The sequence below is a fragment of the Pseudonaja textilis genome, chromosome Z (assembly GCF_049901715.1).
Source record: "Pseudonaja textilis isolate UNSWEBS1 chromosome Z, rPseTex1.2, whole genome shotgun sequence".
Taxonomy (NCBI): domain Eukaryota; kingdom Metazoa; phylum Chordata; class Lepidosauria; order Squamata; family Elapidae; genus Pseudonaja; species Pseudonaja textilis.
The window spans coordinates 40,118,437-40,406,794 of record NC_142008.1 but is presented as its reverse complement, the minus strand read 5'-3'; the positions used below and the strand labels follow the sequence as shown (position 1 = coordinate 40,406,794).

At 37.4% G+C, this 288,358-nt stretch overlaps 3 protein-coding genes and 1 pseudogene across 10 annotated transcripts; 1 reads left to right on the top strand and 3 right to left on the bottom strand.

The window, feature by feature from the left end:
* Nucleotides 1-70,341: 70,341 nt before the first annotated feature.
* PRR15 (proline rich 15) lies at nt 70,342-74,569 on the bottom strand. 4 transcript variants are annotated; one of them, XM_087915841.1, is made up of 4 exons: nt 74,325-74,569; nt 73,956-74,234; nt 73,222-73,279; nt 70,342-71,228 (listed from the first exon to the last, which is right to left on the bottom strand). In XM_087915841.1, the coding sequence occupies exon 4, from the start codon at nt 71,165-71,167 to the stop codon at nt 70,805-70,807; it is 363 nt and encodes a 120-aa protein (XP_087771967.1). In that variant the 5' UTR covers nt 71,168-71,228; nt 73,222-73,279; nt 73,956-74,234; nt 74,325-74,569; the 3' UTR covers nt 70,342-70,804. The 4 variants fall into 4 exon arrangements, with proteins under 4 accessions (XP_087771967.1, XP_087771968.1, XP_087771969.1 ...); XM_087915842.1 differs by lacking the exon at nt 74,325-74,569 and having other exon boundaries at nt 73,956-74,292; XM_087915843.1 differs by lacking the exons at nt 73,956-74,234; nt 74,325-74,569 and adding an exon at nt 73,564-73,942.
* Nucleotides 74,570-80,845: 6,276 nt separating this feature from the next.
* Nucleotides 80,846-216,867, bottom strand: CHN2 (chimerin 2). 4 transcript variants are annotated; one of them, XM_026708131.2, is made up of 13 exons: nt 216,158-216,867; nt 168,266-168,304; nt 165,540-165,595; nt 160,229-160,260; nt 158,688-158,801; nt 157,486-157,774; nt 105,430-105,507; nt 91,370-91,454; nt 88,186-88,359; nt 86,229-86,306; nt 82,585-82,722; nt 82,319-82,424; nt 80,846-81,087 (listed from the first exon to the last, which is right to left on the bottom strand). In XM_026708131.2, the coding sequence occupies exons 1-13, from the start codon at nt 216,204-216,206 to the stop codon at nt 80,916-80,918; spliced, it is 1,410 nt and encodes a 469-aa protein (XP_026563916.1). In that variant the 5' UTR covers nt 216,207-216,867; the 3' UTR covers nt 80,846-80,915. The 4 variants fall into 4 exon arrangements, with proteins under 4 accessions (XP_026563916.1, XP_087773277.1, XP_026563918.1 ...); XM_087917151.1 differs by lacking the exon at nt 105,430-105,507 and having other exon boundaries at nt 216,158-216,829; XM_026708133.2 differs by lacking the exon at nt 165,540-165,595 and having other exon boundaries at nt 216,158-216,829.
* Nucleotides 144,389-150,041, bottom strand: LOC148123980 (uncharacterized; annotated as a pseudogene).
* Nucleotides 216,868-246,487: 29,620 nt separating the features above from the next.
* Nucleotides 246,488-288,090, top strand: CPVL (carboxypeptidase vitellogenic like). 2 transcript variants are annotated; one of them, XM_087915965.1, is made up of 14 exons: nt 246,488-246,575; nt 253,559-253,659; nt 256,232-256,440; nt 258,131-258,249; nt 263,877-263,991; nt 265,541-265,599; nt 266,277-266,356; nt 267,066-267,132; nt 268,699-268,821; nt 269,132-269,263; nt 270,207-270,302; nt 272,239-272,412; nt 275,884-276,066; nt 287,787-288,090. In XM_087915965.1, exons 3-14 carry the CDS (start codon nt 256,248-256,250, stop codon nt 287,901-287,903), a joined length of 1,458 nt encoding a protein of 485 aa, XP_087772091.1. In that variant the 5' UTR covers nt 246,488-246,575; nt 253,559-253,659; nt 256,232-256,247; the 3' UTR covers nt 287,904-288,090. The 2 variants fall into 2 exon arrangements, with proteins under 2 accessions (XP_087772091.1, XP_026563995.1); XM_026708210.2 differs by lacking the exon at nt 253,559-253,659.
* Nucleotides 288,091-288,358: the final 268 nt, after the last annotated feature.

The following is a 288,358-nucleotide window of genomic DNA, read 5'->3' as shown; positions in this document are numbered from 1 at the left end:
AGTGGCTCCAATTTTGAGCTGTTGGTAGAGAGTATACATGCATTGGCACTCATGTATATACTCTTACATAAAGGCATGTTATTTCATTCTTTGAGTTCCTACGTCAAGGCAAGTTTGCTCCTGCAAAGAATAGCTAGAATATATTTTTTTCTGTTTAGCTAAATGGCTAAATTTTATCAGGAAAATTATCCCAAATAAAAAGTTATTGATCTTTCCTCTTCCACAAAAACAAAATACCTGCCCAGTTTTCTGAAATAAAGAAATCCATTTTGTAACCTTGAACTCCCCCATGTTATCAGTCATTTACTTTTTTGATTTAACCATACCAAACATAAATTGATATAACAGAACACACCAGACATTTTAATGAACTGTCCAATATTTTACTTTATTTTTATTAAAAGGTATTTTTCATAAACTGTGAAAATGCATTCGCAAGGTAAAAATAGTCCTAAATCCAATATTGCATTTTGAAATGAATAAATTTAAATCAACTACTTGCTGGCTGGTTCCATCTTTTTTTAGATGGTTGCTTTTAAACAGAAATAGATAGGATATAGATGGTAGAAAATGTAAATGTTATTTCTCAGAACAAGAGTCAACCAACAATATTTAGGAGGAGTGAGACACTTATTTTATCAGAAAAGCATATGTCCCGCCACCTCCCCATTCAGTCATGTCCAATTGTTCTTGCAGTTTTTTTGGCAAGGTTTTTCAAAACTGGCTTGTCATTGCCTTTTTCCTAGAGCTGAAAGAAATTCACTGGCACAAAATTATCCAGCTGGTTTTATGCCTAAAGTAGAATTCACAGTCTCACAGTTTTAACCTGATGCTTTAACCACTATATCAACCTGGTTCATAAACATTGTTAGAGGAACCTTAATAAGATAAGGTAGTGATCAATAAAGTTAGCAAAGGGAGCTTAAACTAGGAAACAAGATGCAAAAATTTTAACTGTTTAATATTTATTTTGAATTTCACTTTGAATTACAATACAAAAATAACTTTGCACACATGTATTCATCTTATTTCCATATGGTACCTGCATGACTTTTTCTGGGTTTGAAAGTTACTAAAGGCTGGATCAAAGTTATTCTGGAATAAAGACTTCCAGGAAGTCCTAAATCCATTGGTTATATTAGCAAATAAAAGAAACCTGAGGAAAGGATAGTAACCAAATACTTCTGACATTAGCCTTGAATTAGCCTTGAACTATTATGAAAGCTGTGCAGCATAGCTGCACCTTTTGTAATTAAATAAATTGCTCTTTTGCTTCTGTTCAACTGTATATTCAAAACAATTAGATTTTCAAGGACTAGATTAAAATGAAATTTTCTACCAGGTGTTGGAACTCCTTAGAACATGGGACTACCAAGAAATTTTAGCTTTGACTACACATTGCCTTCACTTGGATTTGTCAGAAGCACTTGAATTTTGATATGGCCACCCTAAAAGACAGCATTTGCTCCTTTGGAAAAAAAAATGCTGGGAAACATACATCAAATGCAAGGGCTGATTCACAGACCATGCTATACCTGGATTGGCAACGTGTATTCCCTCAACTCCTTTTCTAAAGCCCCTGGAATATCCTGCCATTACAACTCTTGAAAATAAAAAGCACAAGTTCGTACTATTTTGAAATGAGGGAATGATTAAAACTGCCTCAAATCAAAATTAAAACAATTGTCCCAAATAAAAGGTTATCAATCTTCCCCCTTCCACAAAAGCAGGCATACCTGCCCAGTTATCTGAAGTAAACATATCCATTTTGTGACCTTTAACTCCCCATATTTTCTGCAGCTGTTGTTCATCAAAAGATTGGCTAGCCATGATTAGTCACGATTTGTTTTTTGCCATGGTTTTTGAATAATACTTACAACACTGATATTATACAATATAGATAGATACCTTTGAATATTCACTGTATCTCTTTTAGAAACAGCCAAAAACTAATCTGATCATTATCAGCTCTGATATTATTCTTTAGATCTAAGCTGAGGAACTTGAACTGCTATTTTAGGTTGCATCAAAAAAAAGTACATTTTCTAAATCACTGTCAGCCCTTCGGAATAGTTCAACCAGAAGATCAAAGTTATGAATGTTAATACTATTTTTATTATAATGTTACAGTAGCAGAATCTTGCAAGTCTTCCTTCCTTGCCTTTATGTTTAAGAAAACTAGTGAGGGTCAAGTCTGAGACATTTTCTCAAATTACATTCCTGCTTTGGACTCAGATTTCTCCTATCTGACAATGGTCTTTGTTATTCTCATTACAGTCACAGATAATACCTGTTCCAATCAATTTGGTATATTGAGTACTACATTCTGTTATATGTACCACAGTTTACAAATTTAGACCAATCAGTTCAATGAAGACAAAGAGAATCAGGGAACTGGAATCTATGCTTCATGAGAAGAAATGGTGTGAAGTGACCATGATTAACAACAAAGATAACTAAGGAGAAAAAAGTTTTCAAGTGCTTGAAAGGTTGTTAGAAGGAGGTCAAGACTACTCTGCATTATCCCACAATGCAGGTACAGAGAATAAAGTTATCAAAAAGTCAAAATCTATTTGAACTTTACAAAATAACTTCCCAACAATAAGAACAGTTTAATCAACTGTTTAGGAAGATGGCTTTTCTTTATTATTCATGTCATGGACAGAGGCTAAACTCTTGGTGAGGGTTGCTTTAATTTAGATTTTTGCATTTGAGCAAGATATGGATTCCATACCCCAAATGACCCTCTGAATTTCTCAGAGGTCAGGGATGAGGGAATAAGAGAAATAAAGAGGCAACAGGTAAAACAACACCTCAAACAAACACTGTAATAATATTCTCCAGCACTAGAAATGCTTATAGGAGTTTTCTCCAAATGGATGCTTCTAATATGTGTTCTTCTTTCAGGGGAACGTACCATAACATTGTTGTTTGCAGCCAAAGGCCACCAGAAAATCGTATTTCACCACACATACCACTCTTAAAAGCTTGTTCGCATCTATAGCAATCATTCCTCCAGACCACATTTCTAAAGGCTACTGTATACTCAACTGAATACATTTTTAAAAGTTATTTAATTATTTTTAAAAGATCAGACTTGCAATAAACACAGAGATAGCATAGAAGTACCTACTGAATTATTTGTTTATTCATTTCACTCTAAATAAATTATTTAGTATCTGTCCATTTTCCTCCAAGGACTTCAGGGCTTGACTTATCTCTGCAACATATAAGATTGGCAAAGGCTACACACTACAGGATTAGGGAACACATGATCACCCAGATGTTTCCAAATATCAAGTCTCAGTAGTTCCAATTAGTATGAACACTGTTTAAAAATTCTGGAAACTACAGTTCAGCAGCATCTGGAGCAGCGGTGAGATTCAAATACTTTTACCACCGGTTTGGTGGGTGTGGCTTGGTGGGCACACTTTGCACATGTGCACACACTTTGTGTGTGCACGTGTGCCAAACGTGCACTTTGCACAGGTACAGAGGTATTTGTATAGGTGCAGAGGTCTTCTACTAATTCACCTCTTGCAAGCCTGCACTCTCCCGGTCGCTTAAGCACCTGCCGTGCAGCACGCTGCTGTGCTGCTCAAAGCAGCTGCACTTCAAATTCAGAGACTAAAGGGAGTATGGGAGCCCAGGTGGGCGGGCCCAACAGCAGAGCAGCGAGAACCGTTTCTGTCTCTGCTGTTCATCGCCACTACCGGCTCAGCAGAACCGGGCCGAACCAGTAGAATACCACCACTGATCTGGATGCTTGCAAGATTCCCACTCTTCCAAAATTACATTGGAAAAACCAATGTAATTTTGGCAAAGATTTCTTTCTTCACTCAATTTAAATTTAGTTATTAAAGCATGCCAAAACTATTAGTTACAGGTACATCATGTTAAATGCTCTGCATCATGCCTGATTATGTTTACATTTGCTCAAGAACTACTGAACAGGAAGAGGAAATAGGAGCTTGGCAGTAGAGTTCAACAGAATAATTTATGGAAGTTCTTAACGAATTTTCCCTCTACGTCAAGTTTGTGCTTGGCTAACCTGAGAGCTAAAGCCATTTCCTCACTAGTGATTTATGGTGATCTCAAGCCAGCATTATAAAGCATGTCTTTGATAGTGATATAGTGTCACAGTAATGGTTGATTTATTAGGAATACCAACTTTGAGCTACCAAGGAAGTAAAAAAAGGGAACAGGAAGCAAGATGAGGGGATCTTAGAGCGTGGAGATGTGACTGCATTTAAGACAGAGTGTCCTGATACTTGGTACCACCTTAGCATGAGCAGCAAACAAAAGCATGCCAGCATGAATAATTGGGTTCTGGGCTACAAAGTATGCTCTCTGCCCGGAGCACAGGAAAAAAATGTTTTCAAAAGTATATTGAAGTCCTATAAGAATGGAGTCCAATTATCATTTCCTGCTATTCTATGTGGATCAAATGATACCGAAAAAAACCAGCCACAATAGCTTTATATGGAATTGAAAGGTCCAGAGCAGAAGTTCAAAATTTAGGACAGTGTTTGGAAGTCTACGCAGTTTAAAGTTGCCAACGCTGACATATGCTAATCTAGGGGCTCACATGGTCTTGGAACATGACTAGGAAAGGAAAGAGGCATATAAGAAGTTAATTACTGTTTACGCCAATATTTATGGGAGATATTTGGATTCTGAGACTATCAACTTAATTATTGAGATTGATGGACAGCTAATATGAGGTTGACTGCTTCTCAGATACACAGTAGACTTACATGCTATAAAAAGGAGGAAGAGAGCAGCTTCATGGAATATATTAATTCACTCAATACAAAATCAGAAAATTAGCTAATGAAGATAATGGGATTTATATATAACAATACACATGTGTGCAAAATGAAAAAATAAAAAACTAGAATGCAGCCCAGAAAGGACAACATTTCATGTGCATGATGTGCACATGTTGTGTGACAAGCAAAACCTGATGGGATGATTACTCTGATTTGAGTACAGCAAGATAAAAGGGTTCAAAATAAGCAGAAACAATTGGAATATTTGAAGTATTAAAACTATCCACCTTTATTCAGAAATCCAAGCAAATGAACACCTGGAAGGGGATCCAGAAATTTGTAAGCCAATGAACCTGACATTAATCATTGACCTGAAAAGCATATCATAAAAAGATTGTTTCAAACCTCCAGAGTCAAGATACCAGCATGAATTTCTCAAGCACCAGACTTTTCAAATTAGAACCATTTTTAATCTAAGTGTTTATTTAGCAGATAGTGGGAGTGCTATGTACTATAGCAAAATATATTACAAAAAATGTGAGATTCTGATTAGCAAGCTAGTTGTGATGATTAAATGCTATGTCACGTAAGTATAGTTATCTCAAATATCATAGAAAAATACTGGGTCAGGTACTATATGTTTATCTTGTTCTTCAATACTTTATTAATAGCCTGGTGAAAGAGGAAGAAGGAATGCTTACCAATTTTCAGATGATACCATCTTAGATAGGATAGCCAGTAGACAGAAATAACATTTAAAACAGTCTTCATAAGTTAAGAAAAATAAGCTGAAAGTAACAGAATGACATTTAATAGAGGACAAATTGTTAATTTTTACTTTTCTCTTTTGCTTAGGAAACAGAAAACAAATGCATATAGGGTGGGGATACTTGGCTTGATGACAAGTACTTTCGTAAAAGATCTTGGATTATTGATTACAAAGTGAGAATGACCCTGCTGGGTGATAATGCTACAAAAAAAAATCAAATGCAATAGGACATGTGAAGTATAGCTTCCAAATCATAGTTCCATTTCATTCTGCAGTGGGATCAGACCCTACGCCAAGTATCCTGGCTGATTCTGAACATTAAACTGAAGAGGATTCAGAGAAACAAAAGAGCAACAAAGGCTCCAGCATCTCTTGTGGTTATGTGATCAAAATTTAATTGCTTGGCAACTGGCATGTACAGTTGCAGTGTCCCAGGGTCATGTGATCACCTTTTACAGCCACCTGACAAGCAAAGCCAATGTGGAAGCCAGATCCACTTAACAACCCTCTTACTAACTGCAGTGATTCGCTTAACTGTCTTATTTAGCAACAGAAATTTTGGGCTTAACTGTGGTTATAAATTGAGGAATACCTGTATTTAAAAGGATCTCTCACTGAAGATGATCAATATTTAGTTGTAGAATATAGAATAAGGGTTTTAAGTTTTAAGAAGGTAGACTCTGACTAAATGTTAAGAAAAAAAACACTTCCTATGTGAAGAGCAGTTCAAAATTAGAAGTAATTACCTAGAGAGGTGATGGATTAAAGGAGCTCTAATTCTGGTCTAAGACTGGAAAGCACAAATTGTACAATCAAATGTTATTCAGTACACAAGGGAATGAAAACTGGGAGTTCAGCAGCTGATGTGAATCCAGCTGCAGGGAAATCTTCCTTTCAATTTTACAACTTTATTTTCTGTGAATAAATTGGGAATAAAAACATCTTGATTGAAGATAGGCTTCCTCTCGGGAGTTCTTAAAATTTTGAGCCAATAAGTCTCAGAAGAATCCAATCTATTTGGGTGCTTCCAGGTGCTATACACTAATTTAAATCATTTGACTATGGCTCAATAAACCTTTTTAACTCTTCTAAATCTTCTCATTTAGATCTAGACCTGGTGAATTTCCACAAAGCTTATTTTTAAGTAAGTGCAACTGAAAAATAGAAATCACATAGTTATGGCTACAATAAGCAAATAATAATTAAATGCATTGGCCAATGTAGCAACTTCCATATATAGATCCACCTACAGAAGGTCCAAAATATATTTTTTGCCAAGAGCATTCAAGGTATTTTCAAAAGCCAAATCTAGGCACTTTATAAACCAACCTTGCTCTTTTTAAGCAGTCTTTTATAAATTATACAATTCAATGATCTATTTCAAGCATCTGTAAGATTTGACAACCTACCAAGTAGCCACTGTATTTTCAGAGCTCTACAGTTCCAGCTGTTCCCTTGGCACCTGCAGCCACCATCATCTTCAAGGGTATATTTTCAAGGTCACATCTTTTTTTTTTTTTACCCAGTTTAAAAATATAGAGGGTTTGGATACTGTTGAAGTGTGGTGCATTAAAACTGGAGATGCTTGGAGACAGGAGATTCTCAACATTAGCAATGAAAAGGAGTTGTACGATTATTCCACCTTTTCTTTCTTCATATCTGTTCCCAGATAAGGTCTTCACTTCACAATCATGTGCCTTATTAACATAATTCTCCAGCACTTTTACTACCTAACCTTTTCTCTGAGAGCACAAACTTAATGTACAATACCTGCTTTCTTCTGTGAAAGTCATGAATGCAACCCTACTCTATGTCTTCCAAAAATCCCAGACTACAATACCCATAGTTTCTGGCTACCATGTATCCTACTCTTGGGAGATGGGTATGAAGAACAGATATTATATAACTCATTACTTAGTCCCATCCCAGCAACTAAATGAACTTTGTAGATCTATGTTCGGGATTCTGCTAATTTAAACCCGCAAAAATCCCTGGACGGATAGCGTTTTATTCTGAAAGGCTTCCCCGTCGCGCTCTAAACTATGGGTTGTTGAATAGCTCCGGGTGTAGGATTCTCAACATTGGGGTTTAAACGGTACGCTAAGCCACATATGGTGATGGGTAAACCCCAGCTGAGAGAAAAACAACTACTACTGTGCTACTATCCAGGTAGCACAAGGCGGACTTTATTCTACTTATGATGGGGTTGAAAAACATGGGGGGGGGGGCGAAGAAGGGAGATAAAACCCCTTGGCTGGAAAGGCAAATGGCCACACCGCTCTCCCACCGCCCCTGTATCAAGACAAAAATAAAGGAGTTGGCGAGCGAATGGGTTGATTTTCACTGACCTGGAACAGGATAGGAAGAAAGCCTAACTGACTGGTCTTCGTTATCCGCCAGCACCAGCGCAGCTACTCCAAAGCTATCGAATCCGGTTTCCCTCGACTCCGGCAGCAGCGTGGGAAGGTAGGCGGGGCGTAGATGCAGCTTCGTCCGCACGCTCTCATTTATCCCGGAGTTCTGATGCAGCCGCTTCCAAGTTGCGGGGGGGAGGCGGTGGAAGGGGGCGGAATGGTGAGCGAACTTGGAAGACCAAGCTAAGGAAAGAGGCGAAATACAGAGGTGCGACCCCTGACAAGGGGCTTTGGGAGTCCGCGAGAGGTCCGAATTAGAAGATGGCCTTTTATTGCCTGAAGTTCGGTTAAATTTTTAACTTGGTTTCCTTTAACTTTGGTTTTCTTTAACAGCGCTAGAGCCAGCAGGGCCTCTCTCCGTTGCCAATGGAGAATATTTTACCGGTTCAGACGCTGGAATCTTGATTCTTGTTCAGCATTTGTAGAATTCTGATTGTGGAGCTTAACTTCTGCTTCTGAGCCTGGCAGAGGGCCAAGCAGAATAAAACGAGAGGGGTCTGCAGGTAGTTTTGAATTCCAGCTTCAAAGCGTGAGGTGTGAGTGCACCTAGGAGAGATAACTTACTTGAGGGCCTTCAAATGTACTGTGTGCTAAGGTTCATAGAATCCTACAGCTGCAAGGGACTGGTTTTTTTTTTTTACCTCTGGGGAATTTGGGAGTTGAAGTGTGCGCACATTGCTAAAGTTGAAAAATGCTGGTTTAGGCCAAGCAGGAATCCTAAGTATCCATTCTCTACAGGGGAGCTGACCAACTGCCCAGTGTTTTTCGTTTAACATTGGTAGAGAAGCTGCTTTCCTGAAATTAAATCCACTACAGGCAATCCTCAACTGATGACCACAATTGAACTTATGACCAAAATTTATGTTGCTAAGCAAAACAGTTATAACCTTGGTTATAACCTTGCCACAGTTAAGTGAATTGCTACAGTTAGGTTAGTAATACAGAAAGTGAATCTGGCTTCTGTATTCATTTTGCTTGTCAGAAGATTGTAAAAAGTGATCACAATCCTAGGATAGTGCAACTGTCATAAATATGAGCCACTACTAAGCATCCAAATTTTGATAACCACAGGGATGCTACAGTAGTGTGAGGAAAATGATTCTAAGTCAATGCTATTGTAACTCTGAACAGTTACTAAACCAATGATTGTAAGTCTAGACTACTTATTTTATTTTATTTTATTTTTTATTTTATTTATTTTGTTAAAAACTTACAGTACAATAGAAATAAGAATAAACATAAGTTTAAATACAGGTGAAACTCGAAAAATCAGAATATCGTGCAAAAATTCATTTATTTCAGTAATGCAACTTAAAAGGTAAACCTAATATATGAGAAAAACTCATTACATGCAAAGCAAGATAGTTCAAGCCGTGATTTCTCATAATTGTAATGATTTTGGCTTACAGCTCATGAAAACCCCAAATCCACAATCTTAGAAAATTAGAATATTACATGCAATCAATAAAACAAGGATTGTACATAGAACAATATCGGACATCTGAAAAGTATAAGCATGCATATGTACTTAGTACTTGGTTTGGGCCCCTTTTGCAGCAATTACTGCCTCAATGCAGTGTGGCATGGAAGCTATCAGCCTGTGGCACTGCTGAGGTGTTACGGAAGATCAGGATGCTTCAATAGCGGCCTTCAGCTCTTCTGCATTGTTCGGTCTCATGTCTCTCATCTTTCTCTTGGCAATGCCCTATAGATTCTCTATGGGGTTCAAGTGAGGCGAGTTTGCTGGCCAATCAAGCACAGTAATCCCATGGTCATTTAACCAGGTTTTGGTGCTTTTGGCAGTGCAGGCAGGTGCCAAATCCTGCTGGAAAATGAAGTCAGCTTCCCCATAAAGCTTGTCTGCGGAAGGAAGCATGAAGTGCTCCAAAATCTCCTGGTAGATGGCTACGTTGACCCTGGACTTAATGAAGCACAGTGGACCAACACCGGCAGATGACATGGCTTCCCAAATCAACACAGACTGGAAACTTCACACTGGACTTCAAGCATCTTGCAGTGTGTGCCTCTCCATTCTTCCTCCAGACTCCGGGCCCTTGGTTTCCAAATGAGATGCAAAAGTTGCTCTCATCAGAAAAGAGGATTTTGGACCACTGAGCAACAGAGCAGTTCTGTTTTTCTTTAGCCCAGGTAAGATGCTTCTGACATGGTTTGTTGTTCAGGAGCAGCTTGACAAGAGGAATACAACATTTGAAGCCCATGTTCAGGATCCGTCTTGTGTGTGGTGGCTCTTGATGCATGGACTCCAGCCTCAGTCCACTCCTTGTGAAAGGCCCCAACACTTTTATTTTTTTTGAAAACAATTTTATTGGTTTTTTTAACAAACAAACAAAACAAAACATAAAAGCATCAGCTCTCTTCCATACTTATATACAAACAGTGTATCGGTTGGTTCATCAGTTTTGTGCATTCATTTCGTAGTCACAATTACAATTACATTACATAATAACTCTTATTATCAATCGAAACTTATATATCCTCATATCATTATTAAAAAAAAAATCATTTGACTATACTTTTATTCATTCATGCCCCAACACTTTTGAATGGCCTTTTCCTGACAATCCTCTCCAGGCTGCAGTCATCACTGCTGCTTGTGCACCTTTTTCTTCCACACTTTTCCCTTCCACATAACTTTCTATTAATGTGCTTTGATACAGCACTTTGGGAACATCCAACTTCGTTTGCAATTACCTTTTGAGGCTTTCCCTCCTTATGGAAGCTATCAATTATGGTTTTTTGCACAACTGTCAGGTCAGCAGTCTTTCCCATGATTGTGCTTTCTACTGAACCAGACTGAGAGACCATTAAGGCTCAGGAACCCTTTGCAGGTGTTACGGCTTAATTAGCTGATTAGAGTGGGACACTTGCTGCTAGAATATTGAACCTTTTCACAATATTCTAATTTTCTGAGATTGTGGATTTGGGGTTTTCATGATATTCTAATTTTTTGAGTTTCACCTGTGTAAGAAACAGGAACTAATAATTGGGGACAATAGGACAGGGATGGTAGGCACAATTGTGCACTTTTGCATGCCCCTTACAGACCTGTTAGGAATGGGGTTAAGTCAATAGAGGTTAGTTTGAGGGTAAAGGAGTGGGGGTTTGAGCAGGTGACAACAGAATCAGGTAGTGAGTTCCAGACATTGACCACTCTGTTGCTGAAATCGTACTTCCTACAATCAAGTTTGGAGTGGTTTACATTAAGTTTATGTCTGTTGTGTGCTCTTGTGTTGTGGTTAAAGCTGAAATACTTGTATTCTATGTCCTGTTGTCTGGATATTTACAGTATTTCCCCAATCTATTAAGGAACTTACTTTCTTGGGAAGCAAAATCAAATTAGTTTGATAATATTTGACTACGTACATGTTATTCTTCAGCATTTGCAGATTCTTACAAATGTGATGCGTTGCGGGTCCCACTACCTCTCTTTTATTGTGCAGCAAGCGGGGGGGTTATGTTACACACGAGGAAGTTAGACAGGAATAGGGAATATTGCCATATATGGCTATACCTTATGCTATAGCCAACTCACGTTTTACACGTTGCTGTTCCAATAGTGTCGCCCTATATGTGTATTGTATGTGTATTGGGTTTTCTGTGTACGTGACTTCCTACTGATGTGTCATGATATTGCAACACAAATGGATTCCAATTAGAAACTTTCAGCGAATTCAAGTGTTACTTAACTAGTCTATCATTCCTTGAATGTCCTCCTTTTTGAAAGACGGGACAAAATTTCCTCTCTCATCAAGTAGCACTCTTTCGTTTTTCCTGAATTTCTTAAAGATAATAACTGTCAGTCCAGGGCATCTCCTAGTATATATGAATCAGATGTGATCCTTCTTAAAATGATGGTTTTGGATTATCTTTGAGCCTGCATTTGAGATTCAAAATATTGGAGTCTCTTTGAATATGAAAAAAATACTATAGGTCTTAATGGAGAAGCACTGAGCTTTTCTTTTCTTTTTTTTAGCTGCTTAACTTTTTTTTGGTGGAGTGATAGGTAAAAAGAAGAGGCAATAAACTGGAAGTGTCAAACTGAATTTCTTGGAAGGCCAGATCAGCATTGTAGTCCTCCTCCGCTGGTGGGGGGAGGAGATGGGACAGAGGCCTCCTGCAGCACTCTGCTGGAAAAATGGGCTGCTGGGAGGGGGCGCAAGTGGTCCTCCCACAGTCCATTTTTGGCCAGGGTGACCTTCTGTAGCATCCTGCTAGCCAAAATGGGCTGTGGGTGATCCCCGCTCCCCTAGCAAAGATACCACAGACCAATCCTTTGCTATTTCCAGGCTGGCCTTGTGGGCCAGACCTAAGCATCTCATGGGCTGGATCTGGCTTGTGGACCTTGAGTTTAACACCCCTGCAATAGATTATCAATGTTAGAAACATATGCATATTGTTAAGAATTACCTTGCTCTCTCTCTCTCTATGTGTGTGTGTGTATGTTTATTATTCATGTGTGTGTGTGTGTGTGTGTGTGTGTGTTCTTTACAATTCTCCCTTTCAAGACAAACAGCACAATAATTGCTAAATTTTCCAGTGAAAAATCTGAATTGTACTGAACCAAAGAAGCATTTTTACAAAAATAACAGCACACACTTTCCAAAGTACTTTAAAAAGTAAAATCGTCTTTTCCATTTGTTTTTCTGAGCACCAGACTTGGCATGATACTAAACAGGTGCTTTGTGTAGTATTGTGCTTTACAGCTATTATCTTCTGGGATGTCATGTGGATCCATTTATCACCAGTATTAGGGTGTTCTGAGCAAGGCACATTGATCAAACATCTTTTTGGGGAGGAAAGTCAGAAGAATGATCTTTGGCTTGTTCTTCTGGGGTGATTTAGCTTTGCTGCATGTACTGATGGAATTTTCAAGAGTGCCAAAGGAGTTGGTATTGCTTATTGGTCAGCTTGACTTCTACTGGAAAGGCCAAGTATCTTGTCCTGGTGGGACTTGAACAAGCTTGTAGATTGCTAGCAGTATTCTACTTCAGTTATAGCAGAGGCAATAGATAGAAGAAGATTGGCATGAGTGAGATGAAATTCTACATGACAGAGGTTGGTAAAGAAAAAAGTAATGTTTGGTGCCTTGGACCCCTACAGTAAATGTTTGAGCCAATTCTACTTTTATCCTGACATCCCTTCAGAGATTGTCCATAGGCTTAACACTGCCACAATTATGCAGAATTTAAAAGATTGGATCCAAAGGGGTCTAATCTTAAGCTGAAAGCTGAGCCACACTCCAGTTTGGGTTGATAGAACTAGTATACGAGCGTAATATTACACTAGCATAAGATTCAGTGAAATGGTTGTACATCTGAGAGATAATTGAGAGCTGAAACAATGTACAAAGCTTTATCATTTAAAAAAGGCTTTGATAGGCAGAGATTAATGAGCTAATAAAACTCAGCTGATTTTGTTGGTATTAGTGTTGGAGAGGCCAGTTCAGTCCAGTATGCAGAGAGTTTTGAAATTTTCAATATTTTCTACACACAAAAGTGAACATTGTATATTCTCTGCAATATTTATAGAAAATAGCAGAAAACCATTACATGTGTAAAGTTCACAAAGAAACTGCAAAGATACCTGTTTAAATGTATTGTCTATTTTTTTTACCCTTAGATGTACATCCTGCCTTTCCTCAGAAGTCATGGCAACATCTTCCATTTTCCCCCACCAGAATAACTTAGGCTGAGATGCTGGTCCAAAATCACCTGGTAAGTTTATTGGCTGAGGCTGGGCTTGATCTTAATCAATACACAAAACTAGGTTTCTGATTGCAAATATGCTTTGATGCAGTGAAGGGGAAAGCCTTCTAGCTGTTGAGACTAAAGAGGATATCAAGATCTTTTTTAAAGAAACCCTACCTTCACAGCTTCATACATATTATGGTAGGGTCCATCAATCAGCGAGTCAAATTAACTTTATTATGCTTTTTTACCAAATTCAAAAAAATAAGACTAATTCTGAGGCAGCAAAAACAAATAATATTAAAAATAAACTATCATAAAATTGACACTGCTCTCTTGGTATACTGCCAGCATGGTTTAACTGTTAGAATTGATTGCTAAGCACAAAAGAAATTTTGCAGTGAACTGCTCTAGGAAAATGTTGATCAAGTATGTGATTATAGGGAAAATCTATACCACCAATTTAATAACAGAAAACAAAACTTCCATAATGGGCATTTTTGTCCTAGGGATTTATCAAGTTGTCCAGCCATTCCAGTAATACTAATTTACCAGTGATGATTTGCCACAATTATGGTTTGTAATCCACAGTCCTGAGAAAGGAAAACAAGAAAAAGAAACTGAAAATAGTACTGTCTTGATTATATTTAATATAAGTTGGGACAGACAAGATTCTGTTATTCTACCTTGCCACAATAATCCCTGGAATTTCTGGGTGCCTATTTCTTAGTCCAGTATACTTTAAAGGCAGTGGTGGGATTCAATTTTTTTTACTACCGGTTCTGTGGGTGTGGCTTATATTGGTGGGCGTGGCTTGGTCATGTGACTGTGGGCATGGCCAACTCAATGTCACTCGTGTCAAGGGATGCCTCACCTGGCCCCTCCCCTTCCACACATTTCTTTTTTTTTTGAAACAAATTTTATTAATTTTCAAAAGACCAACAAAACATAAAACATAGAAACATAAAACCTCCTTTCTAAAAGCTACTTATAGGTTTTGAGAAAGCAAATAAACGTTGTTTTATACAACATAGTTCCAAATTATCATTTAAGCACATACATATCTTTTCCAAATTTCTCGTTGTTTCTCCCTTTAGTGATATTCCTCCTACGTTTTATTAATTCTTAGTCAAACATAAATACCCAAAACACAAAACATAGAACATAAAACATCCTTTTGGAAAGTGGCTTAGCCCCGGGTTACATCTTTTTTTAACAGACCTAAATCAAATTCATGCTCACCTTATATACCATTACTTACCTTATTTACCACTCTATATTTTCTATATAACTTCTCCTCTCTTTTCACTCTCTTAATTATATTTTATTTATTTAATCTTAATTTAGATCACTCTACTTGTATCTTTTGTCCATTCTTTTCCCATTATCTATTTATCTCTTCTCTTTAACAAAAAATTTCCCCTGTAATCACTAATTGAAGTATGACGCCTTTCTATCTTTCCCTCAATTTGGCACTTTAAATAATGCATAATTTCCATTCTGATTCTGCTTAGTACATTCTACATGTTACATTTTAATATAGGAAAATAATAAGTTTATAATATAGTTAAGTATATAATTTCCATTCTAATTCTACTTAATACATTATTTTAAAATAGGAAAATAAAGTAATAGATTTATAATAACATTTAAACAATAGCAAATTAAACTCTATAGCCAAACCTTAAACGTTTTACACATTCCCTTATATTTTATTAAATGTTAAAGTCTATCATTATTAAGCATTTTAATGTTTAAATATTTTTAAATCTTATAATATTCCAATTTACTATTTCAGATACAAATACTACAATACTATCTTGTGCACTTTTGCAGAATCTTTTTTTTAAATTGTACTTTATCCTTTATCTCTGAAAAAGATCTGCTTTTTTGCATCTTGTTTCTAGCCTTTGTGGCTTTTTTTCCCTTTTTCCCTTCCTTTCTTCTCCGATCTGGCCTTTTTACCCCCCCATCTCCTAACCTTCGCCTTTTTAGCTTCCCTTCTCTGTTGTATTCCTCTTTTCTGTTGCTTTCTGACATTATATCGATTTTTCACCTTATTTTTCTCTTTCTTGGTTGTTTTCTTAAATTTTAAATTCTCCATTTTCCTTCCCCTTTTATTTTCTTTCTTAATTAAAATTTTTTGTCCATTAAAGATGGCTTCTTCTTCTTCCTCTTCCTCCCAAACCTCTTGTTGTTGTATTTGCTGTTAAGTAGAAATCGCCATTTCTAAAAAATGGAAAACAGTTCCCAGAGAGCCCTTGCCTTCTTGTTCTTCTTCCTTTAATTTTTCAAATTCCATTTTTAGTTCATCCACAGATAATGCCATTTTTTAAAAAAACAACCCAAATGTTTTTAATCTTAGAATAATTTCCAAACCTCCCAAAGTCATCAAGCAATCCAAACAGACACGAAATATTTCATCTTCTTCCCTTTGCACTTTCTCCTCCTGGGGCTGTATCAATTACAAGTCTCAAAATGTATTTTAAAGCTTTATTACAATTAGTTTCTGATCTTATAATCTTCAAGGCGTCTCCTCCAACGAAGTCTTAATAAAAAAAAATTTTTTTAGTCCTCTCCCTTCCCACTTATAACAAAGAGCTTTTGGTTTTTACCTTCTGTAGAAAAGCAGGTTTTTCAGTGTCCATTTGCTATCTCCGTAAGGAAGGAGGGTAAACTTTCCCTTTTAGAACTTTCATTCGCCACTTGACAATCTCCTTTGGAAACAATGTATCATTGAAAAGGTCAGATTTCCAGGGTATTTAAATGAGTCTTAATGTCCCGGGTCAGCCAAAAAACTTTCACTTTCTAATTCTTCCTCCTGCACAAATCTTGTCCGGTTGTAGATTTCTTTGTGGCGGCTATTACTGACTGCCGCTCCACCGCCTCAGGAAAAAAGGAGTCTAGCCAGCTGGGGAAAGGGGTTGTGATGTCCCCAGACCCCTATCTGGATCTCCTCTGTCTTCCGTTACCTCTCCAGGGTAACGACAACCTCCAAATCCAGTCGGATCAGGGGTACTTCAGCAGCGAGCGCAGCAGGGACCTGCCACCACCGAAGCCTTGCAACCGGAAGTGCTCCTTCCAGGCATTTCTTGTCACACCCATCCTCAAGGTATCTATAGTTCTGTAAAAATGTTGTTCACCTTTTTTTTACTTTAATTATCTACATACTACAGATGTACTTTCATTGATCACTGAAAGGAGGAAATGGCTCAAATGCTTTATCCAAGAATGTGATAGGTAAAAGGCTTTTAAGGGGCTGCCAGAAAGAAGGGAGAGGCAATGTATTTTCCAAAGCGCCAGAAGGCAAACAAGAAGCAATGGATGGAAACTGTTGAGGTAATTCCCCATTAGGAGAATGAGCGCATACAGGGAGACGTATTTGAGAGAAGTGTTTGAATAATACACACACAGTACACAATACACAGATACACTGTACAGTAAATGTAGGTTTTTACTTCCAGACAGTTTAAGCAAAGTTCAAGATAAGCAGTCCAAAAGTCATTCACAGGTAAATCAGTCAGTTTTTCAATCCAGGGATAATCCAAATATCAAAGTCCAGTGTCAAAAAACAGTTCAGTAACAGACTTACATTAAATCCAGTAATATCAGTCAATTAGAAGAAATGGAGGAATGGCAATATTTTCCAACAGAAGGAAATAGAGATACTCACTCAGACACACTCTCTTCTGAGACTAAGACTAAAACAATCCAGGTTTCTGGCTCCATCTTATGGCCCTTTGAAAAACCACACCCAATTGCAGTTTTTGCAATCTCTTAAAGACAGTACGAAATGTTTATCCTGGTTTATATATTTCTAACCCAAATACCTGTTAGGTGATTTATATTCCTAACAATCTCCCCTCTTGGGTAAGATAATATATATAATATATAATATATACAACCTTACATTCTAAGTCCATAATCTTCACAGCATGCTTTATGCTTTATAGAGCCTTGGGCCTTTGTAAAATGATCTTCTATATTGTTTTCTGACATTTTAAAACTTTTTAGTAATTGGTTAAGTTTATCTGCCTGTGAGATCTTGTATCCTCCCCTAGTTCTATCTATCTTTAAAGCAAGATATTGTTTGATTTCTCCTAATTGTTTTATCTTAAATTTCTTTTCCAATAGTGAAATTATTTCAGTAGCTTCCTGTTCAGTTTTGGTGATTAATGCTACGTCATCAGTAAATAATAACAATAATGACACTATACCATTAGTTTCCTTTTTAAACCAAATGGATCAGCCATGCCAGCTACAAAACCTATCTTAGTTAATTCTTTAACTATACATTGGTTCCACTCATATTCTGATTGCTTCAAACCATAAAGATTCTTTTTCAATTTCCAGCAGTCATTATTATCATCTTTGATACCTAAAGGTTTCTTTAAATATATAGTGTGTTGCAACGGTGCATGATATGCTGTCTCTATATCCAGATGATTTACAATATATTTCTCCTTAGCTGCCCACACTAATGCTGACCTTAATGTAGTAGCCTTCAGACTAGGTGCAAACACCTCATCGTAGTCATTTGCTGTCTGATTGAACCCTTGTGCTACTAACCTGGCTTTATGGGTAACAGTCCCATCTACACCTGTCTTCAGTTTATATATCCATTTACATCCTATGGCATGTTTACCTGGTGGTAACTTAACATTTTCGTATACCTCCAGTCTTTTAAATGATTCCAGTTCCTTATCCATTGCTTTCTGCCAAGCAGCCTGATCCTTAGCAGGAAACAGTTTTAATTCATTATAATTACTTGGAACTGTATTCACTTGGCATACAACACTAGCCTGATATCTATCAGTGGTCGGGTTACTCGGGTTGAATGTCTTGGTAATATAGGGCTTACTGGTGGACTTTCCTGTGCCACCTGCTCCTGTTCTTCTATTTCTTCCTGTGCCTGTTCTACGACTTCCTCCTGTTCTTCCTCTTTAATGGCTATTTGGGGTTTACTGATTTTATCTTTAGGGACTATTGGGGTGTCAATAATAATATCATTGCTGGATTCCTGTTCCAGTTTATCCCACCCAACGTGCTCGAGAAATTTTGCACTAGCACTACAATAAACATGAGCTGTGCCTTGATCCCAAAATCTAAACAATCTATGGTTGGCCTCATAACCCACAAAAAATAACTTCTTAGCTCTATGTTGCCCTTTCAGTCTTACTTGTGTGGGAATATGCACCCATGCTGGAGCTCCGAATGTGTGTAGGTAACTTAAATTTGGTTTTCTGCCATGCCAACGAGTGAATGGCAATTCTCTAGTTGTTGTATTAACTACATTGTTCAAAACATGGTTGCTACACATTATGGCTTCACCCCACAGTGTTTCAGGTAAACCTGAATCAGATAACATAGTGCAAGCCATGGCTTGTAATGTTTGCCCTCTTCGTTCTATAAAGGAGTTACGTTGTGGTCTGTAAGGTGCAGAACGTTTATGCTCAACACCAGCCAATTTTAGTATAGTTTGGAATCTTTTGTTAACAAATTCAGTGCCATTATCAGTAACTAAAGTAATTACTTTACTTTTCATTTTTCTCTCAGCAAACCTTAGCCAGTTAAAGAAATGTTGGACTGTTTCTGTTTTGTTTTTCATAAGATAGCAGAAACCATATCATGAATAATGGTCCATAATACTCAAAATATAACAGGCACCTCCTAAACTTGGTTTCTTAGGACCAATTATGTCAGCAAAAACAATCTCTAAAGGTTCTTTGGTCTTAAACCCATTCAGTCTGTTTGTTGGAGTAACCTTACTCTTCTGGCTACAAGCATTACAGTGTAAATACTTGCTACAGGGTTTCATTTTTACTCCCTTTGACAATTCAATAGTTTGTTTGAGCATTTTGAAATTAATGTGCCCTTATGGCCCTTTGAAAAACCACACCCAATTGCAGTTTTTGCAATCTCTTAAAGACATAGTACGAAAATGTTTATCCTGGTTTATATATTTCTAACCCAAATACCTGTTAGGTGATTTATATTCCTAACAGAATCTGAACAAAGAGAGGAGCTAACTAAGACTAAGGAGAAACTTCCAGACAGTGAGAACAATTAATCATGGAACTGCTTGCCACCAGAAGTTCTGAGTGCTCCAACACTGGATGTTTTTAAAAATTGACTGGACAGCCATTTCTCTGAAATGGTTCCCCCCAAGGTCCCTTCTAAGTGTTATTCTATTATTCTAACACCTTTCCCAGGACCTTTACTCAGAGTTTGGCAGGGGGTTGGACTAGAAGATCACCAAAGTCCCTTTCAACTCTGGTAAACACACAAGTATTTATGCTATGGAGCAGGGGTCGCCAACCTTTTGGACCTCAGGGACCACCAAATCATAATTTTAAATCCCAGGGACCACTAACCGGTTCTGTGGGCATGGCCTAATTTGTAGGTGAGGCTTGGTGGTCATGTGACTGGCTGGGCATGGCTTGTATGTAAATATTATAAATATTTATATAAATATTGAATTTTTTTATTTAAGAGCAACTTTTACTCAAAATCAGGCAAAGCAGGCAGGCAGATTGAGTTGCTCACAGAATCACACACATTCAGAGATCTATCTATCTCCCATCAGCTAGCTCAGTGTAACATACAATTTGCTAGCAAGCAAATTCACAAAATTAACTCACAATATACATGTATGTAAATATTACATTTTTTATAAAAAAAGAGCAAATTTTACCCAAAATCAGGCAAACCAGGCAGGCAGATTGAGTTGCTCACAGAATCACAGATTCATTCAGTGCTCTATCTATCTGTCATTGGCTATTTGAGTCTGTCACATAAAATTTGCTTGCCGTGAGTCAGCACTGAATAATAGAACCTTGTCCTAAAGGAGGCTTGCCAAAGATCTAAAGACTAGCTAGAAAGCAAGAAATCCAACCATTTCCTGCTTCCTAGCTAATCTACATCTCCGGCACAGCAGAACAGCTGATGGTCGGAAAAAGGAAAAATAGCAATTTAGCAGGCAAGTTTGCCGGATAAGGAGTGAGTGGGTGGGGAGGGTTCTCGCGGACCATGTGGGCAGCGGAGCCTTGTGTTTCTGCAAAGCCTGGATTAATTGCTTTGGGGGGTGCTCTGGGGGTGATATTTCTTTGCAGCCCACAAAAATTTCCATGGCCCACCAGTGGGCCGTGTTGCACCAGTTGGCGACCACTGCTCTGTACTATAGACATTGAATGCATGTATTGTAAACCCTGAAAAATACCTGGGCAAAAGAAAGACAGTAAAATCACTCTAGATATAGGGACAGTGTAAAATATTAATATATGATAAATAATGGGCAATTAAAAATAATAGCACAGAGGGTTTTTTCTCTCTCTCCCTATTTCTCTTTTTATTTTTTCTTTCTTTCTCTCTTTGTTTCTTTCTCTCCCTTTTTCTTTCTTGGTCTTTCTTCCTATTTCTTTTTCTTTGTTTCTTTTTCTTCTTCCTCCTCCTCCTCCTCCTCCTCCTCCTCCTTCTCTCTCTCTCTCTCTCTCTCTCTCTCTCTCTCTCTCTCTCTCTCTCATACACACACACACACACACACACACACACACACACACACACACACACCACTCTGTCTTGTGATACACACACACACCTGGTCTGGAACAAATTGATCCAGCAAGCTCCAGAGCAGCGGGAGAATGAAGAAAGCTTGCGGAGGTACTCCAGTGGGTGGCGGGGCTACAGGAAGCAGCAGCCCTGGGAGTTCCCACCTTCCCTTTTGAGGTGCCGTCGCTGCTTTCTCTGCCATCCACATTCACACCCAAAGCACTCTGCCCTTAGCAATAAACACCGCACTGCCCCAAGCACCCCTTGCAGCTCCCCAGGCCCCCAATACTCATTCTGCAGCTGTGTCTCCTTGCTCTCCTTGCTGCACCAGCCATGACCAGATACAGACTTCTGCCTCCTCTGCCTCCCTTGAAGTCCTTGCCCCATATTGACCCACACGTTCGCGACTCATTGGGGAGGAACTGGAGCACAAACTGTTTAAACAACAAAGTAATCTGCATTTTGTCCAGAGCCCGGCAGCTCGCTGGCTGGCTGGCTGCTGAGAATATACGAATTTTTAAAAAGTAGACATGAACAAAAGCATGCGCAAAGCCTCTGTCCATAGAGGCTCGTGCTCTGACGCCAATCAACTGCCCCACTGAATTTCTCAATTCCCCACAATTAACGTACAGAAAAAGCCATGTTCTTTTCATACTGCCATTCAGCCGCAAAGGCCAATCTCCAAATCCTGGAGGGAGGTTGTGGGGACTGCTGAATCCCTTGGAGGTGTGTCTTTTAGGAATGGGGATGCTCTGGAAAAGGGGAGGCAGCTTGATCTCCCCAGATCATGGTATTGGAAGGAGATGACCAGAAGACACCCACCCCTCTTACTTGGGAGATGAAAAGGGACCTTCAGAAGGTGGCGGGGTCCCACAAGTCTCCTAGCCCTGTCCTGTTCCTGGCCTTCCAAGTGATGGGGAGCAACTTCCTCTCCATCTGGACCCTTGTGCCTCTGGGCACTGGGGGATTGTCTGGATGGCCTCGCCTGACTGACCGGTCCTGTAAGTTCTCCCAGGTCTCCCTACCATGTGGCACCCATGGCACAATGAGCGGCCGAAGAGATGCAAGAAGCCTGCTCCTTCGGATGGGGAGGAAGGAAAGCAAGGTCCTGGAACGGCGAGGGAGTCCCGGCAAGGGTGAGGGAGGTGAGGCAAAGTCCCAGGAACAGTGAGGGAGGTGAGGCAAGGTCCCAGGAATGGAAAAGGAGGCCAGGAAACATCCTGGGAATGGCAAGGGAGGCCAGACAAAATCCCAGGAACAGTGAGGGAGGCCTAGCAAGGGCAAGGTCCCGGGAACAGTGAGGGGGGCCAGGCAAGGGTGAGGCAAGGTCTCAGGAACAGCGAGGGAGGTGAGGCAAGGTCCTGGGAATGGCAAGGGAGGCGAGGCAAGGTCCCAGGAATGGTGGTGGGGGGGCGGCAATCCCAGGAACAGTGAGGGAGCCGAGGCAAGGGCAAGGGAGGCCAGGCAAGGTCCCAGGAATGGCGGGTGGGTGGCCCTCGCATGACTCGCAGGCTAATCTGTGAGCAGTCAGATCAGGGCTGCTGAGTTGGGACACAGGCACCACGTGGAAAGACAGGTTAAAGGCAAGCCACAAGGACCCAGTGTGCTGCATAGGGGAGGAGTAACTAGGTGGGGTGAACATCAGGCAGGCGGGGTGAGTGTCAGGCGGGCAGGGTGAGTGAGCATCAAGCAGGCGGGGCAAGGGAGCAAGCGGTGACCGGGTTGGGGGTGGCCAGCCAGAAGTTACTACCAGTTTGGCGACCCACTCCAAATTCTTCCTACCGGTTTGCCTGAACCAGTGTGAACTGGCTGAATACCACCACTGTTTAAAGGGTTGACATTGCTAGACTTTAAAAGGATCTTGTTGAACTAAATCAGCACCCAGAATGATCAAAGAGCAAAGCAACTCCCTCTGTTACAATATTGGAACCATTGAGTTCCCCAGAAAGACATGATTATTGCAGCTGCCTGGGGAATTCTGAGCAGAAGCCCTGCCTGGAGAAGAGAGAAAGAAAGAACTTCGTTTTACAAAAATACATGAGAACATCACGATTTTTTATTAAATGTAGGAACTGAGAGCACAATTAAATCAAGGCAAATGGGGGGAAAAAAATAAAAGTGCCTATACTGAATAAGGGCAACTGTGGTTATTTAAAACACAGTGAATGAACGGCATGCAATTCTTAAGATTTGGCAAAACATTCTAACAAGTAATTGCAGCTATGTTATTATCTAGAACAGTGTTTCTCAACCTTGAAGATATATGAACTTTAATTCTGCAAAGCTCTCTTCCACAGATCCTGCCCCCTCTTTAATGCTATTAAGTGCTCCATCCAAGTACAGGCCATCCTTTTCATTGATTCAGACTCAACATGCAAGCCAAACTCTCACCCCCCACAATACATACTACTGTTTACTTCTCCAGGACCTTATGATTCCACTGTAACCTGAATAAATTTCAAAGAAAAACCACAATAAACTTTTGAAACCTCTTGTCACAGTGCAATGGGGATTTTTTTCCCTCCCCCTCAATTCCTTTCATAGGCTAACAATTACCCATCAAAGAAGGTATAATTGTACCTTATTTGGCTAGTCTTCACAATATGGGAGTATCAAGCATTCATACCGTATTATTTAGCAGTAGGACTAAATACCATCTCTGCAAGTTAAGGTTCACTGTTAACAATAAGTCAGCATATATCTAAGCAAACCTTTGTTGAAGATTCTTTGTGGTTCACAAATTTTCTATTTTAAACCAGTAGGTAAGATTCTAAGGATTTTTGAACCAAGAGTTACTGTGTCCCTTTCACAGCAAAGGTGAAAGGGCAAATCAGAAGTTATGTGAAACTTTGTAATACCATACCTATTGGAGAATGAATGAAATCTAAAGATAATCAGAGTTTTATCATAGCAAATTCCATCTAAATGGTTGTAGATGGATGTTAATACTTTTCCCTTCATTTGCATTTCATTTCTTCAGAACTTACTAGAAAGTGGTGTTTTTTGGACAACCTTGGTTGATACCAAAAGGTTAAGCAGAGTCATAGGGTTTGACTGGGTGACCATAACAAAACCTCAGAGCTATGGACTAAACTGGAAAATTATTGCAGAAAAAAATGAATGTTAAGTCACTTCCCATGTATTGCCAAGGAAACTCCATCGACATCTCCATGAGACCCTTGATTTAAAGGAAAACCAAACACACTCCAGACCCACTGAACTTTTGAATGAAGAAATATATTATCCTGAAAGGAAAGCAGCATCTTTTGTTTCTGGGCCCAAACATTGTGGCCATGAGTTGCACAATACCTCATTGACTGGATCCAGTATTGAAGATTAGAGTAGTGTGGGTCAGCTTACAAAGTCCCTAAACTAGACAGGGGACATAGTATAGTTTAAGAATACATGCTTTGTATCTGCAGATTGACTCTCTGCCAACAGACATGCATGTTGCTGTTCAGTGAGGAAAGCCGCAAAATAAATGATTGTTCTTTACAATAATAGGAAAGTATATTGAACTCGAGCAATTGTAAAAGTATTAGAGAAACTGAGCAATACTACTATATCAAAGGGGGTGGGGAGAGATGGGGGGAGTATTCTCATATTCCCAGTAAAGCTTTAAATTAAGATCATCCTTGCCCAACCTGGTACACATGTTTTCTGCAGGGGTTGATGGGGTTCATAGTCCATAATCTTTGAGATTGTCATTTTGGTAAAGCTTCTTCAGGAAGACTGTGTTAATAGATGGTCACAATATTATGCTTTGATTATTTAGAATAATTTATTCCTGTTGGTTTTTATATGGTTAAATGCTATTTTTAAAACTTAACACAATTTTTCATTTTATTTTATTCCACTAGAGGGAGAACTTGCAGTACAACATAACAGTTTCTTCATCCAAGAACTGGCATAAACTCCTTATACGGATTATGTAAGGGCAGAAGACTATTTCTGACTCATTATCATTGTGAAGTTCTGAACGAGACAACTTGTTGAAGGGAGACAGTTCTCTTGAGCTATCTAACCTTGAGAATTCTGAGAATTGAAATCTATACAGACATAGCGAGCCTGTACTGAGACAATAACCTTTAAAACAAAGCTTGTCTGGCAACTGTGGATTCATAGGGAGCTTAATCTGTTTGTAACAAGCTTATCTAATCCAGTTTAATTTGTAGATGAGAACACAGGTATCCCGAGATTTTTTTAAAATTTGTCTGACTTTTGCAATGCAATTCTCTAAAGAAACAACAAAACAAAACAAAGCAAAACATGTATTATTTATTGTGTCCATATTTAGAAAACGTATTTTCTGAAGAAATCAAATGCTCAAGGAATGTTTTTGATGTGTTTATAGTTAGTCCACGAGATACAACCTTAACGACACAACCTTCATGTCACAGCAGTCTTTAGGTGAAATGTCTCACCTAACGATCCCCCCAGTGAAATGTTAAATGAATGTACAGGACATTCAGAGAAGCATGGGGGGGAGATATTGGAGGCCTAACAAAGGCCCAGAGCCACCTGCATTGGCCCTCTCAAGGTTTCCCCATTCCTGTAGCACTCCATGCCCCACTTCCCATACCTTGGGTTCCCCACAGGCCTTTTCCCACTTCCATTGGCTCCTTCCAGGCCTTAGGCCTGCTTTCCACCCCATCAAGCCAAACACATCCTCCTTACTTACCTTTTGAACAACTCTGAGGCCTTCCCGAATGCCAGAATGACTTCCTTCTTTGTGCGACTGCACGATTCAATTCTGAAAATTGCAATTTGTTCCACCCACAAAATAGTGGCTGCATGTGGTTTGCCATCAAGCATCCTAAAAGCTAACTGCTTTGTTTTGCTGCCCTAACAAGATCTGCACAGTGTTGTAGAAAAGCATTTGTAGAAGTAAAATGAAAAGGTTTGTCTGGAGGCTGCCATTTATCTCTGCCTACAAACAGGCAGGACAAAATGACAATTGTATTTGGGTCACCACTGCATAGTCCGGGGTCAAACTGCTTCATTTTGTTGTTTTAACAAGGTCTGCACAGTGCTACAGAACCATTTCGCAGTGTTCTGCACTGCTTTATTTTACTGCAAAAAAGCAAAATATCTATGTAGTTGGAGATGATCCATTAATAACATCTTGAGATAAAACAAATTGTAGCAAAAAGAGTATTTAGTAAAGAGTGGAAATAATAATGCCTGGCAAGCAGCTACATAGAGAGGGCAACAAAAGATAGCATGTTCCAATACGGAAAAATAAAAATGAAGAAAAAAAAATAGCATGTTCCAGTGAATAAATGAATTATTTCCCCAAAGCAAGGATACACTCCCTGATGGGGAGATTTTGGCATCTTTGGTAATGGCTGTCGGGAGGGCATTGGATTTGGCTAAAGATAAGACTTCTGAATTTTGAGATTGTTGTGGGATTGAGATATCTATCTAGTTGGAGAAAATGAGCTGAGTAACTTGGTAGAGCTGTAAAGTTTGGTTGCAGCTTTAAATCAATGGCCCACTGTTCGAAATTAGCTAATGTGCATTCATAGCCATAAAACCAGGGGTGGGATTCAACCGGCATTACTACAGTTCGGTGATTACGTTTTGTGGGCTGTGCACACATGTAAGATAACCTTAGCCTGTGCCGCTTGGACAGCTGAAAAGTGCTGCGTGCAGGTGCGCAGCGTTCAAACAGTCTCCTTTCCCTGCATTTTCAACCTCAGTTGTGCCGTGCAAAGCAGCTGAGGTTGAAAAAGCAGGGAATAAAGGACAGGTAAGAGCCCGGGTGGGCAGGTGGGCCAAACAGCAGCAAACACAGAACTGGTTCTGTGTCTGCTGCTCTTTAGAGCTACCGGCTCTATAGAACCAGGCAGAACCGGTAGCATCCCACCCCTGCATAAAAGTGATGGCTGGCCATTAAATACAGTGAAGTTGCAATTTGGCATGTATTGTATGGCTCCAAGAACACTGAAAGGTATCAGTAATAATTAAAAAGGGCCAAGCCGACTGGGGAAAAGGAGAGCATAAGCCTATAAAAGATGAAAATCAAGGCAGAGATTTCAATTTTAAATAAGCCAATTTCATGGTAAAGAACTATGTTCCAAATGGAGCAAGGTATTGTAAAGAGTGGGCTCTTTCTTGAGACATGAAAGGTCTAAAAAGCTATCACTGTTTTTGTGCATTTAAAATAATGTAGTCAACATGAGATTTCACAATAGCTGATAGTTTAAAATTTATCAAAGGCCTTGATATTAGATAGTTACTAGGTCACATGCATCTTAGAATGCTTAACAAAAATCATGACCTTGGTTTTAGAATAATTAATTTCTAGGTTGTCTTGGCAATGTTCAGCTAGTATATGAAGCACTTATTTTAGGCCAATCTGTTTTTCAAAAAGAAGCACTGCATCATTTGCATTCAGAATAGAAATGTGTCTATTTCCCAATTTTTGCAATTGAAGGGATTAGTTACGATATATTCAGTTTTTCAATAAGAAAATTAAATACAGTATGTATTTGAAAAAGTGGAGTGAGAACACTTGTGTCACTCCCCTCCTAGCAGGAATTTCTTTGATGCAGTATTCTTGGACATTACATTGCATCTTCATCCAGGAGTTGTCCATATAATTTGGATATAATTACAAGTAGTTTTTTTAATCATTTGAGGAAGAATTCAATTTCTCCCATAGCTTGGATCTGGAAATGAGGTCAACTGCACATTTAAGATGAATGAAGCATACTCCAGAGGGCTATTTCTGAACTAGATGTTAGATTGAGCAGTATTTCTCAAGGAGTTGAGTGATTGAGCAGCCTTCTCCAATGCCTGTTTACTTCTTAACTAAAACATTTTCCGTTACAACCCAATTCAGGAACTCATTCTACAAGCATCTAGCATATTGTTTGTTGACCCTATTGAGAAGGCTAATGAGGAAGCAATTGGTGGGTAAATCTCTGCCTCCTTTTCTTATAGATTTGGATCACCAAAACTAGGCCCCAATCACCAGGAACCTTAGAATATTTCTCAGTGTAGTGAATAGGGAAGCCAGAAATAAAGTCATTTCCACAAGGGTGTTTTGTTGCTGTTTGTTTGTTTCAGGTATTGAATCATTTTTTTTCAGAGCCTGACATAGTATGTCAGGGAGGGAGCAGGTGAGCTTCATGTTCTAATTCCCTCTTCAGGTGGGGCAAATCTTCTGATATGTAAAATAACCTAAAATGGTCTTCCAAACTGCATAAAGGATGAAATTCATAGTTTAGCAGAAGCAGATTGGTGGGTCACACATTTAGAGAATAGAACTAAATTCTTAAAATGAAAAGCAGAAATTAGTTGGCTCCAAAGAATGAAACACAGTCGGCTTCTTCTTTGCTTGTAATAACTGTTTATATTTCCTTTTGAACAGGAGAGGAAACTTTTTATATTCATTAAAGCAGGAAACCAGTTGTTTCTTCATTGGTTAAAAGAACTCTGATTCCTGTAGCACCAACTGGATGGGTGGAGAGAATTGGCTGAAGAAGCTGAACTACTCCAATATAAGTTGGAAAAGTCTGATCAGGGGACTTGGCAGCCAGAATGTAATTGAAGTGTCTCATTAGTGGAGAGCATTTGGGTGAATTGTCCTTTTGTCTGAACTGTACAATTTTTTGTATTTGTTCCTTGTGGATATCTTTGTAATGTATTAAAAAAGGGATAGGAAATTCAAAGTATTCAAAAAGAATAGCAAAAAGCTTCAAAAGCAGCACTTTGAGACAGTGATCACTCAGGAGAGTTATCAATATGGAACTGGAGAATTAAGAAACATTAATATATATTTCTTGATACAGCAATGTAATCAACCAGAGATGGTCTTGTGCTTGTCCAATTTGAAAACTCTGCTGGATAGTCAATAGTAGTGATGCCATTCATAATTTGCAGATCCAGTCTATAAAATGTCTACAAGCCCCTGAAATCTACAAGCCCCTGAAATTGCAAGTATAGTCTTTGGAATCTCTATAATGAAGAAGGATGGTGTGTAAAATTAGTGGAATTTTGAAAAATTTGACAAACAGCTGGTTATCATTTAAACCTAGTCTGGCACTGGAGTTTCTTGCAATGATGATGCAGACAATAATAAAGAGTATCTTTGTTTATTTGTATCCTGCCTTTATTACTTTTGCAAATAATTCAAAGAGATGAAAATATCTAAAACACCTTCTTCCTCTTATTTTCCTAAGAACATTCCTGTGAGGCAAGTTAATTGAATATCATTGCTTTTCTCCAAGTTTCTGCTTTTCTCCAAAGTTCAACAATACATGGTTGAGGGATATAGTAATCATTAGGAAGCAATTTCTTTTTTAAAATGTTGAGAATAGCTGTTTATGTGAGGTTCTCAAATGGGCCTGTTGACATAATCTCAATATTTGAAATATGGATGCTCAGACCAGCACATTGTTTACCTTGTCCTATGCCAGGAATGTTTGAGAGGAATAATGATCCATATCCTTCAGTAAAGTGATAATGTGTTGATCATGTCTCTTGGAAGCTGGATGCTTGGATGCTGAGTTTCTATAGTATCTATTTCTGGCTTCCCATTAAGCGATATAACAAGAGAACAAGAATAGCAATTCTGGTGTAGAATTTCCTTGTTTGTTGACCGAGGGAGTAACTGGCAATGTATTGAGGTCTGTGAATGAATGATATGGTTCATGCAGTCATTCTAGAGATGAAATAAAGTCCAAAGTTCTTCAGTATCTAGGAAGACATGCTGGTTGTAATTTGACCAGCTTTTACATTCTTATATTGCTATTTGAAATCAGGTAACTTTTGTGGTGGTTTGCCCTTAATATAAGGAGATTATTTTTTCATGTCGGTATAATTGGTTAGAGAGGTTGTTCCATCCTGGTGGTGATTTCCTTCATACCTCAGAGGCTGTCATTCTCATTATTTCCTGTGATTCCTACAGCAAAGTTTTGAAAACTGGAGTTTATGAAATTATTGGATATGTTAAGCAAATGTCCATGTCATGTTATTGCTGCAGTTGACCATCTAATTCAGGTTGTGATTTCCAATGTTTTAGGCATTCTTTGAAGTTTCTGGATATTGTGCTCTTTGAACAGAAGCAGGATAGAGGAATTTGGATTTGCTTCAGGGCTTCAGTATTGATATCTAAATTCTATAGGTCAGAGGAGGGAATCTAAGTGCCAATAATCATCTCAAAGTGATGGTAATTGCCTTGGTAAAACCAAATCATTTAGATATCTGGCTACTTTATGTTTCCCTGAGATATCACATATTTTAATAATATCAGCTGATAGGGCACTAAAAGAGTTAATCAGATTTTTCCTCCCGAGGACTATACTGTGGGTAGAGCAAATTATTCGCCTGAGGAGTCATCTCTTGGGGCAGAACTGATAAAGTGTCTTTGAGGTTATCGAAAGTTGAGTGGTCAAGCCAGATTGATTTAAGAGGAGACAGAGTTCTTCTAAGTAGAACATGTTTGTAAGGTGGTTTGTTTAGGCTATAGATACATTTGTGATTTAAATGTCTCTCTGTCTTAGCTGCATGCCCAGTGGGGACTTGTTTCTCTCTCCCTTTAGGAATAGCCACCTCTTTCCGATCATTGCTTTCTCTTTTCTTTGGGGTAAGACTAAGTTTGCCCATGGCTTTCCTGCTGGCTGCTTTTGTCACACACTCTGTACAGGAGATCTGTACTTAAGCAGGATTTTGAACTGACTGGTTTTCAATATGTTCTACAAAGACCTCTTTTAAGGAGTTTGATTTTAATTTTAACTATGGACAAGTCAAAGATAGAATAGTTTGCACTGTCAGCAGACTTTGTTTGTTTAGAAAGTCAGTTATATTTTTGTTCTTAAAGTTTATCAGATTTTTATTCACACCCCTCATCCTTACAGGTAGTCCTCAACTTAAAACCACAATTGAGCCCAAAATTTGTGCTGCTAAGTGAGATGCCTGTTTAGTATCTTACTGATTTTCTCTGTAGTACCTCTTATATAGGGCAGGACAGCTGTTCCACAGGTCTGTTCATCTTCTAAGTCTCCATTATGTCTCAGTGTGTTTTTGTGGATCAAGCCAGTGATTTTGCTTTTGTGGAAACTGTTGGCTGTCAGTACTTTAGTCAGGGTGCATAGTTCAGTCTTTATATGTGTCTTGTCTGCCAGGCGTTTGGTTCTGGCAATTAGTGTTTTGGCCACAGAGTTTATCTGTGCTGGGTGGTGGTGGGATTGGGCATTGAGGTAGCGGTTGGTGTGTGTTTTCTTCTGGTATATGGTGTGTCCTAGTGTGCCATCTGTTTTTTTGTAGATTAGTACATCTAGGAATGGTAGTTGTTTGTTTGTTTCCGTTTCCATGGTGAATTTGATTTTGGGGTGTGTGCTGTTTAGGTGTGTTAGGAAATTATTTAGGTTTTCTTTTTCATGGGGCCAAATAAAAATGTGTCATCGATGTATCTTAGCCATAGTTTGGGTTTGTGGGTGGCATTGGCTAGGGCTCTGGATTTGAATTCTTCCATGAACAGGTTTGCAATGATGGGTCTCACACACTCACACACACACACACACACACACACACACACACACACAGACAGAATTAGGAATGTTTTATATATATAATGAATTAGGAATGTTATATGCTGATTCACCAGGATAAAAAGAGGGAGAAAGAAGGAGGGAGGGATGGGGAGAGAGAGAAAGAGAGAGCGCTGTTACCCACAGGAAAGAAAACACCAGGAGCCACAAAAGCTGAGTAGGTGTGGCTAGGGAAATCATGTGACTGGTGGGAGTGATCAACATCAAATTGGCCATGCCCACCCAGGTTTTGTGGCTCCCAGTGTTTTCTTTTCTGTGACAAATGGGTCCAAATGGCTTTTTGAGTGTTTAAGGTTGCAGACCCCTGATCTAGATCACAGTAGAATTCTTATTTTGTATTTTACAGTGAACAGGTTGGGAAGAAGAAAGCAACTGGTTGTCAATTGCAAAGTATCTGTAGTGGAATAAGATGAAATTAAATTAGCAACCACACATTTGGAGTTGAAACCGTCTACCCTTTTGTATGAGCATCATATGCGCAAGTAAAAAAGAGTGGAGCTTTGTTTGGCCATGTGTGCCATCTTGGCTTTTTGGACGTTCCTGAAATCATCTCTATGGATGTGTGCAATGCAACTGCCATTTTACAAAGACAAAATGAGGTAACTACCACTTTGGGGACTGGATTAAAATTGAAACCCCTTAATATGGGCCTCGGGCAGTTCCTATATGATTGAAAGTACTCTAATCCGGAAATGCTTATCCTGATTTTTTGCTTTCTAGCTCTTAGTTGGCTCCCTTCCAACATAATTCCACTGGATGGAGGAAAAAGAGACAGAGAAACAATTGAAAGCTGTATTAACTAAATAATAAGCCCAAACTAACTGAATGGATATATATCCAGGGAAAATAGCTGCACAAAATATGGCAATTTAGTTTATTTTTCAACATATAGTATTTGGTCTCCGTACTTGTTAAAAATCAGATATTTTAATATTTTTTTGAAAAAAATAGAATTGGAAAATGTACAGAATTTTCTCCTAGAGGTTTTTTTTTGGGGGGGGGGGGGAATAAAGAGACTAAATGAAACAAAATTGCTCCTGCTTGGAAGACAAAATAAATGTCATTTTTTCTTAACATTGCTCAATGCTCCACATTCTCTCAGTATAAGCTACCATGCTCAATATAATCCCCAAATCCCAAAAACGTTAACCTTAGACTGTCTACTATTGACCCCACCCCTTTCCTAAGAGGTCTGTAGGGGGCGTGCATAAGTGCACCAACGTGCCTACTGTCCCTGTCCTGCTGTTTCTTTTTTATTCGTATCCATTTCATGTATTCATAACCATGCTTATACTTATACCTGTTATCTAATACTTGCTTGACAAATAAAATAAATAAAATAAAAAATACATAATTATTGAAACAAAAATATGAATATTATAGTGCGAAAGAAGCACTGCAGAAATCAGCTGTTCCTCTCATTCAGGTAGCTTAACAGGTGGTAATCATATGCTGTGGATCACTGGAGACTTAAAAAAAATATTTCCTTAAATATCTTAAGAAGCAGTCTCAAGTATTGATTCCCAGCATATTAACTTATCAGTCTTTTTTTTTTTCTCCAAGAAAATTTATAAAATCAGTTTAGCTTCCATAGCTGCATCCCTAGAACATCTTTTGAATGACTTAAGTAAAGGCCAGCTTTCTACAACCTGTTGCTTTTCTGTGGGTATTTAAGGACTCCTGTTCCCAAATTCCCAGGTAATTTTGTGAATTGCAGTCCTGATACTATCAGAGATGAAATGGATACTTAAGGCAATTTGAAATACTTTCTTAGCTTTAGATCTAAACGAAAACTTCAATTCCAATCACTTCAAGCACATCAATTGTTGGTGCAATTTTGTATATAATTAACATTAGACTAAGTAACAGTTAACACGAAATACTATAATATTTGGGCATGCTTACTGCTTTTACATCAGAATACCTTGCTTCCAAAAAGCATATGTTTGATAGCCTCTAGGTGGTGTTTCAGTTCTAATACCCCATTTATTGATCTAAATACAACTAATGGTATAATTTATAATGAACAATGTAACAATAATGATTCCAGCTACCGCTTAACTCTTCATAATGCTTGCTTTAAAAATAAAAGCCATATGACAAAATTCATTACTTGGCTTCAGAACTAGTCAGATTACTAAGACATTACCTTTTCCAACTTGATTTCATTTCCCTGACTATTTTTTATATCTGAATACCAATGTTATATTAATAGTATTGAAACAACTGGACCTCCTTGCATTAATAGGTATTATGTGATGGAATGTCCAGTTAAACTGGGGAGAGAGGTCAGGAGGGGCCCATGTTTAGAGTTGCAAAAGGCACACAGGCCACACCTTCTCCAGAATCCTTGAAGCCTTATCTTGTCCTTCCCAAGGGAATGCAATCAGTCTGGTGAGATTCTTGTAACATTCTTGACTAGCAATAAAGCTACTGTTAAAACTTTTTACATGTACTGATTGCTTTCATCTGACATACTAAAATGGATTATTAAAAGTATTTTGATAACCTGGAGCACAATACTAGGTCAGTATTTCTTTCAACCTTAACAACTTTAAGATGTGAGAACTTCAATTCCCAAGTGCTGGCTGAGGAACTCTAGGGGAGGAAGCCCATATATTTAAAAACTGCTGAGGTGAAGGAATACTACATAGACAATAGGCAAAGCTAAAGGTTTCCCTCGCACATAAGTGCTAGTCGTTTCTAGCTCTGGGTGGGCTGTGCTCCTCTCTGTTACAAAGCCAAAGATGTCTCCATGTGGCCGGCATACTAAATGCAGAAGGTACACAGAACACTGTTACCTTCCCACCAAAGTGGTCCCTATTTTTCTGCTTGCATTTTTACATGCTTTCGAACTGCTAGGTTGGCAGAAACTGGGACAAGTAATGAGAGCTCACTCAGTTACACAGTGCTAGGGATTCGAACTTTCTAATTGACAAGCTCAGTGTCTTAGCTATTGAGCTGCCTCGTCCCCTTACATAGACAATACAACCATCCAAATTGGATATGGGTCATATAGTGCACCTTGTCTATTTCTGGGCTTACATGTTTATCAACTCAACCATTACTGTGTGGAAGCCATAATGTATGGCTTTGGATAGTGTGCATGCTAAGCCAATTATGGATTATTGAGTAAACCATATTCACTCAAAATATGGCTTAGAACAATTGTAAAACCTTTATTATGAATTTATACCAAATGATAACAGATGAGGGAAAAACAGCAACATGTTTAGAGATACTCCACTCAGAGATACTCCACTCGTATTTTGCTATGGAAAGAACAAAGTTTAAATATGTTTAATAACCTTTGAATGATAACCTTTAATTTAGTTCTAGCTTTTCTTCCCAGAACTACCTTTATGCTTCAATTCAATGTTTCATTTTTTATTATCTTGAGATTAAATTTAATGATAGGCATACATTAGACTGTCAAGAAAAGAATGATAATGAAGTAATAATTCAAGAGCTGTGGTGGTGCAATGGTTAGAATGGCTCAAAGTTGACTCAGTCTTCTATCCTTTCGAGGTCAGTAAAATGAGGATTCAGATTGTTGGGGGAAATATGCTGAATCTGTAAACCACCTAGAAAGGGCTATAAAGCACTGTGAAGCTGTATATAAGTTAGGGGTGTCAAACTCATGTCATGGCGGTACGTGACGCATTGGGACTTTTTTCACCTTTGTTAAACTGGGCAGGGGTGTGGGGGCCAGCACGTGATACATCTGGCCCATGGACTTTGAGTTTGACATTCCTGGTCTAAATGCTATTGCTATCATGGCTGCCATTTTGATTCTGATTTTTTTATTCATCTACAGCATCGGTATCAAACTCTCTGTTGCCGTCATGTGATATTTTATTATGTTTTCCTCCTTTGCAGAGCTGAGATGGGCATGGCCTGCATGTGATGCATCTGGCCTGCGGGCTGCCAGTTGGACACCCCCGATCTACAGAATGAATTGTATTCAATATTTTGTTTGTATTTCTTGTTTTGGGAAATATTTTCTGATCATAATATATTTAGAGAAGATATTGTGTCATTTGCCAGGATGATAGTGATTACTTATCAACTAATAGCTTGCAAGAAGCCACATACTGTACAATGCGGCATGAGGGCAAAAAACCCCACAATAACAATGGAGAAAAATCCAGTACAGCAATAGCAATAGCAATTAGATTTATATACCACTTCACAGTGCTTTACAACCTTCTCTAAGCAGTTTTACAGAGTTAGCCTATTGCCCACAACAGTCTGGTTCCTCATTTACTGACCTCGGAAGGATGGAAGGCTGAGTCAACCTTGAGTCTGGTGAGACTCAAACTGCCAAACTGCTGGCAATACTACATTCTAATCACTGTACCACTCATTTTATACATTCAGTCAAGCAGATATATTCATTAAAATATGACTTAATTGGCTACTTGAGTTTTTATTATTTGAGGAAAAAAAATAAGTATTCAGTTTGGCCTTGCAGGCAGGAAATTCATCATGTTAATCACTTGATCTATTTATTGTTACAAAACACTCTTTGAAGTAGGTTCAGTCAGGACAAAGTCAGCCAGGGTGTTTCTTGACTCAGCAAAAGCTTGTAGCTGGTTGTTCTCGTGCAAGTACTGAGTTTCAAAAAGTTATGCAAAAATGTGATAGAGGTATCCTTGTATGTACACTAAACTATTTGTTTAGTGACTGTTCAAAGTTAAAATAGCACTGAAAAAAGTGACATGGCTGGATTTCACATTTATGACAGTTGCAGCATTCCCATGGTCAAGTGACCAAAATTCAGACACTTGGCAATGATTTATATTTATGACAGTTGCAATGTCCAAAGTTGCGCCTTTTTGCAATCTTTAGGCAAGAAAGTCAATGGGGAAGATTCACTTAATGACTGTAGTGATTCATTTAACAACTGTGACAAGAAAGATAATAGGGCAAAATACACTTAACAATTGTCTTGCTTAGCAATGAAAATTTTGGCTTCAATTGTTGAGAATTACCTGTAGTGAATTAAGCTGATTTAATTGTGTTGATCTTACTATTTATGTTATAATTTATATGTCTCATTTATGGCAACCCTATCAGGAAACTTGAATCCATGCAATATACATAAAAATGGAAACTGCTTTGGGCAAACCATCACAGACACTGTCTTGACTTTTATACCATATACTGTGGACACACTAATGTGGATCCATAGCAATGAAATATATATCATTTCTTTTCTTTCTTTTAAGCTATCCCTGGATGTTTAGCAGCATAATCAGATGATGATGACGATGATGATGATGATGATGATGATGATGATGATGGCAGTGACCTTCAACCAGAACATTGAAAAAAGAAGAAGAGTTGATTTTGGTTGCTCAAAAACAAGCTATTTGAAGTACTGCAATCAGGCCAGTATAAAACTTATCAAATGATTGAAAGTGCAACTTGTGCAAAGAATCAGAAATAACTGTGGATCACACAAACTAAAGATTGCACAAACTGATTATAAACAACCACATAATACAATCAACAAAATTATTCAGTGAAACATCCTTAACAATTATCTTGTGTCAGTACTAAAACTTTGGTGAGAATATATAGTTGGAAAAAATAGCCAAAATCAGAAGATTAAAGTATTGTGGATATCCGAATTCAAACTGATTTTTCATAGCATACCACATTATATTGTGATTGAAAAGAAGAAAGTGTGGATAACTGATGTAACAGTTACCAGGGATAATATACCAAGTATAGTAGAATAAAAGACAAAGAATTAGGAAAGATCACAAAGTATTTAAACATCTGAAAATCAAAGTTGAAAGATTATGGCATAAATTGGCTGTGGTGGTACCAGTGATTATCGGTGCACTGGATACTATACTAGAAAATCTTGGATGACACTTAGAAAAACTGCCACATTGACAAATTTTTCATCTGTCAGTTATATATTCCTTGGATCTGCACATATATTGCACTGATGTAGTATGACATTCTGGGTACTTGGGAAAAACTCAATGCATGAAAGTGAATACTAGTTAAAGAACTGATAGCTGTGATTTTGCATTGGTGTGTATATAATAATAATGATAAAAATAAATGATAAATAGTGGGAACTGCATGGATAACATCTGCATTTCAATATATAAGGGAGATGTGATAATAGGTCATTTCTCCTTTTTAAGCAAACCTGAATACTACTGGAGTCTTTGGCACCAAATGCAGGATTGCCTCTGCAGCCATGTTGTCATTTGTACCAGCAGTTCAGCCAAATTTGTTTCAGATCAGCTATGATGCAAAAATATCACAAATATTCCATCTGTCAGTTTTAGACACTGGAACTTCATAGACCATGGAGATGAGCAATTCCCTATCAATGGAAATTCTGCCTTATTGTCTCAACTTGTTGTTGTTGTTGTTAATTGTGAAATCATGTCTGACCCTTCACAACCCCATGGACAATGTTCTCCCAGGCTTTCCATCCCTTGGGATCCATTTAAGCTCACACCTACTGCTTCAGTGACTCCATCCAGCCATGTCATTCTCTGCCGTCCCCTTCTTCTTCTGCCCTCAATCGTTCCCAGCATTAGGCTCTTCTCCAGTGAGTCCTTCCTACTGGCTTCTTAATCCTTCCTCCTAACTAAAGGCAAAATACCCTGGCATTTTTTCACTTGACTGTTTAGAAGAGAGAGAAGTGTTTCTAGTTCTTTTTTTCCCTATCCTCCTTTTTCTGACATCTTCCATTGGCCAGGTGGAAAAAGACCTGATCAGCATCTGAACAATGATAGCAAATACAATCCAGCCTGCTGAGAATTTATGAGGGGTTGGAGAGTAAAAACTTTCATAGCTGCATGAAAGTGAATTTACTAGAAGCAACAACAGCACTCCTGATCTAGAACCAGCATTTTAAATTCACTTAATACTTCTAATGTTGCATCATCACTATTGTCATCTTTAATTTCCAATAATCAAAAGATCACTGTGAGAAATAAAAATGACCGTTTCCTGTGATACATCTGGGTTTATTAAATACCATCCAGCAAATAGTTTAAATTTAGAAAACATTCGAAGGACATGCCAATTGGATTAGGCATTTGATAGGAGGCAGCCCGCTTAATTGTTGCAAATGTACTATGTACTATTTATTGGCATCCAGCTCTTTTCCTTCTGAGTAATTCTAATGCAGTATCCAATTTATTCAACACTCTATTGTTTATTATTTCACCTGTGTATGCTTCTCTGGATTATCTCACAAGGTTGTAAAATGTTTACTCTAACTATTACTTCTTGGAACATATTTTTATGTACAAGATAATTTCACACAATATTTAAATTTTTGTTTTCTTAATTTTCTGCTTGCCTTGTAGAACTGATCATGTTTTTTTTTGTTTATAAGATAGAATAATTTGCTAATTATTTAATCTTCCCTAGAAGCAAACTGAGTATTCTAGAACTTTCTCAGAATCTTCTGGAATTCAGAAATGCAAATTAATTGGTAAAGCTACACATGAAAGTTGTTGCAAGATATATAACAGAACTTTTTGGATTGATATATAGAACTTATTGAATTAATTTATTAAAGAGTGAATTATTTTGAAATCTCCTTTTCTGAAAATACAATTTTATTTTAAATGATAGGTCATGTGTTAACCAGAAATTTAGACTTTGGTTTGACCTTCATTAGTACTGTACAGAACCTTAATTGTAACTGGCAAGTAGATAAGAGTCAAGCATGTTATTTTATGATACCTGCTTTGCAATATTTTTGCATCACACTGATATGCTAGGCTGGAAACCTTTTATAGAACTGTCATAAAGGTTACCTAGAGATCTAAATTACCTTGTGAATCAACCTCAATTTCATTCTGCTAGTCTGCCAAACAATTTAGGCATGCGAAGCACATTGGAACATGGGTCAACGTGACTGGGAACATGGAGCACTTGAGTCTCAGAAGCATTGCTATTCTTGTTGTATCTCTTGCTGTTTTCTGAAACAGCAGAACACATAACAAAATAGCTGTAGAAAAATGCTTCTCTTTTTGTACATTAAATGTTGGTAATTTAATTTTTTTTTTTTACTTCCGGGCTTGGAAAAACCAAAATTGAAGATTAATGCTACTGGTATCAGTTTCGGCAAATATATGGCTCACATGTTTGTGTGTGTGTGAGAGAGAGAGAGACATAGGTAGGTAGGTAGGTAGGTAGGTAGGTAGACAGATAGCTAGAGATAGAGAGAGAGAGAGAGAGAGAGAGAGAGAGAGAGAGAGAGATAATATGTCCTATAATAACTCACACAAATGTGTGCATATGCACACACACGTATATATTTCAGCATATACAGAGTGTGTGACTGCTACAGTGACATTTTTTATGATTGAAAAGGAAAGTTTATTTTCGTTTTCAGCCACAAAAAACCCTAAACAGCTGCGAGCAAGTCAATGACCACCATTATGTGATAAAATTTGATTTCTCTGAAATTAATAGAATTTGATATATTTGGCTGTTTCTGTCATTTTTAAAGTTTGATTTTACTTTACAAATATTTTGTGAAATAATTATGTCTATGATATTGGCTAGTCCTTAAAATAACAGAATAGTTGTTATGGAGATTATGATATTTTTCTGGATGCTGCACAGAAAATATAAAAAAAAAACAGGAAATTCATATTCCTTCACATATTTCTATGCCTTATCGTTGATCAAGGTGGCTAGGATTGCTGGGAGTCATATTTCAGCAACATTTTCACTCCAAGATCCCTATCCTTATCAGCCAATGTTGATGCATCATCATTATTACATTTTACTATCAATGTAATGAAAATAGTTTATTTCTGTTTATTATGGCATATTTAACTATGGGACCTGGATAGATAATATGTCCTTTGTGCAGGGTTTTCCAGGTTTCATGTTTGGCATTTCCAATTAAATAAAATAAGAAAAAAAATAGCAGTTGGGGACTGAGAAAGACTCTTCATAAGTCTTTGGAGAGCTGCTGAATATTTTCAAATAAACTGTCAGAAATCGCTTTCAAATCCTGAACGTTATTGATAAAGGAATCCAGGGGAATTATGGAATGAACTTCAAGAAGTTGTTAAAGAATGAATGTGAAAAGAGACTTACAAAAATGAAGAAAGGGAAAAAAGCAATATTGAAAAATATATATCTTTGAACTTTAGTGTTGAAAAAGATTTCTGAGAATACTCTCAACACTCCAGAAAACAAACTGGATCCTTGAACAAATAAACCCAGAATTTTCACTTGAGGCATACATGACCAGGCTCAAAATATCCTACTTCAGACACATTGTGCAAAGATCCAGTAGTCTAAAAAAGGCTCTAATTCTAAGAAAAGTGAAAGGACAGAGAAGAAGAAAAAGAAGATTACCAAGCAATGTGAATGGACTCAGTTACAGTGGCAACGAGTACACTCATAAGTGCTTTTCAAAGGGCACCTGGAATTCTCATCCTGCATGAGAAGTGAAATATTTTCAAGAGAAAAAAAAATAGAAAGTCCAGGTGCCTTTTGAGAAGTACCTTTAGGAAAACTGTGACCTGGATGTTTGAGAATCTCCATAGACCAAGGGTGTCAAACTCGCGGCCCGCAGGCTGGATGCATCATGTGTGGGTGACCCCTGTTTTATTAGAGTGGGAAAAAGTCGGGATACATCATGTGACGACAGTGTGATGCTGTGAGTTTGACACCCCTGCTATAGACAATTGGGAAGCTTGAAAGAACAATTTAGGGATAGATAAAGAGAAGATCTGTGTTTGGCAGGAGTTAAAAATGACTTGATGCCACATTATAATTTTTATTATGCTTAATATTCTTAAATTTTATATAGATCATGAAGATGTACTGCACATAAGGGGTTTGTTGTATTATGAGATGTGTGTTGTGTGTGCAAATTGTTTATTCCCCAAATCTTGCTTTTTATTCAACCCTGGGTAAGGTGAGGATGTCTGCGGCTAGTTGTTGTGGCAACCTAGAGGGATGACTAAGCAGTAGGCTTTTTGTTCATTTGTTAAATTGTTCTATGTTTTTGTTATTGTGAACCATGCAGATTTGCTCTTTAAGAAAGGTGGCATACAAATGTTACAAACAAACAAATAACATAGATCATAAATGCTGATTCAAACTTAAGTGCTTGTATTTGGGAGTCAGAAGAAAGTGTATGCAAACTAAGAATATCTTATCAGAAAGAACAACAAAATCCCTAAAAGCTAACAATCTATATACACTGGGAAAGACATTAAGGGTGTGAGTTTCTTCTAAGGGTGTAAACCTATGAAATTATCAGATCAATTTCTTAGGGTGTGGAACCTAGGCAGTTGTTTTAACCATTTGTGAATGCTTGCTGTCAAATGATACTCTACATCAGAGGTATCCAAACTTGGCAACTTTAAGACTTGTGAACTTCAACTCCCAGAATTCTTTAGCTAGCAGAGCTGGCTGCGGAACTCTGGGAGTTGAAGCCCACAAGTCTTAAAGTTGCCAAGTTTGGATACCTCTGATGTAGACTATCATTTGATAGTTTTATAACAACTATTGGTTATTAATTTTTGCTTCTCTCAGACCTCTACTGTCAAATGTCAGGTGGATAACAGCTGAATATAATTGGTGTCATTAGCCATTTATCTGAATGAATATTGCAGTAGTCTGTTTTCCTCCCAAACACATTGTTCGGCTTCATCTTTGAATGAATCACTGAATCCAAAGAAACATCATGGATAAAACACATTGATTTATCCTGGTATATCTGTATGTGTGTAGATCGTCACTATTAGCAATAGCAATAGCACTTAAACTTATATATCATTCATAGTATATATATTACCACATTTGGGACAATTAGACCATATGTCACTGCTTTTAGCACCAGCATACATCTCTTTTAGGAGACGGGCTCTGCCTATAATAAAGACAGTGAAATCTTGCTCAGAAGATGCTTCCCAACAACTTCAGGATTGTTTTGAGAACACAAATTGGGACATCTTTTACCATCCTGACCTAGAGGAGCACACTGCAACTGTTCTGTGCAATATCAAGCACTGCACAGATACTATAACTGTAAATAAACATATTAGGATCTATCCGAATCAGAAACCCTGGATGACAAAGGAAATCCAGTGCCTCTTGAGTGACAGGACTAAGGGCTTTAGGTCTGGTGATGGGGCAAGATACAGTGTTGCCAGAACTAATCTGAAGAAAGGTATTCGGAAGACCAAGACTGATTATAAGAGGAGGATAATTTTTATAGCAATAACCTGACACAGCTGTGGCAAGGGATTCAACAAATAACCAACCATCAACCAACCAATATCATCCCTGCTGAAGGGGATGCTTCATTGGCAGAGGAACTGAATCATTTCTTTGCTCGCTTTGAAGTGAAGACATCAGAGACAGATAAAATACAACCACCAGCCAATGGTAGTCCCTACCTCATTATGGAGGAACTGGAGGTGAGGAGCATTCTGAGGGCTGTGGACCCTAGAAAGGCTGACGGTCCTGATGGTGTCTCTGGCCGAGTGCTTAAAGACTGTGCTGATCAGTTGGCTGGAGTCTTTTAATAGGATCTTCAATCAGTCTTTATCCCAGTCCACTATTCCATCTTGTTTGAAGGCTTCCACCATTGTTCTGCTGCCAAAGAAGTTCCCTATCAATAACCTCAACAATTACAGACCAGTGGCACTCACTCCTATCATCATGAAGTGCTTTGAAAAATTGGTCTGCCAGCACATCGTTTCTGGTCTTCTGCATACATTTTATAAACACCAGTTTGCATACAGAAGAAATAGATCTACAGAGGACGCTATAGCCATCATTCTTCACACTGCTGTGACTCATCTAGAACAGTGGAGGAGAGGGCTATGTGAGGATACTTTTTGTAGATTTTAGTTCTGCATTTAACACAATTCTTCCACATAGACTAGTGTATAAACTTCTGGACCTTGGACTTTCTTATTCAGTCTGCCTTTGGATTATTGATTTCCCATCTGGCTGCTCACAGAGGGTCAGATTAGATAATCATATCTCTTCAGCCCTTATTCTTAACACTGGTACACCACAAGGTTGCGTGTTGAGTCCCTTACTCTATACTCTTTATGTGCATGACTGCATTCCCACTCACGCTAGTAATACTATTTCTAAATTTGCATATTAATCTGAAACATGGGAAGGTCTATCAAGATGACAGACTTCTGGATTTCAGGAAGGAACTTAATTCCAGATGGTAGGTACCAATATAGAGAAGGCACACTTCTTGGGGCCCTGTAGAATCTCCTCTGTGAAAAGGTATGAGCTATAAATCTCCTCAGTGAAAAGTGAGGGGACACTTTTGACCGAGGAGACTTATAGCTCATACCTTCATCTGGATCACACTGACACTACAGAAACCAAGAGAAATTGCTTGCTTCTGAGGCTGGATAGCATAGTGATTAGAACTCTGCCTTTGATGCGGGAGGTGGGTTCAGATCCTACTACCTTACTACTAGGAGTCCTTGACAAAGAACCCTAAAGCTTAACTTGCCTACCTCAGAATATGAGAATGACACAAATTAGGAGAGTCATGCTATCTTGGACATCAGCCGGATTAACCAGTACACTCTAATGATAAGTGGGCTGCTGAAAGAAACCATCCATAGACAAGATAAGAAAACTTGGAATTGATGGAATGCTACTATAACAATGGGTTAATAGGAAAGGATATATTAAACACATGAAAGAACTATGAATAACCTGAAGACCTGCATCCACACTGACTGAAAAACAGCTAGTATCCCAAGAATTCAATGTGTTCTCACAACTTGAGATAGACCAAGTAATATTACATCACATATTCAAGAAGACCTAGAAAAAAAGACCTTAGATCTGCAGCCAACCCCAGAAGCTGGAATGTCACTATCTCCTTTTCCATTAAGGAGCATAGTTGCGGATATAAGGATCATGGATGAAGTAACTACAATAAATCCTTGACACCTGTTACCAAGGTTCCGTAGAGAAATACCATTAGATAGCATGCTAGAAGATGCCATTAGAGCCCATGCAACAATCCCTACTAACATGATAATTCAATGAACTGCTAAACATCATTGGTGCATTACACCAAAATCACTGTAATCCTAGATATGCTGGGCTACACAATCAAGAAGAACATCAGTATATACCCTCCCCTCCCTGAAAATGAGATTAGAGGCTAAGATCAAGGAAAATTGGGGAGAGATCAGTCAACTGGTGGAATTACAGAAAGATGTGAAGATTTTAGATAAGATTCTATTACTGGAAAAATACAAGGGCACAACTCTGTCTGAAACCCTCAAGATTGCTAAAGAAAAACTCAAAAGCATTGTCTACCAGGCTAAGGAGATACACCAGGCAAAGAGAGACCAAGAAGGTAAATACCATTTTCTCCAAAGAACCATCCAAGGTATACTCCTAGCTACAGTGCAATAACATAGTAACAGTAGAGCCACCAACAGCAAAAACTGAATGTACTGGAAGAAGAACCAGTCACCATCAAAGTAGCAGACATCCAATAGTATCATAAACATCAAGAGCTGGACAGTGCTTGACCCAAATATGATCCATAACTATTGGCTAAAGAAAGTAACAGTAGTGCATGAACATCTAGCAGCATAAATGAACCAGCTGTCATCACTAAGGTTCTACTCAGATTGGCTAAACCAAGAAAGGACAGTGCTGATCATGAAAGGTGCCCACAAGGAAATAGAACACTTCAATTACTGGCTAATAATAATAATGTAATTCTCACAAAATGGTAAGTCCTAACAGACATCATAGCCACCATGCTCCAGAACCATATGGGCCACTACATGACCACAGCTCAGAAGGGTGTTAGGAACAACACCAAAGGCTCAAAATACAAGTTGCTTATACAGCAGTTGCCCAAGACTCAAGGATTATACAAACCAATCTGAACACTGCTTAGGTCAATTACAGGAAAGCCCATGACTCAGTACCACACACATGAATCTGTAAATACTTGAAGCAACCCAAAGTCAACAGCACAATAAGGCTTTCTCAAGAATTCAGTGGGGGACTGTGGAAGATAAAGCTGGAAGATAGTTCAAATGGATGTCCATCAAGTGTGGCATATACCGAGGTCACTGAATGTCAAAGCCAGGGTCCAGGACAAAATCCAGAGAATCTAGGAATACATCAGTAAGACTGCATCCAAAGAAAAACTACTGAGCAATGCCTGAGATGGCAGCAGACATGGCAGAATGTTCAAGCAGAGGAAATGCATGGCAAGACAAGACTCTGCCTGGGAAGTATGATCAACAGATAACTGAGGTAGCAGACATCAGGAAATTCTACTAGTGACTGAAAGGGCTGGACTAAGAGACAGCACTGAGGCATTGATCATAGTAGGACAAGAACAGGCATACGGATCTACCACACAACAGAATTCAAGGTGCAGACTATACAGAGAGGCCTTGGAGACAGTCAAACACATAGTGGCAAAGGTAAGATGCAGACAGGAACAGCATATACTGAATGGCAGAACTACTATTGACCTCACCCCTTTCCTAAAATATCTGTAGGGTTGCATAAGAGCACCAACATGCTTACCATCCCTGTCCTATTGTTTATTTTTTATTTTTCTTGTAGGTATCCATAACTATGTTTATACGTATACCTGTTATCTTATAATTGCTTGACTAAATGAATAAATAAATAAGTAAGTAAGTAAGTAGCTGACACTGTGTACAGGAACACCTGCACAGAATGTGAACTAGCCCTTCCTAAACACAGATGCGAGATACCACAAAAGCTTGTGGAAATCAAGTAAGCTAAGATCCCTAGGGATTTCCAGTTCTAGATAGACAAGAGGTGCTAGCTAATCAACTAGACATCATGATAGTATACAAGAACCAAAATACAATGATGGTGGTATATGGAGTGGTACCAAGTGACTGCAATAGCAGGAAAGAGAATGAGAAATGGACAGGTACCAGGGCTTAAAGGAAGATCTGACAAGATAAAGGCCAAAATTGACCCCATGATAGAATTAGTTCACTGCTCATCTTGTCACATATGCATATGTATGACTTTTTGAATTGATTTATACCTCTTTGATATGTTTAATATAATTCTTTATAAAATTATTGGACACACACACACACACACACACACACTCTTACACATAAATATTTAGATAACGGGTTTGTTTGTTTTGCTTCATTCTGTTCCAGGATCAATTATCATCAGGAAAGTCTCTGAAATCCTAGATAAGTTTTGTTATGATCTGTGTGAACAATAATGAGAAAAATTGATGATTCCCAATTTATAGTCTAGCATTCATCCATATCCCATGGTAATACTGCAGATAGATCCTGATGCAGATAGAAAACAGAAATAAAAGTAATTTTTTGACTGGGTAAAGCACAAACATCATTTATTTAACATCTAAACCAAAATTTCACATGATATCAGCATTCATGCCCAAAATCTAGATTTGGATTGGTAATACCAAAATCATGGGATGTAGCTGTTATGCAAGACTAATTAATTAAATAAATAAGTAGACTTTGGAATGTTATCTGAAGTCATGTAAGTGCATGCATGCATGCCTACATACATACAGAAAGAAAGAAAAGAGAAAGAAAGGAAAGACAGAACAAGAAAGAAAGAAAGAAAAAAGAAAGAAAGATGGGCTGAGAGAGAGGAACCCTGCTGGCTTCTGTCTAGGAGGCCTAGACTTCACAATCTTGGGCTTCTAAGGCAAAATAATATCCACTACATCAAACTGGCTATCTACAGTTTATGTTTAGCAAAGTCCTACAGTTTTTTATATTTACATAGTAGTCCCCATAAATAAAAAGCTAAAATAGATAGATCAATAATCTTGACTCTGTAAGTCAAGAGTCTGCAAATATTTACTCCATACCAGTTAAATTGTCCTTAAACCTTAATGGTCATGTAAGTTCTGAAAGTTGTTTAAGTTCCTGGCTTATTCTATAATTAAGGGAAATAATTTCCCCACTTGGTTATATTTGAAATGTACAGTTAGAGATTTTGGGGAGGAGAAAATTTAAAATATGATTGGGATTCTAAAATAGCTTTGGCTATGAAGAATACAGTTGGTGCCTTGATAGATGAAGAGGAAACTTCTTTCTGTTAACTTCCTTCAATTAGCTTATTTTGAAATACATGCCTGGTGTTTTTTCTGCCCTAAACATGAGCAGAATCTTTCTGCCATTTTATCATCTAAGTTGGAAGCATTTAAAAAAGCATCATGTTACTCTTTCTATCACTGAGATACACTGTTTTGAGCCTATTTAAAATGTTGATTTAAAAAAAATAGTGCTCCATTGTGTTGGCTGAGGGTGTGCCTCATCCTGCTTGGCAAACAGAAGTTGTAAAAACCAATGCAATAAAAATGACTCTAACAAGCTCTGGAGTTAAGAACTGAGTTTTCCTTCCTTTAGGAAAATTGGTAGGGGAAAAAGAAAAGGAAGCAGATAAATAAATGAAATCAATCTAGAAAAAAAGAACATTCTAATTTGTAGAAAATTCACAATTGCTCAAGAGAGCAATGCATTCTCAGCTGTTCAGCCAAATTCCAGAAAGAAAGGGAAACAAAGTTCTCACAGCAACTATAAAATGAGTCTTTATTCGTCCATATACTGCTCCAGATTCGGGTAACAATGAACATCAAGATGATAGTTAAGTCGCAGCCAGAGCTGTATTTATATGCCAGATAATAACGTAATGAATTTATCCACCATCCGGCGAATGCTACCGCTTAATTTCCGGTCATGTAACCCCCAGATACCATGCATTAGTCCGTTAATTATCCACCCTCCTTTACCATACCTTCGCCACGTTATACTCTCCATAGCAACCAACCTCCCTGTGCCACACCAACCTCCCTGTGCCCGCCCAGTGAATATCCACCCCCCAAGGTCATCATTTTAACGGCATGTTCATCGTTCTGCCGATAGCTGCCCACAACTTGTGATAGTTCGGTGTCTGATGTCACCAGGGCTTGTTGTCAATCTCCATTGGCAATTCTGAACCCCGTGTTGGTTGGCTAGCAGGTACTTACTAATGTGGTAGATTATTCAGACGCAGTGGAACATTCAGTGTCACGGCTCCAGCATGCCGTGGGGACATGACAGGTGGCCCCCTCTACCAGGAATCCTCCTGAAACACAGGAAGAACATTATTATTAATGAATTTATCATAGTTAACCTAATTACAATGTGAGCCCAGGTTTGTTGGGGTATGTATTATGGAAACGATGCACTAGATGATCTGCACATACATCCGATGCCTTCACTCAGGATGCCTCTGACACCGGATATCCTTTTCAGCATACTAAATATTGGATATTATTCCTTCTTTTGCAGGAGTCGAGAATTCTATCTATTTCAACCTGATCTGTATTTGGTTGGTGGTTTCTTTTTTCTACTTCAGGCACTTTGTTTTGGGATTCAACAGGTTTCAATAAACTGATATGAAACACCGGGTGTATACGATCCAACAGTGATGGTAACTTTAACTCAACCGTGACAGGGTTAATGATTCTTGTTATTGAGAATGGGCCCAAGTATTTGGGCCCCATTTTCTTACTGTTCAATTTCAACTTAATATATTTTGTTGAAAGATATACTCTATCCCCAACCTGAACAGCTTTATGATCCTGCCACTTCTTGTCTGCTTATGTTTTATAATCCATCGCTGTTTCATCCAGAGCTTTTCTAACATGTAACCAACAAGCCTGGTGTGCCCAATCTTGAGACACTGATTGAGTTGTTGGGTTGGCAAGTAAAATCCGTAATGGACTAAATTCCAGGCCATTCACCACTTAGAATGGACTGTATCCTATACTGCTGTGTACTGCGTTATTATACGCGACTTCTGCAAACGGTAACAACTCAGCCCATTCCTGTTGTTGATAGGACACATCTTTCTACCATAACATTCGCTCTTTCTGCTGCGCCATTCATGCTTGGATGATAGGCTGAACTTAATCCCTGAGATGACCCTAACAAGTGGAGGAATGCTCTCCAGAATTGTGCAGTGAATTGTACTCCTCTATCAGAAATTACTCGTTGAGGGGCCCCAGGTAATCTGTAAACATGTCTTATAAACATATTGGCTAGGGTTTTAGCTGATGGTAAACCCTTACAAGGTACAAAATGTGCCTGTTTCGAGAATAAGTCGATGATAGTCCATATAACTGTATAATCATTACTGTTTGGTAACTCCACAATAAAGTCCATGGCAATATTCTGCCATGGATGTTGTGGTTCAGACACTGTTTGTAACAACCGTAATGGCTTTAAGACTCTTCGTACTAACTGTATATGTTCTTCCAAAGTCTGCATGTAAATTAGGATGTTGTTAAATACACGAGTACTCCCCGATATAAATGTTCATGCAGCACCTCATTGATTAGCTGCATGAATACGGTGGGAGCACCCTGCAACCCAAAAGGCATCACCTTGAAATAGAAAATACCCAGGGGACAGTTGAAGGTAATTTTCCATTCATCTCCTTGTTTGATATATAATATGCTTCATGCAGGTCTAACTTCATGAAGAGTTTTCCGGTGGCCAATGTGGCCAATAATTCGCTAAGTAATGGCAGAGGATATACATTTTCCACACATACAGCGTTAAGCCCTCTAAAATCTACACACAAGAGCAAAGTTCCATCCTTCTTTTCCCTATATAACACCGGGGCAGTGATATGTGATCTTCCAGGTTGTATAAAGCCATGAGCTAGGTTTTTATCTAAATAATCCCTCATCTTCTCCATCTCCTTGGGAGTCATGGCATATATACGGGGCTTAGGTAATTTCACTTCTGGGATTAATTCTATAGCACAGTCCTTTTTGCGGTGCGGGGGTAAGATCTCGCACTCCACTGAACACCTTTGCTAGATCCTGATACTCAATCAGATAGGGGAGGTTTGGATGTTCAACTATGGTGGTGCTAACTCCTTCCATGTATTCTGTGTGGATTCCCCTGGACCTGATTGAGGGGGTTTTGGTCCTACTACAAGTCGCAAATGACGGCAACCACCTTCCCACCATATAGTGGGCTCCCACTTATCCAGCCATACGAGTCCTAATATCAGTGCCTCGCGCATATGTGGGACAACAATAAATCGTAGATGTTCCAAATGAGCTCCAATTTCTAGTTTAATAGGAGTAGTCATCGTCATTTCTGGGGACCTGCCAAGCAGGGACCCATCCACCTGCTCAAAATTTATTGGTGTAGGCAATTGTTCCACCCATAATTTCAATTCATCCACCACTCATTGGCTAATAAGACACCTGGTACAGCCCGTGTCTATCAGTGCCCCATATCTACCCTTCAGTGCCGTGTTCACACCTTCCACTGGAGGTACTGGAGCACTGACCATAGTATCGTTTTGGCTTTCCTCACCACTATCATACAATCCTGAAACAACCCTGGGTTGACTCCATTCCTCCAATTGATGTTGTCTTGATGGTGATGCTTCTCCTTCATTTTCTGAGTCAGTCCTTGTGATCTTTTGGCACCAATTCCCTGTTTCCTAAAGCCAAATTTTGTCACTGTTCCAACAGGTGCCTTTGCTGTTTGTTTCATATACTCATTGGCAAGCTCAGGGCATTCCAATGCCATATGTCCTATTAGGTTACATCTGAAACACCTAATAGCTGGTCAACTCCTATCACCCGGAGGACCATCTCCTTGCCTGCTCCGACCTCCCATAACACCAAGATCTGCTTTAGGTACTTTTCGGAATGGTTCGGGCTTGGTTCTGAACTCCTTCAGTCCGACATCCAGTTCAACCACAGTTCTGTACCATTCCATCAATTGTTGAGGGACTCCTCTATATAGACAAGCCTGTCTTAAACTACGATCCAACCCAGCACGGAATTCCTGGACCAGCAGACACTCAGGCCAGGACTTTAACTTCCCAGCTAAACATTGGAATTCCCGTACATATTCAGTTGCCAGTCTCCCATCTTGCTTCAACACCATTATAGCTTCCTCAGTTTGGTAGATGCGAGACCTGTCCTCAAAATGATTGTGGAGTGAGTCCAAAACAAGACTTACATCTACCAACTCTCTGGCCTGTTCACTGTGTAATTCCGTGACCCAATCTGCTGCATCCCCAGTTAAAACCCCCATGATAGCTACCACTATGGACCATTGTGATGGATAGCAAGAGGCATATAATGCTAGGTGATTGACCACTTGGCTTAGGAACAGTGCAATATAGTCTGGGTTACCATCAAATGTAGTTTGCAATGGTTGTGGTCCCCACACCATGCATTGTGGCCACTGGCCAGACATTCGCCGATGACCCCAGGAACCCTCATGCTGTATATGGCGAGGTGGTGAATCCCCTTGAGCAAAGCTTGATGACATATGCTTGGTACCTCCCATCCTGGGTTCTGATGGCCCAACTACATCAGCTAATGATGCATCAAACCCAGGTGCAAAGTCACTTCCAGTCCTTTTACTATTAGGTTGTCTTCCTTCTCTAGGGATAGAACTGAAATATGATGTATCATCAGTACAAGCTCCTGACCCCTCCCATCTACTCTTTGGGCTGGGATCCTGTATACTTAGATCTCCATGCTTCATTCACAATCGTTCTATAGTACTGGCTCCCAAGCTGGAGGTGGAGATACTCCAGGCATCTTCTTCAACTATCCTCCTTTCCCTCCACTTCTCAACTACTCCAGCCTTGAGAGGTGCAAAGGCAGGGGTTTTTCCATAAACCCCACACACTCCTCCTGGACCTCCACATCACTCCTCCTTTCGTCCCTCGTCTTGGGCCGAACAGTCTTCCGTGCTTCCCCCTCCATGTCTCTGCATAGTTTAGGTCTAGTAACCCTCTGTACATCCTTGGGAATATCCTCAGTATCCTCAGTATCACCAGCAGATGGCAGTTCTTCGCTCATAAGCCCATCTGTAGACTCCACCATCCCCTAGAGCCTCCTCATCCACCTCAGATGTGAACGGCAAATCCGAATCCACGTTTGTGCCTTCCTCCATCACTCCTCAATGCAGAAACACTGAACAGCCAATGGAGGAAAGAAGAGAGGACAGGAGCATAAAAGAATTTGAGAGAGAGGTGAGTTTCTCTCAGCTGTTCAGCTGAATTCCAGAAAGAAAGGGAAACAAAGTTCTCACGGCAACTATAAAATGAGTCTTTATTTGTCCATATACTGCTCTGGATTCGGGTAACAACAAGCATCAAGATGATAGTAAAGTAAGCTCTAGCACATTTCACAGCCAGAGCTGTATTTATATGCCAGATAATGTAATGAGTTCATCCACCATCCGGCGAACGCTACTGCTTAATTTCAGTCATTATGTAACCCCCAGATACCATGCATTCGTCCGTTAATTATCCACCCTCCTTTACCATACCCTTGCCATGTTATACTTTCCATAGCCCACCAACCCCCCTGTGCCCACCCAGTGAATATCCACCCCCGAGGTCATCATTTTAACGGTCAGCATGTTCATCGTTCTGCCGATAGCTGCCCACAACTTGTGATAGTTCAGTGTCTGATGTCATCAGGGCTCATTGTCAATCTCCATCGGCAATTTTGAACCCCGTATTGGTTGGCTAGCAGGTACTTACTAACGTGGTAGATTATTCAGATGCAGTGGAACGTTCGGTGTCACGGATCCAGCCTGCCATGGGGACATGACAGCATTTTTATAGGAAGGATTCTTAATTTTGTGCTCTTGAATGGGCAGAATATAGCAATTATTTATTCAATTGTATTTTGCAAATATTTGCAGTACCTAGTTTGTGCACTGCTCAGATAATATATAGTGGCTCAATATAGTTAGATGTTGTGCAATATTATGATATGTTATATGGATTAACATGCATCATGGATTATTGAGCCATGGTGGGGCAGTGGTTACAATGCAGTATTGCAGGATAATTCTAAAGCACTGTGAAGTGGTATACAAGTCTAAGTGCTATTGCTATTGCTACTGAATTAATGAATAAATGAAAGTTTATATTTAAAACCATAGCTAAACACAGTGTGCTAATCTAATTTATAAATAACTGTTTAGCTTTACCCAATTGTCCTTAATTGCAACACATATAGTGAGCCGATATTTTGTAATAGTTAAACTATTGGACAAGGGCTGAGAATTCAGGTTCCTGATCACCTTCTGGCATGAAAGAATTATAGAGTCATTTTGATGTAATCAGTATTTTTCTGTTTAATCTACTTCATCGGATTAAATGTTGTGTGGGAAATGGACTAGGACAGCTATGCCATGCCTCTTGAGCTTCTGGAGCAAATATGAGATCTAACGTGAGACCAATAAATAAGCATTATTTGTGCCCTGACAACATGAGATTTTTTTCTAATTCAGATGTTTATCTATCTGTATCTATATATCCTTCTCCCCCCGCCTTTATTATTGTCAGGCTTGAATTAGATAAATTTAAAGTGTCATTTCTAAATGGTGGTTTGAACCAGTGATTCAAAGACAGTAAATTTTGTAACTTTTTGCCACTCTTAACTTTGGAGATCAAGTCATGTGACAAATAATGGGTGTGATCGCAGTTGTGCTTTAGGAATGTCAAGCAGGCTCCCATTCTAATCATTGGTCTGTTTCCACCTCACTCATTTTCCACCATCCTCTCCATTAGCACCACATTTAGTTCATTTCTGCCTGACTCTTGTCACCTCCCCCAGCTTCATATTCTCCCCAGGTTTTTGCAAGAAACATGTGAACAGATCTCATAACTTCATTTAGGAAATAAAAAAGTTATGTTTGATTATTTTGCTATTCTTCTTAGACTACCAGATGCCCTGCAAAAGAAGGATGTGTTCTCCATTTTGTCCTCATTTTCTCCATATGCCAAGCATGGCCTTAAAGTCAAATATTGTCCAGCTTTTTGAGTACTTTTAATTTTTTTGGATGGTTTTCATAGCAGTAGCCATTCAAACTTTTGGTACTGTCACCTTGTAAACTGCTTTCTTTCCTTCGTGCAAGTATATAGACAGATTCAGTGACTTAGAATTGTATTATTTCCTGAATCCAGCAATGAGCTTCATTCTAGCCCCTTCAAATCTATGATCACTATATTCTATAGATCATGTAGATTTTTTTGATGAAATTTGGAATCATGTTATTGTTAGTTCTATAGATTGCTAACATATATTCTTGAAAATAAAGATTTGTTGGAAAACCAATCTTTTTGATTCTGGAAAAAGTAAGTCCATGTTTTGTTATTGTTGTTAGCATATGACATTGTTAATTAGCCAAGAGACCAAATGCTAGTGCAGAGTAGTAGTTTTGCTGCCAACTTACCAGATCTGTTATAGGAAATGCTCATATGCTTCCCAAAGTGTACCCCTGGAGGATGGGACAGCTTTGCACCAGAAAGAAAAATGAGCAGCTCTTCCTATTGTATCCTCCAAGGCCCCCTTCCTTCCCAGAGCTGTCTCACAAATGGGCACCACAACCAGGAAGGTTCAGAGCCAGCAGGAATTTGACTGCTTGCATGGAGCACCAACTCATCTCCCCACCTATTTATCTACCAGCATAGAGCCTGCTTTTGAACTTTTAAGTGGGCAGAAGTGTGTGACAGGAGTTCACCCCGCCATGCAATGCTTCATCAAACCTTCATTAAGCTACTGAACCACAATGCCTCTAAATTCCATGTTCTTGTCAGTCTAAACCATTTTTTTTGCAGTTTGTAATTTTTGTTATGAGTTCCAAGAAAGTTAACTGGTTAATGTGTCCTTGTTTTCAATTGTTCAGATATCTGATAACCCTATACTTCCCTTGTTTTTAGTCAGTCCCACCCATAGAATAAGACAGTGATTATCCAGTTCCCGTTAGCTCACTCTAATTGACCCAACTAGCTGCACAATAGCAAAGTCTGTTTCAGTACTGTTTGGGATGAGTTTATCGTTGTGCCTTTCCATAGGTTTCCCTAATTTGCATTACTTTAACTTGGAAGCTGCCCAAGGAAGGTATTGGGGAGGAGGAGAAAGAGGAAAAATATAAATGAGTATAGAGAAATCTAGGAAGAGATCCGAAATCAGACCAGTCCCAATTCTATTGCAATTCCCTTATATCAAGCTTAATAATAGCAAATAGGAATTGGTAAATTTTACAAGTTTTTGCCGAGTTTAGGCTGAGTGGATAGCAAAACTCAATAGTAGAGAAACGTTCTGGAAATAGAGCAAAGATAGCATTCTCATTTCCAGTTGAGTGTATTCCAATATTGGAAACACAGTGTTCCTGTTTAGGTGGAACTTTTTACCAACATATCTAAAGCAGAAAAAGGCCCACAGATGTCATCCAAATATTTAAGACTTCAGCAGCTATTTATCTTGTGAAGGGTACAATCATTCTAAGAGAAATACACAATTGTTTTGCAATTTAATTTGCAACGTTATCCAGTTAGAAACAGTTTAGTGCCTCAAATTATTGGACTTACTGATGTTACTGTTTCTTTAAAAGTTCTTTGGTAAGATTCAAATTGGTCTTGTCATGCATTGTTGACTAGTAACAAAAACAGGGTGATATAAAGTTGCAGTGGTTTATTTAGGCAACAGGGAAGTGTTCTTTCTAGTATAAGGGAACAGGTTAAAATTGTTGAGTTTGCAGGAGGCAATGGAAATGCATCATAGGAAGAGAATAGCAACAGTGTGTTCTTGACATCAGTTAAAAAATGAGTTGCTTGCAGACAATGGTTGGGGGGAGAAAAACATGATTCCCACAAATAAAGCAAGCTACATATATGAAATTGTGGTTGAAGAAAATGATCCAAATTCTTGTGGCTGCTTGTTTTCCTTCTGTTACAGTGCTTTGTGAGAAGACAGTCTTCTTGGAGTCAAACTGAGTGATTTTGTGAACTTGGTGTATTTATTGTGCCAGAGTAGAGAATAATTTGCCATTATCTTCTTTGGGATGCTTGCAAAGTTATTTAATTCTCCAGACTAACCTACAGCCTTGAGTTACTCTGAGTTTGGCCAAGGTTGTCTACATACTCCCTCAAGCATGTCAATGCTTTTGCACACTGCATATTGACTATGTTGATGTAGTGATTAAAAGTACCAGGCTAGAAACTAAGAGATCATGGGTTCTAGTCTGTCCTTCGGCACAAAGCCAACTGGGTAAGCTTGGGCCAGTCACACTCAGCCCTGAAAGAGGAAGTCAGTGGCAAACAACTTTTGATAAGAGAACAGCATGGAGTTGGCAGGAATAAGATTCACTTGAAGGCACCCAAAAATTTTACCTTCTTATTTGGTATCCTTATCAATAAACATTATATAGTAAACGTTACATAGCAAAGCCATTTGAGTAGCTTGCAGTGAAAATAGAGGCACAACGTTGTTACATGTTGTACTTTAGCACATTATATTTAAGATACACCAGCAGAGTATATATAAATACAGTTATGCTGTGTTTTTGCAGGTGGAAAGAGGGTGATAATTTTTGTTTGTTATTTTTATAAATAACTAGAGCAGTACTTTCCATATCTGGATAAATTAACCAAAATTGGCTAAAATGGTTTTTCTTTGTGTACTGACATGCAAACCCAATTGCAACAGACACATTTAAATAAGGAGTTTCTGAGTTTTGGTTATGAAGGAAAAAGTTTGGAAAGCACTTTGCTAGAGCATGATGCTTTCATAAAATGAGTAAAAAGAATTAGCATTTGCATCTCAAAATTTACTTAGATTAATTGTTAATATCTAATTGGAGTTTCTCAGTATTTTTATGAATAACATTTCTGACATTTTAGAATAATGAATTAAAATAATGAAATACTAAAGAAATGGTGCATATATATTAGGACTGAGTATTCTGTCTTTTTTATACAAATGTTTTTCAAAACAATAATTTCATTGCAAAAAGCTTTCATATAAGACTTAATTGAAATAGAGCCACAAACTATTAAAAGCCAATAAACTTCCATTAAGGTCAAAGAGACTCCATTAAGATTTTTATTTTATGCCACATGGCTTCATTATTAATTATATCCTGATGAGAATTTTTGAATAAAAGTCGGACAGGGAACATCACACATTTAAAGCATGTATTTATGATTATTGCCAGTGGCAACCAATGGAGGTCACAGGGAACACAACGAACAGCAGTAGCATGAAAATTGGCAATGCAGAAAGAATTTTCCAATTCCTGGAAGAATCGAGTTTAGTCACAAGCATTCCTAGTTAAGTTTTACAGTACTTCTGCCTCCAAGATTTATATTGATGGTATATCAGTGGACTCCATCATTATTCTTCCCAGCATTGCTCAATTCAATTTCAATTTATTAAAGCTATTTGCCAGCAAACTAATTAAAAAGGAAGAGGATGTCCAAATAATCAAATCTAATGTCATATAATTATTTATAGCATTAGGTTTATTTTCCTTCTAGATTCCCTTCTGCAAAAATCTCACTGGTCTTTTTACTGTATAAGTGTATGAAGATTGAAACCATACTTATCCCATTAAAGGGCTTTGATAGCATGCAGAAGCTTGTTATTTGCTTTAGATTACTGATTATGTCCTATCAATTTAGTACCATTCTTAAGTGACCAGATAGATAACGTTCTCCAGGATGACATTGTACTATAATTCAATTTCTTGCTGGATTATCATATTTTGTTTTGCTTTGCTTTATTTGCCAGAGCCCAATCAAGGTTCAATAAAGCAGTCTGTGGAATGCCATATAAATCAGCTTTTGCATGTGATACTACTTCTAGGAATATGTAAAAATATTTTTTAAAATAAAGTGGAGCATCATAATGAATAATAATCATTTGAGCCAGTGATTAAATATTCAGGCTTATTTTTCACTCCAGATATCTCATATTGAATATAGGTAACAAAATCTCACATTCTAAGTTATATCCAGATTTTCTTACTATTTTAATCAGCATAGATTCTAATATAAAGATTGTTTAGAAAAAAATTCAGAGTATGAACTAGAAGTAGGGCTGGGGAGAATCCCCTTGCCAATACCAAGTCTCCTATGCCACCAAGTCATTGAAGGACAATTCAACATGGGCAATTCTTGTCAGGGACAATTTGGTATGGGCACTCAGATGGAAAGCCAGGCAGATGAGTAAGCAGGTGGGCAGAGTGCACAACAGCATCCGGGGGCATTTCCATTTTCACATGCTCTGTTGTTACTGCTGTTGCTTCCATGCTGATGTCCAGGCTGTTCAGAATCCAAGCCATTTGGCAGTGGCAATGGGTGGGGACAATGTGGCAGCCATGTGCTTCCCATTCTCATATTCCCTGGCTGCCACTTCTTCCCCTTCACCATTCCATTACTGAATGGTCCAAACTCCGAATGGCCTAGAGCTTAGCACGGAGGCAATGGCAGCAACCATAGTGGGGGATATGAGCCCCCAGACCCCTGTGCACTTTGCCCATTCACTCACTTGCCTGCCTGGCTCTCCTCATTCACTCACCTACTCGCCATCCAGGGTGCCTGCAGCTAGTTGTCCCCATAGCTAATTGCCCATATTGAAGTGTCCTGGAATGTGCTAGCAGCATGAGCTGGCAGAGGCAACTTAGTGGTAGTGATGGGGCGATCACCACCTGGCTGTGCTGAATAATCCTAGACCAGGGCAGGGTGGGGTTCAAAATTTATATAAGTGTGTGTGTGTGTGTGTGTGTGTGTGTGTGTGTGTGTGTGTATGGCATTCGGCTTTGCTCTGGTATTTTCCCACGTCATAGTAGCTGTGCTTTTAAAGTTGTAGCGACGTTTCAGCAGAATCTCATCTGCCATCATCAGGCTTCTGTATAGTGTTAATCTGTGAGTCAGACTTTTACAGTGGTTTTAGATTTAAATTTGGGGCAGCCTATTGCTGTGCATATACATACATACATACATACATACATACATATACATATACATATACATATACATATACATATATACATACATACATATGTTTTCTTAAGTTTTCGCAGGTACTTACATGTATGGCATTCAGCTTTGTTCGGGTATTTTCCCACGTCATTGTAGTTGTGCTTTTAAAGTTGTAGCAACGTTTCGGCAGAATCTCATCTGCCATCATCTGGCTTCGGTACGTGGGAAAATACCCGAACAAAGCTGAATGCCATATATATATATATATATATATATACATACACACACACACACACACACACACACATATACATATACACATATACATATATTATATTAAGACAAACATACACAGACAATACATAAAAAACCATAAAACCATCTTCCATTTTGTACATACAGTGTGTCAGTTGGTTTAGAATCTTTTGTGCAATCCTTTCATAATCATTGTTCACAATTTATATCAGTCTCAAATTGTCAAATTAACATATGCTTATCTATTTATCAATTATTAATTATCCTGCTATTTATTCCAACAATATTATATTATGCTGTCATCCAATGGTTATATATGTCTACATTATATATTGTATCAGTCTATTAAACTTCTATAACAAAATTATCTATTCTGCTACCTTACCATGTCTTTTTATCCAACCATTGATAAAACAAATCCCATATCATATAAAATTGTTTGTCTTCTTGTTCTCTAATTTCAAATGTCAGTTTACTCATTTCAGCACAGTCCATATTTTTTTAAAAAAAAATATTGTTTTTTTAAGACAAACATAAACAAACACAACATAAAAACATCAAACCATCTTCCATATATGTACATACAGAGTGTCGGTTGATTTACAAATTGTTTTGTGCTTCCACTTTGTAGTCTTCAATTAGAATTACATTGTATATGTTCTCATATTGTCAATCAAATATTCCTAAATACATTAATATCATTATTAATCAATCATTGGACTATACTATTATTCATTCATGTTTTACAAAATAATTCATATTTTACTTAATTTATTTTATGATAGTTCATATTTCCATCTCAAATCTATCCTATAATCATAATTTTTAAAATAACTTCCACTTGCATAGGTATTTTTCCATCTTTCCAATTCTTTGCAAATACAATTCTAGCCGCAGTTAAAACATTTACAATAAAATATTTCAATTATTTATTGTATATGTCTGGTATGACTCCCAATAAAAAAAATCTCTGGTTTAAAGTCTATATGTTGTTTTATCATTTTTTTCAACCATGTGTGGATTTTAGTCCAATATTTCTTTGCATTCGAACATGACCACCACATATGGTAATATGAACCAGGTATCTGATGACATTTCCAGCATTTATCCGATGTATTCTTAAACATTCTCACAAGTCTCGTCAGGGGTAGGTGCCAACTGTAAAACATCTTATACAAATTTTCTTTATATGCAGTTCACATTGTCATTTTATAATTTTGAGACCACAATTTTTGCCATTTTTAAAAATCAATCCCATATCCAATTTTTTTTCCCCAAGCAATCATCATTTCTTTAACTTGTTCCTCCTCCAATTTAAATTCTAATAGATGTCCATAAAGTTTTGTAATTACCTTTTCATCAGTACCCATCAAAATTTTATCTAAATCAGTCAACTTATCATAAATACCTTCTGCTTTAGAGTCTTTATCAAACCTAGATTGTATTTGTAAATATGAAAACCAATTCATTTTTACACCTTGTTCTTCCAACGCTTGCATAGATTTAAGTTCACCCTTTTCATTCAATATCTTACCATATCTAATTGTTTGTTCCTTTTTATATATTATTGGATAAGAAAAAGCTTCAATAGTTGATATCCATGTTGGAATTTTTAAGTAATATTGTCTTTTTATCTTCTCCCAGTTCAAAAACAATGCCTCTTGAATATGTCTTCTAAAATACCTGTGTTTTAGTTCCCTTATACCAGAAAAAGGCATGCCATCCCAACAGCAAGTCATGCCCTTCTAAAGTCAGTAATCTACTGTTCCTTAGTGTTATCCATTCCTTTACCCGCATCAAACTTGACACCTGGTAATATAGCTCCCAACTGGGCAAGGCAAACCCTCCTGCTATTCTTGCATCTTGTAACAGTTTTAATTTTATTCTTGCTTTTTTACCCTGCCAAATATATTTCAACACAATTCTATTTAAATCTCCAAAAACTCTTTCCCTAGTCGAATAGGAATTGTCTGGAATAAATATAAAACTCTAGGCAATATATTCATCTTAATTGTAGATATTGTCCCAATCAATGATAGTTGCAGTTTTTCCCATTTTATCAAATCTGTCGCAATCTGCTGTTTGAGTTTAACATAGTTATCTTCCTTCAGTGTACTATATCTTGGTGTAATATGTATCACTATATATTTAACCTTGTTTGTGACCTGTGTTTTTAAAATTTCTTCCAACTCTTTCTTTTGTCTTGCTAACATATTCTTTGTTAATATCTTTGTTTTGTCTTTATTTATTCTCAAACCTGCTACTTTTCTATATTCTTCTATTTTTTTCTATTAATTTGGATGCTGTTTCCAATGGGTCTTCTAATATAAATACCAGGTCATCTGCAAAAACTTGCAATTTATATTCCTTTTTAAATTCTCATTCCTTTTATTTCTCTTTCTTCTCTAATATTTCTGTTCAACACTTCCAGTGTTAACACAAACAGCAGAGGCAACAATGGACAGCCTTGCCTTGTCCCTTTTCTTATATCTATAGATTCTGTTAATTCTCCATTCACCATCACTTTTGCAGTTTGTTCATGGTATACTGTTTCAATGGCTTGGATAAATTTTTTACCAAAGACCATTTATATCAATTGCAGTAAAATAAATCGCCAACTCATATTGTCAAAGGCTTTTTGTGCACCTAGAAACATCAAGGCCATTTGCTTCTCAGGGTGTGCTTCATAATATTCCAGAGTATCCAGAATAATTCTCACATTGTCTTTGATTTGTCTCTTTGGCAGAAATCCATTTTGATCAGTATGAATAAAATTATTTAAGTATCTTTTTAGTCTTTCTACCAAAATTGAAGCAAATATTTTATAGTCTGAGTTCAATAGAGATATAGGTCTATAATTTTTAACTTGCTGAAGGTCTGTACCTTCCTTCGGTATAAGTGTAATGTATGCTTCTGACCAATGTTTTTGGTATTCTTTTCTTTAACATAACTTCATTCATAACTTCTAAAAGATGAAGATTCAATGTTTCCTGAAAGGTCTTGTAAATTTCCGCTGACAAACCATCTGGACCTGGTGCTTTCCCAGCATTCTGTTTTTTAAGGCTTCTGTTAATTCCATCATTGTTATACTTCCTCCCAACATTGTTTCAATGTTTTTAGGTATCTGAGGTAGGTTCACTTTCTGTAAATATTACTTAATTTTTTCTTCTTGAATATTCTCTTGAAAGTACAGTTTTCCATAGTAGTCTTGTATATTTTTTTTTCTTCTCCTCATTTCCATAGGAAACCTGTCCTTCTTTATTTATTAATTGACTAATCCTTCTTGCTTCTCTTTCCTTTCTCAGTTTATAAGCTAGCCATCTGCCTGGTTTGTTTGCATCTTCAAAGTAATTCTGTTTGGCATTTTTAATGTTTTGTGCTAATTCTTCTTTTTCCATTAGTCCCATTTTATGTTTAATTATATTCATTTTATTTTTAATATCTTTTTTTGTGGTAACTTCTGTAATTCTTTTTCCAATCTCTTATAATCATATTCCAATATTTTGAAAGTCTTTTTCTGTTTTATGTTTCTTCTCCTAGTATAATCTATTATCGAGCCTCTTGTGTAGGCCTTCATCGTGTCCCAGAGATTCTGTAAAAATGTATCCTCTTTTCTATTTTCTTTGAAGAAGAAAACAAGTTCTTTCTCTATTTTCTGTTTAAAGTCTGTTTCTTTTAATATCATATAAGTCCATTTAGATCTCCTCTTGTATCCTTTCCAAATAACTGACACTGGATTATGATCTGCCCAAGTGCTTGTTTCTATTTCAATCTGTCATACATTAGTCAATAATTCTGCTGACATCCATATCATATCTATTCTAGACCAGGATGTGTGCCTGTTTGAATAAAAAGTATATTGCTTCCTTTCCACATTTCTCTGTCTTCATATTTCATCATCATCTGTTGAATATTTTCCACTTTCTCATCTGCCTTTTCTATTTTTTGCTCAATCTTCTGGATTCCTTGCATAATCATCTGTAATGTCACTTCCTTCTCTTTCTCTTTTTCCTGTTATAATATTGTCTGTATAGATCGTTGTCCTCCAGATGGTGAGGGGGCTGGTATCGAAGAAGCTGGAGCTGTTGTCTTTCTAGTCATCTTATAATGCTTATCTGTAAAGAAAGAGAGAGAGAGAGAGAAAAGGGAAAAAAGAGGAAAAAAGAAAAAAAGGGGAAAAAAAGATGAAGGCAAACAATTGCCACTCCAAAGGAAAAAAGGAAAAAGAAAGTCTTCAGGCACTTGTATAACTTAATCCAATTAGTTACAATGGTAAATGTAAAAAGTAAAAAATCAACAATAAAAAAGGGAAAAAAGAGAAAGAGAAATATTCTATATGTTCCTCTTAATAAACAAAAAGAAAACAAAAATAAAAGATTTACATTCTGGTTCCTGGTTTAAAAAGTCAAAATCCAATTAAAAGAAAAAAAAAGACCAACTAGTGTGGGGGGGGGGTGTAGAAAGGGAGGCAAAAGGCAAAAAGCAATTCCAATATAAAACAAGCCTCTGCCCCCAAATATCCAAGGCTCTTTGATAAATCAGCTCATAATTTTTCAAGTTCACTTCAATCTTCCTTCTTTCAACTTCAACTCCAGACTCCAGCTATCTGTTCAGAAATGAGCACATGAATAAACAAACTGCCATGCTCATCTCTATTCCAATACACAGCTCAGAGTCTTTGATTGTAACACAAATTAGTGAAAGAAAAAAGAAACAATGTATCCAAGCCTCTGGGCTGCAGTGCTACTTACTTTCCTTCACTTAAACTTTCCCCTCCTCAATCTAAGGAACTAAGAGATAAAAAAGTAAAATCCCCCCCCACTTTTTTTAAAAGGGAGAAAAATAAATCTTAAATCAAGCAGAAGAGTCTTAATCAAAAAAGAATTTTCAAAAAGATTGTTAAAAAAGGAGAAAGAAATAAAAACAGAAATAAAAAGATTAAAAAGTACCCGCTTGGCAAAGTTCAAAATTCCAATAAAAAGGGAAAAAAGGAAAAAAACTTTCACTTTGACAATTAATCACGCCGCTTAAACTCTTTCCTCTTCACTTTTAGTTCATTTTAATTTTTTCAGGATGTTCTCTCCATGAAACAATAAGTAAAAGTTCATCTCACCAAACTGACACACTTTCTTCCAATCTCTTCCGTTCCGGAGCTATCCCAGCTTCAGCAGCTTGGAAGGTTGCCTCTCCGCAGCTGGCAAAAAGGGCTTTCCCTGGATCAACCAGGGACTTTGCGATGTCCCTGGGATCAACAGGACGTGCCCTTGTCAATCACCGTCTCTATGGGACAGTTTAGGTCTGTGGGGACTGACCAGCAGCTGAGATATCAACGGTGATCTTAGAGGATCAAGATCGTCCATCCAACTGCCACGATGCCACCTCTAGGGATTCTAATTTCTTAACAACCGGTTCTCTGTGTGTGGTCTAATTTGTGGGTGTGGCTTGGTAGTCATGTGACTGGCTGGCATGGCTTGTATGTAAATATTATAAATATTTATGTAAATATGAATTTTTCATAAAAAGAGCAACTTTTACCCAAAATCAGGCAAAGCAGGCAGGCAGATTGAGTTGCTCACAGAATCACAGATTCATTTAGAGATCTATCTTTCTGCAATCATTTTATGTGAGTCTGTCACATAAAATTTGCTTGCAAACTCATAAAATTAACTCACAACATACCATGTATGCAAATATTTAATTTTTTATTTTAAAAAAGCAACTTTTACCCAAAAGCAGGCAAAGCAGGCAGATTGAGTTGCTAACTGAAACACAGATTCATTCAGAGATCTATCTTTCTCCATCAGCTACCTGAGTCTGTCACATAAAATTTGCTAGCAAGCAAATTCACAAAATTAACAAACAACACACCATGTATGTAAATATTGATTTTTTTATTAAAAAAGAGCAACTTTTACCCAAAATCAGGCAGAGCAGGCAGGCAGATTGAGTTGCTCACAGAATTACAAATTCACTTAGAGATCTCTATCTATCTGCAATCAACTACCTGAGTCTGCACTGAATAATAGAAGTTTCAGGCTGAGATCTGCTTTTAGATTAGCCAGAAAGCAAGAAATGCAATGATTTTGTGCTTTCTAACTAATCTAAATCTCTTGGCACAGCAGAACAGCTGATGGTCGGGGGGAGGGAAAATAGCGACTTAACAGGCAAGTTTGATGGTTGGTATGCCAGATAAGGAGTGAGTGGGCGGGTGGGCGGGTAGGACGAGCCAGTAGCATGATTTGCCGGTTCTCCGGCAGTAGAAGCCCACCCCTGGTGAGAGTGTGTTTTGGGTGCACATGGAGACCATTTCCTTAAAAACCTCAGCTGTGCTGCCTGGACAGCTGACAAGTGCTGCGTGAGGGTGCGCACGTTTGAAAATGCTCTTATTTCCTGCTTTTTCAACTTCAGCTGTGCCGTGCAAAGCAGCTGAGGTTGAAAAAGCAGGGAATAAAGTACAGCCATGAGCCTGGGCGGGTGGGTTAGGTCAAACAAAGCAGCAGACACCAAACCAGCTTGGTGTCTTCTGCTCTTCAGAGCTACTGGTTCTATAGAACTGGATCGTACTATCCCGCCCCTGGACCAGGGGTGTCAAGCTCAAGATCCATGAGCTGGATTTGTCCTGCGGGGTGCTTAAAGCAGGGTTCCATGGCCTGGAAATAGCAAAGGACCGGCCTGCAGTGCCTCTGGCAGACAAAATAGGATATGGGGGAACCATGCAAGGACACCCCATCCCCTGTTTTTGGCCTGGACGGCCTCCTGCAGCACACTGCTGGCCAAAATTGGTGCAGGGGGCCTCACATGCCTCCCTGTGCTCTGTTTTAGCTGGCAGGGTGCTGCAGGAAGCAGTCCAGGCAAAAGAATGGGGTATGGGAGGGCTACATGAGGGCACCACAACCCATTTTGGCCATGAGGGTGCTACAGAAGGCTGTCCAGGCTGAAAATGGGGCATGGGGGGCTTTGCACACCCTCCATGTCCCGTTTTGGCCAGCAGGGTGCTGAAGGAGGCTCCCCCCCAACTATCCCATGGAGAACTACAATGCTCACCTGGCCCTCAAAGAAATCCAGTTTGACACCCCTGCCCTAGACTCACTGAGATCTGGGAGTCTTTCACTGCAGATCTCTTGCACTGATTCTATTTAATCTCTTGACTAGGTACTGCAATCTGTTGACACACTCATTTTAATATCACGCTGTACTCCTTCTAATAAAGAATATTTGTAGCTCAGGGGTGAAATGAGTCACCTGTGGTACTCTCTGTGTTTGCTTGTTTTCTTGTAGATGTTTTATTACCCTAACTAGGTAATGCTGATGATGTTACATAGTTAGGTTAATGAAATGTCTGCAAAAAAACAAGCTAGCTCAGAGAGTACCACTGATCGCTATATTGCTTCTTTTGATGTATATTATAGCTATTTGGCAATTTTAACCATGAATCACTGTACATAACTGGAAAAAAAAATAATCTTGCTTAATATTATACCTTCCATAAATAAAAGAGCAAATGCTAATATAAAACTGTATATTACTAAAAATAAATTTTAAATCTTGTACTTTTGCAGTAATTCTGATCCCACACTACTGAATCCTTAACCCCAGGTCCGCAAACCGCTACCAGTCTGTGGCCCATTGAAAACCGGGCTGCCCAAGCATCGGCAAACGTGCAAAGCTCCACTTGCACTTGTGTAACTAGGTTGCGCATGCGATACCATTCCCTCCTCCCCTCCTCACCGATGCTGCCAGTCCACAGAGCCAGAAAGGTTGGAAATTGCGGTCCTAGATTATGAAATACTTTTGCTATCGGAGTTAACATTGTGCATTATCTATTCAAGGCATTGTTTAGAAATCCAATCCAAAGATGTTTGATGGTCATTAAAACAAGTTTTTATATACTGAAAGAAAACGTTACGGCTTTAGTATATGCTCTAAGATTTTCAGTGTGTATTATCAATGCAGTAATACTGCATTTCTAAATCAGATATTGAAATTTATGATACATCAGGTGAAATAAAAAAAAAACCCTGCCTGAGTAACTTAAGAATTTAGAGATGTAAGATAATTTACATTGAATTAAACAGACACACTTAGGCTGGCCTGTTTAGCCTGAAACCTTCTAGTTCAGTGTCTCTAGAATAGCAATTAGTAACTTGACAATTGTACTCTACTATTACTACAATGCATCATGTGATACACTTAATAGGAACTATAAGTATCATGCTCCTATAAGCAACTGCTTATGATTACTACCAGCAAAGTAAAATTATGCTTCCACTTTTTTTTCTTTCTTGAAGTGAATAAATCTTGGAACCAGGTTTAATGCTTTCAGATATAATCTACTCTCTCCCTCTCTACTCACTTCCAGTTTCAGTTACTATTATTTCTACCAACAGGAATATAATTGTTAAGAAACTGCAGGTGCTACCAGAAAGTTTGTCCTTAAAATAAGATAAGACTGAACATTTTTTTCCCTTTTAAAAGGTACACTATTAAAACTCTACTGGGTAATAAAGGCTCTGCAACATAAAGGAAATTTAGATGCCTTTTCTTTTTTTGCTGCAATGAAAGAATTGTTATAAAATTTCTATTTTAAAAAGTTAATTGCAAAACTGATCTGGAATAGCTATGAATGAAGGCCTCACTAAAACAGCAGTTTAGATTTTAAATATACATGAATGCTGGTTTTACAGGACATAATAATATTAAGGATCTTTTTTGGAAATAAGAAAAAATAAGCACCTCCCCCTCCACCCCCTCAAATATTAGGTCACTGGTGGAAGATTACACATGGAAGGCAATGGGGATGTATTATGGCAAGCCTTAATTTTTTTAACTATCAAACTAAGCCATGAACCATGGTTTTATAAAATATTAAAGCTGTGTTCATTTATTCCATTAAGTTCAAACTGAACAGTTATATTGTTGTTTAGCATAATACAGGTGATCCTCAAGTTACAACAGTTCATGTAGTTTGAAATTACAATGGTATTGAAAAATGTGACTTATGACTGTTTTTCATACTTATGACCTTTGCAACATCCACATGGTTGACTTATGACCACAATTGAACCCAAAGCTCTGTTGCTAAGTGAGATAATTTGTAAGGAATTCTGACCCATATTCCAACCTTTCTTGCTACAGTTGTTAAATAACACAGTTGTAAAATGAATTTGGCTTCTCTGTTGACTTTGCTTATGAGAAGCTTGCAAAAGGTGATCGCATGGCCCTGGGACACTGCAGCTGTCATAAATATGAGTGAGTTACCAAGGGTCTGAAATTTGATCATGTGACCATAGGGATGCTGCAATGAGTGTGAAAAAAGATAACTCACTTTTTTCAGTGCCGTTGTCGTTGTTTTCCAGCAGTTCATTTACAAAGTTCAAAGTTACAGCTGTACTGAAAAAACTAACATATTTTTCACAGTGAGGATCTTTGCACCACCCCCATAATCATGTGATCAAAGTTCAGATCTTGGCAACTGGTTCAGATTTATGATGGTTGCAGTGTCTCAAGATCATGCGATCCCATGTGATCAAAGTTCAGATCTTGGCAACTGGTTCAGATTTACGATGGTTGCAGTGTCTCAAGATCATGTGATCCTGTTTTGTGACCTTCTGACAGCAAAGTCAATGGGGAAGCCAGATTCACTTAACTGGGTTACCAACTGATCACCTGTAGTGATTCACTTAACAGCAGAGACAAGAAAGGTTGTAAAATGGAGCAAAACTCACTTAAGAAATGTGTCCCTGAACAGAAATGCTGGGGTCAATTGTGGTTGTATGTCGCAGACTATTGTATAAAAACTTCTGTTTGGAACCACATAAGGTCCTTTCCTTTTCTTGCAAAGTATTTCAAAACTGACGCATGTAGTATGAAATTTTTCTCATAGTAAACCATATGCCTTCAAACTGTTTTAGAGATATTATAGTCAATGTTGCCAAGATTGCCTCTAATCATTTGTGATTTATGTATTATCAAATAATCATGTTAACTTATCCATTGGACTCCAGATGTACTGCAATTGCAATCAGAAATGATTTGTACAAAAAATTGAATATTTTTAGTCATTTGCAGGATGGGCTTTAACTTTACAGTAACTTCACTGACTGGCTTTAACTTTACAGTTATGCTGGTATTTCTTATTTTGGATACAATTCTATCTGGGATTCTCTAAAAATAATTGCAATTTTCTAGATAGTGGGTTTTGTCTTTCCTGTTTTCAAGCAGTGTTCAAAGACTTATTATTGGCAGAGATGTTTTAAGTTGGATTCCTAGATTAAAATAGACTGATAATATGATTCTATATTAATAATATTGTATGTGAAAGGGATGGCATTGACAAAATGATGGCAATGATAAGCCTGACAAAGTGAAAAAAGCTAAACAGAGGACCAAACAGAAACCAAGAGTATGCCTATATTTGGCACCAAAATAACAACTTTAATTTGAAATATTAAATTAAAAGGTACAGGGTTTTTTTTAAAAAAATGAAAGTAATATTCAAACATGGATGCAACTGAAACTAGAACGCTTCCTGCAAGACAGTAAATAATTCATAGTGACAACTTCATAGGGAATATTGTCCTTGCACGCATTAATTTCATGGGGATGTAACCGGTGCCTTTACCCTTCATTGCGTCATTCGCTGGTCTCGTTTTACATCGTTTTGTTGCCCGTGAGATGAAAGGCATGTCTTCAACTAAAATGGAGAAGCTCCATTCCACCAGCAACAGGGGAGATTTTCGAAACTAATTGGGGAATAAATGCCTCAAGCAGCGGGTCAAAGCTCCTTGTTCTCAGTGCAAAACCAATTCCTGGAGGAAGGACGAGGAACGAAACAAGCAGCAGTCCCCGGTAAAGACAGCCCCTCCTCCTGCTCTTCCCCCCCCCTCCACCCCACGTCGGCAAATGGCAGTCAAGCAGGGCGGGGTAGGAGAGAGAGAGCCTGTCACTCGCCCCGAGTCTCTTCGCTGGGATGCGCAGGCGCGGGGCTAGACTGGGCAGCGCCGCCTCCACCCGCACCTTCAAACAGCTTTTGCGGACTTTCGGCGAGCAGGCTTGTGCGAGGTTTTCTTTTTTCCTTGAAGCGGCCCGAGTGGGAAATCTTGAGATTGCGACGGTTGCCAATAGGCGATTGGTTCTCCCAAGAGTCTGAAGAGTTGGGAGGGGCGAAGAGGAGCTCAGAGGGATCCAGCGGCGGGATTTCTTTGCTCTTCTTTCTACTGGACAGAGATTTCCACCAGGTGCTCGAGGAGCTTTTGGCCCCGGGCCCGCCCGAAGGGGCTGTGGCGGCACTACTGCTCTCTGCCATATTCTGAATGTAGAAAGTGCCCCGGGTCTTTCTTCGGGGGGCAGAAGGCAGTCCGAACTTCCTAGGGGATAAGAAATAAAAATAAAAAGAGGAAACGTTTCAGCTAACTTGCCAGGGATGGAGCCATCACTGCCTTTGGTTCAAGGAACGGAGGATGGTGGTTTTCAGGATGCGTTGCAATTTGAATGCTGCTACCATAGAGGGCTCCAACTCTGACTGCAGGGGGGCGGGGGCACGATTTGCTACCTTCGTACTGATATCTACCCATAGGTTTCTTATTTTACTCCAGAAAAGCCACATCGGATGTATTCCTACTCTCCAGTTATGCAATAGAGCTTGAAGAATTAATCTATACATCAGCAATGCAATCCTGACTTCATTTTTTCAAATGTGCAGTAACCACAGGTTCATCTAACAGAGATATCTTCAGTATGGCTAATAGTATTTACTTTTGCTCAGTCCTAAGGAAGGCATTCAAATGACGCTCATGAAAAATAAGTTGCTGCACTACGTTTTTAATCCAGAAAATGATTGGCACAGGACATGCAAATAATGAAGTATTTATGGGAGGCTCTTATAAAATGTCCCCAATTAGGGGTGTAAAGGAAGGAGGGTATGTCTATCCCATCTACAGAACAGAGGCTTATAAAGCAGCTTATTAGCATCTTACTTTCAAGGACTTGATTTTTCTCAAGTATGGTGCAGACTTTTTTAGTATCAGTTTTGTTCAAGAAGGTTTGTGTCCATGCCTAAACCCAAGAGCAGAGAAACTATGTACACTTGAATTCAGCCAAGGTGCTTTGGAAAGTTAAAACCTTTCCATATGACATAGCTTCCTTTTATACTCATGAAAACATTAGCCATAGTTAAACCTTTCCAAGATTGGGCTCAGCAACCAAGAATTTAGTTGCTTAGCACTATTCATCCAAAGCTTCTTTAGTTGGAAGATTTAAGCACAGGGTATTTCCAGTACAGGGGGTTTACAATGCACAGTGCCTCCTGATAAGCTCAGACGTAGTGGCAGACTTGTAGCAAAGTTCATTGCTGTCAATTTGTGGAGATTGACAAAATGTGGCTAAAATGGTAAGTTTTCAGGTTTGGCAATTTTGTGTTTTATGTTGCCCATGATGAGCAGTACCAACAATGAAATTTGAAGACTAATAATATTCTTCCAGTTTAAATAGGGAAAGGCTTGTAAACTGCCTCACTTTTTTCACACTACTTGTTAATAGACATATACAAAAATTGAACGTAAAAGAAAAGGTGAAATAGTCCTGTAGAAGAAACTAAATTTTTATACAAGGCTCACAAAATGTAGTAAGAGCTCACTAGAAATGTCACTTAGGTTTGAATGAGGAAAAAAGAGCTTAAAAAAGAACACAAATTCTTTGTATACTTTACAAAGCCTTCCAATCAAAGAATCTTTCCCTTGGAATAGTTTTACTTTATCATTGTCAATGGATATACACAACATCTAAAGCTATTGCCGCCCCCCAAATGAAGGGAATAATTGCTTTTTTTACTTGCAAGTAACCACAAGTTACCTGCAAGTAATTTGAAGTGTGTTCCACTTCATTTCAGAAAAATGTCCTGTTAGTTAACCAACAAATAAATTGACAGTAGCAGAGCCAACATTTTATAGACTAGGATTATCAAGTAGGTTACAACATACTGAGTTATCAAGAAGCATAATGAGGCATCTTCCTTCCAGCAATAAGTAAAACAAGAAACTCTTAACTGAGAATCATTTTATATATCTTAAGCAATGAAGATTCCTAAAGCCTCCTTCAGTGAGATGTTGAGGCAAAAACAATGTTTCCATTAGTAAATTATGTTTGTTGCTAGTCATAGCTAGAGGGCCCTTGTTGCATTCTTTATCGGAATTAGCCCTTAAGGCAGATCCAACAGAGGATATAGCAAAAGATTGCACTTTATAGTAAAAGGTATTTTCAACACTTAGTGACCCAAAACTCTAGCTTAAAATTTATCAACTTTAAAATAAATCCTGTAGTGTATTCATTCAGTGCTACAGTCTCAAATCAGACCATACTCACCACTGTTCCCTATACTTTTCTGCTGGATCCTTCAGGACAGTCCGGGAAGAAAAAAGTTCTGCGGTATGAAAAAGAAAGAAAAATGTTCTGCTTGCTATGCAGTTATTGTATTCTGAGGAATGGTAAAAGTCAAAGAGGACAGGCATGTTTCAGAACAATTGAAAAGATAGTGGGGGAAGCTGGTGTACGTGTTTCATGGAGATTGCTTTAACTCCCATGATATTTGAAGTGCAGCTCCATGCATCTTTGTCCAGAAGTAAATCCAAAGATATTTAAGGAGATTTTCTCTCAAATTCAGGGAATAGTTTTACGAAGAGACGCATATAGGATTAAAGAACCCACCGGTGAGGCGCAAATCCACAGGGATTCTTGAAGACACCAGACGGAAATCCTCTTCTCCTGGCAGGGCTATTCAAGAGCACGGAGCTGAAAGCCACCTCTGTTCAAGCTCATGCAGCGCAACCGAGCCGCAAAGAGACTCTTCCTTTCACTGAGCACCAATAGCACCCTCCACCTCTCGCGACTTTAGTCCAAGGCGCTGGTGGAAGGCAGGGGGCAGGGTATTAGGACCGACACACACTCGGCGCTGCGAGATAGGTGGGCGCCGCTCGACAGACCCCCTTTCCCTTTTTTCTGGGAAGCGAGGGTGTAAGATGGGAGCTGGGCGCTTCTCCCGGGCAACACCTGTAGGAGCTACCTACGGGCAAGAACGGAAGGCAAACCTGTGCTCTCACCTGTTCCCCCTGGAACTCACACGCTCGCTCTTGCCGACCACCAAGTGAATGGGAATAAATCCTCAAACCATCATCTCCGCGTCCCGCGGAGGGATTGTAGTTACCTGCCTTTCCTGAGAACCTCGCTACCTCAGCAACAGGCTGTCTCAGAGTCAGCCGTCTTGAAGCGCCCGCCCGTTCCAAATGGGAGCGATCAACTTTCCCAGGTGAACCGTGTACGGTCGCATTGTTAAAGAAGCTAACTTACCCCAAACAGTCTCTAGAGTTCACGGAAGGTAGCTGGAAAAGGAAAAGAATGCATCGTCATGAAAATACTTTTGTTCATTATTTTTAAATGCAACGTTGTACAATCTAACCCGCCCGACTCACTTTCTTAAGCGATGGAAACTGTGCTGGGTACTTCTTGCGAAAACAACTAGGAGGCAGGTGTAGGTGAGCCGTCGAGTGGAACCCGCCCTTTTCTTCTTCAAAAAAGTGATTGGTTCCTAAAGAAAAGCAATTTGACAAGCGTTAGTCGACAGTAAATAAAAACTCAGCAAGCTCTAACATTTCAAATAACAGGCAGAGATAGCTGTAACAGAGAACAGGGCAAAAAATGGATCTTTGTTGATTTAATTGGATGTTGGTGGTTGCAGTTGGCAAATTGGTTTCCAATTTTCCTCAATAAGAGAAGTCTTATTGGGACTCACAAAAAGACAGGCATAACAAATATTGGTAAAAAAATACACTTGAAAACCTATGGGAAAAATGGCTGAAGCAAGCACCAAAAATTGAAGAGAAGGAACTCATCACATAGATAGCTATGATATTTCTTTAGCTTATTTTAATATTTGAATGTTATTCATATCTGTTTGGGGCAAAGGTGGAGATATAGTTTTTATTCTGCTTTCTGGAAGGGAGGATAATAACTGAACCTTAAACACATGTTCAAGCAGAAACTTTAAGAGGGAACAGGAGGCTCTTGCAGTTCTAGGATTTTGTTTGTTTACCATGTTCACATTAATACTTTAACATGTTTGTAGACCTGGAACGGCAGAGTGAGTGAAGTTTCTTGGGATAATCAATGTCCCGCTGCAATGATCTCCTAGACCAGTATTTCTCAACCTTAGCAGTTTGAAGATACTTCAACCCCCAGAATACCTTGCTGGTAGCACACACCTAGCTTGATGCCTCCTGGATGTAGAATGATAGCACGTGGATACCAATTTTTGATCTCAGAAGTACAGTTGAGGGTATTTTGACCCAAAGTAGAAAGACAGTCATAGAATATAAATGTCTAAACTGTGAATAATAGGTTCATTTAAGTTTTCTGTGCATACAGAATCAATAGTTAAGATAGTAATAAACAATTCAGCTTATTTGTGTTTATCCATTGGCATATTTCCATTTCAGACTGATCAGTATGTCTTATAAAAAATAAAACTTTTGAATTCATCTTTTGCCCACCACCAAAATCCACAAACTACAAGTTATCCCCAGTTCTTGTATGCTCTTTTATAAGACTACAACCTTTTCAGGTTTGTCTTAATACTAAAGATCTGTCTCTTCTTAACCAACTCTAAATGCATTAAAAACAACTTAAATTTTTTTAATTTGAAAAAATATGAGCTGCTGTTTTAAATTATAACCAATTTGGTAGGCTTAAGATGCAAAAGAGCTAACAAAAACACACACAGCACATTACTTACTTTATCTCTCCCTTTCTTCTGCAGCCTACTCTGTGGTACTGCTACTCCAATACTTCCCCAGCTGTTTTGCAGCAAGCTTTTATAGTTTCCTAGCTGACACTGAGCTTAGCTGACACTGAGGAGAGGCCTTGAAAAGAACGAGAGAGAAAGAGAGGGAAAAAAGCACAGGTGCTGGCAGTTTTGGGGGCAATCTAGTTTCATGGTTATATGCCATTTGTAAGGACATATTTAATCCTACTTAAATACCAACATTAACAGTCTAGAATAATAAAAGATAAATTATGCTTAGTGCATCTTTTCTTTTTTCTGCCTCGGCTTGTGTTTACTTATGCCCTGAATTGATTTTAGTGGAACTTGGTCATGTCAATGATTTTATCACCTGCAGTACTTCCAAAACATCCTCCTCCTTTTTCAGAAATGAAGCAGTTTTTGGGTGAGAAGTGAAACATTTTCAGAGGAAAAAAAAAAACCAAGAAAGTCCAGGTTGCCTTTTTAAAACAAACAAACAAACCACCTTTGGGGCCACCATGACCAGGATAACTAAGAATCTCCATAGACATCCCTCTTTTTCATTTTACTATTTCCTATCTTGCCTTCTGTGTGGCCATTTACAGAGTAAAAATATGTTACATCAAGGAATGCAGAAACAGCTGATAACTCTGAAGCAGCGTTTGAAACTGGTTCCATTATAATCATGGAAATGATGCCCTGAACGATGTGCAGAACTATCACTTCCTTGGTGTCATTACTACCATAAGGTCATTATGGAAGTGAATGTGCAATGTTCTCTTTGATAAGACTTATAGTTGAACACACCTGAAGATCAGGTTAAGAAAGACTGACTTGCAGTACTAAAATTGATATTAGGTTCTTTGCTGTTACTCTCTGACAGCTACATGTTCCAGGCAGGTGAAAAATGATTTCGTCCAAGCTCCATTTTGTTGATTCAATATCAGGAATCATTGATTCCTTTAAACAATAGGTATATAATAAACAGTAACTGGCATCAGTCTCCACAGCAAATTGAAGTAGTCAGTAAAACTTACCTACTCTAATACAGGTAGTTCGTGGCTTGCAATCATTTATTTAGTTCAAAGTTACAAGGGCACTGAAAAAAAATTACTTATGACTGTTTTTCACACATACAATTGTTGAGCATCATCTTGTTGATCAAAATAAGGATATTTGGCAACTGTTTCATATTTATGACATTTGCAATTTCCCAGGGAATGGCCTTTTGAGACCTCACAAGCAAAGTCAATGGGGAAGCCAGATTCACTTAACAAGTGTGTTAATAACTTAACAACTTCAATGATTCACTTAACATCTGTGATAAGAAAGGTCGTAAAGTGGGGTAAAAATTAACTGTTTTGCTTAGCAATACAAATTTTTAGCATGATTGTGGTTGTAAATTGAGAACTGTAATGTTAAAAATGATATTTCCAATATAGCAAGAAGTTGTAGAAAACATTTGAGTAGCAAAGAATGTATCATTTTATTTCATTTTGTTTTCTTGCTTTATTTTAGGAACCTAGGTTTATTTATAACCCTGATAATTTTTAAATAATTACACTTTTAATTTCAAGTTATATAGTTGTTGTGTTCAATGTGTGGTAATATAAGATTTCAAATGGAAAAAATATCAAGTCACAATTGAGTCTGTTGATCATTATTGAGCATTTTCATATTGTAACACTTTTGATGTGAGATCTTGGTAGCAGACGAGGAGAATGTACATTTATTGGAATTTGCACAAATTTTCAGTTCACATCTGGACTGTCAATCTTGAAGTCTGTCTGCAGCAGTGCCCCAAGAGTTTGCTGCTTTTGTCAAAATTATGAAAGCAGTGTCACCCATCGCAAGTTATTTTTTTGTATTTTTAAATAAATTATATAAATTGTATATTTTTGTAATTTTTCAGTGAATGGATGCAAACTTTGAAAACTTTAAATTTTACAACCATGGAAAGAATGATATTGCCAAATAAATATGTTGAAAGAATTCCGGTGTGAGTTTGCCATAGACAAAAATATGGTAGATATTTAGTCTTGGAGTAATTAGTTTGAAGTGTTCAGAATATGCATAATGTGCATAATGTATTATTACAATATATATTATAATGTACATAAATCACAAAAAACCAAAATCATTTTACTTATAACAGTACAATATGAAACATCTATTACACGCATACATTGTGTTTTGTCTTTGGCACATTAGTAAGTCTACCTAGAGACATATGTAAGGAAAATAGTAAGAAAATGCATTTTTCACATGACCCTGGGATACTGCAACCTTGATAAATATGAGCCAGTTGACAGACATGTGAATTTTGATCATGTGGCCATGGGGATGCTACAACAGTTGAAAGTTGAAAATGGTTATAACTCACTTTTTTTCAATACAATTGCAACTTTGAACAGTCACTAAATGAACTGTTGTAAGTTGAGTACTATCTGTAGGGAAAAACTTGAAAGTGGTTAAATATTGGAGATGGTTGCATCATTCTGTCAGAATATTTGACAAAAGTCTCAGTAATTTGTGCTATGTACTTATATTTATTTACTAAAACCGTGTATGTTGTCCCCTGACAAATCTGAGCAGCCCTCAATAACAATTTCCAGAATGGTCAATAAAAATAAATCATCATCGATAAAGTCACAAAATTAAAAGCCAGTCACAGGATCAACAACCAGTACTGTATATTGGGAATGCATCACTTGCATCCCAAACACAATGGAATAGAAGTGTCTAAACTTACTGGCCAGATGCCTTTCCTGATGCTTATGTGGAGTTTGCAGCAAATATTTTCTCTTTGTGCCCTAAGACAAAAACATTTTTCACTACTTAGGACTGAACTCTCAACATTCCGTATAGGAGGTGAGCATCCTTACCACTAGGCCACCATGCCACTCCAGTGTCTTAGCTATCTTCTGGGTAGAAAAAAAGTGGCCATCTCATCCAGGGAATCAAGCTGTTCCATGTGGCTGAAACAGCCAACAATAAGTCTGACTTCACAACCAGAGCTTCCTAGTTTCACATACCTTGTCACCTTACTGTTTCAACCCACAGGAAAAGATGCTCCTATAATAAGAACCGAGCATAAGAGCATATTGATTAAACTAGTACTTGAAGTTGTATCCTTCTTGCAGCATCAATGTACTGAGATGGAGCAGCCTTCATCTTCCAACAGTTATTGTATTTTGTGGTAAATTCTGCTTCTGAATAATATTCAAAAGCAATCTGAAGGAGAGTGCATTATAGTAATATCCAAGTGTAAGATGATAAAGTGAATGAGTATCATACTGATTAACTCTTGCATATAAGCTATGAAATCTCAAAGACATGGAGAAAGTATGTTTTTGTTTTACAGTGAAAATAACAAATGGACTTAACAGGTTTATTTTTTTCCATTTACACTATCATAAATTACAAAGCATATTTCACTTCACAAAATAAAACCATTTCCATATCATTTTATAACAGTATTTAGTATATAGCCTACAACATTTAAATTTGTGTAACAAGATAATTTCTAGAACTATTATATCAGTATGATTTTATACTGCACTATCATCTGGCCTGCAGCCTGTTTCTATCTATCTAGCCCTTGTTGATTTAGGTAAAGGATAATTAATATACATTGTTTTCCTGTCCGATTTTGTCTTGAATCTTCTTTCATTATCAAAATTACATACTTATTTGTATAGAAACCTATGCTCCCTGAAATAATTCAGAAAACAGCATAATCGGCTTTCAAAATTTGTAATCCATACAAATCAAGAGTATACTTTAACTTTTCATAGAGAAAATTCTGATTTACACTATATTGTCTACTTGTGTTTGAAATATGCGTACAAAAATCTCATGATGAGAAATCTGTATAATATTAGAATGAATTGCATTTATTATATAGACAGATTAGTTTCTAGGAAGACAGAATAAAACTTTCATGAAATTTGAAAATGTACCATTTATCTTTCATTCACTCTCTCTATTTTAACACATTTGCCAAAATACAATGAAGAGAAAAGGTTTAATTTAAACAGGTTTACTTTTATAAATATTGAACTCATTTGGCATTTAAAAATAAGAAAAATCTAACAGTGTGAACTTTTTACTGCAAGAATCTGGTATTACTTATTTTAAACATAACCATACTGCATTTCAAGAAATAAATGTTAAGTATGCTAGTTGATGGTATTGCCAATAATATTTTAAATGTTTTTATAACACACCTCTTTTGGGAGGTAAAATTAAAACAAAAATCACTGTTTGCCACACCTCTACAGGAAATGTTCAGATGTATTTGAAGTCAAATATTTTAAAAACCATTTGCAATTAAAGAAATATGTCAGAATAATACTGCAACGGTGGTAAATGTATTCAATATAGTATAGAAATAATGCTTAAGAAAAATATATGGAAAATAATCAATGCACCGCATTGAATTGTATTTTTGCTTCCTAAAAAGACATCCGTAAAGCTAATGTAAGTATAAAATATATTTATAAATACATGTTTTATTTCATTCAGACATATATAATTATGTCATACAAGGAAAAATGTATATTCATAAAGAAGTAACATTAATGAACATCCTGATACTAATCTCTTGGACAAAGAAAGACATTTTGGTATTTATTGCCTTCTGGTTCAAAATTCTGAATGATATCCATTTATGGCAATCTTGTCATTATCTTCTGTAGTACTACAATGACTTAAGATATCAATTCATATCTTGAAATAATAATATGTGAACAAGAATCTCATTGCATTAATTGTCCCGTTTCTACATATAGTTTTACATAGAAATGTATGTATGTAGACATGATCTATTTGTATGTAATTATGTTCAAGGTTTCAAAAATATGTAGTAAAATACATTTGCTACACATTAACTTTTACAAGTTGCTGGGCTGAGAGAGTTAATTATAGTAGAAATTGAGCTAGAATAAGATTTGAGATTCAGCTCAATATACTTTTTTTGCTTCAGTGATCTCAACAAATATAGAAAGTTTCTTTACTTTTAATAAGTTAACAAAAGAAATCTACAACCTTTCTACACAGGGACAAATTGGAAACAAGGTAAAAGATGAAAAGGGAAGTTTTTTCAAAACCCCTTTGTTCTCCTAACTTGGTGAAACATAGCTTTACTCAGTGTACATTTACAAGACACATAAAATGAAACATTGCTCACGATTCTTTTCATGAGGATTTATTTGAATTTAAATTTCATTGCAGATGGTTATAAATTTAGAGCTTTGTTTGTCTAAAACAAAACATCTTCATTCTCTATTAGTATCTGCACAATTAGCTTCTGGTACCGCATATCATTGAGTGTAGCAAGAGTGCTATCTTCTGGGGGCCTCATTAAAGTAGGTCCAAACACTATTCCCAGATTTTCAGCATTCATAAAGTTTTCCTTTTCATTCATGGTAATCCTATAATGGAAGAAATATATATATTTCTTAGAATTACTTTTAAAATACTGTTTTAATAATTACTTTTAAAATACTATGACCAATAATGTATATATATGCTTCTACAACTCAGTTGCAAAAATTATTTTGCTCTTTCACAGTTCCTTATACTTATTTAGTTCATTACATTTCAAGATGTCCCATGATTTTGATTTTTTCATCTTTTAAATTCTAATACATCCAATGACATCATTTAAATATACCACTCCAAGCAATGTATAAGTTTCCTATTTCCATGTATTATTCTTTTTGGTTGTTTTAGTTATTCCATCAAGGACCATAACAAACAAATTGTCAGGTGCAACAATGACCAGAACCACACATGATTTTCCAAATAAACCAATTTATTACTACGCATGCCTATGCATAGGAATCTGCTCAATGAACAGCATTATTTTGATATTAGACAAGAGGCAACAGAATTCAATAAGAGTTGGACTTAGTCCATTTGTGGCTATGCAGAGGATCTAGGCCTATTTCCCTTTTAACTCCACACCTACATTCTCTTACACAAATAAATATGATGATTTTCCTGTCCTCAGAGTACTCTCTAGCAGTGAATTTCATGAAGCCTCATTATTACTCTTAGTTCCTTACCGTATCTAAGATATAGAATGTGTAACTGAATCTTTATGCGTATGTTAATTGCTTCAATCTGTCTTAGAGTTCTTACTTTTCTTAAGTCCCTCACAGCAATAACCTGAAAGATTATGGGTCTATATAGAAATGTCCTTGATGATTTTGTTTTAAAGACACACACACACACACAGAGTCCCTGACTTACAACATTTTGTTTAGTGACTGTTCAAAGTTACAATGGTCCCTAAAAAATGTGACTTCCAATATTTTTCACAGCTACAACCTTTGTAGCATCTCCATGATCATATGATCAAAATTCAGATGGTTGGCACTGGTCAATATTTATGACTCTCACGGTGTCCCAAGGTGACATGATCACCTTTTGCAACCTTCTCAATAGGGAAGCCAGGTTTATTTAACAACTGGGCTATTATCAACTGCAGTGATTCACTTAATAACTGTGGCAAAAAAGTAATAAAATGAGGCAAAACTCACTTAACAAATGTTTCACTTAACAATAGAAATGTTGGGCTTAATCATAAGTTGAGGACTACCTGTACAGACACACAGACACACATATACATCCCACATAAAATAAAGCAATATAGCTTACTTTTTAAGATGAATCATCAGGTATCTAAGAGTTTCAAAATGTGCAGCAGGAAGTAACATTAACACTTCATGGATAGATTCTAGTCTTTCATCAGCATTGGAGATTTCTGTGGGACACAGTAAATTTTATTAGGGGTAAATGTCAGCATTAAATAAAAATCTAACTTGGAATTTTATATTGTAAGAATTTTAGAACTATAATATTAATGTATGGAATGTATGGAATGTAATAAGTGATTAATAAAAGAAATCTGTCTTAATACTTACTTGCTGCCTCTATGAACTTAGAGTAAGTATCATAAGTGATAACAGGAATTGGTAAATCTCTGAAATACAGCTTTAGTGCGCCAGCAATAATATTTATGTCAGGATATATATTAGCAGACACATCTGCCTTGTCACCATCTGGAAAAAGAATGAGTATGGGTTTTAATATTAGTTTTTCTGGGGGCAAAGTTAACTATTTCCTGCCATAGCCTTTCAAACACTGACACATAGACCCATTCATGCAGCCCACACACCATATTCTTGGTGTAAAATTATTGGAAAACAAAAGTACAGCTTTTTGATGTAATGGGGGAATTATCAAACTGAATCTGAAATGGCTTTGGACTATCATTAAAAACTCTACCTACATCTTAGTTTATCCGTTTTCCTTATGTTGTCTGAAATATACACAATATTATTGTTGGTGCAACTGTAGGAAAATATGTTCTTACACAACCGCCATATAGATCATAACACTGTTGCTTATCTAATGCATATTATTATTTTGAGTACAACAGAGAATCTGTTCCTTATGATTTCACCAATCTGTGCTTTTTTAATGCCCAAGGTTAATGTTTTGATTATAATAAACTGAACAATATGTTTAAAAACAGCACAAATAGATGAGAAAAAAAAATAGATGAGAAAAGACTGTTCAGCCTCTAGCCAGATTTGCATAGTTCTCATGGAAATAGGATGGTGCAGAAATAGGATGATAAGATTTTCCTATGTCAATTTCAGTAGATAGATAAGATCACATGGGAAGAAATTATGCTCTGGTTTAGTACTCTGGTTTAAAACCTATTAGACCTTTAAAAATGGTAACTATTCATTTATTGTAACTCTGTAGATAAACATAGCTAAACTTTGTTTCTAAACTAAAATGATTTACATTTTAGCTGGCTACCACTAGCTAATACTGTGATACTTTGTGCAAGTGGAAGTTTTGAGACAGATATCAAGCTAGCCTCTTGAAAATAAAAATTAAATTTTCAGAAAGTATCATTCCTTCTGTATCTTTTCCACTTTGCTTAGGTGACTGTAAGGGTCTTTTGTATTTTTATTGGTTTGCTGATTTTGTGGTTAGCTCTTGGCACCAAACTTGAAGAAATACATCCACATTTCTTTCTCAACAGAAATAATAAATCCTGTAATTGGAAAGCAATTCTATAAAATATTAACATGATATAGCAGAGTGAATTTACACATTAGCATCCTACTGACTGCTACTTTTATCATCACAATATTTATTTTGCTATACCAGTCTCCGCCTATTTATCTCATATTTGTGACATAGTAGAATTGGAATTATAAAATGTTGTTGGACAGTTCTATTACTCCACAATACAATGAGTGTTAAATGGCTATAAAAGTGAAAAAATGTTATTTTTAAACATTGCAGCTGCCTCTACATTATTGAGGAGATGGTAAACAAAAATGGTATATTATCCAAGCCCGCACTGGAAATCAAAACAAAATGTTTACTTATGTGGAAATAATTGCTTACTCTGAAAATTGGGGTTATTTTATCTTTATAGATCTATAATATTAAAAGAAACTGGATGTGGAAAACAGTATGGCAGGGTTTTTAAATAAAAAAACAATGTTAGTGATGAAAGCTGTAGTTTTTAAACATTAATCAGGATTCAGCAAAGGGAAGAACTCAAAAATTAGTTACAGCAATATGTAAAATGTGTTTCTCTGCTATTTTTCCATTTTTGTAATGAATGGAAAACCCAGCTTCTTGTTATGAATGATTTTATTTTTTCTTTAAATCAAGGGTAGAATTAAAGTGTTGGAGGAGTGTAAGTGTAAGCTAGGAAACAAGTAATGAATGCAGTCTATACACTTTTCTGAATGTGTGTGTGTAGTGTACAAATTCAATTCATGATGTGTAAAGAGTAATTATTGTCCAGTTTATTGCATTCATTGGTCTACTGGTTAAGGATAGAAGCCAGGACACTGTGAAGTCTAATCCTGCCTTAGTCATAAAAGCCAACTAGGCAACTTTGGGCCAGTCCCTCTCAGCCTAAATGATCTCACCAGGTTGTGGCAGTGAAAATAGGACATGTTTGTCAACTTTACTTATCAAAATACTGCCCTCCCCCCAAAATATGACCTATACCGAAAGTAAGCCCTCACCCAGTTTTTATGTGTGCACCTAATATAAGCTCTACCCCAAAAATAAGTCCTAGTGAAACAGGATGGATGTGGCAGCATAGGAAGCAGCGAGCGCACATGGGCTGATGGTGTCTGGAAGCAACTGCAGTCCATGCAACACAGGTGAGTTGAGTACCTGTGCAAGCAGCAGGCAGAAGCAAAGGTGGGGGGAGGTAGGCAATCTGGACATGCTGTGTGGACCGTGGAAAAAGGCAAATATAAATAAATATATAAAATTAATAATATGGACACCATCCTATATATTGAACAACTGCATGTATAAAGCAAGTCTAATGTTAACTATGGCATTGATTTTCCATTTTTTTTAATTTTAAGCACCATTAATCATTTTTAAAAAGAATGTAGGTTCCAGCATTATCAAAACCAAAAGCCTTTTGTCTTTTGACTATGAACTATGAATAGGCATTCTATTACTATATTTACTATATACAGTATTTCAAAGGCTTACATTTTTAGTGAAGTACTCAGACTGTTTGTTTGTAAGTCCTATCTGTGGTACATGTACGACTTGTTATAAATCATTGCACTATGCCATTTTAAGTCAACCAAAAAAGACATGCCAGGCATGGTATAAACCAGGTGATTTCTGTTCATTCTAATCTCTAGGATAAATTGTTTTGCTGAAATATTTACAAGACAAAGATGAATAGAGACATCCATAAAATCAAGTAGGTAGGAAATATAATTGTGCAAATCTCTCACAACATCACGTATGAAATATTTAATGTGAAGTAGGACAAAGAAGCAAACAAAAGCTCAGAAATTACTAATCACAATAAGGCCACTATGAACAAGTTTCACAATAAAGGTTTTATATGCTGACAGAAACAGAATTGAACAACAATTCAGCACAGTGAGCAACTGTTGCTGTATAACATTCATTGTCATTCAGTGGAAGAATAACCAGTCATTCTTGCGTTCTTACTAAGATATTATAGGAATCAATACCACTAAATCAAAAGTCTTGATTTTTTAAAAAAATCAAAACATTATCTGTCCTTACAATTTAACCTTGATAGAACACTTCCAGGAAGAAGGAATTCAAGTGTGGTAGAATGTAAAAAGATTCATTCTTGTCTACAGCAAAGCACCATATGAGCAAGGCTATAGGCACAAATGATGATTTCCGTGAAATATCTACCGTAAAAAAAGCAATTTAATTTCCTCTGGTAATTAATGATGCAACTTCAGAAAGCTTCACAATATGTAGCAGAATCTTTCTTTACACTACCATTATTATTTCATTATTGTGAAATAATGAGCTCTGTTGTGTATTTTGGGATACTATGCATTCTTCAAGTAGGACTTATTTTGATACATGTGATAAATAGTAGAACATAAAAGAACCATGAAATATACAATCTTTGAGAGAAATAAAATTAACATCTTTGATACAAAACCAAACCTATGAGAGAGTGCAATAAAACAGATATCATGTTTCCAAAACTAAAATATATTGTTACCTCGATCAAAGGCCATTTTGACATCTTCAATGTGTTCAGTGAACCCTGATACTCTGTAAATGCCTTCTGACTTCAAACCTGCAAACCAAAATTCTATCAATTGCTGTTTACAGGTACATTTTTATTCTATGTATTTTTCCTTCCATATTTTCTCAGGTGAATTTGCAACTATTTTTTGATGGAGCTTTCATTTCAAGTGGAGAATGTGACTTCCATTTAATTTAAAAACTTTCATTTTATTTAATAAACAACAGAATTATCTTTTGCTTTGTTAGACATTGACAATTTGTTTAGAAATTGTGCTAAGCAGAGGTCTTCTCTTCTTCTTTTCTAATGGACAGACCAGAGACTACCATAGAATTGTTCCATGTGAAATGGGTACAGTCACTGTAGATCTTGTTGCATGATAGTGATTGGAACTCAGTTTTAAACTAAATAAGGATGGTTCTTCAAAACTGATGACTTGATTCTAAAAACAATTATATTCATGAAAAGAAGTTTTCTGTTCATTCTTCTTTAATAAAATCCCTTAGGCCTGAAATCTCTTAGAAGATCACAAACTATTAGCATACTCATCCTGGACCAGAAGCACATTGGCAGTAAGTATAGGTTTGGTAAAAGCAGTGGTTATAAACAGAATCATTTTCAAGTAGCTTTTGATACAACTTATCTGCCATATTTTGCTTGAGATACAGCCTCTACATCATCCTCAAGGCTAATCTCATACAGTATCTACTTCAGAGGGAAAATTACAAAATAATTACTAATTACCACTGAGGAATTAGTACACTACGGAGGTAAATAAATCATGCCATCCCAATCTAAAGTAGCTTTCAAAATGCTCATTTTGAATTAAAACAAACAAACAAACCACAGATCTATCTGCAAAGTGAAAGATTTCAGGAATTGTTAACATATTTGTAACAGATTTCTGTTCTTGATTTGGTTTTTAAGAAAAGACATTTTGAGTGATATATTTATCTTTTATTCTTGTCTAAACACTCTTAATTATAGCCTTAACATTAACTTATGTAATTCTTTTGATTTTTCAATTATCTTTCAATAATTTTAAATTTAATAGATGTTTTCAAAATAAATTATTGAAAAGAAAAAAATTAAGTGTGCAAAATTATTTAAACAAATAATCTACATTAGCAAATGAAAAACTAGCAAAAATGGTTTTTAGATATATATTTTTAAGATGGGATAAAAGTATTTCAATCTTTTCAAAATCTATGCATCTAATTAAAGCTGTGATGTCTCCCAACTAGAACCAGTTGCACAAGCCTGATTCATGTCAATAGACATCATTTCAAGTAGCCTTTCCCAACCTGACCCCCTCCAGATGCACCATGGCCACAAGCCTTGGAATTCCCAGTCAAAATGCTAATTAAAATTCTGGGTGCTACAAAACACATGGAGAACATGAGATCAAGGAAGTCTGCTTTAAGAACTAAAAACAAAAGGATGCTTCTTAGCCAATGCTCACCAATTTGGAATTTCTGATTAACAGCAAAATCAATTTTAGAAATTATTTTACATTTAAAATTCCCTCCTAGTTTTCCCCTAAACATTCTTTTTCAGTTCTATATGGAGAGGTCAGATTAAAAAAAATAAAAACTTTCTTAAGCTCTAATTATTGCAGTTGAAGCATTATAAAGTGGGAACACGTTCAGACCTATTATAAATAATCCATAGATCTATTTTTAAACTTGAATCTAACCTCAACTGGTTGAAATATAAAATATGGATTCTTAAACTTTCACTTACAAAGTTTATTAAAACAACAAAACAAAATACAAATAACCTTAATATATTATTTTAATCTTTTTTGAAATACTTAACAGGGTAGAGACTTGATTGCATCTGATAATGAGTTATCAAAACATGGAACGATGTCAGAATTTCAGTAATTGACAAATTAGAATTCTGTTTAATCAAAACGTAAAAAGTATACCTCTTGATTCAATTTCCCGTATGCATATGTCCACCACCATGGGTCTCTGTGCATTGTGGGCCTTGACTAGTGTAGTGAGATCACAGCAATAGACCCGCTTGATTCTCTTAAGGTCTGGTTGGCAGTCATTTGGAACATACTTTGAACATTGCTTGTGTACATTTAATCCACAGTCTGTAGAAAAAATATTAGGATTAATGACCTTTTTTTTGGTATTGTAAACTGGAAGATTGAGATAAGTGGCTATATAACTTCAATAAATAAATATCTGACAAGAGTAAAACATGGATATAAAATGATATATATTATATATGTTTGTATCTCCAAAATTATTTTTTAACATATCTCTCCTACAGATTAAGATAATACCAGTGGTGGGATTCAGCCAGTTCGCACCAGTTTAGGAGAACCTTTGTTAACTTTCTGAGCAGTTTGGTGAACTGGTTGTTAGAAGAAATCATTAGGGCAGAGAACCGATTGTTAAATTATTTGAATCCCACCACTGGCTAATACTCAGAACAAAACTATACTGTTATGATGGCTGGTTCTTATGCAAAAGCAAAGATATCAGATCTGGCTATTACCAAAACTACATCTCATAATCTACAGCCTCCACTTTCCTAGTCTTGGAAAAATGTTAGACATAATTACCTGAAAACTAATTGCTACTTTTATATAACAAAGGTCTTCAAATCAGTTTACATCTTTACACCAAAATAATATAAACAGTTAAAATTAATTAAAATTTAAAAACTCCAAATTTTAGAAAGCAGCATAAAAGCAGAATAACACAAAATAATCCAGATCTTAAAATTTTATTACTTCAACAATTATGTATAACAACAATTTTATCACTATCTCTTTCCTTGATGATTACCCTCTCTCTGCCTCAAATGGCAAAAGTGTTTGCAGGAGGCCGGTTTTTAATGTAGGAACTTGCACATATAAAGTTATTAAAATTGAAGAAATTATGCAAAGTATCTATATAGAAAAAAAAGGACAAAATTGATGGAACAGAATTGAAACATATGGTCATTCTGATAATCTGATAAAAAATTAATCATAGTTGGGTACATACAATGGACTAATACCACTCTTTCTATAAAATTAGTGAACACATTCAAAAATACACCATGGAAGCTATATGATATTTTAAAGTGATTAGTTGAAATTAAATTTAGACAAGACACATGTGCAGTCAGTAAATAGGATGCTAGACTTAAAGACTGCCGTTCAGCTTGGCTTTGTTGCATTCTTCATGAAAGAGAAGATGCTAAGTCTAGAAGGACTCTTAATTTTCAGCTGTCACTGGATTTATGAGGCAGCTGCAAAAAATAGGGACTACCATGGAGGCCTGAAGAATCACAAAAAGTGCACATCTGAGCTAAAAATTGCTTTTACAGCAAAGTAAAGCAATAGTACTAAACAGTAGTGTTAGCAAAGGGAATTGACATGATTTGGAGGCAAAAAACAGACATGTTTACAACAATATTGTGATTCTACATTTTTAAAAGCAATTATGAAGCTTTTCCAGGACCAAGGAAGAAAGGAGATTTTCATTCTCTTCACTATTCTCTAAATGTTGGAATGCTAAAAAATAAAAAGAGAGATCTTTCCATAGGGAAAATAATATTGGGAAAAATTTGGGGTTCTTATCTTATGTGTGTATCTATGCACAATAAAGAGAAAATCAATACATGTAAGTCAAATGTGTAAGGATGCTTCACAAATTCCTTTACATTAGATCCATTTTTAATTTGAAGATCTTGCACTCTTGGCCTATAAAACTATTAGGCCAGAACAGCTTAAGCATGCAATCCTATGCCTTTGTATCTAGAAATAAGCTTAGTGATTTCAATGAGTCTTAATTTTGTAAGATTTATTCACAAAATAGTAGTTTATTTCCTTAGTGAGCAATTGGATAAAATCCCTCCTATACATTTGCAGGAAAGGGTCCGGTATATCAATGAGGGGCATTCCCGTCTGAAAATCTTGGGATACCTTCAGAGTTCTCATTGCAATTGTTTATTGATTTATGGAGAGTAATCTTACTAACTAGGTTTAATTATTTAAAAAAGTATGAAATCATTTTTTTGTCCCACTCCCTTAGGAGTGTGGACTTCAGCTCAAAAAATCTATGTCCCACATAATAATGGTTCAAAATAATTGTAAAAGGTAGCTTTTCTTGGAACAGCTTACATACTGTAATCAAACATTTAATGCAATCAAAGAACAACATTTGTCTGTCCCTTGAGAAGGACTAGATATGATAAAAATGTCAAAGCCAATCTAAACATCTGGCTGAACAATGTAACTAACCATAATAATAACACCATGTTTATATGAGCACATTCACTTGAATTTAAAAAAAGTATTGGTTTTACATCCATAAGTAAAATGTATATTCTTTTAGTCCAATACCATCTAGTGTATTATTATTCTGTTAAATCTAAACAAGCCCAGCCAGCATAAGAATTTTCACTAGAAATTTGTTTGCCTTTTTAGAGTTAATACTAGGAATTAATCATTAAATTTTGCATGAAAGAAACATACTCTTTCTTATGTTACACTTTTATAATACTAAACCCAGCAATAGTTCTATATATTTCATACATAGAAAACAATTTCTCATATCCTAAGATCATGTAATACTTCATTCCTCCACTACTAATGGTATCTGGATATGTTGGGACACAGATATATTAATTAGGAATTTTGGCATATGTAAATTCTAAGACATCTGCAGCTGTAAATATTGGCACTATTGCATAAGTGGATTTATTTAATCCTAATCTTAACTCTAATGTTTTACAATAACTCAAGGCAGTGAACATTGCTAACATTTCTTCCACCTATTTTCCCCCAAACAACCTGTGCGGTGAGTAGGTTGATAGAGGGTGACTGGCCCAAAGTCATACAGTCAGCTTTCATGGCTACAGCACGACTAGAACTCACAGTCTCCCAGTTTCTAGCCTTGGCACCTAAGCATTAGGTGTTAGCTGTTCAGTTAATTGGTAACTTTGAATGATCACTAAACAAACTATTTTAAGTCGAGGACTATCCATGAGATCAAAGTAGTTCTTACAGGTTGGCTTTCAGCACTCTTTATGGTCATTTTAAAGAGATTTACATTTCTATTTTTTTAAATAGAGCATGATCTGGACAACACAGTATTTATAATTACCTGAACATCTTACACCCTGAGCAATGAGTCCCCACATGAAATTGGCACAGTATTCGCACCAGTGCGGACCCCGGAATGTGTGGATCTGCAAGAAAAGAAAAAGAAATAAAATCCAAGATCACTGAATGGCAGATGGACTAGCAGATGGTATATGAAAAACAGAAACAACAATGGATTTAGTTAAGAACAAATGTATTTGACAGTTAGCTCTGCTCAAGGACTTAGGATAATAAGTCAAGGAAATGAAGACAGTATGAGATCAAGGTTTTCGTTCATTTCATAGGCAAAAGAAATTATTTTACATGAAATAAATGAGTTATGTTGTTTGACATTTATTGTTTCAGGCCTTAGTGAATATGCGGGATGTGGATTGAGATTTAGCTTATAATATAGAAGCATTCAGCACTCAAATTCAAACTCTGGCAATCATGGATGTTGTTGCTAATAAATAAGCATAGATGGACTCCACTTCAGGGGTTTTAATTGTTTGCATTGAATTGTGCAGGTTTTCTTACTTCCTTACAAACTGGTTCCAGTTATGAAACCAGTTAGGAATGAGAAGGACTTCTCTTTATCCCTACTATGTCATCATTGCCTCCCCTCCCAAGATGAGCAATCACTCATTCAGCAACCAGTTGAAGTTGTTATGGTGCTGAAGGAGACTTAAGACTGGTCCTCAAAGCTCCTGTTGCAGTGCCCCCACAGTTACAATAATTGGTATTTGGGTCCTTGACAACAAACATGCAATTACAATGGTCTCAGTGTCCTATGATCACAGAATTGGCCTTTGCAACCTTCACTGCTCCAACAAGCAAAAATCAGTGTGGAGATGGCAATAAGTCGCAATTTGCAGTCACGTGATGTCATGCTTAACAGAAGCATGATTCACTTAACAACTGAAACTGGAATTACCATTGTAAAAATCACATGATTTTTTGCATTACAACTGTGTTACTGACCAACATTTCAATTTTGGTTGCTAACTGAAGACTATCTGTAGTGGATGCTCACTGCAGTGTAAACCTTTATGTTGAAGAGGGGGGTCAAGAAGCCATTACTAGATCTCACATACTAAACAATTTTTATATATATTCAGTTGGAAGAAGATTGTTGAAAAAGTAGTTGTGCAACAGCTGTAGATGATTTTGTATAAAGTGGATTATCTTTATGTCTTTCAGTTGGGTTTCAGACCAGGGTATGAGATGGAGATGGCATTGGTCATCCTTCTGGATGACCTCTTGTGGGAATGGGATGGAGATGGTAGATCTATCTGTTCTCTACTTATTATTCAGTGGATTTCAAAACCATCAGTGGTGGTATCCTTCTGGACACACTTCGGGGGTTGTGATAATTCACACTGAATTGTGCTGGTTCTCTTACATCCTTATGAACTGGTTCCAGTGTTAGTTAGGAGTGAGAGGAACTGCTCTTAGCCCTTACTATGTCATCATTTCTCCCATTCCATGATGATTATTCCAACCCTGTGGACTTTCTGAAAAGTTCTTAAAACCTGGTTCTGCCATTGAAGTGGATGTAAGAGTATAGCCCATGAATGGGTATAAGTTCAGAATCACAACTGTGTTTTTGTTCTTTGTACAGTTTAAACTTTTAACCATTTTAATGGATTTGTTTTTTATTATTTTGATATATTTTTAAATTGTGTGCATCTCCTGAAGCACAAGTATGAGGTGGACAGCTATATAAATTTAATAAATGAATGAACCCGGTGCCCTAATAAAACCTCATGCTTGCTGAGAATGCAATGTATAATAGTTCAGAAAATCTGGAGAATGCACAGTGGAATCAGATTGAATTGTGCTTATTATTAAACTACAGTGTACATAGTTATAGGTTTCATGACAATCACCAGACCTAAATGGTTAACTTCTAGTTAACAGCTGCCATGAAAAATAGATTCTGAGGCCAAATTTACCCAATCCACAAAGATGATAGAGGAGACAACTATAGTCAGGTATGCAGGATGCCTTTTCCAATGTTTTCAGTATAAAAGATATCTGCCAATAAATAACAACAGAGGCAGCACTGGGACATTTCATTTTTTTCTGCATGGTTGCTGTAAGATTTCTGGCTTCCATGAAATTACTATAGTATGTAATCTGGTCCTCTTATATGTAATGATCGTACTATATAATCCATAGTATACAAAATTCATCATAATGGAAAAAAAATAAAGGACTTAGAAGAGTAGAAACTGTATAAGACTGATGAACAGATTTTTTTCCGATATAGTTCTTCATGGTGAGAAAGAATTGTACAATGCTTTGAAGAGGATACAGAAGGAATCTCCTTGTGGCTTCAGGAGAGGATATAAAGCTGCAGATGAGATTGAAAACTTTTTAAGAAAAAACAACAACTTTTTCATTGAAATAAATCATCTAATTTAATAGCTTGAATTAAAGTCAAACATAAAGTCAAATAATACAATTCTATAAACTGTACATTCTTGGTGACACATTACATTGAGGTAATGTATAATAGAGTTTCCTAAACTTGTTTCCTAAACTTAAATTACAATGCTGCTAATGGGCCTTAACCAAACCCCAAACAATAGTCTATACATATTCAAAGGACAATATTTTTAGACAAATATACTTCTTCAAGATCATGTAAACACTAAACATAGTGCACATTTTTAAATTGGTCTATCTAGAAAGAGTTTCTCTTTGACCCAGAAAATTGCTTACCGAATTCAGAGTTAAGTAAGAAAATGCCTTGGGATTTATTCACAAATATTGGTTTAATCATGTGAGGTTTCTTTTTTTCTTTTTCTTTTCATATTGTATTTGTTGAGTTTAGAGGCAATCGCTAGGTTAAAAACTTCTGATTTACAGACAACTTGTGAATAGACTGCTGTTTGGCCTATTATAGTAAAATTTTGAATTATATATAATGATTTATAGTAATGAAAACCCCCACCCCCCACCCTACACTTTCTGCTTTATGATATTCATGGTAACAATGTGCAGCTTCAGTTGTTCACTGACCTGCAGAGAAGAATGGCATACATCACTTTATATACCAGTATACACTAATGCAACCATTTGACTAACTGGTGGTAATCAGGAACTATATGTACTGTTTTGACTTACCTAAAAAAATTGACTTAAAGACAGATTTAGGAACAAACCTTATTCATAATCCCATGTTATTTTGTGACAATATAGGTAGTCTTAATTTATGACCACAATTGAGCTCAAAATTTATGTTGTTATGTGAAATGTTTGTTAAGTGCGGTTTGCCCTTTTTTACGATCTTTCTTGCCACAGTTAAGTGAATCACTGCAGTTGTTAAGTTAGTAATACAGTTGTTAAATAAATCTGGTTTCTCTATTAATTTTGCTTGTCAGAAGGTTACAAAAGATGATCACATGACCCTAGGCAACTGTCATCAATATGAGCCAATTGCCAAGCATTTGATTTTTGATCACGTGACCATGGGGATGCTGCAGTAGTCATAAGCGTGAAAACAGTCATAAATCCCTTTTGTCAGTGACGTTTTATGAATGGTCACTACATGAATTCTAAGTTGAAGACTACTTGTAGTGGATCTTTTCTTAAATTCGGAATGTTTTTCAATATTTAATAAATTCCAATGAATATGAATAATGCAACTACTGTATGAACTTTTATATTAGGATAATAAGGATGCCAAGGAATCTTATATTTGAGGATGAGTCAGACAATGTCATATACATGGTAGGGTTTAGAGTTTCTAGAAGTTTTGCTATTTGTTCTTATTGTCTCTTCAGTTCGACTTCACAATAGTTTGTATGTGCTTGCTTGCCTCTGAATGGCAGAAAGTAGTACCATCAATTTTCAGTTAGAAAATTAATAGCAACACATAATCTATGGATAACAGATAAAAGGCTTATTATGACTTGGATCAAAATGAATAACAGGATATTTGTGCAGATATTCAGGGAGAATTTGGCTATTACTGATTCTTGAATGTTTCAATCAACTATGCAAACACAAACACACTATTTTTGTTTTCCTGTCTTTTCCAAGTTGCATAAGTAATCTTGTTTCATCCAAACTCCAATATACAGACAGATTCTTAATCAACAAAATCACAGAAAGTGCCATTTGATTGTTAATATGCAGAAACAAACAGGGTGAGGAAAGAGATGAAATATTATACTGGTCTTAATTCTGCAATAGGGGAATTAATAATAAAAGAACCTTTTGGAATTTAAAGTTTGGCCATGGTTAAATCATTTATTCATTTGCTTATCTAAATCATTTGCTTCAAGTTTAGACCGTTACCCTAAAAAGGTACTTCAATCTCATACTGATCTCAAGCAGCTGCCCAAGATCATTAGAAATGCTGGTTGTCCTGCAATGCATACGTATGCATGTACAATTGTATACTCACATATATATATAAAACAATATATTCAGATTAGGAAAACTGAACCCTACTGACAGCTGCAATTTTATATGGGACCGTCATGGACTTCAAATGTAGCGACAGAGGCATGGCTGTATAATGTACCAACTGTATTATGACATAATTTAATGAAGAATGTTAAATCGATTAGTTCAAAGTAATGATATGGAATTGCTAGTTATATTCCGGGTTAATCTGGTTTACAATTCTAATTATTTTGGAGGTTACTTAAGCACATTTGTCAAGATATTCAGCAACATCATTTATCATTAAACATCTCTGGGTAAGGACTTAGAGCCAGAGTCTTCACTGCATTCTTTGATAACATCTATTTTAAGTTTTTAAAATTACCTCATATCTTAGTCAAGGACTATAATAACTAAAATCAAATGGTTCTTCACCACTGTTACAATATGAAATGCTTTTGTCAGACATTGCTAATACAATGCTAAGACAATACAAGAAATAGTGTACTTTATATTGTTCGGGGTATTTTGGCTTCAACTTGTTGATATATACGGTAAATACCAATTAAAATATCAAAATATTAAAGCAAACTAATAAATATAAATCTATACAGTAAGAACACAAATATTAAAAAATAAAAAATTACTTATAAGCCACCAGTTTACAGTCACTAAATTGGGGAATGTGAAATAAAACAGATAGCAGCTGACCATCATAAAATAATTATCAACAAGGCCAACAGATGGGTTCTCTAGGACTCTATGGCCTTGTGAAAAACCAGAAGGGTCAGGCTAACTTAATCTCAGCTAGAATAATGTTCTCCAGGATAGATACTGTGGCAGAAAAGGTCCTTGTCCTCGGCTCCACTAGCAAATAGTTCTGCGGCATGCCCTGCCTTCCAGGCCAAGTGAGATGTGTAGAAACTATTTGGGAGATAAGGTCACATAAGAAATCCGATAAAAACTTTAAAAGTAACTACCAATACTTGCTAATTGCACCTAGAAGTACACTGAAACTGAAACAGCATGCAGAATATGGTGTTATATGTGCTGAATAATCAATACCATTAACGACTTCCAAGTGTTCTTCAAAGGCAGCCCCATGTAGGGAATGTTCATGAATCCAGTTGCCCAGACTGTGGTTACTTTCTTCCCAAAGTGAAATAAATATTTTTAAAATCCTCTCCAAATATATATACATTGCTTTGTAGGAATATTAAGAAGCTAAGACCAAGCTAAGGTCAACTCTAAAAAGGTAATAGCCATGACAAACACTTAGGGTCCTGAAAAACTACTAAATGTGAAGAAACTGAAGAAATAAGAAGGCATTACCCATAAGGCTGCACATGTGTATTTACTTGTTACATTTTTGCAGCACAAAATCTTCCAGCTATTCTCAGTGTTTTACAATAAAAACAGTGAAAAATAAAACTTTGCAGGTTTCTAAAGACTAAAACAAAAGTTTACGTTCAATGGATCTTTGTTCTTATATGAGACAGCCTGTAAAAAGGGGTTTCTTCAACAAAGTTCAGGAGGGTATATGTAAGGCAACCTGGAAAACTATAAATGGAAGGGGGAGGGAAAAAAAGGAAAATTTAATTTATAAGGAAGATATACTGGAAAGATGCACTAAAAGAGGCCATCTCTTCCTAGGTATCTCATGAGAATTTAAATTCATCAGAATAATTGAGGATAATATATTGAGGATATAATAGCAGGGAAAAAAAACAGGTGGAAAGCCCTTAATGATTTTGTTCATTTCCTTTCTCCCTCAAATTTGCTCATGACCTTGGCAGATAAAGCACTTTGAATAACAGATGGAATACTGGGGCCAGAAGAGTATGACATGTGTGGGAAAAATTAGCATGCGAATCAAGCGTAGGATAATGTGGTCTAATAACTTTGTTTAGATGCTCTCTAAAAACATACTGAAGATCTATTTATAAAATGATAAGTCTCCCAATTTTAAAACATTAATTGTTTAAAGTACATTAAAGGAGCTCTGAATGGATTAATCTTTTTGCACCTGGCACAAAAAGCAATTCAAATAGTCATGATAACAATGCAAGTGTATATATTTCAGTGTAACGAATCTCTAACACTTTTAAACATAAGAATTAATTTATCAGCTGAAGCCTTAGAAGGATTGGTAAGTTTCCCAGATACTCTTCAATTGAAGAAACTCTAGTCTCTTTAAGCAGGTTATAGCATGGTCTCCTTCCTTACAATGAACTGAAGTAAAAAAAAATCAAAATATTTTTTTAATACAAAAGCATTAAATATTTATTATAATCAATTTCTTTGAAATATGCTGGAATAATTTTTTCCAACTATATCTTTTCTATATATATAAAATAAAACTTAGAATATAGGACAATTTAAAGTTAATTATTAAATAATTGAATTTGGAAGAGAACCTGAGATTGGGGGAGTCTTTTTTTTTTTTTTTTGTAATCTAGGTGTATTTGAACGAGTTGCAGTGTTCTGGTTAAAAAAAACACAAAATCTTCAGCAATATGGAGGAGACTAGAATTCTTTCCATTCATTAATAACATATTTAGTCTGATATTCCTTGCTTTGCCATTGATGTGATTTACAACTGGCAATATTATGAGAAGGGAAAAATAATCGAAGTAGTTCTTTTTAAAATTGAAAAGAAATTACCTGCTATCAGGAGCTAGGAACAGTATATTTGTTTTGAATTTTAATGTCCTATTAAAAATGACAGTTGGAATCACAAGAGGAAAAGATCAAAATAGATCAAATTCCAATTAAAGAGAGTTTAAAAAGAACATATGGTGGCGATCAAATTGTTAAGCCTTGGATGTTGCTTCTCAGAGTTCATCTGCACATCTGCAATTGCCTTTTTTCTCATCCTGGAGCTTGCTGTCACCAGTGTGCTGTTATACTATTTATCTGGAACAGGACCATTCTGTACTGCTCTCTGTACAGCTCCTCTGTAGGATATTGTGAAGACAGTGACCAGTGATTTACCCACTGAAATGTTAACATCGCTAACTGCAGGAAAAGTTGCTGCTAATCACTGAATATAATGCATGCTCAGATTGCTTGCATGATTATTCCCCTCTCTCCTCCAGCATCACCTTCTGATCTGACAACCATTACAGGAAACAAAGAGTTTGTTTTTCTTAATTGCAGCTTACAGGTCAGCCTGATGCAACCTCTCATTTGTACAGTATTTGGCTGTTTACATATATAACAGATCTGAGAAGCTATAAAATATTCTTGCATAAAATCACATAATTATTCCAAAATGATTGCCAACCTGTCATCCTATTAATCTACTGACAATCAGCTGCAAATAGAAGTTTCTATCTTTTGGCTAACCCATCTATTGGTTATCCTAACTTCTCCAAATTCATGCTAGAAAGATACAAGCCATTGGATAAGTGTTCCTGAAAAGCTGAAGTGTATAACAATTATTTATATCAGTAACATTTATTAGTCATTCTACATACAATGTATGATATCATTCTACATTCCCCAACCAACATGGCCAGGTTGTAGTTTAAGAAAGACAAAGTAGAAAATTATTAGGTAAATTTGCCTATCAACTCCTTCAAATCATACAATCCACAAAGGGTTATGGTTATTAGAGTTTAGGATCAATCAACATTGAAAAAAAGTTATTTTTTTCTTAAGAAGCAGAGTTGACTTATTCCATTGTTATCAATGGTGCCCATGTACATAGAGAGATATCCTTATTTCAGCATTTTATGTATTTCTAAACTTGGAGCATTAAACTTGGATTCCAATATATAATAGTCACCGAACTAAGTACATTAATGACATAGAATTGTAAACAATTGAATGCCTTATATTCAGTGTTAATTGAATGTCAGAGTTGACTAGCGCTGCATTTGATTTAGCTGTGTGATCTATTGCTTAACAGTTTGCAGCTGCATACATGAGGTGCCACCACCAATATCCATAATATTGTGTTTGCCCTCTAAATGTTTTGTATTTGCAACCATTCCTGGTATATATTCATATACAGAGAGTAGTATTTTTCATACAGAAAAATATATCTTAGATGGTCAGAATAGTTTGTTTCATAGTATCTAGCGAGTGACTAAGTGTCATCAAATTAATGTTAGTTGTTAGAAATTACATAGAAGGTCTGTCCTGAACCTCGCTTTTTTGGTCTCTTAATGTGCATTCACTATTGCTGCAATTGAGTCCATTTACTTTGCTGCTGGTCATCTTCTTGCTTAACTTCCACTTTCTCATCATCATAATTTTCTCAAGGGAGCTTCAGTCTTGTATAAGGAACCAAAAATATGATAGTTTGTAGCTTGATTAGACAATAATAATCATGATAAATATGCTGAGGCATGTAACTTTGGATAAAGATATACAAAAAGACTTTTATCCAGTTTCAGACCAAAGACATATTCTCATGACTGGAGCATTAACTGAGTTGGTTTCATCTATTTCTCTGAAGTTTAAACTTGCATATCCCTACAATATCAGATTCTGTTTGAATGGGGAAGTGGCACATTCCTTCTTCCTATGAAGACTGAGGGATACTGGATGTCTTTATTACACCTAACTGGAAACCACTTCTATTTGGACTTTGATGAAAAGACAGACATTGTGGAAAATGAATCTAATATATTTAATTAGGCAACAATTGATAAAGAGATGGCATTAAAGAAACAAAATGTATATTTTATTTAGGATGAATTATTTTTAATTTTGGGGATAATTTGGATTAGATATGATGTTGTGATAAACTTTCTACAAATGGAGTACAATAACATTTTGTTAGCAGAGAGGTTTGAAACTTTAATTTTGTTTTGTTTTAGTATTATTATTCTTCCTTAACTATTTTGTCACTAATATAATATATAGAAAACAGGTCAATAATCAGTTTTAAATTTTTTTTAAGGGGGCTATTTTGCAATAGGTCAGAATCAATGACATAATAATTTTCAATATTAAATTAGGAAGGATAATATGTGTTGGGGTTTTTTGATGTACCTTTTTCTTTTTAACATCTTGGTTAGTTTATGTTTTCCCCCTTTTTAAACCTGGATTTTTGACAGTTTTACATTTTGACTTTGCCCTGAATAAAACAAAAAATAGATGCAAAAAGAAATGTGACAGTTTGAGATTGATCATCTGTACTTTGACAACTCTGAATCAATGTGTTCTATGATCTGTTTGTTTTCTTAGCTACTCAAGGTCAAAACTATCAATAATGTTTCTGATTGCTTCTTCAAAGTCCAATTTTTACACTCATCATTGTGCTACACGGAAAACAATTACTTCAGGTTTCTAATCTTAATAATAATGTTGATCCCATTATTATAATTATAATTGTCTAAACTGATTAAAATCTTTTATATTAATTACTGGGATAGTTTGAGTCTGGATGACATCATAGAAAGGTAGTAATTATGGTATTAACAATAACAAAGTCCAGCATATAGAACTAGACTGTGGCAAAAGAACGCAAAAGTAGTACCAATAGTAATAGGTACCTTGGGTGGAATCTCAAAACAATTGAAGCAACATTTGAACACCATTAATATTGACAAATCATGACTATCACCATCAGTTTATTGCAAAAGGCAATTTTACTTGGAACAGCTTCCATCCTGCAATGATATCAGTAATGCCATCAAACATCCATATCTGCCTATACCAGTCCTTGGAAAGGACTCAAGATATAGACAATAATATGAAATCTAGTCTGAACATCTGGCTGACTATGCAACAAACCATGACAATAAATTAATCTTGTATGCCACCCAACTCTCAACAAATCTAGATAGCTCACAACAATCATATTTTTTCATATATTAACACAAGACTGTAAAAATTCAAGCCATAAAATATAAATGCTCATAATCCCTGTTTTGATGATATTTTGATGAACATATCAGTGAAGATAGATCGTAAAAAATAAAATTGGGGAAGTCCTTCAGATTCTGATTCTGTTCACATAATGATGCACTATAATTCCACATAGTCTTGCCAGTTTGTTGCCCATCAAATGTATTGTATTTCATCTCACAGTGCTGCTTTGAGGATTATAGGAGTTGAAGTCTAATACATCTGTTGAAGATTGGTTTATTGTTATAGTTCAGTTAAGCAATAGTTTTATTTATTTAATCTTTTTGCAGTTGCAAACAGTTGCATTTAAAATATCCAATGCTGGACTACAAAGTATTGGATATTTCAGTCAACAGATTCTTTAAAACCAGCGTATTAGGATTTGTACAGACTAACATTTTTAGCATTTTCTAAAATTGGAAAATTGTATATAATAAGAATAATAAACAACAGTTATTTAAGGAATATATGGAAATAGTTAAATGAATTTGTAGGTTGTAGTTAGGCTGCAGGAGAGGAAAAATAGTTATTCATTCTAGGAAAGTAAAGAGTATTAGAAGAAACTCAAAACAGTTTGTCCTTAATCTTGTTCCCCATAAATAAAAGGAACAGTTTTTAATATTGATGTCAGCCCTTTGAGGTAGGCCAGGAGATTAAATAGACATTGTAGGAATTCCAGAAATTATACTTTTTGTTGTATTGCAAATTAACTATAGAAGGAACAGATCAGACATCCAGCCCTTGCTTATCAATTGAGATCAAGCAAGTGGCTAGTTTTAAGTTTCTGGGTGTTACCATAAAAGAGGACCTGACCTGTGGTGCTCACATTGCAGCACTGGTCAAAAGGGCCTAGCAGAGATTATACTACCTGAGACTTCTCAGAAAACAACAACTGAATGAAAAATTGCTGGTGACCTTCTACTGCTGCACCATAGAGAACATTTTAACTTACTGTACCTCTGTATGGTTTGCCAATTGCACAGTGGCAGATAGGAAAGCACTCCAGAGGGTTAAGATCATTGGTTGCCCTCTCCCCTCTTTGGAAGAGCTTAATAGCTTCCGCTGCCTTAAGAAAGTTCAAAACATTCTCAAAGATCCATCTCATCCTGGGAACCCTTTTTTTGAATTATAACCATCTGGCAGATGGAACAGAATAATAAAAACAAGGACAAATAGGCTGAAAAACAGCTTCTATCCCAGGGCAGTAGCTCTTTTGAATTCTGCTGTATAGTGCAGTATTGGTGCAGTGTCGGGGGTTTTCGGTTCAACGTGTGGAGGGGAAAGCAATATAAAGTGGTATATAAGTCTAAGTATTTCTATTGCTATTTTAATAAAACCAATAAGATTGGTTTTAATAAACCAATCTTAATTGCCACCCTTTGCTTTTTGATTTCTGTTCTATCTGTAAATCTTTTTTTAAATAAATGAATTAAATATGAAGGCAAATTACTATATAATTTGTCTTTATATGTTAATGTTAATTTTACTTATACTGTATTATATTTTATAATTCAAAGCAGCAAAAAAATACAGTAATCTTTCCTCCTTCTCTTTTTCCTACAACCACAGCCCTGTGAGGCTGAGGTGTTTTCCATGCCTAAGCGGGGACTAAAACTCACATCACGTGGCTTTTAGCCTGTTACTTTAACCACTAACTCAAACTGGGTCTCATATATATAATGAGATTACTCAAGGTGAGTAAATACTAAATATTACATTGCAGAAAAACGTCTTAATTTTTTAAAAAACAATTTACAGCATGTACATTGACAATGTTTTTTTTTACTATAATATGATTTAAAATTTTCTTCTATTAAGTAATAGTTGTACGGCCATTTCATATTTTTAAATTTCTTATATTGGCAAAAACATATATCTAATTTTTAGGCTATCCATTTAAGAAGAAGAAATCATATTTCCTGCTTAAACTTAAATCGGAAGCCAAAGAGTATGCTAAACTGCTAGAATGAACAAATAAAAGGTTTTGGGCACATATCCAGTTTTAAATCAGAGAGTAAACAAGAGAATTTCAAAGATGGAGGAAGGAATGCATAGGTCAATGTGGAAAATATGTCCTAAGTCACAAGAAATATTTTCCCAGCTAAAATGAAATCACTTTTCATAAAGAATGATGATTAAGGGGAAATTTATAAGAATTAAGAATGCTTTATAGATTTTTTTAAAAAAGGATTGCTCTTTTCTCTCTTTGAAAAAACAATGACACAGATAATTAAAAATTATTTCAGTACTTTTAAATCCTTCAACTTGAAAGTATTAGGATAATGTTTTAATATTATTGCTCAATATTTGTACTTGGTTAAAAATCAAACACAGATTTCTATCCTTTCAAAAATGAACCATTTTATAAATGAGCCATTTTGCTAAATAATTTAAAAATATGTTGAAAGGCTTGTCACAGAAGAAAATTATATACCTGTTAATTTTTTGTTGAATAAAAGATTGCAAAGTAATAGATTTCATAGGTTTCTTTTGTGTAATTACGCTATCTTTTGTATACTGTTTGACTCAAGATAAAATATTGCTATGTCCACACATGCTGAAAAATAAAAATAAAATTATATACTTATTAAACAATTGCAATTGTTAAAAAAGTGCAGTAACCTGCTATGCAAGTGTGCCTACAGATATATGTAGAAAGAGTATGGTTTGTGAACACATTATGTTTATACTTGGATATGGTCCATAGTAGTTACCATCTGTCCCTTGAAGAGTAAATTGTCAATTTAACAAATTCTCTGGCAATAGGTTTTTTTTGCTTTTTTTTTTTACTCTGGTACACTAGTACTGGCATGATGTTATAATATTTATTGCTCAATGTTTGTACAAAAACAAATCCATATTTTCAAACAGGAGTCCCATATATTCAGAATTCCAGAGCTATTTTCAAGGCAGTGATTAGCACAACCATAACATCATTGCCAATAAATGAGGTGTCACAGAATATGTTCCCAAACCTGATGATAACTATGGGTTTCTCTTCATTTATTCTCATAAAGAGTTCAGATACTTCTAACTGCAGTAACTGGATAACGTCTTATTATGGAATGGATGCAGCGGTTCCCATTACAGACACAGATCCAGATGCTTGGAAGGCAAGTCCTAGAAAATGAGTCACCTTTCATACATATGCACGTAATCCCAAACACTGCCTGAATAGGAAAATGACTCTTTCTAAATGTAAACCCAGAGTGAGGAAGTTTTCCTTTATTGCAACAGCTCTGGCTACATGGCGTTTAGAAAAGCTAATAACAAGCCACTCTTCATGTGTCCCATGATTTCATGTTCTTTGAATTTGACATGAATGGTGAGTGTAAGAATTACTTTCATAGGCAGAAATAAAAAACTGGCAGAATCATTTAGTTATTAATTTCAAAATACACATAATAAAACAATCATGAATCAGAGAAATGTACTGTCAAAGCATAAAGTTGCAGTTTTGAGTCGAATCCTATTGGGGTATATTTGAAAATGCAGCACTGAGTTATTACTGATTTAATGAGATTTTGTTTCACATAAGAAGCTTTATTATTGCTCCCCCTTTCAGTGAGTCACAAGGAGGAGAAATGTCTGTTCCAGTAAGATCAACTGTGATTAGATTCCCTGTCTTTTGTTGGAGCCCTACCCTTGCATTTCTAAACCGGTCAGTATTTCTTATCTATATTACATGAATCTGATTCATCTCAAAATGAAGTCACCCAAAGACATTGACACATTCAGAAAGCAAGAAAACAACCAGACAGATTAAGTAAAATATAGGTAAGCTTTCAGTGCAGAAAGGGTCTACAGCATAAAGGTCCTTACCTTAAAATTGTGTGCTTTTTCATAGTTGAAATGGTTGTCATTCTGGGTCAGTGCTGCTCTTCTGACCAAGGAGGTAATCTGTGAATAGGCAAAGAGTTTCAGCGGTTGCCACAAGAGTGCCCCTTTTACTCCCATCTTAACCCCCAAGGTTACTGCCAGGAGTTCTTGGCGCTTCCGTCCTTGCTTTGATTTGTGAACCACAGCACAGGCTTTCTCATTGTCAAGCCACAACTCCTCGGCAAACATAGTGCTTGGATCCCAGATCTTTTCCTTGTCTTCTGCAGAGGCTGGGAGGCTGACTGCTGTCAGCTTGGACCAACTGCTTCTTATGTTAGACAGCAGATTTGAAGCAGCTGCGGCAGCCCATTCTGAGGAGATCTTTGGCATGTGACTTGAATGGGCTGTCTTGCGTGATGGAAGGAGCTCCTGCATCTGAATAAGTAACAGTCTGCTTTGTGATACTTTAAAAAAAAAAGTATGCACAGAACAATAGCCTGGATTCATGTACAGAATGACTCCCGCTTCTGGCCCTCCCCAGAGCAGAGGATTCTGCCAGGCGCTGAAGAAATACCAACAGCTTTACAGCTTCATGCCACAACACATCTCCAAGGATAGATCACATCTACATGGGAGCACTTTTTTTGTTTTCATAAATAACTCTAATGCTGCATCCAACTGTGCTCAGAACTGGAGACCTCTGAACTCTTCCAGTACAAACACCATCATATTAAGCCTTTAAACCACAGTGATTCTTTCTGTGTGTGTGTGTGTGTGTATGTGTGTGTGTGTGTGTGTGTGTGTGTGTGTGTGTAAGAATACCGTCCTCTTTTTCATATCCTGTAGAAAGGAAAATCTAGTAGCATTTGAAAGATTAGTAGTCCTGGCTGCCAGCACATTAAATGAAGATTGTTGTTGGCATTCTCTACTTTTGCAATACATAAAATAAATTGCAGTTTTTTTCCTCATCATTCTAAAATAATATTCAAAGAATGTCCAGGCTATTAAATTGCTTAAGGAAGGGAAAAAGAGAGAAAAAGAGAATATCAGAAGAAAAAAGAAAGACTGAAGTATAAAAATTCAGCTAGCCACACAATTTTTATGGTACAGTTGAGATTCCTTCTGTTTTGTGTGTGTGTGTGTGTGTGTGTGTGTGTGTAAGACTATTATGACAACACTGTAGAATTGAGAAATAATTCAGTCCAAATGCTGTCTACAACAAAACGTTGTGGTATTGAACCAGCCAATTTTGTATTTCCTCATTTTGCTATTCCAGCTTCTCAATGCTTTCTGCTCCCCCTCCCTCAAAAAGTGAAACTAAATATCCATCCATAGATTATTATACAGGTAGTCCTTGACTTACCACCACAATTTTGTCCTGAAATTTCTGATGCTAAGTGAGACAATCGTTAAGTGAATTTTACCCCATTTATGACTGTAAAGTTATAAAATGTCAAAGTTGTCAAGACTGAGAAATACTAGGCTTAAGAAGACATTCAAGAAAATATCTTACATGTTTTATGACTTCAAAATGCTTTTACTTCCCATTGGACTGTTTCTGCCCACCAAAGTTCTTCCTTTCTTTTTGGAGAACTTAGGTCACCCAAACTTTTCAATTTCCATTTCTAGTCTAAGTTTCAGCATCTGGAAAATAGTTAATTATAATAGCTGATTCTATGGAGATATGCCCCTTGATGAGCATTTTAAAAGTCAAGTAGACAATATAAAATAATGTAACGGATGGTCATTAACATGACATAATATGTGCATCAAAGTATTTCTTAAAACTATTAGATCTGGCAAAATGCAAGCAAATACCTGGCTAATCACTACAGAACGCTTGCCCATTTAATGGCAGTTTTGACTTATACCTGTACAAATTTCTATTAGATTTCAGGGTCTAATTCAATACTAATCTTAATACTTAAGGTCTATGTGGCATAAATCCTGGAATTTCCCCAAGACTTTAAAGATTATTAAGATGTATTCCATTTTATCACTTTGTAATTCAATTAAACTCATTGTTCCTAGGGCCGTGATGGTGAACCTATGGCATGCTTGCTATAGGTGGCATGCAGAACCATTTGTGCAGACATGCGAGCCCCAGTCAAACTTACCTGCACTGCACATGTGCGCACCTCCAGCTGATTTTTAGATCATTTGAAGCTGTTTTCGCCCTCCCAAGGCTCAAGGGAAGCCTCTGCAGCCTCGGGGCGGGGGGAGGGGGGGAAACAGGCCTTTCTGAAATACTGGAAGTGCCTAAATGGCCCATTTTCATCCTCCCGAAGGCTCCTGAGGCTTCCCTTGAGCCTCCAGGAGGGCAAAAATGGCATCCCCCGGGCCCCACTGCTCCTTCTGTATCAGTGGTGGGATTCAATTTTTTTTACTACTGATTCTGTGGGCATGGCTTGGTGGGCGTGGCAGAGGAAGGATACTGTAAAATTTCCAGTCAGAGGTGGTTTTTGACTACTCAAAATTTCCACTACCAGTTCTCTAGAACTGGTCAGAACCTGCTGAATACCACCTCTGCTCAGGAGGCTGAAAACAGGGGGACAGGGCTCATTGGATTGTGGGTGCCGGCACATGCGCACACGCACTTTCGGCACACCACAACAAAAAGGTTTGCCATCACTGTCCTAGAGTTTCTCATGAATTTGTCCACTACTAGCTTCTTGTCTTTTCTCACTTCCTTTTGGAAACAAGCCAGGACATTCCACTAGAAAATTAGAACATATTTAAAATAATTTATTAATTGTAAGTTTACTGTTTTGGCTAATAATCTTGGCATTTGAATTATTATTATGTTGATAGGTTTGTCAATTAGATTGATAGTTTACAAGCAATATTAATACGTGAAAGTATATAAAATTGTCATCTGAATAATATTAAACTTATATTATATTAAATTTAAAATATTAAACCTTTAAATAGTAAGGCAATTTACCAAATCTTATTAGCCTATTCTTATTTTTAAAAAGTCACAGAAGAGAATGTTCCATGTTATTCTAATCTATATAGATCTATTTGTAGAATTTCATGAAAGTCTGCTGTTGAAATTATTTCTTCAGCTCGGCCACATTCCTGTCTTTTTTATTCTTTTTGCTTTCAACAATTTCTTACAGATCTCACTGCTGAAATATCCACAACACTCTGCTGCTAAATAAGTCCATTTTCCAGCTGATGAGACAGCTGAGAGCTACTTTTAGGTAAGCTAATAGAAAGGTTTGGACCTCCTCAGGGATAATGTTTCATTCTCTTCTGTCCTCCCTCATGCCATTGGTGGCCCAATAGCTAGTAGATAATAGATTCAGAAAAAAACATTCTTTTTAAAAAGCTTCTGTTATTGTCGTTCAGCCTTTGGTCCTGTATTTCTTAACTGTAGCAATTTAAGATGGACTTCAACACCTCATAATCTTGCATACTGACCAATACTGGACAAATATGGGAACTTAAGTCCACACATCTTAAAATTGCCAAGATTACCTGAACAATACAGCAGAAATACTATACTCATTTGCCTGGGATTACTAGCATAATTGAATTCAGTGATTTTTTTTTCTGAAAATATTTGTTTCGCATTGCACAGTACATTGCATTAGGCAAGGCTGTTTGATATCTATCATTTGATCAATTTTTAACATCTTATTTATTCATTTTCTTCTTTAAGTTGATGCAAAATGAAATTATTTATCTTTAAGTTACATAATTCAGTCCTTAGTTATGTTAAATGGATATTTTAAAAAGGAAATGTTAGCTTGTAATATTTGCCTTATTATATTTGATTTTCTTTTAGTGCACAATATATTCATGAAAGAACTAAAGAAATAACTCACAAGCAATGGTGACACTTTGCAATATACCTGTTTGCTTATGTGCTCTGGAAACAGACATATTTTGTGGCGTTGCTGGAATAATTTAAATAGGTCAACAGCACCAACACAAAACTATGAGGGTGAGGTCAGTTTTCTAGTAATCCTTTGGCATTTGTATTATATCACTTAAATTATAAAATCCTATTATATAAGGTACAGTACATCATTATGCAATACTGCAGTTACTCTGCTCCAAATACAAGATTATACATAAAACATCTTATTAGAATCCTGACTTTAATGAGCTGCTATTTCTCCTAGTTTCGTTAAGACATAAAATTCTCCTATATGTCTCCATAATTTATACTTAGCACTCCATAATTTGTGCTAAGCGTCAAATAGGCTGTTATTTAAAATTGTCTTATTTTATCATCATGATGTATTTTATTAATAGTCCAGTTTTGACTTTGGCCCAAATGTCAGTAGCTTCAAGAATACATCCATGTAGTTTGCTTGGCAACAATACTAGTTCACTTATTTTAAAACACCTTTCCTTCAGGTGCTCAAGGCAAGATGTTGTAGGGAGCAGGCTTGGCTAAATGCTGTTTGTGCAAAACAGAAGAATGAATACTGGCTTTATAAGGACTGCAAAGGTGATTGTGTCTAACCTTTTTCATTCATGAAGGTGTGAGAGAGAAGGCGTCAGATACTCTGATATCTGTCCGTGGTATAAAAAGGATAGTTGCTTAGTAACAGGAGCAACTACTCTGTTAAACATTGGTATACCTCTCTGATTCTTTTCATTTTGTCACTGAACTAGAGTGAAAACAGATCCAGAAACTGGTTGCAGCAGAACTAAAACCTTGATTGTATTCTGGCAAATATATATTTCTATATATTTGAATACACTATTCATAATTTTAGCTGGGTGTATCTGACATGCAACATGATATGTGAAAATAATATAATAACATTCTTCAAACTCAAAGTTTTCAAAGGATCAGCACTATGAGGAAGTCACATGATGCATATTCATATACACAGAGCTGTTTTGGGTTGAATATTTAATATAAATACAACCACACATACTATATGTGTTATTGGTTTGCAGATGTCTAAAAGGTTAGATGAAAATGGGAATGCATGCACATGTCATGTTTGCAGTATAGGAAATAGTATGTAATATGTAAATATATGTGTATGTATGTATATATGTATGTATGTATGCATGCATGTATGGTATTCAGCTTTGTTCAGGTATTTTCCCACGTCCTTATAGTTATGCTTTTAAAGTTGTAGCAACTTTTCGGCAGAATCTCATCTGCCATCATCAAGCTTGTGTATTGGGTTCGTCTGTGTGTCAGGCTTTCACAGCTTTTCCTATTTTAAATTTGGTGCTAGCCTCAAATTTGGTGACAACTTATTGTAAAAAGATGTTTGTATCCTTTTTTCAGTAAATTATTGGATAGGAACTGAGCAAAACTCCCTGTTCTCTATCAACTTGCATGTTCTTTGGCACACTAAAATGAAATGCTGGTGATGGTGATTTCAAATGCCACACTAGTGATAGTATAATTACTGGTAACAAAATGTGAATAAAATACTTAAGTTTAATGTTATCACTTAAAAAAAATCTTAATGATATAATGTGATCAACTTTTCTGTATCAGAAGAAAGATAACACAAAGATTAATTATTATTTTGCTACTCTTTCATTTCTGCATTAAATCAATGGTTGAATATGATCAAAATAAATTGTACACGTCTTCATCTACTTGCATTTCATGGTGTGGTTAGATGCAAATTGTTGTGTAGTCGTTGGGATGACACACGAGGCAGACACGGAGCTGAAGGCTAACACAATTTATTTAAACATAGCAGGTTGACGCGGCTGCCCAGACTGGACAGGCAGTCCGGGAGGCGTTAGCTGCCTCGGCGGGGCAGGCAGTCCGGGAGGCGAGGGCTGCCTCGGCTGGGCAGGCAGTCTGGGAGGCGATGGCTGCCTCGGCTGGGCAGGCAGTCCGGGAGGCATTAGCCGCCTCGGCTCGGCAGACAGTCCGGGAGGCGTTAGCCGCCTCGGCTCGGCAGGCAGTCCGGGAGGTGTTAGCCGCCCGGCTCGGCAGGCAGTCCGGAAGGTCAGTAGCCGCCCGGCTGGGCGGGCGGTCCCAGGGCGATAGATGCCTCGGCTGGGCGGGCAGCCCAGATGGTGAGAACTGCCCCAGCCGGCGGGCAGCCCGGGCGAGAGCTCTGCGGCGCTGCCCGTTGGTCCGCTCCGCTGCGCCGCTTGGCTGGCTCTGCCCGACAGCCGGCTTTATAGCCGACTGTCAAACGGAGCCAGCCAATGGGAACGGCTGGTGTTCCAGCTCAAACAGCGGACCTGGTTGGGAAACCCCAACCAGTTCAAAAGACAAACGGAAACTGTCAGGGACACAACACCCCTTCCCCTTAGCTAGGGACATGGCAGCCCAAGCTGGGGCTGTGGTTGGGCAGGGACACAACACCCCTTCCCCCTTAGCTAGGGACATGGCAGCCCAAGCTGGGGCTGTGGTTGGGCAGGGACACAACACCCCTTCCCCCTTAGCTAGGGATATGGCAGCCCAGGCTGGGACTGTGGTTGGGCAGGGACACACCCCTTCCTCCTGGCCAGGGACAAGGTAGACCTGTAATTAGACCTGCACATAGACTTGCATATAGACCTCCAGTCCCAGGGGATCCCAGCTGGGGTGGAGTCCTTCGCCGGTAGACCGGGTCCGGCTGAGGAGTGCTCAGTGTCTCTTGAGTTGATCGGGGCCTTTCGGGGAACGTTCGGTGTTGGCTCGGTAGACCGGCACCTGCAGGGAGTTGTCGTCGGCGAGGTAGACCGGCACCTGCAGGGAGCTCTCGGCATCGGCGAGGCAGCTGGGATCGGCTCTAGGCGTTGGCTGAGTAGACCGGAACCTGCAGGGAGCTCTTAGTGTCGGCGAGATAGCTCGGGTCCTGCAGGGAAGTCTTGTTGTCGTTGGCGAGGTAGACCGGGGCCTTCAGGAAACTCTTGGCGAGTTGACCAGGCTCTCAGTGTTTGACAGGTTGACCGGGCCCTTTTAGGCTGGGGGCCGCTGTCGACGGTTGCTGAGTAGATCGGGGTCTCTGGACTCAACTGGTAGCTGGCCCGTCTCGGCCTTCAGCGGCTAAGGTCGGCTCTCAGGGGTAGGCCGGCTCGTCTCTGCGTTCAGCTGATAGATCGGCTTTTCAGGAGGTAGACCGGCTCGTCTCTGCCTTCAGCAGGTAGATCGGCTCCTCGCGGTTTGACAGGTAGACCGGCTCATTTCGGCGGCCTTTGGAAATGGCGGCAGTAGTGCCTGTGGGCGGCGTTCGTCTCCTCAGCGAGGGAGGCTAGAACTTCGCACTCTCAGTAGTGCCAGTGGCAGCGCCCGGCGGGGGGCGTTTTCTCCTCAGCAAACGGAGGCTCTGAGCTTTGCGCTCTTGGTAGCGCCAGCAGCAATGCCTGGCGGGGGGGTTTCTTCCTCAGCAAACGGAGGCTCTGAGCTTTGCGTTCTTGGTAGTGCCAGCAGCAATGCCTGGCGGGGGGGTTTTCTTCCTCAGCAAACGGAGGCTCTGAGCTTTGTGCTCTTGGTGATTGTGGCGGCTGAGGCTCTCAGCGCCATAACTTCACTCTAGTGGCTTCAGCTAGTGGCAGCAAATTGAACTTCGCGCCTTTTTGCGATTGTGGCGGCTGAGGCTCTCAGCGCCGTAAGTTTGCTCTGGTGGCTTCAGCTTAGTGACAGCCATTGAATTTCGCGCCCCTTTTTGCGCGCGGGGCGGCTGCGGCTTCAGCGCCCGATTTTCAGCTCCCAACGCAGCGGTTTGGGCTCAAGCTCTCTGTGAGCGAGGCGAATGCCTGTAGCTTCAGCTCTTTTGGCTGTCGCGCTCCTCGTGAGCGCTGGCGATGGCGGTTTCATCGATTTCGCTTTCGGTGGTTAGCTCTGTTGATTCAGTCCGGTTGCCTCTCCTTCGTGTGATCCCATCCTCGTCGCCAGTGTTGTGTAGTCGTTGGGATGACACACGAGGCAGACACGGAGCTGAAGGCTAACACAATTTATTTAAACATAGCAGGTTGACGCGGCTGCCCAGACTGGACAGGCAGTCCGGGAGGCGTTAGCTGCCTCGGCGGGGCAGGCAGTCCGGGAGGCAAGGGCTGCCTCGGCTGGGCAGGCAGTCTGGGAGGCGATGGCTGCCTCGGCTGGGCAGGCAGTCCAGGAGGCGTTAGCCGCCTCAGCTCGGCAGACAGTCCGGGAGGCGTTAGCTGCCTCGGCTCGGCAGGCAGTCCGGGAGGTGTTAGCCGCCCCGGCTCGGCAGGCAGTCCGGAAGGTCAGTAGCCGCCCCGGCTGGGCGGGCGGTCCCGAGGGCGATAGATGCCTCGGCTGGGCGGGCAGCCCAGATGGTGAGAACTGCCCCGGCCGGGCGGGCAGCCCGGGGCGAGAGCTCTGCGGCGCTGCCCGTTGGTCCGCGCTCCTCCGCTTGCCGCTTGCTGGCTCTGCCCGACAGCGGCTTTATAGCCGACTGTCAAACGGAGCCAGCCAATGGGAACGGCTGGTGTTCCAGCTCAAACAGCGGACCTGGTTGGGAAACCCCAACCAGTTCAAAAGACATAACGGAAACTGTCAGGGACACAACACAAATGATGTCTGTTAAAGATGAAGCAGGTTTTTTTGTCCCTAAATTATTCTGTAAGGAAAAATATTTATGCCTGAATTATAATAAAACTAATATTGTATGTTTTGCAAAAAAAAAAAAAAATCCTCAGCACTTGAATTTGAATTATTAATGAGGTTAATTTTGAATAGGTGGAGTGTCTTAAACATTTGTGGCTTATTTTTCATTTTTTAAATAGTCATAAACCTCACTTCTTATGTTGGCCAATCTTAGAAGACACAGGTTGGCTTACAACATCGGATTTTATAATGAAAATGTTAAAATTTAATGACAAAACACAGTGGCCTGGAACAAAGCTAGTTAGTAAACCTTCACAGGTGAGGTACACTGTCCATATCTCCGGGAAGATGCTGTCCCAAAGAACAGGACAGCAACACAGAAGACATGCTTCCTTAGTCCCACAAATTGATAGCTTTTTATAAAGAAGTTCTTTCATCATGTAAAAACCACAGAGGAGCATTGTGTCTTCTCCTGTTTTTACATCAAAGGAGATCAGTTCATGCCAACTGCATTTAAACTGTTCACAACAAACTTTTGGAACAAATTCTTTGTGGCATAGAATTAGAGAATAAACAGCAGCAAGATAGACCGAACAATGAAAATTATTAACAAACAATAGCCAGTGTAATACTTTGATTAGAAATAGGATTTTCATCAATATTATTCCAATTTATATAGACAACAAATTTTCCTAAAGAGAATAGATGAATATTTGAAAAAAAAATTTTTTTTGCTTAAGATTACACAGAAACAGAAGAATTTTGAATGGACCCTTAATATTAATGAAAGCTTTGAAAGCTTTTAAAGACTAAGATAGGAATGGTGCCTGCTTTAAACATAACTTTTACAACAATTAGAAAATATGAGGAATCCTATTTTAGAAAGAAGAAAGATGCCAGAAAAGAGAAAGATGCCACAAAAAAGATAATATATTAGTAATAGTTAAAGAGGAATACGATTTCACTTTAACAAGAAACTATTGGCTATCATTACTGAATGATGATTAAAAATTGTTTATCGTGATTTTGGCTAAAATGTTGAAAACAATTTTGCCAAATGTATTCATGAGGATCAATGTGTTTTTTCATCTAAAAGACAGCTAAAAAGAGATATAAGAAACATGTTGGACATTTTGCAATACCTGGAGAAATAAAATAAAAAACAAATGACAAAAGAACTGGACCTTCTTGTTAAAAGTTTTGGAAGATATGAATGTTCTAGACAATCACATCAAACGGGAAAAATTGATTTATATTTCACCAAAAAAATAGCAGTCAATGGAAATCTAATAAAGCCCTGTGAGATTCAAAAACGGACAACCTAGGGATGCTTGTAGTCTTATTTCCTGTTTATTTTAATTATTAAAATATTGAATAAGACTTAAGACAAAATGAGAGAATTGTGGGATTAAAGATTAACTGCAGCCCCTTCCAAAATAATGGCCACTTCCTGGCACTATGTGGCCTCCATATAGGAAGGCCATCTGGCAGATTGTCTGATTTTCATTCCCAAAAGTGATATTCAGAAAAGGTAAGTGAAGTGAGGTGGGATGGAAGGAGGATGGCTGGGTGGGAAGCAGGTGATAGGACCCAGTGTAATAGGAAGTAGGAATATTTCTTTATAATAAAATATTATATAATGTTTATTTTGGCAGTTTTTAATATTCTTCCCTTAGCAGTTCTCAAAGATGAAATATCCCGGTATGAAAGAGATTGCCCTTGTGTACAGGGTATAATCAAAAGTAACTTGGATCCTGCAATTTTGATCCTTTTAGAGGGATTTTCATATTACTTTCACGTATCCTATAATTCACAAAATCCCTGGTTGGGTAGATGATTTTTGTTTTGATTTTTGTATTTACTTGCACTAATATTCTAGAATTATATAGTAAATTGAAAAATTTTCTCTATCTGCTTCAAGTTCCAATTAATGCTGAGGACTGACCTGGCGTCTCTTTTATGGAAGAATAAATACACCGGTTAAGCAGAGTAATGATCTGGATGCTTAGGGAAGATTCTGATACCTAATTTTATATTGTTGTTTGCAACATAAAATTATTAAATATATGCTACCAAATATAATTAAATAACTGTAATAAAATTCAATTACTGTGATTATGTAAAACATAGTGTTACATTTATCTTGCAAATATACTAGTCATATTACTTCCAAAATTTTACCCTAAGGATCAATTCTCAACTGCATTTTTGGCATGCTTTTTGTTGGTAAAAAAAAAAAAGATTCTTATTCTTAACTTATTCTTGCTTCTAAACATTCTTTTCTTGTCTAAAATTGTTTTGGAAAATAGCCCATTTTTGTTAGGATTAAAAAGTAAAAACTGTAACATTTTCTGTTAAAAACAACATTAATCTTCAGAATCTGTGGTAATGCATATGCTTTTAAATATCAACAACAATATACTGCAACAAACAATGTTGCCAGCTTCTGTGTTTGTTGGATGATGATCTGTGCCACAAACTAGACTTAATGAGCATCTAGTTCACTATATTAGAATGCTCAGCAACTTGATATTTTTTTTCTCCTTTTTTTCTCACTGCACACTTCTATGATAATGTTCCTATCTCTTCTTTTAGATTCTTGCTTTCAAAATATACTTTTACTTTATGTCTCCCAGCTTTTTATATTTTTTGCTTTTTATTGTTACTTTTGATGCATCCTTTATTTTTTAAATGACAGTACTCTACCATCCTTATGCTGGTCTATGACCATAATAAAGGTTTGATTTAATTTGATGGTATTGCATAGACCTTTGTTATGAGACAGTAACAAGTGTCAGGATGTTCATACATCAAAGAGATTTCCTAATTGTTAACAGCTTGAATAATATTTAATTAATCAATACTTAATAATTCTAAATTAGATTCATCAACATTCATCTGCAAAAGTAAAAGACAACGAAGTAATTACGGACAATTGGTTCTTTCCAGTTTTACCAAATAAGAATTGCTTCAACTCTCCAGAGCCAGGAGTTTCATGCAAAATCTTTGGGTGACTGACCAGTCCACAGAACTATTGTTCTGTGTTCCTATCCTCATATCATTTGTCTCTTTCTCAAACTTTAATGGAAGTGTCTACCTTTTAAAATTTTCCAAAATCTCTAAAAGCAATAACTTCCAATCTAATTGGCAACTATTTGGGTAAATAGATAATTTCTACATGGCTCTAGCTAGCAAATGCACCTTAAAGCATGACTCCTTCCTGATAACATCTACATCCTAGTAAGTAAATCAAGGTATAGTATAAGTAAAAAGAGACCAAGAAGTTACAGAAGCCAAGTAGTATAAAATATATGTTTTACAGTTGGCCCTATAGTCAAAAGTACTAGTATGTGAAAGGGAATCAGTGCTTAGAAATATTATAAAATATTATAAATCAGAATAAGCTAAACACACACAATTGAGTATTAATTTACCAATTCCTTATTCGCAAAATTTTGAAATAGGTCTCAGTTACTAAAGTAAATATAAAGTTTATGTAATGCTGCACCTAAAACTAATTATATGAGTACTCTGTTTTTTTTTGACTCTGGATAGCAGTGTCGGTGGGGTGGGGTGGATAGCTCAGAGGTTAAAGATGCTGAGTTTGTCAACTGACAAGCTGAGAATCTCAGTTCTAGACCTGAACGCCACACAACAGGGTGAGTTCCTGTACCGTTCTCTGCCCTGGCTCCTGCCCACCTAGCAGTTCTATTGCTATATAGTGCAGCTTTAGAGATCAGAAACTGGGTGCCTAGCATTGGTTGGCAGAACAGCACTTACCCATTCAAGAACATATGGCAAAGACCCACTCTTGTGAGTTAATTTTGGCATTTAAAACATTGAGCTTTGGTTTATTCTCCAAAATCCTTTTTAAAATAGCTTCTTGGAGAACTCAAACTTGACCATAATAGGTCGTCATTTCAGGATTCAATAATGTGAAGGTTAAGCCTTCTTGAAGAAAAGCCTTAAAGGAGCAGTCTTGTTACATAGCTACACTCCTTTCAAAGTTTTCATTCCCAAAAACCTTGATGTGCATTGAAAATGTAAAGATGCAGGGCCTGTGGGATTATGACCAGATGAAGAAGATGATAATTTTTCAGAAATGTTTCCCAGAAATCACAGACCTAGATATAAATAGCACTTCTGTTCTGAGCCATCAACCACTCTTCTGACCTCTGAACATATTGTATAAGCAACTTTGGGCAAAGCAGACGGAACTAAAAGGCTACTGCGGCTTTCTGTGGAAATAATAACAAATATTATCATGAGATTTGCCCTGCAAGCAAAATTGCATAAAATAAATGAATTCTAAAGACACCTATCAGAGAAAAGGTTTAGGGCACATGCATTACTTATGAATGTGAATTTGCAATAACATATAATGAAAATGTTTGTGTTGGAAAATCGTGAAACATCATATAATGTACAAGTTTTTCAATGATGTTACTTTTTAAAATCCTGGCTTCTCCTTTTCTTTAATTGTTCTATGTTACATTTTAAAAATACAATGTGATTCTTCTGCTAGTCCAAAAAACAGCACGTGTATCTTCCTCAACAATACTACATTTTGTTTCCAAAATTTGTAATTTTCAGTTTTACCCATCAGCATGACTGAAATAATTTTGCAGGGTCCCAAATAAATGTATTGCTTGTTTTATCTGATACATGGGTAAAGAAGGCCCCCTTTTAGAATAAAGAGCAGAGGATCTAAAGGTGGTCCTTGATTTATGACCCCAATTGAGACCAAAATGTCTGTCACTAAATGATGTGGTGGTTAAGTAAGTAGCATCAGATTTTTATAAAATTTTTTGCTGTAGTTATTAAGCAAGTCACTATGATCATTCAGTGAATCCTGATTCCTCTATGCTCCCCCCGCCCCCCAAGAAAGTCACAAATGGCTCTGGGACCTTGCAACTCTCATAATTCATGCTGGTTGCCAAGTCCCCAAATTTCGATTCATGACATAGACACATAGAAAACTGATGACAAAAAAAGGCATAGTGATCCATCTAATCTGTCCTTTGATTTTTAATTTTTTTTTAAATTAACCAGAAGCAAGTTTAAACTCAGTTACTGATGATTGATCCACTATTTACACTGGAAGTTGGTTCTAAGATTCCATTACTCTTTCTGTGAAATAATACTTTCTAACATTACGTTTGAAATTCTCTTCTATCAGCTTGATGTAATGCCCCTATGTTTTGATTTTTGCTTAATAGTGAAAATACTGCATACTAGAACCTTATTCAGACCCTTAATATATTTAAAGGTTTCAATCATATCCTCCCTTTCCCTTCTGTCTTCCAGGCTGTATATAAATATTCAGTTTTATATATATATATATATATATATATATATATATATATATATATATATATATATATATATATATATAATACATTTAATCAGACCCCATTTGGAATACCATGTCCAGTTCTGGAGACCTCATTTAATATATAAATAGTATTCCAAATGGGGTCTGATTAAATGTATTTTGACAATGGTAAGTGAATCCAATATTAGGAATTGGAAATACAATGTACTTAAAAGAAACAAAAATTACTAAATGAAATAATTCTGGCATTAATCATTTGACATCTGCTTATTGACTGATAATTCCTAGGATTATCTTTATAATGAAACTTTATACAGGAATAGATGGCTATCTTAGAACTAAGATAAGGTATACATGATGGATAAAATATAGGCAGTGTTTTCACAATAAATTTTGAAATGTTCTGTTTGTCTCAGATCAGTGAAATTAACTGATTAACTAAGAACCAAATAAGGAGTCCCTTACTGCTAGTAAGTTTTCCTATTTTATATTATAGTTTTTTGTTTCCCTGTTAAGGAACTGTGAAAAAACTCATAAGATTAACGGCAAACTTCCCACTTAGTAGTTGTTTTCTTTTACTGCTGTGAAGTTAAACGTTCAAAAGTACTTAAATTTCTCAAGTTATTCTGCAGCTGAATATTGACAAAGTGTTCTGTTACTTTGAAGGAAGTGAATAAAGAGAACACACTATTGATGTTTGAAAGGGACAATGAAAAAGAAATTGATTGAAAAACAGGAATACTTTCAGGAACACTGTGCAACACTTGTCCAACAGGAAGATGGAAAAAGGATCAGATAGCAGAGTATGAGAAATTTGAGAGCCAGTTTGATCTAGAGGTTAAGGCACCAGGATTGAAACCAGAAAACTGTATGTTTTAGTTCTGCTTTAGACAAGAAAGCCAGCTGGGTAACTTTGAGCCAGTCCCCCTCTCTCTCTGAGCCCACAATATCAGGCCATTGAATGGCCAGTGGATTAACACAAGGTTGATCCCAAAAAGATAAGTGGATCCTGGGCTTTAGCAGGAAATATTAAGTGGGGAGGAGATTGAAAGCAGTGGCAGATATAAGTGTAATTTGGGCAACTGGGGAACATTTGTCAGTGTCTTTGTTGGGTATATGAATACACCAACTGGTTTGGGTGAATGAATATATAAAACCTAGGTGTTTGCAACTTTAAGCTCCAAACTGCAATGTCATCGGATAATTATGGGTGTGGTTGCAGGCTGCAATAAGAGGCAGTGAGAGAGACGTAACACTTCCTGGTTTCTGATCCTGGTTTCGAGTCCCTAGTCTGATTCCTGGTTCCTGGTGTTACTGGTCTCTGGTCTGTCTGCTGTCTGTCTGCCTACTACTGTTTACTCCTGTATGAGACGTCTACTGTGCAAGATACATCTCTCTACTGAACACAAGGACTGTTTGCTTGGTGAGCTGTGGATTCAGCATTGTATTTGAGAGAAAGGTATCAGAAGAAGAAGATTTACAAGCAGATAAAGACATTGTATTTACTGTTTAAAAGACTAGGTAACTGGATAGATATACTGGATACTGACATATGGACTGAATGACTATTCTTAATCTCTGTGTGTATTAAATACCTATTTAAAACCACAAACAGTGTTTTTGTCTCAAGTGTGTGTATACTCTTGGGCCCAGCCTCACTCTCATTTGGCTGCCTGGCTTGACTGCTGCTGTACACTCAGCTCGGGGGTTTATCCCCAAACACTAACATTGGTTATGGGCCCAGCAGTGTGCACAGTCTAGCTAACCAGTTTTTAGCAGAGAGTGTTTGGTCAAGAGTTACACATTGCTGTAAAGACAAACTGTTTGTTAAATAGTTATTTTTCTGCAGAGCAATGGCACAAATAAATTTGCCAAGTCTGTCCATGATATCCAGGTTAGATGGAACAAACTATGTTTCATGGTCAATGAAGTGTAGTTTACTGCTACGAAGAGAAGGTTTGTGGGACATAATTACAAACCCACCAGATGTATCTAACTTAAATCCTAATGATGAAGAGGATTATAAAAAGATACAGGACTATGAAAGAAAGAATGAGCAGGCTTTGTGCATCATAGGACTGACTCTCTCAGACCAGCAACTGATCCATATCCGTGGAGAGGAGAGTGCTGCAGACTGCTGGGAGAATCTTAGAAAGATTTATGTTCGAGACAGTGTAGGAGCTCATATCTATCTTACACGGAAGCTGTTTAGAACACATCTTGAGATAAATGGAGACATGTTAACTCATTTAAACTGTATGAAAAGCATTTTTCAACAATTGCAAGAAAAAGAGCTTATATTTAATGAGTTGCAACAAGTATACATCATATTGTCTTCTCTGGATCGAAGCTATGATGATTTTGTGACTGCATTAGAGGTATTGCCAAAAGACAGTTTATCAGTAACTGAGATAACCAGCAGGCTATTAGAGGAAGCCAGGAGAAGGAGTGAACGTGACCAGCTGAGAGCAGATAAGCCTAATGAAGAGAAATTATCTTCAAAGCCTGAAAGAAACCAGCTATGCAAGGTAAAGCACCCGGAAGAAGAGAAGTTATCTTCAACGGCATACACAATTAAAAAGTGTTTTAATTGTGGAGGCAGAGGACATTTGGCAAGATTCTGCAGAAAAAGAAAAAGCCAGAATGTAAAGAAGCCAAAGAAATCCTTTGAATTAGCCACATACAGCAACTGTGATGTGAAGAGTGATTTATGGGTGGTGGACAGTGGAGCATCCCACTGCATCACGAGAGATAAGACAAAGTTTATAAAAATGTCTACAAGTTCACAACATATATCACTCGCTAACGGTTGGCATCTCAAGGCCAAGGGTGAAGGTATTGCATATTGTCCATGTTTAAACCAGAACATAAAAATGTTATATGTACCACAGTTAAAAATGAACTTACTTTCTGTAAGAGAATTAGATAAACTAGGATATGTGGTTACATTTAAAAATAATAAGTGCACACTGGAAAGAGATAACAAAAAGGTAACTGCAGCTTTAAATGGAGCATTGTATGTCTTACATGATAGTAAGAAAGGGGAGGCACAAACTGTATTTAACAATACCAAGCCTCATAATGATTGTATCCATTTATTGCATAGGCGTTTGGGGCATATAAATTTTAAAATGCTAAAACGTACAGTAGAGTTATCTGAAGGTATAAGGCTAAAACCCTGTGATAAGTATTTGCGTTGTAATGTCTGTTGTGAAGATAAGAGTAAAATATTGCCTGCAAATAGGCTAAACGGTTTTAAAACTAAAGAACCTTTAGAAGTAGTATTTGCAGACATTATTGGTCCAAAGAAACCCAGTATGGGGGGTGCTCGATATATACCGAGCATTTTGGACCATTACTCTAGATATGGGTTTTGCTACTTAATGAAAAGCAAAACTGAAACATATCAACATTTCTTCAACTGGTTAAAGTTTGCAGAAAGAAAGGCTAAACGGCAACTGATAACCTTGGTGACAGATAATGGCACGGAATTTGTTAATAGCAAATTCCAGAATAGATTAAAGGCAGCTGGAATAGCTCACAAGACATCTGCACCCTACAGACCACAACACAACGCATTTATAGAGAGAAGAGGCCAAACACTACAGGCAATGGTTAGAACAATGTTAACTGATTCTGGATTACCTGATTCTCTGTGGGGGGAGGCTGCAATGTGTGCTAATAATTTATTGAACAACGTTGTTAACTCAACCACTGGTGAAATACCATTCACCATGTGGCATGGCAGGAAGCCTAATCTGAGTTACCTGCACACATTTGGTGCACCAGCATGGGTGCATATCCCTACACAACTCAGGCATAAAGGGCAACACAGAGCTAAACAATTTTTCTTCGTTGGTTACCAAGCTAACCATAGGGCATATAGATTTTGGGAGAAAGGCACATCTAAAGTGTTATGTAGTGCCAATGCCCAATTTCTAGAGCACGTAGGATGGGATAAGTTAGAGCAGGATAGCAATAATGAGGTGGTTATTGAATCATACAGAAATCCCATTAAGTATCCCTGTAACTTTAAAAATAAAGTAAAGATAGAAGTACAGGAAGAGATTGTGCCCATAGAAGAAGAAAAGGAAGAAATAGCTCAGCAAGATGAGGAAAAGGACCAGGTAGTAACTCAAGAAAGTCCTCATACAAGCCCTGTAATTCCCAGAAGGACTACACGTGTATCTAGACTGCCTGATAGATACCAGGCTAACACAGTGTGCCAGGTAAATAGAATTCCATCTACTGTGGATGAGATAGAAAGGTATCCTCCTAAAGAGAAAGAAAATTGGTATGCAGCAATGAATAAGGAATTGAAATCCTTGAAGGATATGAAGGTATATGAAAATGTGAGATTATCTGTTGGTGTAAAATCCATTGGCTGCAAATGGATTTTTAAGATAAAAACTGATAAGGATGCAAATATAATCCATAAGGCAAGATTGGTAGCCCAAGGTTTTAGACAAAGTGCAAATGACTATGATGAAGTATTTGCACCTAGTCTGAAAGCAGCAACTTTAAGGGCAGCATTAGTGTGGGCAGCAAGCAAGCAATATATAGTTAACCATTTAGATGTGGAAACTGCTTACTTGCACGCTCCACTAAGACATACTGTTTATATGAAAAGGCCTAATGGATTTAAAGGAGACAATAATAATGATAATGATTGTTGGTTATTAAAGAAGAGCCTTTATGGTCTTAAACAATCGGGCTATGAATGGAACCAGTATATTGTGAAGGAACTGACCAATATAGGGTTTAAAGCTGGTTTAACTTGACCCATGTCTATTTAAGAGAGAAAAGAATGGGAAAGTATCATTATTATTGTTGTTTACTGATGATATTGCTCTGATAACTAAAACTAATGATGAAGCAAATGAAATAATAACATCATTAGCCAAGAAAATAAAAATCAAGCAATTAGGGGAGATAAAGAGATATCTAGGATTGAATATACTGAAAACACAGAAAGGTTTTAGGATATCTCAGGAAGATAAGATATCTAAATTGCTAATAGATTATAAGATGGAACTTTGTAAGCCTGCAAAGACTCCAATTAGTCAGGATATTTGCAAAATGGATACACAAAGTCCCAAGTTTGATAAGGCAATATATCAATCTTTGGTTGGTAGCTTATCATATATTAGCAATTGGTCAAGGCCAGATATTGCTTTTAGTATTAATCAGCTGGCACGACACAATAACGACCCGCTTCAATGTCACTGGATAGCATTGAAAAGAATCTTAAGATATCTTAAAGGAACACTACACCATGCACTGTATTTAGAACCAGAAGGTGATCTCATATTGAGTGCTTATGCAGATGCTAGTTTTGCATCAGAAAGAGACACAAGAAAGTCGACTTCAGGAACAGCCATAATGCTGGGTAAGACATTAATTGGTTGGAAGTCAATTAGACAACAGCATATAAGTTTGTCTACTATGGAGGCAGAATTCTCCTGTTTATCACTATTATGTACTGAGTTGACTATGTATAAACAAATGTTGAAAGATATGGGTATAACTGTAAATTACCCTATAGTTGTACATGAGGATAATCAGGCAGCAATTAAAATGGCCACAAGTATTGCAGTAAAAACTAGGAGCAAGCATACAGATTTGAGATATCTGAATGTAAGGCAATCTGTAAATAGTAAATTGATACAGCTAGAGTACTGTATGTCGGAGGACAATATAGCTGATAATTTTACTAAAGCCCAAGGTGCCATCAAGCACCTAGAGAGTTGTGAAAAATATGGGTTCAGATTGTAAAGGCATTATATATTCATGTCACCCAAAAGGGGAGTATGTTGGGTATATGAATACACCAACTGGTTTGGGTGAATGAATATATAAAACCTAGGTTTATGTGTTTGCAACTTTAAGCTCCAAACTGCAATGTCATCGGATAATTATGGGTGTGGTTGCAGGCTGCAATAAGAGGCAGTGAGAGAGACGTAACACTTCCTGGTTTCTGATCCTGGTTTCAAGTCCCTAGTCTGATTCCTGGTTCCTGGTGTTACTGGTCTCTGGTCTGTCTGCTGTCTGTCTGCCTACTACTGTTTACTCCTGTATGAGACGTCTACTGTGCAAGATACATCTCTCTACTGAACACAAGGACTGTTTGCTTGGTGAGCTGTGGATTCAGCATTGTATTTGAGAGAAAGGTATCAGAAGAAGAAGATTTACAAGCAGATAAAGACATTGTATTTACTGTTTAAAAGACTAGGTAACTGGATAGATATACTGGATACTGACATATGGACTGAATGACTATTCTTAATCTCTGTGTGTATTAAATACCTATTTAAAACCACAAACAGTGTTTTTGTCTCAAGTGTGTGTATACTCTTGGGCCCAGCCTCACTCTCATTTGGCTGCCTGGCTTGACTGCTGCTGTGCACTCAGCTCGGGGGTTTATCCCCAAACACTAACAGTCTTGAATTCCATTTTCTAAGGTTTGGCTAGTCACAAAGGAAGTACAGATAGTACCAAAATTTCTGTTGTTAAGTGAGACATTGGTTAAGTGAATTTTGCCCTATTTTATAAACTATCTTGCCTTAGTTGTTATGTGAACCACTGCAGTTGATAATTTAGTAACCTGGCTGTTAAGTGAATCTGGCTTCTCAAATTGACTTTGCTTGTGAGAAGGTCACAAAAGCTGATCACATGACCTTGGGGCACAGCAAGGGTCATAAGTATGAACCAGTTGCCAAGCATCTGAATTTTGATCACACAATAATCTGTGCTGTGCTGCAAAACTCATAACTGTGAAATGTCACGTTTTTCAGTGCCATTGTAACTTTGAACAATCACTAAACGAACTAATGTAAGTCGAGGACTACTTATATTCACAGAGTGTAACTAATATCAACAAGTTATGGTCTCTCTCCCTCCCTCCCTCCCTCTCTCTGTTTTCTTCCTATCTCATACACAGAGATAGGCAAAAATACAAAAAGATGCAGGCAGAGAAGTAAGTTATATCCACTTTCTACATAATATTTGGTAGAAAAGTTTTGGTAGAAACTCTCAGAGGAGTTTTCTCCATAGACCTTAAGAAGCCAATGGAGGGGGAAGTTTCCAGTAAAAATCTAGCTTTATTTTATTTGTACAAAACTCGCCCAGAACAACTTTAAAGAGTTCTTGAATTGGGGCTTCTTCCCCACCCCATTTTCAGCACAGAAGACACCCTGAATTAAATCTATTTTGGGGGAGAAGGTCTTATTATTATAATTAGCTTATGGTACTATTACATTATTAGAATCTAATGCATGGGTGTCAAACTTACCATGTCACATTGCCATCATGTGACATTTTGCAATGTTTTTTCCATTTGCGGAGCTGGGATGGGCATAGCCTGCGGGCCATCAGTTTGACATCCCTGATATAATGCATAGTGATGGTTTGGGTGCCAATTTACTGGTTCTGTTGTGCTATTTACTCTCATGCTTCCCAAAGTGTACCACAGGAGGATAGGCTAACTTTGCACCAAAAAGAAAGATGGGTGACTCTCCTGCAGTATCACCCAAGCCCTTCTTCCTCCATTGGATCCACCTCACAAATGGATGTCACAATTTGGAAGGTTCAGAGCCAGCAGGAATCTGATTGTCTGCACACAGCACCAGCTCATCTCCCCACCGAAGTAGTATCTATTTATCTACTTGCATAGAACATGCTTCAAACTGCTAGGTGGGCAGAAACTTAGGTGACTGATGGGAGCTTACCCCAGCACACAGTGCTAGGGCTTTAACCTTTGGAATAGACACCATCACCAATGTCATTAAGCCACTGAGTCACTGCACCTTTGGAGAAGGTCAACTGCAGCTTTTGCCTGAAATCATCTGTAGGCAGAAGATAATCAGAGCTTTGCCCTAATGGCTCCATTGCTAAGGGGGGAATTTTTATCTTCTTTTCACCTAGGGTAGTGTTACATATAGGACAATAGGAAGAAAAGACATCAACTGTATAGTTTGGGAAACATTTTATACCATATACTAAAGAGAATTAGAGATTTTGAATTCTGTAGCTTTGTAGCTTTCTTTTTGTAGCTTCTCATAATATGCACATAATATCCCCTTGGAACATTGGGTCCCAGCATTCTGTTGACAAAAAAATTTCTACTGCATTCTTGGAAGAACATCTGATTGTAATGTTCTTACTACCATTGTCTTCCCTGGAAAAAGAGTATTCGTCTGTAAATCATCTAAACCAGAATTTCCAAACCGACTCTCAGAATATTTAGCAAGAGTCATGTTGGCTTAGGAATTTTAGCAACTGAAAACCATACATCTAGTATTTGTCATGGTTCTCAAATAATACTAATTTAAATTTTAAATTTTATTAGTTTACTCAAATACAATTTGAGTAAACTAATACTCAAATTGCCAACTTATACTTCAATTCCTTACATTTTTATTTCTTTTTTAAAAAAATGAGAGAGCAGGCTTCCCAGAGTAAACAAAGTTGACTAGGAATGCTGTGCGGCTTAAACGTGTGTGTGTGTGTGTGTGTGTGTGTGTGTGTGTGTGTGTGATGCAGCCACAAAGAGATGCTTTTCTCTAGCAGAACTCACAAGTAATAGTAGGAATAGTAATAGTAACAGCAGGAGGAGAAGAAGCAGGGATTAATGGATAAATGATGAATATTTAGTATGTGAGTATGTGTGTTTTATGTAGAAATTATATTGTTGTATTGTTGTCTCTTTTGTGCCTTGAGGTCATCAAATTGGGTATGTTTAAAAGAACCTATGATAATCTGAAAACTGCCTAAAGAATAAAAAGAAATATATAAATATATAGTATAGCATCAATAATAGCAATAACCAGGACTCAACGTCTCATATACATTCTCCATATATCCCTATTCCTATATTCCTATATATCCATTAAACAACTAGAAACTCACAAACTTTCTGAATATTAACAATAAAGCTTTGGATCTATTTCCAAGGATAACTGATTCATGGGAGAAAAAATTCCACTCTGAGTTTTCCCACTTGGGGGAAGGATTGGGACTATGTACTTTCAGCTGGACAGCCTTGGACAGATAGCCAAATATGTATGGCTTGAATGACATCAATTAATTAGAACAATATGCTGACATGACTGCTGGTATTTCAAGTGCTTCTGATAAAAACTAGATTAAGAAAAGACAAATTATAAGCAAACTCTTTCCAGTTTTCAATTACAAGAACACAAACAGTTGGCAGAATGCATAGATACTATATCAAAATGAATTCATTATATATTGTTGCATAAGAAGTGAAAGTATAGTTATCATTATTCCAAAATAATATTATATTATATTATATTATTTTGCAACACCAGCACTAAACCCTGCTATGGGTGTTCTTTCTCCATAATATTAGCAATGTTTATAGAAAATCTTGAGCATCAAAAGCTTCAAAGTCCTGATATTATATTTATTTTTCAATGTATGTAGTAGTTTAATTTAATGTATTTAATTTGTTAGATTTTTCCATGAAGGATGGATTTTCTTATTACTGTATAAAAGATACATATAAGAAACAATAGGGTGCCACATAAATCTTTCCTATGCTCCATAATATCTGGTACAATTTGACATTAATATCCTTGTAAAACCCTTCCAGTTTCCAATCTACTATGCTCTGATATAAAATGGGATATTCTGTAATTGAAATCACAATATACAGTTATTGTTCCAAGGGAAAATATGTTTCCCAATTCTTTATTTTGGGAATTAATTAAATTCATTATTAAATCCACTCTTAATTTTTCCATAAAATACAAAGTATATACTAGATTATGTATGCACAAGCCTGATGGTATATGGTGAATATTACCCAATATTACTATGTACATAATATATAGTTATTATATACAAATCCAACATAAAGATATAAAGATGAAAACTTCTTTAATAAATATTTGAACAGCTACCTTTTAGTAGTTGAGAATATGGGTTTCAGACTGAATAAAATGTTCTACCATCTAATATGATAGCTCAATATCATGTACTGCCTAGTATCTTCAGAGTTGCCTTGCAGCTATATGGCTGCCAAACAAATTTAATAAATAAATATGTAGGGTTTTTTCATTAAAAAAAAACAGAGAGCAACTTTAAAAGTAAGTTTTAGAACCAGATGAAATGCTTAATGTGATGCAAGATGAAGAGCAGAGTCATTTCTTATGAAATACATTCATTTGTGGTTTCATTTTTGTTTTCTGCAGCTTTAAAAAGACAGACCTAATATAAACATTACAGGAATCCTCAGTGCCAGACTATGCAAGCTATGGCTTCCAGCTGGTTTGTCTTTTAAGTTTTTATTTAAACCAAAGTAAGCCATATTATCTTTAGTGACTATATGCTATAGAAATCATTGATAGTAAATTACTGAATCCAACAAAGCAACATTTGGATCTATGTTCATGCTAATTAATCAATATTCAAACAAAGTAATTACAAAAAGTAGAAGAAATACTTTTATACTTCACAGAAAATAGCATGTTTTATTCTAGAAACTCATTCATTTATATCTGTAGTATAATTTAAATGCATTAATGAAAAATTGCAATTATCTAATAATTATATCTTTTAAATGTTATTCTTCTAAGGTTTTGTAGTATTTCAGATTATCTTGTCTGTATTAGCAGGGTAGAAGTTACTTTATTATGGCAGATAATTATCAATTTTTATAGTATTACCTAATTCAACACGTTTTAAAATTATACACATAAAATCACTTCATTCTTATATGTATTAGATTTATGCATATAACTTGAAGAAATGTAAGGAACTCTCAGCCAACAGCAGAATTATAGAAAAGATTTAGCATTCTAATTTGCAACAGATACTTGCTGTTATGATATTAGCAAGATCACTAAAATATCTTTCAAGGTTTCCGTGACAATCATCACCCAGCTTTCATGGAGAAGCCTGCTTGCTGCCATTGACCATGAAAGCAACTTCTCCATGAAAGCTGGGTGATGATTGTCATGGTGACCTGGCTACATCCATCTGTACCTGATGTGGCAGTGGGGTTGACTAGCTGTATCATTTATCTCTCCGATAGAAATGGCGACTCTGGTAAGAGCAAAGAAGGATGACTCTGTATCTATATACATAGTGATCGGTGAGTTAACTGATGACTGTCACATGTAGGCCATTTTATCTGCCTAGAGAAATCAATGTGATAATTATTATAGCTGTTTATATTCCACCTGATGTCAATGTCAGCAAGGAACTTTCTAAACTATATGACATCATCTCCAGGCAGCAGCAAACTCATCCAAAGACTTTGATCAAACCTGTCTAAAGACTGTTCTCCCTAAGTTTCTGCAGTTCCCACCAGAGGGAAGAACACTTTAGACGGTGTGCACTCTAACTTGAACCAGGTACACAGAGCAATCCCCCTCCCCCACCTGGGTACATCCAACCATCTCTCACTGCTGTTCTGTCCGAAGTATATCCCTGTCAGGAAAAGAACTCAGCCAGTCATGAAAATGGTTAAAAGCTGGCCAGAGGGTGCTCTCAGTCTGTTTTGAAACCACTGAGTGGAATATATTTGAACATCAAAATCTGCATGAATTAATGGATGCTGTACTTTCTTACATCAAAGTGTGCACTGACAGTGTAACAGTGGATAAGTGTATAAGATTCTATGGAACTGTAAACCCTGGATGACTGCCAAGGTACGGTTGCTTCTGAGAGCTCAGGATTCTGCCTTTAAGGCAGGGGACAGTAATATATATATATATATATTTATTTATTCATGTTATGGGGGTGTTTCTCTATTTCGATGGCTTCCCTGATTATTCTCTTGTTGAAGTGTTCAGTATTGGAAATTAATATGGTTCCCTCAAAATTAATTTCATGTCCTGTGGCTTTGAGGTGCTAGAAAAGGGAGGAAGTATTTTCTTCTTTTCTGACTGCGTTCTTGTGTTCTGTGATGCGTGCATTATTCTCCTGTTAGTTTGTCCAATGTATGTGGCTGGGCAATTGTCGCATGGTATTTCATAAGCTCCTTGGTTTTCTAGCTGGATCTTGTCTTTGGGGTTTCTTAGGATGTTGGCTATTTTTTGGTCAGTGCCGAAGGCTGTCCTGATATTGTGTTTGTGGAGAATTTTGCTGATTTTTTCTGTGGTGCCTTTGATGTAGGGGAGGAGGGCGATACCGTTGTCCTGTTCTGTGACTCGGTTTCTGGGGGGTGTCTCCCTTAGGATTAGGTTGGTAATTGAGCTTCTTTGGAATCCATTGGAAATTAATTCGTTTGTGAGGGTGTGTAATTCTCTTCTCAGGTGGTCTTTGTTGGCTAGGTATTTGGTTCTGGAGATGAGGGTCTTGGCTATGGAGTTGATCTGTGCAGGGTGGTGATAGGATTGTGCATTTAAGTAGCGGTTGGTGTGTGTTTTTCAACTGGCAGGAAAGCATGGCATCAATTTTATGGTAATCAAAAGAGAATAGAAGAGACACAAAAAAATAATCTTTGGGTCAATTTCAAATTTCCTTCAGTTCCATACATATAATTTATTCCCAATTTCCTATATATATATATATATATATATATATATATATATATATATATATATATATATATATATATATATATATATATATATATATATATATATATACATACATACAATATATGATGATGGATATTGAGAACAAATGGAAGCAAAGATGATAAAGTAGAGAAATTGTTGGTTAATTATTTTAAAATGTAACGGTAGTGGAAGAAATTTTCTTAAAAAGTTCTGTATTACACTACTGTGTATATCTTTTTGATTTTAAAAATGCAGAGTTCTGAAAATATTATGATACAATAAAGCTATATATTCAAGAACAAAATCCATAATTTGTACAAATCAAGATTGATCTCTAATGTATTTATCCGTCCCTTCTCCAAAGTAGATTTTAACATGCTTGTACTATCTATTTTAGCATTCTTCATTATATAATAACAAGCTAAGATCATAATACTGTATGTGGTTGAAACAGGAACTCTCTTTGACATTTTAAATTTAGAGTAAATAATTCTGCAACTTGCCATGTGGCATGTTTCACCCCAAGGAAATATATCACACAGGATATACAATATGGAAAATAAAGTAATTGCTCCCCAGAAGGAGAAGGCATATGGAACTCATGTAAAATCTAATACGGCACTATGACATAGCGTAACATAAATCTTTCTCTGATCTGAGAGCTTAATAAAAGTTGGACTATACCAACCATTCTGAGAAACACAAAGAGTTTCCAGGTAATGAGATGGTTTTGATCATCGTCACCATTAATTATTAAATTTTAAAGCCTGTTTTTATAGATAGATAGATAGATAGATAGATAGATAGATAGATAGATAGATAGTTAGTTTAATGCAGTAAACATAGCTAATACAATACTTCTACCTATATTCTCCATAAGAACAAACCTTGAAGTGAGTTGGGCTGAGTGAATAAGTCACCCAGCAGGTATTCATGTCTCAGGCAGGATTTGAAGTCAGAGCCTCCTGGTTTCTAGCCTAATGCCTTAACAATAAGACCAAACTCACTCTTATGATCTGATGCCCATAAAAATGTGGCCTTATCATGACTTAATCTCTTGAAATAACTTAATCCAGAGTTCAAATATGATATTTTCCAGGTTATTTTATTTTCAAGGAATTGCATATGTTCTGATCTTAAACTGATAAAAAAAATATATACATACTGTCCTGATTTTATTTTCGTGTTTTGTACTATTTGGAATTACCCTTGATTGTTACTTTTTCACTTTTCTTTTTCATTTGGAAAGTTTTTCTTTAAGTTTTCTTGAAATTCTTCTTTCATCTGTACCTATCAGTACAGTACTAATAACTATAGAAGAAAGAAGAATCATTTCCAATGAAACTGTTAGTTCTATCAGATCTTTATAAGACCAACTTGATAGCTTATCTATTCATTATTGCTACTTCTTATTCAAATTTATCACAGAGTGCAGATGTTTCTGCAAAGAAATATCATGTGAAAGCTTTATTCTGGATACTATGTTTTCCTTGTCTATATAAGTGATTGCAATCCAAAAACGTCCTTGACTCCTTCTAGAAATAACTTATGACTATCAGTAAGCCCACAGATCTCAAAAATAAAAGAGGTTACTTGATGTCTGCATTGTTTTTAACATCAGTTTTTTCCATTATCTTGTAAAATAGAACGGAACGGAACAGTACAGTACAGAACAGAACAGAATAGAATATTCTTTATTGGCCAAGTGTGATGTGACATACAAGGAATTTGTCTTCGGTGCATAAGGTCTCATCCTACTTACAAACAACAAAGTAATATAATCATAAAATACCAATAGGAGAAGGAGGTAGAAAAAAATTAAGATAATAATAATGCAGCTATAGAACATGGGTAAGCAAAACAAAACAAAAGCATCTACTACCCTATGTAATGAGAGTCGCAGATAAAAAGATGTGATGATGATGAAGAAGAATCTTTTAAAAATGAATAATTTCCTATATGCTGGTAAGCCAGACATACAGTATAACAAGAGCCACATAACTACAAAAATGACCATCAATAAAAAGGTGTTGCATATGAATGTATGTGTGTTTGTGTTTGTGTCTGTAAATTCAGAGTCAATTTTAAGTGAAACAGCATATAAGTCCATTAAATAGCTAGAGTGCACAGTTCTGGTCCATGGTAATTCAGTGAAGGAAACTCATGATGATTAGCACATATTAGTGGAATAAAGGAAAAATTTCTTCCCCCCTCTGAATCAAACCTGTAAGAATAAATAATTAAATCATTGAAAACAAAAGAAGTGGAATGAATTATCAGAATATTAATTCATATTATTTATTTTGCATGACATTTGTAGGAATGACTAATCATTTCATTCATGCTTATATCTAGTCCCAAATGTTCACAGGGAAGATACTTGTATGCAAGGAGATATATAGAAAAATACTTGCAAACACTCAACTGAATTCAACTGAAGTAGATCTGCTCCTTCTTCTGCTCCTGGTCAGAAAAGGAGAAAATAGGAACAACAAACTTTGTAATTGCTTTTTCTAGAATCTTTTTGAGAAAATGACAAGATGTTTTTCAGAAGGAAAAATGTAATGGAAATTATGAAAATGCCATTGTTCTCGCATATGGGACGTAGTTCCAGTCCTCTGAAAATGCCAAGACAGGTGAACCATGCCCATGAAAGATGAAACTGTTGCTGGTTCCCCCCAGCTCTGTGCTAATTATAATGAGCCAGGGAAATGACAAAGGATGCACAAAAGGCTATTTTATGAACATTTGAGTTCAGTTTTTGCCAAAGTGAAAAATTCACAAAGTTTCCACAATAATATGTATTTCAACTTGTTCCATACTATACCTATATTATGAAAAAGGCACTTTAATAATCAATTATACTCCTGACTCTAAATATTGAGGTTTCTTGCTGTGAATGAAATGGCTACACTGTATTGATATTTATTTAAAGATTAATGGGGAAAATAGCAATTCTGAACTGCTTTGTTTTCCTTTAAATCCATTAGACATATATTTAACCACCACATGAGCCGTGCTGCAGTACTGCAGGCTGATTGCAATTTTGCAGTTCAAATCTCACCAGACTCAAGGTTGACTCAGCCTTCCATCCTTCTGAGATGGGTAAAATGAGAACCCAGATTGTTGGAGGCAATATGCTGACTCTGTAAAACTGCTTAGAGAGTGCTGTAAAGCACTATATGGTATATAAGTCTAAGTGCTATTACTATTAATCAGCAATTTCTAGGGAAAATGAAGGTCTATGCAGATGCTATAATGGAGGGGGGATTTTATTTATATATCTTAATTTAATCTTACAGTTAATTTAAAAAATCTTTGATTTTGTCTAAACTAATCTTTATGATTGAAAACCAGTTTTTTCCCATTGTAATGGTTCCTTAACTTTTATAAGAATGGTTTTAATAATTATTTATCTATATATTTTACAATATTTTTATACTGCCCAATAGGTTTACAACTGGTGGTTTACAATAAGGATTAAAATCAATAATGGAGCCATGTTATGGTAAAATTATTGATCTCACACACAATTGTCTATGCTCTGAGGAATTTAAAATGAGGGGAAGGATAGTTGAATATTCAGGGAAAGGAGTTCTAGAATATGGGATCCATTACAGGCAAACTACCTTTAGGTCCCTAGTCCTTTGTATTTACATAGGGAGGGTAGCCTGTCGACATGCCCACAGAATAGACAAATCTATGATTTTAAGATGAAAACCTCCACTTGAGAACATGTAAAGCCACAGGAAACTAGTTCACTGCTAGAATTAGCCTGAATCTTCAGATCCAGAACCTGAAGAGGTTGACCTGGTTCTCAACCTACACCACAAGAATTAACTGAAGATGATGCATCTTCATGGGTGAATGCTCAGTTAAATGAACTGCAGACTGATATAGGCAAAATTCTGGGCCCAGCAACATATCACTTATTAAACATCTTCACTTGACAGAAATAAGTATTGTATGATGAAGCAAATTAATTAAGCTAGATAACTAAAAGGAAATTATAGCTTGACTGTTCTTTTTATGGCAATAGTTATTCTATTATCTTGTGAAGCTGGTAACACAAAATATGCAATCAATGTATACTAAATGCAGTATCTATGAAGATTCTCAATCATCCAGGTTATGGTTGTGCCAAATAAGCTTATTTCAAAAGGCAACTGGAGTTCCTTTGTTTTTTCTTGAAGATGTTTTGCTTCTCATTTAAGAAGTTTTGCAACTGAAGAAAGGAAAAAACAAAGAAAATCCAGCTGTTTTTTGAAAAAGGAACTTTGGGTCGCTAGATGCAATACTTGCAGTGGTTTTCTTCAGTTAGCAACCTGGTTGCTGCATTCTGCACCAGCTGAAGTTTCTGAACCATTTTCAAAGGTAGCTCCATGTGAGATGGTATTCTGATAAGTCAACTGATAAAGGGCTGTTGTATTTGAAGCAGACTTATTTTTTGCTTATATATCTTATAATTCATCACTACCACCTTGATAAGAAGTTAAATAGCAATTATATATGTGAAAGCACTTAGGTTACAGGTAGAATGAAGCCTATAGGACAATGGTGGCAAGTACTGATAACTATCATCTTCATTATTCTGAGGAAAAGAATGCTGGTGGCCTCTCTATGTTCTAATTGGTATGTAAAATATATACTGTTATAATACAAATAGTCCTCAACTTATACTATAATTGGGACCAGAATTTTTGTTGATAAATAAGGAGATTATTAAGTGAATTGTGTCCGATTTTACAACCTTTTCCCCATGTTTAGTAAGTGAAAAACTGTAGTTAAGTGAATCATTAAGCAAATCTGGCTTTCCCCATTGCTAGTCAGAAGCTGGGAAGGTTGCAGAGAGCAATCACATGACTCTGGAATGCTGTCAAAAGTACATGCTGGTTACAAGGCACTCACCTTTTATTAATGTGATGGGAGGATGTTATGATGTCATATATGTGAGGACAGATCATATGTCACTTTTTCACTCATGTTGTAAAGTAGAATGATTTCTAAATTAATGGTTGTAAGTCAGAGACTACCTCTCGTGAAAATGAAATATAGCAAATAGGAGTGAACCCATGTCCCAAAATGATGTGTATGTTGAGATGAGTCCAGGTGCATCTTGACCACCACTCAACCTTTGAGATGTCTGGATTTGATTAACATACTTTCTTGGAGAACAGACATAATGGAATACAAAATACTTGAATCATCACTTTATAAATTAGACAGTTGAACAGTTGATATCAAGCATTGCTAGTTGTGTTAAAATTATTAACACTTTGATACTTCATTTCCCATATTACTATCTGAAATAGTGATGAACTGTTAAAATAATGGCTAATTAAGTATTATGTTGATAAAAAGATATTCAATAATTTTGGAAAGGACAGATGTACCAATATTTGAAAAGAATGTTAAACAATATAGGAAACTTCCTTAGGAATTTTTTTTTGCTGGAATTGATCTCGCCTTGAAAGTTCTATTTGAAATTATGAAACTGAACTCAACTCCTAGACTTGGGCAAAATCTTGTTGCTTTCTTGATAAATGTACAATAAGGGTAATTCCCAATTTACAAGTACAACTTAGTGACTGGTTGTAAGTTCAAAATTATGCTAGATCTCTCCAGAACTACCTACAATCTGGTTTTGAAGTTCAGACAACTGCTTCTTCTGCAGGCACATGATTGCAGTTTGTGGATTTAGCAACTGACTGGCATTTACCATAGTTTGCAACCTCCCATGTTATGTCATTGCAATTTTTGGATTATTTTTTTTGTCAGAAATCAATATTTACTTTGGTCTCTGTCAAAAAATAGCCACTGGCTAAACTGAATTCATTTAATGTCTGTGTTATTTACTTAATGTCTGATGCAAAAAAGTCATAAAATTGTCATGTACTGTCATGTGCTGACTCACTTAATGACCACCATACTTACAACTGTAATTCTGGTCTTAATTCTGGTTTTAAGTTGAGGACTACCTTATAGTGATTTGGCACTGCCATCTGTCGGAAAGTTTTTTTCAGATTCCAAATAATTTCTACAATCCTTTGTTTCTTTGTACTATACCTAGCTTTGCTTTTCAAGATTAATCAAGGTCCGTCATTGCTAGTACTTGTTATGACTTATATATTGAAAATTTAAAAAGTAAAATAAATCCAGGATTTTAGTAATTCTCATCCTGAAATAATGTGAATATTATTCTGACAAAGGTTATAGCAAAATTTCAATTGAATTTCTATATTTTAAAAACACTGCAGATTTTAGCCCAGGGACTCTCATTAACCCCTTTGTTGCGACTTCCGGTAGCATCTTCTGTGGTGATGTGGAATTCAGACCTTTTCCTCTGAGGTGGTGGTATCTTGTTGATATCTGACAGATTATCTGAAGATGAGTTTCTGAAGCTGCATAAATTAGGCACAAGCCAAAAGAAAGACCTTCTCTTGTCCTGGGAAGGAAAGAGGGGAAATAGTAAAGAAGTACAAAGGGGAACCAAAATGGGTCAGTTCTCTTTCCTTTTATTAATTTTTAAGATTGCCATTTCAAGCCATGTATTAGTAAAATATTCTATAATGTATCGAAATTTCTTTATAGAACAACACTTTCTCTCTCCTATGTAAATTGTATTTATTCTTTGCAATGTAATGTGTATTTTTACACAATGTAAAATGCCTTATTATTTGTATACATTTAATTTGTTTAAAGTACTCTGATGAAAAAAATGTATTAAATGGACCATCATCTCTTGGGCTTTAAAATAAATTTAGGCAGGGGATTTTCAAGCCCAAATATTTAAATTATTAGTTTAAATTCCTGATTTTGGTGAGTATTGGTTTCTAAAAATCTGTACTTTAAACTGATTAGCCAAGACTGCAAGCTTGACCTTATAGAATAACTTGCCAGGTTTAATTATATTCTGTAGATATTTTGCTGTGTCCCAGTACTAAATTGGGTGTGGAATGAGATATATATCCTTATTCATAATGAATATTAAAACTGACTGTTCTTACAGAACAATTGTACCTCATTTTTTTCTAAAGATGTGCAACAAGAAAAGATTTTATCAATATGAAATGCTCTGATATGTCACAAGTTACATTATGGGCAATGAAAGAATATATAAAGCATTTTATTTCTTTTGTTCTGTTATTGCACTAAAGTAGTGACTACATTTCACTTCTTTCATCAAAGGAAGTTTCATCCTTATTTCACGATGTAGTTTTGTTTCTAATTAACAATTATTTTGAAATGTAGTTTATTATATGTTGTCTACTACAAAATGATGGTTAGTATATGTAAATTAATATGATTTAATCACATGAAAGTATACAGAGAAATGCAGACTTGATACAATTTATTAATATTTTTATATATTTATATTTGTTCATACTTCATATTTCTTAATTTTCCATTTCTATGGTCATTGCCCTTCTTAATTATTATTGCAAGTTTTAAGTGCCATTAAATAGGCAAATACTATTTTAAAAAAATGTTTGCTAGCTAGTAGATAGGAATTTGTCCTTCATTTTGCCAATATCCATCAAGGGAAATTTTACATTCTGCTTGGAAATCCTATTACCTTCATCAAACTCTAGTAAATTCATAGTGAGGACACTGAAGATTAATGAGAGATTAACAAAATGGATTACTCTTTCATTCGGCTAAATGTAAATCAGAATTCAAAGCACATTTTAGTATGTAGAGATTCAAATTCTATATACCGCAGTACAGTACAGCACAAATTAAAAGGACGTATGCCTTCAAAATTAATTAGGCCATTAAAGAACAAGAGGTTTTTGAAATGGTCAGGGAAATTTAAGTTTTATAGAAATATATTGTTCAGTGTTTTCAAAATCTGGAACAATGCTCCTCAAGAGAAGAAGAGAAGAAAGGGTCCCTGTTTAGCAATCCTAAGTGCCAGTGTCAATTTAAAAAGGAAAATGGAGAAGCAGCAGACAGTGTCCTGCTTCAGCCACTGATGCCATCTTTAGGAGAAGCTATAATTAGCTGACAGGAAATCTATAATGGAGCATTCCTTTAGGATCTGCTCATTCATCTTTTGGCTTCTGATTTTTCTCCAAAAGTCAGTTTACTCAAAAAAAGAGAGATTATTTTACGTGGAATATATGAGATTATAGTTGCTGCAATTCCTATTTGTAACTTCTTTATAAAAATCTGGAGACTGTTGTCATCAACCAATAGGCTGATCCTACATCTTAAAAATGTGAATAAACATTGTATGTCTAATTCAACAAAAAAGTTCTATTCAGCCTGAAAAGAGCAAAATGGCTCACACAAGTTATAGTCAAAACTCTTCAGTTACAGAACTGGGAGGCGATTCCTTTGCAATATAAAGCACAAATTAGTTGATCATTCTGTATTAAAGGTTACAAGGTTGATCCTTCCTATCCAATGTCCACATAAATTCTTTGCATCTCAACTTTACTTTAACAGACCTTTGGGAAATGTTTCTCCATAGAAGAGAAAGAAACTTGAGGGATAATTTGAGGAAAGAAAGAATAACTGGCCTAACGTCATCCAATGAACTGTGTGGTCAAATCGAGATTTAAAGGGGTTCAATTCTAGCCCAACATCTTACTCTCTGTATTACTTTGGCCTTTTTCCCCATACAGATGAATATAAATAATTATTTTTCTCCTAAATTTTATAGTACTTGCAAAGATCATTTCTGTCAAACCATTAGTTGACTTTTATCAGCGTGTCACCAATATCTCCAAGCTTGGCAGCATGTTAAAAAAGAAAGGAATATGAACGTAAAGAAAAACCATAAAGAAATAGGCAAAAATGCATGGTTGAGAAGGATAGAATAGAAGGATAGAAGCACCATCTCCAGAATATATACCAATAACCGCTTTGTGAAATCTATTTATATATTAATAAAGAAATAAAGTCAAATACTTTCTGAACCTGCCTAAAAACAGAAGATAGATAACAAAAATAATTTTCTTTTTTTGCCAATATTCATGACTATATTTCAAACTATATGATTTGTCAATTATAACACACACACACATACACATATGTAAACAATACACACTAAGAAATAAATACTAGCCATTTTAATTCACCTGTCAAATCTGTGAAATATAAGTACATAAGTTAAGGGTACTTGAGAACAAGAAAACAGTAGATAAAAATTTTAGTGGTATAGTAATATTGAAATAGAAGTCTTTCTTTCATTGGGTACAAATAGTATCCAGTACTTTCAAATTACATATATAGAACTCAATGAAAATTAACACATTGACTTGTGCTTAATTATTCATGCATATTAATAACATTTTATTAATAATTGATGAAATGTAAACTGTTAGGGTCACTGGGCTAAATATTATGAAGCCTTAAAATATTAGCTTAAATTGGATACTTTCTACAGAAACTGCTGTCACTTTGAATTAGCTCCTTCCTTCTCAGATCATTTTTAGCTTCTTTGAACTGTGTTGATTTGTATATCATCCTAAGGCAAACCAATTATTCATTTTCCTTATCCTGCTGTTCTGCACACTATATTAGTTGAAAGGACATTTCCAAAATCTTCAACCTTTTTCCATTAGAATTGCAATTGCTATGTCAATGTAATTGCAATTACAATATATATTTGACTCTTAAGAGTACATGAAACAGTGTTTTCAAATCATGTACTTTAGAGAAGATATAAAGCCCACAGAAATAAAAGTTAGTGACTTTACTTGCCTTACTTTTACCTACTGCATTAAAAGTCTAATGCTAAATGAAAAGAGTAAGAACAATAGAATAAATTTGTGTGTCATATCAATATTTTGGAAACCAACAATCACAGAAATTTTTTTAAAAACCCAAAGATTAAGAACTTGTTCACTGATGGTTTTTTCTGTATTGCATGATAAAAATGATCAGAGTGAAAATAAACAATTTAGACTGTGATTACTGAACATATAGCAAATTGAACTTTCCCCATTGACTTTGCTTGTTAGAAGCCTCTGGGAAAATCACAAGCCTGGGAATTTGCAACCATCCTAGATCCTTGCCAATTGCCAGGTGCCTGAATTTTGATCACGTGACCATGGGTAAGCTGTGACAGTTATGTGAGAAATGGCTGTAAGCCAGTTTTCCATTGCCACCATAACTTTGAATGATCACTAAATTAATAATCATAAATTGAAAATTATCTGTATAGCCAGAGCTTCTGTCAAAGAAATATCTGATCTTCATTGTCTTTTTTTTTCTGTCAGGACTGAGATTTCAATTATATCTCAGGTGAAGGTGAAGAAAAGTATTATTATGCTTATTCAGATAAGCAATTGAGTACATTTTAAAGTCAATCAGAAGTTCATAACTACCCCTAAAATCTGCTATATTCTTTTATCTCCTTAAGCATAAAAATAGACAACATTTTACAGTACTTAAAAGTATGAACGTTAACATTAACAGTCCAATCCTACAAACTTAATTCTGCATCATTTGCACTGATGTAAAATTATTCAAAAGAATAAGAGTAATGCACTTTAATGGACCAGAATGACGGCGTACAGTGAAGACTATTTTAAGTCAAGGCTAGGAATGAAGCTGATGTAATAGTGCTGTCTGGGAGCTGCTCATTTCTAAGTCATCTACACAACCCACCCCACATCAACACATCCCAGTTTTCGGTGATCTCGAAAAGATTGGGAAAATAGCCACTGAAATGGAAAAGCCCTTGCATTTAATTGTGTAGCACAGACCCATATACTACAATAGGCAGATTTGTGTATGTGGCTTCATTCTTCTCTGCTATCAAGAAACTAATCCAGCCATGTAGTGTTTGTGAGATTTCTGCCAAAAAAAAATGTAGAACTTGAGATTTACTGAGATTCATGGCACAAAGGCTGACAAATAGGATCACAGCCAAAATTGAATAGAAACACATTTTTCCTTTTTTGTCACTCTCTCCTTCTCCAATTTCCCCTTTCAATAACTCTCAATCCTCTTTCTCTTTTGCACACAGGCTATGTTTTATTCATTTAAACTTTCATCAAACAATCTCCATTATTTTCTTGCAATTATCTTCTGTTTACATATATTCCCCCAGCCAATACAAGTTGGTAGCTGATGCACAGCACTTAACTAGAGTGTCTTCAGAAGGACATTGTGGTATTATATTGCAGCAACTGGATTTCTGAGCTTAAAGGCTTAAACCCTCTCTTACAACCAATTCATTTCTGAATTCCTACCCACTCACAGAACAGGATTAAAAGAAGAAAAAAACCTCTACCAATACTAATATCGTAATGACAATTTATTTGCTTCCTATATATTCAGGGCATCAGAGAATAGATGAAATTAGTAAAATGTGTAAAATTAAATTAATCTGAAGTAAAAAAAGAAAAACGTATTCATCCTATGTTTTAAGTATTGCTTTACTATTAACAGCTAGAATCCATCCAATGGTTTAGAAATTATTATTATTATTATTATTATTATTATTATTATTATTATTATTATTATTATTATTATCCCAAAATGTATAAATGCTAGTAAAACATTATGATTCAGAGTGGAGAGAATCAGGAGGCAGAAGACATGCTTCTCCACTGCACAATTCAAATTCTACCTTCTTACAAATCTCTTTATTTTCCCAGCTGGCTTCTATAGCTGAAACAATCACATCAGTAACACAACATAAAAGAGACTGGGAAAACCAACTTTATAAACTCGGGGAAAGTTTATGGTCTGTGTTTAATGTGACTTATTCAGATACTGCATTAGTTAACCAGTTCAGTGTAATTATTTTTTTCAGTGGAGTTCACAAGAATTAAGTACATCTTCTTGCTTCTAAATGAAAATTAAAAGGACCTTCCAATTGCATGTATGACTCAGTATCAGGATTCTGGATTATCAGTAATATTGGATTGCAGAAAACCACAAAGTGGTAGTTTATCTCTCTATTTTTTGATGAAGTACAAACTAGAACATGTTTTGTTTTTATTTTGGATTATTCCTCAAAAGTTTAGAGTTTACATTATCTTAAACAATTTATATGTTATTTTGTGTTTAAGATAACTTAAACTCACAAAATGATTTGAATAATTACTTAGAGACTGAAACATCTGGTCTGTCCCAGGTTAATATACCATGGTATTCAGCAGGTTCTGACCAGTTCTGAAGAACCAGTAGCGGAAATTTTGAGTAGTTCAGAGAATTGGCAAATCACACCTCTAACCAGAGATTTTACAATATCCTTCCCCTGCCACACCCAACAAGCCACGCCCACAGAACCTGTAGTAAAAAAAATGTGAATCCCACCACTGCCCAAGGTTCTGAAGGAACTAGCACATGTGATCTCAGAACCACTGAACTATATCTTTCAAAGATTGTGGAGCACCAGGGAACTGCAAAAACTCCTGGAGCACTGGAGATTGGAAAAGAGTGGGGGGAGGGGGAGAAAGATCCAGGAAACTACAGATCCATCAGCCTCACTTCAATACCAGGGAAAATTCTGGAAAAGATAATCAAGCAACGAATCAGTGAACATCTAGAAACAAAATAATAACCAAAAGCCAACATGGGCTTGTCAAAAACAGATCATTCCAGACTAATCTTTTTGCATTCTTTGACAGAGTGACAAAATTAATGGACCAGAGGAATGCTGTCAATATACTTTACTTGGACTTCAGTAGGGCATTTGACAAAGCAGACCGTAACCAATTACTTGATAAAATGTGGGTTAGACAGCACCACCACCAAATGGATTCATAACTGGCTGACCAACTGCACTCAACGTGTAGTCCGCAATGGAACTGCATCTACATGGAGGGAGGTATGCAGTAGGGTATCCCAGGGCTCCGTTTTAGGCCCAATACTTTTCAACATATTCATCAATGATTTGGATAAGGGGTCAGATGGGGAACTCATCAAATTTGCAGACACCAAGCTAGCAGAAATAGCCAATACTCTGGAAGATAGGCTTAGGATACAGAAGGATCTTGACAGACTTGAACATTGGGCTCTGTCTAACAAAATTAAATTCAATGGTGAAAAAAAGTAAGGTTCTACATTTAGGCAAGAAAAACAAAATGCACAGGTACAGTATATATGGTACCTTGCTCTATAGTGATGACTGTAAGAGGGATCTTGGAGTCCTAGTGGACAATCACCTAAATATGAGCCATCAGTGGGCTGCAGCTGGCAAAAAAGCCAACATAATTCTAGGCTGCATAAACAGAGGAAGAGAATCAAGATCTCGTGAAGTGTTAATGCCACTTTATAATGCCTTGGTAAGGCCACACTTGGCATACTGCATCCAATTTTGGTCACTACGATGTAAAAAAGATGTTGAGACTTTAGAAAGAGTGCAGAGAAGAGCAACAGATGATTAGGGCACTGGAGGCTAAAACATATAAAGAACAGTTGCTTGAACTGGATATGTCTAATCTTATGCAAAGAAAGACTAGGGGAGACATGATAGCAGTGTTTCAATATCTCAGGGGCTGCCACAAAGAAAAGGGAGTCAAACTATTCTCCAAAACACCCAAGGAAAGTACAAGAAGCAATGGGTGGAAACTAATCAAAGAAAAAAGCAACTTAGAACTAAGTAGAAATTTCCTGACAGTTAGAACAAGTGGAACAATTTGTCTCCAGAAGTTGTAAATGTTCCAACACTGGAAGTTTTTAAGAAGATAACCATTTGTCTGAAGAGGTGTAGAGTTTCCTGCCTAAGCAGGAGGTTGAACTAGAAGACCCTTCCAATTCTTTTATTCTATTCTATCCCATACACATTTTAAAGCCTTGATTCTTCTAATCTGACATTTATTTATTTACCATAAAAGCACTGTGATATTCAAACACATGCTAATTACAAAATGCCTGTTATTCTAATACAAAGGTGTCAAACTCGATTTCATTGAAGCTGCATCAGGGGTGTATTTGTCTTCAGGGGGCCGGGATTGGTGTGATAGGGTAGGCATGGCCAGCTGGACATCACTCATGTTGGGGTGGCTTATGGTGGCCCAAGTGCTCTGCCAGCCAAAATGGTCTTCTGCAGCTGTCTGTCAGCAAAAACAGAGCCCAAGGGGGCATGCACAGCCACCCGGGCTCCATTTTCAGCCACAACGGCCTCCTGCAGCCTTCTGCCAGTGAACACAGAAACCAGGGGAGCCACGTGTGACACCCCCCCCTAGCTTTGTTGTTATCGGCAGAGGCCTGCAAGAGGACATCATGGCTGAAAATGGAGTTTGGGACAGCTGTATGAGCTCCATTTTCACTGGCAGAGGGACTGCGTTCTGGTCTTTTGCTGTTTTTAAGAGGAGCCTGAGGGCCTGATCTAAGTGGCCCTTGACACCCCTGTTCAAATACATGCAGTCCAGTCCTATCAGAACTAGAGATGGATAATCCTATTTCAACTGAAAAACAATAATTGCCATCTACTTGGAAGGAACTGCATCTTGAAGCCAGAAATAACTAGAAGCTACGGTTCAAAGAATAACAACAAGAAAGCATACTCATTGTGAAAGCTGGTGGTTGAGGGTACAACTTGGCATAAAACAATTGGACAGATGGGATTATAAGACTAATATTCACTATTAGAGCCACATATTTTGGTGAGAGAGATGAAATGACAGCAAACACAAGATATATGATAGATGAAATAGTGGGAATTTGCTAGCATAACTGTTATGTCTTGGGAACCGGTTGGGGCTCCAACCGGGGTCCACTCGTTAAGCAAGTTCAACAGCCGTTCCTATTGGCTGGCGTGGTTTGACAGCCGGCTATAAAAAGCCGGCTGTCAAACCAAGCCATCCGTTGTTCGCAAGCCAGTCTGCCCGTTTGGCTGGCAGACGCGACAACCACTGTTCCTTCAATAAACGTGTTAATTGCATGCCCTGGTCTAAGCCTCTCTTTCCCTTGAAATACAACACTGGCGACGAGGATGGGATTTGAAGGCTAGCCAGAAGCATTTTCTAAAGGAACAGGAGCCTGTCAGCGGAAGCCGCAGCCGCTTGCCGTTTGCTGCCGAGCCTCGGACTCAGAAGCCTGTCATCGGAAGCCGCAGCCGCTTGCCGTTGCTTACCGAGCCATCGGACTCAGCAGCCTGTCAGCGCAAAAGTGAAAGCTCAGGTTAGATCAACTGGGTTAGAGCACCACAGATAGGGAAAGTCGGGCGCTGAAGCCGCAGCCGCCAGCGTGAAAAAAAAGGCGCGAAAATTCTATGGCTGTCACTGAGCTGCAGCCCCAGCAAGCTACGGCGCTGAGAGCCTCAGCCGCCTCGATCACAATTGGGCACTAATTACAGAAGCCGTCTCTAAGTGAAGACTCCCCAGTGAAATTGTGAGCGCCTCAGCCGCCTTGCCAAAAAAAAAAAAAATTAATAATAAGAAAAAGGCTCGAATTTTAAAGCGCTGTCAGTACAGCACCACAGCCACAACCGCCTAACGCTGCAAAGAGCACTAAAATCCAAACACCTCAGAAAAGCCGAAGTCCTTGAGTGAGAATAGGGCACTGTAGCCACAGCCGCCCACGCCCCCAAGCAGCATCAATCCAAGACAACGAGCTCCCTGTGAGGCAGACCAGTCTACCAAGAGACTGAGGGACCCAAAATGAATGTCAATTCAGTATTTCCCCCTTTTAAACCCGATGAGGAAAAGTGGGACTCATATAAAAATCGCTTCAACCACTTTATTGATGCTATTGGACTGGCTGAAGCTTCAGGCAGAGGAAGAAATCCTACTTCCTCAGCTACTGTGGGGCTGTAGTATATGACACTGCCACAGCACTCCTGGCCCCACGAGAAATAGGGAATGTCCCATGGGCAGAGCTGGTGGAAACACTATCCAACCACTACTCCCCAAAACCGTCTCAGATTGCTAGGCGCTTCGCTTTTAGGATGAGGAAGCAAGCTGAGGGGGAATCCATAAACCAATATATGGCAGCCCTGAGGACAGCAGCTCTACAATGTGAGTTCAAGAACTATTTGGACGACATGCTACTAGACCAACTCGTCTGTGGGGTGAGGGATCTAAAACTCCAGAGGCGTTTGCTGGCTAGAAGAGACCTAAACCTCCCCAGGCAGTTGAGGAAGCCTTAGCTGCAGAACTTGCAGCACAGTCCGCAGCTGAGATCCAGGGCACCACTCCCAGACCTAGCACTTCCTCTGTACACTCTGAAGAAGCGGTAAGTGAGGATGACCCGGCAGAATACTCCGATGTGCATCGCCTCAAACCAACGAGACAGCCGCAGGTAGGAGGCGAGGCAAGAAACAACAGTGGTCCAAAACAAACTCTGTTATGCCTGACCTGTGGAGGTTCCCATTCCCGGACATCTTGCAGGTTCCGAAACGCCACCTGCCACAACTGCCACAAGAAAGGTCACCTCGCAAGAGTCTGCCAGGCAGCGCACATCTCCACAAAGATATCCTTCCTCTCCTGTTCCCGAAGGCAAGTGAAAAAATGCCATACTTGCTACCAAGCCAACCACACACTCTATACCCCCAATAAAATTACACTTTCTGTTTTACTAGAAGGTAATCCCTGCCGCATGGAAGTAGACACGGGGTCAGCGCTCTCAATCATATCTTGGGACACGCTTAAGAAGATCCAGCCCAGACTGACAAAGAAACAGCTTCAAAAGTGCCATTTCACCTTGAGAGACTACCAAGGAAAGAACATCCCCGTCCTCGGGAAAGGCAAGTTTCACGTGAAATTCCAAACCTTTAAAGGCCATTTGCCTTTAGTGGTTGTTAATGGTGCCCTCCCTAGTCTTTTGGGGTTGGATTGGTTCCCCTCTCTCGGCCTTAGTATAAAAGGAGTCCATGCTGTCTCAACTTCTGATGTTGACTCCTTATTTACAGACTACTCTGACGTTTTCAGTAGTGAGTTAGGCTGCTATAAGGGCACTCCATCTCCTTCTCAGTAGACCCACAGGCAGTCCCCGTTCGTTTAAAACCACGTAGAGTACCCTTCGCCATCCGCCCCAAATTGGACGTGGAACTAGACAAACTACTAAAACAAGGGTGATAGAACCCACAGATTTCGCTAAGTGGGAGACCCCCATAGTCACCCCGCTAAAAAAAGATGGTAATCTAAGAATTTGTGCTGACTACAAGGCGTCAATCAACCGTTATCTACAGGTTAGCGCATATCCAGTCCCAGTCATCCAGCACCTGTTACACACATTCGAACCTGGCACCATTTTCGCCAAACTGGACATGTCACAGGCATACCAACAGTTCCCCGTGGATAACCAAACAGCTGACTTACAGACCATAGTTACACACAGAGGGGCATTCAGATGTAAGCGCCTCCAGTTTGGCGTAAGTGTAGCCCCAGGTATTTTCAATCACTGATGGAGCGAATCCTCCAAGGTCTCCCGGCGTAGTGCCTTATTTCGATGACATCTTAGTCACAGCCAGGGACAGACCCCAACTCATCCAGAGAGTCAGGGCAGTATTAGAGAAGTTCAGGCAGCATGGCCTCAAACTAAAGCGGAGAAGTGCACCATCGCCACTAGACAGGTGGACTTTCTGGGCTACAGGCTGGACGCCTCAGGCATCCACCGGTGGAATCGAAAGTCAAGGCCATCCATGAGGCGCCCACGCCTACCAACAAAAACCGAGTTACAAGCCTTCCTGGGGTTATTGAACTTCTACGCTTCATTTCTCCCACACAAGGCGTCAGTTGCTGAACCATTGCACAGACTCTTAGACAGAAACACACCATGGCACTGGGGACCCAAAGAAAACCAAGCATTTGTGGCAGTCAAATCTCTACTCACCTCTGAGGCTGTCTTAATACAATTTGACCAACGCCTTCCCTTGGTCCTAGCCGCAGATGCATCCCCTTTTGGGATAGGAGCTGTCTTAAGTCACAGGCTTCCCAATGGCTCCGAGGCACCAATTGCCTTCTTTTCAAGAACCCTTTCAGCGACTGAGCGTAATTACAGCCAGGTTGATAAGGAGGCCTTGGCTGCAGTAGCAGCAGTAAAAAAATTCCACAATTTCTATTCGGACACCAATTCGAACTTATTACTGATCGCATAGCCGCTTTTAGGATTATTATCAGGGAAAAGCAAACCCCACAGATATTGTCACCTAGAATGACCAGATGGACCTTATTCCTGGCGGCGTACTCATACAAACTGGTCTATCGTCCCTGGAAAAAATCTAAACAACGCTGATGCCCTCAGCCGCTGCCCTGCCAGCCCCAGTCGAGGACCCAGCTCCTGTGCATACTATTTTTGATGTAAACGAACTAAACCTACCGGTGACTGCAGGCGACATAGCATCACATTCCAAGAAGGACAGAACAATCGCCCAGGTTCTGGACTGGGTAGGGAGGGGTGGCGGAAACTAACTATTCAGTTGATTTCGCCCCATTTAAAACTCGCCAGCTAGAGCTCTCCAAGTTGCAGGGATGCCTATTGTGGGGTACCAGAGTGGTCATACCAACCACCCTTCGCATACCCGTCCTGAAGATGCTGCGAGGGCCATCCAGGAATCGTGTGGATGAAGGGGTTAGCTCGAAAGCTACGTCTGGTGGCCGGGATGGACGATCAGATCGCCAAGTGGGTAAGCCATTATCGACCCTGTCAAGAATCTAGGGCAGCCCGCCAACCGCCACACCCACAAAGTGGGAAAGTGCCAATGCCCGTGGTCACGGCTTCACATCGACCTGGCCGGGCCAATGCAGCAAGACCTTCTTGGTGGTCGTGGACGCCTATTCAAAATGGATAGATGTGGCCTTACTTCACCCGACCACCACACAGGCAGTTATTAAAGCCTTGACTCACCTTTTTGTAACTCACGGACTCCTGACACACTGGTATCCGATAATGGCCCCCAGTTCACCTCGAGGCAATTTAGTAGGTATGTCACAAATCTAGGCATCAGACACATCCTCACGGCCCCCTTTCACCCCGCCAGCAACGGGTTGGCTGAGCGGGCCGTCAGATCAACCAAGGAGGCGTTAGCCAGATTCGGCCCAGTGGGTTGGCATTCTAAACTGTCTCAATTCCTCCTAAGCCAGCATACCACACCGTGCACAGTTACGAACAAATCCCGGCTGAGCTGCTGATGGGAGAGCGCCTGAGGACTGCCTTAGACAGGCTGCACCCCCACTACTGCCCAGACACCCCTTTGGAGTCTGACAGTCTGGCCAGGAATTTCGCAGTTCAGGACCTAGTGTTTGCTAGGAACTACGCGGGGGACCCACTGTGGGTGGCCGGAAAAGTCAGTGGCTGTCACGGGTCCGAGATCTTATCGGGTCCAACTTGAAGATGGTCGTATGTGGCGAAGACACCTGGACCAGCTGCGGAGGCGACGGAGCAGCCTGACCGGCCCAGACCCGTCTCCACCAGAAGAGCCGCGGGCGCCACTCCAAGGTCCAGCTAGGGGTTCCCAGAGTGACCAACCTTCACCAATGGAGCAGAGAGAGCAGGCAGTAGACCGGGACTGCCAGCCGGGAGCACCACCGTTTAACCCCAGTGAAGGCAGAGACTTTTCACTGGCTCCAGTTCCTGCACCGAGCCCTGGTCGCCACACTACGTACCCTGACCTAGAGTCCGCGAACTCGTCTTCGCCAAATGAATCTCCTGAGTTACGTTGCTCGGGTGCCAACACAGACCACCGGCGTATCTCAAAGATTATGTGTGTTCTCATCTGGGGGAAGGGGTGTTATGTCTTGGGAACCGGTTGGGGCTCCAACCGGGTCCACTCGTTAAGCAAGTTCAACAGCCGTTCCTATTGGCTGGCGTGGTTTGACAGCCCGGCTATAAAAGCCGGCTGTCAAACCAGCCATCCGTTGTTCGCAAGCCAGTCTGCCCGTTTGGCTGGCAGACGCGACAACCACTGTTCCTTCAATAAGCGTGTTAATTGCATGCCCTGGTCTAAGCCTCTCTTTCCCTTGAAATACAACAATAACTAATCCAATTTTATATTTAATTACTTACTGCTTTAAGAACTTGGTTCTTATATGATATTACCTACCAAAAAAACCCTATTACAATAAGAGTCTTATTTACTTTTAAAATATTTTATTCAATTAGATCAGGAACTCACCCTGTTAACCAAGATACTCTCAAAATTCAAATCCAGTTAATAGAAGCCAAATCAGCATACATAAAGTTGTTCAATGTTGTGGTGAAAATGTACAATCTGATGAACACTTCTAAAAATTAAGTCTTATAGAAGTGAGTTTCTCTCCTCAGAGTAAGCTTTAAGAATAAGCATACCCTGAATAAGATGGCAATGCATACCTGAGGGAGGGCAAACATGTTAATGTTAGAACCATAAATCTATAGAGAAGAAGTTAGGCTGTGTTTATATTTTCTCCCTATTCATGACTATAGAGAAGAAGGCTGTGTTTATATTTTCTCCTTGTTCATGATTATTGGCAGTACTTAATAGGTCAACATTAATGATCACTTGTTTGGAAAACATTTAATATAACGTTTCTTAGCTAGCTTTGCATACACATGTCAATTACTACCCGATGAATATACTGGGGATTCTTTTCCCTATCTCTCATCATACAAATGCATAAACACACGTATATGCAAAAGAAATTTGTAATCCTATTAAATAGAGAAAGAATGTAACATGTATATGTCATGAAGTAATTGATGCTGAATTATGGGTTCTTCCAAAATATTGTTTTATATCTGATGATTCTCCAGGATAAAAGTACACAATATGCTCTATCTTTTTAAAGCTAGAAAAAAAGCAAAATGCATGAAAACTGCCACCTAGTGACTGAAACTTGTAGCTTAACTTTTGTGAAATGCTCAGTTAATGACTACTCCCATAAAGGGATATTAATTAAAATATTAATTTTGAACCTTTAGATACAAACTATCTGAATTACTAAAAAATACAGGCTAACTTTGAACAATGTATAAGTAGTTATACTAATGCTGACCTTCAATGCCAATCAGGCTTTCCTGGGACAATTTAGAAAATATTTTTAAAATGCAAATATTATAAAAGTATGATTATTGAAAATATACTTCAATTTAAAAAAATTAAAAGAAAGATACATAAATAAACAAACATGAAGCCACCCAGAGTCATTAACTGAGATGAGTGGCCATAGGAATTGAACAAACAAACAAAAGCTTGAGCATGTAAGTGTGAAAAACTTTAAATATTAATATTTAAAACCTAAGGAAAGCAGACTGAAAATGACAATTTCAAGATAACGTATTCTGACGTGGCTGCTACCTTGGTCACATAGCCTTGGCTATGAAAATTGAACAAGTTAAGCGTTTCAAGTATCCAGGGATTGTCCCACATGATCCTGCTCTTGGAAAACCCATATAGATTACATGAAACAATTAGCACTGAGGAGCTCAGCAAGACTATTAAGTTTCTTTATGCCAAAGGCAAGGAATGTACTGCAGCAGCATCAAAGTCATTTGAGGCAAAGGTTATGAACCCGGGTGCTTTATGGTGCACAGTGGGGCCAATTCCATAATTACAAACTGCTAGAAACAGTTCCAAACAGGTTCCTGTGATTAATTTTCCATGTTCCTAAATGTGTGCCAAAGTTATCACTAAGGCTAGAGACAGGATCATTGTAATAGAGGCAAAAGCATGCCATACCATTTAATTATAGGTTCAGGTGCCTATTTTTTTCAGCAGAATTGATCCTTTAGTTTTCAGAGATCAATTTCAGGTTTTAGTTCTAGTATCAACTCGCATGAAAAAAGAAAATGATTCTCTTGGCCTCCTACTTGACCAGCTATTGTCCTTAGAATACAAACAGGTATTTTAAATGATTAAGAAAAAATACTTAACATAATGAACTTAGCTTAATATTACATCATATTAAGGAGTATTTAGAACTCTGTACATTGGAACCAAGCAGTTATTTAACCATGCTTATATACCAATTTCTAGTGTCACACATAATGTTTAACTACAGCAGTTCTCAATACTAGGTTAGCTAAAATTCCTTTTTCCAAAATTCCTTTTTGTTGCAATTCAAATTTGATTAACACACAGCATATCAAGGCAGCCATCAATTTATTTTTCTCTTACAAGCCATCTTTGTTTCAACATATACCAAAATGATCAAATAAGATTTATCTTGCTTTATTATATACTAAGCAGCAAAAATTTGTGTCACAGCTATTAAACCCTATAACCAAATTACTATAGAATTAGATCTACCATAATGAAGAATGTTATTTAAAATGACTTAGATTCCATGTTAGATCCACAAAAGTTTCTGCTGTAATAAAGTTTTTCCTTTTTAAGGTGCTAGAAGATTCCGCCATTTACTTATAACATATAATTTAGGAATTCCGTCAGATTTGTTGTAAATCTAGGATGTTTGTTTGTTGAACCATGAAATCTGATTGAAATTATATATCAAAATGTATCAAGGATGCTGTTTAACACTCACTTCCCCCTAAGGGCAGTCTCACTATGCTTAACTGAACTGAATAAAAATATATTGGGTTACTTTGTTAGGATGTCTTTAAATACTGGTGTTGCCATACAAATATGCAAATAGAATTTCCTTAACCTGAATGTTATAGGACAAGCTGTGGTAAAAGCATTATCATGGTTTATTGTTTGTTTCGCTTTAAGAAAGACAGTCATTCAGAATGGGAAATAATCAATAGTAGACTTCTCTCTGTAGAGAAGCCATTTGTTTCTCACCACTGCACAAAGAAATGTGAACTGCAAATGGACAAATCACTGTAACTGGAAATCATTCATGAAATGTTCAGCAGGTATTCACAAGTGCTTAAAGCTATTCACACAGAAACATTTTAATTTTAATGCAAGTATTATTAGTAAAATTTAACCATGTGACATTCAAAACTGACAAAATTCTTTTTATTAATTTGAAGTTGACAAAATGATAAATGAAGTTGATAAATGATAGAGTTCTCCTTTATGCATTACACTATGCAAACTATTCCTGTCTTAAGATTTTAGACCAAAGTTCTGTATTTTTAATATCATCCATAGATTTATTTTTAAAAATTACAACAGTAAAGCCCTGCAGGAGATTTTTTTTTCCCCAACACCTTGCTTGGACACATCACTGAACCTTAATGCAGGTTTCCCTGATTCATCAAGGATGTCACACCATTACAATGCAACAGCAGACAGGAAAATATTTGCTTTCTTACAACTTGCAGAGTAATTTATGACACCTGAATTTAGTTTTAAAAACATAGTCTTTTTCAATACACTGTGGGAAATTAAAATAGCTCTAGGTGAAGCAAACATAAAAGAATATAAGATATTTATCTTATAATTTGAAAATTAATACCACCTATTAAAATGAGAAAAGTGATATTTTCTAATTGAAGCAATGCTTCGATTTCACTATAAAATACATTTCATGTATACAGACCAACTATATAGTTCGTTTTATATCAGAAACCTTGCAAATATTACGTTAAACAAATCTTATTTATCGAAGTATATTATCTTGAAATTAAAGAATCAATCCTTATCATTATCAATCTTTACTTCTTGAATTCAGTCCATCAGATTATTAATATAAATATTTTACTTGTTGAATAAAATTACAACAGCTATTTTGTTCAAAATCAAAATCTGTAGGAAAATTAGTAGCAAAGAAACTAATGTCACATTGAAATAAATGTTTATTACAGTCAAAATTGATTTTCGCAAACTTTTTAAATTAGTATCTCACTTCCACTAATCCAGAGGTGTCAAACTCAATTTCATTGAGGGCCGCATCAGGGTTGTGTTTAACCTTGGGTGGGCCAGGGGGGTATGGTCAAATGGGTATGGCCAACTTGACAGCACTCATGCTGGGGGGCTCCTGTGGTCTGCCAGTGAAAATGGGATTGCAAGCTTTGTTTCAGTTGCAACAGCCTCCTGCAACCCTCTGTCAGTGAAAATGGAGCTGGAGGGGCTATGCGCAGCCCTCACAAGCTCCGTTTTTGGCTGGGCCAGCCTCCTCTGATAGGGAAAATGGAGCTCAGGATGGCTGCACACAGATACTGTAAAATCTTCATTCCCACCCCATTCCAGGGGGAGGATATTGTAAAATATCCATTCCCTTCCCACTCCTGGGAAGGGAAGGTTACTGAAAAATCCCATTCCCTCCCCACCCAGCTCTGTTCTCCCTTTTGCAGGGCAAAAAAAGAAGACTCAGCCGATCAGCTGGGACTAGGGAGTCAGAGAATAGATGGGGCAGGGCCATTCAGGTGATATTTGCCAGTTCTCTGAACTACTCAAAATTTCCGCTACCGGTTCTCCAGTCAGAACCTGCTAAATATTACCTCTGTGTAGTCCTCAACTTATTACCACAATTGAGCCTAAATTTTATGTTGCCAAATAAGACATTTGCTGACATTTGCTCCATTTTATGACTTTTCTTGCCATGTTTGTTAAGTGAATCTGGCTTCCCCATTGACTTTGCTTATCAGAAGTTCACAAAACAATCATGACTCTGGGGCACTGCAACTGTTATAAATCTGAGTCAGTTGTCAAGCATCCAAATGTAAATCAAATGCTTTTTTCAGTGCCATTGTAACTTTGAACAGTCATTAACTGAACTATTGTAAGTTGAGGCATACCTGTGTTCATTCCCTAAATACCCCCTTCCAAAAAAAATTGTACTATCCCACAGGTTTGAATGTTCCTTGATTTATGCTAGTTTGTAATGAAAGACAGTTAATTTAATAGATCTATAATCTTGAAGACAGAGCAAATATCCCAAAAATGTCTTTATAGCACAGAAAGTTTCATAAATCCTCTGAGAAAATATGCATTTCATTTCAAAGGCAGATCAGCAAAATCATCTCAATTGTGATTCAACCATATTTCACCTTCAAAAGTGCTTAGACTAGAAACAGAATCTGACATATTTTTCAATTTATGTAGAGACAATATTCTCAAATAACCTTTTATAAACTCATCTATCATTTACTTATAGTGCAATTTGTCTTATCATTAAACTCATAGAGAAATAGAGCCAAAATCTTCTAAAACAAATTACTTTTTATCATTACCAAACACATGTAACTATTATAGAAAATTGTAAGTGTGAAAAGCAAAACTGAAAAGAGTAGAAAAACCAAGGTCCCAGACAAAGATCCATTCACCAAAGGCAAAAGAAATGTTAATTTTTATAGAAAAAGTCACAAACTTGAGATTTGGTGATAAAATACTCAAAATATATTCTAACAACAGGGAATCATATGTAAAGCTGTAATCTATTTTATACTAATACTATTAATTGGATTTTATCTTGGCTGTAGCCATGGTTGAGTAGTATGGTAGCATGAATATAGAAGATCACAGATTTGTTATCTCTAGATATAGAGATTTATTTAAATAATTCGAGCTGTTTTCAGTCTTTTGTAAGGCAATACTGAGCAAGAAAAACAGCTTTTTATATTTTCATTTTGAATGTATTTGAGTGCATAAATGGCATTGTTTTAAAAAATAGACGATCCCATTTATTTCACCTTCTGAATCCTATCTGGACTTGTAATATCCTCCACTAAAATCAGTAAGAAATGCCTATAAGCATGACCTGGAGTTCAGTAATCTGAAGTTTAATTTTTAGTAAAAATAAAGACAAACTCCATAACTTTCCAGAAATATTTCCAACATGTTATATTTGACTTTATCTATGAATGCTTTTCAACAACTTCTATCCTTAAAAGACATGAATAATTTTAACATAAATATATGTATGAATTGATTTCCTTTAAATTGGCCGCCTTACCTTTTCAACTGGTGCATTTTCTTCACATGTCGTTACACTAGCCTTTCTTGATGCAGTTTTTGATCTACTCAGTCTACGGGATACTTTTTCTCTAAGCAAAGTAGCATATCCAATGTGCTCATAAATAGGATTTGTCGTCATTTTGGAAATATATTCAGAAGCCTTGGTCTCTATATACAGTGTTATTAAACCATCTGTTACCAAATCATGGATTGATTCAAACCTCTTCTCCCCTACAAAGTGCTTTCCATCATAGAAAAGACGGTAATTTAAGGTCTGATTCCCAAATCTGCATTAAACACAGTAAAAGTGTTTAATTAGTTTTTGAACACCACACTTGTAGTATTTTTTTTATAATTATGTACATTTTAAAAACGCATTTAAAAATAGTGGAGAAAAGAGTTATGTAATAAAGATTTTATATAATTAAAGTAAGTGTAACAAAAAATGATGGGCCTGTGAGGAGGAAAAATTCCAAATTATTTACCAGGAATTAGTCATTGCACTGAAGGTTGGAATAATTCAATATCTACTTTTCTTTTAAAGTAAATATTTTCTTATCCATCACCTGATGGAATTACACATATTTAAAATTTACACTGTTGATTTCTGTTAACAGTTTCCCTTTTAAGTAAGAACTAATTGCGACTAATTTCAACTTTAAAAATAGCTGATAACAGTGGAAACATAACTGCATTTTAAACAGCTAGGGAAAATTTGCTTTTCAGGAGAAAAAGTTAATATAAGAGATCACAAGATCTTCTTACATGATCATATTTTTAAATTTTTCAGCATTAGGTCTGGATCGATTTTTATTAATGTAAGGTAGTTTCATACTCCTCAGTTTCTTCTATTTGCAAATGCAGTGACTACATTTACACAATACTGTACATTTTGTAAATTATATTTTAAATGCTTTAGAAACAGCTTGTTAAAAGTCAGCAAGTTTAAAATATCTAATAATTTCAAAGGCTGAAACAGTTTAACTTCTCTAGTGGTTTTGGACTACCACACCCATCCTGCACATCTAAATGTTTTGGTTACTTTCTTGTTTGGATTAAAGCAACCTTATGTATTACATCATGTTTTAAAATATATTACCTTGCATGTAGTTATTCACATGTCATTATTGAATTATCCCTTATATTCATGAGATTAACAAGCATTTCTTAGAATTTATGAACAAATGAGACAGAATTTACCTAAGGGCCAGAGTGTAGCATCCAGGTTGTCGCTGACTTTCTCTAAGAATATATGCTCCCTCTACTCCTCCAAGCAATTCATCGGCTTGCTCACGAGAAATGATCCCATGAAATCTGGAAACGCAAAGACAGTTTGTAATTCTTAGGGGGTAGGTAAATAAATAAATCAGTAGCTTTGATATGGGGGGGGCAGGGGGCAAGGATAAAATAAAAGAATAAAACACAGAAGTTTCTAACAGCACCTGCCCCAAAAGGCTAATATTATTAATATGTGAAGCTGGAAGTTTTTAAACAGAAAGATATTAAAATTGAATTCCCATTGTGTTATTTTTTAAAAAAAGATGGACTGCCTTGCCATTTAAACATTTAGTGTTATAACTTGTTCGATTTTCCTGAAAGGCTCCGCATCCCCCTGCGATCATATGATTACATTTTGGGAACTTTATAGCTGTTTTAAATGCATCTTGTGAACACATGGATCAAAATTTTGAATGTTTTTTGCCAGCTTCCAGTATTTGCTTCCAATTCCTGACAAAAATGCAAATTGGATAAAAACTCGTTTTGTTAATGACTACTACAGGAAAGGTTGTAAAATCAGAAATGGTCACATGGGGATTTGCTTAATGATCACAACAATCTATGACTAATTCTATGTTCAGTTATGATCATAAATCAAGGACTACCTGTCTATAATGTTATGATTTTCATTATGACATTACAGTGAATGTGATTATATTTTGTTTATAGTTTGATGTACATGCTGCTGGTTACATGATAGAGAAAGAAAAGAATATTAATTACTAAAATAAGTTTGGATCTTTGAGTCTTTAATGTAGGCAAAATAATATGCAGAATAATTATTACATGTAGATACATGCAGCTCATTAATTCAGTTTGAAACAAAAACTGAACACTAATTAATATAACAATTTGCAGTTTTTCAAGTTGATTTTTTTTTTCAAAAAAAGAAATATGCATGGTAAAAGAAAGCAAAAATAAAAAGCACCCTACCATATTTTTGATAATGTTAATTGTCAGGAAGGCACAATCAAATTCAAAAGTATATAAAATATTCAGAATCTAAAACATTTCCATTAAAATGTTCTGGTCTGAGTTCAAAAGAGGTTTTTTGAATTTGAAATAGTCTGTACCACTCTCACAAAGAAGTCCATCATTATTCCGATATTGAGGGAAATGGCCTTCAATAACCAACACTCAACAAATCGGCTCAAAATGATGACGTTTCAAGCTGTAAACACTCAAGGCATCAGAGCAGCAGGGTTCAAATTTATTTATTTTATTTGATAATTTATATCCCACCTTTTAAAATTATTTTTACAAATAACTCGAGGCGGCAAAACATATCTAGCACACCTTCCTCCTCCTCAGATTCAAAACTTTTGGAATCTAAAATGTTTTGCACTCTCCTGTTCAGAAATATTTGCATTAAAATAACCCATCATTTTTTAACAAATTAAGCAATTTTTGCTGGTTATTAGTTAATGTACGCCATATGAAATAACAAATAATTTAATACATACTCTCTTCCATAATATTTTGGTCTGTTCTCCACCTAAATGCAATTTAAAAAAAAATAGTAAAATTGTTACATTTGAACTAATGATATTTTTAAAAATCAGATAAAAATTATCCTCAAACCTAAGCTTTTTTACATTCTGTGTTGTAAAGAAAAGTTGACAGATACACCAGTAGCAAACTGTTCCTCTTTTGTGACACTAAATTGTGACATAAATTTAAATGCTAGATGGATGGGTCAGTTTTCCAGTTAATCTAATGAAATTGTACTGTAGCTGACATACTCCTAATATAGGATTTATGGGAATGTATTAAAACATTTTGTTTTATGTATTCAACTCTGGTTTTGCTTAATGAAATTTTTTGATGCACTACAAAATGTTATTATATTATGAGTTTTGGTTTCCACAATGTTCTTTAAAAAAGAAATTCTATTTCATTGTAATGAAATAATTAAAATGTACACTAAGGAGTGTTCTTAATTATTCTGAATATAAAAGACAAGTTTCAATATCAGCTTTATAAAAAGATAACCGTAATAGTACATTTTACTGTAAATAACTTCCATCTTCATGTACTTGCTACTCAAAACTTTTTCTAAGAAATGCACTTTCAGAAAAAGATAGTTTTCAGATAGTAAAAATATCACACTGAATTTATAAATGTCACACACGGTACAATTTAAATTATCATTGGTAAGCAAATACATGTTAGTCCAGTAGAGGGCAGATCCTTACATAAATTATATTATGTAATTTGTATTCCAACTCTGATTATCTGTTATCTGTATTACTCTGAGTTTTCATTGTTTAAATTGCTGCCCTTAGAACAGCTCCTATGTGAACATTTCTGGGAAGCAGGGAAATGGTGTAACAAAAATGTAAGAAAATCAATTAAAATATATAACTATTGTTAAATGAAACAACTTAAAATATTCGATCAGTTAAATAATGTAATATATTTCAAAACTTAAGGATCAAAAGGCATGAAAAGACTTTTGCTACTGAGAGTTCTGTTAGTTTTAACAAATATTTTACAAGTATTCTTTTTTGTATACATTTGAAATTTCCCTTTAATGCTAGTTGATTTTTAGGATTTAAAAATAAATGATAACTGTATGTGGCATTATTATTAATAGTTCATACATTCTGAACTATTATCATACTATGTATCATAATTCAAAGATGAAATTAAAGAAAACTAAATGTGCCTATTTATGAATGTAATGTTTTGAATACTTCTCCCATATTCATCTCTAGTTGACAAAATCAAAAGAGTTTTGATAATGTACACAGAGGATGGTAGTGGTTATTGTTTTAAAAGCATCAAATTGAAGCATCAAGTTGCTAGAACTAAAATAATGATCAAGGTATAAATGTTATTTAAAATTTGTATTAGTAGTTCAAAATAGAAATGTTGATGTGAAAAATTGAGGCATAATATAGAAAATAAATTTAACCTACAAGTGTTGTGAGATTTTATCATCTACTGATCAGTTAAAGAAGAACCAATTATAGGGAATTTATAAAATGTATATTTTAATCACCCAAATGTTTTCCAAAATTAAGCAAAACCCAAAGCAAATCAAAGCCACTTTTAAAATGTAATATAGAAATTTAAAAATGAATATTTTTTACTGGAAGTGTAAATGTATGTTTTACTAAAAAGTATTTTAGGATTTTGTAACTGACAATGGTAGAGTCATCTTTACTCACTGCCAGTATCTGAAGATCAATTTATAGCTATAAAGCAATTTTGCCTTCTCTATAATTATCTTTGTGCATCCACCCACCCACATTGCTTAATCTCTAATGTATTAATGATGGGAAAATATGAAACGTGCATTAGTAAGACATTCAAAATCCAAAACATAAACATTGCAGATGTCTTACAATGGCTTGTAAAGCATCCTACTTCAGTACAATAAAAGCAGATGAATCCATCTTTTGTGTACTAGCTGCATTACAAACAACAAGAAGTATGTTTGGTAATATGTGGGTTAGGGTATGATCATGGGAAAATGCATTTAGTAGAGTAAGGAATGTAACTGATTAATTGGAAAAGCTGTCTGCAAATTCCTGTTCTAAAAACTAACAACTGAATTGTTGCAGATATTACAACATCTGAGAAGTGATACAACAAGCCCAAGTCTAAACCATTACCGAGCCAGTTTCCCCTGCAGAATTAAAGTCAATAGATCATCAACATTTATCTAAAATAGAGTATTCAGCTACCTCTGTGCTATATAATTAATGACTTTCAGTTTCTATACAGGGATTGAACAGGAAAAAGGGGTTTTTATTAGAATATTAACGCTTTATCTTTACCTTTGCAATGTGTGGCTTCTGTAATACATTTTTTTGTAAGCTACTCAGAGTCATTGACTAAGATGGGCAGCTATAGAAATTAACTGATGGAATGAATTGATGAATGGACAGATTAATAAATTTCAAAGGCTCTCTTTTGGACATGACTAACAGACCGCAATATTTGCCATATCTACACTAATTTTTTCCCATTAAATTGCACATTTCTATATAAAATATGACAAAAAAGGATTAGAATGATATAAAATATTCCATACAATTGTTATTTTATGGTTAACCATTTTTATTTCTCATTTTTCTTTGGCATGATATTTTCATTGCAATTTTCCCTTCTTTTGCAAATAATAATTTACAGATATATTGGCAAAATCCAAGGAATTCACCCATGTTGGGAAGAATATATTTATCTGGAAATCTTCTGTGGATATTTAAAACTCTGAACTGGTGTGTTAAGCTAATATAGTAAAAGAAATCAGAACCATTTCAATTGTTCTCAGTAATGCACTGCCTATTGCTGTCACATTAAGAAAGTCACTGTCAAATATAGAAAATCTTTGCATATGTATATGAATTTTCTACTTTCAAAATGGTGGGGTTTACAGAAACAGTGTGTACACTGCATGAGAAGTGGGAGATCATTTTCATTCAATCCTAGTCTTTGCTGATTTGGTCTCATTGAAAAAGGGCAACATGGGTATGGATAGCTACTTGACAGCAATTTTTTTTGACAAAATTTTGAATAGAAAATTTTTGCTCTGTTCCCTTATCTTGGAAAATGAAAGATGTTCAGTGTGACACCCATAGTTTGGAATCTACAACTAAATGTTAGGTTTCCCCAATACATTGAAGTATGATTTGTTTACTATATATTAATAACTACATTGGTTCTGTCCACTTGGTTCTGTCCACCTGATAGAAAACAAATATACTATGGATAAATGTGGTAAGTGATGCCAGTCAGACTCAAAATATCATACAAGATATGCAGTCTGCTTGATAAACTAGCTTTATGAATTGTGATGCCCTTAGAGGACTTGGCTGGCTAGGATTCAGTCCATGTGCCAGGTTCAGGTTGATGGACTCTGAAATCATGACAATTGGGTGATCTTGAATTCAATGGTGGCATTCAAAGTTTTTTACTACCAGTTCTGTGAGTGTGGCTTGGTGGGCATCGCAGGGGAAGATACTATAAAATTTCCAGTCGAGGTGGTATTTGCCGGATCTCTGAACTACTCAAAATTTCTGCTACCAGTTCTCCAGAACTTGTCAGAATCTGCTGAATACCACCTCTGCTTGAACCTATTACTCCAGCCTACATTTCTGTTCAAGTTGTGGCAAATTTTTGTGGGTGGATTTAAAAGGATAATTGGCCATTTTGTGCGTACAGCAGAGAGGAAATGGACCTTCAGTAAAGGTTCTTTTGTATTATAACCTGTAGGTAGACAAACAGAAGTAGTTGAAGGGGAAAAATTTATATGTGATTAACTTGAGTCTATTTCACACCAAATTATAGAATATAGCAAATGTAGCACATATGTTCTTATTTACATGAAGGAGTTACAGACTTTAATCTGTTGCTCTAATTTTCATCTTGAACAAAAGGTACTATTTTTCTCGAAACTTAATTTTGTTTACACAAAAAAATATCAATACAAATCTACTCCTTATGTATCTGTTCTGATTAATTGTTTCCTGATTTTTATCCAAAATGTATGTGTTAAGTAGAAATATTTTCCCTTGAGTCTTGGATTATATATTTCCTAATTTAAGCACTGTATGTGAAAGCTATATACTAATAAAATCCACATATTAGTTTAGCCCACAGTTATTGGCCTGATGGTAGATTCTGAGAGCCTATTTTACAATTTTTCTTATTCCCTCTAATTATAGTCAAGCTTTTATTGACAAAACCTAAAACATGTTGTGGAATACTTTTCTAAAAAGATAGCTTGAGGAAATTCAAATAAACAGAATTTTCTCAGGTGAAGCCAATACGGTTTGATTCCCTTTCATCCAGAATATTCTGTTGCAAATCTGTAATGATGCCCCACAAAGAATAAAATAAAATTGACTTACAAGCTTTGCAGTTTACAAATTTGGCCAATTTTGCATGAATAGAGCTGCTGTTGGAAAACTATCTTTCCTGATACTTGAAAAAGAACTCTTTCCAGCCAATTGTTGATCATTGGCACTCCTTCTATTTGAGAAGAAAGGTTTAAATTCTTTTATAAAGTCTACTAAAGCATCAAAAAAGATTGCTACCCATGAGCAGATCTATATGGAAACAAAATTTAATCTGCCTGTTGAAATCCACATTTCATCAGACACTCTGACAAATTGATGCACCAGATTGATGATCTGTACTTAGAGCTATTTTAATTTCTACACAAAAGTCTTGCAAATATCCTCTGGGATGTACAGTAAAAGCAAAGAAAACATCTCATTAATTAGATATTTAACAGCCATAAAATCCACAGTAGAAAAATAAGGTTTCAAGAAGATGAGATAGACCATTAATACTCATGATATTTTTTGGAAACAAAAGGTGATTATAGATTCCTTTCAAGATATTATGCAAATAAATGAAACTACAGTGGATATACACATGAACATGAGCTAAGAAATAATGTTTTTAATTTAAAAAATGAATATGGAACCAGAAAAAAGTGATCAGTGTTTCTATATAATTTTTCACATTTCAATAATATAGAAAGAGCAAGTGTACACAATTCATTTTATCCAAGGTATTCTTGGGCATTTATCAAAACAAATCTTGTCAGATGATATATTTGTTTGAAAAAAACTAATACCAATTAAAACTGCATATTTCTGAACATAAAAACTCACGCAGTTGTGCTGAAGACACTGAACTTATACTAAATATTACATGCTTTTACCTACAGTCTAATACATAGCATATTGATGTAACTTTTAAATGCCCACTTTGTAAATTAAAAGTAAAGTTTTTAAAAACTAACTAAAAACTGACCTCATGAGGACAAATGATCCTCTTGGGACGAGGTGCTTCCTGTTGCAACTGATATACTGTTGAACATAAAAGTGCAATCATAGTTAGAAGATTGCAATGAATACCAGCATTTATTTTCACATAGTTAAGGCAAATTCTTTCAACGAAAGTGAAATAGTGAGAATGGCTGAAAATGGAGATTATATACTATCATATTTCAAATGTATGCTTAAAATAGGGCTAATAAAACTGGGCTGCAGCAATGAGATGCAGAAGATTTTAATCTTTGCATTTACAAGTCAGACAAATGGACAACCACTTCTGGTGTGGTATCCAATGGGGTGGCTTTCCTAGGAAGAAAGGGATGGTAATTCATTTCTGCAAAGGATTCCTGGAAAACTGCATGGAATTATCCATATAGTTGCCAGGAGTCAAGACTGTCTCGGAAACAAAAAAATATAAAGGTAAGTTTAAAGAAATGAGGAAAGTTTGTTGTATATTAACTTTGTAATAATATACAACATTGTCCAGTAAATTAACTAGGCAGAATTTCTATATCAGCTCCATTCTTGATTTAACTTTTAGGTTTTTTTTCCCTTCTCTCTCCAAGAATTACTTTCCATTTGAGCTCTAATGATACTATGTCAATAAATGAGCTGGTCAGTAATAATTCAAGTAAATTAACTACATTAGAAAATTACTTGGGTCAGCAAAAAAAAAGCATTGTGCAACTGCATTGTGCAACTTGTGGGTATTCGGGTAATGCATTAGTGAGAAAACCTTAGCTTTTTGTAACCCAGACAAGCTGTAATCATTTGGTTAGTTAAAAAATAATCTTCATTTTCTTCATGATTTCCTATTGCTGTTGCTGAAAGATAAATTCATATGTGCATAGCGATATGTATTTACTGAAGATCTTTGTTGAATAATCTAGATGTTTGAGAAGGTTCTATTAGAATATTAGAAAAACCAAACAATAAGTTGATTTTGCTTTACCAGCATGAAGTCCTCTTGTATCTATTATAATGGTTTCAGTATTTGTTTCTGATACACCTCCCCTTATATAATTAACTTTTTTCCTTTCTTTTTCAGTCTCAAAGCTAACACTGTTGGTTATTGATATAATGAACGTATTTGCCTTAACTTCCACAGCATTTAACTTCTACAGAAATGTGACTGCAAGAGAGGCTGTTTACCTCTTGGTAAACTAAGAATAAACTAAGGTTATTCTCAGCAATCCCTTGCATGTCTGCATTACAATTAGTGATTTCAAACAAATTTCTTGTCTCTCTCCCCCAGTAATATAAGGTGCAATGTGAGATAACTAGGCTGAATTGTCAAATTGGAGACTGCACTAGTCCAGATAATTCCTCCATATTATTCCTCCGTTATTATGTTAATATGGAGGAATTACCTAATATGGAAGAATTATCTACTATAATATTGCTGTGCTCATGAAATAATATTTAAAATTCCCCTTTTCTGCTGCATAGAAAATCCTTCCAATCCCCATTCTCAATTATTTAATACCATGGTTATTTTGACATTGGAAACACACATGCTACACATATAGTTTAAGAAAACAGAATTGGATGCATAAATACAAAACAGTGTAAAAAATTAATTTGATCCATGATTCCTCTATTTGACATTATTGCTCCATAAATAGGAGGCATTCATTAATATATTAGATATGGCCTTTTCAAAAGATTGCACATTTAACCCCAAAAGCAGAAAAAGATCAATAGCGGAAGGACTGAAGTTGCCAAGGAAGGGAAAAAGAGCCGAAGATCAGATAAGACTACTATCTAAACATTATGCACAACAAGCAATCAGAAACTGATACCATGTTAGGGCTTGGAGAAAGATAACAATTCTATTTTAGGCTACAAAAGAAGACTGGGTTGTAGTTTATCTTCTTTATGGTTAAGACATCTTACATCTGAAATAACAACTTATTATGCATTCAAGTCTTATAATTATTCTTCTGGCAGTTTTTGAATTCTGCTTGATTTCTAGAGAGAGAGATTTATTGCTAGGTCCCAGACATAGCTCTGAAAGAGGTATGGATAACAATAAAAATGATCAAATCCAGCAATCCATTATGATAGAGACATATTGTGGTTATAATCTGGAAATCATATCTATTTTTCAAATTCTATTCTTTAAATGCATCCACTTTAAATGTAGGCCGTTCTTCAGTAGGAAAAGGTATAACTGTCATTTCATTCAATATGCCCTTGGAAATCTACAACACAACTTCCAGGAAACAAAAGCTGCATTCAAATCAATGGTATCTGTCATGAATAAATGGTCTGAAAACTGGAATCAAAGTTGAAGAGGAAAAAGCATTTACCTCTGTAAAATATCTATTAGAAGCAGGTAAACAACTTCCTCAGTAGCCTTCAGATGTGTTGAGGTTGCAACTTTGAGAATTCTCTAAAGGATTACAGCTCTGGATTTGATTACAGACAGCTACAATTCTATACCAGGAAATCTTTTACATATACTACAGTTTTAAAATAATCGAGTCATATATCTCTCCAAATAATTGTTTAGATCAATTTATAAGCTTTCTCTGAATCAAAATTTGACTTTAAATCTTTAAATCATTGCTTATATCTTCTTTTTTATGCTTTTTTCATACGTTATATCTCCAAATTACATTTGGTGTTACTATCTACAACATTTCCAAATTAACTTTCTTCTCTCTTCCTATTCTCATTTTCTAGATTCTGAATACTCACAGTATGATTTCCATATTGGTGGTTGATATTCTTCAGCATCTAGAATAGTAATAAAATAATCTTCAATCAATTAAGCAAACCAGTAAAAATATCAAAATTGCTTCCTTACCCACAGAATTATATTAATTCTTACACATGACAGTATTTTATTCGTGCTGTCTCTTTATATTCTGGAATAATATTTTAAAATTCTACAAAGTAATAAAGTATATGTCCAGCAGATATTTCTGTCACTTTATTACAGATTAAATGGCAGTCAATGGTTATTTTTTCATGAAATATCTCAGTTGCTGTCACATTGGACCATTGGAAAATTATTAATATATTAATAATAAATAAAGATTAATAATTAATAATTTGCAACATAGCAGGAGTTTGGTCAATGTAAAAGTGAAAAAACGCTAGTACAAGACAAATAAAGATAGACCAGAGTTTTCCATATTTTCTTTCCTTTTCTAAAATCAGATATGGTCAGTGTTAGAATCTTTATTTACAGATCAAATGAAGCAGAACAAAGAAAAACAGAAAAAACAAAGGCAATGCAGTACCAGCAATGTCTTTGACAGATGAGGTAGAACTGTCATTATAGCCATACCCTCCTCAAATGGTACATGTCAGATAAAGTTTCAATAAGCAATGACAAAGTAGGACACAATTTGTGATATGAAATAATATTTTTATCACTGCACTTTCACACATTTGCTTACTCAAGAACAATTATGATAATAAATTATTCATTGCTTTCTTCAACTTATATACATATGGACACACACATATATGACAATATCATTTATCTACAAAATCTCTAATGGAACTTTTTTTCCAGTTGATGTTAATATTCTTTTACAAGATTAATAAAAATAAAGTGCATTTCTTGAACTCGTGCATATTATACATACTCATAAGCATGTGCAAAGGCTATTTACTAATCGACTTTCAAAAGGTCATGTAATAATTATTTGGGGGAACTATACAATAACAAAATCCGTTGCATATAAAGAAAATCAATATAAGATGTTTTATTATTAGCATTTGGCCCCAACAAGGTTGGCAAAAATGTATCCAAATTTGAACCCAAGTTGTTGGAAATGCAAACAGGAACAAGATACCTACTTTCATTTATGGTGGCTATGCCCCGAAGCAAAAAAGTATTGGATTAAAATACAAAAGTGGTTGTACAAAATAACAAACTGTCAAATAGAATTTAAGTCGGAATTGTTTTTTTTAGGGATAATTAAAGGGAAATATAATAAAAAGATAAAATACATGATTTTGCATATAACTATGACAGCGAGAATCGCATTTGCACAATGCTAGAAGAATAGCATACTGTCAGAGGGTTTTGTAATCCAAAAGATATTAGAATGTGTGGAAATGGACAAACTCACCCTAGAGTTAAAAGGTAAAGAAGATTTGGAGTATTATGCGATATGGGAAAATTGGTATAAATAGATGGACAATAGGAATAAGAATAGTAGAGATAAGAAGTATAGAAACATATATAAATGGTTAGAAATGTATAGAAATATGTATTTGTAACAAAGATGCCTCAGTTTCTTTTCTTTGCAATGAAAAAACTTTCCTTGAGCCTGTTTAATATCTGGTTCTTAAGCTTGTTTCCAGTCAGACTGTATTGATTCTATTTGGATATACGCACATGCAGGAAAGTATTGGGAATTGATAGCTAGTTGTCTATGTGTTCTTCTGCTAAGAACTAGCAGATGTTCCAGCTAGAAAAAATATTTATGTTGTCTTTTATTTGACTAATATCAAGAAACATCATGCGGGGGTTGAAATATTTGAAAAAACTGACAGGCTCTGGCAAAGCAACAATTATGTCACAATGCATTAGATTATCCATTTTACACAAGTTTAAATGAGTCAGCAACACTATGGATGCATATTTTATTTTACCATATGTTTCATGTCTGTGAACAATGATCATAATAAAGTTTGTCATTGCTGCAAAGAGGGAATTCAATTCACCAGCAATTATGCTGCTGGAAGAAGAGCATAACTATAAATGCTATATTTTCAAATACTCTTGTTGGCTTATTGAGTTTGAATGAATCCTTCAATCAAGATTCTGCTGTCACATTGGTCCCTTGACTCTTGTTTCAACCACACAGCTATCAGAATAAGCAAAGGTGAATGAGAGTTGAAGTATCATGAATGAAGGCAAATGAACCAGGATAATGCTTTAATAATGATCTAATCCGCATTGATTACCAGGACCAGAGTTTCAGTCTTCTGAGCTTTCCGACTCGTGCTGGAGCCCATCCTTTGGAACCTTCTCTCTCACCAGAATATGTTGAAATAGCATTTCTGATGATTATAGGAGTATATATTCTAGTATTGCTTTCAGCATTGAGAAAGACAGGATAAGTAAAATTTCACCTGCAACTAAGTTATTTAATAGCAGCAAAATCAACCTATGTAGCCCTGAAAAAAAAAGTGAAGACCAAACCCCTGGATCAGAAGCAGGAAACACTCAGGCTTGGAGAAGGAAGCTCCCTCCCATGGAAGGAAGCAATAATTTTGTCTCCCATTGTTCTAGGGGAGAAGTCTTCCCAATCATAACTCAAAATCCTAATGATCTTTAATTATTGTCATTGTTATAAGACCTGTTTTACTATTTAAGAAAGAAATTATTGTCAAACTATTTGCTAAGCAAATTCTGCTTTGAAAATTGAACCATGAGCTTTCTGCTTTGCCCTACAAGGAGATCTAGCAGTTTAGGAAATGCAATAAATATCAGTTGCCATAAGTACAATGGAAAGTCAGTTTGGAAATATATCCAACTGTGCCTTCATCTGGAAAATTGTCGATATATATAGATTTTCTATTTTTGAAAATCTATTATTTGGAAATTAACATGTTTTACTTTTGTATAAATTTTATACTTTTGTATAAATATGAATTTACTAAAGACCAAGTCTATCTGCAAGTTGACAACCATTATAAAATAATTAATTAACTTAATCTTGTAAATGTTTGGATATTTTTTGTCAGCCTGTATTCTTTATGTTTGCAATAATATAAAAGTGTGGTTAAGAAAGACACAAGAAAAGTAAAAGTAAGACCTAAGTAAGAAATCAGTTCATCATTCTATGATGATTCTTTATGTACAAAGTAAACAAAATCAACTGAATATGGTATTTAGTTTTATAAAAAGTATAATCTTCAACCAGGAAAAGCATGTTTTGCTTTTACTCAATCACAATATACGTTGTCCTCCACTTTCATCAGTTCCTTTAGTGACTGTTTGAAGTTACAATAGCACTAAAACAAGTGACTTATGACCATTTTTCACACAGCCGTTGCAGCATTCCCATGGTCATGTAATCAAAATTCAGGTGCTTGGCAATTGGCATGTATGACATTGCAGTGTTCTGGGCTCACACATTCACTTTTTGACAAGCATAGTCAATGGGGAAGCCAAATTCACTTAACAACCATGTTCCTAACTTAACAACTGCAGCGATTCACTTAACAACTTTGGAACGAAAGACCTTTAAATGGGGCAAAATTTACTTTACAAATGTGAAACAGCAACAGAAATTTTGGGTTCAATTGAGCTCTAGGTTGAGGACTACCTCTACTTAATTATATCTACATTATGTACCATAGGAATATAACAAACTAATCTCAGCCTAAATGAGCAGATAAAAAAAAAATAGTGAAGTTCAAGTGGGCATCAGAATGTCTAATGAATAATAGGCTAATTTTCTTTAAAAGAAATGAAGACAAATTTGGAGGTCAACAATAAAACCTTTAAAACCATTTAATAGGAAAAAATTATTATGTATATCTTACTGATAAAGTTTTTGACCTGTTTGAAACTGAATAATTATTTGCTAAAGGAAGATATAAAAAAGATACAGGAACCAAATGAATTCTATGCATCTGTTCTCAGTGCTGAAGGTATAGCAAAGAAACTCTTATCAATCTTTTTTTCCAAGAAGGAAATCATATGAACTGAATAAAAAAAGTGAAATTAAAAGCCTCACTGATAAGGTAAAAGTAACCTAAACTTTTATTAGGTATTATTTAACTGAGGGTTCTCAGGGATTCTTAAAATAGCTTGCTAATATTTTAATAAGAACATATTAATTGTTCATCCTATCCCATCAAATCAACTACAGTAATCAAATGACTGATTACTGATATTATTATTATCCTTGGGATGGTGATTGTTTGGTGGGTGGTGTTTTTTCTTTAAAGAGAAGTGCACTGGAATTTCATATTAAGGTGTGCCATTGTCTATAGAGGAAAATTACAATAAAGGTTATTCAATTAAGCTCAGTTCAATTCAAAACTCTTACCATCTCGTTTTACCACCTGAATAGAGATACAGAACTAATAAACATAAAGAAGATAGTATACAGAAGATCCCACAATGAATCAATATTCTGTGTAGGTATCTGTAGGAGAAGAAATTTATTTCTGAAGAAATAATAATCAACAAAATAAAATAATAATCTTATTGATAAACAGCAAATTCCTTTCAATATGGTTCATATTTCCAAATTTCCACAATTAATACTTTCCCCATACAATGTGGCCCACACATGACAGTTGCTTAGAATGGAACCATACAGCATGGCACAAGGCATCTAATTTCAAACTAATTACCATGAGTTTGCCACTAATGATGATAAATCAGGTTATTCTTACATATGGATAATACAGCCATAAATTGTTTTGGAGCAGACTTTTTTTTTTTAGAAATAATAAAGCAATTCTAGATAATTCAAAGTCACAGTCATATCATACAGGAAGAAGAAAACAGCAACACACTAATCTTTCCTGGATCTCTTCATCAGCAGAAGAAATGGTGGCAAATTAGAAATCCCCATAGTCCACACTAATCAAGTGCTCCATTACCATTATTAAAGTAACAATCCAAAGTTCCACAAAAAGAGCAGTTTACATAAGGACATTATTCCAACAAGCACAATAAGCAGCCCAGAACAAAAGGGAACAAATGAATACTCTTATAACTTTATCAAAAAGTGCCTGCCATTCAACTTACCACAGCAGCGGTCCCCAACCTTAATGGCCCTGGGAAGAGAGAGGGGAACCAGCCCGCTGCTCATATAAGTTCAAGCTCCACATGCACATGGGTACCAGCCCATCACTTGTGCAGCCCATTTCCGAACGAGTCATGGCACAGTAGTAGTGGGCCATGGCCTGGGGGTCATGGACTCCTGAACTACAGCATCAAAAATATTTTAGAAAGCACCAATAGACTACAACCACATACCATTATTGTAACACAGAAACCAACTAAAGTCTGCCCCGCCCCCAAAAGGGAGCAATCTCTTTTTAATCTACTACATACAGTGTAAAGACTGCTACATATAGTGTAAGGACTGTTTCTATACAATGCAATATAGAAAGGAAGTGTTATGTCCTGAGAACTCTAGGAGTTCTCACTCAGGTCCACTCACTTGGCGTGGGCGTTCTTCCCTTCACCCATTGGTTGGTTCTCCCCAGCAGCCAGCTATAAAAGCAGGCTGCGGGGTCCCACCAGTTGCTGATTGCTGCGAGCCAGTTCCAGGCGTGGCAAGCACGGTCAGCCCTTTATTGTTTCAATAAAGTATTCGTTGCATTCATGCTCTGGTTCAGCCTCTCTTTTCCCAAACTTAACACTGGCGACGAGGATGTGATGGCTACCAGAAGCACCATGCAACCGCTGAGTCACTAGCTGCCGATCCGCAGCCAGAGAGAGCGATCGGCCGGCGATAGAGCAACACTGATCCGCAGCCAGAGAGAGCGGTCAGTAAACAAAAAGAGCAAACAAAAAGAGCAAACGCTGATCCGCTGACAGAGAAAGCGGCCAGCAAGCGATAAGAAGTGAACGCTGATCCGCAGCCAGAGAGAGCGGTCAGAATCGAAAGTTAGAAGCGCTCTGTAGCCGCTTGTTAGCCCAGCTACAGGAAAGTGAAGCGCTGCGAGCCGCAGCCGCTCAGTATTAGGCGCGAAATTCAAACGGCTGTCATTTGAATTTCAAACCTAAAAGGCACAGCACAGCGCTGTAGTCCAGTCACTGACGCCCACACAGGCGCGAATCAGACGCCGCCAACGGCTAACAGCCAAACGTGGTTAACCCAGAGAGAAAGAGAGGATTGCGAAAAGCCTCTCCTGAGCTGAAATCACTTGCCTACCACAGGCACTAAAACATTGTCTGCTGCCCCAGAGAGATTTTTTCCACAGGTAGTTCAACCGGCCCCAGCACCATGAGTTCCAACCCAGTCTTCCCGGCATTCAAACCAGACGAGGAGAAGTGGGAATCGTATAAGAACCGCTTTAATCATTATATCGATGCAGTCGGCCTGGCGGATGCGGGAGAGCATCGGAAAAAATCCTATTTCCTAATCTACTGTGGAGCCACCGCTCACGATACTGCCACGGCACTCGTGGCTCCTCGTGAGCTGAAAAACGCCCGTGGTCTGAGTTACTTGAAATCCTCACTAACCACTATTCTCCCAGGCCCTCACAGATTGCCAGGAGATTCACCTTCCGTATGAGGAAGCAATCGAGCAAGGAGACCATCAATCAATATATGGCCACTCTCAGAACAGCAGCATTGCATTGTGGGTTTGGAACCTACCTGGAGGACATGCTCCTCGATCAACTAGTCTGCGGGGTCAAGGACCTCCACCTGCAAAGGCGCCTTCTCGCCAAAAAAGACCTCAACCTCGCACAAGCAGTCGAGGAGGCCTTGGCAGCTGAGTTGGCAACGAACTCAGCCACCGAAATCCAGGGCCCAAGTGCCAAGCTGACATCACTTCCAGTCCACTCCGAGGAGGTGGTAGCAGAGGAAGCCATCAGTGATGAAAACGACGTCCACCGCCTCTCCAACGACAGACGGCCGCAGGTAGGAGCCAAACAAGAAAACATCGGTCCACCCAAGCACACCACCCTGTGCCTAGCCTGTGGGGGATCTCATCAGAGGGCCACCTGCAAGTTTAAGGGAGCCACCTGCAATAACTGCCATAAAAGGGGACACATCGCGAGAGTCTGCCAAGCCCCCCCAAAGCGCAGCACAAAGACACCCCCCCCTCGCACTCGGGACCACAGAGGCAAGTATTGAACTGTCGCACACACCACCTTGCCAAGCACACTTGCCACACTGTTAGTAAAATTTCTCTCTCCGTTTCCCTAGAAGGTAAACCGTGCCGCATGGAGGTTGACACAGGGTCAGCGCTCTCAATTATCTCGTGGAACACCCTCAAGAGGCTCCAACCCAGCCTATCCACTAGCCGGCTCCAGAGATGCCAGTTTAGCCTGAAGGACTACCAGGGGAAGACCATTCCTGTAATCGGCAGAGGCAAGTTCCTTGTCAGTTTTAGAGCTTTTAAAGGTCACCTACCTCTAGTGGTAGTTAACGGCAATCTACCCACCTTATTGGGGCTCGATTGGTTTCCCCATCTCGGCCTAGGGCTAACAGGAGTCCATGCTGTCTCAACCTCAGACACTGACTCCTTATTCGCTGATTACTCAGTTGTGTTCAGCGAAGAGCTGGGGTGTTATAACGGTACCCCCATCTCATTCTCAGTTGACCCCAGGCAGTCCCAATCAGGCTAAAACCGCGTAGGGTCCCATTTGCTATTCGGCCAAAACTAGATGCAGAATTGGATAAACTGTTAAAACAAGGGGTCATTGAGCCAACAGATTTCGCCAAATGGGAGACGCCCATTGTCACACCCTCAAAAAGACGGTAGCCTGAGAATTTGCTCGACTACAAGACGACAATCAATAAATTTTGCAAGTTAGCGCTTATCCTGTGCCCGTCATTCAGCATTTATTACACACATTCGAACCAGGCAGCATTTTGCTAAATTGGACATGTCTCAAGCATATCAGCAGTTCCTGTTGATAACCAAACAGCGGAACTCCAGACCATTGTCACTCACAGGGGTGCTTTCCGATGCAAGCGTCTCCAATTTGGCGTAAGTGTTGCCCCAGGTATTTTTCAATCCCTCATGGAGCGGATTTTGCAGGGCCTCCCTGGTGTAGTACCCTACTTGACGACATCTTAGTCTCGGCTAGGGACAGACCCCAACTCTTCCAGAGAGTTCGAGCAGTGTTAGAGAGGTTCAGACAGCATGGCCTCAGGTTGAAAAAGAAAATGTGCCATTGCCACTAGACAGGTGGACTTTCTGGGTTATAAAATTGACGCCTCTGGCATCCACCCCTGGAGTCCAAGGTTAGGGCAATCCACGAGGCACCCACTCCAACCTCCAAAACTGAACTGCAGGCTTTCTTGGGGCTATTGAACTTTTATGCATCCTTCTTGCCCCATAAAGCATCAGTAGCTGAACCCCTACACAGATTACTGGATAAAAGTCACCGTGGCACTGGGGCACAAAGAAGATCAGGCTTTTCACGCCGTCAAATCACTACTCACGTCAGAGGCGGTACTTATTCAATTCGACCCTAACCTTCCTTTAGTGCTGGCAGCAGACGATCCCCTTTGGAATTGGGGCGGTACTAAGTCACAGGCTCCCCAATGGCGCCGAGGCTCCCATCGCCTTTTTCTCAAGGACGCTCTCTGCAACGGAGCGCAATTACAGCCAGATCGATAAGGAAGCCCTAGCAGTTGTTGCAGCCGTGAAAAAATTTCACGAATTTCTTTTGGCCATTTTTTCGAGCTGGTCACGGACCACAAGCCCCTCCTGGGCCTACTAGCCGGGACAAACAGACCCCTCAAGTCCTTTCCCCAGGATGACAAGGTGGACCCTCTTCCTAGCAGCCTACTCCTACAGACTTATACACCGCCCGGGTAAACACTGTCCCACGCTGACGCTCTCAGTCGCTGCCCCTTGCCGGCTCCGGCGCTGAAGACCCTGCTCCTGTCCACGCGATTTTCGAGATCACCCAGTTGGACCTACCCATCACTGCCCTTGATATTGCGGCTAAAACCAAGGCAGATCAAACGCTCGCCCAGGTGCTCGACTGGGTGAGGAGGGGGTGCCAGGGGGCAATGTTGAAAACAAATTCACACCCTTCAAGACCCGCATGCAGGAGTTGTCCAGTTTGCAGGGCTGTCTACTATGGGGCACTCGGTGGTCATCCCGACCTCACTGCGGCACCCGAGTTCTGGAAGCGTTGCACGAGGGACACCCTGGCATCGTGAGAATGAAGGCATTAGCACGCAGCTACGTGTGGTGGCCGGGTCTCGACGAGGACGTTGTCAATTGGGTAAGTTCCTGCAGCATTTGCCAGGAATCCCGTCCTGCTCCCCCATTGCCACCCCTACTAGATGGGAAAGCGCCAGCGCTCCTTGGTCCAGAATTCACATCGACCTGGCCGGCCCCTTGCATGGGAAGATGTTCCTAGTGGTCGTGGGCGCCTATTCTAAATGGATTGACATAGCACAGCTATCCACGACCACCACACTAGCAATCACCAACGTGTTAACATGCCTGTTCGTAACGCACGGGCTACCCGACGCCATTGTCTCCGACAATGGCCCACAGTTCGCATCGACCGAGTTCAGCCGCTTTCGTGGCCAACCTGGGCATCCGCCACATTTTCACAGCCCCATTTCATCCTGCCAGTAACGGATTGGCTGAAAGGGCCGTCAGGACCACTAAAGAAGCCCTGGCTAGGTTCAGCAGGGATGACTGGCACCACAAACTCTCGCGGTTCCTGATGAGCCAGCACTCAACTCCTTGCTCAGCCACCAATAAGTCCCCAGCTGAACTCCTGATGGGCAGGCGCCTGAGGACTGTGGCTGGACAGACTCCACCCACAATATTGCCTGACTCTCCCCTCGCTTCCACATCGGGGTTAGACATTTTATCTTACAGGAGCCAGTATTCGCGAGGAACTTCGCTGGAGACCCCTGTGGATCCCGGGCGAGATCGTAGCCATCACCGGACCGCGGTCGTATCGGGTCAGACTAGAGGATGGCCGCGTCTGGAGAAGGCACATAGACCAACTGCGGAGGCGCCTCAGCACCCTCGCCAGCAGGGATCCAGAGTCACACGATGAAGGGAGACCTCATCTGCAGCCCCACATCCACGTCATGCCCGGCGACCAGTTCACACCAACAGCCGATCCCGAAGGCCCGAACACGGACAGCGGCACCCAGACAGTTGACCAACCCGATCCTGTCTACGGGAGCGCATCCCCAGAGACCAACCCTACGAGCCCCGGACATGCCCGAACCGAGGGGCATACTGATGACACCTTGCCGGCTCTGCCTTCCCAGGCAGACCCCGAACGGACAGACAGTGTTCCAGAGCTGCGCCGCCCGGGCGCCAACATAAACCTCCGGCCTACCTCAGAGACTATGCGTGTTCGCATCTGGGGGAAGGGGTGTTATGTCCTGAGAACTCTAGGAGTTCTCACTCAGGTCCACTCACTTGGCGTGGGCGTTTTTCCCTTCACCCATTGGTTGGTTCTCCCCAGCAGCCAGCTATAAAAGCAGGCTGCGGGGTCCCACCAGTTGCTGATTGCTGCGAGCCAGTTCCAGGCGTGGCAAGCACGGTCAGCCCTTTATTGTTTCAATAAAGTATTCGTTGCATTCATGCTCTGGTTCAGCCTCTCTTTTCCCAAACTTAACAGGAAGATTATACTCCAACTAGCAATCAAAGGACACAAAGAAAACTCATTAATTTCACACACATGGACAGACTGCATTTCCTCTGGGAAACTGAGCATCCTAGACCAAGCTAAATCCCAAAACACTAGGGAATTTCAAGAGCTTGGCATTCACACAAATCAGCCATCAATATACTAATGGAAATAAATCTATATTTATATACCATGCAAAAGAGACAATAAAGTTAAGAACGAAACAAAAAAGTACAGCACACACATTTCCAGCAGCCAACACCTAGATAAGCAGGGATGAAAACCAAACAATCAAGCTAAACACAATATTCTAATCATGACTACCGAGGGGAAAAAAAACTACATTCCCACAAACACAGAGCAAGCTATTGTATAAAAGCAGGACCAATTCCCACATTCACAAGTTCTGATAATGTTACCTAGTCAGGAAAAGAACTGTTCACAAACAAACAACCAAGCTCCTAAAGCGACAAGGACTTTACAAATATTACAGAGGTGTTCAGAGGTGTTTTTTTTTAAAAAGGCAAATTAGATCTATAATAGAATAGTGCAGCAAGAAATTATGCAAGTTAAGATAAGTGAGGACAACTTACTACAATAATATAGTTAACAGCAAATTATTCAAAATTTAAAAAAAAACATGAGAAAACACTAGCTGATTGTAGTTATAATCTTTCAAGGATGGGCGATTTCAGAATTAGATTATCTGAATAAAATTTTAGCCCCAGTAGATTTTATGTACCAATTTATCAATGGCAGTTTGATAAAAGAAGCATTGCTTCAGCTTCTCCTCCCACCCCCCAAAAAAAAAAAAAAAAAAATTCCTGAAATTTTATTTGTACACTTTTGGTAGATATAGGCCAAGCATTTCTTTGAAAGAAGAAACATGCTTCTCTATGTGTTTTTGTGTGACTTTGTGTGACTAGTGCAAGAAAGTCAAGTTTTTAAAATCATGTCTTTCAAAGGAAAAAAAGCTACATATGAACTGGGAAATTTAAGAGGAGGAAAATATAACCTAAACACTGATTCCTCAAAGGGCAATATGGTTTTGTACAACCATACTGAACATATGAAAGTATACTGAAAGTATGTTTAATGATTACCTCTTTGTTTAAAAAAAAACAGGATGAAAACTTAGCCTTGAAGTGAAAATTAACTTCTAGTGATAACGGGAGTGAACTCCGCTATTTTCTAACAATCTTAAGTTTGGAATTGCAAACATAAGAAAAGAACTGAAGGACATAGTTAAGTGTGTCCAACTGTTTAGAATTCCAAGAAGATTTCTGATAGGTTATTCAATTTCATTCTAAAATCATACAACCTTATCATTAATTATTAAATGTTTCTGAAGTAGAATTAAGCACTTACACTATATTTTATAATTTTGCACTCATGTTTTTAAAACTGTGGTAAGAGACTGTGTAAAGTATGGTTCTAGCCTGCATCTATAATTTATTTAACCTACATTGCATTTATGTGTTTTCAAGTCACTTTTTGATTCCTAATGATTTTCTGGACTAGCCCTGGAGTTTTCTTGGCAAGTTTTACCACTGCCTATTTCCTAGGGCCACTGGTCCAAGTTTATCCAGCGGCCTAATACAGAACAGGAGAGAAGTACACGGATTTCTCAACTTACGATAGTTCATTTAGTGACCATTCAAAGTTACAACAGCACTGAAAAAAAGTGACTGATGAAGGTTTTCATACTGAGCGTTGCAGCATTGCCATGGTCACATGATCAAAATCCAGATGCTTGGCAACTGGTTCATATTTATGACAGTTAGCTGCAGTGTCCTGGGGTCATGTCATCAGCTTTTGCGACTTTCTGACAAAGTCAATGGGAAATCCAGATTCACTTAATATACATGTTACTAACTTAACAAATGCAATGATTCAATGAACAACTGTGGCAAGAAAAGTTGTAAAATGGGGGCAGACTCACTTAATGAATTTTGGGCTCAATTGTAGTCATAACTCAAGGACTACCTGTCTTTCAAATATGTTGCCTTGGCTAGTATATTTAGTTTTGTTATAATCCTTCTTTTACTAGATTTTTCTGTTGACACTATAGCGTAGACCAGTTATATGTCCAAGATTGGCATGTTATAGGAGCCTCGGTGGTTAGAGTGAAGTATTGCAAGCTACTCCTTCTGCAATTTGGCAGATCGAATCCCACCAGGCTCAATGCTGACTCAGCCTTCCATCCTTCCAAGGTGGGTAAAATGAGAACCCAGATTGTTGGGGGCAATATGCTGACTCTGTAAACTGCTTTGAGAGGGCTGTAAATCACTATAAAGTGGTATATAAGTTTAAGTGCTATTGCTATATAATTATAATGGGAGAACATCTGTGTAAACATTCCTGTCTGCAAAATGAATCATGCAAGACAATCTTTATTGTAATCTTAATGCATATGAAGCTTTGAGAATCATATTATTTCTTCAGAAAAATTTCCAGTGGGGGCAGGATGATTGCAAATGTATTCCTATGTAAAAGTAAAGATTCCCCTCTCACATACGTGCTAGTCCTTTCCAGCTCTAGGGGACAGTGCTCATCTCCAGTACAAAGCCGAAGAGCCAGCACTGTCCGAAGATGTCTCCATGGTCATGTAGCCGGCATGACTAAAAGCCGAAGGCACATGGAACGCTGTTATGTTCCCATCAAAGTGGTCCCTATTTTTCTCCTTGCATTTTTACATGCTTTTGAACTGCTAGGTTGGCAGAAGCTGGGAAAAGTAACAGGGGCTCACTCTGTTACGCAGTGCTAGGGATTTGAACTGCTGAACTGCTAACCTTTCTGATTGACAAGCTTAGTGTCTTAGTCACTGAGCCACCACATCCAACTCCTATGTACTTGTAAGTAAAGTTCATTCTCAGTACTCTTTCTGACCATTTTTTACTCTCAGGACTCTGGTTTGCAGAATTAAATTTGTGTTCAATAAGATAATAAATTCAATAAGTAATCTTATAACTGTTTCACATATTCATTTTTGCAGAATTGCAAATACATGTAGCCTTCAGCTTTATAACCTTTTGTTTAATGACTGTTCGAAGTTACAACAGTCCTGAAAAAGCATCAAGACTGTTTTTCATACTTACAACTGTTTTGGCATTCTTTTAGTCACATGATCAAAATTTGGATGCTTGGCAACTGGCATGTATTTATAACGTTTGCAGTGTCACTGAGTCACCCTTAAAAGTCATCTTTTATCACCTTCTGACAAGTAAAATCAATGGGAAACCAAATTCACTTCATAAATATGGCAAGCAAGGTCATAAACTGGGCGACACTCACTTAACAACTATTAAGCAACAGAAATTTCATTGTGGTAATCAAGGACTATCTATAGTGTTAATGATACTTTCTTCTGTTATGATTTGCTGCTGATAGTGAAATATGCCTTAAAATTCTTCTATAATTCTTCTTGTTTCAGTATTAATTTGTATTTTCATCATCTTCCTAATTACACAGTTGCCTGTCTATTGTTTCTCTAATTCTAATCCAACAAACCAAAAGGGAGAAGGAGAAGGAGGAAGAAGAACAAGACATTCTGCAAAGCCATGCAGGAGAAGGGTGTCCTGAACATACCAAATGTTCAACAAAAAAAGAAAGCCATTCCATGGCTAAAGTAATGTATATAGGAACATTATAAACTATTTCCTATTCTGAAAGGGGGCATTGGTAGACTTACCAGTGAAAACCCTTTTTAAACATTCTGCAAGAGAGTCCACCATTGGGATATGATTCTGCCACTATAGAAAGCCAGCCCCTGCTGAGAACCCCAGCTTTTCTGGCAAAGAATCTTGACAGACTAAGATTGTCTCTTGAATAAAACACAAACATAAGGAGAATAACCCGCCCAAAGGGTGACCAGATGGTCACAGGGTGGGACTGAACTATTTTGCAGCGTGTTTAGAAAGGGTATTCACTGGTAAGTCTACCAATGCACCTTCTCCACCATGCTGCTTAGAGAGTCCAGCACTGGGACATACCAAAGCCTGCATACCCCAGGGACAGCCTCCATCTGGTCCAATCAATCTGAACTGGAAGCATTCTTTGTAGTACCCTTCATCTGAATGCTGCTTCTGCAGATGCGAAGGAATCCAGCCTATTGTGCCGGATAAATGGAGAAGGTGAAGTCCAGGTAGCCACCTTAAAATCTCCTCGAAGTCGTACTCTGAGTACAGTGTGCTGTCAGTTTCTTGGGAGCTGGCAGGCGCAAGGTCTCATAGGTGGTCAAAATGGCTGCCCTAATCCACCTGCTTATCATGGGGCAAGAGGCTTTAGACCCCAAAGACACAGTTTGAAAAGATACAAACATTGCCTCAGTTTTGAGAAAAGGTGCAGTAAATAAATCCAATAAATCCAGAGTGCCCTTTTTATGTCCAGTGTGTGTCACTTATGTTCCAACACATGTGGGGCTTGGGACAAAAGTCAGGAAGTACAATGTCTTGATCCCTATGGAACCAAGAATTGGCACAAAGGAAAGGTCCAAACGCAACACTACCCTGTTATCTTGGAAAACACAAAGATCAGGTTTCACAGACAGAGCCACCATTCAGAAACCCTCCTGACCGATGTAATCACCACCAGGAAGGATACTTTGAGGGTCAAGGGACAAAGGTCCACCGTATGTAAGGAATCAAAGGGAGGACCTGGGAAAGGCCTGGAGCACTTTGGGGAGATCCCAAGTGGGATACCTATGGACCATGGGAGGATGCAGATTTGAGGCTCCTTTCAAGAATCTACGGACAGATGGGTGATGGAAGAGGGGCGAATACTTATCCCATGACAGGACCAACACTAAGGCTGCCACCTGTCTGCAAAGGGTGTTAGGCACTAGCCCCTTGTCCAACCCATTCTGGAGAAACTGTAAAACCTCTGGGATAGATGCTGAAGTAGGGTCCTGGGAGCACCACCCACAGAACTTCTTCCAAGTGGCATCTTAATGCCTATTGGTTGAAGATTTATGAGAAGCCTGGATGGTCTCGATGACCCTGTCAAAGAAGTTGGAATCTCTCAACGATTGCCACTCAACTGCCATGCTGTCAGTTGACACCACTGGGGTTCTGGATGTAGGAGGGCCCCCTGGCTGAGAGAAATCCTGTCGGCCGGGATTCTCCACAGTCTCTGGGTCAATAGGTTCACCAGGTCTGCAAACCAAGGTATCCTGGGCCAATGTGGCACTAGAAGTACTAGCTCCGCCTTCTCCTCCAACATCTTCCGAATGACGGCCTGAATGATCTGAAGAGGGGGAAAGGTGTAGAGGAGACCTGCGGGCCACTTGCTCCGAAATGCTTTGGTCCCCTCCACTCCCTAGGTCAGAAACCTGGAGAAGAACCTGCCTACCTGTGCGTTCTGGGGAGTGGCGAATAGATCCATCACTGGAGGTCTGAATATGAGGGACAACTTTTGGAACAGGGAAGGATGGAGGCTCCACTCCAAATGGTCAACTTGAGTTTGACTCAACCAATCTGCCTGGGAGTTGTTGACGCTGTGATGTGGTCTGCCTGGAGGGACAGAAGGTTCCTCTCTGCCCACCTCCCCAGATGTTCCACTTCCTGCATCAGGGCCCAGGACCTGGTCCTCCCTGCCTGTTGACATGGGTCTTGGTGGCCATATTGTCCATCATAGCCAGCACATGGGACCCTGATACTCTGTCTAGGAAGCATCTCAGGGCAAGGAAGATAGCCCTGAGTTCCAGGAGGTTGATGGGAAGAGACCTGTCTGTAAGAGGCTGATGACCCTGAATCATCTGACCCTGCACATGGGTCCCCAGCCATAAAGGCTGGTGTCCGTAGTGACAACAAGTATGTCTGGCTCCCTGAAAAGGTGTCCCCTCGCAATGGCTTAGGATTGCTACTATCAAAAGTAGTGAAGCACCTTCATGGGAAGCTGGACCCTGCTGGCAGAATGGCTGGTCCCTGCCCATTGAAAGGGGAGGAGGAACCATTGCAAGGTGCTAATGTGTAGGCGTGCCCATCGCACAATGTGATGCAGGAGATTATCTTCCCAAGCAGCTGGGACAGGAAAGACAGGGGAACAGTGTGAAGTGGTCCAATTCTGTTGATCAACTCATTGAGGCTCTCCTGCCTCTCCGGGAAAAGGAAGACCTCGCAGCGAGTCATCTCAATGATGACACCGAGATGCAGCAAGCGAGTCATTGGCTGAAGATGGCTCTTGATGAGGTTTATGGAGAATCCATACTCCTGCAAGAGTTGCATCATGATTCAAAGGTCATGGATGGCTGCCTGGACAGAGGTAGACTGGATCAGAATGTCACCCAGGTAGCATTGGACTCCCACAGGCAAAGCTCGGATCTTGCCAATGCTGCCAAGATCTTGGTAAAGACACCAGGGGCCGAAGAGAGGCCAAAAGGAAGGGCCTGGTATTGATAGTGCTTACTGCCATAACAGAAGTGGAGGAACTGGCAATGAATGGGCCAGATTGGAATATGGAGGTAAGAGTGTAGTGTCTGCATCTTGAAGCACCTGATGCACCATATCTGCATCTTGAAGCACAGGGAATGAATCTGTTCAGGAATTTGAGATTGAGGATTGCTCTCCACTGTCCCAAGGCCTTTGGGTCCCGACCTCAACTTATCTGCAGGGACCATCTCTATGGCTCTGATGTCCACCAAGTGTTGGATGGCCAATTCCATGAGGGCCCATTTGGATCTGTCTCAAAAGAGGAGGGGGAGAGAAATTCGAGGCGAAGTCCAGGGGACACTGTCTTGAGAACCCAGGCATCTGTTGTTGACTCCTCCCATCTGGATGCAAAAAAGGTCAGGTGACCTCTGATGGGAGGGGAGTGGATGCAGTTACTTAGAGCATCTGAATGAACAACTTCGTCCCCCTCAAAAGGGCCGCTTACCAGAGAACTGTTGTTGTCTGGCCACACAGTCCAGGTGTTGTTCCTGATGAGGCAGAAATGTTCTCTGAGCGCAATGGAACTATGGGTTGGCGTCCTGATGGAAGGCGGGGGGCATCTGCCGGAATTCCGACCTTTTGCTGGTTGATGACAGTACTTACCTTTTGTCTCTGGTTTCTACCAGATATGGTTCCAAGGCTTTTCCGAAAAGGTTTTCCTCAGAGCATGGGGCACCAGCCAACTTCCACTTGTGCTGAGAGTCGGTCTGCCAGTTGTGCTTCCAGTGGAGGTGTCTTGCAGACACAGAGGAAGCCATTGCCTTTGTCGCAAATTTGGCAGAGGTAGTGTCAGCTGTGAATTCAGCAGCTATAATTATTTTGTTCAAATCTTGGTGGGCCCTGATGTCAGTGCTGGGTAGCCGGTCTTGAAGTTGGTATAACTAATGTATGGCTGACCTCGTAAAGAATGAGGCTGCGGTGGAGGCTTTTACCACCGAGGCTGCAGCCTGATGAGTGTGTTTCAGGGTTTGCTCTGATTTTTTTGTCCTCAGGCCTCAAGACATCTTCCGGTTCCGTGGGGGTTCCTGAGGAAACAAAGATGGATATCACCGGGGGATCAACAGCTGGCACTGCTAGGTCATTGGCCAGGAAGGGACCCACATTGAAGAATCATTTGCCTTGTGATGAGTGGTGGGGCCACTACAAGGGAGCAGAGCATTGATCCCTTAGCAAATCCAAAAATAAGAGTGGTGAGGGGAGCACCTCATTTGGCACTATGAGCTTGGAGAATAGAGTCCCCTTGGGCCGTGAGGTCTACTGGGTTTCTCAGGTGCCACCTCCTCTGGGCTTAGTTGCACAGTAACTAAAGCCTTTTGAAGAAGGGGCCTAAATAAAGAAGGTCTGAAGACAGTTGCTGTTGTGGGCTGCTCCAGTCTACTTTCTTCCTCGTCAGATAAAGGTCCCTGAGTTTCCCTTCCTCCTCCTCTGACCCAGAAAATCTGCTGTGTATGAGGAGCCTCTGTCTTCCTGTCCTGCCCAGTTAGGGAGATGGGAGGGATATATGAAATCCAGTGGTTTGGAAGTTATCCTCTGAGGAAGGGGTTTTCCCTGGTAGAAGGTTGGAAGGATACTGGGACCCTCCCCTGCTGGTCGGAGGAGCTGCTGGAACCCCTCAGCGATGCCATGTTTGGCTGCCACAGAGACCATAGATTGTATACCTTGGGGCCTATTGTCTTGAGGGAGAACCATAGGGCAGAGCCCTGCTACAGTGGGGGTAAAGGAAGCTTCCACCTTGGGCCTATATCCCCTTGGGGCAAAAAACCCCAAGGGTTGTAAATTCCATTATCCCAATTAGCAGGCCTGAAGCTAGTCTTGGGGAATTGAGGCCTCATCAGGCTTTTCAGGGGACCATGCTTGAAGGTGGCTTGCTAAACTACTTCTGACCCTACAGTTCCTGGGGCCTGATCAGTATAGGTTTGAGAGTCTCCTGACTGAGAAAGGCCCTGTTCATTTAACTGCTGGAAATTTTTGGTAAACTGGTTTTTCAGTGCAGTGTGTCTCTGCCTTTCAGTTCTGAGTTCTGACTTTGAAGTTTTCTTGGGAGCAAGGGCCTTGCCCCTGATCTTCACTGTTGCTTCCCTATTGGGTGAAAGGACTCTTGGATGCCTTCTCTTGAGAGGCCTTCTTGACACCTCAGGGCCTTGGGTAGTCTGCAAGCCTGATGGTCCTGGCTGGGCCCAATCATTTTCCATTTCTCAACAAAGAACAACAGAGGTGCTGTCAGCTCCTTCACAGGGTGTCTTCCAAGATGGAGGACAGGCTGAATGGATCACTGCTTTGAAGCCCAATCAAAATGGCACCCGAAAGAACTTGATCCTAAAATGGCCGCCAGCCACAAGGTAGCAGTCTTTTGAGGAACAACAGCTGCAGGCCTGGATCTTGAGGCGTCATTCTGAGGGGTAGCTGTCAGGCTAGATAACTTGAAGGCTGGCAGTTGCAGGCCTTAGTCTGCCTTCATGTTGGGGATTCACCCCTCTCAGCTTCCTGAATGTCAGCTGGGAGGCTCGATAGGGATCGGGCCTAGCTCGCTGGGGGACTGCATGGGAGGCCCATTTGTTTCTCCTACTACCTGAGGCCCAAATTGCCCTCCAGGAGACGCACGCCGCAGAATACCCGCACAGTTGGTCTCCCAGCTTGGAGGCTCATAGGCGAGCCACACATTGAAGAATGGAGTGGGAGGCTCCGTTGCAAGCAGCATGGGAGCCTCCATGGCTCTCTCCCAGGTGGCACCTGCTGTTAATGGTCAGTGCCCTACTGGGACAGCTGACCAGTGCAGGAGAGCTGGTCCCCACTCTTGCTGCGAGCACAGCTCTAGCGGGTCCCTGGGAGCTGCGCTGATGTTATCTTGTTTGCTTTTTCCTTTTTTGTAGCTAAGAAGGAGATTGCTATACTATTAGCTCCAGAGACAATAGCTCTTAAAGTCAAAAGAGCAGAGTCAAAAAGCTGGGGCTCTCAGAAGACGCTGGCTTTTTATAGTGGCAGACTCTGCTCTATGACATCAGAGTGTGGAGTCATATCCCAATGCTGGACTCTCGAAGCAGTGTGGTGGAGAAAAAAAATCTTCCTGAATGCCATATTACCATAACTATTGGATCATCATGATTCAGACAAAAGAATGGAGCAGTCTAGAGTTCCTGTAACAGCAGGTTTGTCATATCTCTATACAGAAGGGTTATGTTTTCATGCTAGGAAAGCAACACATAAATACACAACATTATAGCTACAATTTTCTTTCTCTGGAAATCTATTTGTAAAGCCAGAATATCTTGATCCTTTTTTTAAAAAAAAATTCATTTTGCATCCTTTTGTAACATTCATAAAACTACATGTATTTGGAAGGAAAAAGAAAAAAAAAGAACATTTTAACACTTGGTGATAATGTCTGGATCAGAGATGTAGAAGTATGTAAATGTAGAAAATGTATGTAGAAAAATGTATGTAGAAAAATGTAAATATGGTACCTAATTAAAAGATGCGATATGGTGTTTTCTTTCTTTTTTATTGTGTAATTTGTAATATTATATTATTAGGCACCTGTAGTATTAAATTATTAGGCATCTGGTTGACAGTTTAACAGTTTGACTACACAGAGAGTTAGAGACAAGTGGCTATGAAAGGTCTCTACAGCCTGCACAAGGAGGAGTTATGTGTTCTCAGCACCTTTGATCTTCTGCTTCTATTACCAGAACAGAAGCAAAGCACATCTACGAGTTTGTCTTTGGATCTGTATATCTATCAGCTGTCACAACCAGATGCCAAAAAACATATTATACAAAGAAAAGCACAAATGTACCAGTATGTGCTACCGGCAAAATGCCAGGAAGTAATAAAATAGCTATATCAAAGAATAAACATTTATTTGTGCACTGGAGTTATGGATGAGCCAGCAAAACCTCAGGTGCTATTATAATGAGCAAAGGCCATCTTTTCCCAATAAAATTTACCTATTTTAGGCCTGGGAAGAAGCATGTTGGGATTCCTCTATGAAGGAATGTCATAGGAGGAGAGCTTTTTTTGTTGTGGCACCTGCCCTTTGGGACATCATTCTGCACTCCTCTCCTGGTCAGATTGGCACCAACCCGTCTGACTTTTGGAAATAAAAAATAGCTTTTCCATCAGGCTCAGGTAATATAGGTCTGCAAAGTTATTTTTAATTATTTTCATTGTTGTTTTGGAGGGTTATTTTTTTTGTATAATTTATGTTTCCTAAATTTTGCACACCACTCAGAAACCACATGTATGGTATGGGAGGCTATATAAATTAACCAAATAAATAAATAAGGTAAAACATCAAATTCTATCCCTATTCATTTACCTTAATATGTAATGGGTTTAAAATTATTATTTTTACATATTTCATGTGTTGATAAATGCAACCTACACAAACAAAAGCTCTTTGGATCCTCCATAATTTTTAAAAGTGGGAAGAGATGTCTAAGAAATACTGTTCTGTGAATCTGTTCTATTGAGTTCTCTAATCAAATGGTTCCTATACTGTTATGTCCTGAGGACTCAAGGAGTTCTCACTCAGGTCCACTCACTTTGTGTGGGCGATATTCCCCCATTCCCATTGGTTGGTTCTCCCCAGCAGCCAGCTATAAAAGCAGGCTGCGGGGTCCAACTGGTTGCTGATTGCTGCGAGCCAGTTCCAGGCTTGGCAAGCACGGTCAGCCCTTTATTTGTAAAATAAAGTACTGTTGCACTCATGCTCTGGTTCAGCCTCTCATTGCTCAAACATAACACTGGCGACGAGGATGGGATGGCTACCAGATGCACCTTGCAACCGCTGAGTCACTAGCCACCGATCCGTAGCCCAGAGAGAGCGATCGGCTGGCGATAAGGGAAACGCTGATCCGCAGCCAGAGAGAGCGGTCAGCTAACAAAACAGCGATCAAAAAGAGCAAACGCAGATCCGCAGCCAGAGAAAGCGGTCTGAGTCAAAAAGTTAGAAGCGTCTGTAGCCGCTGTTAGCCCCGCTACGGGAAAGTGAAGCGCTGCGAGCCGCAGCCGCTCTACATTTGGCGCGAAATTCAAACGGGTGTCATTTGAATTTCGAGCCAGTAGGAATCACAGCACAGCGCTGTAGAGAGTCACTAACGCCCACTTTTTTTGGCGCGAATCAAGACACCTCCAACGGCTAGCAGCCAACGTGGTAACCCAGAGAGAGAAAGAGAGGGTAGCAAAAACCTCTCCAGAGCTGATATCACTAGTAACTCACGAGCGCTCGTAGTCCCAGAGAGATTTTTCCGCAGGTAGCCCAGCCGTTCCAGCACCATGAGTTCCAACCCAGTATTCCCGGCGTTTAAACCAGACGAAGAGAAGTGGGAATCATATAAGAACCGTTTCAATCATTACATCGATGCGGTCGGCCTGGCGGATGCGGGAGAGCATCGGAAAAATCCTATTTCCTAATCTACTGCGGAGCCACCGTTTTACGATACCGCCGCAGCACTCGTGAGCGCCGAGAGAATTGAAAAGCGTTCCGTGGTCCGAGTTGCTTGAGATCCTCACTAACCACTACGCTCCCAGGCCTTCACAAATCGCCAGGAGGTTCACGTTCCATATGAGGAAGCAATCAAGTAAGAAGACCATCAATCAATATATGGCCGCCCTCAGAACAGCAGCCCTGCACTGCGGGTTTGGAACATACCTGGAGGACATGCTCCTCGATCAATTAGTTTGTGGGGTCAAGGATCTCAACCTACAGAGGCGACTGCTAGCTAAAAAGACCTCAACCTCGCGCAAGCGGTAGAGGAGGCCCTAGCAGCCGAGCCAGCAACGAACTCAGCCACCGAAATTCAGGGCCCAAGTGCCAAGCTAGCATCGTTCCCAGTCCATTCCGTAGAGGTGGAAGCGGAGGAAACCCACAACGATGAGAACGATGTCCACCGCCTCACCAATGACAGACGGTCGCAGGTAGGAGCCAAACAAGAATACACCGGTCCACCCAAGCACATCACACTGTGCCTAGCCTGTGGGGGATCACATCAAAGGGCCACCTGCAAGTTTAAAGGAGCCGTTTGCAACAACTGCCATAAGAGGGGCACATTGCAGAGTCTGCCAAGCCCCCAAAGCGCTGCACACAGACCCCGTCCTCGCACTCGGGACCACAGAGGCAAGTATTAAACTGTCGCACGCACCGCCTTGCCAGGCGTACTTGCCACACTGTTAGTAAAATTTCTCTCTCCGTTTCCCTAGAAGGTAAACCGTGCCACATGGAGGTTGACACAGGGTCAGCGCTCTCAATAATCTCGTGGAACACCCTCAAGAGACTCCACCCCAGCCTATCTACTACCCGGCTTCAGAGATGCCAGTTCGGTCTGAAGGACTACCAGGGAAGGCCATTCCCGTGATCGGCAGAGGCAAGTTCTTTGTCAGTTTTAGAGCTTTTAAAGGCCACCTACCTCTAGTGGTAGTTAACGGCAATCTACCCACCTTATTGGGGCTCGATTGGTTTCCCCACCTCGGCCTAGGGTTAACAGGAGTCCATGCTGTCTCAACCTCAGACACTGACTCCTTATTCGCTGACTACGCAGATGTGTTCAGCGAGGAGCTGGGTGTTATAATGGAACCCCATCTCGTTCACCGTTGACCCCCAGGCAGTCCCAATCAGATTAAAACCACGTAGAGTTCCATTTGCTATTCGACCAAAACTAGACGCTGAATTGGATAAACTACTAAAACAAGGGGTCATTGAGCCAACAGATTTCGCCAAGTGGGAGACGCCCATTGTCACACCCCTCAAAAAGATGGTAGCCTGAGAATTTGCTCGGACTACAAGACAACAATCAATAAATATTTACAAGTTAGCGCCTACCCTGTGCCCGTCATTCAGCACTTATTGCACACATTCGAACCGGGCAGTATTTTTGCTAAATTGGACATGTCTCAAGCATATCAACAGTTCCCTGTTGATAACCAAACAGCGGAACTTCAGACCATCGTCACTCACAGGGGTGCCTTCCGATGCAAGCGTCTCCAATTTGGCGTAAGTGTTGCCCCGGGTATTTTTCAGTCCCTCATGGAGCGGATTTTACAGGGCCTCCCTGGTGTAGTACCCTACTTCGGCGACATCTTGGTCTCGGCCAGGGACAGACCCCAACTCTTCCAGAGAGTGCGAGCAGTGTTAGAGAGGTTCAGACAGCATGGCCTCAAGTTAAAAAAAGAAAAATGCGCCATTGCCACTAGACAGGTGGACTTTCTGGGTTATAAAATTGACGCCTCTGGCATTCACCCCCTGGAGTCCAAGGTTAGGGCGATCCACGAAGCTCCCACACCGACCTCCAAAACGGAGCTACAAGCTTTCTTGGGGCTCCTAAACTTTTATGCATCCTTCTTGCCCCATAAAGCCTCAGTAGCCGAACCCCTACACAGATTACTAGACAAAAAGTCACCGTGGCACTGGGGGCACAAAGAAGACCAGGCGTTTAACGCCGTCAAATCATTACTTACGTCAGAGGCAGTGCTCATCCAATTCGACCCCCACCTTCCTTTAGTACTGGCAGCAGACGCATCCCCTTTTGGAATTGGGGCGGTCCTTAGTCACCGACTCGCCAATGGCGCCGAGGCCCCCATCGCCTTTTTCTCCAGGACGCTCTCTCGGCCACGGAGCGAAATTACAGCCAAATAGACAAGGAAGCCCTAGCAGCTGTTGCAGCCGTGAAAAAGTTTCACGAATTCCTTTTTGGCCACTTCTTGAACTGGTCACCGACCATAAGCCCCTCCTGGGCCTACTGGCCGGCGACAAACAGACACCTCAAGTCCTCTCCCCTCGGATGACAAGGTGGACGCTTTTCCTAGCGGCCTACTCATACAAACTTATCCACCGCCCGGGCAAAACTCTATCCCACGCTGACGCACTCAGTCGCTGCCCTTACCCACTCCGGCTGAAGACCCAGCTCCTGTCAATGCCATTTTTGAAATCACCCAGTTGGACCTGCCCATCACCGCCCTTGACATAGCCGCCAAAACCAAGGCAGACCAAACGCTCGCCCAGGTGCTCGACTGGGTGAGGAGGGGTGGCCGGGAGGCAATGTTGATAACAAATTCGCACCCTTTAAGACTCGCATGCAGGAGCTGTCCAGTTTGCAGGGTTGTCTACTGTGGGGCACTCGAGTGGTCATCCCGACCTCACTGCGTACCCGAGTCCTGGAAGCGTTGCACGAGGGACACCCGGCATTGTGAGAATGAAGGCGTTGGCACGCAGCTACGTGTGGTGGCCGGGTCTCAGACGAGGACATTGTCAATTGGGTAAGTTCCTGCAGCATTTGCCAGGAATCCCGTCCTGCTCCCCCATCGCCACCCCTACCAGATGGGAGAGCGCCAGCGCCTGGTCTAGAATCCATATCGATCTGGCCGGCCCCGTGCATGGAAAAGATGTTCCTAGTGGTCGTGGACGCTTATTCCAAGTGGATAGACGTGGCGCAGCTATCCACGACCACCACACTAGCAATCACCAACGTGTTAACGCGCCTGTTCGTTACCCATGGACTACCCGACTCCTTGGTCTCCGATAATGGCCCACAGTTCGCATCAGTAGAATTCAGCCGTTTTGCAGCCAACCTTGGCATTCACCACATTTTCACAGCCCCATTCCACCTGCGAGTAATGGGTTGGCTGAAAGGGCCATCAGGACCACCAAAGAGGCCCTCGCTAGGTTTGGCAGAGATGACTGGCACCACAAACTCTCACGGTTCCTGATGAGCCAGCACTCAACCCCCTGTGCAGTCACCAATAAGTCCCCAGCGGAACTTCTGATGGGCCGCGCCTGAGGACTGTATTGAGATAGACTGCACCCACAATACTGCCCTGACTCTCCCTCGCTTCCACTTCGGGGTTAGACATTTTATGTTACAGGAGCCGATATTCGCAAGGAATTTCGCTGGGGACCCACTTTGGATTCCGGGCGAGGTCATCGCCATCACCGGGCCGAGATCGTATAGAGTCAGGCTGGAGGATGGTCGCGTCTGGAGGAGACACATAGACCAACTCAGAAGGCGCCTCAGCAACCTCGCAAACAAGAATCCAGAGTCTCCAGTCGAAGGGGAACCGTCTCATCCGCCGCCCCAGCCACACCGCACCCAGCGACCAGTCTGCGCCAGCGGTCGTTCGGTCAGCCCAAACTCGGACAACAGCACCCAGAGAGTTGACCAACCTGATCCAACCCACGAGAGCTCGACCCCAGTAACCAACCCGGTGGTTTCCGAGGATGCCCAGTCCAGGGAGAGTGTTGGCGACACTATGCCGGCTCAACCGTCACAGACTGATACTGAACAGACAGACAATGTTCCCGAGTTGCGCCGCTCCGGGCGCCAACACAAACCCCCCCGTCTACCTCAAGGACTATGTGTGTTCGCATCTGGGGGGAAGGGGTGTTATGTCCTGAGGACTCAAGGAGTTCTCACTCAGGTCCACTCACTTTGTGTGGGCGATATTCCCCCATTCCCATTGGTTGGTTCTCCCCAGCAGCCAGCTATAAAAGCAGGCTGCGGGGTCCAACTGGTTGCTGATTGCTGCGAGCCAGTTCCAGGCTTGGCAAGCATGGTCAGCCCTTTATTTGTAAAATAAAGTACTGTTGCACTCATGCTCTGGTTCAGCCTCTCATTGCTCAAACATAACATATACCTTATGACAGAAAATTCTATAACATTCTTAGCTTCGCTAGCTAAGTAGTTTCATTTTCTGTAATGGCAATGGCTGATCAGTTTCCTTGTTATCTTAGTTGTTTGGCCTGGTTGCTTGATACTTTTGACCCACTCTTGGAATCTCAGTTGCTACTTTTATAATGCCAGGAGACAATATTCTGTGTGCCTAGTATTGTATATGTGAAAATGATGGTTAAAGCATGCTCTTGCCCAAGTATATAATCTATAGATGTCCAATCCGGCCCACCCCTGAAAAAAAATCGCTGGGCGTGGCGTATTGCCCTGTGCCGCGTGGCCCCCAAAGCTGCAAAACAGTGTGGAGCGCTCTCGGGGTAGGAAAGAAAAGAAGAACTTTGCAAAGGCCTTGGCTGGGAGTTTTAAATCACATTCGAGTGCGACCTCTCCGAAGGTGAGTCCCCGCCGATCCCCCTTTTTCGGGCTTCCAGGCTTAAACTTTGCAAAGGCAAAGTTTGCAGGCGGGAGCGTCTTCCCGCCGAGGAGTGGGAAGGGTTCCGCCCGGTGGGCGGGCGGGCTGCTTGGAGCGGGCTGCTTGGAGCCACCTAAAGCTAGGCCGCTGCTGGTGGAGCCTTGCCCTGCCTTGGTGCCCTGTTTCCCGGCTCGGCGGTCCTGCTCGGGCGGCACTTTAAAAGCCTGCTCCCAGCACCCGAGCAACTTCCCAGCAACTTGTGGCTTCCTTTTTCCCTCGCGGGCACTCGTGCCTGGCCCAGAGCCGCGCAGTGGAGGGGAAGCCCGGCGGGTGGGCGGGCTGTTTGGAGGAGGCGACCCGGTGGCACTCCGGGCTTCCTCCACCACGTGGCCCGGGGCCAGGCACGAACGCCCGCGAGTTAAAAGGAAGCCAAAAGTTGCTGGGAAGTTGTTTGGGTTTCCGGGGCTTCCAGGCTTAAACTTTGCAAAGGCAAAGTTTGCAGGCGGAAGCGTCTTCCTGCTGAGGAGCGGGAAGGGTTCCGCCCGGTGGGCGGGCGGGCTGCTTGGAGGAGGCAACCCAGCGGCGCTCCGGGTTTCCCCTCCCCACGCGGCTCGGGGCCAGGCACAAACACCCAAAAGGAAAAAGTAAGCCGCAAGTTGCTGGGAAGTTGCTCAGGTGCTGGGAGCCGCCATCGTGGTGAGCGGCTCGTCGGGCACGTACACGAAGAGGAGGGCTTTTAAAGTGCTGCCCGAGCAGGACCGCCGAGCCAGGAAATGGGGCACCAAGGCAGGGCAAGGCTCCACCAGCAGCGGCCTAGCTTTAGGTGCGCTTGGATGCCCCTGAGTGCAGTTTGCTGTTTGTTCTCTCCTGGGACTCGCGTTTGGAAAGCGTGGAAAGTAGTAACAGGGGCAGCCGCAGTGTTACTTTTTCTTATATATAATATATATATATAATATATATATGTATATTATAAAGGGCCCATTATAAAATGCAGCAAATTATATATAAGAATAATATATATATATAATATTCTTATATATAACTTGCTGCATTTTATAATGGGCCCTTTATAATGGCCTTTTATAAAATTGGTTCGGCCCTCGAACGCAGATCTGATTTTCCATGTGGCCCCCGACAGAAATTAATTGCCCACCCCTGATCTAAAGCTTGCTCCCAGACCACATGGAAGCAGGTCCATCCAAATATCTGTGATCTTAAGTATCTGCATTACAATTTCTACTATTTCCAATAAATAGTCAAAACTTGAAGTCTTTTTAATACACACACTGCTAATAACTACTTTGGTTAATGATTATTTACAAATACAATGGCAACATAAAAAATCATTTTCTGATCAATTGGCCTATTACGATCAAAGTTCATGTACCTGACAACAGCACACACCAGAGTGACAGTAATGTTGTCATTGCTGCATGAGAAATCTTCATTTGAATGACATGGTAGCAAATCAGTGATTTTCACAGGGATGTCTCTCTGTTCCCTTAGCTTAATGATATGCTCATTTGACCATTAAATGAGAAGTGGGTGTAATACACACTTATAAAAGAGAATTCTGAAAATAAGATTAAGTTTGATAGGGGGAAAAATCAAAGAAATAAGACAAAATATGGGGTGCAATGTCATTATGCTTTGACTAGAGATCAATTTAATCAGTTGAGAATCCCATGAAGGCAGAAAAAAATTCATTATTCAATCTAATTATCTGTAACTGACAGCATTGATAAGAAGAAATTGCTACACGTAGCTATTAAAAGTACACTTTTGTTTGATGTATAATAAAACCTGGAAAAAACAATGCTTTCAGTGCTAAACTGGAACAAGCACAAAACTATAAAACAAGGACAAATAAGACGAGTTTCAGGACTGAAAAAACATAGAAGAAACAAAGCAGATTCTTTAATAAAAGTCAGAGGTGCCAAGTAAGTGTGAAAAATGATATTAAATTATGCATTCATGGCAAGAAAACAATAAGTATGTAGATAAAAAAGAATAAATTATAAATTAATTATACAAATGATAAAACAGAAGTTATAATTTAAAATATTCTAAAACACATATTTAGGAATAGGTACACAGAATGTGAATTTGTTCTTAACTGAACACTTATCTGATTTTACATTAAAATTGTATTTAAATCAATTTTGCTTAAATTCCAAAACAAGAAACCAAATGGTAAAATGGCCATTAGAGATTCAGTGATATTATATTAAGTTTTTAATTAACAGTATTTCAGTAAACATAAATTTGCCAAAAACCAAAATGGATGAAAAATAAGAGTATTTCACTGATAACTAACCTGAATAAACTTCAGATTAAAGCTCAATCTGTCTTCATAATATTAGAGTTATATTAGAGTTATATTGTAGAGATCTATCTATGTAATTGATTGCTAAGAATTGACATCAACTTAATAGCACATAATATGTCAACAATCTTGTACAATACCTCCCTGGCTTGAAGAATTCAGAGCCATGTCTGCAATTAGATGCATTGTTTCATGTGAAAATGCATTTATAAACTCTACCATTAACTTTCTTAAGTATCACTGCTAGCATTGTACCATTCACAGGACAACTGGTGAATTTTCCTTCTTCAAGGATGGTTCTTCAAGATGCTCTCTAGTAGTCAATCCGTAGCTGGCTTTGGTTTTCCATAAGGATGGCATATTTCCACCTAAGCAACTAAGCATTAGCCTACAGATTGTATATAAAATCCAGAAGCTTTCTCATTAAAAAAAATGATGTTAATTACTAATCTGCATATAGCAGATTCTCATTTTACAAAAAGAATTAAAAGAATATATTATATTTACAGAAGCTGTTGGGCACCAAGGAAAGGGGTGCATATACCTATAACCTCCAAGCCTACGCTAATGCATTCCATGTAGGGTTACTAAATGTGAAGAACTCATACATTAGTGCTTAAAGCATTGCAATGGCCACCAATTTCTTACTGGACAAAAAAGGGAAATAGGGATTATTACTGGCTTATGACCAGTGATGGTATTCTACTGGTTTGGCTCGGTTCTGCTGAGTCGGTAGCACTGATGAGCAGCCGAGCTGTTGGGCCCACTCACCCGCCTGGGATCCCAATACTGATCTTTATTCACTGCTTTTGAAGTGCCAGTGCTTTGCATGGCACAGCAGATTGCTGCGCGTCAGCTGCTGAAGTGACAGGGAGAGTGCAGGATTGCAGAAGGTGAGTTGGAAAGCCTCTGTGCTAGCACAAAGTATGCGCCCACCAAGCCATGTGCACCAAACCGGTGGTATTTTTTTTTGAAATGCACCACCGCTTAGGACCCTGCTACTTGATCTATGAACCTTTGTGCTGACTGAGAGGAATTGAGATTTACCCATAATTGCCAAGAGTTTATTTGGCAGATTCCTCTATTACTGCTCAAGGTCTTTAGAAGACACTCCTTGTAGTGTGCAAGATTTTTATTAACTCTTACAAGACTCCTTAAAACATACTGATTTGCCCAGGCTTTCAATACTGATTTTAATTATTAACTATTCAATATATTTCTTTAGTTTCTATTTTAACCGTTTCTACTGTTTGCATTTTCAAGTTATTCTTTTTGTAATTTGCTATGAGGTTTTACTACTCTATCAAGTTAAATAAAACAAATACTCAATAGATCAGTACATCTCATCATAACATTACCAATTCCTGAATTATTTATCCTACTGGCTCTAAGTAATATATATTTGCTATCCATTGTGTAATGTGTTACACAAATATGCCAAAAAGCAGCTACTTTTCTCTTTATTTAAAGACTAGCTGATGTTTTAACTGGTTGAAATTTATCATGGTATAGGCAAGCCACTCTTTTCACACTAGGTCCAGGGCACACCCAGTACCTGATTTTCCCATGGGCCCTTTAATGAATGAAAGTGTTTCACATTTTGTTTCTTTGTATTTGAAAATTACAGTCTCAGCCCATACAATTTAAAATTGCACAATAATGAAAAATATTGTGCTGAGCACGAGAACAGTATAGTAATTAAATAGTAGCAGCTTATTATGGAACATTCTCCTGCATAAGAACAGATTGCCAAATATTGTCCTGGCATTTTGATAACATGACAAACTTTTTTCCAGTTAATTTGGCCTTTAGTTTAGGAGAATGCTATCTTTAATATCGATATTTTTTTAAAAAAATGTATTATTTATAATAGTAAGACTTTTTTCATAAGATACATTAGGATTAGAGTAGGTGCAAATGTTATGAAGATAAATATTAATTAAATAAGGTATGTTCAAATACGTGCATCTTTGAATGTACAATAATTTAGAGTTATCAACACTATTATAATCACTGCTTCCATATACCATAAATGGTCTCACAATTTGAAATCATAGTGTTAAGAGCTGGCTGGTTACTTAAAGAAAAATCAATTTATACAATTCATATTCAAAAACATTATACTGAACTTTATTTTATTAGGCACTAAGGTGATATAAACAACTACTTCATGCTGAATCAGATTATTTACTCAACTTGTTCAGTACCGAATATAGTGGTTCGCTGGCCAATCTAGACATGTCAAGATTAAATGAGCTTTAACTCTTGCGCAATATTCTAGAAATAATAGGTGTGCAAGATCTTACATTAATCTTAATGAATACTTGCCCAAACTCTTCTAAACTGCATGCTTGATTATTAAATGCTTTGGCTTCAAAGTCAGTGACACATCTATAAGACAAAGTTCCTGAAAGCATCAAAACTGGAAATGTTACTCATAGGTTTTCTTGTTATACTATTTATGAAATTAGACTTTGGATAGGCAAGTACTGTACTGATTTCTTAATCTTGTAAATATATTTAAACTTACTTTAGAGGTTTGTCAATTAACACTTGAGAGGCTCATATGATAACTGAGGGAAAATGTCTCCAGTCCACAGCATTAAATCATGTGGATTTACTATTTATTGCAATAGTTCACATTTGTATGGCACAACTAAGAACAGGAATATCAAGTCAGAAAATTAGGATCTTAGCTTCAGATATAGGCCAAGTACAACCAAACAAATTACAACTGGCAAGATCTCTCTCTCTCTCTCTCTCTTTCTCAATATAAATATAAATATGTGTGTGTGTGTGTGTGTGTGTGTATGTATGTATGTATGTATGTATGTATGTATGTATGGTATTCAGCTTTGTTCGGGTATTTTCCCACGTCATTGTAGTTGTGCTTTTAAAGTTGTAGCAACGTTTCGGCAGAATCTCATCTGCCATCATCAGGCTTCTGTATTGTGTTCATCTGTGAGTCAGACTATCACAGCTGTTTCAGTTTTAAAATTGAGGCAGCCTACTGCTGTGCCAGAATGGTTTTTTTCTTCATCCTGATTGGTTGGGAGTCTTAGTCTGTGTTTATTGGTCTTGGAGTTTGCTGTGTTTTGCTTGATTGGTGTTTGGCTAGTGGTGTGGAGATTTTTTTGTTTGTGAGTGCAAGCTTCCAAATATTTGACAATCTGGTGGAATCATCTTTTTTATTCATGCTTCCAGGTTTTTTTTCAATCTCTATGGCTTCTCTGATAATTCTGTGGCTGGGGTTTTCTATGATGGCAGATGAGATTCTGCCGAAACTTTGCTACAATTTTAAAAGCACAACTATAATGACGTGGGAAAATACCCGAACAAAGCTGAATACCATACATGTAAATACCCACGAAAACTTAAGAATATATATGTGTTTTCTTAAGTTTTCATGGGTATTTATATGTATATGTATTATATGTATTATATGTATTATATATAATGTCGCTACAACTGGACTGTCAATTATTTGGAAGCCTGCACATAAAAAAAAAATCTCCACACCACTAGCCAGGCAAACACCTGGGCACAAACAGATCCCCCCTGATACCTCCAGCTCAAACACACACCAACCAGGCACCCAGATGAAACCTATCTTCCTAACAAATGATAGCTGTCCATTTACTCAGAGCCAAGCTGCACTAAAGGCCTCCAATAAAGGAACACAATGTTGCCAGCCAATCAAGACACAAAAAGAGCCACAAAACAGACAGAATATATTAGAAACACCAATCGAGCAAAACACAGCAAACTCCAAGACATGTAAGTACCCGCAAAAACTTAAGAAATATATATATATATATATATGTGTGTGTGTGTGTGTGTGTGTGTGTTTTCTTAAGTTTTCACAGGTATTTATATGTATTATATGTATATGTATTATATGTAATATATGTATTATATGTAACGTCGCTACAACTTTAAAAGCACAACTATAATGACGTGGGAAAATACCCTAACAGAGCTGAATACCATACATATACATATACATATATATATCGGCAATTTTTCTCAAGCTGTATCCTTGACTATTAGATAGCTGAATTCTTAGAGAAACAAGAATTAATACATTGTCCTGAGCACAATCCTTCATTCCAAGATGACAATAAACTTACCTATAACTCTTAGACAATTATATCCATATTGAAATTTGAATATGATTAACAATTTACATAATTTTAACTACAATATTAATAGAATATTACAAAGCACAACACAATGAGCTAAAGCAAAACTAATTACATATACATGAATATACTGTTTTGTAAAACAACTAATTTGCAATTCTGGATACACTCATTCAAAAAGTTAACTAAATGGAACTTTCTAAAAATCCATAGCCATCAGATTATGAATGTTTTGCTCTTAACAAGGGTTTATGTTATTCTAAATCTATTGTGCAGTACAACATATAAAAAGATTGAACAGTTTAATTACTGCACTTTTAAAAGATGTTGAAGATTTATAGTCATGTGTCTCAGCTTATAATAAACTACAGTACTTAAGCTAAGTCACATTTCCTATATAACTCAGTATAATTTCAATTGCTAAACTATGATTTTATGCAATTTTATTCAGTATTATAAAACTATGGGACAGATGAAAATGCATGATAGGAAAGAAAAGGTTGTCAAGTCCTCCTCATCTGAGTGTTATAAGAGGTTCAATAAAAGATAAACTATTAATATTAATTATTTGACTTATAGAAACGCATTGTGTATAACAAAATATTTAAAATGCTAATAATTATTTAAAATCTAATAATTACAATATCTCTGCTTCAAAGCTTAAGCCATATACATTCTAGACATAAATTTCACGTAAAAGATTTTTACATATCTGTTGTAACTATAGAACCATCTACTTCATTGTTATCATATCAACACCATATCAATATAGAAGTGAATAATATGGCAGAAGTAAGAAAGAAATGGTTGACTCCCTAATTATGCAGACATACATTTACCAATAAAAGGGAGACAAAGTTCTTAAAACCAAAGGCCCTTCTGAACATCTAATAAAATGCTGGAATAATTTGTTTCATTGTTTGGAAAGGAAATTCCTGAGTTCACACTGAATACAAAAGATAAACCATGCATGTCGGGTATTTCGTCTTATTTTGTGGTACAACACCCTACTGTCCAGTCATAACAATCTTAAAATCCTGGTGTTTTACAAACAGCTCTCACTTTTGCCTGGATAACACTCTTGATTGTCAGAAAGATAGGACCTGAAGCAGAGAAAGGATTTAGAAAATACAGATTAAAAAAGTGGTGTCGGAAACCTCCAAAAGTTCTACAGATTTATGTTCCAGGCTAGAGAACTCTTATTTTTTCCAGCATGCACTATTTATATTATACACTATTTATTTAGTGTATAAATAAAATTAAAACACAAGCATTCTTGGATTATGGGATAAACCAGATGTTAATCTGCCACTTTCAGGCACTCTTTGCTTAACAATAGTAGTTCAATGAAATTTGTAGTAAAAGACCTTTCATTGAAAATAAAGTAAATATACCTAGATTACTGGGATAAACGTCACATTATTAGTTCTAACTCTTGCCTAGCAGAATGGTCCTTGAATCAAACACAAAGTAGGAATATTAAGAATTAGATTTTTTAGCAGTTAATATAGAATTACTAAATTGATTTTATTGATTCTTGTTCTCCCCAATATTCTCCATAATCTGGCATCCTGCATTTTAAAGCCAATATTCTGTTTCTTACTGCCTAATATATATCAACATTCATCTTTGTGAAATATTGAAACATTACATAATAATTTTAATCTTCTCTTTAGATTATACATTTCAAGATCTTTCCCCTCTTTTCACAAGACTTTGTTTATGTTCATACAATAAACCACAATGATATTCTGTAAATTCATTCTCCCTTGTTTAAATTGTTTTAAAAACATGGTGTCAAGAAGTGGACCCAGTCACTGAAGATGAGTCTAACTAATGCAAAATAAAGTGAAAGGCTTCTGATGATGGCAGATGAGATTCTGCCGAAACGTTGCTACAACTTTAAAAGCACAACTACAGTGACGTGGGAAAATACCCGAACAAAGCTGAATGCCATGCATGTAAGTACACGCGAAAACTTAAGAAAACAAACAAACATATATATATATATTTGTTTTCTGAGGTTCTCGCGGGTATTTGTATGTGGATCTTTGGTTGTTCGGGTTTTCTCCCGCGTAAGATTCGAAGTATCTAGGCAACGTTTCGATGAAGTCTCATTCATCATCTTCAGGCTTCTGTCTCCGGCTCTGTGCTTCTCAGAGTAATGTGAGATTGCAGCTGCTTCCTCCTTTTAACTGCCAGTGGGGGTGGAACTTGATTGGGTGGGGGCTTAGCTGTGTTCTGATTGGGTGGGGGTGTGTTCTCATTGGTAGGGGGTTTGGCTGTGTTCTGATTGGTAGGGGGTTGGCCGTGTTCTGATTGGTTGGAGGCGTGTTCTGTTCAGGTGGGGGCTTGGTTGTGCTCAGGTTAGTCTTAGTTGCTGGGGGATTTGAGCTGGTGAGTTGTGATCTTGCTGTTTGGCTTCGAGTTCGTGGTCGTGCTGCATCTTCATAGTGGGTGTCGGTTTGCTTCATGTATGGCTCGGAGGGGTTTGAAGTGGGTAGTGATGCAGCTGCAGTGCAGCCTAGATACTTCGAATCTTACGCGGGAGAAAACCCGAACAACCAAAGATCCATATATATATATATATATATATATGGACAAATCCAAACAACTCGCTGTCTGGAGAGCCGAAACACAGACCACCCTCAAGACAGACACACACACCAACAAACTCAGGAAACTACAACAATGCCAGAAACCAACTCCCTCCCCACAGCCACACATGAAACAAACATTGCACAACATCTCAGACAAGATCCTCACTGAAGCTGAAACCAAGGTCCTTTCAAAAGGATTCAACTTTGCTGTCGCCTCCCAAACACATCCCCACAGAAACCATCATAGCGGAGTTGAAACCAGCCTGACCAAAACCAACCCTGACGATGCTAACAAAATCAGACTCGAAATCACCAACATCCTCTGCACTAGCAAACCACCCAAAAGCAACTTATCCAAAGAAGAACAAACTGCACTACTTAACCTCAAAGAAGACACCAGCATAATAATCCTACCAGCAGACAAGGGCAACGCAACACAGTGGTTATGAACACATCTGACTACCAAACCAAGTTAACCAACCTACTCCAAGACCCTACATACAAACCCCTAAAGACAGACCCCACCACCTACCTAGAAAAAACTACCAAATCCAAAATAAAAGCCTCCCCATCAGTGAAGAAATCCAGCAAAGAATCATACCCAGAGAGAAATCATCCAGATGCCCTAAGCTTTATGGTCTCCCCAAGATACACAAAGAAGGAATCCCACTCAGACCAATAGTCAGTTCCATAGGCTCACCTCTACAAAACCTGGCCAAATTTCTCGCCAAACAACTACAACCCTATGCAGAATCCATCAACTCACATGTAAGAAACTCATTCCAGTTCATCGAGATCATAAAGAAACAAAACTTACAACCTAGCGACCTACTAGTAAGCTTCGATGTCATTTCCTCTTCACCCGAGTGCCAATAAAAGAAGCCTTGACAGCCATCCAAAACAAATACAACCCCCAAGCACATCCTAGATCTGACCAACCACTGCCTATCCAATACATACTTCACCTACAATGGACAAAAATACAAACAAATAGAAGGAGCACCCATGGGATCACCCTCTCACCTGTCATCGCAAACCTCTACATGGAACACTTTGAAACACAAGCTCTAGAAAATACGACCACAAACCCAAACTCTGGCTCAGATACGTAGATGACACCTTCATAATCTGGCCACACGGGAAAGAAAAACTGAACAACTTCCTCACACACCCCTCAACAGCCTACACCCCAAAATACAATTTACCATGGAAACAGAAGCCAACAATCAACTTCCCTTCCTAGATGTCTTGGTATACAAAAGATCCAATGGCTCCCTAGGACACACCATCTACCAGAAGAAAACACATACAAACCGCTATCTACATGCACTCTCACACCACCACCCAGCACAGATCAATTCCGTAGCCAAGACACTCATATCCAGAACTAAATGCTTAGCCGATGAACAACACCAAAACACCGAACTACACACTCTCACCAACGTACTTATAGCCAATGGATTCCAAAGAAAGAAGATTACCCACCTAATCCAAAAAGAAACCCCAACCAAAATCCAAGACAGAGAACAAGAAAACGGCAAAGCCCTCCTCCCATATATAAAAGGCACTACAGACAAAATCAGCAAGATCCTCCAAAAACACAACATCAAAACAGCATTCTGCACAAACAGAAAAATATCCACCATCCTAAGAAACCCCAAAGACAAAATCGAATTAGAAAACCAAGGAGTATACGAAATCCCCGCACTGCCTGCCCTACCACATACATTGGACAAACTAACAGAAGAATAAGTGCACGCATTGAAGAACATAAGAACTCAATCAAAAAGAAGAAACAACCTCTTCCCTGGTCCAACACCTCAAAGCCACAGGACATGAAATTGATTTTAAAAATACCAGAACTATCGCCAAAACCGAACACTTCAACAGCAGAATAATCAGAGAAGCCATAGAGATAGAAAACGCCCACACAGCATGAACAAACGAGATGACACCTCCCGCCTTCCAGCCATTTGGAAACCCGCCCTCATGAACAGACTAGTACCTAACATGAAGAATGACACCAGACCCACACCCATGAGAGCCACACAAGATGCCACCACCACACTTCCATGTAGAAAACAGACTCACACCCACTCAGAAGATGAGACACGCCCATGGACAAGAAGCTGCACTGCAGCTGCATCACTACCCATTTCAAACCCCTCCGAGCCATACATGAAGCAAACCGACACCCACTATGAAGATGCAGCACGACCACGAACTCGAAGCCAAACAGCAAGATCACAGCTCACCAACTCAAATCCCCAGCAACTAAGACTAACCTGAGCACAACCAAGCCCCACCTGAACAGAACATGCCTCCAACCAATCAGAACACATGCCAACCCCCTACCAATCAGAACACAGCCAAACCCCTACCAATGAGAACACACCCCACCCAATCAGAACACAGCCAAGCCCCCACCCAATCAAGTCCCACCCCACTAGCAGTTAAAAGGAAGAAGCAGCTGCAATCTCACATCACTCTGAGAAGCAAGAGCCAAGACAGAAGCCTGAAGATGATGAATGAGACTTCATTGAAACGCGTTGCCTAGATACTTCGAATCTTACGCAGGAGAAAACCCGAACAACCAAAGATCCACATACAAATACCCGAGAGAACCTCAGAAAACAAATATATATATATATATATATATATATATATATATATATATATATATATATATATATATATATATATATGTTTCCTTATGTTTTCGCTGGTATTTATATGTATGGTATTTAGATTTTTTTCGGGTATTTTCCCACGTCTTAATATTTGTGCTTAATATGCTAGAAAATGCTATAATAATATGCTTAAAATGCTATAATAAAAGCACAAATATTAAGATGTGGAAAAATACCTGAAGAAACCTAAATACCATATATATACAGTGTGTATGTATGTATGTATGTATGTATGTATGTATGTATGTATCAATACAGAAGCCTGATGATGGCAGATGAGATTCTGCCGAAACGTTGCTACAACTTTAAAAGCACATGTATAATGACGTGGGAAAATACCCGAACAAAGCTGAATACCATACATGTAAGTACCCGCGAAAACTTAACAATATAAATATAAAGTAATAAATATAAAGTAATTCAAATAAACCATCTTCAAGATGAAATTGAAATAAATGGTCTTTTGTTGGGAAAGGAAACCAGATAGAAATTGAGAAGCTTATTTTTAGGTGTTATTTGTTAGGATTTTGCTAACATTTTGAATAGCTAGGATGCTACTTCTTTTGTCTTCTTTATATTGTAAACATAATTGAAGCCCTTTTGTTGTCTTTAGCATTCTTTAACACTATAGTCTTATTCTGAACTTTAATATTTGTGATGTCATTGTTACAATCCTGAATTATTTCTATGTATTCTTTGTAACTGTTCCTCTTTCCATTTCTTATAATGGGAGTTTTATAATTTATAAATGATCAAAAGTATCTTTCCATGCATTGTCTGAGTCACAGTTAAAGTGCCATCGCAAACAAATTTATTATTATGCCAGAAGAAATACCTCTTTATCAGATATAGTTTAAATAATGGTTCATTTTCTTCTTTTATAGCATATTATTATATGCTAATATTTTGCAGAGTTTTGTTAACTGGCCTACAAATTGAAGATAATAGGCAACATTAATTTTCCTGCATATTTTGAATACAGGGGGCTTTCTGGTTTTCCACAGCATTGAGGTCATTTGAAGAGAGCCAGCACCACAACATATCAGAAACATATATTTTATGAATATATTATACCAATAATCTATTCCAATATTCATATTTGCTGCTACTTGCAAAATTGATTTTCTAGGATCTGCAATTTCAACATAAACATTGTACTACATCATTCTCTATTTGTCAGAACAAAAATATCTAGCTCTGCTCAAAAATTCTTGACTTTGCAAATTTGTCCCAGAAGTTACAAGCATCTTTACTAGAAATGTTTGCTTTCAATTTATAGCCTAAAAACAAAAACTCACCAGGTTTTGAATATTATCTGGGGAAAGTGATATTGAAACTAATAAAAGGGACAATTAATCCTTTATTTAAAAGTTACTTTCCATCAAGCAATTTGTAACATCAGGCATAAAATTTAATCATTTCTGTTATTTATAATGCAAAAATCTCAACTCAAATCACATCAAGAAGCACACAATTTTTCACATAGCCACTTTGATCTTCCACTTAAAGCACAAATGCTAGCTATGACTACATCAAGTTAATTAAATGTATTCATGTTGCTTAGTATGATGAAATAAGGGCCAGGTGATAATTGACAAATAGACAATATCATGGATAGCTCCATTCATTCTCTCACTAGAGCTTACTTACTCCTAAAATAAACAGCATATACTGTTATACATATAACATACATATACATATACATATATCAGAAACAAGTTAAATTTTATTTAAAATGTCATCTGCAATTATAAGTAAAAATTAAGATCATGGTTTTATGTTATATTTTTAATTAAAGTAATTAAATCCATGTAAGTTAAAGCTGTTTTTCTGTAATTGCCATTCAACAAATTGCTATTCCCTGGGATCTATCAAAATGACAAAACTACTCTAGCATCTGATAATTATTTTCACAGCAATTGTTGAACTGATATCTTCATGGCTATCAGATGCACATGAAGAAAAATCAAGAAACCAGCTACACTAGCTAGCTAATTTTTTTTTATAACAATCATCTAATAAAAGCTACTAAACTGGTTTGAACAACTTCAATAATCTTTTCTTTTATGCTACTTTTCACACTATAAATTCAACAAATGTAGGAATTTATTTCTCTATGACAAATGTAATGTTTCAGAATGCATATCCTAGTGTTAACATAAAAGGCAGGAATGGTTTCCAAAATGTTGGTTCTTATTTCTAAGAGAACATTTTTTCTTCTCTAACTTTTCTTAAATAGGTCAGTACAAAACCTGCAGTATGTGTGTGGGTTATACATATGTTATTGGTTCAAACAGCAAAAATCCAATTCTTAAATTTTCTTCTCTACTAATATTTCAAAGCACATTGTCCTGCTTGGTTGCTAAGAATCAAATAAAAATTGCAAGGATACAGTTCTGACTGCCTAGATATCAGACCTGACTATTCAACCATTATACAGAAAATATATCTAAGTATTTCAGCTTCTGTCTAAAGAAGTTTCCATATGATTTCTTTATATTGCAGTTATTAACATATGATGTGACCTTTGAGACATCTACAGAGGGACATGCTATACCAATGTATCCCACTGATTCTTAATTCTGTGCTTTGCCAAATTATTATGACCTATTTAGCAAAGTTATAACATGGGTGCTTTATCTAGATTCTCAACTCTTAATTTATTGGTCTTGTGTTTTCATCCTTATGCAAACAACATAAGATCTTGCAATGGAAAGTCAAATGATAGAAATAATTATATATCATTTGCAAAATCTATTTTTAAACCCACATATTGTATGCTGTTCATCTTTAAAAGCTGGATTCAGTGACTACAGGCTATTAGAAAATGGTGAAAAACTTGCTGAGCTCTGAGAAACAAAAACCACAACCAGTCAAATGTAGCTGCATTGAGTCAAATATTTTGGAGTTACTGCAGTATTTGAAAACTTTTCTGCAAGGAGGGGGAAAATGACATACTTACTATGGTCCTAATTTTCCCTGCACTTTTTTTTTGTTTAGTAAAGAAGAACAGTCAGTTGAAAGTGTGATTGGAAAGGTCAAGAACAAAGACAAAGACAAATGTTTCTTAATGAAGAGAACTTTAAGAAACATTCCCATATTTTAAAACGTATACATATCAGAAACAAGTCTTTTTGCTTAATGCATTGACAGGTCTGAAGAATTGATAGCCTTTAGCAAATTTTGTATTCTAACTTACACAAATCCTTAAACTAATCTAGGCTACTCTCATATGGAACATTATTATCAGAAACCTAATTATTCTCAAGCACAGCAAAACAGAGGCCTATCTAATCCAAGGTTCTAATCCCTAGCTGATCAGAAATTTACGGGAGGCCTGGCTTCCTGTTTTGAGCTTCCCCAAAGATGGACCGTGATCGTGCACGGCTTTGGTTCATGCTTCGGTGTCAGAGAGCCCCAATCCTTTGGATTCGGGGCAGAAGCTACCTCGTACGGGTGGCGGAGGAAGGGGAGACCACCAGCTGGGTAAAGGGGAGTCGCAAATCCCCTCCCCGGCTTGACAATTGCTCCCTCCTGAAGACGCCTGAAGCGGTGGTCTAAAATGGCCACCCTGAAGGGGAAGATTAGACTGGAATAAGATTGTGCAGGAGAGAGAGAGAAAGAAGTGAACAGCAGGAGGAATGGGATGATATAATCCAATGGAAGATACCCCCAGGATTAACATTTCAAAAAAAATCTTTAAGAAAGGATCTAAGCGGTGAAGAGAAAGAGAAAAAAAAGGTGTGAATTGCTTTTGATAGTGTTGGGGCTTCGAAACCGCAAAAGGTAAAAGCTAGAGAAGGAACTATATAATCAACTTGGATAAGTATACTTTGATTTTATATTGGCACTAATAAAGCTGAACTATAGACTATTAAAGAGGAAATTTAATATCAACTGGATTTGATCTTTTTCTTGTTGGAAAATTGTGGTTTAAAAAGCTCTGAATAATAGAGAAGAAAAAAGAAAAGAGGGGGTGAAGACTTAGCATAATAAAGAGTGCCATCTCACTTAAACTCAACTTGTTTTTCTTTTAAAAAACTCTTGTTTCTTGAAATTGCATGGAAATTGATACAATAAAGCAAGAATTTTGAAAAACTGAAACATTGTAACAAAGAAAGAATTAGGAAGATTCCACCTTTGGATTAGTTGCTGATTCTGACATGAAGTTGCCACTGGATTAGCGGAGACTTAAAAACTTGAGAGGAAGAAATGTTGGCTGCTGGAAATAAACTTTAAAGATACTATTTGGATTAAATTGCAAATCAGAAAGTTGTAAAATGGCGATTTCTCTTCTGGCATTAAAAGTGGAACTCAGAAAAACGAAAGAAACACTACAAAAATGAGGTGAATCGCTGGGTTTTGCTTTAAAATTTATTGAAAATGCGACAGCAGAATATGAACAAAGACAAAAGGCAGAAGAGGAGGTGGAGCAAATCATGGAAGAGACTATCTTTAGTGATAATCAAGAACCAAGAATTCTTGAAAGAAAGAAGAAAAGAGTTGGAAATAAATACAGGAGATTTAAGAAATTAAATAAAAAGGGGAATATCTGAAAAATTAAAAAAGGGAAAAAGAGTCAGCAGAAATTCAAAGGGCAAAAGGAAGCTATAAATAGAGAGAGGGATAAAAACTGGAGTGAAAGAACAAAGGAGAAAAGACAGGGAAAGAAGGGACAAGAAACAGGATTTGAAAACAAAGAAATATGGGAATTGTAAAAAAATGGGGAAATCCTTAATTGGACACAGAGATAATGGGTGATTATTATACAGAAAGGGGATTCTGCAAGGTATTGAGGGGTAATATAAATAAATGTATAGTTATGAAATAGGGACATATAGACTGACAAGATGGAAAAACAGAATTGTTATTTTTTGGATAATGGAATCTAATGCTCTTCTTTATGTAGAGAGATAATTGTAACAAATAATGGAATAAGTATATTAGATATATTGAAATATTTTTATGATTGGAATGTTGGGTTTTTTTGGTGTAAATGGAATAATTAATGGAATATGTGTATTAAATATATGGAAATAAATGAAATGATATAGGAGGAAAGCTGATATGGATTTAACTTTAGGGCTTAGGATTGTTTTACTGTTTGAATGAGTAGATTAATATGTCGGGGGGGGGGAAATTTAATGAAATTTAAAAGGAAAAAAATCATGCAGAATCTGATTTATATATGCTATTTAGTTTTAAAGGGATTATTATGTTTAATGTTTTAGGTAATAATGTTAAATTATTAGATATCCTAAATAAGTTTGCCATCATGTTTAAAGTATAGTAAAAGAGTTTAGTTTTAACGAGATTTAAAAGGGGTGAAAATAAATGAATTTATAACTTAGAGGTGGCACACTTATGTTGAGATTTCAGGGGGGAAACCAATTTATAGAAAAAGTGACTTTTTTAAAAATTAGAATTTAAGATGAAATATACAAACGTGACAGTTAAAAGTACTAAAATATAATGATTATGAAGTCATCATAAGTGAATTAAATAATGAGATAAATATTTGGAATAATACAAGAAAATAGAAAATGTATAAAAGCACTGTTAAGATAAGGAATTGGATATAAAAATTGAATATGTAACCATGGTCATATTTGTATGTATATGTGAAACCTGTAATCATGCTGTTCACTAAAAAGAGACGTTAAAATATGGAAAACTGAATAAAACTTGTTTTTTTTAAAAAGAAATTTATGAGAGGCCCTTATGTAGGACATGAACACAAAAATATCTTCCCATCTAAGTTCCCAGCAAATGGTGTGCTGAAATTAATCTTTAATACAGATACATTTGCCCAGAAATCTGTCTAATTCACAGGTGACACTCGATTGCATCACATGACATATCATGACATATTGCAACAGTTTTTGCCTTTCCTGAACTAGGGTGGGCATGGGCTGTGTATGATGCATCCAGCCTGCAGGTCGCCAGTTTGACAGGCCTGGCTCTAATTCCTTTTTTAAATTATCCAATATCTTGCATTTGTGTATTCCATCATATAATCATGCACCATGAAATACTTATTTTGCCTGACTTGAAACTCTCACTTTTAAAATTCACAAGTATAAAAAAAGCCAAGTTTTTAATTCAATGGACTTCAACATGAAGGTAATTGAACTATCCACTCCAATTTTACAGGCTAGTTCTCAATTCCACCAGCCCCAAACTCCACTAGTGTATGGATATAGTTGGGCTATTTTACCCAAATATCTTTTACTATACAGTAAACATGATGGCAAACTTATTTAGGATATCTAATTATTTATCTCTTTCTTGTGATTAGATCATACTTTGTCTACTTTAAAATGCAGAAGATTCAGTACCCTCTTGTTTTCTGTCTCATTGGGTTTCTTCCATGGATTTTGTCCCATTTTATTTTAATATGACTATTTCATAAAAAATGCTAGATCATAATATTATTTGTTAGACACTGGTTTTCTCAGCAGGATCTGTGGCCACAACTACCACACAATTAAATTAAAGTTATAGCTCAGCATATTGTTCAAACACAACCATGATTTAGTGAATAAGCTATGATTTATTAAAGTATAATTTAGATCGTAGCATGAATCAGATCATTAAACTTTCTGGCATATTGTATCTTTAGAGTCTTTTCTTCAGATGCTCAATTTCCCATAAATAATAATTCTCTCTTTCTGTCTGGTGTTCATCTTTTATTTTTAGTTGGTAAGAACATTAATCTGAATAATAATCTTATACATGGTAATGAGTATATAGTATATTACATCAGTGCATTACCTCAGGATACTGTACCTAGGCTACATAAATCAAGTAGAACAGAGACACCTACAGAATCTCATGGTTTCATCAAAATGATGACTAAAGCATTGTACTATATTCAGCTTCCCCTATTTTAAAGGGACATTACTAAATTTATACCAAAGAGGCTAAACTTGCATAAAGCAATTCTGCTTTTGCCATTTACAATATTCTCCTATTACCCAGAGGTGAGAATAAATATTACACACAGACACAAAAAATATGGCTTTGACAAAAAGAGTATTTTCATATTGTATAAATATTAGCATCACTGAATCTAAACTTGGATAAATTATTACTCATTTTGACAAACAGATTTGGAAATATATTTCTGTTCTGTATTCTCACTTGAGTATTAGACTGGAGTATTAGATACAAATTGGAGTATTAGATACAAATTGGAGGTTATTCCACAAGCAACGTTGGTACAGGTTAGACAACCATATAACACTGGAGGGCCTTTTTATCAGCTTTGGCTGATAAACTATATACACCTTTATTTGAACAAGATTAACACCTTCAATAATTCATTCTCAACCTTTGAAAGTAGTGGTTACTATAAGTAGTTATGTCACTTGAAGACCTTAAATGCTTTCATCCAATTTTTCCATACATTTAAATGATCAGCCAGATACTGTTGCAAGGCCACTCACATTTGAAATAAATGACTAATTCTATTTTTTTCTATCAAGAAACTCACGTTAAGGAATCAACTTGCACTAGGATTAAAACAGTATTTCCTTTTTCAATCACAGTTTAGGGAGAGTTCAAATCATGTTTGTTTAGACCTTTAAAAATTAATACTGTAATATTAAGCATTGTTTTAATTTTTAATATTTTTATTCTTTAATTTTAATCATGTAATTATTGTTTTCACTATAGCTTTTTAAAGATAGCCAGAGGTGTTAGGGGGGTGAACAGCCTAATATAGTTTAAATAAATAAATATTCCAGTTACTGAAGTGCAAATAAAACATCAGCAAATATAATAAAATTATGGTCCAGTATTAATCAGTGCTATTTGTACCTTCAAATCTGCAAAAATACATAAGTACAAGCCCTCATGGGTATCATTCTGTTCACATATTTAATTTTTTAATTAGCATTACATTTTATGTCCTTAAATACAGATTGATTTTAACTAATTCAATACACTAAAAAACAAAAAAACAAAAACCCAAGCAGCTAAAAAAAGTTTTTATTAAAAACAGCTAGAATACCTAATGGAATAAAATAACTTCTTTAACTCAAGTTCAGGCAACATTCCCTATGCAGACTATATTCAGTATGGTGTGCACTCCAAATTCCTTTGAACTGAATATGATAAAATTAACCAAAATAGTCTTGATTCTGTCACCTGTTGAAAAAATATTTACAAGCTTTCCAATGCCTCAACTTTTTAAGATTTCTTCAAACATTTTCTTCAGAAGTCACAGAAAAGAATAGAAGAACTACTTATTTTCCTCTGCATTTGAGAATACTGATATCTTAAATGCTGTTTGCTGCTAGTCACCACCCTGGTAATATAACTAAGAAATTGCCTCTCCTCAGCTGTAAGAGTGACTCATCTCAGTATAAGATGTGCTACCTGCTTATCCAGGTAAGAAACTAAGAGAAGAGGGAAATTGGTCTCTTTAATATACCATTGCTTACACCATGCATCTCAGCATCTGAACAGGTGTAAGTAATCTTAGAACCTTAGAATAAACTGCTCAGCTAAACACAAGTATTTTTGAAGATTTTGGTTCTGGAATTATCTTGAATAGTAGTGAATAGAAACTGATGCATATTTTTATTTGACCATGTCAATTGGATATCAAGAATGTCTTCTCATTATTTTTTACTTGTGGATTACATACTAATGTAGTATTCTGAGTTTAAAAAACTTGATTATCAGTGGAGAGAAGGGCCATAAGATTTTAAAATGCTAGATTTTTCCACATTTATCTTCTCTCAACTTAGCATCCAGGGAAAAGATGCACCATCCCTCCCTAGAAAGTGTTTCCCCTTCTTGCCTGCAAATAGAATAAAGGCAGCTGTATCCAGGAACTCGGGTTAAAACAGGGTGTTCCTACTACAGAAAGAGAAAGGGCAAAAGAGCAACTTAGTGGGACACAAGAAATTACAACCAGGTTCCTCTCTCAAACCTTCTATAAATAAACGGTATTTAAGCTTATGGGGGACCAGAAGAGTAAGGTAGGAGGTTGGTAAACCCTTGCCAACCAAAGGGCAACAATTATTGTAAACTCACCCGAGGAAACAGAGGAGCCAGACAAACTAGAGTTGCTGGATGTGGCCATCCTCTTCCCTTCGGCCTCCTTAATGACTAGTCCAGGCGGTTCTGCTGCTGTTCGGCTGCCCCCGCCGCTCCCGACCCATTTCAAAGCGCGGGATCCGCGTCGAGCAAAGCAGCAACAGCAGGCGATGCCTGGCCTTTGCTCGTTCCTTGTCCGAATAACGTGTTGTTGTAACTGGTTTATTTGGGTTCCTTTGAGGCTTGGCAAGAAGGAGGAGCTGGCCAAGGAAGGGTGCCTGGATGTGTCCAGCTCCTTTCTCTCTGCCCGAGGAATAAAAAGCTTCCCGGTGACTAGAGCCGCCCCAGCAGTTCTTTTTCCCTCGCCTTTTCCCCTCCCTTCGCCTAAACAGCTAAGCCTTGACAAGCGAAGCAGCGAGCGACTCCACCTCCTCCGCTGCCACCGCCTAAGCTTCCCTCACGCACACAAAGGAAGCGGAGAAAAAGACAGGCAGCAGCCCCTGGGACAGCGGAGGGGATAGCCCAGGGTCCAGGCACCGACAGAGTCCCGCGCGAGAAGCGAAAAAGGCGCCGAGAGCGTCCAACCGGAGCCTGACCCTGTGGCTGCCGCTCTCTTCGCTGGCTGGCATAAGGAGAGCTGCCGCTCCTTCCATGTGCCAAGGCTGGTCCAACATTGGGAAGTGGAGGCAGGTCGTACCGCCTTCTAGGGGAGGGGAGAAGCGGGGAGGCAACAGCGAGAAGGCGGATCCCCAGAGACTGCCTTGGGGTGCGTTCGGTGCCTGTTGAGTTTTCCGGTTCCCCAGTGCCAAGTATGCCATTCTGTTAAATGGCATACTGTTAAAACAGGAAAACCTTTTAAGAAAAGGGTCGCCTCTCTTAATCTCAATTGTTGTAAAGCTCGGTGACTAGGTCACCTGTTCGAGGTTTCTGTCAAGGTGGCGGAAAGCAGATAAGAACCGCTCCTACAACTATTGGAGCGATAGTTCACCATTTTGGTGCTTCTTCATCGTCCTTATACGAGGGTTTTTTTGGGTTTTTTTTGGTAAATTTTATTTGAGTTTTCACACAAAAAAATACAAATAAAGCATTTCTTTTTTGAAAGTAGCTAATCCCGGGTTACATTTCTTCGTACAGACACAAATTCAATTTCATGCTCATTTTTATGTTCTATTCCATATCTTATTACTGTTTTACATTTTCTGTATAGCTTTTCCCCTCTTTTAATTTTCTCAATTTTATTTTAATTATCTCGTCTCAATTCAAATCATATTTATATTTTTTGTCTGTCCTGTTTCAATTATCTATTATCTTTTCTCATTAAACAAAGTTTCTCCTGTAGTTACTGATTGGAGTATTACGCCTTTATATCTTTTAAGTTTATCCATTTAACTCTTATTTAGGCTTCAATATATACCCTAAAATTATAACATTCAATATAATGCATAACTTCCATTCAGATTTTGCTTGGTACATTCTTAAAATGCACACTATATTCTTAAAAAAAGAAAAAAATACAAATATGTGTAATTAAAACACATTCCATTCCAATTCAATTCTATCATTAATATTAATATTCATTAAAATCTTAACTTCTTTAACAATACTTCTCAATTAAATATCATACTTCTATGGGAACAATTGTAAGCTTTCCACCATTAATTCCCCCCTCTTCACTTATATTTTATAAAACATTAACTAATTAAAATGTTCCTGTCCCTTCCTAATTCAGTTTTCTCATTTATTTTATTTCACTTATTTTATTAACAAACATTTCACCAAATTATACTATTTTATCCCTCATTTTAATCATACATTGTTTCCAATTTTCTAAAGTTATTTCTATTACTAATATAACAATACAATCTTATGTACCTTTACAGAATCCCCTTTTCAGTTAAATTTTCACCCATTATCTCTAAATAGGTCTTGTTTCTCTATATCTTGCTCCGGTTCTTTGTAACTTCTTTTCCTTTCCTTCTTCCCTCTCTTCTTCTCTCTCCCCTTTTTACCCCCTTGTCTCTCTACCTCTATTTCTCTCTTCTGTATTACCCACTTCTGTTGCTTTCCAGTATTATACTTATTTTTTGAATTATTTTTCTTTTCTGTGGTTGTTTTTTTTGTCTTAAATTCTCCATTCTCTTTCCCCCCTTTCCTTTTTCTTCCCCACATATGATTACTTGTTCATTAGATGGCTTCTTCTTTGTCCCAGTCTTCTTGTTTTGCAGATGTTTCTTGTTGTTTCTCATAATTCCAAATCTCCATTTCTAAGAATTGAAAAATGAAGCCAAAAGAACCCCTCCCTTCTTGTGCATTTTCTTTATACTTTTTAAGTTCCATTTTCAATTCACCCAGAAGTAGTGCCATTGTATAAAATTTTAAACAACCACCCAATTAATTTTAGTCATTCAAATGCAATAACCAAGAATCCAAAGATCACCAAGTAATCCAAATACACACGCAAGCTGTTTCTTTTTGCTCTTTTTTTTCACAATCATCATGTCCTTTGCCTCATGTCCTTTGCTGAGTTACTTTTCTCATCTCCGGAGACAGTTCTGTTCTGCAGATTTTCATTCAATGGCTGACAAGCAACCTTAAAGGAACTTTATTTCTGGAATTCATGTCGAACTATTCGATATTATATGTATAGTCCATATTGATGTCTTTTGTATTCAAATATGCTTTTCATGTCGAACTATTCATGTCGAACTATTCAATATTATATGTATCTTCCATATTGATGTCTTTTGTATTCAGATATGCTTTCCCAATTGGTTTTAAAAAACACATTCTCTTCATAAAATGCTTGTCTAAACCACAGTTTGTTCAACTATTTATATACAGGCCTTACAACCACAATAAAGCCCCAAAATTTTGTTACTAAGTGAGGCTTTTGTTATGAGAATTTTGTTCCATTTTATGATCTTTCCAGCTACAGTTATTAAGTAAATCATTGCAGTTTAAAAATTAGTGATACAGCTGTTAAGTGAATCTGGTTTGTATTCTTGTATGGACTGCAACAGAGGCAAAACTAATTTCATTGTATACCTGATGTATAATGACAATAAAGGCTTTGAACTTTGAACTTCTCCATTGACTTTGCTTGTCAGAACCATCAAAGGTGATCACATGTTCCTGGGACACTCCAACTGTCATAAATATCTGCTGGTTGGCAAGCATCTGAATTTTGATCATGTGGCCATACAGTGGTCATAAGTGTGAAAAACAGTCATAACCCACTTTTTTGCTGTAACTTTGAACGGTCACTAAACAAACTGCTGTAAGTCAAGGACTACCTGTACATCGTGCACTGCACTATAATCATAACCAAACCATTTCAGTATGAGCAATATGCTAAGTAGAAATGTAATTGGCCTATTTATGTTTTGTATATTCATGATCACAGCCATTGTCAACATTGCTGTAAGTTATCATACGGCTTGTTTGGTTTTGAATATTTTGCCATGTAAACAGATAGGATTCTATACAACCTAGATTTTATTTTAGCTGCATGGCCTCAAGATAAGTCAGCTAAAATTGTAACTTCTCCATGGATGGTGTTAGAAAGAATTCAGGAGCCTCATTCTCATGTTACCCAACCATAAATTACCAATTCTGCCTGTTTCCACAAAAGGCCTGATTTATTTATTGAATTTATATTTCTGTCTATTTGCCGCCATTTGCTATGGCGACTCAAGGCAGCTTACAGAATATAAAACCACATTTAAATCAACAAAAACTAACAAAAAGAATCAAATAAATTAATATAGTACATCAAAATCACCCCCCATCTTCTACCCCTTCCCCACCCCAGTGACAGCAGATTACACAAACCATTGAATGGGCTCCATCCAGCTCTGGGTTCCCCAGGCCCACTGGCAGAACCAGGTCTTCTGCGCCTTCTGGAAGAGTCATAGAGTGGGGGCCGTTCTAATCTCTGGGGGAAATGATGTTCCAGACAGTGGCCCTTCTTCTGGTTCCCACCAGGGGTATCTCCCTCGGGGATGGGACCCACAACATTCCTTGCCTCCCTGCTCTGAAGAGTCAGGTAGATGTGACCAGCAAGAGACGTTCCCTCAGATAACCTGGTCCCAAGCCATGAAGGGTTTAAAAGGTGACAACCAGCACCTTGAATTGTACCTGGAAATAAATCGGCAACCAATGCAGCTCCTGGAGGAGAGGTGATACATTGCACACCAGGGTCTGCCCAAAACCATGCGGGCCACTGCATTTTACACCAACTGGAGCTTCCAGATGCTCTTCAAGGGCAGCCCCATGTGCAGCACATTGCAATAGTCAAGACGGGAAGTGATTAGGACATGAATGACTGAGAGTAGGGACTGTTGGAATAGGAAAAGGGCATAACTAGCACACAACCTGCAGTTGTCCAAAGGCCCCCTGGCCATGACCGCCACCTGTTTTTCAAGCAGGAGTCCAGGAAAATCCCTAGTTTACGCATAGGGTTTGTTTGGGGGTAGTGCCGCCCCATCTAAGAGCAAAGGTGGCAATTCTCCCTGAGCCAACAAACTCCAAACTCAGAGCCACTTGGTCTTTCAAGGGTTTAGTTTCAACCTGTTGTTCCTCATCCAGCCCCTAACAGCCTTCAGGCACTGCGAGACGGAGGACACGGTATCACTTAACTCACCACGAGCTGAGTATCATCAGCATATTAGTGATACCTCAGTCCATGGTGATGGATGATCTCATTCAGAGGCTTCATATAAATGTTGAACAGGAGTGGAGAGAGTACCAAGCCCTGCGCAACCCCGTAAAGCAGTGGATCTCTCCCTTCCTATCAACACTGACTGAGAGTGGCCACAGAGCAAGGAAGTGAACCAGGACAGCACAAGGTCTCCACTCCCATCCCGCAAGGCCGTTCCAGGAGAATACTACGGTCAATGATATTGAAAGCCGCTGAGACGTCAATTAGAGCAAGGATAGAGGCACTATCCCCATCCCGCTCCCACCAGAGATCATCCAAAAGTGTGACCAATACTGTTTCTGTCCCAGATCCAGTCCTGAATCCTGACCGATAGGGGTCGAGATAATCCGTTTCATCCAGAAACCTCTGGTGCTTCCGCATGACCACCTTCTCAACAAACTTCTCCAAAAAGGGAAGGTTGGCAACAGGTCGGAAATTATCCAACAGGTGGAGTCAAGTGGTGGCTTCACAGCCTCCTTAAATGCTGGGGTACTACCCCCACCAATCACCACCAAGTCCACCCGCCTGTCACCTCCTAGGAAGCTTTCACAAGCCAGGAAGGACATGGGTCTAAAACACAGGTGCTTGCATGCATATTCTCTAGGATCCTGTCCACTTCCTTGGAAAAAACAGGGTCAAATTGTTCCCAGATAACAGGGCAAGAACCTGCCTCAGAGGCTTCCACCAGACCAGCAACCATGGTGGCATCTAACTGGGAATGAAGTTGAGCAATTTTGTCTTCCAGAAAACCAGCAAATTCCTCAGCGTGCCCCTTCAGGAGGACCTCAATCTCTTCCTTTCCCAGAAGGAGGAGGAGGCTCACTTTAAAGAGTGTCTCTGAGTGATTATCTGCAGATGCAATTAGTGTGGAGAAGTATTTATACTTCGCCACATGAATTCCCACGAGGTAGACCTTAATAGCAACTCTTACCCATGTTAGACTGAGTTCATGCTCTATATGAGGAGATGTCTAAGCGGTGCTTTAGACGTCTCATACATTTCATCCCTCTCAGTTGCTCTGTATAACACGGGGCACAGAGAGGTCTAGGTAATGCATCAATCAACTGACTACCTGAGATTATATTGGAAATGGATAGAGATAAGACTGGGCAAGCTGTATGAGTAGATAGTTTTTGTGGGTGTAAACCATATACTACAGCATATTCTGATTTATAATATTCATATTTTATAACTGTGGGTTATAAAATGTGAATACTTTATAGATATTTGCATAAGAGCTTCCTACAATTCCTGTTTCAAATGTTTATGAAACTTTTTTATTATATGGAGATCATTCTGCAGATCTGAAATCAAATTTATTTCAAGATATGTTGACTGCTGACCTTAGTAACAGTTATTTCTGAAGTGTCGGTATAGGTGGAAAAGCTGCTAGCTTTTTTTTACTGATGACATACAGCATGATAAATAACCTTTGGTTATTTGGAATGATGGCAAAGAGAACTGAAAGGTCATATTTGACATAGTTTCCTCTTACAATAATGTTTTCTGAAAAGGAAAGGGGGAAAAAAGGGAGATGCCCATGGCTGTGCTTCTGCTACATGGATTGATGTGTGGAAGAGTTAGGTTGCTCTTTCTCTCTTTTTCCACAGAAATAAATTGTTTATAAGGAAACAATATATGTCAGACAATGTGTAACATGTGAATTCTCATTCATTTCTGGTTGACATTTATTGTTTTTCAGCCTAGCCTACTAGTGCTTGAATGTTTATCACATGACAATAAGGAATACAGTGATGGCCGTAAATGCAAGGACTATTACTTTTCAGTGTCACTATAATTTAAAATGGTTGCTAATCAAGATCTACCTGTATAATTTTGAAGTCCATGAAGTAGCCAATTTGTATCCTGAGATAAAGCTAATTTGGTAAATTTATTATTTGTTTATTTATTGGTTGTTCATCTTATCTTAACTTAAGCTTACAACGTTAAAAGGATAAAACTATACAAAAGTTATACGCTATAAAATGAAATACTATAAAAATATGAATGCTCAACCCTAGCTAAAAGATGGGGGTGGAAGCAGTAGGATGAGCAGGGAGGAGATAGGATCAGTTATTAATCTATCAACCACTCCCAATGTGGGCTCCTCTTCCCATTGTAGCCCCAAGTCAACTGGCAGAGCCAGGTCTCTTAGCTCTTGTGGAAGATCAGGAAGATTGAAGTCAATCTCACTTTGCAGGAATGATGGCAGAGAATGCTCTTCTCCTGGACCCTGCCAACCAGATTTCACTGCATACGCTCTCTACCAGCACAGATGGGACAGCCCAATCCCATCAGGGTGAGATGGTCCTTCAAATAACCTGGACCCATGCCAAGAAGGCTTTAAAGATGATTACCAACACCTTGAATAACACCTGGAAGTAAACCAGCAGCCAGTGCAGGTCATAGAACAGTGGTGTTACATGAGCCACTCTTGGGGACCTCAAAACAGTCCATATTGCCACACTCTGCATCAGTTATAGCTTCCAAATGCTCTTCAAGGATAGTCCATTGTATTGAATAGAACAGAATAGAATATAATACTTTATTGGCCAAGTGTGATTGGACACACAAGGAATTTGTCTCGGTGTAAATACTCTCAGTATACATAGAGAAAAGATACATTCGTTAAGAAACAAGAATCATAACATACAACACTTAATGATAGTCATAGGATACAATCAACAATCAAATCATACTAGGAAACAGTCAATATAAATCATAAGGATACAAGCTACAAAGTTACAGTCCTACAATTACAAGTGGGAGGGGATGGGTGATAAGGAGTGATGAAAAGATTAACAGTAATAGTAGTGCACACTTTGTAAATAGTTGAACAATGTTGAGGGAATTATTTTTTTAGCAGATTGATGGCTTTTGGGGAAAAACTGTTCTTGTGTCTAGTTGTTCTGGTATTGTATTGCAATAGTCGAAACATAAGATGACCAGGGCTTGAATGACTGAAGGCAGGTATTCCTGATCCTAGACAGGCTGCAACTGGCACACAACATGAAGTTATATAAAGGTTTTCCTAGTCACAACTAGGAGAGTTGAGCAGGAGTTATGAGTCCAGGAGAAACCACAAGTTGTGGACTGGATCCATTTTGGGTAATGCCATTCTAGAACTAAAAATGGCAAAGTCCTGGATCTTTCTGCTACCTTAAATCAATATAATTCCAGGAAGTATCCATTGATTTTAAAAAGCTTTTCCACATACTCCAAAACATCAATATTGAAAGGAAAATATTCTGCACAAGTTAAAAAATAAAGAGGACAAACATACTTAAAAATATAAGATGTATTTTTTTTCTGCTTTAAATGCAAAATTAGATTTCTCATGAGGAATATAGTCCCCAAAATTTTCTGTTAATGCTGTAGTATACCAGTTAGTGAATTTTATGCATTTTGTTATTAATATTTTGAGAATTGTTGTCAATTCCTTCAGTAAATATTATCAATTTTGAAATATAAATCATGACTTTGATAAACAGATAATGGCATTGATTACCAGGTATGGGAATTGAGCAAAGAATGCATTGTATTATAGAATAGATCAGATTCTTTTTCCTAATGTATAATTAGAAAAATGTTTCTGTGCTACTGGTATACAGCACAATTTAGTTACCTAAATTAATTTAAATTAGGATTAAACAAAATTTTAATACATTGCCTATAGATTTATAGATATAAGATTTATGATGCACTCTAATTAGGTTAAATATAATATACAAACAGGAATTAGGATAGTAATTACTTTGCAATATAAAATAAAATTCCCCCAAAATCCTCTATTTAAAAAGATACCAGTCCTAATCTGAGTTGAAAATATGAAACACATTCTGAAAGCAGAACAATTGAAGTTTTCTACTATCAGTTATCACCTGAACAATTAACTGAGCAAACAGCCATTGATTCCATCTTTCTATTAAGCAGAAATATATTTCTATTTAAGTTATAATGTTTATGAATATTGTCTGTCTATCTGTATCAGCATATGCAACTTCTGTTACAAATCTACAAATACACTTCTCATTTTATTATACTTTTTTTCTTGTAATTAATAAATTGCATCATAGGTACAGAAGGTAGTTCTCTGAATGGAAGGAAATTATTTTATCCTTATAATAAAACGAAAGCTTTGGGGAGAGACAAAACTATACAAAAAAATTATACCTTAAATATATAAAAGCACATGCATAAAAACGTATGAAGAAAGCAGTACTGAAGAATTCATATACAATGAAGAGAGAAAGACATAATCATTTACTTCTTGCATCTGAAGCTCCAAAATGTTCTAGTTTTCAGCAATTTACATGCTTCTAGCTATTTGTTTTTTCAAAAATGTCTAAAAAAAATGAAATCTCAAGTGCATGTGATGTCTGCATCAATAATCATACCACAGAGAAGAAAACTGTGCCAAAATTGCAAAGATATTATGCCAAAATTGCAACCTGAGTAGTGCAAAGATTTTATTTGTGACATTTATCCAGTCCTAAATATCAGAGATAGAATGTCCTTTGCCAAGTCAGAAGAGACATAAATTCTGTATATGAGTGTTGCTTTAGATAACTTTATTGGTAAACTGCAAAATAAATATATTGGAGTTCTTGGTGCTTTAATTCTAATTTTGTTGTTAATTCAGTTTCTCAGTTTCACCCAAGACATTGAACTAGGAAGTGCTAATAAGGTGATCTTTGCTTCAGGAGCTCAAATTACTAGCAACAGGCAGTGGGAGAGCAAATAGTATAGATGGTTTGGTCAATATATTACTATTAATCACTGAAAAATTCTTGCTGGTGGGGGTCTTCCAATAAATAATTGTATAGAGGTATTACATGTGTTAATGTAGAGGATGACATGCTTTGCAAGAGAAATTGAATTGCAATCCTATGGTTATTAAACTGGTGAATGACTTTATCAACACTTCAGTGATGCTGTCTTCAAAGATCATTTAAAAGGTTTGACTATTCAGAATGCAAGTGCAGGCAGTGATGAGAATGGCAGGTCGATTTGACTCCGGTGCTTCACGGGCAGCACTGGATACTAGTATGGAAGTTTTATTCTGTTAATACAGGTAGTCGTCATTTAACAACCTCTTGTTAAGATACCATTCAAACTTTACAACAACGCTGAACAACCAGTCCTTGTACTTATGGCCTTAGTCACATGACTGCAATTTATGAACTTTCCTGTTCCCATTATGTGGTTGAAGGCAATGAAGGCAACTGGAACAATCAGACTACACAATATTGTTCTGTGCTGTTTCAGTTTATAACGTTGTCATTTAATGACAGAGTTTCCAACTACAATTAGTTTTGTTAATTAAAGATTGGCTGAGATTACAGAGATTAAATTCAGTCACATGATAATACATACTCCAAAATTAACATCAGGTTGACAATCAAATAATACTCCAATCAAGGAACTGCCAATAAGTCAACAGTAAATAGTCCAACCAAAGAACATCCAAAACCACTCCATCAACGCTGACAGGGCAAGTCATTAAATATATTGAATTTATTGGCTGCCCACCTTACTGCAGAGTAATTTTAAGGTTATTGTATGTATACTGTTTCCACTTTTGTGTATAGTTAGCCTCTTCCAGGAAGCTGATGCCTCTTTCCAAAACAAAAGTTTTATGACAAATACTATATCTTTATTAGATTTCTTTGTATTGCTCAGCAACTCCACATGCTCTTTAGTAGTTCAGCAATATATGTTTTCTTTTTAAACACAACCAATTGATTCAGCTTAGCAGACAGAAGAGCTTGATCAGCTATATCTCTAGATCTATTGATGGAAAACCATAACAATGCTGATTAATGAGACCCAGAATAACAGAAGTAATAAATTGCCCAGTTGCAGCAGAGAAGAAAGTTCTGAAGTATTGATTCTCAGCCACAATGTTACAGCACACTAGAATGGTACAACTACTTCTAGAGGCATCTTACACATTTTTAAAAAAATGTAATTATTGATTGATCGATTGCTTGGCAATTTTTATGTATCCAAAAGTTAATGTTGACTCTTTGTGACTACATAGATAAGTTTTCTCCAGCCAATCCGTCCAGGAATGTGGTACCTTCATTCCTGCAATTGAGTTCAACTATTTTTCTGATAGTGATTCTTTTCTTCTTCTATTCCTTTTCTTGTTTTCCAGAATTAAAGATTTCTCTAGAGAACTAGACTTTCACATTATGCATCTGGAATAAAATAATTTGAGCCTGAAATTTATAAAAATTGACACAATTATGGTGAATGCATTTTTTTAAAATCTAAGGTGAGTTAGTTGACAAGCTAGCCCTCACCTAAAAATATTAAAACTTTGAAAGCTATCTCTGGTATGATGTAAAATTGTCTGCCAGTAACAAAAACAGGGATAGTTAATCGCTAAGTCACTACTGAAAGGATATAACTTGATAGCCATTGAGGCATTGAGGTAGTCACTGAATAAGAGTTAATATGGCATATCCTAAAGATCATAATAGATACATTTGTCAATAAGAAATGGAAATATGAGATGATGAAGCAACAAACTACAATAGAAATATAAGTGAAAAAAGAAAAAGAAAAATGTTCTTTCACAGTAAGCAAGATTAAGGACTAAGCACTAAAAATGTATTGTTCAGACAGTTATTTAGCAATGGAATTCACTTGGTATAGCGATGGATTTAGCTGTTCTCCAGAATGTATCATTTATGGTGATAGATTAACCAATGAAACATTAAAACCCAGTTAGCTGAAGAAACATTTCTCACATTTTGCTGAGAAACTTCAATATTACTTAGAGAAGTTTCTAATGTCTAGCTTGAAATTAGCTGATACAGAGTAGTGCTCAAGAAGGCAGATATTTTGTAGCAGAACTACAATTTTCCTACTTACAGTGAAATATATTACTCAAACAGAAGAGTCAAAATTAACCCACCACATGTTTTTATTTAAATATATTTATATGCATGCTATATACTCCAATTAGGCAGCTTAAAATTCTAAAGTATCAAAAATATCAATGATTTCAATAAATAGCAATCGCCATAGCACTTTGGTGGGACAAACCAACTCCCCTTCCAACATTCAATGCTGAGCATTGAATATAACATATTATTTCCAAAAGTTATGTGAAAAATAATCTAGGACCTTTCTATCTAAGGTAGGAACTATTCATACTCCACAGTTTAAGCCAGGCCAAAGTGAGAGGAGATAATTTATAGAGTAATTTTCAATTACCCTTGTATGTATTCAGAATGTAGATTTTGGCATGGAGAATATTGTCTCAAAGAGCAGACAAAAAAGGGCCGTATAGGCAATGGAATCGAGTCCAGAAACAAATCGGTTGTCACTGAAGACCATCAAAATTGATGTAATTCTATTGTGTTTGTTTACACCAGACAGAATGCAGGTGGCTGTGTTCTGTTCCAGTTATAATTGTGCTCTGTCTCTTTGCCTTGTCTCTCAAGATTATTCCCACATATCATCACAGATACAGTATATACTTTCCAGCATCTATTTGAAGATACTTAATTTTCATGCAGCAGCAACATCCACCATCTGAAAGTTTATTCTCATATTGAGTCTGGATTTCCTTCCTTGTGAGTTTAACCTACCTGTTTTCTAAATTTCTTCCAATTTATCATCGCCCTCTTCCCCCCCTCTTTTTAATTATGGTGCTTAGACCTGGACATAATACTCCATATAGTGCATGGTAGAGTTCAGCAGGCAATTATTTTCTGTGATCCAGATTCTATGCTCTTGTTAATCTTCTTCAAGATAGCATTTGTATTTTTTACAGCTTTATCACAGTGCTAGTTGATATTTAATTTGCAGTTGACAAGGTTATACAGATCCTTTTCATAGATACTACTGCCTTTTCTTATATTTTTTCTATTCAGATGTAGAACTTTATATTTCTCCTTGATAAATTCTATTATTTCAACTCACTACTCAAGTCTATTTAATTTTTTTAAATTCTTCTATTTCAATCAAAATTGAAAGACCTCTCTTCAAAGCCTTGCAAAGGTGGTCATATCCCTTACTGTACAGAAATTTCTTAACGTCATTATCCTCTGTTGAAGAATTCTTCAATCAGGCACAGTTTAAATAAATATAAAGAAATATTTGAGAATCCTAATCCAAGTTAGCCCTAGATCGTAGACTATGCAGCTATATAAAGTCTTTCTCTCTGTGATGAAGGATCGATTTAAACTGCACTTATAATTTCTAAAATTAGTATCAGTGTGTATAAAGTACTGTGGAAAGGGAACTTCACGAGGATAGTGGTGTCACCCAAGCAGGAAAAGCCCAAAGGGAACATCAAGCCAGCCATAAAACAAACTTGCATAGGAAAAGGAATCAAATAAAAGGTATTAAAGAAGCCCCTTAGGCAAAAGCCCAAATAATTAAGAAAACTAAGGAAACAAGAAAAGAAAATCCTTACAAACACAAGACATGCCAAATCAACAAAACAAACAGACAAAAGACACAAAATATATTGCAAATGAGACAGACAGGAGATTGCCACAAAACAAATATAAGAAACCATTAAGAAAAAAAAAAAAAGACTAGGACGAAACTGATAATCCAATCAAACCACCCTGCGGAGTTTACCCTCCGGCGGAAATGAAGACAACCCCTGACAGGATTTAAAACATTAAGAAATACAAACACAAGCACACACACACAAAAGGAGAAAAGGTATAAAAAATCAGGGGCTTATCATACAAAGCTAGCTAGCCCCAGGAACGCAGACTTCTTGCTATCTCTCGCCTTCCTGAAAATAAAAAGATCCAGCTTTCAAGTAGTTGTCTGTATCCTTGCACCGGAGCTCTCCCAGCAGGAAAATCGAATCCTCAGAAGAAAGGCATTTTCAAAACCTTTCAACAATTGGAGAACATGAAGGTTTTCCAGCCAACCCTGCCACCGGACCGGGCCCATGGATCCAAACCCAGCCGGCATGGACCTTCTTTGTCCAGGGACAACATCCACGGACCCAGCCCGGAAGGCATAAGGGTAGTAAAGGGAGTCCTTGGGCTTTTCTGCTCAACAGCTGCTTGAAAGCAGGTGAGTACCGCTTCAAATTTATAATCTTACTAGGGAGGGGAGTGGAAGTGTGAGTATACCAGGTGTGTGATTGTGGGTTTTCTCTGCGGAAACAGCGGGACCTCACCTCCTCCGTGATTGCCAGCTGCACCCCAGCCAGCTGCTAGCTCAAACACGAGCCGTGACCGGCTGGATTTGGGAACACAAGGGGTGATCATGGAGTGTGAGTCCTTCTGAAGGATGTAAGAAAAACCGAGTGGGCTGAGAAAGGAACTGGTGTTGGGAAATAAATAGAAAGCAGAATAAATATTCCTGGTGCATCCCGTAAGTAAAGTCCTGTGCATTTAGAAGGGGCCCGTACCGGCTGCTGGCAAACAATATTGGAAATAGTTTGCCTTACAAAGCAAAGCAGGTCCTTCCAGATCCCCACCTTTAAGGGAGATCTGAAAACTGATGGCGGAGTGTGAGGAGGGGCCCGTACCGGTGCTGCTAGGGGGCAGACGGTCCTCCAAGATCCCCATTTTTTAGGGGGGGACTTAAAACTGACGGTGGAGTTTCCCTACGAGAAAGGGGCCTGTACTCCATGTGTAGGGAAACCAGAGTCCTTTCCGGACCTTTTTTGTCTGAAAACTGACGGTGGTAGCCCAGCTAAACCAAAATAATCCCCACATCAGGTAGGGAATATGGGAAGTTGTAGCTCGAGGGCAATGGAAGAGACCCCCTTGGATAAATTACTTGAGGCTTGGGACGAAAGGCAAGTGCCTGTCCTAACTGGAATGAATAAAAAGGAAGTGAAAAGAATTTGCAAAAAGTGGGCTTCATTGCGAGATGACACGGGTAGACAAATTGGGCCTGATAGTGGTACTTTAATTATAAAACCCTGAAAGCACTTAGAACATGCATTAAGCCCAGCCAAATACCCTATTGGTACTGCTGGGTTGAAATTGTTAGGACCAAAGACCTGACCGAGGGAAAAAAAAAAAAAGAAAAGCCTGAAACCCATTTCAGGGAAGGGAATACAGAGGCACGGATTATGGCTCCCCTTTTAAGCAAACCAGTGCCAGGCAGAAATAGGGGACAACTAGAATATGTTTTTACCCTTCTCTGCCTCTGACCTAGTCATCTGGAAAAAGGATACCCCAGCTTTCAGGGCTGATCCTCAAACAGTTATTAAAACCCTGAAATCTATCATATACAGCCATAATCCATCCTGGGGTGACATGACTCAGCTGTTACAAGTCTTTCTAATGAAAGACGAACTATTAAAACTGTTTGAAAAAAAAACAAACAGACCAAATAGCCAAACCACCAACTATCCCTGGTCAGGCAGCCCCAGCCCGCATTGCATGGCCAGTACATCACCCTGACTGGGACTATAATGATACCAATCAAAGGGACGAATACACTAGAGCAAAAAATAATTTACTAGAAGCTCTAGAGGAAATAAGGAAAAAAAAAACCTTTAAACTAGTATGAATTTCAAAAAAAAAAAAACCACAAAGGGAAAAGGAAAACCCTGATGCCTTTTGGGTCCACCTGTCAGAAGCAGCTACTGCATATGCCCACCTAGACCTTAGCTGCCTGAAGGACCAAAGGATTTTAGCTTCAGCCTTCGTGGATCAGTCCACCTTAGATATTAAAGAACATTTCCACCGCTTTGTCTCTAACTGGCCAACCTTAGACATAGCAGTCGCGCAGGATTGCTAACTTTGTCTATGATCAAAGAGACAAGCTGAAAGAGGAAGAGAAAGATAGAAAGAGATGAATAGGAAGACAGGAAGACTTAAAAATGTTTGCTGTAATGAAACAGGATGCCAGACAAACGCCAGGTAAAACCCCCTATAATTCAAAGAAATGCTGGCATTGCGATAAAGCAGGGTGGTCGCAAGGCAGACGCCAGCATTGCTATAGGTATGGACAGGAAGGGCATTTCAGCAGGCAATGTAGGCAACACCCCTTCCTGCAACTGGTATCACCCACCACCTAGGAACATGAGGCCAGCCAATAATCCAGTCCCTTACACTGAGCAACAAAGTTTCAATCACCAGGCACCACCCAGGCACCACCCAGCAATGGGAGCAAAGAGGAGAACATGATTTACCTCTTTCTTGATTAGAGTATGACAATGAAAGCACTGAATTCATGGCTACCTTTAATGGACTAGCTATCCCTTAAAAAAAACGGCCCAGAAGGGGAACCCATTGTCACCATTCTTATAGGAGGAAAGAAATACAATTGCTTAGTTGATACTGGAGCCACCTCCTCATTAATTACTGAACCACCATATAAAGCTTCAGTGGCTGAAGGGGCTCGGGATAGTATGATGGGAGTGGGAGGAAAATAATCCCTGTAAAATTTACCCACAATGTACCAGTAGAACTAGGACCTTTCACAGTAGACCATGCATTTACTGTTTGCCCCCAGTCCCCACTGTCTCTACTAGGAAGGGATCTCCTATGTAAAATGGGAGCTACCATAACATGTGGCAAACAGGGGCTGCAATTGGAAATCCCAGGAAAAGGCACACACAAGACAATCATGCTGACAACCAGCAACATAGGGCTTCATGAAGATTAAAAAAGCCTGCCACCCTCCTTACGGGGCTGGGATGCATCAGAAGTGAGACTACTTAAAGGAGCCACGGACAGAGCAAACAAAGAGGTGAAGACCCTAATGGGCAAACTCTGTCAGGAGACACACCTCTCCTGGCCACAAGTGCTCCCAATTGCCCTCTTTTATATCAGAACCAGACCAAGACAAGATATAGGTATTTCCTCCTTTGAGATCCTTTTTGGTCACACCCCCATACCCTACAAAGCCTAGATCCTCATTCCCTTTGCTTAGATGGGGGGATAGGGTTCTCTCTTCTTATCTTACAGCCCTGCAAAAGAGACTACAGACCCTCTGGACCCAGAGTGCGCTGACACAGACCTTACCCCTGGAAGAAGCCCTGCATCCATATGAGCCAGGAGATTGGGTGTGGATCAAGTTCTTCACCAGCACCTCCCCTCTACAACCCAGGTGGAAAGGACCCTACCAAATTTTACTGACTACACACACCACCATAAAGGTTGCAGAACGAGACTCTTGGCTACATTGGACATATGCAAAGCCAGCAGTCATAGACCATAGCCAAACTCCACCACAATCAATCCCATCCATCAAACTCAAGAAAGATCGGGACACAGATCAATGGATGCTTGCAGCATTCTTCAACACCGTTGAACCACACCACTGTGAGGAACCAAGTGCAAACGTTGCATTACACAAAACTGGACTCCCAGGTGCTGAGTTATAAACTATTTTTTTTATTTTTTCTCTCACCTTCTCCATTTTTTCTTTTTTTAAACCATCGTATTTTTTTTTAAACAAAAAGGACTTTAATCATATCTTTCTCATATTTTTTTGATACTTGACCTTTTACAATTTTTTACATTGCTAAAAAAAAAAGGAGGGGGGGAGGAAGGGAAGAAAAGGAATCTAGCAATGGGGAACATGAAATGCAATATATACTATGTATTATTATCTGTAACAATTGTAACATTTGTAACACAAACAACTGCATTCCTGGAACCAAAGCTTATCCCAGAGAAAGGAAACATATGGGAATATTTAGCAAGAGAAATACTCAAAACCACTAACTTTTGCTTAGCAGGAGGGAAATCATAATGTCACTGGGTGCAGCTCACCTAGGGTCACAGGATGCACCAGTCTTAGCAACACAGAACTAAAATGCAACTATACAGAGACCATATCATTTTCATATAGTTACCTGAAGCTCCCACCAGGATGGTTTTTCCTTTGTGGCTTAAAAGCCTACTCATACCTTCCTGCAAATGCCACAAATGGCCCCTGCACCTTGGGAAGGTTAACCATGCTTATGCCATCCTTACAGAGACAACACAGGAGAGCCTTCCAAACCCTAGACTCAGACTGTGATTCCAAAGTCTCCCTTCCCACAAAAACAGAATACATCTCATCAGCAATATCCTTGGTAGGGGTACCTGGATTGGCAGTGCAAAATTCTAAAAATTTGAATAGACTAGCATGTACCCTGGCAAAAAAAAAGCTTGAATTCGACCTCCCATGCCCTGGATGCCCTTAACAGAGAACTGAGGGAGGTCAGAGAAGCCACCTTGGAGAATAGGGCAGCCATAGACTTCCTTCTCTTGAAGCATAATTATGGCTGCGAAACATTCCAAGGGATGTGTTGCTTCAATCTGGACGAAACCTCAGAACTCGTAGGGAGGGACATCCACCACCTGAAAGAGTTATCTCAGAATATTGGTCAGGAGCAATCATTCCTGGACTTTTCATGGCTCTTCTCATGGATGCCAGATTTCCATTGGCTCAAAATCCTTATAACAACCACAGTCACCATTTGTGTCTTTGGAGCCCTCATGTGTTGCCTCTGTCGATGCATACCACCCTGCCTTAGCTGCCTAAAGGCCTGTATTCCCTCTCAGAAGAGAAAATTAAAGGGGAGACAGGCGGCCATGATAATGATCCAGATTGATCATGAATACCAAGTATACCCAGACATTCAATCAGAGACCACCCTCTTAAAAAAAATAAAAATAAATGAAGGATTGTGGAAAGGGAACTTCACGAGGACAGTGGTGTCACCCAAGCAGGAAAAGCCCAAAGGGAACATCAAGCCAGCCATAAAACAAACTTGCATAGGAAAAGGAATCAAATAAAAGGTATTAAAGAAGCCCATTAGACAAAAGCCCAAATAATTAAGAAAACTAAGGAAACAAGAAAAGAAAATCCTTACAAACACAAGACATGCCAAATCAACAAAACAAACAGACAAAAGACACAAAATATATTGCAAATGAAACAGATAGGAGATTGCCACAAAACAAATATAAGAAACCATTAAGCAAAAAAAAAAAAAAGATTAGAACGAAACTGATAATCCAATCAAACCACCCTGCGGAGTTTACCCTCCGGCGGAAATGAAGACAACCCCTGACAGGATTTAAAACATTAAGAAATACAAACACAAGCACACACAAACAAAAGGAGAAAAGGTATAAAAAATCAGGGGCTTATCATACAAAGCTAGCTAGCCCTAGGAACGCAGACTTCTTGCTATCTCTCGCCTTCCTGAAAATAAAAAGATCCAGCTTTCAAGCAGTTGTCTGTATCCTTGCACCAGAGCTCTCCCAGCAGGAAAATCGAATCCTCAGAAGAAAGGCATTTTCAAAGCCTTTCAACAGTACCATGTGTAAATGTGGTGAAAATTTGCATCATCCTTTGTCTTTTAAAAAATTGCTTGGCAGTACAAAAGTATCTTTCACATTAATCTTGCTTTAAATCTGGATCTTTCATAAATTACTAAGATGCAGATGAAGGCCGATGAGGCAGCCAGGGGACAGAGTATGTGGTGACAATGTGAGACAAGACAGGAAGTGGGAAGCAAAAGAAACTTCAGGTAAGGCATATGAAGAGGTGTAGATCTGGGAAACAGTGAGTTGGGAAACCAGCAGTGACCAAGGTAGAGGGTAAATATGGCTAGGCAAAGAAGATTGAGGGCTGGGGCTGGGAAGAGACATATTGCATACCACATCAAGTTGTTGTGCTTTTATTTATTTACTGGTATGCCCTCTTTTTAGATGACTACACTGACAGCTTTCATGGTGAAAGGAGGAGCTGAACCTAAATCCATATCTTAGATACTATACCATAATGCAGTGATCTTCTTTTATTCCACCTGCAAATCAAAATTATGCTACGCTTCAATTATTATTTAAATCAGGGATGGATACCACAGTGCCTTTTGGATATTTTTAACAACTAAAGCACTTCAATAAATAAGTTTGTTTTCAGGAACTATAGGACCTGTAGGCCAAGATAACTGTAAAAGGCTGTTTTGCTTATCTGCAGTCAAACTTAGTTTTCCCAATGAGATGCTTTTCATGTATATTGGAATCCAACTCTTTAATTTTTTCTCTCATCATGACTAATTCATAACTTCAATAGACTTAGGTGGATGAGGAAGGCAGAGTTAAGTGAAACTAAATCAATATCAGGACATACTTAGTTTTCTCAATTTGTTTAAAGGAAACATGAATAATTTTGTCTTCTGTGCCTAGATTGTCCAGACAGATCTGTTCTGTCCTATCAAACTGAAAAGCTAAATGAACTTTTACAAAAACAAGTCTAGTAAAAGAATGAAATATATATTCAGTGTGGGAAAAGCATTGTGCTTAAGAAAACAGAAAGCTTGGAACTGCCAGAAGAGATTTTACATTATAAGAATGGATTGTCACGGGACAGCAGATTTTATTTATAGTGATTTGCCTATGTTTATCTTTCACTTTGCATTAAGGACAGAAGCTTCTTAGAATAATTTACCACAGGGTATTTCAAAAATATATACTTAGGATTTGGAATAATGAGTATTATTATTAGCATTCATTATAGATACAATCTGCCAGATGATATCGTACTAATTCAACAATTTTCTGGTCAAGTGCAACTTCTATAATCCAGCTGAAGCTATACAAAGTCTAACTGCACACAAAGGAAATATGTACTTTTCTGTTAATTTGGATAATCCTTGGAGACCATCACTAATTTACCTATCCTCTAAGTAGCTTATTGAACCAGGGAATACAGATGTATGGCAGCTGCTATAATGTTTGGAAATAGATGTAGGAACTGTACATCTGTTGGGTATATTTTGATTGGAAAACAATATGATGGTACTCTACTGCATAATGGCCTTAGTTTTAAGTATAAAAGCTGTGGAAATTATATTTCTCTCCTTTTCTCTGAAGATCTAACAAGAAGGAAAGACTCTGTGAACACAGTAATTTCATTGTGAAATATATCCAACTGGAGATATTGCATTTGGAAAAATAAAAAGGACTATTTGCTCCACTGAATCATTTCTTAATAGGTAAAAGAAATTCACATCATTAAACAAATAACACCATTACACAACATTCTTCCTATTTCAAAATAAAATAAATCCCTCCAGATAAAGGATTTCATATTTTAGAATGTATACGAAGCTTGCATGTCATATGAAATTATATTTTTTAATATTCCTTATTTTTGTTTAAAAAAAATGAAAAACATAATCAATCACCCTTCAGATCAGTGTTGGTATGATACCGGTTTGGCCTGGTTCAGCCAAACTGGTAGTAAAAATCACTACCAGTTTTGCCAAACGGGTAGTAAAAAAAAGTCTCCAATCAGCTGAGAGGAAAAAAGCCTCCCACAATCAGCTGAGAGGAGGAAAAAAGCCTCCCACAATCAGCTGAGACTTAAAAGTGCATGGGAGGGGAGTAGTGTCAATCCTAGTTTTTTATTTCTTCATCTTCTCAGCTGATTGGCTTGTTAGGGGCGTGCATGCACACCCACATACATGATTACCCACTGAACCAGTAGCGACTAAGATAGGATCCCATTACTGCTTTAGATACAAGATTTAAAGTTGTACAATTTTGTGGATTTCAGCCCAAGACTACCAGTAAACTTTGACTGATAATTTGGATTTTTTTCTAGCAGGTTGCCTGTGTAATTAGTAATTGCCTAACATGGAAAAATGTGTGTGTGTGTGTGTGTGTGTGTGTGTGCGCGCGAAGCAGTTTAAATGGTTTTTTTTGTTTTTTTTTGCTATGTATTAAGCACTACTTTTCAGCACCTGGTTAGAAAAACACATTGACAGTTCATATTCTTACTTGGCAACCAAGTCATTTCCTTATCTACACTATTATATATCATAATATTTTGAACTTAATTTGGTCAATAAATTATGATATCTATCCCACTAATCTAAAAATGCATCAAATTATATCTTAAGCCTAATCAATGACTGTATTCAAACAACAACCTCAATGTGACTTAGAGTTAGCCATGGTAGCCATTCTATCTTATCCTTTTGTTATTAAAGTTTTTAAATTTTGTTTTTAATTGATTGATTGCATTTATTTTTTTAAAGTTTTGCTTTAATTATGTATACTGGTGTGTCATTTAATGGAATGAAAATTAATTTTTGCAATGTTCTAAAAGGGGTTCTAAAAATATGTGTTTTTACACCAATAATTCAAATCTGCTATTATTTTTGTAATTGTACATTTATCTTGGTAAATACATGTCTGATCATATATTCCACAAAAGTCTTTTGTAGCCCAAATATTGTTAACTTTTCAAAATTACACCTTGTGCTACAAAATTTAAAGTTTTTTCTGCATGAATCTTATCTAGCTTAGCAAAAAATAATCTGTATAACTTTAGTTGCATCTATATGACCACTGAAGAAGATGCATTTGATTTCACCCTTCTTACAGAACTCATCAAATTCTTGATCTAGGCAGTTCATAATCTCTTCACTTTATTGTGGTCAAGTACAAGTCTCTTGTCTTCTTTGGTGATCAAGCCAGCATGTATGCAGGTGACTGTGGTAATGGCAGCAATGGCACATAGACCAACATCGTATTTTATGCTCTGTATAGCAACATTTGGTATTTCTAATATATTCATTCTGTCTTTTCTTTTGAAGTAGAGGGGACATATGTTTGGTCTAAGGCCTTTTCATAACTTCCATCACATTTCTCTTTATCTTCATCAGTTGTCTATCCTTCATTTTCATCATAAGAGACAATTGCTTCATTTGTTAGGATCAAAATTTCTCAAATATTTCTCTGCTTATATTCAAGAAACCTTTGTATCTTGCCACTTTTGCCTTTTGACCAATTGTTTCTGGTCGGGCACATCTGGCAAACCAATCCAGTACAATCTTGTTTCCCTGACCTTTAACAAAAGTACGTGCCTTTCATGGTATCTTCGACTCCTTGAGACTGATACAGGCAATGTGAGCTGCTTTTTTGCAGCCAAATTTGGTACATAGAACAATTTGACACTCGCAGTTGAGGATGTCAAACAGTTTGTCAAGTTTCACAGTGAAAGTCTCTTTGACATTTAGCTTTCCTCTACCAGTTCTCTTGGATCTTGTTAAAGATTACCACTTGTGAATTTACAACAGGGGTCACAAAAGAACTGTTCACTCATTCCCAGAACTTTGGGATATATGTCTCTTGGAAGACTGGCTGTGGGTAGCTTTTTAGCATCATGACTACTTTGATATCTTAACAGTAAGTCATATCTGAGAATGTCTTCCAGTGTTGGGAGTTCAGACAGTAACAGGTTTCTGCCATCTCTAATTAGGTTGCTCATATGAGTGAATGTGCCCAGTCTTGTTCTTTTTAGAAGCCATTACAGATCAGTTATTGAACTCACAGAAATAAGGTCAGCAGTATTAACACTCTCAGATAAAATAATATTTAAAAAAAGAGAAAGACAGCTGTGGACCTGTGAAATGAAACATTTTTTTAAAAAAAATATGACATTTATGTAGTTACTTACCAAGCACACCTAAATAATTATACTAAAGTAACTAAAATATCTTTACAATCCCCAGGGCATGTCACAACTTTTGAGCACCCCTAATGTTTGGAAATTGAAAGTTTAAAAAAATGACATGCCCTACATGATCAAGGTCATATGCAGATGAGATGGGTAGCTATATAAATTCAATAAATAAATTATAGCTATCCAGAAAAAGTATTCCAGACAGCAGTAAAAATGCAATCCCAGATTGCCAGTTCCCTTCCTGTTTCATAAATGTCTCAACAAACTTTGAGGTTATCAAGTTTTTCTTTTAGTCTGATTTTGCAGACAACAATAAAAAACATTCATGCAGTATATTTCATTCCCCTTGTTTTCAAATAAAGAGAAAAACAAAAATGGAATAGATTTTCCTGGAAGATTAATGATTGTTGAACAATAAACTAACTTCAAGGCTAGGTTTGTAAGTGATTCCCCTTTATCATAGCTGAAGTGCCAACTTTAGAACAAAGCATGCTTGGAGATTATGTTGACAATATGGTTTAACAAGTTATTCCAGTGTTAGTTTATAAATAATGGGGCATTTACACAACATCCCAAACTTGGTGAATAGTTTTTTTGTGGCTTGGTAAATTATTTAACCCAACCTGTTTGGCTAGCTCATATTTCAATATTACACAAACTCAAACAATAGAACAAGATAAAATAAGGTTCATCTGACTCTTTTTTCTGTGCTGGGAATTACATGATTTGTTTTAACTGTGGCCTAACTCATTTACGTGCTGAACCTAACTAAATGAAAAATTGCATTGCTGTTTGCCTGGGATGTTGAATTGTGGTTCTTCAATTTATTATTTGCATAATACACTAACTATGCTAGCTAGCTTATCACAGCAAACTATGAATTAACCAAACACAAGAATGTATAGGGTTATAGCATGGCTTTCTGCTTTTTATTTCATTTGCTTAGCTAATGAAGCAGGAACAAACTTTCAGATGCATGGCAACATTTAGAACATTTCATGATTACATTGGGATTTAAAGATAACTATTCCAGATACAGGCCAAGAGCATTTTGATGTAGCCAGCCGCACCCTGTTCAATGCTACATATCCAATTAACTATGTCTGATAAATAAAATAATCTATTTGGAGTTAATTCCTTTTGGCTATTATTTTCTAGCTCCCCAACCTTTGTGATGATCAGTATGTGACTTTGAAATAAGTTTTGGATTTTAGTGAGGCTGACTTCTAATAGTTACGATTAGGCAGTAAAAGTTTAACAAAGCAGAGTTTCAGAAAGTCTAGGCATGATCAAATCTGAGGAAAGCTGAAATTATGTTCCAGAAGGTTGCTCTTGTTGTTTAGTTCTCAAATGATAATGAACATGAAGAGATAGGAAAAACAATTAGAAGGTAAATGAGTAACAGGAAGTAAGGAATTGTTTAAGCTGAAAATAGAGTAAACTCTCAAGCAAATAAGAAAATTACTGACTTACACATGGAAAAGTACCAGGAATCAGATACTGGTCTCAGAAAGAGAAGTGAGGTATAGCATAGTTGCAATTCAATCATGTTAAGGAAAATTATATAGCTCTTTTCTAAGTAATTCACTAACTTTTATATTTAATGAATAATGGTATTATATGACATTGCTATTCATTTCCAACTGGCTATATATATGTTTTCCTGATTCTTTTATTAGCGTCACAATATTTAAATTTATATCATTTAGCTTGATGTTGCATGCATCCAACTAGTGTGGTTTATTAATCATGACTTATTTGAGAAATTATACTTAACAAAGCAAGAATTATTGTCAAAATCTAAGAACACTCCAAGCTGCATTTCTTGCCCCAGGCTAACCAGCACACTGCACCTCTTATATAGAAAGAAAGTAATTTTATCATTCTTGAATGAATGTGGTTTACACTGTAATACAGACCTATAAGGATTACATGTTAGTCTGGAAGAATTTAGGGACCACTAGATGGCACCAAAAATACTGTACAGAAAGTTAATTCTTCCATTTTAGTGTCTGTGCAGTTAAGGGAAAATGAGCTAGCATAACCTTCATGACATGCACTTAGAATTTGGGAAGCTTAATTAAAGAAAAGTAGGTACTGTTTCATGCTGCTTAAATAGTGTTTGTGTATTTCTATAGCCACCATGACAATTAATGATTCTGGGAGCTTACAATTCAAAAATTAAATTTCTTGATATTTACCTCCTGGCCCAAATTATACATAACATTAGGTAAAAAAATGGTAGGCTACTTGTAGCTTCAGGGATTGGACACATTGTATTAATCATTGTTACATATAATGCAAATAATTATTATGGAGTTTGTGAGGTGTGGTGTTAGGATTAGAGACACTAGATCTGCATTCAACTATAGTTTTGAATGATAGGGCTACAAATTTTGCTAGATAACGAAAAATAATGATGATGATGATGATGATGATTGGCTATCTTTGCTCCTATCTAGTTTTTATAAGCCAGATACAATAGCCCAGTCTATAGATAACAATCTCCCAATTCAATTTACATTATGCCATCGGCATAACAAGATGAGATAAGACTTTGATGTGCATCATCATGATCTCCAGAATAAAAGTAGGATTTTAAATAGTAGGGTAACTTTGAAAATGATGATTTTAAAAGATTTAAAACTTTTCCTCTTCATGTTGGGATCAGTTCTGGACAATCAGTAAACAGTGTAGTTATTAAGCAAAGTCTACCTGTTTATTATGGCAAAGGTGCTATAATCTTCAGCCTTAAACTTCAAACAAAAGAAGTGATAACAAACATACTTTATGTCTTTCCCTGATATTTTTTTAGTTTGAAATGGAATAGGATATAACCCTGAAAGAATGACAGAATAAGGAAAACATAAAACGTATTTTCTGGTTCTGGTTATCATAATGCATTTCAGTTGCAGAATACAGGTAGTCCTTGATTTACAACAACAACTGAATCAAAATTTCTGTTGCTAAGTGAGAAAGTTCTTGTGTGAGTTTTGCCCCATTTTATGACCTTCTTGCCACAGCTGATAAGTAAATATTGCAAATGTTAAGTTAGAGTTGTTAAGTGAATCTGGCTTCCCCATTGACTTTGCCTGTTAGAAGGTTGCAAAAGGTGATCAAATGACCCTGGGACACTGCAACAATCATAAGTCAATTGCCAAGCATCTGCATTTTGATCCATGACCATGGGAATGCAACAACAGTCACATGAAAAATGGTTATGTCAGTTTTATTGCTATTGTGACTTTGAACAGTCATTAAATGAACTTTTGTAAGACGAGATCTTCGGGACTCTCTGAGTTTGGCTGTTTTCTTACAGGTGTTTCATTACCCAAACTAGGTAACATCATCAGCACCAATGATTCCTAGTTTGGATAATGAAACATCTGCAAGAAAGCAACCAAGTTCAGAGAGCATCAAGGACCTCTCATTTCAATCCTGAGCTATAAATATTCTCCATTATTGGAACTGTTTTAAGTAGAGGACTACCTGTTATGAGCACAATTCCAGTCACTCAACTTTTTCCTCATAATACAAAAATGTAGTTGTAATTCAATCTGTTGTTGATTGACTGAAGACAGAGGCATGAAAGTTGGTGAATTGTGTTATTGTAACATGCCTTCAAATGCCCCAGAAGGTTGTGCAAGTATAGTTGTCCTGAGATGTCAATCCCAATGTTAGATGGAAAAGCAAACAAGCTTACAAACTTTTAAAATTGAACACCAGTTTCAGGAACTAACATCTGTCTGACAAAAGAGGTGTCTAATTGGGTAACAAAGATTGTCTACTTCTGATAAATGTTATCCAGAGTTATGGGAGTGACATCAGATTTCCAGTTAAGCACCACACATGTAATTGTTACTCAGTCATAGCAATACCCAGTCATAATATCTATTTATGACTCATTTTCCTTCCGACAAATAGAACAACAGATAGCCATCCTCTTAGAAGGATCCATTCTTAGCTTGGGTATGTGGACCTTGTGATGCTACTGTGAGGACCATGAAGCACAGAAGAAAAAAATGCTGCAGAGAAAAGTGGAATAGGAAAGTAAAAGATCTGGACTTGGTTTGGGAAGGAAAGTAGAAGCAATAGAGGGTAACCCCTTCCCTGCTTCTTATTTGCCCACTGACAGTAGAAGCTTTGCAAGAAAGCTTAGAAGGGAGGGGAAAAAATGCAGGCAGTTTGCATAGATATTCATGACTCATGAAAGTAGTTCTATGATGTTAATGTTCCACAAGCCAGGCACAAAAATCCCTTGCTGTGGGAAGATTTGGTCACTCTGATAGCCAGAGTATACATGGTAACTTAGGTTGGGACTTCATTATCTGATAGGGGAGGCACAAGCTCTATAGTGGACCAGTTAGAACAGGGGTCCCCAACCACCGGGCCCCGGACCGGTACCAGTCCGTGGAACATTTTCTACTGGGCCACCGGTTTGCTGGGCGCCACCATCTTGTTTTGATGAGAAAGTGCTTCCGGTGAGCTTTTCCGGTTGGAAAACGGCATTTGGGTCCTGAAGAAATTCTCGCGCCTTAGTTTCATTGAGGGGGGGGGCTTCGAACTAAGGCGTGAGGATTCTTTCAGCACCCAAGGCAAGGCAAGCCAAGCGACCGTCCCAAAGCCGTCCCAAAGCCCATCAACAAAGGTACAAAGGAGGAGTTGAAGGTGGCAGGGAGAAGCGGGGAATGGCTGGCTGGCCGTCGTTCGGCTCGCCTTGCCATGTGTGCTGATGCCGGTACCAGGCCGCGGATCATTTTGTGATGCTGGTACCGGGCCGTGGCACAAAAAAGGTTGGGGGCCACTGAGTTAGAGTACTGCAATTTATTGACTCTTTATGGCTTCTCCTCTGTGGGTATAAGGGGTTTTCTTTCATTTTCAATGGATTTTTTTTTTTTTGCTATATTCATGGAAGAAGCTTCAGCTTCTTTCCAGGACCTACCATTGGCTGAGGCACTGATGTGGGAATATATACATTCAACAAAATGTAAGAGTTTATAATGGAGTGTGCCAAAGGTATGAATGAACCCCTGGAAAATTACAGGGTTACAAATGATTAAATCTTCTTGGTTTCCTTTTTATTTGCATGAATATTTATGCTTTCAGCTTTTCCTATTCTTAACTTTTCTATTCATTCTAGAAAAGAGCTGGGGTAGCTTAGGAATTAACATGTGGGATTGGCATTGGGAATTATTAGTCTCAAATCCACCTTCAACTGTGGATACTTACTCTCACTCCATTCTCACACTCAGATTACTCAGAGTAATTTTTGTGATGACAAATGGGAAGGAGGAGCATTAAGAACACTGTCTCCAGATCCTAATGAATAATGGATATTGGATATTTTGAAAGATTGCTCAGGGATAAAATGTTATGCCATCTTCAAGTTGTTGACAATTACTCCCCCCACCCCAGTAGATGTCCATTTTGTTTAATTTCTCTGTTGGGACTGATTAAATAGGATAGTGTTTGCAACCTGCCTTGGATTTTAAACAAAGATTATGTGATGATTTTAACCATTTATTTTCTTTCTTACTTACTTTTTTGTGATTTTGGTGACATTTATTAAATGTAGGATGCAGTTGGCTCAACATCTAGAAAGAGTAAAACGATTAAAAGAAGTTTCCAACACAACGGATACACAAATTTCACGATATCTAATAACCTCAGCCATCCTAGAAGGGAAATAAATCCTGATGCCTTTAAAAGAAGAAAAGATAAGAGAGAGAAAGAAATGCATTGATTCTGCTGGACAGTTTCCTATCACCCGTGCTCAACAGATACCAAATTAATAGATGGAGGAGATGAGTGCCACTAAGCCAGATGAGTGCCTCAACCTTGGACACTTGAAGATGGGTGGGCTTCAATTCCAGGAATAACTGGGGGCTGGGGAATTCTGGGAGTTGAAGCCCACCCATCTTGAAGTGCTCAAGGTTGAGAAACAGCACGCCAAGACAGCCCAAAATATCCAACAAGGCAAATAAATAAAAGCATCAACAGGTGTGTTTATACTGACCCAGGAGGGGAGGCCAAAAAATAATAATAATACTCCTTTACTCAGGCTGAAGCCCACTAATGTTAACCATTTATTTTCTGATGCTTCAGAGCTTTCATGTGTGAATTGATGATATTCATGCTACAATCAACCAATGGAACAGCTTGCCCTTGGAAGTTGTGCGAGCGCCATCAGTTGAGACTTTCAAGATGAGATTGGATTGCCATTTGTCAGAAATGGTGTAGGGTCTCCCGCTTGGGCGGTGGGTTGCACTAGATGACCTACAAAGTCCCTTCCAACTCTGATTATCTGTGTTCTATATTAACATACTCCAAAAGCTGAAATCTGATTGGTCCACACGGGCTGCATCCCGATTGGTCTACTGAACGGCAGTGATTGGTTTCCTAAGAATCAACCACGATTGGCCGAGCCGATCGCGGGAGATTCAAAGTCCTGTCATTGGCCAACAAGCCGCAAGCAATCCCTATATGAAGGGCTGCCGCGGCTCCAAGATCTTGTACAGATCTTAACAAAAAATAAAGAGCTTGAAGCGCACTTGTCTCACGTCTCCTTTGTACCCGATCTAACAATCTGTATCTGTAATTGTTGTCAAATGTCAACTTTAGGTCTTTAGAAGGATACTATCTAGGATTTTATCCATTTACCCATTTTGAAATCCATTTTAAGGGTCTTGTATTCCTAATAAGCCTTTACTTATTCTGCCATATTCATTTGATAAATTGAATTCATTAAACTCTTGTGATACAGCCCTACTTTTCCAATAACCTAATGGGGTTTGAGCTATATGTCCTATATAAATCCAAAACTAGGAGACAAGAGATTCCTTGCGCCTTTGTGTGGTGCACTATGTGACCAATATGGGAAATACTTCATGATTTTAAAACACGTAATTAATTATCCATAATGCAGCTTCTAACGTATTTATCTTCCTTTATATCTAGTTCTTTCATTTTTGTTTAGTTTCGCTATACCAGATATGAACTGCAAAAATCCAAACCGTTAGAGTTACCATTTTCTACACAGCTTGCTGTCTTCTGGTATCAACCCAGATCTGGTGGAACCTTGCACAAAAACGTGGCACGAGTTATTGAAGACTTGAAGCCTATTCCGATGCCGGTAAGCCCGTTTCACTTTAAAGAAGGGCGTGCGCCACGGGTTAAAAAGTGGGCAGGCTGATTTTTTTGCGCCCGCCTTTCCTTTCAGCAACGGAGTTATAATAGGTTCAAAGAATTGCTGTCGGCTTTTTCTCCCCCAGAATTCCAGATCGTTTGAAACTGGTGAGTAAAGTCGATTATATTGGTACATTGGAATTATAGGAATGAGTAAACTCTTGTAAATTAGCGCAGCCAGCCGTCATAGGAAAACAACTGGCATCCGGGAAGTGAGGGAACGGAAGGCTCTGCTTGGACTTGCAGATGCTGATTGGATCCGCTCCGGCTGCGCTACCTTTCCCAGATGTGTGAAGAAAGGCGGAACAATTCCGAAGCGCAGGATCGCCTCCGCGCGGCTAGGAAAAACCTGCTGTAAAATATGTGGAATTGCCGCGTTTAATTTAGAAAAAGAACGCTATTGCGTTCTTTTCCTAGGTCTTTTCTTATTTTCCTAAGTCTTCCAATTTGACTGGAAAGGCCTTCCCGAGTTAGCAATTTCTCAGAATTGGGTTTTATTATGGAATATCGAGGAGTCGTTTTCTTTCCTTTCCTCCTGTGTCTTCCACTGAGAGGGCCCTGAAAGAGGCCTGGTTCAAATAGAGAAAACATAAATCCTTTTATTCAAAACAAACACGTTGGACATTGACCACCATAAGCCTATTGTACTCAAATTCCATTGAGATTAGTGGGGATTTCCTAATAAATACGGTTGTTTGAAGCCCCAGATTGGGTTAAAAGAAGGCCCCTGAGAGTTAAAAACAGGGAACTCTCTAAATTTAGGAGTGGTGATTCTTTAATGGCCCTTGTGACAGGAAACAAGATTTGAAGAAGTTGTGTAAGGTTGAATGTATAGCTGACTTATTAAATACCAGTTTAAATTGACAACCTGTTTTAGTAAGTAAAGAATATATATATATATATAATTATATATAATTATAATTATATATATAATTTTTCCTCCATCACAAAAATATAAGCAATTTTACTGATTACTTCTCTTAAGAATACAATAAAGGATCTTTCTCATACCCCATTTCTTATCTATAAACAAAAACTTGTTACTGTATTCTGATGTCTGCAAAAGTCCATTAAGCATTATTTGAGATAACATCCATTTTAATCTCAAATAAACCAACTTTTTGTTCCTTTTTACTTCTAACAATCTTGATCTTTCAAATTATTTTTATTTATTACATTTTTATCTATAAGCCTTTGTTACTTTATAAGTAACTCAGTATAGTGTACATATCTAATACTCCTTGCTCTTTTTATTTTCCACAGCAATCCTGTGAGGTAGGTTGGGCTAAGAAAAAAGGATTGGCCAAAGGACATCCAGCAGCTTTCATGCCTAAGGCTGGACTAGAACCTGCAATGTTTTGGTTTCTAGGACAGCAAATTGATGTTCTTACGCATTTCTAAAACTTGATTTCTTTTCATTTTTTTCTTTCTTCCTCCTCACAAAATTCATGAAAGCTTTAATAAGCCTCATATAAATCCTATAAAGGAAAAGTATACAATTGAAATGGATATGATTATTTGCAAATAAGCATATCCATTTCAATTATTAAGATGTCAATTGGTTTATGTTATATATTCAGTGTTATATATATGTTATATATTCATATATTCAACTTTCATATTGTCATTTTAAAACCCATTTTCAAATTAGTCTGAATCATGTCTGATCATTCATTTTCCATAACATCTGTTAAAACACTACAGAGGTGCACACTTCTAAAAAATTTTTTAGTCCGTTGTTCAAAAATGTCCTTCGGTATGTCCCATATTAAAATATTTTGCTTCATTCTTCTTAGTAAGTTGAAGTTGAGTGTCCTCCTTTAATTAACTTCTAATTCCTTCTATCTACTTAAAATAATTTAAAAAACAAAAGTGTTTTCCATAGGAAAGAATTTTTATAATTAATTCCAAAATCTTATTTCAAATTTATCTTGAAGTTTATATTCTATTTGTAACTCTCAAAACTCAAAGTTTTATTCACTCTTTTGCTATTTATTTAAAAAAAATATTTCTAAAACTATAGTTAAAACTTAGGAAGAATTGAGGGAAACTCATCAGGTGCTGTAAACTGTATGTATCCAAAGATTTCTAATAGCTGAAAAACAATTAGCAAGCAATTTCTGAAAGTGATTAGAAAAGGAAGCATGCACATTCAGATCACCATGTTTTGAGCAATATGGCTATTGCCTCATTTTCCAAAACACTTAACCTGCCAGAGAGTGTTGTCTCCTTACAAGGAACAATTATTTGGAGCATTTGTGGCCAATCTTAAGTTTTTTCCTCATCCGTCCTTACAAAAGTGCATGTAACATTTCAAAATCCTTTCAGATGAAAACAACAATTTTACACGTGCATTCCATAGCCTTTGATAACATTTTACTCAATGTTTTTATTACAGACAGAATTCACAATTGCTACCTAACTATCCAATTCACTGTCTAGACAGCACAATTAGTGTATATGGAAAAGAATGTCCCCTCTTTGGACAATTTTCCTATCATAAACTGAAGTGTTATGTTAAATTGATTCTCATGAAAGTAATCCACAGATAGTGACCCTTAAAAGTTACAATGGGATTGAAAAAAGTGATTTGTGACCGTTTTTTCACACTTATGATCATTAATAGCATCTCCCTTGTCATGTGATCAAAAATCAGATGCTTGACAACTGAATCATATTTATGACAGTTGCAGTGTCCCAGGGTCATGTGATCAACTTTTGCAACCTCCTGATAAGCAAAGTCAATGACAAAGCAAGAATTACTTAACCATATTACTAACTTAACTGCAGTGATTCACTTAATTGTGGTAAGAAAGATCATTAAAATGGAGCAAAATTCACTTATCAACGTCTCATTTCACAACAGAAATTTTGGACTCAATTGTGATTGTAAGTCAAGGACTACCTGTATTTAGAAGTTAAATATATTAAATGTATTTGGAAGTTCAAATAAAGAGCTACTTCCAAAAATAAAGCTGACTGGTTTTTGGTAATGTGGGAAATCCTTCAACATGATGCTTGGGATTTAAGAAAAGTGAGAGAGAAGATATGGGGAATGAAAAGCAGGAATAGCAGGCAGGTATTTGAAACTCTTATTCCATAAAAAAAAAATGAAGCTCTTTAAATGTTCTCCCCAAAATAAGGTAGATTGGAAAAAAGGCAGAGAAGTACTTCAGAATTGAATATTGCCTGTTTGGGCAAATGTAGATTTCATGTACAATTCTAAATCATACTATAGTTTATTTGGTTTGGGCAAAGTCAGTTGTAACTTATTGAAACTATTCTGCACATGGTTTACCATGTAGCACTAAGGACCGTGACCTGTGATATTGGGATAAAACCTCCAAAGTTTTTTTTTTAATTAATTAATTAGCATCAGTAATAAAAAGACACATGATGCTGTCATAATTGCAATCTTGCAAAAAGAACATTTCTTTGCCCTGCTATCATAATTAGTAAGCTAGGCTCCAACCTTCCTGATTAGCTACAATTATTGAATACTTGGGCTTAAAGATACTTTAGGAAACCAGAAGATGCTTAATTAGGAACAAATGGATAGATACTGAGAAAGAGAAAAATAGAGGGGAAGGAGGAGAAAGGAAAGCAACAGTGTATGGGAAAAGAGGACTATGAGGACCATGCATTCTGTTCAAACTATTCAAGGTTTCCTGCCATTAATTGATTGAGGCCATCTTTGAAGTAGCATGATTACAAACTGCAAAGCCTATGTTTTGAAAAGAAAAAGAAAAATCCTGGATAGATATAAGCCACTAGAGGGAGTACCACTAATTTACACTATGATCAGAACTTATGCTTCCTTCCATGATAGTTTTTCTATATTAGAGGTTCATTCAGTTTATTTGGACAGCCCTATGCTTCACTGGGATGGAAAAAAAACAGATTGATCAAACTGGCTGATATGTGTGTATTTCTCTTACATTAGCCTTTCCCAATGGAGTACTCTCCAAATGTTTTCAGTATCAAGCACATCTGGCAGGCACCAGGTTGAGAAAAATTGCTACATTTTTGTTTTGGTAACTTAGCATATGTGAATTGATCTAAAGACCAGGCAGGAACAGAAATACCAAATAATTGTGCAGTTTAAAGATGTTATCAGTGTTGGGTCTAAAACTGAAGAGTTATATGCATCTGCTTGCTAATGTTTTTGACTGTAGCACGAAAAAAAGCACGCTTCTTACATTTTCTTCACTTTCATAACTTCTTCTTCCTTCCCCCCAGCAAATATTTCTATATTTGGTTGAAAGATTAGTCTAGATTAACACCAAGCAAATGCAATTTTAAACAGTTTTGAAATACTGTGATAAAACTTATTCTTTCTTTAGTTTCTTTATCATAAAAATAATCTCTCTTTGTTACACATATACACTGGGTATTTTGAGATCTTATGACAATCCATTTGGTGAGCTCTCCTTGCTTATACATAAATGGCCTGCAACAGATGTTTTCAAACTTTCATTAGACAGACAGAACGTAATAAAATTCCAGGTTTGCACCACTTCTTCAGAAGCCAACAAAAATAGTGAAATTATAAAGAAAAATAGAAACATTTTCATCTAACTTCTGTAGTTCAGTGACTTTTCCAGCACATTTCCCCAAATCCAGCCATATCAAGAAGGGCTAGAAGTGAAAATCTTGAAAGGGCATGGAAATAGATGATTCTAAGGATGGAATGCAAATATTTTTACTACTAGTTCTGTAGGTGGAGCTAGATGCGAGTGGCTAGGTGGGCATGGCCATGTGACTAGTTGGGTGTGGCTTCTTTTTTTTGCAGCACCCCCCCACCCCATTTTTTTGCCTCCTGTGCTTCAGGGAAGCCTCCTGTGGGGCAGTTTTGCTCCCAGGAGGCTTCCTTGAGACCAAGGAAGGCAAAAACTGGAGCTTGGTGGGGCTGCACAGTACCCCTCTGCACTCCTTTTTTTGTCCTCCTGGGCCTCAGGAAGCTCCTGGGGGGTGTTTTTGCTCCCAGGAGGCTTCCCTGAGGCCCAGGAGGCCAACAACGGAGCATGGGGGGCCCACAGCTCCCCCCACACCCCTTTTTGCTTCCTGGGCCTCAGGGAAGCCTCCTGGGTGAATCAGTAAGACTGAGTAGGATCCCAGCACACCTGATCATCGGAGCAGCTGATCATTGGGAGAGAAAAAAAGGAATACTTTTAAGAGTGACTGGGTGGGGGAAAACGCAGTTATCGATGTCAGGCATGTGCGATAAGGACTGACTGGGCGTGGAAGGAAGGGATGGGCGGAGAGAGGCGGGGCCATCCAGGGGCACGATTTGTTAGTTTTCCGAACTGTGCAGAATCTTAACAACTAGTTCTATAGAACCAGTCCAAACCGGTAGAATCTCACCCTGGATAATTCTAGAAAAGACATATAGCTTGCAATAGCTTGATATTATTTCCTGCTTAATCACTGCCAGTAATGAATTATTTTAATACATTATAAAAGTGCCTGAGTGACTGATTGGAACTGGAATTAATGTCTTAATACACTTTTAGCACCATCATACAAAAGCAGAAATGATGGTGCTAAAAGTGTATTAAGACATTAATTCCAGTTCATAATCATTTTTTGATTGGATATGCTACTATACCAAATATATGTAATAAGAGATCATCTAACCATACTATTTGCAAATCAATATACTTGAATTGCCTATAATATTTCAAAAGTCTAAGGGTAATTTGAAATACATGCCTCTTTCTTTGGGACTAATACTTCCATTTCTGTACCAATTTACTCCAATGATGCAGTTGTATACAGATGTAAGCAATTGTATGCAGAAGAGAATAAAAAAGAATTTGTTTATCAAATATTTGTTTTCACAATCCTGGAATATTTTAGAAGTTTTGGATTACAATTTCAACACTTCCCAATCATTGATCATGCCAATAGCATGTAATGTAGTTCAATTCACTTGAGTTGCTAATTAGCCTACCTTAAATTTTCCCTATATAAGAATTGCTGGATTTCAATCAGAATCTCCTTGATAATTGTACTATTGTGCTAATAAATTTTTGTCTGGATTCTAGCAGTATACATATAATATACACTGATTTTCAAGTAGTGCCATGTATGACTACAGTTAATATGAATAATCCATATTTGACCAATGACAGCAAGTTAGTTTATATAACAGGCTAAGACAAGTAAACCACATTACAGTTCAATGCAATACTGTATATGAACCCAATTTGCAAATATTATATCAAATCATCAAGAACGAACTACATATAAAACCCATAGGTGGCAATGCAATCTACTAACTAGAACAACTTTATATAAACTTTTTATATAGTATAAAAAAGTGCCAATAAGGATTGTGATATTTAATAATACCAGATAGTTATTTCTTTGGGTTAAAATATTTTTTAAAGAAATTGGAAAAATTACTCAACAATCTTACACACTAAATTCTGTTCTTGATTTTTACAGTCATATTTCCTTATTGTAAATTAATGCAACTAAGCATTAATTCACAAGCTTACTATTTCACATGAATGTATGACAAAGCACAGGAAAGCAAATCTGGTGCTTGGGTTAAAGAATCATATCTTATTGGGGGCAGAGAAGTGAGAACTCTTGATCCTGGATTAATTGTATGTGGCACAATATGGAAAGCAGTCATAGATAACTTTTAATACTCTTTTGACAATTATTATATTACATTTTCAAAAAGAACTTAGAACATAACCCTTTTACATAAAAGTTTAATTAAAATCATCTTAATAAAGAATCATTAAGATGTTTTTAATTTAATTTTTCAGTAACACAAGTAGACATTACCCATTTTGACAATCCTCTTTTAAACTTTGTTTAACTGAAAGAGGAAGTACAGTATTTTTGATCTGTAGTACTGGGAAATCACAAGTTCAGTTTTTTTTTTATAATGGAAGGCAACTCTGTACATTTGGAATAGCTGTTGATTGAATCTGGGCTTCTTTCATTTGTGTTTCCTGGGTAGAATTACCTAGAAGTCTAAAAGCATTTCTGTTACTGTTGATTGAAAATCCATTCCTTTCCAGTATGACTGGAGATCTAATGTTGTACCTTTCATTTCTAAATGATTTTAATAGCAAGAACATTTTCTTAAAACACTGAACTTTGTTGAGAAAGAACTAAAACCAGAAATCTTTCAGTCTTCCCTCCAAGCTCATTAATGACACATCAAGCACAGGTAACCATAATTACTATTACTAATCATACTAATGTTTTGATTTAAATTGAATACTAAAGTAGCTTCTGAACCCAAACAATATCCAGAATGAAATCAATCCATTAAAAGACAAATATTATTGTCAGTTAATGTTGGGGAAAGCCTAATTATAAAGGTGAGTGGTTTTCATATGCTTAACACACATCAGAAGTGGGGCCTTACATTTCTCACCACAGACAAAGTCCTCTTTTGATCACTAAAGAATGGTAGTTGAGCAGGTATAACACAGCAGGCTGGGTGTCTCCTGATGTCAATATAATGAGAGATGTTTTTTCGTTAGATCTTCTTCAGCCTTGTTAACTACACTAATATAATCACATTACAGAGAGAGTTGAGGTAAGGATGAATTAAATATGATATTAACTATGTATAGTCAATCTCTGGGAATTCTTTTCATTTAAAATTTAATAGCATTCATTTATATTCATCCAAAAAGACTTGTGGAACAGTATGCAGAGCCTTAAAAGCACACAGTATAAATGATCTGCTTAAGAAAAACTGCTAGCAGGAAAACAATATCGCTTGGAATGAAACTGAATCAAATAAATAATTCCGAAAGTTACTATTTTTACCCATCTGCCAGCTATAGTGAAAGAAGTTCAGATGGTGCAATGGAATGCTGTTGGGTAGGTGACATGGAGTCATGGTCTTGTGGGTGGATGAAGGAGTATCAAGGGATAAAAACTTGTGCTGTGATATTTACCTCAATGTTTACATGTTTTTTGACATTGCAATGCAAATATGAAAATGTGGAGCTTGTATGATCATGACGTACATTTTGTAATTTTGGCTAAGTGATACTATGCTATGTAAAGGTCATACAGCTCCTTGGCTTATGACCACAATTGAGCCCAACATTTTTGTTAGTGAGACATTTGTTAAGTGAGTTTTGCCCCTTTTTACAACCTTTCTTGTCTCAGTTGTTAAGTGAATCACTGCAGTTGATAAGTTAGTAATCTGTTTGTTAAGTGAACCTGTCTTCCCCCATTGACTTTGCTGGCCAGAAACATGACCTTGGGACACAGACACGGTCATAAATATGAATCAGTTGCCAAGCATCTGAATTTTATATTACATATGGTGCTTATTACTGGTTATTTCTATAGTTACAAACAAAAATCTCTATACAGTATAAGAAAGCTAGAATTCTCGTGTAAATTTATATTTATGAATATGGTTTTCATTTTTTGGAGGCCTATGGAAGTAGATCAAGCTAGTTTAACCCTTATTTGAAGTTTGGATGATAAAACTCAGAGTTGTCCTCAATGAATATCCCAATGGTCTCAAAACTTGGAATAATTTAAACCAGTAAAGTGTCCTTCGAGTTTGACCACTAGAAAAGTTGTAGACATGGCTATGTAGTTTCCTTGGAAATGTGTTGTTTGTCCTATTTTCTTTGGGGAATTTTTTTTGATCTAGAACCTGAGATTTTTTGATGATCTGTATAGGGAGCCCAAAAATCCCAGTTCTGTTAATACAACAGTAGATCATCTTGCATACAAAGGCAAGAGAATATGCTGTCTTATAGCATTTACTGAAGAGCACTTTTGTACCATCCCTAACAATACTTCTGAGTAATGCATCCATAGATGAAACCAGAGAGCAGGAGTTGAAATATAATATTTAATCTTAAAGTAGTAATGTTCAAGATCACAGGAAAGCTCTGTGGAGGAAAAAAATGCCTTTCTTGACTTTGTGGAATCCCTAACAAGAACTTGAAAATGATCTACAGAATGGCACAGATGCTTGGGCATGTGGAGTGGGAAGAACCTGAACTTGTTTAGGCTTTATAGTACTGCCATTTATATTTAAATTTGGTACAGAAATGGGTAGGGAGACAAATCACAGTGTTGTGGCATAATATAATTGTAATAGTTCCTTGAACTATTTTTTGATTAGATAAAGTCTGATCATTTTCATGGTAGCTGTAGTAACCATATATACAAGATTATGTCACAATTACAGGCACCTTAATTGTTACTGATACAGCTAGTCCTCCTTGAACGACCACTTGCTAAGCAGCCATTCAAAGTTATGATGGCACTGAATGAAGGGAACTTATGACAACTCATAGTTGTCCCCACAGTCATGTGATTGTGATTCAGGTGCTTAGCAACTGGCTCACAATTATGATGTTGCAGCATCCGTAATTGCGTTATCAATATTTGCAATATTCACTTCTAACAAGAAAAGACGATGGGAATTCGTCAGGAGGTCGCAAATGGTGAGCACTTGATTATAAGATACTATAAGTGTATGAGAATCATCTAACAATGGTTAACTGGGATTGCCATAAGTCAGTGAGGTATTGTAGAATTGCCTCTTATGATCATGTTGCTTAGTAACAAACTTGCTAGTCCCAGTTACCATTGTTAAATGAGAACTACCTGTAGAAGAAGAAAAGGAAGTAATTCTCTAGTAAACATTACATTCCATCCTGAAATATTGTTGGCACGCTGGAATCTGGATTGTTTCGACAAGACCACTGTAGCCACTTCATTTTTAATTAGTGCTTTATTTGATTCCTTTCAAGGCAACCAAGTAAAAAGATGTGCAAGATAACAACGACTTTACTGGCTTTGCTAAGCCTGAGTTTCTTCTTAGAATTAAGCAGTTACCATGTACGATGGAGTGCCATGGGGAGTATTTTTAGAAGACTGAAATATACTTTACCATCACAAGGAGATCCTGGACAACCACTGTTTCTAACACCTTATATTGAAAGTGGTAAAACTGAGGAAGGTAAAATTGGTTTATAAAGATGACATTTTTAAAAAACTTAAATCATGCAGAAAAATAATATTTCCAGTGTCTTCAGCTTTTCTGTAGTGTCTGCACATAATGAATCTAAGACTGCAAAGGATTCCCAAGAGAAGTTTTGTAAAATGCACTTTTTATTGGATTGCTCAAGCAGCTGTGACTTTTACAATTTCCCTCCTTTTGTAGCAGCTGTTCCCTGTTGTGACTGCATAAAAGTACATGTATAACCACCACACCTTTTTTCATTGCCATATGTTTATTTGTTTATACTTATTCATATTAAAATCCAGTGGTTACAACAGTAAGATTTTAGAATGTATTTTAAACTTAGTATTATGTTTGACTGGAACTTTACATAAATGTAAATTGAATTGGAGGAATGTATTTTACATTTATTCTCTTTCTATCATTGTTTGGACTCTGGACCACCCAGGTCCATAGAGTAAAAATGCAGACAGATTTTCAGTCTTTTTTTTTTAAACATTTGCCAGAGGTCATGTTGCAATCTGGATATCTGTATGGATACAAGTTGAAGAAAACAAAACTTTTAAATGTATTGTGTTTTCAGTTGCCAAAGAGACAATACTGTTTTACAAAAAATCAGAAGAACTGGAATCCTTTCATACTTTTCATAAGTGGGGGGTAATGGTGCAAACTTACTATTGTTACAACTTTTAAGTGAAGTTTTTTTTTAATCTTAAAGCTCTAAATTAAGAACGCAAAGCCAGCATTGTGTGATAGGTATAATTGTGACTTCCCATGAAAAGGAGGATGTAAACTTTCTTAACTGTTGTCATATCAATCTGAGTCAGTATATTTACTGGCAAATTACCAAAAGTTGGGCTTTTTTATTCATTTTGTCTTTCTTGTAACCTAAACATGCATTTTTTAAAATCCGTCATTACAGCAAGAGAAAGTATATTTATAAACAACCCAGATCATCACAATACTTAAATGAAGTTGAGTACCTCAGGATGTCTATCCCAGTTTTTCACTGTCACTCCTTAATTAGTAAAAGTGGTACAAAATTTAAATAATTAAAACATTAAAATATTTTTTATTTTTTTACAAGTAAATATTTTTTTCTAGGTAATTGTGTAAACATTAGAGTAGTTATGTCCAAACCATATTCTACAGGCCTCATGTGGCACTGGACAACTGGTAATGTGGCCCCACAAGATAATAAAAATATTAAAAGATAAAGGAAGTTTGTTATTTTTATACATCATATATATTTTATATGTGGCCCATGACAATTTTTGTTCATTGAATGAGGCTCAAACAAGCCAAACAACCATGCATTAAAATGATTGGACTAATGAAAATGTTAAGCTTCGTATGCACAAGTCAGATATAGTGTGTGTGTGTGTGTGTGTGTGTGTGTGTGTGTGTGTGTGTATGTGTTACATTTTTGCGGATATTTATATGTGTGGTATTTAGGTTTCTTTGGGTATTTTCCCACATCTCAATCTTACACGGGAAAAGACCTGCATATATATATGCAGGTCTTTTCCCGTGTAAGATTGAGAGGAAAAGACCCAAACACGCCTAAACCTGCCTACCTGTACCCATGAAAATCTACGAAAACAAATATATATATCTATTCAGACTCTTAAATTCTTGTCCAATCCTTCATTTAAAAAAATGATAACGATTGATCATTCTTTCAAAGGAAGGCAACTAAGCCTAGTGGAACATTTCCCAGGACCTAATGTGAAGAGTTATTCAGACTATCTGACAGTCAACATGACTTACAATAGTAACCTTTTCTTCTGGTTCTTTCCTGCTCAGGTAGGTACACTATATTTTTCATCTTTTGGAACTAGAAAATATAATAATAAGTAATAATAATCTATTGTCATTGTATATATATACAAGATGAAATTAAAAAGGCAGTTGCCATGTGTAGTGGGTACATCTGATATTAAAGGTATCTTAAGCCCATAGAAGTTTATTTATTTACTTAATTATAAAATAAAGATTACATCATTATTTATCATTTTTAGACAAATGATTCTCTCATTATCATTTTTAAAAAAATGACTATCTTTGTATTACTGTAGCTCTATATTGCTAAAAATAGATTTATATCAGAAAGAAAGTCCTAGGCTACTATAGTCAATAGCACAATGTGTTATATAGTATGTGAATATGTTAAAGGGTGGGAAAAGAAAGCACCTTAATTGTTTTGATACATACACAAACTCATGATGCATAGACAAAATAAAATTTGAATGTAACATCTGGATAATTTAAAAGATGACATCAGATTTACTTTATTTTTTAATTGAAAAATAATCAGTGATGTGATTGAGCTCCCTTCCCCATTCCCATATAAACTGGAAAATTGCATTTATAAAGTATCTTGAAATTGTTTCCTGATTAGATGCATAATGACAATCTGTTGTTTAATTATCGATGTTTGAGAGAAAAAGTGGTAATGGGAGGTATGTATATATTCAAAGATACAAATAACAAATATTGCAAATATTTGATTATTGTGCTAACTTATAAGTCATGATTTATAAAACCATGGTACAGTAGCTGAGATTCACATAGATTATTAAGTCAAAATCAAATAAGGCATCATATAGTTTGGTACCATGTGTAAATCTAACCATTGTGAAGTACTTGAAAAGGACATGAATTACTCTGAGTTATGCCAGTCAGCATATAATGTTTTACATTTCTGAAAGGCATATTAGCATGCTGTAAATTCTAAGGGTCCTTGGGATATGTGGAAAATATAGTTTTGAACAAGAATACCAATACAAGTTAAAGTTAAAACATGAATTGTTATGTTAACAATGCAGTTGTAATCTCAGCTGGTATGATGGTGGTGGCTATATTCTTGAGTTTATTTTATTTATAATCATTTGATATAATGGATAAAAGATAGGGAAAAAAGGATTGGCAATAATGTTTTATTTAGAGGAGAATCTGAATGCTTTTCCCCAGGACTTACTCAGGTAATCATGAAAAAATAATAATGAAATAAATATCCCTGAAATTTCTCAAGGTTTCTTAAGGTTTTATTATTTTTATTTTCAAATTGCAATGTATAGAAATCCTGGGAGAAACATTGTTTTGGAGTTACACTTCATTCTATTATGCTAGTTTACCTTTGAGCAGATTTTGTTAGTCTAGAGTTTCGTAATAGAGTTTCAGATAATCTAGATCTGTTCCACATGCATTTAGGGACATAGCTTTATGCTTTTCTGTCTCTTATTATAAAATCTGCAACTTTCTTTTATCTGAATATCAACAATTAAAGACTGTGCAGGTGTTTGATTTTTTTAAAATATTTATGAATCTTTCTGTCTGAAAGGTTCCCTTCTGGCTTTATGCAGCTGTAAAAACATTCCCTTATCAAAACAATCGAATTAAGAACAGGGCAACTCATGTTGAAACATTTAGAGAGTAGAATACTACCTTAAACCCATCAAAGACTAGCCTAAACAAAGCAGGATTTACAGCCTACCTAAAAGTAGGCAAACACAGACCAACTGTTTCCATTGGGAATTGAACGATTGACACAGGAGAGCATTGTATCGAGGTATTTCTGCATGTGGGCATAAGCATACATAAACATTTGATAAGAAGTTAGAACTTTGATTACAATTAGTGATTAGATCACTTGTTAAAAAGATAACAAGGCAGTTTTCTTTATACTGATTCAAGGAAATAGGACTTTTGCAAAATTCTTTTTTTGTTTTGTAACAGTTACTTTTTAAAGAGGATTTTTAAAGGGTGAGTGATATTACCAGAAAAATCTGGCGCTAGGTTGTAGAATTTATCATATCCCATTGGGTTGGGATAAGTGCCTGTGGAGGTCCACTGCTTCTTGACTATATCATTGAACATTTGCGGCACGGGAATAATCTCTGCCTCATTGATAGGTTGTGAAATAATTAAGCCATCCGACTCCTCCTGTGCTGAAGGTGGTTGGGAGATAGTGGTCAGATTGTTGAGGCATGCTGTGTTTTCTGCCTTAAATAATAAGGGCTTAAATAGGTATGGGCAGATTAGCCCTGTGAATATCGGTTGATCTGGGGCCAAAACCCTCATCTTCTGATATATCTTCTAGCTGCTCTGTCTCAAACAACAACGAAACATTGTCTTGGGAAGACACTGACACAATTTGTTCCAGCTCGTGTAATTGTCTTCCTGTATTGCATGATCTGGTCAGTGTGGCACGTGCACCCGAGACTCTTCCAGGAGATGTCACACGTTTCAGCCAACTGATCCTGGACCTCTTTGCCTCGGCCCTCAACGTGCAGCTCCTGAGGCTCTTTTCCAGATTTCCAACACAAGGAGTGGAGGGAGTCAACGCTCTATGCTGCCTCTGGCCTCGAGGTCTCTTACATGCCTTCCCTCCTGTCCTGCTGATTTCCAGAAACTTCTGGAGGAGAGATCAGAACTTTTGTTGCTGGCACCATACTGGCCCAGATGTCCATGGCTGACGGATCTCAGGGATCTATTGATCACAGATCCATGGAGAATTCCGCCGGACAGTGTCTCACTCACACAGGGTCCAATTCAACATCTGGACCTACAGTGGCTACACCTAGCCATATGGCGCTTGAGTGGAGACTCCTAAAAGGCAAGAAACTCTTCAATAAAGTCATCTCAATGATCCATGTGGCCAGATGTCCGTCCACCAACTGTATATACAATGCTACCTGGAATATCTTCTGCAGGTGATGGGACAAGGTAAAAATAGACCCCATATCTCCATCGGTGGCTCAAATACTGGACTTTCTCCAGGAAGGTTTAGACAAAGGACTCTCACCAAACACCTTACATAGACAGATGGTGGCCTTAGCATCAGTCATTCCCTGTGGTGATTTACGATCCCTCGCTCATCACCCAAGAATATGCAGTTTTCTCCATGGGGCCATTAATCTGAGACCCCCAGTGGTACACAGATACACCACCTGGGATCTAAACAAGGTTTTCACAGCACTCACAAAACAACCTTTTGAGTCTCTGAGAACCACGAGTCTCCACCTACTTAGTGTTCTTAGTAGTGATAACATCTGCAAGAAGAATTTCTGAGCTAGCCGCCCTGTAGGTGAGACAAGATCTCTCTACTTTTCATTCCAACAGAGTAGTCTTTGCTTAGATCCAACCTTCATTCCCAAAATTAATTCGATTCCACAGAGCACAGGAGTTGATACTCCCCAACTTCTGTCCTAAACCAGCTCACGGTCTAAAGTGACAATGGCATCTATTAGATGTATGACATGCCTTCCATATCTACATAAACAGGACTGCCTCGTTTAGGAAGACGGAGTCCCTCTTCGTCTCCTTTCAACCTTCTACTCATCGGCAGTTGGCAGGTGGCTCTGAGCCATGATTGCAAAAACTTACGAAGCACAGTCACTGCCCGTACCAACAGGTATTATGGCACACTCATCTAGGAGTGCTGCAACTTTGGCGGCTTGGGCTCCTCAAGCGTCAGTCGACGAGATCTGTAGGGCGGCAATGTGGTGTCACTGTTGCCTTTCATAAGGCACTATAAACTGGACATTTTTGCTTCTGCGGAATCAGCCTTTGGCAGACAGTTATTACAAAGGGTCCACATGTAAAAGGGGGACTCTAAACCAGATGGAGACCCTCCTGTAGGACACACCAGCTTTGGTATGTCCCATGCCTGGATGCTCTGAGCAACTCATCTGAAGAAGGGGCGTTGGTGCTTACCAGATATGCCCATTCTCAGTGAGTTGTGAAGAACATCCAGCCCCACCCAGAGGCTGTCTGGTGTGGTTCCTGGCCAACTATGCAGAGCAAAGATGAAAGAGAACAACTGTGAACTTATCACTTCAATTTTGCCAAAACTGGGGACACTAGGGAGGAGCCACAAGAAGGAGTGTCCTCAGAAATTAGTTCAGCCTATAAAATGAGAGACAGAAGCACCTCCCATGCCTGGATGTTCTTCACAGCTCACTGAGAATAGGCATATCAGGTAAGCACCAATGCCCCATTTAAGAATAGTAGTCAAAAACCCTCATATTGTACTGTCCTGCTCTCTCTCTCTCTCTCTCACACACACACACTTAACAGTGGTTTAGTGGGTTTGTTAGTATTCCTAAACGACCACCAAAAACCCCAAACTATCCCAATTAAATCCAGCCACAAGCAGACCAATGCTAGTTCACAGAGCAATGGCCATGAGTCCATGAGGCAGTTGAAAATTTCCCAATCAAAATTAGCCCACCAGGCAAAATTAAATCCACAGTAAAAGAAGGTTTACGAGGCAAAAAATGTCCAACGTTCACAAGGCACGATCCAAGTCAAGGCACAATGTCATTCCAAAGCAAGGCAGCAATCATAACGACTAGAAAACACAAGAGTTACAAAATGAACACATTCCCATCATCACTGCCATCTGTCTGCTTGTCTTTAAATAGCCAGCTTCTGTTTCAGCATATCAAGAAGGGTGAGGCTTTCTTCTCATGAGTAATCTTGCTGACCTTCTTTGTTCCTGCCTTTTCTCTGTTCTACTTGTTCTTGGATCAAATGCAAAAAGCAGTTCCTCTTCTTCATCATTGACTGGCTGCAGTTGTGTGCTTTTCCCACATGAAGCTTCAGGCAGCTCTTTTGCAGCTATGCTTCAGACAAATCCCTCCCAAAAGGATACTTGGAACCATTGACCATCTCCCCTCCAGACATGCTTGGAACTGGTTCATCCTACTTCAAGGTGACATTCTAGAGTGGTATCTGGGGAAGCATCCATGAGAGTCATTGTTGAGGTAATTCCCCGTTAGGAAAATGAGCGCATACATGTATTTGAGAGAAGTGTTTGAATAATACACACAGAGCACACAGATACACTGTACAGTAAATGTAGGGTTTTTTTTACTTCCAGAAAGGTTTAAGCAAAGTCCAAAATAAGCAATCCAAAGTCATTCACAAGTTAAATCAGTCAGTTTTCAATCCAGGGATAATCCAAATATCAAAGTCCAGTGTCAAAAAACAGTTCAGTATCAGACTTACATTAAATCCAGTAATATCAGTCAATTAGAAGAAATGGAAGAACAGCAACTCTTTCCAACAGAAGGAAACAGTGATACACTCACACTCTCTTCTGAGACTCAGACTAAAACAAACCAGATTTCTGGCTCCATCATATGGCCGTTTGAGAAACCACACCTAATTACAGTTTTGCATTTTCTTAAAGATACAGTTTTAAAATGTTTATCCTGGTTTATATATTTCTAACCCAAATACCTGTTAGGTGACTTATATTCCTAACAGTCATCACACATAATGAATTTGATAACAACCATGATATGGAAGATCAAGTAGAATAAAATAAAACTGTGACAACCCTAACCCTTATAATCTGTTAAAATAAACACAGTATTTCAGCACATGCAACAATAGTTCCAATCTTTTTGTTCTTATGGTTTCAGGATCAGCCAGAAAAGGCTCCTGTCTTACTATGGCTCCAAGGTGGACCTGGAGGAACATCTATGTTTGGCCTCTTTGTTGAACATGGGCCATATGTTGTTCAGAAGAACCTCTCTTGCAAGTATTTTATTTGTTTCTAGTGTAGTACATGGGAGTATTTTTATTTTCATTTCTGAATATTCATTTTTTTTACAATTCATTTTCCCCCAAAATTTTAAGTGTAAGTAAGGAAGTGGATACTTGCTGATGCAAAACTGACATTTATGTTTAAGATGAAATATGGTTAAAACTCAATGTTACAAAACTTGGGTCAGTCTGTCAGCTTGAAAATAATATCTTTTAAACTTTAAGCACAAATAACATTGTCATGTTTCCTGTTTACTTGCTAGATATTACTAATCTCTGTTTTTTACTGGCAAGAAATAAGGAGCCCCACTCAATTAAAATGTTATAAAATAAAAGCAAAATTACACTTAAAATCCTAGATGCATGGACTGTGGGATTAATACATAGTTGAACGTATTGAATATATACATATTAATTAAAATTAAATGTTACTGTTAACACGTTACACCATCCTGAAATAAAATTAACTTGAAAGTAGAATAGGCAGCAATATAAATTCAATAAATAAATAAATAATTTACTAATTGGACTAAAGTAGAATTAGTCATGAAAACTGATCTCATATAGGTAGTCCTTGACTTATGTCCAGTCTTAGTTAGAAGTTATAACAAACCTCCAAAATGGGACATAATCTGGTTTCAAAGTTCCAAAATCCAGGCCTCACCCACCTGTGGTCACATGACCATATTTTGGATGTTTGGCAAGCAGGCCAGATTTATGGCCATTTGCAGCATTCTGCAGCCAAATGATCATGCTGATAACATTTTTATCAGAAACATGTATTTCCTTCTAGTTTCCAGCAAATCACATCCCAATTTGAACAATTGGTTTGCTTGTATAACCACTGTATTTGCTTAATAACTGCTACAAAAAATGGTTCTATAATTGAATCCGGTCACGTGATAATCCTTTTTATAGCCATCATGACGTACAATTAAAATTGCGGGTTCAATTATGGTAATAACTTTATTTTATTTATTTAATAAACTTATAAGCTGCCTATATTGTCAGCTTACTGAGTAAGCAATGTAAGCTTATTCAGTAATGTAAAACATTAAAATTACAATAAAGATCTTTAAAATGAAGTTAAAACTAAATTAACCAAGATGGTAAAGAAGGGAACAATGTTCACACAGGGAGGAAGTGGGGTGTTTTCTAATCCATTATTCAGAATGCAGAACACGCCTTGGTCCCCAAGCCAGCTACTTGAGGACTACCTGCAATGCATTTTAAATATATCTTTAATCACAAGGACAATGTAGATAAATATATTAGAAATGTTAACTTAGATTAACATATAGAAGAATTGATCATAAGTTGTTTTATGTTAGCATCATTGATAAAGGCATTAGACAGGAATTCAGAGCCCAAATCCTATACTTGGAAATATTATTATTATTATTATTATTATTTTATTTTTATTTCGGGGGGGAGGGTGATATATCCAAAATGTATTTGGGTAAGCCGAATTCACCTCATATTTCCAGTTTGGTATATTGATGGTAGCTGAAATCTTATTCTGCTTTGCTTCCTTTAACAGTGACTGAACGAAAGTTTCCTTGGACCTCTAAGTTCTCCATGCTGTATATTGACAACCCAGTAAGTTAAGAATGAATAATATTTTAATTAAAATACAAACTTGAACAAACTCAATTCTTTATAGTATGAATAGCATCATGGTATAGGCACCCCCATATTAAAGGAAGAGTGTTTCTATCAGCAATAGTAATGCTGATTTACCACCAGTCTATCAGGTACTTAAAAGCAGAGGACTTGGCAGCACAAGGAAATAAGAGCCAATGACTAAATAGCCAGACATCAACAGTCCAATCAATAACTAAAAGTTTATTACTACTACATAAAAAGGACTCACATAAGTTATTCCTGAAAAAAAGAGAAAAATGGGAATCCAGATTTTCTAATCGGAAATCTTACCTTATTTCCTCCTCCTCCTCCTCTCTTATCCTTAAATTTATTTGCTATCTATCTCAGGGTTCAAGGCAACTCTGAGTGGCTTACAATATAATAAAAATATACAAATATCGAGACAACTTACTAATTTAAAAATTTTCCCATTGGTCTTGATGAAATTAATGAAATTGATGTAATTGACTTCTGAATAGACATGGATATAGACTAAGTGCAAAACCAGACTAAAACAATTTATAGCTGTGGGAAAAACTATATAGTTAATTAAGTTTTATTTGATGTGGAAAACATCATTAAAAAACTGAAATTCTTTGTCCTCACATGTCTTGGTTCTCTTTGACTATCAGGTTGGAACTGGCTTCAGTTTTACAGATGAACTGAAAGGATATGCGAAAAATGAAGATGATGTAGGAAGGGATTTGTATAGGTAAGTTAAAGCTGAATTTCTCCCTTTTTCCATTAAAGTAAGCACAAAAGTAAGTCCTGCACAACTTTTTGTAGAGATTTAGAACTAGACCCGAGCAAAGCATTTGCAGCAATCTTTGAAGTATTAAAGCAGTTGTCTTTTATAAGGCTTCTTTATTGTTTCCAGATATCCATGTATCCCTGCTTGTCATGTATGTATGTGTGCATCTGTTGGAGCAGCTGTGCAGGATTATCTCACTGTTAAATACACACAGAAAGCCAAGGAGAGCATTCAAAGCAGCCATGCAGTACTTCCATAGGATATGCATGACTGGTTTTAATACTTCAAGGTGTGGTGCTTTGCTCATGCTAACACAGTTGTGAAGGATCTCTTTGAATGAGTTGCATATATTTAATATTTACATTCAAAGGGAAGATGGTTTGGTTGTAAAAATAACATAAAACATTTATAAAAACTATTTAATATTTACAGGTAGTCCTGACTTATGACAAAAATTGAAACCTAAATATCCATTCCTAAGCCTGTGTGGTTGTTAAGTTAGTTATGCCCAATTTTTCATTATGACTGTAAAGTGAACCACTGCAGATGTTAAGTGAACTGTGTAATCATTAAGCAAATCTGGCTTCCTCCATGGACCAAAAAGTGAATTCTAAGCTTATACTACAGTTTCTCAGTGTGTGTATTAATTGATACTATATCTGCATTTCAGTGCAATTGTTCAGTTTTTCCAGCTTTTTCCTGATTATCAGAAAAATGACTTCTATGCAACTGGAGAAGTAAGTTTGCTTAAACATTTGTCAATTTGTCAATTTCTATTTAAATACAAACATATTCTATTAACTTTGTATGTTAAGTGCTAAGAAGAAGTAAAACTTCTATTAATTAATACAATTGCTGATAGACAGTAACCAGCAAGAGTTCTAGACAGGTAATTTGGTTACTCAGCAAAATTTATTTCAAAATGAGATAACATTTGGAACAATATATTCTGTTCCAGAGGTGGGATGCTACCGGTTCTGCCCAGTTCTATAGAATCTGTAGCTCTGAAGAGCAGCAGACACCGAACCGGTTCTGTGTTTGCTACTGTTTGGCCCATCCACCCACCCGGGCTCTTACCTGTCCTTTATTTCCTGCTTTTTCAACCTCAGCTGCTTTGCGCAACACAGCTGAGGTTGAAAAAGCAGGAAAAAAGAGGCTTTTCAAATGCTGCAAACCCATGCACAGCGCTTTTCAGCTGTCTGGGCAGCACAGCTGATTTTTTTTTTACACACCCGCGCAGCAAAGCACGCATGCGCACGCAAAACATAGTCACCGAACCAGTAGTAACACCGGTTGAATCCCACCCTGTTCTGTTCTAATTCTAAATGTGATATCATTATGCAATCATGCAAGCAGAATTGATAAAGGTTATATCATGAATTATACTTGGAAAGCATAATAATTAAACTGTCTTTTATTAAATGGCACTGATTTATCAGATCTAATTTAAGTTACTTTAATATTGGAGGCTCCATTGAAACTTTCTATAAGTACTTTTTGAGAGAATAATCAATTCTTCCACAAGAAAGGTAAATAGCACTTAGATTTATATACCACTTCACAGTGCTTTACAGCCCTTTCACTGCCCTTGGAAGGATGGAAGGCTGATTCAACCTTGAGCTGATAAGATTCGAACTCCTGAACTTCTGGCAATCTGTAGAATTAGCCTGCAGTACTGCATTCTAACCACTTGCGCTACCGTAGCTCAGAACAAATAGAAGAAAGACAGTGTTTTTTCCAGTTACCCTTATTGTTAACATTCTGAGTTGTAGAGCTTATATACGTGTATATAACTTTGTAAAATAATACAGGTAATTTCATAAAAGACCAGGCAAGGGAACTGTAAGTAGCCCTGTTGTTTTAGAAAACCGGGGTTGAAAACAAAGTTATTTTCTTTTTTTCAGATTTTTCAGCCAGAAGTTAATTTTGACCTCCGAATTTAACCTGTAGCATTAGCTTGAACATAAAGAATTTAAATTCCTTTTCTTTTCTTTTATTTAAACAAATGTATAATTTTCTTTTGATACTAATTGACCAAGAAAGAAGACATAAAGGGATTTCTTAACACAGAACATTTTCATATTCTATTTTTATTTCCAGAGAAAGATGTGAACCCTTAAGATATTGTGGTAAGCAAATATAATAGTCTTACCTAATGTGCCGCTGTTCAGATATTGCCTGGATATTGAAATTTGCATACATCTGAAGCTCTTGATTAACTAAGGGTATCAGCCTACTAGTTTATATACAATATAATAAAAAATCTCTACATATTAATGATTCAACCATTGTATTATCTTTAGTCTTATGCAGGAAAATATGTGCCAGCCGTTGGATATTATATTCATAGCAATAATCCTACAGCAAAGATAAAGATCAACTTCAAAGGTGTTGCCATTGGGGATGGTCTTTGTGACCCTGAAGTGGTAGGATTTCTGTATTTTTTATATTCTGAAATTGCAGACCTCAAAAGAACATAATCCTGATCGATATCTAGTCTGTTAAAATGCTTTTAACCTTAAATATATTATTTCAAATTAGGTGCAACCCTAGCAAGATGGTTGTTTAAAAGCCATTGACATTTTATTACAATGTCAGTGTATAGTGTTACAAAAGTGTAACACGGGTATACAAAATTCAGCAAAAATGTATTGATTTTGTTGTTGTTTTTTCAATCTTAAATGACTTTTTAAAATGAAAATAATCATGACTAACAGTGTTCATTTTCTTGATCAGATGCTGGGAGGCTATGCAGAATTTTTATATCAGATTGGCTTGGTAGATGAAAAGCAGAGGATATATGTCCAGAATCAGACTAATCTGGGACAACAATACATCCAGCAGAAGAAATGGAAAAAAGCCTTTGAAGTATGTCATAGAGGCCCACATGATGGCCTTCAGCAATTAAAACCATCTGAGCAGAATAAGGGGTCAGAAGGAAATCAAATGGAGGTCACAAACTTGATTGCAGCAGCAGCAAAAAGAAAACTAATAGGGAGAGAAGTCATTCTCCTATGTTTCTCTAAAGTTTACATTGGACCCCCTTCAAACTTGAACACTTGAGTGTGTGTTGACATAGGCATCTCTTTTATGAATTACCTTACTTTCTTAATGTTGATTTCTGAATGTCCTAAAGCTTTTCCTTACTTCCAGAAATTGGAAGAAAAGTAATCTTGGAAGTTGTGAGGGTGCTTAGACATATTTATCATATCTTTTCTATCCACAAATAAGTATTCTAATTTTTTATCAGTCACTAGAAAAAAAAGTAAAGAGGTTAGTTACCATACACAATTAACTGACATGAGTGACATTGTAGCATCTTGCATTCTAACAATCTAATGAATCTTCCATATAGTATTTTACAAAATCGTCTTAAAAAAGAAGAAAACAAAAAACTTGGTTTATTTAAAAATAATTGTTACACTGACTTTTGCTGATATCATGCAAGCAAGTTTAATCTCTGGAATAATAACTAAAATAGCTTCTGTTTTACATAAGGAGAAGAAAATGTTTGCTGGTTCAGACTGAAAAGGCCCGGGTCATCTAGTCCATACTTTTTCCAAGGAACAAAATGACATTTCCTCTCAACTTATTTTGGAGACATTTGATTGAGTTAGTTTTCTTTTATGACTTGAAACATGGTATTCAGTTGGATCTTGATACAAAGACGGATCTTTCTTTTAGTATTTGTTAGTGAAAATATATTTTATCAACTTTTCTTTTCTAGCTGTGGTAACTGTAGAACAATGAACAATTGACATATTCAGCAATGAAAATGAACAAGTTGAACTTACATGATTTTCTTCATCAGGTATTTGATATTCTGTTGAATGGTGATAAAACTGGAAATCCTTATATTCAGAATGTTACAGGATGTAGCAACTATTTCAATTTCTTGCAGTGCAATGTAAGTACTTATGAGAAAAGGTAGATATATTGAAAATGTAAGTGAATTCAGAAAGTATTCAGACCCCCTTCACTTTTGTCAATTTTGTCATGCTGCAGCCTGATATTACAGTTGTTGAAAATCTTTTTTCTCATTAAGCTACACTCATAATGACAAAGTGAAAACAGAATTTTAGATATGTTTGTAAATGTATTAAAAAGAAAAACTGAAATATCACATTGACATTAACTGTTCAGACCCTTTGCAGCAACACTTGAAATTTAGCTCAGGTGCCTCCCGTTTCTCTTGGTCGTTGCTGATATATTTTTACACCTTAATTGGAGTCTACCTATGGTAAATTAAACTTATGAGCCCTCCACTGTTATGTACTCTATGGCAAAACAGACAAACAAACACCTGAAGGACTCTCAGATTGTGAAACAAGATTCTCTGGTCTGATGAAACCAAGAGTGAGCTATTTGGCCTCAATTCTAAATGTTATGTCTGGAAGAAAACAGACATGCTCATAACTTGCCCAATATCATTCCAACAGGGAAGTATGTTGGTGGCAGCATTATATGGGGGGTGTTTTTCAGCAGCAGGGACTGTGAGACTGGTCAGAGGTGAGGGAAAGCTGAATGGAGGATATCCTCAATGAAACCCACAGTGCTTGGGACCTCAGACTGGGCCAGAGGTTCACTCTCCAACATGACAACGATCCTAAGCACAAAGCCAAGACAACACATGGGTGGCCAGAGCCTTGACTTGAACCCTATTGAACATTTCTGGAGGGAGCTGAAAATGGCTGTTCACCAGTGGTTACCATCCAACCTGACTGCACTTGAGAGGCAGAAAACTCACCAATCCAGGTGTGCAAAGCTTGTCACATCATACCCCAAAAGACTCAAGGCTGTAATTGCTGCCCAGGATGCTTCAACAAAGTACTAAGTGAAGAGTCTAAATACTTATACCAATGTGATATTTCAGTGTTTTTCTTTCTAATAAATTTACAGACATTTCTAAAGTTCTGTTTTCACTTTTGTCATTATGGGGTAATGAGTGGGGATTAATGAGAAAAAAAATGAATTACAACTGTAGAATCAGTTTAAAATTGACAAAGTGAAGGAGGTCTGAATACTTTATGAATGCACTGTATTTATACATGTTTAATCTATAAACCCCAAAAGATGATAGTGGTATGAAATTCTGCAAAAACCAACCAGACCAGATGATAGAATGGATTTACTCTGTTCTGTCTTTGAAGGCTTGCAGGAAAGATCCCTTCTTTTCTTTATGACCAGAATTGTAGTGCCATAGAAGAGAATATTTGTAACTCAGGTTTGAATTGTTGGGAACCTGATGCTCTTTAAGTTTAAGACCTCATAGCCAGTTATTTGTTTTACTAGATCAAGAGGTCAATGAAGACAACGTTACTGCTATATTAACATAGGTATCTTTCTCTTCATCAGTGTCCTAACTCATTCTCTCTGTTTGCTCTGCAAAAATTCATTCTTCCTGAGGAGATTTATTTTTATTTCCAGACCTGTGGTCTAAAGCTATTGGCTAGGTTATCTACATAGATTTTTTTCGTATTTTAAAGTTTTGTATAAGATACTGAGGGCAAATAGTATAAAAACCCTGTTGCCAGTATGCTGAATGAGTTGGGCTGTTGGTTCTGGTCCAGCCAACCCTTATTTAAAAGAGCAACTAGTGAAGTAATATTCCAGCATCAGAACTGATTTAGTGTATTTACATTAATCAGTGAAAAACAGAAAACATTTCAAACTTGAAAATGAAACTGCAAGGTCAAATTGTTTCAGTTCTCACAGACACACTGTTAAGTACAGTTGGCTGCTATAAGAAAGAAAGCAGAATTATCTAACATGTATTAATTTATTTTCTTGCTTTGATGAAATACTTTTGCATGTGTTCTTTTTCTTTATCATTTTAATAACAGGAGCCTGAAGATCAAGAATATTTTGGAAAGCTATTATCACTGCCAAACATAAGAAAATCTATCCATGTTGGAAATTTGACCTTCCATGATGGTTCTATAGTTGAAGAGCACTTGATTGAAGATATAATGAAGACAATAAAACCTTGGTTGGCTGTTTTAATGGATAATTATAGAGTAAGTAAGATTCCAGCTTGAATTTCTTACTTGTTAATTTTAGAACCTGACTATTTAATATTATTATGACTAATATTGTATTTTTATAAAATACAAGTATAGTGCTTTAAGTGTGTGTATAAAAAATGTGAAAGTTTCACAAAGATAATTCAATAATTTTTAGCTAAGTGCATCCTTGTTTTTCTGTTCTGAAGGGATGAGAGATATTCATATAACTCTTTCTGCATTAATTTACAAGTCAGCAATATTTTTTTTGCTGTGGCTTAAAAGTTGGTTATGGTATGATAGTTATCTTGCCAGGGATAAGAAAAAAATGAAATATTCAATAAAAATTAAAACTTAAATATTAATAGAATGTATTTACCAGAGCTGCTAACAGAGTTAGCATATTGGAATTAGATTGAAGGAGATAATAGGTTTCAACCTTATTGGGCATACAACTCACTGACTAAATTTGGATTAATCTTTCTCTCCTACTCTGATCTATCTACTAGGATCATTTTTGGGAGAGATAAAATTAGGGGGAGGGGTGTCTCCAAATAATCATCTTGATTTCTCAGTTGAAATGTAAATACAAAAAATAAATACCTCCCACTTGTGCCCCGTATTCTTCACAGAGAATTATTAAGCAGTGCAGATAGCATGGCATATAGGCTAGTCAAACTATGTGTATCCTTACAAGTATAATTGTAATAATCAACATATTATTGGTGTAACAACTAGTTTTTATTGATTTGGAAAACAACCTCTTTTAGAAAAACAATCTTTCTCAGATTGGTGAATCTTATAGAAAAGATTCTTAAGCTTAGCATATTTTAGTAACAAGGAATTAAAACACAGATATGCTTTCTATGAAAGTGAATAATATAAAGGATTCTTATCTTCTGCTAGAGTTTGCTGTTAAATTCCAATATAGGGTATTCATGTATTTATATACCATTAAAGCCCCCATTGTGTTTATCTATTTGTACCCTCAATTTAGCCTGCTAACTTTAAGAATGCATAAAAATTGAGAACCCTTTACTCCCAAAGAATTCAACTTTCTATAATGTTCTGGTTTGTTTGGAGAGCTATTGCTATTGCAGCATATTTGTGGTCATGTGATCATGATTTCCAATGTTCCTTCCTTTCCACAAGCAATGTCAATGGGAAACTAGCAGGAAGTTGGAAGTCACTTCATAATTTTTCCCCACCCATGGTCATTCTGTTTATCTGTTTTGATAAATATACATTTACTTTTTACTGAAGTACATTTGCCACTACAATTATCTTTCAATATATGGTATACACTCTTTTGAGATGATCATGGAACTATCCAGCATTTGTCTGAAAAAATATTGTCATACTAAATTTTAATATCCTTTTTGATTACATTAGATTGTGCTAACTTACTGTCAAAAAATGGGCTAGAGTATCAGAAGTACCTAATAAGATTTAAAGAGAAAGTTAAGTCACCTTTGTAGACTTAAGCATGTTTCTGTATTGATAAAATCTCCTTTTTGAAATGATATACAATCTAATATCTTAATTCTGAATTGGGAATTCACAGTATTTTTTAATCAAGTGCTGCATTTGAACTTTGAGGTGGCATGAAAAAAGCTGCACATGAAAAAAGATGAGCCAAAGTAATAATACAGTAATAAACCATATATAAACTAATATTTGTATGAAATGAATATAATTAATGTTAGTCTCTGGATACTGAATAATGTTCAGTGGGGGAGCGACCAAAGATTTAAGGGAAATGCCTATGATTCTGAATCTTTAGGCCAAACCTGGTTTCCTAAGATGAAAATAGAAAAAAATCAAGATGGCAGCTATAACCATGTCTCTTTTTTATATTTAAAAAAAAAGAAAATGGGAAGGACAGGGCTTCAGTCATAACTGCCATCTTGAGATTTTGATACTTCCTCTGCATAAGTTCCTGAACTGAGCACATCTGTTGTCAATTTTCCTTTCCATTTAGATAGCACAGCCTAATGTTCTTAATATTTTGCTGCTGCTGTTTATTTCTGTATAATCTACAGTGAATAGATATCAGCTGTAATACTGTATATAGATAGATAAGTAGAGAGAAAACTAGTGAGAAAAGGGAGACTATATTTATATATAAACATAAATGTAGATAATTTTTATTAAAGATTTTTAAGAAGGAATAAAATAATACTAATACAAAATAAGAAAAAGAAAGAAAGCTAAACGGGCAAGAAAGTGGGGAAAATAAAAGAAAGAAAAGAATAAAAGAATACATTCTTTATGGCAATTATATGTATAATTATAAATTTCCCTCTTTATTGGTGCAGTTTAACTCTCTTATTTCCATTATATATCCTATCTAATAATCTAAACCATAAATCATAAGTTCATAAATTTTTAGTCTGTTTTATGCAAAAAGTCCATAAGGGATTTCCAATCAGCAATAAATGTAGATACTGTCCTTTCTCTGTCCTTCCCACTTCCTTTTTTTCTGACTAAATAACTCAATTTTCTTAGCAACTTCCATCATCTTCCACAACCATTCTTTCTTTGTGGGTACTGCTGAATGTTTCCATCTTTGTGCATACCTTAATCTTGTTGTACTGGAAAGATACTTTCTGATTGTGTAATTTTTTTTTGTCTTTTTGTCCTATCCCCCCCCCCCCCCCCATATCTACCTAAAAAATAAAGTTAAACTTTCCATCTATGTGTTTTAAACATCTTCCTAATCTCTGAATTTTAAATTTAACACAAAGTTTGCTTAAACCCTTGTAGACAAAGCTAACAATAGAGACATTAGACTTTTAGATCCTTATTCATTTCTTGAATGATACTTTGTTATTCTTAATGCAATTAAGGCTGTTCGTCCTGGCCTCTATAAATATAATAATCATATATGACAAGATTGAATTATGATCTCTATAGGTAAAACATTTAAAAATAGTGATATTCGAGAATTAATAAGATGACAAGAGCTTGAAATGAATATTATGGTTGGAAGAATGTGAAGATGCTGCTAATACCCAGTTAAAGCGCCTGATTCTCCATCTGATTCCTGCAAAGTGGACCCTTTATGTAACTTGTTAGGAATTATTCATGTTTTGTCAAATTCAGGATCAAAAATTGTGCATCTTAGAAACTACTCTGTTATGTTGGCTTCTGCCTTTTGGTTTGTGTCTCTGATCTCTCTGTGCTAGAGATGCCTTTTTTTCCAGGCTAAGATTTCATTCTGCAACACTTTTTACTATTATCAAATATATGATAAATGATTGATGTAATATTTATCGATTATTGACCCTCTAAATATATTTTTCACTATACAAATGATTAAAAATACACCAAAATCAAAATAAATTAAAATATAATACTATAAAATCAAGAATAGCAACAACAATAATAATTAAAATAATGAATAGGATTGATAAAAATCAATAAAACAAGCAGTGAAAATATTATTTTGCTTTACTTGTATTTATACTTATATTTGACTTCCAGGTTCTCTTATACAATGGGCAACTTGATATCATTGTGGCAGCTTCACTTACTGAACGATTTCTGCCCACTGTGCCATGGAGCAAAGCGAAAGAATACAAAAACGCTGAGAGAATTGTATGGCGAATACACGATAAAGATCCTGACGTTGCTGGCTATGTACGCCAAGTGGGTGAATTCTATCAGGTGAGGTGGACCATTTCCTAAGAAAAACAAAACATATATGATGTATGACACAGCAGAAGGAAAGCCCTATGGTAGCAAAAGATCAGGACTCTGGTAACACTTTTTTAGACTAACACATTTTATTAGAAGTCATAATAAGAATTTCTGATTGTATGCCTTATCATATATCTGACAGCCTGTGAGAAAGGAATTTGGAAAGGGAAGGGAAGGAAGGAAGGTGAAAGAAAGAAAGAAAGAAAGTAAAGATAAATCCCTTAGAATATGTGCAGCTCAGGATTGAACTGTAGAGTCCTTGGTGTTCTCTGACTTTGATTGTTTGCTTGCAGATCCTTCAATACTCAACTAGGTAACATCAGTGCTAATGAGTGGAGAGTTTCTTCCATGTTTATATAAAAATACATGTTAAGAATAAAAATATCAAAAGAAAAAAAGAAAAGATAACTTCTTCTATAATCAGTCTATAATCAGCATATAACCTCAGTAGGTGATCCTGAAGACAATACCTCTTGGTTATTTATCCTGTCATAGGAATACCAACAAATTACTCTAATCCAGGAATTTCTCTAAAATCAAGTGAAGAAAAAGTTCTAATTTAGTGACCTCAAGTGGAACAGGCAACTTGGTCACTAAGCAAAGCAATCACTAAGTAAATCACTGCAATTGTGCTTATGCTCTTACTTCAGCTTTCCTTTGCTTTGCAAACCTGCAAGGATTGTAAATGCAAGAATTGTTTGCAAAGTTATTTTTCATTATTGTCATAACTAAATGGTTACTAAATGAGGACTACCTGTAATGCATGCTAAAGTGCAATATTGCGCCACTTCTTTCATTGCATGTGATTGTGTCTAATCTAATTTTAGATGAAAGCATTTCCTCCCACTCTCTGGACTATGCATTTATTAACATTACAAGCACTAATCAAAAAGCTTTAGTTAATTTATTTTATTTATGTGTATATTTTATTATTTTTACAAATAACTCAAAGTGGCATATCCAAACATATATATACAAATTTCTCCTCTTATTTTCTTCACAAAAACTTTGGCAGGTGAATTGGACTGAGAAAAAGTGATTGGCCCAAGGTCATCCAGCTTGCTTTCCTGGCTAAGGCAGGAAACACGGTCTCTTGCTTTCTATCCTGGTTCCTTAAACACCAGACCAAGCTGACTCTCATATACGCAGTCTTCTCCATCCAAAACTTGTTAATGATATGAAGGGCAGCAAGAATTTATTTTACCAAATCTTCTTTCTATTCTTATTTCCTTAGGGTGGACAATTGATCAGAATTACTACTGTTAACTCTAGATAAAAATGTGATATGCCTATGAGACTTGCTTCGTCCCTTCATGAAAAGCTACAAACAGGCTATTATTCTGCATTGGCTTTTCACAAACAATTACATTCTCAGTCAGCAATACAAATCCTTACAAACATATTTTACTGTTTTGGGATTCTTCAGACACTTAAGTATGGTTAATGCAGTCCTAATATCAAAACAAATACAAAGATTCTAATTTGTATTTTTCAGCTAAGTTTAAAATACAATGGCTTTGCTGTGTCATAAGGAAACGTTTACTATTAATTTATACTAAGAACCTTAAGCTTTGAAAAAAATTCCTGTCTCATGACAATATAAAAAATGTGCTAGCTTACATTGGTTCTATATAAAATAAATAAGGATGTATTCCATTTCACTTCAATAAAATAGTTTATTGAATTAGCCAAACTGAATGCATTAAAAGCAATCAAAACTCCACTTAAAATCATTTTTTATTTAATATTATGAAGAGGTCACTGTAGAGTTGTAATTGCAGGAATGTTCCAACCTCAGATAAAGAATGTTTCCAAGCAAATACAACTCAGGCAAACAAAGTCACTAATCTATGGATAAAGGAGGATTAGAGAGGGGAAGTAAACATATATTAGACTTTAACTAGAGATAATTAATTGTATGGATTACTGTACTAAACAGTAACGAAAGTTAAGTAGTAACCAAAGTTAACCAATGATGGAGGATAACTAAAAATGTATATAAATGCAAGACTATACTCGAATAAAGATCATCATCATCATTCAGTTGTTCATGATCAAACAACTCGACTGCCTTGTCATTATAACAAGTGGCGCCCGAACAGGGTCCCTCTTACTTCGTCCGGCAAGGATTTGATGCACCTTCAACCCGTTGTGGTTTCTTCAACCTTTTGGTTTCTGTAAGTATGGGGTCTTCACTTTCTGAGGAACCTTTAAAGGAAGCATGTAAATGAATTAGGCTATTTGTTGAAGAAAAATAATACCGAGGTACCATAGAGAAATCTCTTAAGGCTGGTCCAGGAGATTGCAGCTCAGTGCCTATGGTACCCAGAAAAGGGGTCTTTAAAACTAACTGATTGGGAACGTATTGGGAAAACATTGCATACTGAACCTCGAGCAAAAATAGAAGCTTTGCATGTGTGGCATTTATGTAGGCATGCAATTGAAAAATTTGGTCACAATGAACTTTTAACACCTCCACCTTCACATTATACTAATGCTGTCATTTGTCCCCCTTCTTCACCTGAATATATGTCTTCAATTCCCTCAGCTCCTGCAGATACAGGGCAAAAGCCTCCTAATTCTATTGTTCAGCCTTCTTTTCAGAAAATGGAAGAGACTTGTAAAAGGGATGCCTCTGTCTCAGGAACAGAACTTGCAGAATTACTGTCTGTTTGTCCAGTACAATATCGTCCTGGTCAGGGGCCACAGCTTGGACTGCAAGTAGCAGAATGGGAGGGTTTGCCTTATCAGATCTTAAGGGAGTTAAAAAAGGCAGTTACAGACTATGGGATTAGTGGTAATTTTACAAGAGGACTTGTAGAAGGAATAAAAAATGGTTTTAACATCCATGCAATATGTGCTTTGGGAGAGTGAATATATGAGACATGCTCAAGCTGCTGCTTTAGGAGGAAAAGGAGCATATACAGTCGAGCAGCTATTTGGTTCTGGATCGTTTGGTACAATTCCTACTCAAGTTGTTCTTCCTCCAGCTATGTTAACTATTGTTTCTGAATGTGCCTTTTGTGCTTTTCTTAAGGTACCCCAAGCTGGAGAACCTAGAGCAAATTTTTCAAACATTCGACAGAATGCCAATGAGCCTTATGCTGACTTTGTTGAGCATCTGTCCAAAGCAATTAGACAGCAGTTTGACCATCAGGAAGCTGCTGGTGAACTTCTTCGCCAGTTAGCTATTGAAAATGCTAATGCAGATTGTAAAAGAGCTTTACAGCCGTTAAAGGCTACTGCTCATTACACTCTGGCAGATATGCTGCGAGTCTGCCAGGATATTGGATCACAAACTTATAAAATGCATATGTTAGCAGCTGCTATTCAGAAAGGACAGCAACCAATTGGTAACTGTTTTAAGTGTAAGAAGCCTGGCCACTTTCAGAAGGACTGTCGTTCTACACCTTCTATGCCTCAGAATTGTCCTTCTAAGAAGTGCCCTATTTGTAAAAAGGGATTTCATTGGGCTAATCAATATCGGTTTCGGTTGGGAAACTTGCCAATGGGTGTGGCACCCACCCAGAATCCAAAGCGTGCCTTTCCCATCACTCTGACTCCTCCAGCAGTCTCTCTCACTCCTCCCCAGCCACAGCCGGTAGCGCCGGGATCGATTTAATCACTCAAGAGGAAATTGAGTTTAAATTTCCCATGGAAGTTAAAATAGTTCCATCTCAATTTAAAGGTCCTCTTCCTTCAGGATTAGTTGGCTTAATTTTGCCTCATTCTTCTGCACATAAAAAGGGCTATTTTGTTGTGCCTAGGGTAATAGATTCAGATTACACTAGTATCCTCATGATTCAGATTTGGGTGAATCTTCCTCAAGTTCTTCCTTGTAATTCTTCTGTTACTCAATTGCTTCTTCTTCCATATGAAATTCCATCTTCTGGTATAGGTAGTCGTAGGGATACAGGATTTGGATCAACTTCTTTATCTGTAGGCTTACTTCATCAGCTGAACTCCTCTCGTCCTTTGTTAATGCTCTTCCTTAATAAACAACTATTTCAAGGGTTATTGGATACTGGAGCCGATGTTACTGTCATCTCCTCTTTACAGTGGCCAGTACAGTGGCCAAAAACGACAATTTTTTTCATTGTGGGGAATAGGAGGTTCTACAGCTGCTTGGCAGAGTGTTCAAGAAATTAATGTTACAACATTTCCGGGTAAGTCCTTTTTCCTACAACCATACATTCTAGATATTCATACTAATACTTGGGGCTGTGATATCCTTTCTCTTCTTGATGCCCATTTGATTCTTGATGATGGCTCTTCCTCTTAAATGGCTCTGTTCTATGCCGGTTTGAGTGGAACAATAGCCATTATCAAGGGAAAAACTCGCTGCTTTACAACAATTGGTTCAAGAACAATTGGTTGCTGGTCATATAGAACCTTCTACTAGTCCTTGGAATACTCCTGTTTTTGTTATAAAAAAGAAAAATGGGAAACATAGAATGTTGCACAATTCCTCCATTCCAATTCTTCCTGAATTACAAGTACAGAAATCATATACATTAGTACAATGGCAAAAATTACTTGGCATTATTAATTGGGCACTCCCATTCTTCTACATTAAAACTGGTGATATGTTGCCCTTATTTCAGTCTTTGAAGGGAGCACAATCACCAGGAGATCTAGTTGTATTAACTGATCTTCAAAGAACATGCCTTCAAGAAATATTGAATAAGTTTAAGCATCGATATGTGGAAGGATAACATCCTTAACAATAGGACTTTGCTTAGCTATTCTTCCCACTACACCTTTATCCATGGGATGTCTTTATTCTAATGTGTCCCCGCAAGCGGTCAACATTCATGAATGGATTAATTTGTCAGCTACTCCACCTAGAAATATTTATCCTTATTAATCAGCATTAGAGGATTTGATTATTAAAGGTCATAAACGAGCTTTACATCTTACAGGACAGGATCTCGTTAGCATAGCTTTCACTCGTACAAAAGTTGAACATGAGCATTTGATGATGATTTCAGAATCATATCAGATAGCCTTTTCTCAATATGTGGGAAACTTGTTGTATTCTTTACCCATGGATCCTAGAATAGTGATTACTACTACTTTACCTATACTACTACTACTCCAGCCTTTTCTTCCATTTTTGTGCGAAATCCTATTTCTAAAGCTCTTACAGTCTTTACTGATGGATCACCTACAAGGGGTGTGGTTGTCTGGCAGATTCAACAACAATGGTATTCTAAATTTACTGCCACGCAGTCTTCAGCTCAATGTGCTGAACTGGCTGCTTTACGATTGTTCAATGACCAACCTATTAACTTGATCGTTGATACTCAATATGTGTATTTAGCTATGGAATCTCTTCCCTTTTCTTATTGTACTCTTTCTTTGGATAAGAATTTGTTATCCTTGTTTTTATCTTTAAAGAACAGTTTGGAAACTCGCTTGTATTCTTTGTATGTAGAACACATTCAAAGTCATACTCCCTTTACTAATGCCTTGATTGAAGGAAATTGCAAGGCAGATGAATCCTTAAAGGATATTGCGTCTTTGTTTGCTGATCCTGTTGCTAGTCATTCTTATTTTCATCAAAATGCCAAATCGCTTGCAAAGCAATTTAAAATTTCATTATCTCAAGCCCAGGATATTGTCCATGCTTGTCCAGCTTGTCAGCAACTGGCAGTTCCCTTTCCAGTGGGTGTCAACGCAGGAGGAACCCAAGCTAATCAAATTTGGCAAATGGATATAACTCAATTTTCAACCTTACGCCATACTGTTATCTTCATAGGTCTATTGACACTCATTCACACTTCCTTTGGGTTACTGCTTCAAAACATGAACGTACTTCAGATGTTATTTCTCATTGCCTGTCCTCTTTTGCTGTAATGGGTCGGCCTTCTCAGTTTAAAACTGACAATGGCCCCGCTTATATTAGTAAGGAATTTCAAATCTTTTGTCAGAAATGTACGGAATTCCTTACAACTCTCAGGGTCAACCTATTGTTGAGCGATCTCATTGTACTTTTAAGGCATTGCTTCAGAAACAATTACAAACTGAGTCTGGCCCTTACCATCTGCGAAAGATTCAAAATCTCATTGCTATATCATTATATACTTGGAATTATTTAATCTTTTTAGATTCTCTTGCAGACTCACCTGTTAATTTGCATTTTCGAACTACTGAATCTTTAGCAAGGCCTTTGGTAAATTATCGCCAAGCTCCAGATCCAATCTGGAAAGGCCCTACACCGCTGATCACCTGGGGTCACGGTTACGCCGCCGTGGAAGATCCTTCTACTCGACAAGCAGTGCGGTTCCAGCTCATTACTTCAGACTCCTGAAAATCTTGTTGCTGCTGTTTTTGCTATTGTTATTGCTAACTCTGTTACTATTTTACTTTGTATTTTCTTCTATATGGTTAATGGTGTTTCTGCTCAAAATGACACTTCTGTGGTTTGTCTTAACCCTAATTTGTGAGTTCATCATGCCCAATACATGTTTATGACCCATGGCACAAATATTACTTTATACTATGAGCCACCAATGGCATTTGGTCAAATTTCTTTTACCCTTAACTTGATCATGTCTTCTACATTTATTGTCTCACAACTACAATCTATTTCACACTCCTGGCTATTTTCTACAGCCCCTATGCAATTGAATTCTGTCCGTTGGCATTACTTGAAAGTTAGTCAGTTTACAAGGGATCTGTTTCTGTTGTCATGCTAAACACACTTGGCTTCATAATTGGTCTGATTATGATGCTGCTCAGCACATATTAAAAAAGCTAGGGAATTATAGTTATTGTTCTGACTACTATTGGTTATCAGGTATCTTTAATTCTTCTTTGCATGGAATTAATATAGCTCCTGATATGTATCCTGACAATTTTCCTATTTTTAATGCCTCATCAATCTAATACAGGATCGATATGCGCTGGTTGGCAGCTTAAGGATCCTAATACATGGTTCTTTTTTGATAAATATGCTACTAATGTTCATCCTCAGAATTATCAATGTGCAACTATAGGTTATTTTACTCTACCAGTTCAAATAGGTACGCTTCCATCAACTCGACAGTGGCGTTCCTCTCTGGGGCTTACATGTAATGATGAAGTCACACAATTGTCTTCTGGTTCTACATTTGGCCGTGCATTGGCAGGGGCTGTTACAGGAATCCTTACTCTAGGCTCTTATCCTGGCATAATTGCCCAAGAAAACAGACGATCTATTCTTGGTCTCACCTGCAGACTTGAAAAATCCATCAATGCTACCGCTGCTATTATTCATGATTTGCAGCATGAAATAGAAGACTTAAATCAAGATGTCTTACTGCAGCGTTTTGTCATAGACTATCTTTTAGCCTGTCAGGGAGGGTTCGTTGGTTGGACGCCGTGGATGTGCTGTGCATTTTCATTCTTTGAATAAAACTATTGAGGATGAGCTTGCCAATTACAATCATACATTCAAAATAATATCCATGCTCATTATTCACCTTTTGAGTGGATAACCAAATGGCTCCCTGATTGGTCTTGGCTCAGACAGTTTTTCTTTTATGCTATAATTATTATTATTGTACTAATTGCAACCTGTTGTTTTATTCAATGTATTCCAAATTTATTCACATTGTTTCATCCTCCTTCCCCCCCTTAACCCTCTACAATTGCGATACATTTATAAATCTTTGAATCCTCCATTTAAAATAAAAAACGAGGATATATACAGTTGTAATTGCAGGAATGTTCCAATCTCGGATGGCAAACCTCAGATAAAGAATGTTTCCAAGCAATTACAACTCAGGCAAACAAAGTCACTAATCTATGGATAAAGGAGGATTAGAGAGGGGAAGTAAACATATGTTAGACTTTAACTAGAGATAATTAATTGTATGGATTGCTGTACTAAACAGTAACGAAAGTTAAGCAGTAACCAAAGTTAACCAATGATGGAAGATAACTAAAAATGTATATAAGTGCAAGACTATACTACAGTAAAGATCATCATCATAATTCAGTTGTTCATGATCAAACAACTCGACTGCCTCATCATTACAACAGGTCACAAAATAGATGTTAATATTGGCCTGAGTTTGGTAGTTAATAAAATACACCTATGATAAGAGCAACTAAAAAGCATATAAAGAGCCTCTCCATACCTCCTTGAATTAAAATGCTGTTTACTTTTAACATTCCACTATTTAAAAAAAAGGTGCTTCATTGTTCATTATAGTTTGCACAGAGTCCATGCAAAACTCTGGGTCACACATGTTCTCCTTCTGTGCATTTGGAAGAAGGAATAATCCATGATTCCATTCTGCTTCAGACAATTCATAGCTAAGTCATGGTTTCAAATAAGTTACTTTGTTAAGCAAGCCAAAGGAACAATCCAAATCTTATTGGAGTTTGCTTTAAAACTGATTTATTCATAAAAATGTAATCATAATTTTAGTAACGTAAAAGTGCATGTTTGCTCAATATAGTTTCTCTTTCCTTGTGTGTCTCTTAGTTTTTCCTTTATTCCTCCAATTTTCAAGTCCAGCAATCTCACAATATTTTTCTGTTTGTATAAGAACTCTCATAGACTTTCAGGTCCTTACCAGACACATTGCTATTTCATTTAATAATTTCACAGATAGAATGATGTGTGTGTCTCTGTGTGTGAGACAATAGAGAGAGAAAAAGAGAGAATAAATATGGTATTTGCTTACACAATCTTTTAATTCAAATGTATTGTCTCTTTCTAGGCCAAGTCTGGAAAAGTCTGGAAAGAAGTTTATTTAGAGGTGTCATATGATATGCCTTAGGAGTAAATAATTTTCATTTTATCCAAATCAGTCTATAAACTAAGTGGGGTTATATTCAGGATATGGGGACATGTGTCAAAAAGATGCAGGCACATGAAACACTGGCATTCAAATACTTTTGTTTTCTTGAAACTGAATGATTAGAAAGCACCCTGAAATGTTACAGCTGTTGCCTTCTTTTTCTTTAAACACCACAGTCAGAGAAGAACTGGGTAAATGTAAGCAAAGGCTCTGAGTTCTATCTGCTTGTACATAAATATTATTTAGAATTGAATCTTGTTAGTTTTTTTCTTTTTCTACTCTTTCTCTAATTCTGGACACAGAGAAAAAAAATCTGTCTAGTCTTTTTTTTCTTCAAAAAAGTGTATGCATGTCTGTTGAACTTTAGCTTTGCAGTTCCATCAAAGCTAGAATGACATTGCAGAGATTTGTAAGATGTTTAGCATGATCTCCTCATAGTTGTCCATGAATTGCAGAATAGAAGGGTAGTCTTGAAGGATTAGAGGTAAAGCTCCTTAGGTATTGTAATACTTCTATCATGCTTTTCATTACACTAAGCATATCTATTTTCTACCATTCTTCATGTTTTAGCCTTCAGTCCTCTAATCATCTTTGTTGCTCTTCTCTAAAATCTCAACTTTGTGTGTGTATTATGTGTGTGTGTGTGTTATTTTAACCAAAACTGAATGCAATATTCCAAGTGTGGTCTTACCAAAGCATTATAAAGTGGTACTAACACTTCACATGATCTTGATTCTACCTCTCTGTTAATGGAGACTAGGACTGCATTGGCTTTTTTGGTGGCTGCAGCATACTGCTGGGACATATTTGATTGTCCATTAGGAATCCCAATCCTCTCACAGTTACCACTATTGAGCTAGGTACCACCTATTCTATATCTGTGCATTCGTTTTTTCTTGTCGAAGTATAAAACTTCACTTTTCTCATTGTTGGATTTTATGTTGTTGTTTAGAGCCCAATATAGGGTCAAGATCCTTCTGGATCTTAAATCTATCTTCCAAAGTATTGACTATTCCCACCAGGTTGCTATCTTTGGCAAATTTGGTAAGTTCCCCTTCTATTCCCCCATTTAAATCAATTATGAAGATGTTGAAGAGTCCTGAGTTTAAGACATAATCTCAGAGTATCCCACTGCATACTTGCTTCCATTAAGGACTACATATTGAGTGTGGTTAATCAGCCAGCTACAAATCCATCTGGTGGTGATGCTGTTTATCCCCCGCAAAATTTCGCTTACCAAAAGAAGTAGATTGTGGTCCATTTTGTCAAATGATTTATTGAAGCCTAAATAAATTAAGTCTACAGCATTAGGTCTGCTAATTTAGTCAGATTGTCAAGGAATGAAATAAGATTTGTCGGGCATGATTTATTTTTGACAAGCCCATATTAGGTTTTAGTGTTTGCAGATTTGTTGCTTGATTATCTTTTCCAGGAACTTTCCAGGTATTGATGTCAGGCTGATCGATTAGTAATTTCCTAGATCCATATTTTTACCTTTTTTGAAGTTACGAATTGTGTTAGTTCTTTTTTCAGTTCTCTAGTAGATTGCCAGTGCTCCAGGATCAGTGGTACAGTGGTTATGAGAATCATATCTGCCAGAACTGTGGGGTGTAATTCATCTGAACTCTGGGATGTAATTCATCTGGTCCTGATGATTTGAACTTGTATAGAGTAGATAAGTGTTCTCTTACTGAATGAGTAAATGAATGATTGCATGTGAGTCCTGAAGTTTTCTTCCTTGTGAAATGTTCGTTTTCATTATCTCCATTTTCCCTTATACCAATCTCATTTTAAATTGATATGCTTATGTATGGTTATGTAATCTTAATTGAAAAGAGGAAATAAACTTGAGGTATCACTAGAATCACACATTATATAGTTATATATTATATAAGCTATAGTTTGATTTGTCTGGTTATACAAAAGTGTGTTTGCAAAACACTGATCCTGTAAACTGTGGTTTATAGCTCTACATTATACATTGAACCAAGCAATTACTAATACACAAACTACTAATTTAATAGCACTGGTAGTATTAAATTAAAGTACTACTAATACAACTAATGATAGCTTTGTAGCTCATTCATTCGTTCATTAAATTTTTATGCTGCTTATCTCTCCTGCATTTGTTTAATTTATATAATTTCCCATTTCAAACCAGCAACTTTGGGCAATGATCATAAAAATAATTAAAATAGTTAAAATCCAATACAAAAAATAACCAAGGGATATTGTAATCTGTCATGCATTCAGGAAACAAAGTTCTTTACATACAAACCAGGCACATAGCTAAGTTTTCAAGGCCTTGCAAAAGGCCAATATCCTAATCTCGGGAGGGGGGATGTTCCATAGGGCAAGAACGGTGGCAGAAAAGACACATCTTTCCTTAAGCTGATATGTTTTGACTGCTGGGAGTCAGAGGCTGCTATCCTGCCAATTCCAATTGGACAGGTAGAATCAACTGGGATTCTCGATTCTTCAGGTAACCTTTTCCCAAGTCATAGAAAGCTTTAAAGGTTACATCCAGCACCTTGAATTGCATTGGAAATACACTGGCAACCAATGCAGTTCTTGAAGCAATGATGTTATATGTGCTGAATAGCTAATAGTCTGTGCAACTGTTTTCTATACCATCTGACGTTTCCAGAACTCTCAAGAGCAGCCTTGAAGCTTATTATGGGGATGTTTCTAACATAAATTGTAGGATCTGTAGTGATTGTTTGATTATCTGCTTTCCATGTACAAGTTGTTAAACAAGATCAGATAATAGGTAATGACTAAGATTATAGAATATAGTTCCAATAGATAACACTATTTAATATGTCCTGGAGCATTTTTCCATCCATTCCTTTGGATATCTCTAATTTGTTTGTTTTTTATATAATTCTATAGGTCATTGTTCGAGGAGGAGGACACATTTTGCCTTATGACCAACCAGAAAGGGCTCTTGATATGATGGATAGATTTATCATGGGAAAAGGATGGAAACAAAGCAGATATGGAAAATGAAACCCAATTGTTGAAATTCTTTGGAAAGTTCTCAAGAGATTGCATTCACCAGTATTGATCTGAGGAACTGATGCAGTATTATTGGAGCTATCCCCCCCTCTTTGGAAAATCTGTTTCGATCTATAATTAAAGTATTTGTGTAAATTTGTTCTCAAAATAAACATCACACATCTGTGTCTCTTTCTCATTCTGTTTCTCCAGATATTCTTGCCCTGAATAAAAGAACCCAAAGCATATAATTCTTACAGCAATTTCCAACTTTTTTGTTTTGCGAAATAAGCAGCATCTATGGCAGCCGTGGTGGGTCAAAGTGATACAAATTGTGTACTGTGGACTTTTTTTATTGTAGCATTTTGCTTCAAATGTAAGTCTTTTATCATCATGTGAATCTTAGTTGAGGGAATGGCAGAGAAATGTTTTTTAAAAAGTTGTTTCTATTCTGCCTTAAGGGCATA

Coding starts and splice junctions, on each gene's coding strand:
- CHN2 (XM_026708131.2), bottom strand. CDS start 216,206: ATGGCCACATCCAGCAACTCTAGTTTGTCTGGCTCCTCTGTTTCCTCG. Junction 105,508..157,485: donor AAAATGCACCAGTTGAAAAG/GTAAGGCGGCCA, acceptor GCCTATTCACAG/ATTACCTCCTTGGTCAGAAG. Junction 81,088..82,318: donor CTGATGATTCATCTTAAAAA/GTAAGCTATATT, acceptor CTTCCATTATAG/GATTACCATGAATGAAAAGG.
- PRR15 (XM_026708218.2), bottom strand. CDS start 73,367: ATGCCTGTCCTCTTTGACTTTTACCATTCCTCAGAATACAATAACTGC. Junction 71,229..73,221: donor GAAAAGTATAGGGAACAGTG/GTGAGTATGGTC, acceptor CTTATCCCCTAG/GAAGTTCGGACTGCCTTCTG.
- CPVL (XM_026708210.2), top strand. CDS start 256,248: ATGTGCAAGATAACAACGACTTTACTGGCTTTGCTAAGCCTGAGTTTC. Junction 265,600..266,276: donor TGCTGTATATTGACAACCCA/GTAAGTTAAGAA, acceptor TTTGACTATCAG/GTTGGAACTGGCTTCAGTTT. Junction 276,067..287,786: donor AAGTGGGTGAATTCTATCAG/GTGAGGTGGACC, acceptor ATAATTCTATAG/GTCATTGTTCGAGGAGGAGG.